The 271,089-nt window shown below is 38.2% G+C and overlaps 1 protein-coding gene across 1 annotated transcript; it reads left to right on the top strand.

Moving 5' to 3' along the window:
- The first annotated feature begins 63,951 nt into the window (after window positions 1-63,951).
- MICU2 (mitochondrial calcium uptake 2) lies at window positions 63,952-244,149 on the top strand. Its single transcript, XM_044249410.1, has 12 exons — window positions 63,952-64,167; window positions 114,649-114,790; window positions 154,560-154,591; window positions 154,698-154,773; window positions 186,841-186,888; window positions 187,865-187,947; window positions 208,546-208,611; window positions 225,480-225,577; window positions 236,101-236,272; window positions 240,999-241,107; window positions 241,819-241,976; window positions 243,521-244,149. The coding sequence occupies exons 1-12, from the start codon at window positions 63,952-63,954 to the stop codon at window positions 243,623-243,625; spliced, it is 1,305 nt and encodes a 434-aa protein (XP_044105345.1). The 3' UTR covers window positions 243,626-244,149.
- The last annotated feature ends 26,940 nt before the right edge of the window (window positions 244,150-271,089 follow it).

Genomic DNA, 271,089 nt, shown 5'->3' with positions numbered 1-271,089 from the left:
TGGGGGACAGCCGCGATACACTTGCTTTACAAAGAAAGATGCATGGAGATAGGCAGGAGGCAGAAGCCCTGAGTGTCCCGCGGAACTGAATCTGGTAACCTAAAATCTTGCTCGATACATTGATGGAGGTTCAGACTACAATTGGGAAACTACTTTTCACAAGGACTCTGTAATTTGAAGTGCATTATAAAATAAAACTTAGTTGAAAGAGTTGGAGGGAAGTGGGCTTGATTCAGTGAGCTTGAATGGATATGGCAGTTTCTCTTTCATTCTTCTGCCAGACACACACAGAAGCGCAAACTCTACTGCAGGTAAGCCGGATGGATGTGAACCAGCGTGTGTGTGTGTGTGTGTGTGTGTGTGTCTGCATCTCTCTCTCTCTTTCTCTACAACTCTCTCTCTCTCTCTCACACACACACACACACACACACACACACTCGCGCACGCACGCACGCAAACCCAGAGGCAGATGTGGCCACCGTTTTGTTCCGGGCTTCCTGATGGCATCCGTTGGGGCTATGCTTAGGTCCAGCCCCGCCGCCTGGGTCCCGGCCGCCGCGGTGCTTCGGCAGGGGGGGCGCCAGAGAACCGCCACTATCCCCGAGTTCGACTGGCGCGCTTATCTTTGGAGAGTCGGGGTGGAGAAGAGTGCGCCAGTGGGCTCTCTCTTTCCCCCAACCACGCTAATTAGGGAGAGCTGTGCCACTCCTCGCTGTTTCGGCCTGTTTCGCTGTTGGGAAAGCGAAAGAGGAGTTCCAGTGTCTCCCCCACCGTGGTCTGAAGCCCGCGGCAGAGCGGGAGAGTGGGCGCGGGGCGTGCGGGGGGGGCGCCCTGGGGCCCGCAGCCGCTCCTTCCTGCTCCGCCTCGCGGGGCCGCAAGTGGAAGCCTGCGCTCCAAAGACCAGGCTCGGCTTTCTCCTCGCGGCCGGCTGCCTTCGCGCCCAGCCACAGGCCGGGACAAAGAAATCCGCCACCCCGGGCCTCCAGGCGCCCCACCGGGCCAGGCCGGCGCGAGAGCCTGGGAGGCTGTGCGCTCTGTGTCCCGGACAGCCCGCAGGCGCTAGGATCCCCTGAGCGGCGCCCTTATCGCCCCGGGTCCCCAACACCCAGGCGCTCACACATTAGCCCCGCAGCCCGCCCGCGGGCCCCTCTCTTCCTGGCTCCTCTTTGTTCACATTGTCTTAGAAATGGCCCGACTCTCGGGTCAAAATGGTGAAAGTTGCCGAGACTTGAGCACATCTCCAGACTGCAGGACATGGCGAGTGGGAAGCAAAGTGGAAGCAGAGACAGGACCCTTGTGGTGGGAAAGGGAACCAGCCTTTTGGGGGAGTGGGAGAGGGAGAGCCCCAGTAGTCAGCTAAAGGATGGAGGTGAAGAATAGGGTTGGCCCCACAAGGGACGATAGGGTTTCGCCCGAAGACGAAAGGGAGTCATGAATTTGCAGATATCTCGGGCGCAGAACGTGCCAGCGACCTGGAGCGACGACCTTCCCCTGCCCCCCGGGGCGGAAGGCGTGCTTGGACCCCAGCAAAGAGGAAGGAGAGGGGCGAGGTGGTCCTCCCTTCTTGCCATTCCCACACCCCTTTGCCGCAGTCCCAGGTCATTGGGTGTCCGCGGGCTGACTCCGTGCGTCGTGCTTACGTGTTTATGAAGCACCAGAGCCCTGCCCTGTGGTATTTACAGCAGTCACATCGACGGTGGGCTTTAACGTTAACTGCTGAGTGGCAGATACAAGAAGCCCGGGAGGAAGTGTCACTTCTCATAAACCACCCGAGTAGCTGGCATTAATCACGGAGGCAGCCAGTAGCGCTAGGTTAAGCATGGGTGTCCCTGGACCACTCGGTACAGAGTGCCGGGTGGATTACTTTTTTATAAAACCTGATAACGAGAAACAGGCGGACCGGGAGGGATGGAGAGAGGGAGACGCTAGATAAGGGAAGACACGAGCAGCACGTGGACATTTCCACTGAAGACAGGACTGGGACAATTTCCACCAGCTGTCTCCAACCACATTCTTTCGGTCTGAATTTAGATTGTGAGCCAATGAGCAAAGACCATTTCCGCTTCCGAATCCCGCAGCCTCGTGACTGTCACTTTAAAAAGGATGCAGCAGTGGGAGAGCGGGTTAAGTAGCTGATACCGCACTTTCCCAGTTAGAAGCAGCCTGCCTACTCAAGCATCTCTTTTCTACTGCAGTGAATTTAATCCACATTTCATCCGCATCCCTAACTCTACCTGCAGGAAGCTTTTGCTGCTTCCTTGCTCCCTGAACTTGCCCCCGCAGGTTTCTCCCTTCTTCTGTTTGGTCCTGTTTTCCTATTACAGAAATGCAAACAATGTCCCTCCTTTCATTGATCATATCCCGTTTTCTCCAGAACTCTCTCCACTGGCTCTGTCTGGCTGATTTCCTCAAGATTCCCTTCCTGATCTGCCATGATCGTGAGCTTCTATGTCCACGCCTGTATGTATGTTTTACAAATCTCCTCCAATTAGTACATAGATGTTAAGCTCCAAGAGGAATGAGGCCTTGCTTTCTAGACACGTGGTGTAATTGGCTTAATAGCACCTGCCTTGGAAGATTATTGTTAGGAATAAAAGGAAAAATGCACATAAAACAGGCAGCACACAATAGCCACTTTAGACATAGTAGCTATTATTACTCTGATCCTAACATAGTTCTCCCTAGAATTCTGCCCATGAGATATTCAGCAAACACTAATACTCATTTCAATCCCGATGCTCTCTCAGTCTCTCTCCTTAAAATATTTTAATCCCTCTGGTTTTCTCCTCTTCCAGTTTGTCATCTGTCTTTTCTGCTGATAATTTAGTGCTTAGACCCAAATAGGCATCATTACGAGATGAATGAAGAGAGAGATGAAGAGGAATGAGCTCTAGAATAGGGATCAGCACATCCGGAACCAGCTTCTCCAACCCTCCCATCACCACAGTCTGCTCCCTGTGATTACTGATACCCCTTCACGGGCCCCGGGTGAGTGGCTATAAATATGGGTTCATGATACATGTATGTAAAAATGGCCGGTAAGCTATGAAGTACCTACAAATTTAAGGTGACCACTGGACAAAAGTGCTCTGTCCACTTCTACTGCTTTGTTCATTAATATGTGTCTCCTCCTTTGATTACTTTGGACCCCCCAAATGCACATCACCAAGGAATACTTTCACTCCTTTCCTACAACTATAAAGGTATAACTGGGCCTCCACCCTTCTATCTCCATTTCCCTCATTCTCCTCACCCCACTCTACAGCCCTTTGGTTTGGGAACTGTGGTGAGTGTGGAGTGAAGAAGAGTGTTTGGGAAGGTTGAAGTCTGTTCCTAGTCTGATCCCATGCACTACATCTAAGCTTCAATGGTTAAGAATTCTGGTAAGAGGACAGAACTGTTGTAGTCAACATTTATTGACTCCTTTGCTATGTTCCAGACAATCTACTAAGTGCTTTTGTGCCTTATCTTTTTAATTTTCAAAACTGCCTTATGAAATTGGTACTATTATTATCCCATTGTACACATGAGAAAACTGACTTATAAAGATTAGATAAGGGGCACCTGGGTGGCTCAGTTGAAGTGTCCAACTCTTAATTTCAGCTCCTGTCATGATCTCAGGGTCATGAGACTAAAGCCCGAGTCCGGTTCCATGCTGAGAGTGGAGGCTGCTTGAGATTCTCTCTTTCCCTCTCCCTCTGTCCTTTCTCACCACACTCACACTTACTCACTCTCTCTTTCTTCCTCCCTCTCTAAAAAAGCATATATATATATATATATATATATATATATATATATATAAAATAGCATGCTTTTTGCTACAGTGTCAATAAATGATGGAATCAGGTTCACATACTTCAGACCCCCATTATTTACACTGCCTTCTATTATAATAGACATATACATTTAAATTTTTATAAATGGCATGTTTCCATAAAAGAAACATATAGAAGTAAATAGCTTATATACATATATGAACAACCAGTTAAAAGCCATAATGAAAGACTAAAGACCTTAGTTACAATAGGGGTGAGGGAAACAAAAATAAATTCCTAAGAATATAATTAACAAAAATGTGCAAGGTCTAGATGAAGAAATACATTTAAAGTTCTTTAGGGACACAAAAGTAGACTTGAACAAACAAAGGCATACAGTGCTCTTAGATTAAAAAAAAAACCCTCAATTTCCTAAATATGTAATCATTCCTAAATTAATCTGAATACTTAACCCTGATGCTAAAGTTAATATAAAAAATTAAATCTAAGTTGACAGATAAATGTTTGAAATTGACAAGAAAAATTGGAAAGTAACTAGCCACATAATATTTTTAAATATTTTTAAGCTATAATACTCAAAGAAGTGTTTTCATGTGAATTATTTAAATTAGCATATGAATAAGGAGATAAAGCAATAACAAGACTAGAAATCACAGAAAGAGACCTACATTCGTAGTATAATTTAATACATGATAAACAATCATGGGCAGGAGGGGCGGGGGCAGGGAGTGAACTACTAAGTGAATGGTTTTGCAACAACTGAATAGACAACTGGGAAAAAATTAAGTGGTATCTATTCCTCATACTTTACATGAGGATAAAACCTAAATGGAGCAAATATTTCAATATTTTTAAAAAAATAACAAGTACTAAAAGAAACAAGGAAGAATTCCTTTATAATCTCGGTTGTGAAGTTCTTACTAATTGTATCACAGAACCCAAATGCCTAAAAGAGAATAATGACAAATTCTACCACATACAAAACAAAACACTTGTTTAACTGCATGGAGGGAAAACACAAATTCAGAAGATAAATGACAAAAGGGAAAAAGTGTGCATCTTGTATCAAGATAAATAACTCATTTCCACAATATATAAAGAGCTCATATAAATCAATAAGAAAAATATGACTTCTGTTTTCCAGTCTGACATGTAAAAACTTGGAAGTCACTCCACACAACAAGAAGAAAGTTAGACAAACTAAGGCTAACAACTATTCTTAGATCCCTCAAAGAATTCAGGTCACAGGACAAGCTGCTGCTGTGAAAACTGAAGAGATAGATAGAGATAGAGAATCACCCCTTACTGGAGCAGAAGCCCACATCTGGAACCAGTATCAGTAGGAACACTAAACTATAGTTCATGAATTAATTCCTGGGGACTCAGTTTGGACAAGTATGAGAGTTAAAAATTCAGAAAAGGCCTAGTGTTAGAAGGGCCCCTATGCTTTCCTGAATTGTACCTCCAGGAGTTCTACTACATTCTCACAGATCTGAAAAAAATTCCTTCCTGCTTCTTTCAGGGGAAGGGAAAAAATAGCCATTTTAAAATATGTCTGGAGTTCTCTGTTCTCCTTAACAAAACCTGCTCTCAAAGGAAGATATTTTGCCAGCACCTAACCAAACTTGATGAAGGGAAATATCCACCTCCAACCCCCTCCGGACTTCACTGTGGGGAAAAGTAAATACCCAGCTGGGGCTTTCTAAAAGACTGAGACCTAATCATTGGAGTATAGAACACTTCCCCCACCCCTACATCTTACCAGGACATCCAAAGGGCTCCTGTATAATAAGAGGGATTAGAGCTAAAAGAACTGCAAGACTCAGACCCTATTTTAGAAATCTCTAGGGAAACCCAAAGACAACAGGAAACAAAAACAGGGACATCAAAAGAAATTTTAGCCCCTGACCCAGAGCTACTGCAAACAATAACAACAGCCTAACTCCACACCAGATAAATATAAAATCTCCTCTAAAGGCTTGTCTGCCTAAGTAAATTTTACTGGGTACACCATATCCAGCTTTCAACAAAAAATTACATGGCATACCATAGGTTTAAAAAAAAAAAAAAGCAGAGTATGAAAAGACAAAGCAAGAATTAAAGGTTTTGGAATTATCACACCAGGAATTTGAAATAACTATGATTAATAAGTTAAGGGCTCTGGTGAACAAAGAGGATAACATGCAAGAACAAATAGGTAATGTAAGCAGAGAGAAGACTAAAGGAAAGAATCTAAAGGAAATATGATAAATCCAAAACACAGCAAAAGAAATGAAGAAGGCCTTTGATGGGTCATCAGTGGATGGAATATAGCCAAGGAAAGAACCAGTAAGCTTGGAACATACGTCAATAGAAATTTCTCAAATTAAAATGCAAAGATAAATAAAAGAAAGAAAAAAATGGGACAGAATATCCAAGAACTGTGAGAAAATTACAAAAGAAGTAGCATACACATTATGGGAATAAGAGAAGGAGAAGAAAAGAGAGAAAGAAAAAAAAACAGAAGAAATACTTGATAACATTGAAGAATTTTCCAAAATTAATGACAGACTCTAAGCCACAGATCTGGGAAGGTCAGAGAATACCCAGTAGGATAAATACAAAAAAATCTAAAGTGAATCTCATATTCAATACATATTCCATGTCTGCAGTGTAAACAAAGACAAAGAGAAAATCTTGAAAAAGGCTACAGAGGGGGAGGAAATCTTTCCTGTAGAGGAACAAGGGTAAGAACTACATTGGACTTCTCTTCAGAAACCATGCAAGCAAGAAGAAAGTGGAATAACATATTTAAAGTGCTGGAGGAAAAAAACAAAAATACTAACAAAGAATAAAATAGTTTACAGAAAATACGAATGGTTTTTAAATATTAATAAATATGCTCAACTCCATTTGTAATAAAAAATGCAAAAAAAACCTGCAGATATACCATTTTCTACCTGTGAATTTGACAAATTTTAAAAAATAATATAAAACGCTGCTAGAGTTTGGAGAATTCAGATGCTCTCATTACTGTGGAGATGAAACTGACACAGCCTTTAAGAAGGGCACTTTTGGCAATACCTACTTATAAATCACAAATACACAGATCCTTTGATTCAGCCATTTCCCTTCTGGAAATTTTTCTTCACTATCTATGTACCCATGTACAAAATCGTGTGTGCAGAAATTCCTTACTGTAGAGTAGAAACAGCCCATGTATCCATCAAGAACGACTGGTTACATAAATTTTTTTCCCCTCATGTTTTTTTTATTTTTATTTATCTTTATTTTATTAACATATAATGAATTATTTGTTTCAAGGGTACATGTCTGTGATTTATCAGTTTTACACAATTCACAGCTCTCACTATAGCACATACCTTCTCCCATGTCCATTACACAGCACCCCAATCCTCCCACCCTCCGCCACTCTAGCAACCCTCATGGTTTTTGTGAATTTTGTGAATTATTTTGTGAATTTAAATAAATTCACAAAATAGAATCTTAAGCAGCTTGGTAAAGGAAAAAAAGTTAGGAAGCTGTTTGTATACTCCTAAGGACTAGTCTTAAAGGATATTGTTAAGCAGAAAAAATACAATCCAGAACAGTTTGCATGTTATGGCATCACTCATGTCCTAAAGGGAAAACTTTCTTACTTATAAATGTAAGTAATATCTCGGGAAATACATACAAGAAACAAGGACAGTAGCTTTGAATGTCTTCAAGAAAAGGAATTGTATAGTTAGAGGACAATGGATAGGAGGGAGTATTTTCACTATACACGCTTTCTTACCATTTCGAACCCCATGAATATAGTGTTTATTTACAAAAACATAAGCACAGTTTAACTTTTTAAAGGCATTGCCTCTTCTCCTTTGTAAGGAATGGACATGCAGTGCCTAATGCAAAGGTCTTGAAGGGAACTGCAGAAAATGTGATCAGGGACCACTTTCCTCCACACAATCCAGGTGCATGAATTAACACCTCTCTGAAAATGTAATCGAATCAAATCCTTTCCTTCTCTTTCAGCATACTTCTTGTGTTTCCTTAGCAGTGTTCAGCATTTTTCCTGTTCCTTTTACCTTTCTGCCTCTCCATATTTCTCCAGCTTAAAACATGGCTGGTAAAGTCCTGGGACTTTCTTCACTTATAATTGTCCTAATGTTGGATCACATTGCTGATTCAAAAATGCACTATCTTCCACTCCAAGTTCATTCTCAGAGCCAGTGAAGCAGCCCAAGTTTCTAATATGACCTCTCCCCTCCTTGTTTGCCTCTCCAGTCCTGTTTCTTTCCACTTTCCTTTTTGTCACTCCAGCATAACCCATTTTAACTTTTTTTCTCTTCCATTTCCCTACTTTTAGAATATAGATGGGGTATAAATAACAAAACCGGTAATATTTATCACTCAGTACATGCAAAGAACTTCACATATACTATTCCACTGAACCAATTACACTACAGATTGACATTATTACCTCTACTTGTTCAGGTTGAGAAAACTAAGGCTTAGCGGGCTTAAGACACTTGACCAGAGTCACACAGCAAGGGAGCAAGGAATGGAGCAGGATTCTAACGCAGACCTTCCAACACAAAAGCTTGGGTTCTCTCCTCCTACTTCTTCCCAGTTTAAGCTTAATTTGCTATCAGACTCCCACTGAGTTAACTGTCTATATTCTCTGCTCCATTTTTTCTAAATCTGCCCTTTATTATCATTAACAAATTTAATTTAAATTTAATAGAACATCTATCTGCTTCATTTCTTATAGTTCAATGTTTTTCAGTGATTCAATGGATATTACCAAGTTACTATTTTTTAATAAGTACCTAAAAACGTAGACACGGGAAGAATAGGAAAAAACATAAAAGCATAAATTATAATAGGAAGAATAAAATAATACCAGAGGCGTGACTTACATTTTTAGAAGCCATATTTCAAATGTGCTGAAGAATGAATGAAGAGTAGGCATCTGATTCCTATTATCTATCAGCCAACATAAACTTCCTACTTTTATTAAAGAATTGCCTTTCCAATTCGATCAGAATCTCTTTATGATGGGACAAAACATTTAGAAAATGTTTATTTTTGTACAGCCTATATTCATTTATATCCATGCATGTCTAGATATTGTTGATTATCTGCCAGATATTGCATATAGGAAAGTGCAGGGTCCTGCTGATACTATTTTCCACTGGAGAGTGTATGCTTTTTCTTCTTAGATATGAGTGCTTGATCACATGAATCCAATGAGGAATTGAACTGGGTTGGGGCTGGATTGCAGTTTTAGGAAGATTCTATAGACCTTTGGTTCACCCTGCTCCTTGAGCATAGCAGCCCTCCTCTGCTTTTGATGAAGAGCCTGGTGGGTGTCAGTTTCCTCAGCTCTGGAAGATTTCAGACATTTTCAAACCAGTTCTTCAGGTTCATTACCCCGCTACCCCACAAAGTGTCAAAGTCAGGCAAAAGTCTTAAGGCCAAGAGGAAACAGCCATGTGCAGGCCCTATTCTCCAAAGATTTCTTGTTTTTTTAAGAACATAAGCTCATGGGAGGCTTCATTTGCCCTTTAGAAACTTTCAGCCCCATTCCCCAGCATCCTATGAATCCCAAGAACTCAGCAAATATTTTGTGGTGAAAACCAGCTCTGAGTGTGAAACCCCCAAGTTTCTAATTTGTCACAGTAGGCACCGTGTTATTTAGAGTTTTGCTGGTCTCTCTTCCCTTCACAAGGACCATCTGCCTGAGCCACATCTGATCCTCAGACTGTGCCCAAAATCAACAAAGGCCACTAGGGCCACCTGTTCAGCTCACCTGGGAACACTCCTCCCCTCTCTGTAATTTTAGTTCATCTAGTACTCATTTCTTTCATGACTCTCTGGTGCCTTACAAAATCTCATTTTTGTAATTTCTTCTGTTCTTCCTAGTGCCTCAACTAACTATATTCTATCCAAAAGTAGAAGGCTCACATTTTATTCTTGAAGATGAGCAGGTGTTTATTGTAAGGATTCTACTTAATATGTCATGGTGTTTGGTAGGGTTAGGTAGGTTAGGTCTTATGCACCCACTACCTCAATTGGTTCAAGACTCTTACCAAGTCTGTGGCCTAGGTAAACTAAGCTACCTGCCTTGGCAGGAAATCTCTGAAGCCATACCACATGGGCACAACCATCCAAGGGAAAAGGGATCTTCTCAGTTCTTCTGAGACCTAGTTTATCTATTGTCTTTCCAAATTAAGGATATAAAAATAAATGGGAGATTTTGACCAGACAAAAAAGCTTAGTCTTCAGCAACTGACTCATACTCATTAGTCTTCATTTATAAGAATGCTTGAATGCAGACAGATTCAGGGCAAATGTTCATAAATGCGGGTTTATAGCATTTATGAAACAATCACTTCGGACATCATTGTCCACTCGGTTACTGATTGGAGAAAATACAAAATAAAAAATAACATTCCAAAATCCTCTAAGGATATATATAGCAGTAAAACTGTACCCTATATGAACCTCCTGGCACATAAATTTCATGAATTATGCTGGTATGTAAACTTACCTCTAGATAACCATGCTTGCTTCTCAGTATTGTAGAGCTGGGAGGATATGTTTATCCTTAGTATCTCTCTAGATAGGTTTACCAAGCTGACCTTTCAAAGAAATGGAATGTGCAATGTCTTTAAGTACCTTCTAGATAGCTTTTGCAATTCAACACAGTCCCTTTCACTACAGCAAAGTAGTTGCTGCTCAGCTGAGCTGGTGTTTGGCATTATGGCCAGCAAATACTTAACTGGTATTGTCTGAAGAAAGTCTCTACAGTCAGAAATTCTCCCCCAGCAATACTGCAATTTTTTTTAGAAATCAGAGTGGGGAGGAGAGCAAGTCTTATTCATAAATTGGCCAGACCTGAAAGATACACTGTTAATATCAACTTGTGTATTTTATGCAAGAATAAATAACATGGGTTCAAAGAAAAGTAAAAAATATAACCACATTCATCATACAACATCACTATAGACAGTGCTGGGGAGGCATTCTTATTTGCAATACACAGGAGCTACTTGAGGGCAAAGGAAGTGAAGCCATGTTTTCATACCTGTAATTTGATCATGTGCACTTAATTTTAATTGGTCAGCCATATTTGTGATTGTTCACTTTAATGTGACATTATTGACTTCAGTGTGTTGAACACATGATAAAACAACAAAAGTTTCTTAGTATTTCTAACTATACCCGATATGGGAAGAATATTGTATTTTGAGTTACTCCTTCACATGAAAAGGAGATTCAGGTGACAGGGCTCACTCTTAATCTTTGAACATTTCTTTAATCATAGCTGAATTTTACTTATTTTTATTTATTTATTCATTTTACTTCACATCCTTCCAATTGAGTTGAATGACGATACAGCACTTTTCTCTGTCAATCTTCAGCATGTATCTGATTGTGTGGATTTCGAATGGGGTGGTTACCAGTATCTAACCCAAAGCCTAAAACTATGGTTTTCCGTAGTTAACTTTTCCTCGGTAAAACTTATTGGAACATGAACTAAATTTGAAAATGTAAATTGAAGTAAAACATGAATAGTCATGCCCTTAAAAGAAAAAAAAGACATGCTTCATTTTCTCAATTTTTAGAAAAACAGCGACACTATATGATACAAGATCGAACCAGGTATTGAGTCTTTGCACATATACTTTCCCACAGAACAAGGTGAAAGGGGTGCTCTCCCATCCATATTTCCCTTTCTCCAAATAGTGAAGATGGTGTGAAACAAGCAGACAAGACAGCATGGCAAGCTTTAGTGCAGAGTGTATTTTTAGGAAGCTCTGCCACCTGGCAGACAAGCTCTTCAGCGACTCCTAGAACAGTTTCCGCATCTGTACAATGGGGAAGCTAATACTTGCCGTATGCTTGTTTGGAGGGTATACAGCTGATGTAAAATGACACACAGCTAAAAGGGGCTTACTGAAGGTATATCTTATTAATGACTGTAAATCAATTTTGCTTGAATGGTAAAGCTATTTTCAACAGAAAACTAGATAAATAAAGGGGAAAATGTGATTTATGAAGATTAAGTAATAACAAAGGAGAAAACAGGGGAAATTTTAAATACAGCATGATTGCCTCGATCAAAAATGACATTTGCTCAGGGTGGAGGTTCAGTAGGAAAGCCTCAAGGAAATGTACCAAAAGACTAACACTAGTTATGTTATGATCATGAACTAAGGCATTTTGCCCTCTATTTTCCAGATTTTCAATGGTGTGCTTAGTGTTGCTTATATAATGAAAATACTTTTCTTTCTGAATTTTGAAAGGAAAATGGTGCCTTTTTCCATAGAAATCACTGACTTCCTAGCAGAGACGTTTAAAAATATTGTTTTAGATACTCCAGAACTGTTTGCTGTAATTGCTAATAACACACTTCATTCAATTCATCATTTATTGAGAGCCATGTTCCAGACTCTAGAAGGAAACATAATAAATGAGATAGGGGCCTGTCCTCATTCTGTCCCTTGATGATAACAATGCTGGTAGTTCTGTTGTAAACCAGCTTAAGCATTAAGGCTTGAGGCAAAACAGAAAAGGGGAGAGTGGGAGAGGGAGGGGAGGGAGAGATTTATTGCAAAGAATTGTGAGGGCTGGCCAGGCAAATTCAAAATCTTTGGGGCAGGCCTGCAAGCCAGAAACTCTGGGGCAGAACCTGAAGCTGCTGGGGCAAGCAAGAAATGTTTTTTTACCACAAGAAAACTTCAGTTAAGCTCCGAAGTTCTTTCAACTGATTGGATCAGGCCCACCCATATTATCCAGGGCAATCTCCTTTACTTAAAGTCAGCTGACTGTACATGGCACCCACATGTATGAAATACCTCAGAGTGACCCTTGGATGAGTGGTTAAATAACAGGGGACTCAGCCTTGCCAAGTGGACACATCAAACTGACCTTCATAGTCACCCAACATTTCTCCTATTTTCTCCTACTTCCTAATTTAGTTAAAGCCACTAGTTTCTCAGCTCATTTCAGACCTCACCAAAAACAGAACTCTCAGGGATTAATGCCCTTGCTACACCCCTGTTGTCCCTCCAATACCAGTTTAACACAATGCTTGCTGGATTGGGAACTTGATTATTTCACTGAACTATCACTAAATCAAACACAAAATGGTCAGGTTTAAAAGCTATCTCACTAGAGAATGCCTTAACAAATTATGACAGTATTCTTATTCCGGCTGTTGCTTTAAATTTGGTAAAAAACCAAGGCAAAGAGGCATTATAAAAGTCAGCAAAAGGTTCAATCCACTCCCTATTAACCAGAGTGTCAAATGTGAAGAGGCAAAAGGTAGAGAATAGGAGAAACAGTTATGATCTCACACTGTAGGCTCCAAAGGTGTTTTGACTGTTGTTCTTTATTAAACTTTATTTTTATTAGACAATCTCTTATTTAAATTTATTTTAGGCTGTGGTCCCTTACTTATTTATGCAACTAGCCTTACTCAGGCCATATGTATCTATACTCTTGGTCCTCAACTGGGGTGACTTTGAGGCAATGTCCAGACACATTTTAGGTTGCTACAGTTGGGGGTACACAGTAGAGGCCAGGGTGCTGCTGAACATTTTACGATATACAAGACAGGACTCCACAACAAAGAATTATCCAACCTAAAATGTCAGTAGGGCCAAGGTTGAGAAACCCTGGTCTAGACCATACTAGTATGAGTTCTGCCACAAATTCCAATTAAGTTCCTCAAAAACAAGATCTATGGAGAAAATAAGCTTGTTAAATCTTCTTAACCTTCAGTTTTCAGACTTCATTGAAATTGTTCTTTAAAGTTATGTTAGAGTTTTCAGTGATTTGGGAAGGTAAAGTGAAAATATGTTCATTTTTTAAATGGCTGAAAATACTAATGTTCTGCATCAGTGAAAGCTATTCATTGTAATTAGACTATTAAATTGTTCAGGGCACCTTACTGGCTCAGTCAATGGAGCATGTGACTCTTGATTCGAGCCCCACATTGGATGTAGAGATTACTTAAAAATAAAAATATCTAAACTATTAAAACTTTAAATATAATAGCACATATGACATGTCAACCACACTGCTGAAACATAACTCATGAGACATCATTTGCATTATTAAGTTTTTAAATAACATATCTCAAGTGATTTATTCAATTTTCATTTATTCTTTCATTGAAATTATATTGAACATTATTTGCTCTTTGCAAAATCGATTTCCTCTTAAAAGTAAAATAAGAGGAGGTTTTTAAAATCGTAACTGTAGCACCCTCATGCCCAATGAATGTGCAACACAAGTAGCCCAACATATATTCTTCTGCTAAGAATCCAATGTATTTGTCACTGGAAAAAACAAAAGGTTGAAAATACACTGAAATCATGTATTTTCATCATCCATTGTATTAGGGTTCTCCAGAGAAACAGTCAATATGATATATACATGTGTGTAAATATGCATATATACATATTTATTACAGATAAATTTATTAGACTTTATATATAAAAATTATATATGTATAAAGATTATTATATAGGGAGTGATTATATGAAGAGATTTATTATGAGGAACTGGTTTATGTGATTACAGAGGCTGGTAAGTCTGAGATCTACAGAGCTGATGTCCCAGTTCAAGTCTGAAGGCTGGAAGTTGCCAAGTGGAAGAGTCAATGTCTAGTTCAAAGACCATCAGGCAGAAAGATTGTTTCTCACTCAGAGAAAAGGGTCAGCCTTTTGTTCTATGCAGGACATAAACTGAGTGGGTGAGGCCCACCCCCAAATATATGGAGGGCATTCTTCAATTCAGTCTGCTGATATAAATGTTAACCACATCTAAAAATACCCTCACAGAAACACCCAAATAATGTTTCACCAAATATCTAGCGCCTAAATTGACACATAAAATTAATCATCACACCCACTCAGAAAGAAAAAGACATATGTAAAAGAGGAAAAATAGGAAATGACTTAAAATAGCCAAAATATCTCCATACACACTGGAATATTACTCTGCCATAAAAAAGGATGAGATCTTGCTATTTGCAACAATATGGATGGAACTAGAAGTTATTATACCAAGTGAAATAAGTCAGAGAAAGACAAATCCTGTACGATTTCACTCATGTATGGAATCAAAAAAACAAAACAAGTGAATAAATAAAAAGCAGAATCAGACCTATAAATACAGAGAACAAACTGATGGTGGCCGGATGGAAGAGAGTAGAGGGATGGGCAAAGTGTGTGAACGGGGAATGGGAGATACAGGCTTCCAGTTACGGAATGAATAAGTCACTAGAATTAAAGGTAGAGCATAGCAATATAGTCAATGATATTGTAATAGAGTTGTATGGTGACACATGGGAGCTCTACTTGTGGGTATAGCATAATGATTAAGCTGCTGAATCACTGTTGTACGCCTGAAACTAACATAACACTGTGTGTCAACTATACTCAAAAATTTTTTAAATTGGAAATAACTTAATGTTCAATAGTACTGAATCAGTTAAATAGATGAATTCAGTCCCACAATAAAACCATTATTTTTCTAGTGTGGTAGAAAGCTGTTTTGAGTCATGGAAAAGTTTCTTGAATACCATTGACCAGGCTCAGGCATTATAAACATGAATTCTTACAATGCCTTGAGAATACAACTCCCAGCTCTAAAAATGTAAACCTATTTAATACACTCATGTACTCACTTATAAGAGCCATTAAATGGAATCATATAACAAAGGAAACTTTGTGGTAACCTCCAAGTACCCCCAATAGTGACAAAGAAAACAAGATGGTGATTTAGATTTTTCTTAAATTACGGACAGAGCCTTGATTTTGAACACTTTAAAATAATAAGCATTTAAATATCAGTTATAGGATTTGATGTTGACCACACAAACAAATGGGAAAAGTACAAACCTGTGTTGGCAAGGTAATGTGTCACTATTCCTATTTTTCTTTTCATGTCAAGATTACATTGGACAGGTTGCTTTTTATGCTACAGAGAATGGTTACGATCAAAAGATACCACAGGAGTAGGTCTCAGTCCTGGCTCTGCTTCAGTATTATGTGTGGAGTGACATAGAAATACAGTTGCTTGGGACCCATCTCGGACTTGCTGTTAGGATTTCCCTCCTCTTCTGGTGGGAATGCTAATCTAGAGTTTTACTTAAACTTTTGACTTACGATATGTAGACATGCCCAGAGCAAAAAACAGAAAGGAGTAGCAGACATGCGAATTATTATTTTTCCTTAAAACCCACAATTTGAGAAACAATATTTTCATTACTACCCTCCCACCTCTAAAATAAAGTTCTGTATCAGAGAAAGTCTTACTACAGTCATTTCTGAAGTTAATCACACACACAAAAAGTAAAAATATGGAGTATTGAATTTAATGTAATAAGTATCTAGGGCCAGCTTTTCTGAATTCAGTTATAAATTTATGAGACATATATCTGTTAAAAATATTTAAACATCTGAATGCCACCCCATTAGAGTTTAATGCTCTGATATTAATGACAAAAATATTCCTCTTGTACCATTTGATGTCTGTAAACTGCAAGAAAGTCTAGAGAAACACTGGTTTTTATTTTCAAGTTGTGACTTTTCATTATGAATCTGTTGTTTTTGAACTGAAAAGTGAGAACAGTAACTTTACAAACTCTGCCAAAACCATTATTAGAAGAATGCCTATAAAAAATATTAAGATCCTTACATAAATAGTGCCACATAGACACAAACTCTGAAGCTATAGTATTATTGTAGCATAGCAACATAATCAACATAATCAGAAATTTTCTCTTTCATTGTGCAAAACAAGTTACTCAGATGCATTACCTCAGGAGAGTCAATAAATTGATTTTTCTTAAACATAACTGAATAATTTGTCAAAGGACCCTCCTTCCCATAGGAAGAAGCTTCCTATCACTGGCTGCCAAATGCAAATACTGCTACTGAAGCGAGTCTATGCACCAGGGGTTCCAGAACCTTTCCTGGAAATCCCTGGGGATCCTTAACTACTGCACATCCCTGTGATCAACCCATAGAAATTCCAATTCAGTATGTCTGGGATGGTACCAAAGCATTCACAAGTGAGTTTGGGTGGTGACCAGGGAACCTGCGCTTGGAGGAACTCTGTAATACTGAGTAGACTTTGGTTTATTTTGAAACACCCCACTTTGATTTTTGCTAATGATCCTCATTCCCTTATCTAATTTTATTCAGAGGTTCTCCAGCTCAGCTGGAGCACTGGAACCTGCTGAGAGTCAGGTCCTTGTCGGGGGTGGGTGAAGGTGGTGGGGGGTGGTTTGGTCAACCTGGGTACATTTTTGTAAAGCTCCCAGGTGATGGTCCAGTTTGAGGCTATGGTCGCTGATCTTCAAACCGACTGGCCCACCCATCCAATCTCATCACCAAGTTATGAGTACCTGAAGGAACTGCCTGTTCCAGGCCCCATGACCAGGACTCCAAATCCAGACAATAACTAGGTCATGGCAATTAAACATCCATGCCAAGTAGAAAGAAGTCCTAAACCAAAGCCTACCCATCCTGGACACAACCCTAGAGAGGGCCTTTGGGGACACTGCCCGTTACTTAAAGAAATGCAAGCTCAACCAAATGATAGGGTTTTCAGTCATGAAAGAAACAAGATGGGATAGGGAGGGAGACAAACCATAAGTGACTCTTAATCTCACGAAACAAACTGTGGGTTGCTGGGGGGAGGGGGGTTAGGAGAAGGGGGGTAGGGTCATGGACATTGGGGAGGGTATGTGCTTTTGGGTAAATTGGAAGGGGAGGTGAACCATGAGAGACTATGGACTCTGAAAAACAATCTGAGGGGTTTGAAGTGGCGGGGGGGTGGGAGGTTGGGGTACCAGGTGGTGGGTATTATAGAGGGCACGGCTTGCATGGAGCACTGGGTGTGGTGAAAAAATAATGAATACTGTTTTTCTGAAAATAAATAAATTGGAAAAAAAAAAGTTAAAAAAAAAATAAGATTCTCTTACAAGAATGGTCTCTCTCCCTCATGAGAATTTTTCTGCTTTCTCTAGCCAAGCCTAAATCAATAAATAAATGGTAAGTTAGTAAGTAACAAATATTTAACATAGCCTTATTTATGTATTTATTTGAGGCTACTAAAAACAATTCTCATGAAGGAGAACTGTGTGTGTGTGTGTGTGTATAAACATATATATATAAAAACACATATATATATAATATATATAAAACACATATATATAATATATTTATATGTTATTATAAATTATATTATTATATATTATGTTATAAGTAATATTAATATTACTTATATGCATAAGTAATACAAGCTTACTATAAAACATCCAGACAGCTCATGATGTAAAATTTCAAAATCTCAGGCACCTGGGTGGCTCAGAGGGTTAAGCCTCTGCCTTTGGCTCAGGTCATGATCTCAGGGTCCTGGGATCGAGTCCCACATCGGGCTCTCTGCTCCGCAGGGAGCCTGCTTCCCCCTCCCTCTCTCTCTGCCTGCCTCTCTACCTGCTTGTGATCTCTGTCTGTCAAATAAATAAAATGTTAAAAAAAATTTTCAAAATCTCTCCCATTCTCTCACAGGCACTCACTAGTACTTGATGTGTATCCTTCCAGACCTTTTTCTAAGTACCTACATAGGTATAGAGGTGTTTCTTTAAATGGGAACAAATTACACATATTGACATGCATCTTGTTTTTCAAAAACCAGTACCCTACCACTGATAGCCTCCTCAGTCAGAACATGCAGACTTACCTCATTCCTTTTTAAAAGCCATTTCACCTTCCATAGCATCAATACACCATAATTCAACGATTTTCTCCTGTCAATGGGTATTTCACTTGTGAACAGTTTCTCACCCACAACACCACAGTGAACATCCTTTAAACTAGACCCAGTTCATCCTGAAGCCCATGCCCCTCCTTGCCCAAATGCAGGAGTGGTGTTCAAGATGCTAAGCGCTTTGCCCTAGTATTGGGCAACAAGACCTACACAAAGCTCTTCTTTAACTTAGTTCTTGGTATTCCAGTCTCCCTGATGAGACTTTCCTTACCTGTTTATAATATTCAATTCTAGCCAGTAAACATGCACTGAGCCCCTACTAAGTGCACAGCCCTGTGCTAGATGTTAGGAATTCAATGCCACACAACACATGGTCCCCGCCCTCAAGGATCTCACGATACGCTGTGTCAGGTGTCAATCTAGTAACAGCAACGAAAGGCAAAGGAAGAATGGAAGTGGGTATAATGATCGCATTGGCTCTGCTCTTACCTGCTCTAAACATTTACTAATTATGTCTCCTAGACAAACCTACCTGCTTGCTCTCCTGGTACCTCTCTGACATTCAAGAGATGAACGTACTCCAAGCACATCTCAAATAGTTCTCCTCTGGGAGATATGTTGACTATATATCTTAGGGGAAAAAAACCCCACAATCCAAACAACAAAAAAAACCTATAAATATGTATCTCACACACACGTATTGTGTGGGGGTGTAGTGTCTAGAAGTAGTGAACCAGCCTCCTCCATGGATGTTACCTCAGATGGAAGAAAAATGTTTGTTCTGTGTAAACCCACTCCCCCACCTACAAGTTAGACACAAAATACATTGGTTCTCTAAACATATGGGTCTATGCATGGTGCATTAGTTTGTGTTTATCACGTTTAGGCAATCTATTGCTTATTCATGTTCAATAAATTTATAGCTATTTCAAATTTTAAATGTAGAATAGATAAAGCTTAAAGATAATTCATGCCCACTTCTGAGAAGACCACACAAAATTTACCTCATTATTTTTCCTTTCATTGTCACTGCACTCTGGTTCTCATTGCCATTCTTCCATATCTTCTACTAGTTTAGATTTCCTTCCTGGCAGTTGGCTTGGCTCCTTCTGTATCACCTTCCATGGAGATGGCCCCCATCCTCTCCAAGACACCAATTCTTCATATACTTGAATCACACTAAAAAGTCTAAATTCAACTGCATCTTCCCAAGCTGCCTAACATTTTGCTATGATTTTCCTCCCCTTCCAAACTTCTCCTTTAGGTGTGGATTTTCTCTGTACTTTTTATTCAGTAGCACATGAGCTCCAACATCACCTAGCTGTAAATTCTGTGAAGTCAGGGCTCTTTGCCCCATTCAGCAATATATCCCAGTCCCAGGAAGAGGGGTTGTTCCATCTTAGGTGTTCAATAAAGATCTGTTGACTGACTGAATGAATGTCCCCATCTCATCTTTCTGTGTTCCAAGTCAGATAATATCTGATAAAAAGGATACTACAGCATTAACTTTGCCTTCAACTGTATTTCATTTCTGGTTTCTAAAAAAGCAAGGTGATGGCTTTGTGCCAAGCCCCACCTTTGCCATTATTGGGAAGTAAGCATAGTATCTGTCATTATAAGATAATGAATGTTGAGACTTGGATCAGAAACCAAATTTTGAACAAAAATCTAATGCTAACATTTTTCTTTTCCTTTGTGAATGATTATCTTCTGCTCAACTTTGGTTACAGAGCACAGTGCTTTCTAGAAGGACATCTTTGGCTTGGAGAAACCAGGGTAGATTGACTTTCAGAAAAAGTAAAAGTTACTTCCTTCACTTTCCCTTTACTCCAGGCAGGTTTGCTGTTGTTCCCTAGATTATGCAGAAGGGAGGGGAAGCCCCCAAAGAGGAATCTGAACAGCTATGAAGGCTCCATTAGACCTTGGCAGAGGCCCAAAGAGACCACCAAGCTTGCTCATAAATGCACAGTGTCTAATAAAAATGTGATGATGATTATTATTATGCATTTATTGAACAGCAGAAATGCACTAAATTTAAAAATGTATGCATTCTGTTATTCATATCTCCCAGATGGGTGAGATGTCCGGCTGTTTGTTTTCCCCAGTAATTGGCATGTTGTTTTCACGGCCTGATGGTTGCCGACCATCACCATTCCACTCACATTTGAGGTCTCTGTGGCCCAAGGACGGGGCCTAATACCACTTCGTTATGGGCCAAGTTCCATTCTACAATGGAATGAATATGGGACAAACATGTTTACCAAGCCCACTGGATTTCTTTTTCCTGTTTCTCCAAAGAAAAACATCTGTTTGAGCCTTCGAAGTGAGGAATTTGCTTCTCAACCCAGAGATCATGCAAAAAAGTGACTTCCTACCTTACATCTACTTCTGATTCAGAAATCACTGTAGGAAATCACCGACATCTTGGGCAAATTCCCATTCTAGTTGGAGAATAAAAACAACAACAATTTCATTCCTGGAGTATTTTTCAGATGTTGGAAACAATCGTGACTTTACAAGCACTTTATCAACTCTTAGGCAAGGGCACCTGAGTGGCTCAGAGGGTTAAGTCTCTGCCTTCCGCTCAGATCATGATCTCAGGGTCTTACGATCAAGCCCCACACGGGGAGCTCTCTGCTCAGCAGGGAGCCTGCTTTGCCCCCCCCGCCCCACCTCTGCCTGCCTCCCTGCCTACTTGTGATCTCTGTCTGTCAAATAAATAAATAAAGTCTTTAAAAAATTAAAAAAAAAACTCTTAGGCAAAGTGTCTTAAAAATACAGCCAATGTATCATGAGTGGGAAACCATAACCTGCCTTGCAAACCAGAAATAGATGCTTTGTGAACTTATTGCTTTCTCTAAATTCTGCAGCGAGAAGAGTAAAATCAGTCAATAAGAAACTTATTTTAAATTAGGTGAAGTTTGAGATTTTTCCTTGTGCTCCTCCAAAAAAAAAAAAAAAAAGAAAAAGAAAAAAGAAAAAACTACAAGTCACTGGAATGACTCAAGCCAAAGCAGAGAACGAATATTACAGGACTCAACTTGACCAGGCATTATGATGCCAGCACACCTAAGGCTAGTTGCTCAAAAGATTCCCTCCCTGTTTGCACCCGCAATTATTTTCATTCACAAATAATGTTAAGTCAAATTGGTCACTTGTGAGCTGAACTCAGCACTGTCTCCTCATTCTAACTGGATAAAGTATCATCTTCTAGTGAAATTACATTTTACGAGCAATTTTTGTGTCTGCTATGCTATGGTTGAAACAAACGCTTTAACCCTGAAAAGGACAGCAAGAACTCTTTTTAGAGCTTAATACACTTAGTGATTTGTTACTTTCTCTCATCTCCACTTTTCTATGATGATAAATCAACAGCTGTCATATGTGAACAAATCCCAGAAGGCTAAGACAAATTTGAAGCCACTTGGGTTTTTCCCCAAACAAATTATCCAGATTTGAGTCAATTGGTGACACTTAAGAAAAAGTATCATGATGAAGAGGACCTAGCTTATCTTGAAATCTACCCAGTACACATACTGCTGTCTTAAATTTTTTCCCTTATATAGTTTTTGTATTCAAAACCATTTGCAACTCATTCAGTACCTATGTCTTTCCACACAGGAGATGGTGTATATGTGTTTGTATCACACCAAATTTATGAATGTACAAATTCAGTAAGAATAAATGAATTCACATCATTTCAAGAAAAGTGGAGTGGTTCTCCTCAGCTGGGAGATTGCAAGAGAGTGATGCAAGCAAGAGACCTGTGATGCAGAGTCTGAGAGGCCCTCACGCTGAGGAGTCTGCACCAGAGGAGACCTCGAAGTGAGTGCCTCTTTACTCACTCTCTGAGTCCGGGTCCTTCTGGGGTCAAGTCAATGCTGCCATGACAGCACAAGGCTGGTCCTTCCAACAGATGAAGGAAAGCCAAGCCACGTGACCTTAAAACATGGTGGCTCTCACAGCCAGGCCTGGGAGCCCCAGGTCTGTCACCAGAAGTGTTAAAACCTGTGGCAGTAAACCCATTAGGTCATTTTAAATGGCATTAACCAGCTCTCATTCACAGCTAAAGGTAATCCACTCGTATTCTTGGATTCTCATTGTGAGAACCCTCTTCTGCCTCTTGTCCCTCCATCTTGCCTCCAAGAGGTTACAGGTCAATCTGAAGGCCGAGGAGGGGAGAGCCAATGCTCTGTCTTCTGACTGTGGCTATGTACTTGTTAAATAGAGTGCCTTAGGTGGAAGGCATGCTTCCTTCCTCACTCGCTATTGCACTTTCGGGTTTGCAGAGGGGAATAGGTTAGTGTCACATTATGTCTGTTGTGGCTTTCTCAGGAGACACGAAAACCACTTCTAGCCAGCCACGCTGAAGTACTAGTCACTGAATGGACATTGTCACAGGCCTGTTGTTGCTCAATGAGATTAGTCTCCAACTGATGCACACGGATCTTATTGAAAAGGCTATTCTGTAATTGTTGCCATTAGCGAGGCTACCATTAGGCCGTTGCCTAAAACTTCCTGGAGGGACTCGGTGGCGGCTCTGGCAGCCACGGTTCACTCATGTAGAACAGCGGGAGCCGCGCTAATTTCCAGTCCCCCATCCATTAGGGGAGAGAAGCCGCTCATTAGAGGTCCTACCCTCTCAACTCCAATTACCCTGAGATAATGACAAAACACGGAGCACACTAGAAACTTTCAGAGCTTCCCAACCATCCCTCCCATTCATGCTCTCTGTTGATTACATCCACAGAAATCAACCCCAGACCCCAAATCTCCTCACAGGCAGTCATGTCCACATCATCAGCCTGTGTGAACGTTGGGTCACCGTAATTTAAAAGCTGAGAGCTTTTAGCTATCCTTAAGATTTCTTGAGAAAACGCTGAACATCACAGAGTATAGAAAGGGACTCCCCACCCCCACTCTGCCTCAGCTCTTCCTCATCTTACAAGGAAAGAAAATCTCGGAGCAACGTGAGCAAATTCATTAGTGCCAGAAGTTTTAACATCTCTTATCTTTGCAGAAAGCTGTGGGAACATAAAGCCCTAACCTGGACTTCCGTGCTCCCCAAGTCCTTTTCCTTTAGGAGTCAAAATGTGGGGACAGGCAAGCGAAGAGGGAGAGAGGGAATTACTACTTCTCGGGAAAGCAGAAAATAGCGCAAATCTGCTTTTCAAAATGGCATTGTCACCCACAGGCCAGTGTGTCAGAGCCCTAGGCAGAGCAGGACCCCTGGGCCACAGAAACTGCTCTTCACATACTAAGGTCTTATGTCATCAAAATTTAACTTCTAGTTCCTCTGCTGACTTCATTATCTATCTGCAATTTCACAATAAAGTCAAAGACCACAGATTTTTATTTTCAGGTATCTTCAATCACCTTTTTTGGTCACTGAAAGGAGCTTGCCTATTTCCATACTTGTGTTCTCCTCTCCGCACCCCCACCCCGCAGCACACCACCCCACACCCGCAGCCCCTTCCGAGACCACCAGCCCCTTTCTCATTCCCACGTGCAATCTGCAAAAGTGTCATGTTACTCATGTCTGAACTTATTAATGGCAATGTCTCCATAGTGCTGTAACTGTCTGAATAATAAGAAAATGTATCATTCAATTGTTTCACCATTTTTAAATGAATCAACCACTTGTTTTCTGTGTTATGTAAATATTCTTTCAAATATGCAGAAGCATATTTTGGAGACTAGTATTTTACTGACAGGTCTTGTTCATAGGCACTAATGAAGGAGATGTTTTTGCAGATAATCCAAATAGCATAGACCTCATACATTATACAGATATTGTTAGGAGATGCATAGCTCATGTTTTTCAGATGTCCTAATTTAACATCCCTAAGTTCCAGTGGAAAAAATTATAACCGTTTGGAATGTAATACAACTGTCAAAATGTACATGAAATCAGCTCAACAAACAGCAAAACATAAGTCACTGTTCTGTTTATTCGGTGCCAGTAGGAAAATACAAATTGTTGCGTCCAGATAGAAAATAAAAACAAAGAATATAGGCGCCCTCTTGTGGAGAGAGTTAACACTACCACTTCAACCTCGCATTATCCAAATCAGACGGGGTCCTAAACATTTTAAAAGACTTTCGCCTTCCGAGATGTTGCTCAAGCAAACACGTATCCTACTAGGCAAGGGGTCAGAGTTTCGTTTTCTGTACAAGCAAAGATGTTGCCTCCCAAATACTTCTCCGCAGGCCCACCTGTGCGTTACCTTAGCCCCATGAACTCCATGAGGGGCTACCCATGAGGTGTCCCCCCGCCGCTGGAATTTCAGACAAAACCTGGGACTGGCCTGGATGACAGAGACTCCTGCTGGTCTCACATCATATCCTGCCCGTTTGGGACACACTGAAGCCATCACAGCCTTGTAAATATGTGCAACTGGTCTCTCTCTTTATCAAACATTATACATTAAGTTTATCTTCATTATGTGAAAAAGAACCCTCATACGAATAAATCTTATGATCATTGTTCTCAGAGAAATAGTAGTGCTGTTTTTACGTACTAGGGCAAGAGCTCTTTTGTTAACATTTATTATGACAGATGTTCGTTGCTTAGCTGCTCGGAGGTCTTTCCCCAGACTGTTCGTGCGGTGAGGACAGCGACCGCCTCCTCTTTAGACCATGGCATTCTCAGGGCTTCACACAGCTCCTGGCATACGGTGTATGCTTAATAACTAGGTCTGCATAAATAAATTCCATTTCAGTGCCCAAAGGTGGCTTGCTAGAAGCAGAGGCCAAGAGAGCCAGATAAGCAGTACATGCACATGATAACAGAAAGTGCAAAGAATCAATCATGGTTAGGATTGCAAGATGCTCCCCCTTTCCCGCCACAGGAGAGCAGAGGTGAAGTGAGAGAAAAGTCCAGGGACACCTATACCTCTGGGGATGAAGGGTCATTCAGCACTGCGGCACCCAAACTTGAATGGGTGACAGATGCACCTGGAGGGTTTGTTACTTGCAGCTAGTGGGTCTCAGACTCACTGGGTCTGGGTGGAGCCCAAGAAGTTGCAGCTCTAACAAATTTCCAGGCTGATGTTGTTGGTTCAAGGACTGCACACTTCAAGAACCACTGCTGGAGGGCGCCTGGATGGCTCAGTGGGTTAAAGCCTCTGCCTTCGGCTCAGGTCATGATCCCAGGGTCCTGGGATCGAGCCCTGCATCGGGCTCTCTGCTCCGCAGGGAGCCTGCTTCCTCCCCTCTCTCTCTCTCTGCCTACCTCTCTGCCTACTTGTGATCTCTGTCTGTCAAATAAATAAATAAAATCTTTAAAAAAAAAAAGTAGGAAAAAAAGAAACTGCTGGAAAGCTATGTTTGATTCTCACCCCCAACTGTGCATTAGAACAACCTGGACATTTCTTAAAATTTGGGTTGCCCAGGACAACTGAAACCCGGAATCCATGTGGGAAGGACACAAGTGGCAGTAATTTTAAAGCCTTCCCCCATATCCTCAAACAAGCACAAAACATTTTCTAGACAGAAAGGCTTTGCCAAAGCCTGGGGCGCAATGCCTGTATACGCAATCCATTTCAGTGACGGAAACACGCAATAATAAAGCATCCTTCCTGCAGGGTCTTCCCCTATGTTGTCTTCATGTGAGCCTCTAACAATCCTAAGAGAAAGAGAAGGCAAAGTTTTAACTGAATTTTAGAGAAAAGAATGCAAATAATAAGTGACAGCTCTTGGTCTTAAATCAGATTTTTTTTTCTTAATGTTAACTTTAGAGCCAAATAAACTTGAAATAGAGGTGTTAACAGAGGCCATGGAAGAGCTGAGGGAAGCAATCTAGAGATAGGCAACAGCACCTTGAACTAAAAGAGGAAAATGTGTTATCAGAACCCAGAGCCCAACCAAGGTGGAAGCCACCTGACAAGGGAGCTCGGGAAATGCAACCTGCAAGGCTCAGCACAACAGTGAGGACCTAAACAGGCCCAACAGGCCACATGGACATCAGTAAGTCTTGGTTCTGCCCATATAAGCTGGGCAACTGTGGTCAAGTTCCCTGACCTCTCAGGAATGGAACTGACCTCTCTAGAAAATGAAGATTTTACATCTAGATTGAATAACTATAGGAGGTAATGCATGCAGTCCTTAGCACAAACCAGGCACCAAGTAGGCCCCTCATCATCATGACTTTCCCTCTCTTCACCTGGTCCTCTGCTATCAAAGCTATTGTTCTTCCTGAAATCCCACAGCTCCAAAACTACTGGAAATGATGGGTCCACACATTAGTAATGCCCAAGATCTGAGTAGGGCCTTTTCCCAAGGCACATAGCTCTTACAGCTTCCATTACCATAGACCTCTCTGTCCCAGGACAGCTGTCACTGTCACAAGTGAGTTAGACCAGTCCTGGAGTAGATAGCTATTATGGGCTTCAGTAGAACAGTGTCCAACAGACACTGAAGACAGAGTGATGGTCAGTTGGAGGACCTGCTAACAATACTGCCCAGAGAAGCAATGCCACTACCGACTAGATTGACATGGAGGTTTGAGATGTAGACTGGCCCCAAAAATGTTCTTACTCATGCCTGGTTGGTAGCCACAAGTTATGGAATCTATCTGCCTCTGCCTTCCAATAGGATATCCACAGGAGAAAACATTTTCTGAAGATATTTTTATGAACATGTAGAGCATTTATTTTTACATCACTATTTTTTATTGTCATTCAAAGGCAGCAGATTTATCTTGTGGTCACCTTTCATCTGTAGAAAGTGGATGCATGTTATATACGAATTAATCGATAAATGCAGTTCAGAAAAAAGAAAGAGCTGAAGGCAGGAAATGTAGCTTCATGATTATTTAATAAGAAGTAAACAAGACTTGCAAAATTAAACCCAACATGGCAGACTTTGGTTTTGCTAGTCTATATTTAGAAGGCTAAATTATTAAAGCCTAATAGCAAGATGGTGTTTGAAAAAAAAAGAAACAACCAAAATTTTTATCTAGTAGAAAGTACTTATCTAGGAGTCAGTAGACCTGGCTTCTACCGCTAGATCCAACACAAAAACTTCAAGTCTCTGGGATCATTTGCTTTCCTTTGTAAAATTAAAGAGCCAATAAATAATTTTAAATGTTTCTTCCAAATCCAAAATTATATAATTCCTTTATTCAAAAAAGAGATTTCAAATTTCACCTTTTACTTTTATTAACACTAGTTTTATTTACCAACATATTGTCTTGTTTTCATTGTGTGTGTACAAATCAACTACTATCCCACAGACAGTCAGAGGAAGGTTAAGTTTAAAAGGAGCTCTCTATTAGTAGGGTGGTTGGCGGACTTCCTCCCTGGGAGGGAGCACAGCACTAGAGTTAAGAAGGAAGACTGGAACAGGCCTCTCCTTGGGCAAATCTCTGAGCCTCTGTCCCCTGTGCAGTCAAGTGTAGTGACTTACCTCCTCGGCTGCCTGGAAATTAAATGAGATCATACACATTGAGCATGATGTCAGGTCCCAGGCATGTGGCATCATTATGTTGGCCATTATAACACCACACTTAATTTCTAAGAAAAAACTTGTTCTTTTTGTTAGTATACAAGAAATTTGCAGAATCTCATATCAAAACTTATCATTAAAAAAGAGTACTTTAGGGGCACCTGGGTGGCTCAGTTGGTTAAGCGACTGCCTTCGGCTCTGGTCATGATCCTGTAGTCCTGGGATCGAGTCCCATATCAGACTCCCTGCTCAGGTATTTTTCCCAAGTATTTTCTTTAAAATTCTTGACTAAAGGAAATAATCACAGTTAAAATGTGATGTGCTTTATAGGAAATAATAATTATGATGCAGTTTTACAATCTTAAACTTTATTAGGGAAAATTTATATACACTTTGTCATCTTCAATATTATTTTTAAAAGCATCACATTTTAAGGTAGATTTTACTATTAATTATTATTATTACCAATAATAACAATAATTATAACCATTAGCCCTTGGCAGCTGCTCAGAGAAGCTAGAGACTAAATAAGCTTCTTCGAGTTTAGCATTTTCATGCAACATATAATTTTAAAATACTGAAAATAGATTTAAACACTAGTAATTCTATATTTGTTTCCTTAGTAGTGTTGTGACGTAATAGATTTCTTTCCTATTTAAGTTGTTTCTTCCAGCTGCACACGCTGCAATTATTCAAACTCTGGAATTGGCATTAGACTTAGATACAGAGATGCCAGTAAATCTTACTTGAGTTTGGAGTAAAATGTATCAATTAACGTTGTTGATCCTGACATGCTTTATTTCACTTGTTAACCAAGTTTATTTCAGAGCCTAGAGACAAACATATATACATATAAATTTTCATATTATTATACCTTCTTAAAGAGAAAGCTATCAATAAAAGAAGTAACAAAATTAATAATTGTAGTAAGAATTTAAAAGATCTAAATCCCCTAATGTTATACATCCTGAATGTTCTAGAATTGATCATTTCACCTGAGTACCATTATCAGTACCTACCAGAGAGGAATCTGAAAGTGCTCAACTGCTTCAAAGGATCCTGGTGAAATGATAACAGATGTGCCCACCTTGTAAATTTTCCCAAAAATCATTCACCTTTCTCAATCCTGTTTGACCTACATGTTTTCAAATATTTTCCTTTATATAAAATACCTATACTCTGTGCTCCCTCTATCCAAACTCATATCCATACACCTCATCAAAATTAGTCAATTGAGTTTTTTAAAACTCACAGTAGGACTTGTGACATCTAGTGGCTCTCAAATGTTTGTGCACGTAAGAATGAGCTAGGAGCTTTCAATCAAGCAGAGCAGCAGTCTAGACAATCTGAAAGGCCCTCTCACAGTGCAACAAATAAATTCCACATAAAAAGCCATTTTTGCCATATTGCTGGGCTTTGGGGAATTAATTTGCATTCATCATTCCTAGGGGTTACCAATATCTTGTTCTCTTTTCCTTCTTGAGCCTCTGGAAGATTGTATTTCCCCAGTCCCCTGCAGCTGGAGGAGTCAGTAACCACCCCAATAAATATCAGCTAGATCACAAGTGTCCGTCTTGGGTTGGTAGAGTAAAGGTTTCATATATAATTCTTTCTGCTCTCTTTTCCTTTTACAACATGAAAGCAGAGGCCTTACATTGAGATGGTGGAACCATTATGAGCAAAGTCACCTGGGCTGCTTAGTCACAACATGAAGGACTGGTGCCCTGGAAGGTACTGTGACCTGCATCCAGCCTTACATGGGTGAGATAGGAAATTCTGCTGTTTTAAACCACTGAGACTTTTGGATTTGTTAACACAATGTAGCCTAGTCTATTCTAACTGATTTGTAATATAAACTTACAAGGGAGAAAAATAAGCAGTGAGCTATAAACATAGGTAACGTGTATCAACCCAGCCATCATGAAGGGAGGGGAGTTGAAATAAAGACTCAAGGATTTAGCCAGAGACTCAACAAGGGTCCAGTGAAAACTTGATCTTCCAGATGAAACAAATACCCTCAGCTGAAGTCCCCAGGTTGTCCACATATTAACCAACCAAATATGAGTTCTCAATAAAAAATCACAAAATCAAAAGAGAAAAGATAAATCACCATAAATGAGGGTCAGTAGAAACAACAAACAATAGAATTTGACTTTTAGATATTTAAATCACTACAGTGTTTAATGTTTAAATAAAATCACCAAAGTTAGCAAGCAGTAAGAGAATATTAAAAAGAAAATATTTGGGGTGCCTGGGTGGCTCAGTGGGTTAAGCCTCTGCATTCAGCTCGGGTCATGATCCAGGGTCCTGAGATTGAGCCCTGCATCCGGCTCTCTGTTCAGCAGTGGGCCCACTTTCCCCCACCCCCGCCTGCCTCTCTGCCTACTTGTGATCTCTGTCTGTCAAATAGATAAATAAAATCTTCAAAATATATTTAAAAATTAAAATTAACAATTACTAATTTAAGACATTAAAGTATTTAAGAGAAATATTAGTTTATACCTTAGAACACACAATGTATAAAGATGTTAATTTGTAACATTAACATTGAAAGTGGAGGTGCAGAGCTGTAAAATATCATTTTTGTATGTTATTGAAGGCAAACTGGTATAAATTCAAATTAGAATATTTTAACTTTAGGATATTGAATGTAATCTTCTGGGTAATCACAAAGAAAATAGATACAGATTATACACAAAAGGAAATGAGAATGGAATTTAAACATTTCATTATAAAAAAATTCAATTAAGCACAAAAGAAGACAGTAATGTAAAAAAATGAGGGACAAAAAAAAGCCATAAGGCATATAGAAAACAAACAGCACAATGACAATAGTAATTCCCTTCTTATCAGCAATTACTTTAAAGGTAAATGGATTAAACTCTCCAATCAAAAGACAGAGACTGGCAGAATGGATAGAAACACATAATCCAATAATATGCTGTCTATAAGCGACTCACCTGAGATCCAAAGACACAGACAGGTTAAAAGTGGAAGAATATAAAAAGATATTCCATGCAAATAGTAACCAAAAGAAAGCAGGCATGGTTATATATTATCAGACAAAATAGACTTTAAATCAAAACAATGAGAAGAGACAAAGAAGGACATTATATATTAATAAAAGTTTCGATGCAATAAGAAGATGCAATTAGGAACACTTACACATCTAATGACAGATCAACAAAATACAGAGGAAAAAATGACAGAATTGAAGGCAGAAATAATTCTACAATAATAGTTTGGAACTTCAATACCCTACTCTCAATAATGGATAGAACCATGTAGAAGATAAATAAGGATAAATGGCACAATAAACCGACAAGTTCTTAAATTCTTTACAGAACGCTCCATCCCAAGAAGAGCATGCACATTCTTCTTAAGTGAACATTACACATTTTCCAGGATAAACCATGTGTTAAAAGTAGTCTCAGTAAATTTTTTTAAAATGGATATCATTCAGGATATCTTCTCTGACCACAATGGTGTGAAGTTAGAAATCAATAACAAAAGGAAAACTGGAAAATTCACAAAATTGTGGAAATTAAGCAACACAGCATTAAACAATGAATGAGACAAAGAAGAAATCTCAAGGGAAATTATAAAATACTTATAAATGAATGAAAATGAAAACACAACAAACTAACATGGAATGCCATGAAAGCAGTGTCAAGGGGGAAATTTGTAGCTATAAATACTGACATTTAAAAAGCAAGAAAAATATCAAATCAACAACCTAACTTTACAACTTAAAATACTAGGATAAAAAAGAACTAAACACAAAATTAGCAGAAGGGAGGAAATAATAGAGATTAGAGCAAAGATAAACAAATAGGGAATAAAAAACAACAGAGAAAATCAATGAAACCAAAAGTTGGCTCTTCAAAAATATCAAAAAAATTAATGAAACTTTAGCTAGATTGAACTGAAAAAAAACCTCAAAGTACCAAAATCAGAAATGGAAGTGGGAACATTACTATCAATTCTACAGAAATAAAAATGATTTTAAGGGAGTGTTATGAACAATTGTACACCAACAAATTGGATAACCTAAATGACATAAACAAATTCCTAGATCACAAAACCTACCAAAATTAAATCACAACAAAACAGAAAATCTGAATAAACCTGTAACTGGTAAGGAGATTGAATCAGTAATTTTGAATCTCCCAACAAAGAAAAGTCCTACACCTGATGGCTCCATTGGTGAGTTCTACCAAACATTTAGAGAAGAACTAGTACCAATACTTCCCAAACATTTCCAAAATACTGAAAAGGAGAGAACATTTTCTAATTCATTCTATGAAGCCAGCACTACCAAAGCCAAAGACACAATAAGAAAAGAAAACTGCAGACCAATATTCCTTATGAATATTAATGTAAATATCCTCAACAAAATACTAGCAAGTAGAATTCAGCTGCATATTAAAAGGATTATGCACCATGACCAAGTGAGGTTTATTTATGGAATTTAAGAATGGTCCAATATATGAAAACTAATCAGTGTGATATGCCTCGTCAACAGAATGAAGGGGGGAAAACCACATGATCATCTCAATTGATGCAGAAAAAGCATTTGACAAAATTCAACACCCTTTCATGATAAAAGCACAGAACAATCTAGGAATAGAAGAAAGCTACCTCAACATAATTAAAGATATATAGGACAATTCCATAGCAAACATCATACTCAATAGTAAAAGATAGAAGGCTTTTCCTCTAAAATTAGGAACAAGGGAAAGATGTCCATTTTCACCATTTCTGTTCAACACAGTACTGGAAGTTCTAGCCAGAACAATTAGGGGAAGAAAAAAAAAAGAAAGAAAAAAGGAAAAGAAAACAGAAAGAAAGAAAAAATGTGTTCAAATTGGAAAAAAGTAAAATTATGTCTGTTTGCAGGTGCTGTCAAAAAAACAACAACAAGGGGCACCTGGGTGGCTCAGTGGGTTAAGCTGCTGCCTTCGGCTCAGGTCATGATCTCAGTGTCCTGGGATCGAGTCCCGCATCGGGCTCTCTGCTCAGCAGGGAGCCTGCTTCCCTCTCTCTCTCTGCCTGCCTCTCTATCTACTTGTGATCTCTTTCTGTCAAATAAATAAATAAAATCTTTTTAAAAAGTTTATAAAAAATTTTAAAACAACAACAACAAACCTAAAAATTTGGGGTGCTTCGGTGGTTCAGTTTGTTAAGCATCTGCCTTCAGCTTCGCTCATGACTTCAGGGTCCTGGGATGGAGCCCTCCATCAGGCAGGCTTTCTGCTCAGCACAGTGTCTGCCTCTCTCCTTCTCACTCTCTCTCTCTCCCTCACTCCCTCCCTCTTCTCTCTCAAGCAAATAAATAAAATCTTAAAAAAAAAAAAAAAACCCTTAAGATTTTACACATACACACACACACACACACACCCATTAGAACCAATAACAAAGTAACAGGATACGAAGTCAACATACAAAAATCAGTTGCATTTCTATACGTGAACAGTGAAAAATCTGAAAAGGAAGTTACAAAAAACAATCTCATTCTCAATATTAACAAAAAGAATAATATATTTGGGAATTAACCAAGGTAAAAGACTTGCACAATGAAAACTGTAAAACATTTCTGAAAGAAATTAAAGAAGATGTAAATAAATGAAAACACAATCATCCTGTAAGGATTAGAGCCCTTAATATTATTAAAGTGATGCAACATGGGGGCTTAAGTGGGTAGGAGAAGAATCCATGAAACAAGATGGGATAGGGAGGGAGACAAACCATAAGTGACTCTTAATCTCACGAAACAAACTGTGGGTTGCTGGGGGGAGGGGGGTTGAGAGAAAGGGGTAGGGTTATGGACATTGGGGAGGGTATGTGCTTTTGGGTAAATTGGAAGGGGAGGTGAACCATGAGAGACTATGGACTCTGAAAAACAATCTGAGGGGTTTGAAGTGGCGGGGGGGTGGGAGGTTGGGGTACCAGGTGGTGGGTATTATAGAGGGCACGGCTTGCATGGAGCACTGGGTGTGGTGAAAAAATAATGAATACTGTTTTTCTGAAAATAAATAAATTGAAAAAATTAAAAAAAATAATAAAGTGTTAATACTACTCAAAATGGTCTACAGATTCAAAGCAATCCCTATCAAAATCTCAAAAATGAAAAAAAAAATCTCAGTAACTTTTTTGCAGAAATAAAAAAGCTCATCCTAAAATTCATGTGGAATCTCAAGGAATCCCCCATTATTTCAAAACCAGCTGGAAAAGCAAAAACTGGAAGACCCGCACTTCCTGATTTCAAAATTTAATAAAGTTGTAGTAATTAAAACAGTGTGGTATTGACATAAAGATAAACATATACACCATTGGAATCGAATAGAGAGCCCGGAAATAAACTCTCATGTATATGGTCAAATGATTTTTGACAAGGGTGCCAAGACCATTTCATAGGGATAGGACGGTCTCTTCAATAAATGGTGTTGGAAAAACTGAAGATCCCCATGCAAAACAATGAAGTTGGATCCTACCTAATACCATATACAAAAATTAACTCAATATGGATTAAAGATCTATGTATAAAATATAAAATAATAAAGTTCTTAGAATAAAATATAGAATAAAACTTCATGACATTGGATTTGGCAATGATTAATTAGATAGGACGCAGAGGTACAGATAATAAAATTAAAAATAGAAAAATTAGATCTCATAAAAATTTAAAATTTTTGTGAATCAAAAGACACTAGGAACAGAGTAAAAAGTCAACATACAGAATAGGAGACAACATTTCAAATCATATATCTGATAAAGAATTAAATCTAGAATATATAGAAACTTGAAAAAATATTTCAAAGGTCAAAAGCTGAAAAACTTGAATAGACATTTCTCCAAGGAGGATTCAGCCAATAGCATATGAAAAAATGCTCAACTTTACTAATCACCAGGGAAATGCAAATCAAAACTACAAAGAGGTATTACCTCACACCTATGAGGATGGCTACTATTTAAAAACAAAAACAAAAACAAAAACAGACAATAAGCATTGGTAAAAATATGGAGAAATTGGAAGCTTTGCACTATTGGTGGCAATGCAAAATGGTAAAATCACTATGGAAAATATCTCCCCCAAAAATTAAAAACAGGGGCACCTGGGTGGCTCAGTTGGTTAAGCATCTGCCTTCGGTTCAGGTCACGATCCTGGAGTCCTGAGATCGAGCCCCACATTGGGCTCCCTGCTCAGTGGGGAACCCACTTCTTCCACTCCCTCTGCTGTTCCCCCTGCTTGTGCTCTTGCTCTCTCTCTCTAATAAGTAAAAAAAATAAATAAATAAAATCTTTTTTAAAAGCTAAAAACAGAATTACCATATGATCCAGCAATTCCAATACTGAATATACGCCCAAAAGAATTGAAAGCAGGGTCTCAAGGAAATATCTGTACATTCATGCTCACATATGCATTATTCAAAATAACTAAAATGTAGAAGCAACCCAAGTGTTCATTGATGGATGAATGGATTAAAAAAATATGGTTATATATACCATGGAATATTATTCAGCCTTAGAAGGACAAAAATCTGTAAAATGCTATAACATGGATAAACCTTGATGTCATTACGCTATGTAACAATAAACTGGTCACAAAAAGACAAACAGTGTGTAAATACACTTATATGAGGCACTTAGAGTAGTCAGAATCATAAAGACAGGGAGTAGAATGGTGGTTGCCAGGGGCTGGGGGAAGGGACAATGGGGAGTCGCTATTTAATGAGTATAGTTTTACAAGATGAAGAGTTAATGGGGATATATGGTGGTAATGGTAGCACAACAATGGGACTGTATTTAATACCACTCAGCTGTGCACTTAAAAATGGTTAGGATGGTAAATTTTATGTATAAATACATTAATAACAGTTGTTGAAAGTTTTTAAACCCAATAAAGAAAACATAGCTGAAGAGAAGTCAATGAACTGAAACACTGATCTGAAAAAAAAAATTCAGAATACATATAGAAAGATAGGAAAGTGGAAAATTTGAAAGAGGCATTAATAGATATGGAGGAATGGAAAGTAAAAGTCTAATAGAAGGCAAAAACTGTCAGAATGAAAAAAAGACAGGAATTGAAAGGTAATGACATGTCTTTCCAGAAAGACGTGAATTCATAGATACTGGAAGCAGAACATGTTTTGGACACGAAAAATGTTTAAACATCCCTAGCTAGGCCCATCTTAGTAAACTATTGTTTGCCACAGAAAAAGCGGGTATCTTAAGAGCAAAAGGACAGATCACCAAGAACCCACAGCAAGATTGTGAGTAGATGTCTCTGAAGCAATAACAGAAGTAGGAAGGCAACAGAATATCTTGAAAAAATCTAAGAATAAATAATTATCAGTCCAGATTTGTGTACCCAGAAAAGCTGTATTTCAAGACAAAGTTCAAAATAATGTACTGATAAATTAAAAAGCCAAGCATTTGCCAGTAATAGACTATACTAGAGGAACTTATAAAAGATATATCTGGGAAAAGGGAAAATGATCTCAAAGAAGGGACTGATACAGGAAGGAACAGCGGACAAATAACTTCCTTAAATGAAGGAAAATCTTTTGAATCAGTAATAATGTTTTATTTGGAAAGATAAGGTTAGAACAAAATGTGGAATAAAAATATCAAGTAAATTGGGATAGTAACAGAGCTAAAGTGTTCTAAGGACCTGAACTTTTCAAAAGAAGAGGGATAAAATATTAACTTTTAATGCTGATAAGCATCCATAAGATTTCAAATATGAAAATAGAATGTATCATTTCCAACCTGTAGACAAAAAATGAATTAAATAAACAATTTTTAAAAATATCGATACTTAAAAGGCAAGAAAGAAGTAAAAAAGCATGGGAAATTTGGTCAATTAGAAGGCACCAAGTAAGATATTTAAACAAATTTAGGGGCATGCAGGTGGCTCAGTTGGTTAAGTGGCTGCCTTTAGCTATAGTCATGATCCCAGGGTCCTGGGATCGAGGCCCACATCAGGATCCCTGCTCAGAGGACCATCTGCTTCTCCCTGTCCACTGCTTCCCTTGCTTACGCTCTCTCCCTGAAATACATAAATAAATAATCTAAAAAAATACAATTCATTTTTTTAAAAATTAACAAATTTAGGTCCATAGTCACAATAAACGTTAGTGAACTATGGAGCGCCTGGGTGGCTCAGTGGGTTAAGCCTTTGCCTTTGGCTTGGGTCATGAACCCAGCACCGGGGGATCAAGCCCTGCATTGGGCTCTCTGCTCACCGGGGAACCTGCTTCCCCCTCTCTCTTTGCCTGCCTCTCTGCCTACTTGTGACCTCACTCTGTCAAATAAATAAATAAATCTTATAAAAAAATTTTTAAAGTTAATGAACTTAACTTTTCGGATAAAAAGACAGGCAAAACACAGCCATATGCTGTTCATACAGATTTGGAAAATTTTAAAATAAATTTTAACTCACTTTTACATATGGAAAAAGAATTCCAGAAAACTAATAAGCAAAAGATAGCTACTAGAGTCACTATACTTATTTTAGACAAAAGAAATTCTCTGACCACAAGCACTAATAAGGATACATCACTACGTAGCGATTAAAAGATTCAGTACATCAACAAATTACTATGATTCCAAAACTTATATGCCTCAAAATGAAAAAACAAATACTGCTAGAACTACAGGAAAAAAGTAACAAATTTGCCATTATAAGATATGTGTGATTAAGGAGAGTTTAAAGAATAAAATATACAAACAAGCTTGACTTATTGGACATATCTAGAATGGATCCAATAATCAGAGAATGCACATTTTTCTCAAGCACAAAGGGAATATTTACAAAGATTAAAATAAGACAAGTCTCTACATTTAACAGAATATCACAATAGGTCACATTCTCTAAGCACAAGACAATGCATTAACAAAAAGATAAACAAAAATCCCTATATTTGGAAATTAAACTTCTAAAATGTATCAAAGATGATATCATATTGGGAAATTCTAAATATTTATAAAGGAATAATAGAAACACCATATTTCGAGGGGCACGTGGCTGGTTTCAGTCAGTAGAGCATTCAACTTGAGTCCCATGTTGGGGGTAGAGTTTACTTAAAAATAAATAAATAAATAAAATATGGTGAAGTAAAACAAACAAACAAAAAAGAATTACCATATTTGATATGGACCCTCAATTCTATGGTCAATTAATCTTCGACAAAACAGGAAAAAATACACAGTGGAAAAAAGACAGTCTCTTCAATAAATGGTGCTGGGAAAACTGGACAGCTATATGTAGAAGAATGAAACTTGACCATTCTCTTACACCGAACACAAAGATAAACTCAAAATGGATAAAAGACCTCAACGTGAGACAGGAATCCATCAGAATCCTAGAGGAGAACATAGGCAGTAATCTCTTCGATATCAGCCACACCAACTTCTTTCAAGATATGTCTCCAAAGGCAAAGGAAACAAAAGCGAAAATAAACTTTTGGGACTTCATCAAAATCAAAAGCTTCTGCACAGCAAAGGAAACAGTCAAAAAAACAAAGAGGCAACCCACGGAATGGGAGAAGATATTTGCAAATGACAGTACAGACAAAAGGTTGATATCCAGGATCTATAATGAACTCCTCAAACTCAACACACACAAAACAGACAATCATATCAAAAAATGGGCAGAAGATACGAACAGACACTTCTCCAATCAAGACATACAAATGGCTATCAGACACATGAAAAAATATTCATCATCACTAGCCATCAGGGAGATTCAAATTAAAACCACATTGAGATAGCTCCTTACACCAGTTAGAATGGCCAAAATTAACAAGACAAGAAACAACAGATGTTGGAGGGGATGTGGAGAAAGGGGAACCCTCTTACACTGTTGGTGGGAATGTAAGTTGGTGCAGCCTCTTTGGAGAACAGTGTGGAGACTCCTCAAGAAATTAAAAATAGAACTTCCCTATGACCCTGCAATTACACTCCTGGGTATTTACCCCAAAGATACAGATGTCGTGAAAAGAAGGGCCATCTGTACCCCAATGTTTATAGCAGCAATGGCCACAGTCGCCAAACTGTGGAAAGAACCAAGATGCCCTTCAACGGACGAATGGATAAGGAAGATGAGGTCCATATACATTATGGAGTATTATGCCTCCATCAGAAAGGACGAATACCCAACTTTTGTAGCAACATGGATGAGACTGGAAGAGATTATGATGAGTGAAATAAGTCAAGCAGAGAGAGTCAATTATCATATGGTTTCACTTATTTGTGGAGCATAACAAATAGCATGGAGGACATGGGGAGTTAGAGAGGAGAAGGGAGTTGGGGAAAATCGGAAGGGGAGGTGAATTGAGAGACTATGGACTCTGAAAAACAATCTGAGGGGTTTGAAGTGGCGGGGGGGTGGTGGGAGGTTGTGGTACCAGGTGGTGGGTATTATAGAGGGAACAGATTGCATGCAGCACTGGGTGTGGTGAAAAAATAATTAATACTGTTATGCTTAAAAAATAAATAAAAAATCAATAAAAAAAGAAAAAAAAGAATTACCATTTCAAAAACTTGTAGGGATATAGGAAGAGCAGTAATTCATGAAAACTTAAAGACTTAGAAAAGAATAAAGAAATAGAAAAATTCTATTCTCAGAAAAGAATAAAGACAAGGGTGCCTGGGTGATGCAGTTGGTTAAGTGTCTGATTCTTGGTTTTGACTCAGATCATGGTCTAAGGTCATAAGAATGAGCCCCATATCAGGTTCTGTGCTCAGCATGGAGTCTGCTTGGGATTTTCTCCCTCCTTCTCCCTCTGCCCCTGCCACTCTTGCCCCCCACAAATAAATAAATAAATCCTTTTAAAAAAGAATAGGGGCACCTGGGTGGCTCAGTGGGTTAAGCCACTGCCTTCGACTCAGGTCATGATCCCAGGGTCCTGGGATCGAGTCCCGCATCGGGCTCTCTGCTCAGTAGGGAGCCTGCTTCCCTCTCTCTATCTCTGCCTGCCTCTCTGTCTACTTGTGATCTCTGTCTGTCAAATAAACAAATAAAATCTTTTTAAAAAATAAAAAATAAAAAAAGAATAAAGATGAAATGTAAGTGTACACTTAAGAAAGAGGGAAAAAAGATAAACAAAAAGAAACTACAAAGAAGGAAGGAATTAAAAAAGAGCCAAAATTAATTCAACCTAAAAACAAAAAGAATAAGAAAGAAATGATGCCAGAAGGACGTGTCTGATTCCTTTAATCAGTGACCTGAAACTTGATCTTGTAACAGAATCACGTGAAGGGCTTGCTAAAAACGTGGGTTTTCAGAATCATCCCTAAAGTTTCTGATTCCGTAGTCCAGGACAGGCCCAAGATTTTGCATTTCTAACAAACTGTGAGGTGGTGCTGGTGCTGCTGGTCCAAGGATCAAACTTGAAGAACCACTGATCTAAGTTAAGGTCTTTAAACTCTAAGCAAAATAGCCATAAAAGTACTTTTAATTCTAGTCATCGAAGACAGATTGCATGCATGTATTCTGAGACTCAGCTAAAATGTAATAAAGAGACCAAGAGGAGTCCATCAGCAAGTAAGAAATCACAACGAAGTTCTGAAAGAAAGCTCTTGGAGAATAGTAGTAAAGTCCATGATAAAGAACTTTCTTGAAGCCAAAAGGCTACAACTTACTCCTGATAAACTCTGGACAGGATCAGAATCAATCTAGTATGTCTGATATCAGACTAATAGAAATTCAAGGAGAAAAGAAGAGAGAGAAAATATATCTATATATACATACACACATATATCAGTGAAATACACAAGAAAGAAATTTGGTTTCAATTACCTAGGGATCTACTTGGAGTTATATGTATATGTATACACAAATGAAGACAACAATCACCAAACACTGTCAAGCTGGGTAGCTAGGAATTTAAGTAAAGATTTTACAAAAGAAGTAGAATGAGTTCTAACTATATGAGTGGCAAGAATTTGGTTTCTTAATTTCCTTTTTAATGCTCCCTCTTCCAAAGTATTTTTTATCATTGATGAGTGTTAAAGATAAGTTGCAAAGCTGACTGAATTACTAAGAACTGTTAATCTTTTTTATAGATAGATAAATAAATATATTCAAAGCAATATATTTCAGGTAGCTCCTAGATTTCAGTGGTCTTTGGAGTAAAAATATATTGCTTTGAATATATTTGTTTTATTTAATATCTTCTGCTAATAAAATATTTCTTGTCTACTTTTCCTTGTTGACTACTGAGGTTATGAATATGTTTAAAATTCTAATTTGTATCAAATACTTAAGATTAACAGTTCTCTGGGTAACTGGGTGGCTCAGTTGGTTAAGCGACTGCTTGCCTGCAATATCTACCTGTAGATATTCATATTAGGAAAGATTCTAATTTAATTTATCAACTTATTACTACAAGGGAAAAATTTAAAGATTAACTTTATTAAAGAATTAATAATAAATACTTAGTTGTACTTTGGGTGTTTATATTTCTTTAAATCTTGCTCTAAATCATATGTCATTCTTATACACAATGTCATAGACCAGTAGAGGAATATTAAAAATAATCTAGTCCTGGGGCACCTGGGTGGCTCAGTGGGTTAAAGCCTCTGCCTTTGGCTCAGGTCATGATCCCAGGGTCCTGGGATCAAGCCCCGCATCGGGCTCTCTGCTCAGCAGGGAGCATGCTTCCTCCCCTTTCTCTCTGCCTGCCTCTCTGCCTACTTGTGATCTCTGTCTGTCAAATAAATAAGTAAAATCTTTTTTAAAAAAATCTAGTTCTTACATTTTACCAATTAGGAAAAGGAGACCCAGAGGTATTAAGTGATCACATTAATAGTTGTACTCTTATTCTAATAAAGTTGTCAATTTGAAGAAAAGTCTTAATAGCAATTGGATTTTTAAGTGGTAGTATAAAATTAAATTTAGCTATTTAAGCAAGAGGCATTTGTCTGACTATGGTTGGCAGCAATCTGGTAACAAACACCCAAACTGCAATGCTTCTTAAGCAGAATTTAATAAAAGTAAAGTTTCATGTGTGCAAGCCTATCAAATGGAAAACTATAATCTGATTACAGTTGACCCTTGAACAACACAGGTTTGAACTGCACAGGTCCACTTATACACAGATTTTTCCAAAAACTGCAGTACAGTGCTGTAATGTATTTTCTCTTAGGATTTTCTTAATAACATTTTCTTTTCTATAGCTTACTTAATTGCAGGAATTGACTGTTTATGTTATCAGTAAGGCTTCTGGTCAAAGGTAGGTTACTAGAAGTCAAGTCTTAGGGAATCCAGAAATGATACAGGGATGTTTGTGCAGGGGCTAGTGCCTCTAACCCCTACATAGTTCAAAGGTCAACTGTACAAATATGTTACAATAATTACAATCAATTCATCATCTTCATTGCTTTTTGTCTCCCCAGGGGACATTTTCTTAGACATCTATGCAGTCATCACATTTTTTTATACTTTTTAGGAAGAGATAAGCAGAAAATACCCAGTACCTTTTTCTGAAATTTTAAATACATATGGCATCCAATCATCCCATTTCTAAATTTCTCCCTTTTTTTCTTCCACACATTCTTCTATACTTCTACTCCTGCTAGTGTTGCAGTAGAATGTGCAAATACAATCTTTGGTTTCCTTCTTTCTCTGGAATTGAGAAATTGGGTAGATTTTCTGGCTAGATATTCTCCAAAAGAGCTAGTTTTTATCGCTGTTCTCCTGAACAAGAGAGCAGACTACCTCATATGTTTAGGCACCTATGTTCATGTTCTGAAATATCTTCCCACTCAAGAACTACTTGTATCTCACACAGATCTCCAATATACCTATGTTCCTCAGAACTGAATTCCCGAACAGTCAACAAAACAAAGAGACAGCCCACAGAATGGGAGAAGATATTTGCAAATGACACTACAAAGGGCTGATATCCAAAATCTACAAAGAATTTCTCAAACTGAATACCCGAAAAGAAACCAACCAACCAAAGAAACAAGTAATTAAATAAAAAATGCACAGAAGTTATGAACAGACAGTTCTTAAAGGAAGACACATAAAAGGCTAACAGACACATGAAAAAATGTTCAACATCTTTAGCCATCAGGGAAATTCAAATCGAAACCACATTGAGATACCACCTTACACCAGTAAGAATGGCAAAAATTGACAAGGCAAGAAACAACAAATGTTGGAGAGGCGGTGGAGAAAGGGGAACCCTCTTACACTCGTGGTGGGAATGCAAGTCAGTACAGCCATTCTGGAGAATAGTGCGGAGGTTCTTCAAAAGTTAAAAAGACACTACTGGGTATTTACCCCAAAGATACTGATGTAGTGAAAAGAAGGGCCATATGCAACCCAGTGTTCATAGCCGCAATGTCCACAATCGCCAAACTGTGGGAGGAGCTGAGATGCCCTTCAATAGAAAGATGAATAAAGAATATGTGGTCTATATATACGATGGAATATTACTCAGCCATCAAAAAGAATGAACACCCAACTTTTGCATCAACATGGAAGGAACTGGAGGAGACTGTGCTAAGTGAAATAAGTTAAACAGAGAAAGACACTTATCATATGGTTTCACTTATTTGTGGAACATAAGGAGAACATTAGGAGAAGGGAAAAATAAAGGAAGGGAAATCAGAGGGGGAGAGGAGCCATGAGAGACTATGGATTCCAGGAATCAAACTGAGGGTTTTAGAGGGGAGAGGATTAGGGGATGGGTAAGCCCAGTTATAGGTATTGAGGAGGGCATGTATTTTATACCAAGCACTAGGTGTTATATGCAAACAATGAATCATGGAACACTACATCCAAAACTAACGATGTACTGTATGGTGACTAACATAACATAATTAAAAATTTTATTACAAAAAGGAAAAAGAATTGAATTCCCAATCTTCAGGCATTTTAAATATTGTATATTTCCCTCCCACCTATTAACATTTTTTTTGGATTGAATACCCATGAGATGCTTGTATGCTAGTGCCACCTATTGTTGAAAAAATACATGTGAATATGACTCTGGCTAATAAGACTAGAAATTGGATTAAGATTGGCTTTAAGACTACCAAATGAGAGAACCACAATCTTATGTCAAAAACATAAACATAATGGGAGAGGATACTAAGCAGTTATATTTTATCTTTGTTTTTATTTAAGATTTACGAACACTATTTTCATTTTGCCCTAGTTGTTTTGTTTTGTTTAGATTTTATTTATTTATTTGACAGAGAGAGGGCAAGCACAAGCAGAGAGAGAGAGAGAGAGGCAGGCTCCCCAAAAAGCAGGGAGCCCAGCAATTCGGGGTTTGATCGCAGAACCATGGGATAATGACCTGAGCCAAAGGCAGATGCTTAACCAACTGAGCCACCCAAGCGCCCCTTTTTTGCCATAGTTAACTGGACTAATTTTATAATCATAGTAAGCATAAGCACATATTCCAAGTACAGAAAAGAAAGTAAGATTCAAATGAAAAAACAAGTAAGTTAAATAATGAAGTACATCTCTACTGTATAGACAAAATTGTCAGCATTATAATCAGTTCAAATTTTTAAGGTATTTTGTATTAATAGCAAAACTTTAACTATACCGGCATAAACATATCTTGATAATTTTTCCATTTAAACTCTAAGAATTGACTTGAAATAAAATGTTTAAGATACTTTATAAAGTAAATCTTATCTTTGGGGCTGCCTTCAAAATTCAAACAAAACAAAACATCCCATGAGACATATTTCCATTTTTATTCTCCACACACAAGACCTAAAAATGTTTCAAGATTAGAAAATAAGAATCTTGAGGAAAGATAAAAGACACTAAGACTATTTACAATCTCCTGTGATCCTTTTGACTTTGGGTTCCAACAAAATCAGCAACAGGGATGCCATTGGAACCAGAGGACAGTTATCCGAGCAGCGCCTAACACAATATTTAACTTCTAATCCTGAGCTAATACAGTTTTGGGTGACATTTAGGCCAATGTTTTCCCCTAAAGTAAAAATGCTTTTTGTAATATCTCAGCAGATGGCCAACCATACTTTTCTTGAACACTCCTTTGAGTTGGAAGTCTAAGACCTCCAGAGAAAGCCTGTTCCACTGTCTGGACACTTATTACTCTGGGGAAGTTCACCTTCAAGTTAAATAAAATGCCTCCTAACTGATTTGAAGGACATAAGCATCACAGACAATATTATTTTCCAGTTAATTGACTACCCACACAGCTCCCAATTCTGACTGTCCCATCCAAATATTAGATAGCACTTTTATGTAAATATATTCTACAACCCTTCAATGACCCATTATAAAATATAAAATCCATCAAAAACAAGACTTCCTTCAATCAACAAACAAATCTTTAAGTTAGACCTTTTCCCCCCTTGGATCCATAAGCCTTTTCTTATCTCACTTAGTATTTTTCTATCTTATACATGTTTTCCTCTTTCAACACAGTTATGTTTAGCAAATGCTAATGCTTTTGTTTCTAAGTGCTTCTCCAATATCATAAAATATACTATAAGTGTAGATACATAGTATTTCCATAGCAGAGAAGGGGCTAGTCATCCCCTTTTTCTCTAAAATTCATTCTTTTGTTAACAATATTCATCTCTGAGCTCAAGAATACTCTCTCTGGGCGCTTAGGTGGCTTAGTCATTAAGTGTCTGCCTTCAGCTCAGGTCATGATCTCAGGGTCCTGGGATCAAGCCCCACATCAGGCTACCTGCTCAGCGGGGAGTCTGCTTCTCCTTCTTACTCTCCTCTGTGCTTTCTCTCAAATAAATAAATAAAATCTTTAAAAAAAAAAAAAGAAGAAGAAAAGAATACTCTCTGACTGCTCTTCAAAATTCTAAAATGCATTTTCATTACCTGCTGGATTGCCTCCATCTGTTTCACAAATTCCACAAGACCAGAACATAATTTTAATTCCCTTCCTCACTACATCCCTTCTCCCCTGCAGAACCTTCTCCTCCTTCATGGCACTGCCAAGATTCTCAATGCTCCGTGTTCTTCCTCATCTTCAACATCTTATCAGCTGCAGACTCTTTTGATTCTACTGCTCCTTTATGCTGCAAATCTCCCTATTCTCCGCATCCTCTGCTCCTTTCTTTTGTCAGATTTTATGTTCTGACTCCTCGACTATTTCAATCACTTCCTAACTGATCTTTCAGTCCTCCAATGAGAAACTTTGATGAGTCTCTATTAAACATAGTATGAAGTCTAAATACTGCAATCAAGAATTCAAAGGAAAACCTTCACTTTGGGATCTTTAAACTTCTCTTCAACATTATTTTCTACTTCACTTCCCTTTAACTATACCCTATGGTTGTTGGTGTTCTCTCAGAATATACACTACTCTGTCCTACCTCAACATCATTGCTCAGTATTCTGATGGTAATGTTCTTTAAGGAATATCTCCTAGTTGACCTAAATCTCCATTCTTGAATTCCCACTGCAAACTCCATTACTTCTATCAAGTACACTCCCAGTTATGATTAATCCCTCTTTCCCCAAATACTCACCTAATACTTTGAACCTGTCTGCAGCATTTATCTATTTTACCTTACATCTGATTTATTTATATATGAGTCTTTCTCCCACCAAACTGGAAACCTCTTGAAAGCAAGCGCTGTGTCCTATTTATTTCTGCATCATTTACAATTCTAGGAAAATTCATTGTTCATAGTGGGTATTTTATAAATATTTGCAATGAGAATGAACAAAAGCCTCAGGAAGATCAGAGTAAATTAACCTACAACATGAGTCAGCTCTTTAGGAAACGTTAACAGATGTCCTTCCTGTTTTCTTACTTTGTTTTTATGTCTACATATTGATTAACAAGATGTTGTATACTTTTACTGTGTGCTATGGAAATTAATAAAACAGGACAAAGGATTTCAGAGAATTGATTCAACCAAAACTTGGTTGACATCAAGCAAAGAAATTGACAAAATTTGTCCTATCATTTGTCCTCAGGATGCGAGATTTAGGTTGTTTCATTTGGAAAAGATAAAATTTCATAAAGCACCTATAATTGAACGGGGAATATACAAGCGTTCTTTAGAAGTTCTTTGATCACATAATATATTTCTTCTTTGCTTTTGGGCTCAAAGGAAAAGGATGACTGAGAGACTGAATGGAAATGGAAGGGCAGGGGGAGAGGGAAAAGAGGCAAATAGAAGGAAGAGTGGTAGGAGGGAATAAAAGGCATAAGAAGTAACTTAAAAGGACTAGAAGTGATTTATAATCCGTTTGGTGTCCAGTGTGCTCATCACTCTGCCCTCTGGTCCTGGGTTGTCTTTGATCTTTCTCACGGCTCATCCCATCTGCTCCCTGAAGAAGCTGTAAGGACCAAGGGTCAGAGTAATGATATTTCTTCTCTTGTTGAACCTCAGGCTCTCCTTGTAGTCCTGCTTCCTTGCTACTTTTCTTGGGGGCTAAAATCAATGACCTCTATATATATATACATGTGCTTATATACTTGAAGTGGCTGTTGTGGGTTGAACTATGTCCTCCAAAAAGACGTTCAAGTCATAACACCTGGTACTAACGACCATGACTGTACATGGAAATGGTCTTTGCAGATGTAATCATTATGATGAGGTCACAGGGGGCTAAATTAGATCCTAATCCAGTGACTAATGTCTTTATATTAGGAAGGAGAAGGAGATTTGGACGAGGAGACACTGAAATACTGAAACACACAGACAAAAGATAGCCACGTGATGATGGAGGCAGCTGCCAGATGAGGAACAAGAAGGATTACCAGCAAGAACCAGAAGGTGGGAAGAGATAAAAATGGATGCTTCCCTAGAAGGAGAATGGCCCCACTGACACCTTGATTTCAGCCTTCCAGCCTCCACATCTATGAAAGAACATGTTTCTATTGAGTCACCCTGTTGGTGGTAATTTGTTATGGCAGCCCCAAAAAACAGATATAAGGTCTAAGGCTATTGAGCAATCAGAAGTTATCTTAAGACTGAAGAAGGAAAAGCTATAAAAGTTCTCTCTTCCTAAGATAGAAGTTCATCCATTTGACCCAAATTTCTAAACAATGTGGTTTGCTCTACTTAGAAAATATTTTGTAATATTAAGTTCAGCCTGGGTAATTTCATTTTATTATGTTTATGCTCTCAATCAGAAGAAAGAAGCTGCCACTGGAAAAGAGAAGAAAGAGGAAGAGTCAACAACACCTGGTATCTAGTAGGTGTTTAATAATTACTTGTTGAGCGAATGAATGAATGAAAACAGAATTATTAAACAATGTTATAAGACATAAAAGCAGAACCTCTGATCCTGATATCTGAGCACCAGAGTAAAGCACTTTCACAAACTGAGCTAACAAAAGAATACACATCTACCACTGGGGAGACATAAAATCAAGAGTAGTTTGCATAACATAAAATATGTATAAAGGATGGCAGGAAGCACTATGTGCTCTGGTATATAAAATGTTTTCCTAAAAGGATGGGTTATGGGATGAATCTGTGAAGTAATGTTGTGTGTACACACTGCTCACTTAAGAAAAAAAAAAGGAATGGATCAAAAGATTTGGTTATGATGTGATATGATGTGAGAACTAATTTTACTCTTCCACTCCCCTACACTCCAACTAAACCCACCCCCTCCCATTAGTCTCCTCCTCCAGTTTGAGTGCTGTTTTCAAGCAATCACTGTCGAGTTACGCATTTCTCAGTAACTTCCAGCCTTCACTCAAGTCGAGCTTGCAGTCCTTTTGTGCCCCTCGTGTCCACTAGCACTTCCTGCGACAACGAAAGTGATCTGCCTCTGCACTGCGATGCAATGCAGTAGGCCCTGGGCACACATTACCCAGCACTTCCAATGTGTCTTGTGCAGCTCCAGAACGGAGTTCGCATTCTTTCCCTTAATTTTAGTTAATTTAAAATTAATTTTAGTTAATTTAAACAAGTTAATTTTGGCTGAATCAATTCTCTGAAATCCTTTGTCCTGTTTTATTAATTCCCATAGCACACAGTAGAAGTATACAACAACTTGTTAAGCGGCAAGCACCTACTGTGTGGGACAGCACAAGCTCCAGACTATTTTTTGGGAAACCCCAGTCTTTTCATTGCTTCCATCTCCCTCTCTCTCACCCTCAAACTCTGGTTTGATGAGGAAACAGTTAATAGTCATTCATCTCTATCCACTCTGTCCATTAGCCTCAAAACCTACGGGATCTCCCCAGGAATTGAAGAGACCGCCTGACCCTACTCTGCATGTGAAGTGGAAAGAATTGGGGGAATTAATGAAGGTGCAAAGAAATCCACCATCAAGCCATTCGGATAATCCATTACTGAAAGGAATTTTATCACAAGACTGAATGTTCTGGTTCCACCTAGATATTTCCAGTGATGTATGATAATGACAGTCATTTGGCATTTCTTTAATAGCCACTGTGTACTGAGTGGTTTTCTATACAGTAGAAAAAGTAAAAATGGGACTAAACAGGAGGGGTTTTCCTCTAAGTGGAAAATCTAACATTCACAAAGAATAATATACATATTTAAAAACCATCTATTCAAGATATATTTATCTGTTGTCTTGCTTTTCTTTATTTTTTTCACCTGGGGTCTGAAGTCCAAGTTCTCTAAAGACAGAAACCTTGTCCTTCTTAGGGCACTGAGGGGTCTTTCATCCCTATTCTGAACCCCAGCTGCCACATCTGAGTCTCTTGGGAGCTTGTTGGAAATGCAAGCTCCACCTCATTACTATGGAGCTCAACTTGCATTGTAAGGAGATGCCCAGGTCATTTGATTGCACATTACAGTGTCAAAAACAACTGATCTAACTATTCAGAATAGTCCACACTGATCCCAATACATGTTCTGTTCTTGTTAGAAAGATGGTAACAGGCTGGGACTCAGCTGATATTATATTCTATAGGATATTTAAATTATTGGGGAACAGCTTGTCAATTAACTATCATAATTTAAATTTAAGTAGTATACTGTTATAGAAAGAGTGCTCAATTGACATTAGGAAATATGAATTTTCTACTCTTGACTTTGTCATCTTGTGATAAAACTTTCGGCAAGCTATTAATTTTGTTAGGTATCGGTTATTTTATTTTTATTTCTGTTTTATCCATTAAGTATTCATTTAAATATATAAAATGAAAGTTTTCTACTAGTTGTTCCCAAACTGGGATCTTTAGAATTTCACAAATGAGTAATGATCAGACCTAAAATATCTTTTTGTACGGAAAAAAAAAAAGCCTAACACTGGAATCATACATTCCACCATACGGTTACCCAAAATTTGCTCTTTAGCTACCACACCTTCATTACCTTTCAGATTAACATCAAGATTTAAGCTGTCTCAGACACATGAGGAATTCTCATTTTAAAAGACTTCCGGAATTACTATGGAACTGATATTTACCAGTCTTCACTGTAAACGAACCTAAATCCTTCCATCTCTAAGCTGTAGTTTGAGCCTGATTCCCTAAAGTCAGCGGAGATTAGAGACAGCTAGTCCCCATTTTCTGAAAGAAACCTTTCACATCTACTTTACTAGGGATTAGTTGGCAGTTCGCTCAGGCCAAGGCCCTCCAGGAATGATACACAGTCTACTTGCAGGGACGTGTAATGGAAGGAGGAAGTCGAATAAGACAAAAACAAAAGTGGTTTGCTTCACAGTCTTGCCTAAGGTCAAAGGCCCTTCAAGTCAAATATGAAAAGGAAGACAGACACAGTCCTTCCTTTGCTCATGCTTTTGTTCAGCTTATTTCTTTTGTGGACTTTACTATGAATTCGAAGCCCTTTTTTTCTGTTCAGCTCTAGTGACTTCATACAGTCTCTACTTTGTAAAATTGAAAGTAGATCTATCCCCAGTAGGGATACCTGAATATTTTCCAGTACCTCAATGTTCTAGGGACTTAGTCAAGGCTATATTTAGATACCATACCACATTTCAGACAAAATGTGATTTTCCTTGAAGGGTTTGTTCCCATATACCCTACTTAAACCAAACATACTTTTCAAGTTCATAAAAGCTCTACCTGCCGAGGCAGCAAATCTGGCTATAATTAAAAGGGAGGAAACATTTTACACAAGAAAATGTGCTATTTGGTCAAAGCATAAATATGAAAGCCTGTGAAACATGATAGCAAGATAAAATTTGTATTCCTGTTTTTTATTTACTGAATGAGATGTTGGAAGAAAATTATTTTAACTATAACTTACTATATTCTAATACCTTTAAATCTTTCACATAGTTACTGCAATGGAGCCTGTAAAAATAACTTTAAATTCCAATGTCAAGTGGAGCATGAAGATTTGGTTTCATTTTCAAAACTGCTCTGTTGAGAAATATGCCCTAAAAGGCAAATCTCAATTTACTCCATTATAGCTCCAACAGCTGCAGGACAAAATATAAAATCTATTTAACCCAATCTGAAATGTAGAATTTTGATCTCTGAGGAAAGTATTTTTGAAGAGTCTCACACATGCTAGAAAAAGGACTTAGAACTTTGATAAGGCTTCACAAAGAGAGAAGCACTGTAAAATTTTAACAAAGGACTACCTTCTTTTTTTCCTCTCAAGAATGCTTCAGATCTATGCTATATAATTTAATACTTTATATACTGTATTATATATGTATTAGTAATATTTTACTTTATTCCTAAATTTTACACCCTCTAGACCTAACATAGTATCATATTATGGAAGATACTTTATACAAATTCAAACATTTGTTTGTTCACAAATAAGCAAATTTTCACACAAACACATACACACACATACGCACACACACATATACATAGCCATACATATTTATTTTCTGACAATTCACCCTTAAAAACCAGGCTTTTAAACACAGTATATCTTTCTGAAGCTGCAGACAGTTCTTTGAGGAGTTACCGGATCATATGGACCCAGAACCATTGTGATTTTTCAAAACCTATCCCAGGGGCTATCTAGGGAAGTATGGAAATGTCTCCAGTGCCTTCTGTCTGCACTGGTGAGCCTTGACTTCAGCACAGCATAGCTGCCTTCCCACCTGACATTGGCTGATACTGCTCCTGTGAGCACCTTATCTTCACTCACAGTGACATGTAATTCATCATTGCTGTCATCTTTTAAAGAAAATCACTGTGCTGTACTCCAGTATCTGTTTACAGCAGCCATGATAATTTGGATATTTGCACTAGGGAAAATACACCTAAGCAATTCTTATATTAACAAAAAAATGTCCCATGTGCTACCTCAGGACTGTTCTCCTTTGATTTCATTAAAAGATTTCTAATGAAATTTGTAAACACTATATTCCTGCCTAAATCATAAGTTACTTGATATCTACATTTGAGCGAGAAATGAAATAGCTCCTACAGAAAGAGTGCAATACACAATGAGATCATTTGAACTGAATTGTAGGAAGGCATAAATGTAACAAAAGTCATGCTCACTGTATAGATACATCTATACTTTATGTCTGATTTCTGATTTCTTATAATGTCCCTTTTCCTAACATCTGTGCTGTTGTCACATCTAATTCATTTTAAATTTATAACAGTTTTAAATTAACACATGTACTAATATCTCTATTAATTAATCAACCAAGGGATATTTATTAAATGTTATTGGGAGAGTTACCAAAGATCTAGAAGACATGTTACAAACTTTCAGGGAATTTATATTCTAACTGAAAAATATGACCAGAGGACAGTAAAAGTCAACATATTTTTTAAATATATTCATTTAAAAATTCAAAAATATAAATATATTCATATTTGCCAAAAATATTTGAGGCATTAAAACAAACATTAAAAGAGGGATTTATTTTTATGTTATAGAAGAAAGTATAGTGACACAGGTAAATAAAGTTAGAAAATCAGGATAATGTATATTGCAAAAATGAATAATATATATTACATAGTTAGTAGACATAAGCCACAAAATTGGCACTGAAGAAAACATGATTAGTTACCATACACTGATCATGTCTGTAAGATTAAAGAAGATGAGGTACACCCGTGAGAGATCTTTTCTAATTGCTGGAACTAAGAGAAATTTTCCCTCAGGATTCTCATTAGGAGATACAATATGACTTAGTGGGCTACAGCTTCAACACTCTTTGAACAATACGAAAGTGAGTTTCATTTTGCTATATTTTTCAGAGTGATGTCAATGAAAGACAGTCAATAATTGAGAGCTATGCTGAGGAATTTAGATAGGGACTATTAACAGAGAACATGTGTATCAGGCAGGACAACTCATGCCAGCTACCCTAACATCCAACCACAGAGTCTAGGATTTTTAACACACAAAGAGTCAAAGCCAAATGTAGATTGTGCCTTCTCCTTGGCAGCTCTCCTCCAACAGGGGGTCTCTCTTTCTCTTAGCTCCACCATCCAGAATGCATGGCTTCCAAGATTACTGTGAAAGATAATCATTGGAGAGAGCATGAAGGAAGGTATGCTGATTCTCAACTTCCTTAGCTCAGAATGAACACAAGTCAACTCCCCTTACTTTCACACTGTTGGCCATGAGACATGGCCATCTGACATGATGACATGACTACACCTTGAAGTAAGGGAAACTGGGAAATGTAACTTCCTGTATGCCCTGAAAGAGGAAAATACAATGAGATTTGGCTGTTTTATAACACTGTCTTTGCCACAGCTGAGAATGTGAGGCTGGAAGATTGGATCTGCCCACAAAATGTACTAGACCTGTGATTCTCAAAGGTGAATGTACATATGACAAATGACACACAAACAAAATATTACAGCTACTATGCATTGTGCTATTCCAATCCAACAGAAAGATAAAATACACATATAAGCAATATATATATGTAACAATGCCCATATATAAATAATAGATATATACACCATGTAAGATAGCCTCATATCACAACATGTGAAGTATATTGACAAAAGAATAAGAGTTCTATGACCTGAAGGAATGTACCAGCTGTCACTAGTTTATCATTGTCAGGTGTCTGCACCTCCAGGATAAATTACATTATCTAGCATTAATAAAAATAAGCCTGATGATAATGGATAACTGGATTTAAAGACTTCTGCAAAGCCAAAAATAGAAGATAATACTAAAATACCAGTGAACAAGGTAAAAATAGCAGGGCTTATGCTTCTCCTTTTTTATTATGAGTTGAACACAACTATCTAATCAGACAAAGTCAGTAAAAATAAAACGAACTATCAAGAAGGGTATTTGAAAGTGGATTTATATCCATTATCATTAATAATGAACCTAATCTTAAATGTATACTCTTTTGAGATAATTAGCTATCAATGGTATGAGACCAAAATAAGAATTCAGAAGGAACTATCCGGAACATGAAGGTAAACCTCTGCAAACAAATATTTTTTCAGCAATATTCAATCCAGTAGTTAAACTAAACTTGACAAAATTTAAAGATAAATATTCATGAAGTCCTGCTGAGATTTGTTAACCACAAAGACAGGAGTCTCATGGGGCACCTGGGCAGCTGTCAGTTAAGCATCTGCCTTCAGCTCAGGTTGTGATCCCAAGGTACTGGGATAAATAAAAATTTTTTTAATGTTTTTAATTAAAAATAAAACAAAGACAGAAGCCCTAAAACCCATTGAGAAAATCCTTGTTTTTCCTGTTATAATAAAAATGACAACCATAATATTCATTCACTTAATAAGTAGTTATTGGATCCCTGCTATGTGGTTGGCATTGCTCTAGGCACTAGGAATCATAGAATGGTTACACCAAACGGGAAAAATTCCCTGCCCTCCTGGAGCTGACATTTTAGAGCATGGGTTCTCAACTGGGGAAAATTTTGCTCCCTGGAAGACAATTCAGGAATGTCTGGAGACAGTTTCGCTTTCACGGCTAAGGGGTATCTCGTGAATGGGGACCAGGGATGCTAGTAAACATGCTGCAGTACACAGCACCAACAAAGAATGCTCTGGCCCAAAGTGTCAACAGTGCGGAGACTGAGAAACCACAAAAGCTTAATTTCTTAAGATGTTTAACATACCATAGAATCTTTGCTATATTCTTAAAATGAGCTAGAAAGTGATCATGAAACTTTTGGATCACACGACAGTTGGCTAGTCAACTGACAGCAAAGTAATTTAAGCAACTGTCACATGGAAAGATGAGTTGTACATCTTTCTTTTATGAAATGATACATTCCAGATCTGTGGTCCAGTTCTGCAAGTGGCTGTTAGTAATACAGTTAATTTTTTTAAAGCCCATATTAATCTATCTTTTAAAGACAAAAGTGATGTCTTTAATATTGACCGACCAAGAAAGTGATTGCTGTTTGGAAGAAACTTGTCCATGGAAAGCACCTTTTGGAAACCAGTATTTGGAAACGACTGCATCACCTTGTGATATGTTGCCCCAAAATGATTCAAGTGTGACTCTTTCATCTACATACTTTCAAAGCCTGAACAAAAAATTTTCTAACACATATGAAAACCTTTTTTTTTAATTGAAGTATAGTTGACACACAAGGTTTTATCAGTTTCAGGTGTACAACATAATGATTCAGTAAGTCTGTATGTTATGCTGCGTTCATCACAAGTAGAGCTACCAATAGTCACCATACAACACTATTACAATACCATTGAATGTATTCCCTATGCTGTACCTTCCATTGCCATGACTTATTCATTCTATAACTGGAAACCTATACCACCCACTCCCCTTCACCCATCTTGACCATCCCTTTACCTCTTCGAAATTTTTGAAATTAAGATTTTTGGCAAGTTTCAAACCCAATTAGTTTGAAACAACAAGTGAATGACATCAAATTCCTGGTGGCTAGAGCTGATATAATACCAGGGTAGTATTTTGGACTTACACTCAGAAGTGCCAGTCATGCACCTGCCTGTTGTCCTCACTACACCTCGCCCCCAGGACACAGGGTCACAGCTTATCCACGTGGGACAGTTGCATGTGAGCAGCGGAGAACAGCCAATGGCCAGCAGCCCTGCCACAGACCTGGAAGAAGCTACAAAAGCAGTGACTGCCCCTGGCAGGAAGTTTCATTCTCACTAATACTCCCCAGTAGCAGGTACAGTGACCTCCAAACCTTCCAGGCCTAGGCTCAGGGCTCACACTCTGGTTTCCTGGCGTTTCAGTTCACTTGCCCTTTTGGTTCTAGACATGGCTTCCACTCAGGCTCTCCTACCAGAGGGGAGCAGCCCTCCAGCCCATTCAGGTTGCCCAGCTCTGCAAAACATCTCAAGTTCCTGGAAAGGCCAAGGGAACCTTCAAAGTGTACCTGTAAATTGGCCACTAGGGCTGAATGTCTGAGTTCTGGGCTTAGGTGGAACAAGCCAAATGGGCCACGTGGGTACTCATCGAAGACAGATCTCTAGAGGTCACCTCTTCATCCCAGGCAGTCCAGAAGCCACCCTATCACTCCACCTGGACTGTCTACAAACCCAGATCCCTTACTGAAGCCCAGCCCCAAATAGGATGTCACTCTGCACTTGACTTCACAGATTTGACTGTACTGGCTTCACTTCTGAACAAGTCTTCTGTTGTGTGGCAAGAACTGCTAGCTTTCAAAAGCCACCCAGCTTCTGCACAGCTAGTCTTTGTCATGGACAACTTCTGGGCTTGTAAGCTTTTCTCTTCATCTGAAGTCCAACCTTCAACCCCCAACCACCAAAGGTTGCAGCTAAAGGCCTCACAAATGGGAGAGGTCACTGAGGTCATGGCCAGGAAGTAAGCCAGACTGAATCCCTCATCCCTCAAGGCCACCTGCATCAGCAGATCACCAACATCCTGGCCATCATTCTACATGTATTCAAGGTACAGATCTATCCACCCTATGAATTATCAGAGGTTCTCCTATCACACCTCACCCTCACCCTTCTTGCCAGAGTGCCAACATTTCTTGACACTTCATGAACATCATCGTCTTGGGGAGAGCCACTGAATAGTGACCATTTCAAAGTATTTTTTCTGAGTTCCTGAAGCACAAAACAAACTCAGGGCAATCAAGTCAGTTGGAAAAAGAATTTTCTGAAAGGAACTCAGATTCTGCTGCCAGATGACCAGCCCCTAGCCCTGCCAGCCTCCGGGGCACAAATCACCTTGGGCTAGTGATGCTGCTACCACATGTTCACATATTTTGGTAGCCTAAAGACAGAACCAACAGAACTACTCTTAAGGGAAAGAAAAGCATAGTAAATTGAAATTTTTTATTTTATTTTTTTTTAAAGAAACAGTGAAAATGTGAAGCTTTTGTGCTAACTAAATGCCTTAATCTTTTGCACAGTTGAAGATAGGCTAACATATTCTGGATGTCCTGATGCACATGAATCCATATCATGGACTTGAAAATTTCTACTGAAACCTTGGGATCAAGGAACGTCTTATTAGATTTTTTTAGTTTCTGTCCCGTTCTCCCCCTTGCTCATCTGGATATGCCATATTTCCTAACTCCTTCACTTGTCATCTTTGATTTGCTGGAAATAAGTGGTTTACAGTTGAAAGGGAGCAAAGGAAGGAAAAGTGTTATTTTTCTTTCTTGGTGAGATATGCAGAACTTTGGAGATACTATAACTGACTTGAAAATAATCAAGTTTCCCAAGCATATACAATCTGTTCCATAAATATGTTTTCAGAGAACAGCTTATTTGCAACTTCAAAAGTTGTGCCATCACCCATCCATAAGTACGCTTCGTTACAGTATGGGCCACTCTCCACAACATGGATGTGTTACACACACTTGAATCATACTCTTCTTCCCATTGTCTTCATTTCCCCTTAATTTCCCAGCATTTTATGCAATCTTTATGACTTTTTTTCCTCAGTGACATTTTGTGCATCCATTGGATTACAAACACTATTAAGAAATACAAAACCAACATCATTCGGCATCAGGGAAATACAAATCAAAACCACAATGAGATACCACCTTACACCAGTCAGAATGGCTAAAATTAACAAGTCAGGAAATGAAAGATGTTGGCAAGGATGCAGAAAAAGGGGAACCCTCCTACACTGTTGGTGGGAATGCAAGCTGGTGCAGCCATTCTTGAAAACACGTGGAGATTCCTCAACAAGTTGAAAATAGAGCTACCCTATGACCCAGCAATTGCACTACTGTGTATTTACCCTAAAGATACAAATGTAGTGATCCGAAGGGGCACCCAAATGTTTATAGCAGCAATGTCCACAATAGCCAAAATTGTGGAAAGAATCTGGATGTCCATCAACAGATGAATGGATAAAGAAGGTATGATATATATATATATATATATATATATATATATCAATAATACTATGCAGCCATCAAAAGAAATGAAATCTTGTGATTTGCAACAACGGTATTATGTTGAGCAAAATAAGTCAATCAGAGAAAGACAATTATCATATGATCTCTCTAATATGAGGAATTTGAAAGGCAGGCCTGGGGGTTTTGGGGGAAGGGAAGGAAATAATGAAACAAGATGGGATCAGGGGGGAGATAAACCATAAGAGACCCTTAATCTCATGAAACAAACTGAGGGTTGCTGGAGGGAGCAGGGGAGGGAGAGGGTGGTTGGGCTATAGACATTGTGGAGGGTATGTGCTATGGTGAGAGCTGTGAAATGTGTAAGTCTGATGATTCACAGACCTATATCCCTAGAACAAATAATACATTATATGTTAATGAAAATAATTTAAAAAAATACAAAACAAGAAATAGGTATATGGATCTTCTTTTAAGTCATCTTTTTTTAAAAAAATATATACTAAAATATTTAAAATAAAACTGTATGAACTTGAGACATATTTCAACCTAAACTGGTTGGGGGAAAAGGGGGAGCTAGAGATGAAACAAGATGGATCATGAGCTGGTAACTGTTCAAGTCACGTTAGTTGTACAGGGAAGCTCATCATTTTATTCTCTCCGATTTTGGATGTCTTTTAAGTTTTTCAGAATAAAAAGCTTAAAAAGACACAAATGTCATGATTTCATTACTTCAGTTAATAACAGATCCAGTCCCTTCCTTTGAATTAATGTATTTTTATAAGATATCTTTTTGAGTTTTTACACTCATTAAAAACTATGTCTAAATTAAACACAATGTCAGACTTTTTATTTCTATCTCCCAAAACTTAAACCAAAATTATCCAACTTCATAAAGCCAATTTAATCACACTGATCTCACTAGATATGATTAACATTTTTAGAAAGTGGAAAATTTTATTTCACTTTTAATAACAAAATTAAAATTTTATTTTACAAATACTATTTAATTTTTATCATCATTTAATGTTTTACTATGTGTTTATAATTTCATTGTAAATGTGTAGGTTTAAGTAATAAATAAACGTACATAAATGGGGGCAACGTGTTTTTAAAAAGCTTTAAGCGTAGGGGCCACACTCCATTATGTGGAGACCCCTTGCCCATGAGAAAACACCACAGGGGGAGCTGTTAACTTCTTTGTCTTTGCATTTCTAAGTTATGGCAATAAGCTTGGCACTTTACACTCAATACAGTTTGCTGTATTTTTTTAAAAGAGGGGGGAGCACTTTGCAATGGCATAGAATGAGAATTTTAGAACTAGAAAAATAAACTGAAACCAAACTCCTCATTTTCCAACAAGAAGACAGGTTTAGGAAGGTTAAATCACACAGCTAATGGAAGTATGGTGAAAGAAATGTTTTAGGAAGATTGATCTGACATAGATCTATGGGATGCTTCAGAGGAGAAGAAGACTAGAAGCAACAGTATGTGTTAAGAGACGATTGCAATCATCAAAGCATGCAGTAATGAGAGTGTAAACTAGGATGATGGGAAGGGAATGAGAAGCAGAGGAGGATCTGAAAGACATTGAAAATGCAACCCTTGGCACTGCTTTTTCACTGTCAGTAAGATTTAATCTTGACCTATTTCTACACAAGCTGGTATCAATCATGATACCCAGATATTTTTACCCATGGCCCCAAACTGCACAAAAAAGACATAATTAGCAATTCTTTGACTCATCTAGGGCCTCTGAGAGTGATTCATACCCTTCGCTACACAATTATCCACCATAAATATAGTTTCACCTCTGTCTATTCCAAGCAATGGTTCTTTATAATGTCCATCTGTATGCCGCTTGCTCTATTGCTATAGGACTGAGTCCAGCCTCTTTACCTTTTGAGAACCTCCATATTTTTTTCTCCTCCACCTAAGATAATCAATCTTCACATTGTTCTGTAATGCAACAGTAAGGGGTCTTTCAGAATCAGGATAGCAAGTTTTATTTATCTTCCTTAAACATGCTAAGATCAAAGAAATGAATCAAAGATTCATTTGCATTAATTTCATCTTTTGAAATGGACATAAAATAAATGTCTTCAATAAGAAAAGCTAGTTTATCTCTTTTGTTCAAGACCAACAACCCCGAGAAAATCAAACTTTTGGTAGTAGGTAGGAGGGAAAATAATTTAGAGGAGCCCAGGGAATAATGGGTGAGAAAGGCCAGGATAAAATCTAGACAGGCAGAAGGCAATCACTGGGTAGAGAGTGTCTGACATACAAAGGAGATCAGGGTGGGATGGATGGGGATACCAGAAAAGAGGCATAAATACCCCAAAGACAAACACGTGTAGAGGGTCAAGAGAGCTGACAGTTGTTTCACATATTGGTGGAAATACTGCATGACCCCCTTGTGGCCCTGAAGCCACTCAAGGCCAGACCTAAACCAGTCCTTCTGCCCTGAGCCATCTAGTTTTCTTCCATGCTCTCAGCCCTACTGTCCTCCAATCTTTGAGGTCCCACCTATCCAAACCTTTCTCACTTCCCAAGTCCCAGATTAATCTCCTCTCTTCCCTCTTCCCTCCCTGCTCTAGCCAACCACACTCCTTCTCCTCTAACATTTAAATGCCATCTTGCATTGTTTGAATTCAGGCCTGGCCTCCAGTAAAAGTGAAATCGCTTGGGAACAGTTTTTCTGTCATATAACTTCTGTCCCTCCTACCAAAAAGGAGCACAGAGTAAGTGAATTCAGAATATTTTGGAACTATCAGTGTTTCTTTTCTGTTTTTCTCCAATTATCACTTAAAGCAGCATAGATCTTAGAGTTTTAGAAGCATTTTCTTATTTGGGGATTGGTTTATAAACTACATGGTTGAAAATACATCCCAGCCAAGGATGTATATTTTTCTCTACAGCTGATGATGAAGAAATGAACAAAGCGGAGCTTAAAAAGACCAATATAGTCAATGTACTTAGACAAATGTCAGCAGCTGCCAGGGAAGATTTCATACTTAGAATGGTTAGTCGGCTAAAGATTGGGTCTATTATAAGAATTTGTTTCCTCTGCAAAAGAAAAGTTGAAAATATTAAATCTTAATGAGAGCTCTACAGGCCTGGGCACATAATACAAAAACAAAAACAAAACAAAAACAAAAACAAAAAAAACCCCAAAACCAAAAAGACCTAATTACAAAGCAGTTTTCCAAGTACAAAGATTTTAAGCAAAATAATTTAAAATGCAGCTTGTCTTAAAAAATAAACTATGTATATTTCTGTATGTTTGATACTCAAAGAATGGAAATAGGCACATCAGTTTCATTTGTGCCATTTTTTTTAACTTATTCATACATTCACTTGTTGAATATCTAATATATGCTGGGCATTGTGCCAGACCAAAATAAAAATAGCCTTTCCCAAAAGGATGTCAAACTGTGTGATAAAAACAGTGTTTTGAAGTATGCCAAATGCTCTAATGCGAATATGCACCAATGACTAATAGACGTGGGGTTCATTAAATGGGTAGTGGAACTGTGTGAATTAGATAGTAGGTATATACCTAACACTACCGTTTTAACTACGGTTTCTGGAAATCAAGACTTTACTACAAAGTAAGCAGAAGCTAAGGTCCCAGTCAACCTCATTTGTGATCAGAGGGTGGGAGTAAGCCAAAACTGGAAGAAGGTAAAATGACCTGTAGTGAGTCTACAATGTGCTAGGCATTTGGTTAGTCACTTTCTACAGAATATCTCATTTAATCCCTTTCTACAGAAAATCTCATTTAATCCCCAAACCTCAAACCATGACAGAGTTGTTTACAGTGGAAAAAACTGAGACTTGGAGATATTAACTAATTTACCTCAAATCACGGTGATCATCCTAGTACAGATGGGATTCCAAGCCTGTGGTCTGGCTCACAAATGTGTACAGAGTCTCATCTACTTACTTCTTGCCTGGAAAGACATGTTAAAAGTGGTTTCAGCAGCTCGGGGGGAAGTGAGGAAGCTCTGAGTGCAGATTTAGACAAGTTGGCTAAGAAAAAGGGAACAAGAGCTAAGGGCAGATCATGACAAAATGACCCGAGAATTAAGTGGTCAAATTAGATTTAGTGTGGTACTTGTTTTTTTGTTTTGGCTTTCTGTTTGTTTTACAAACTTCAACATGGCAGTGATTATGTGATCAAGATCTTGGCACCTAATTTTTAAGTGTAAAGTTACTGCATCTCCAAGTAAAGCTTCTAATGGCTAGGGACATTTCAGAGGCTGAACACTTTATTAAGTAAATGGATTCTGAAAAGTAAAAGACCAAAGAATGGAGGATCAGAGGCTGCAAAACAAAGGTCTCTGCTAAAGGTATGTGCCTCAGCTAAATCATTTCTTATGACCAGTGGAACAACCAGAACTGAGGTATTATTCTAAGCCTACAAAACGGGAAAACACTGACAACAGTCATATGGGGTAGGTGTTCTGCTGCATCTGACTTGGCCCCAGATGGGATAATAGATAACACTTTACTAGAAGAGGGTTTATAGTCAGCAAATAGTGATTGCCTGATAGAGTGGATTTCATCCAGAGTTCATTAGAAAATACTTCATCAAAGTTAGAAGGCTGGTATAGGCTATGATTTAGCAAAAACGAAAGAGCAGTCAAGGATATAAGAATAGGAAGATGAATAAGACAGATGGGGAAGACACTATTTTTCTTTTTAAGTTTGCCAGTTTTGCAAGATGAAAAAGTTCTGGAGATGGACAGTAGAGATGATTACCCAACAACATCAATGTCCCTAACACCACTGAACTGTATTATTTAAAAATGGTCAAGTTGGCGGTGTTGCGTATATTTTACCACAATTAAAATATAAATTTAATTTTGCTTAGTTATTAAAGTAAGATAAGTAGAAAACACACACATTTTAAAACATTTTTAAAATTTTTGTTTACTAGAGGTGGGACGAGCTAATTTAAATGGCCTGCAGGACAGTATCTGCAGCTTCTGCAGACTTCAGAATAACATGATACATAAGTAGTTTTAAGAAAAACCAGAAGAAACTCTTAATCTCAGGAAACAAACTGAGGGTTCCTGGAGGGTGCGGGGGAGGGTTAGGGTGGTTGCGTTATGGACATTGGGGAGGATAGTTACATGGTAGTGAGTGTATTCAAAGTGTGTAATGCTGATGATTCACAGACCTGTGCCCCTGAAGCAAATACTACATTATATGTTAATAATAATAACAACAACAATAAAGAAATTCTTAACATGCGTGGGCTTGTGGAATTCAGAGCAAATGTAGTTTTCAGGAATATGCAGATTTTTCAGTTCCACGCCCCAACTTCTTCAGGGACGGGATTCCACCCTTATAATCATGTCCATCAGAAAGGCAAACTACCCAAGTTTCACAATTATCATCCGAAGCCTACCCCACCCATTCGCGCTTTCCCCTCGAGTCCGCAGCGCCCACTAGGAATCACTTTCCTTACGAAAAGGGTAGGACCTTCCTACACAACACGGTAACTATCTCGTCTTCAACTGGGGAAACCACTTTGGGTTCTGTTCCGACTGCTTCCCTGCCGCCCGGCCTCCCTGCAGAAGCTCCCCTCCCGACGTTCTGAGTTTCCAGTGGGTAACCACCACAGAACGCAGGTTCGAGCGGCCTGGCGGAGGCCGTCCGGATCTCGCGAGATACGCGGCTGCGCGGGAGTTCTCGAGTCCTGCGAAGAGGCGGTGGAGCCGGGCTCTGTGATGGGGCGCTTCCGCAAAGATGGCGGCCGCTGCGGCAAGAGGCGCCTGGCTGGCGGCCTGGGGCGGAAGACTGCGGCGCGGGATCGCTGCCGGCCGGCGAGCTTTGCCAGGCCGCGGCCCCGGCCCCTTGACCGCGGCAGTGGCCGGTGTGGCCCTGGCAGGCACAGGATTGGCATGGTACCATGGCCGCATGAATGTCGTGGCACCCGAGGGCAGCCTCACCGTCTTAGCACAGGTACAGGACTTGTCCTTTTCTCCCCCCTAACCAAGCTTCTCCGTCCTCAGACTGCGGGTGGTGGAGGGTGAGGGTCTGGAGCGGACTGCCCCAGCTCCTCTTCCTGAACCCAGGTAGGGGCATCGCTGCAGAAGACCCTAGACAGGTGGTTGGTTAAGTGTTCTTTCCTCAACTCGACTCCCAAGGCGCGCCCAGAGGGCATTGGAGGCCAGTGCAGGAGATTGAGCCTCCCTTGGGAGGATCCCGCGAACGCTGAATACGCGAAGCCCAAGATAACAAATTTGCTGTGATGAGTGTGGGCGTGTCTTATTTCAACACTCTTAATTTGCAGTTTTCTCGCTACACGGTGACACCCTCCGCCCCTCCCTATTTTGGTGAAGTGGTGCACAGGATCTGTAGTTGGTGTGTGTCCAGTTCCCTACCCGGAAGACGTACCTTTCTTAACCTTTATAACTAAAGCCTTTACGACTGGTTCTTTGTATAGTATGATGAAGTTGTCCTAATAGATGACATTTTTAATCAAAAAAATGTCAATCATAAAAATTAGCCAGGTGACAGTTTCCAGATTTTATAATCAACTCTAAGGAACCTTATTACATGATTGTAAGCCTTAATGCTTCAGTGGACTATGAGCACTAAGAAAAACGTTTCTTTTAAAATTTCCATGTATTAAAGGTATAAGTTCCCTACTTAGATATAAAATTGCCCCGTAAAGTATTTGGAAATTTGAAAAGTACTACTTTTTACATATTTTGTGGACTTTTAATTTGAACAAGTTTTAGTGTGTGTATTGTTTTGAAAATTAAAAGCACTCTTCTGTTTGTTAGGTTTACATTATACCTTTCTAATGAAAAACCCAAGCAACAGTCGGATACAATGAGAGAAGAGGCTCTGTAAATTAAAGTTAAGCACTGACAAACGATAATATTTACTCGTATTAAATTAAGATGCCACATAGATAATACATGCAATAACTTTCCCATCCTCTTACCATTTCTGATCATAGGTGGAAGGATCTGTCTTGTGGTATTTTATAGGATTTTTGTTCTTCTGGTGCCAAGGATTCAACTTACCATTGGTGCCTCTCTTTTCTCAGCCTCTTAATTCATCCTGTTTAGGACCCTTAGGTTAATCATCCCAAGTATATCACGTAATGTACCCTTCTTTAGAAACCATTGTGCCTCATTTGGCCTAGGATAAAATCCACATTTAAAAATTCTGTCATTCAAAGCCCTTAGTAGTAACACTCTGACCTATCATTACTCATATATACTTTCCAATCAAAGTGATTCACCTAGAACGTGAATTCAATTTTATCCCCTTAGCAATTTGTAGATTCTGATTTCAGTTAATCTGTCTCATTTTTTTTTTTTCTGGCCCATTTCTAGCCTACTTGTGTTTTAAATTCCTGACATGACACTAAAAAGTTTACACCAGTATATTTGAATTCTCTCCAGCTCTCTCCCCTTCCCCAACCTAATTTAGTACTTTAGGCTTAGAAACCAGCTTACTATCCATTGTTATTTTGGTGGTGGTGGTTTCTTTGTTTTTTGAGAGAGGAAGCATGTGTGAGCTGGGTGGAGGGAAGCGAGAGAATCTAAAGCAGCCTCCACACCCAGCAAGCAGCCGGAGACTGGACTCAGTCTCACTACCCTGAGATCAGGACCTGAGGAAAAATGAAGAGTCAGTAGTTTAACTAACTGAGCTACCCATGTGCCACCCATTTTATTACCATTTTTAACAAAGTGTTTTGACACAGCATTTGCTTGATCTGCTGTTGGACTAATTCAAAACAGTGGTTCTCATCATTCTACCACCATAGTAGACTTGAAGATGACCACACAAGGCTCTCTGCAACGGTGGCTCAATACAGCAAGCATTGAGGGACATATAGTTTGAAACTCTCCCTCCACCTCAGTGATTCTGGTAATACTTCCCTAAAAGGAGACCTGTTAATCCCTCTACCTTAACCACCACTTCAGAGTTATGTGTGCATAGTTGAGAATCAATGATAGGTACATAACCGTTTCTTGATACAGTTTTATGTATTAGTATATTTTACTTAATATTGCAAGGTGATAGAATCTTCCTGATAAAATTTTTTAATAATAGTAGTAATGACCTTTATTTTCAATCAGCACACAAGGCTAGTTCTCCAGTAAAAATAGGGAATTTATGATCATTGAATCCTACACTTCAATGGTTCCCATTGTGACCAACAGCTTGCATTTGTGAGGTCAGTCAGAAACAGGGTAGAAATCAAGGTCATGAATTAGCAAGTAAATTGGAGTTTCCCTTCTTTCTTTCCTTCCCTCTGCAATTACTGAAGTGCCTACTCTCTGCCAGGCAGTATGAAAGGAGTGGGGATTTGAAACAGAGTTCAAATGCTTATGGCTTAATGGGGGAGGGCAGTTTTAATACAGATTGGTGAATGCTGTGATAAGGGTAAGTTTGGGGTGCTATGGGAACACAATGGAAGAGCACCTAACAGTCTTGGTTTCATGAAGTAATAATAGGTAAATAGACACCTGTAGGATGATGGGGAGTTTGCTGGGCTAAGAGAATTGGAAGAATATTACAAGCAAAGGGTATATTGCAGAGTTCTGAAGATAAGAGTTTGACTCAGTAGATTATGAGCTGCAAAAGATGAGTTTCAAAACTGGGGATGAGTGGTGGCAAAGAATCATCAAGAAGTGCCCCTTAAGCCATATGAAAGAAATTTTGTCTTGAGAATAACAAGGGGACATTGTAGGGGTTCTTAACCCTCCTGTACCCCAAAAGATCCAGACATGGAATTCAGAGAGTCTATGAACTTAAATAGAAAAAGATCACTTTCTTTTTTATTAACCTATAATTTGCTGTTTTCTTCAGTTATGAATTTAGGCAACACTGTAGTAGTAATAATAGTATTTGTTATCAACAGAAATCTCAGATATTTTCCTATTATAATTGTTACAGATATTGCATAGTATCACTTCTTCGAAGTCAAAGTATTTATTCAGCCTGCCACTATGTAATGTTATTTAATGCATAAAAAATTACATATATTTCTTTATCACAAATTTGGCTTTGACCTTTGGAAAGAGTATCAAGACTTCAGTGAAGTCTTGAAAACTGGATGAGGGAATCTGTTGTAATAATTTCAGAGAGGGATGATGATAGCTAAATTAGTAGATGAATTTGAAAGACATTTAGAAGGTAAATTTGCCAAGAATCAGAATTGCAGATATTATATAAAATGTAATTATAGTGTTTTTAAAAATATGTAGTGATTTCAACTGGGCAACAAAACATTTTATTCTACATATCCTTAGAAAATTTACTTTGGAGCACATGAGTGTATTACTTTTTTGTAAACTTCTGAAACACTTAAGAATATTTGAAAACTGTTCTAAGATTTTACTGTTACTCCCTTTACAATATTATTTTAATTGCTTCTGGCATAATAGAATTTGATAAGAAAGAGGAAAGACAAAAGTATTATATTATTCCAATCCATTCTTCTATAAAAGGGTAGCTGCCTTGTTCATAAACACTGATTTAGGGGCACCTGGATGGTTCAGTCAGTTAAGCGTCTGCCTTTGGCTCCCTCCAGTGGAGCCCCATGTTGGGCTCCCTTCTCAGCTGGTAGTCAGCTTCTCCCTCTCCTTCTACCCCTCCCCTGCTAGTATACCCACTCTCACTCTCTCTCTCAAATAAATAAATAAAATCTTTAAAAAAGTGATATGTTTGAAAACATAGGTCTATTTGAATAGTGAAAGCAGTTAGGAGCTAGACAGTTTTAGATTTGGAATGGCAAAATTACTTTCTTCGTGCAGATATTTCAGTAACAAAAGTTTTATAGCTATTACTATGTTTTGTTTTCCAAGCTAGAAATAATATATTGATAAACTACAACTGATGAAAATTAACAGATTTCCATATCACTAAGTAGATCTTCAGTGCCATGTCAGATCAGACTATAATGCTTTTTTGAACCATGGGTATAATAAATCATTGTAATAATAAGGCCTGAAACTGGCGGGGGGGAAAAAAGGTAAAAAGCTGTAAAGCCAAAATAAAGTGCAGTATACTTCACAGTTGACAAAACAGTAATAGTATTTATTTGTTTTATTCATTTGTTAATTGTATTACTACTTCATTTATTCTCTAAATGTTTGTATTTTTTACCTTAATTTTCAAATTATTTATGTGATAGTGGATACTATATGTTTATCAGACTTCATAATAGGATTTTTTTTGGCTTGCTTTTAATGAAAAATTTGTTTAAGAATTATATTTAAAAAGCAGGGGCACCTGGGTGGCTCAGTTGGTTAAGCAGCTGCCTTCGCCTCAGGTCATGGTTCCAGGGTCCTGGGTTCGAGCCCCACATCGGGCTTCCTGCTCAGCAGAGAGCCTGCTTCTCTCTCACTGTCTGCCTGGCTCTGCTTGCTCGTGCTTTCTCTCATCTCTCTGTCAAATAAATAAAAAAAATCTTTAATAAAAAAAATAGAATTATATTTAAAAAGCAAAATTACTGGGGCTCCTGATGGCTGTGTTGGTTGAGCATCTGACTCTTGATTTCGGCTCAGGTCATGATCTCAGGGTTCTGAGATCGAACCCCTCATTGGGCTTCATGCTCAGTGGGGGTCTGCTTGAGATTCTCTCCCTGCCCCTCCACCACCACCACCCCACCCCATGTATGCTCATGTGCACATGTTCTCTCTCTCTCTCTCAAATGAATAAATACATCCTTCCTAAAAAGTAAAACTAATTTTGTATGACCTAGTCTATAAAATGGTATAAATGTTTATTCTAAATAAATTCAACTATCTTATACAGGTTCATAGGTATGAGATTTATTTTTATATGTTTATTTGTGTATATTTATAAATCTTTGAAACTTTTCCCCAATAACATTTAATCAGTTTTTTTCTTTCATAGAACTTACTACTCTCCGAAGTTATTTTATCTATTTGTCTTCTCCCATTAGAATGGTCTCTTGGTCTTTTTCATCTCTGTATATTTATGGCCATGTGAAGGCACATAATGAATGTTTATTCAAAGAGTAAATAAATGAACTGTACTGTATAACAAAATGACCTGGTCTAACTTTTTTTTTTTTTTTAAAGATTTATTTATTTAACAGGCAGATCACAAGTAGGCAGAGAGGCAGGCAGAGAGAGAGGAAGAAGCAGGCTCCCTGCTGAGCAGAGAGCCCGATGCGGGGCTCGATCCCAGGCCCCTGGGATCATGACCTGAACCGAAGGCAGAGGCTTTAACCGTTTGACTGGCATTTATAGAAATATTAGACAAGCAGTATCCAAAAATGGTTAGAATTTGCTAAATGTTCTGTGTATACTCAATTATATACAAGTCATAAAGATATGTCATCCCATATTCCCAGTAGAAAATATAAGTAAATAGGAAATCTTGCTCTTTTCTGCTATATCCCAAGGGCCTGGAAAAGAGTCTTTTGCATAGTAGGTGAGGTAATATTTATTGAAGGAGTGAATAAATTGATGGAATTTATAATGTAAGAATAATAGATATATCTTTCTCTCAAAAATGTAAAAGATGGGTCCACTTCACCTGTTAATGTGTATGAGATTTTATTTTTTTAATATATTTCCTAAAGATTTTTTTTATTATTTTATTTATTTGACAGAGAGAGATCACAAGTAGGCAGAGAGGCAGGCAGAGGGGACAGGGAAGCAGGCTCCCTGCTGAGCAGAGCGCTGGATGCAGGGCTCGATCTCAGGACCCTGGATCATGACCTGAGCTGAATGCAGAGACTTAATCCACTGAGCCACCCAGGTGCCCCTGAGATTTCATTTTTAATCCCCTTATTAGCATTTTTGTTTGTCTTCATATGGCAAGCTTTTGTCCTCTGCTATCATATTAAAATATCAAAATTAATTTTAGAATTTAAATAAAGTTAATTGCATTTTTATTCCAGTTACTGAGATGTTTCAACTTACAAACCTCAAGCCAATTAAACTGTTTTTAAATTTGGAAGTAATCCTGACATATGATGAAAACTAACCATAAAAATAAAAACTCTGTTTGGTTATACTGATGCTATATTCTGATATTATATTTTGATATTATTGTTACATGTATGTATATACTGTGTATGTCATATTTATTACATTGACTGAAGATGTAAATATAACAAGATCTATACCTTAACGATTGGTTAAAATTCTTCTTATGGAGAGAGTGGTTTTGGTTTATTTAACTGAATGTTTCTGATAGAGAGTAAGCCCTTTAAGAGCCTGGTGGCTCAGGCTTCAGGGATAAGGGAAGGCTGCTTTGCATAATGGAGGCAGAAGAATTTGGAGCATGTGGTTCCTCGCATTAAGCACCTCCCCTTTCCAGGCTCCATACTCAGCAGGGAGTCTGCTTAAAATTCGCTTTCATGTTGGCCCTGCTCCTGCCTTGCATGTGCACTCTCTCTCTCTCTAAAAGTAAATATTTTTTAAAAAAAATTTTAATATATTTAAAATTTATATTTTAAAAAATTTTTAAGTGTACAACTTGATTTTTTTTTTTTAGACATTGGGATGATGAACACTATATCAAGTTCATTATATCCAACACCTCACCTAGTTATCACTGAGTGCATGTTTGTGTATGGTGAGAACACTTAAAGATTTACCCCCTTAACAAATTTCTGGTATATAATAACAGCATCATAAACTGTACTCACCATGCTGTATGTTAGATCTCTAGGACTTACCTTGCATTACTGAAACTTTTGCCCTTTGACCAACATCTTCCCATTTCCCCCAACTCAGAGCAACCACTATTCTGCTCTGTTCTTGTGTTAGTTTGACTCTTTCAGATTTCACAGATAAGTGAGATCATGTAGCATTTGGCTTATTTCACTTAGTGGAATGTCCTCCATGTTCATCCATATTGTTGCAAATGGCAAGATTTCCCTTTTCAAGGCTGAATAATATTTGTGTGTGTCGTTGTGTGCAGATGCACACCACATCTTTTCCATTCAGCCATTGATGGACGGTTGGCTATTGCAAATAATGTTGCAATGATTGTGGGAGTGCAAATATCTCTTTGCAATACTGATTTCACTTCCTTCATATACCCAAAAGTAGTATTGCTGGATCATGGTAATTCTATTTTTAATTTTTTGAGGAACCTCTCTGTATTGTTTTTCATAGTGGCTGTACCTATTTTCATTCCCAGCCAACAGTATAGAAAGGTTTTCTTTTCTTCACGTCCCCTATACTATTTGTTATCTTTTGTCTTTTGATAATTACTATCCTGACAGGTATGAGATGATACCTCATTGTGGTTTTGATTTGTGTCTTCCTGATGATTAGTGATGTTGAGCACCGTTTCATATACCTTTTGGTCTCTTGTATGTCTTCTTTTCAAAAATGTCTATTCAGGTCCTTTCCCCATTTTTTTTTTTTGAAGATTTTATTTATTTATTTGACAGAGAGAGAGAGATCACAAGTAGGCAGAGAGAGAGAAGGGGAAGCAGGCTCCCCGCTGAGCAGAGAGCTTGATGTGGGGCTCGATCTCTGGACCCTGAGGCTTTAACCCACTGAGCCACCCAGGTGCCCCTTTCCCCATTTTTTAATCTGGTTATTTTCTTTATTTCTATGGCAATTTAGTTGTTTGAGTTCCTTATATATTTTGGATATTAATGCCTTATCAGATGTATGGTTTGCAGTATTTTCTCCCATTCTGTAGTTTGCTTTTCACTCTGATTTCCTTTGCTCTGCATAAGCTTTTTTAAAAGTCTGGTGCAATTCCACATGATAATTTTTGCTTTGGTTGCTTGTGCTTTTGGTCACATATTCAGAAAATCATCATCCAGGTCTCTGTCAAGAAGCTTTTCCCCAGTGTTTTCCTCCAGTAGTTCTACTGTTTCGGATCTAACATTTAAGTCTTTAATCCACTTTAGTTAATTTTCATATGTGGTGTGAGATAAGGATCCAATTTCATTTTTCTACATAAGGATATCCAATTTTCTTCATACCATTTGTTGAGGAGACTGTCCTTTCCCCTTTGTGTGGTCATATATCTGGGCTCTATTCTGTGACATGTGTCTGTTTTTATGCAAGTATCAAACTGTTTTGATTACTGTACTTTGTGTATTTTGAAATTAGGAAACATAATGCCTCCAGATTTATTCTTGCTCAAGATTGGATTAACTTTTCAGGGTCTTTGTAGTTCCATATGAATTTTAGGATTTTTTTTTCCCATTTCCATAAGGAATGCCATTGGGATTTTGAAGGGGAATGCCTGCCTTGAATCTTTAAATCACTTGGGCAGTATGGACATTTTCACAATATTAATTCCTGGAATGGTTTTGAACAGTTATGGATTATGAAATGAAAGGTAGGATTTATCCCTGTCAGGGTCTAGTCAGGAGACAGAAACTTAAAACAGTAATTCGAATGGGGAAGTTTAATAACAAAGAATTATCTGGTAAAGCTGGTTGACTTCTAAAAGAGTAAAGGACTTTAAGGGGTGCTGAAGTAGCAGGTGCCAAAAGGTAGCCAGTACCTGTAAGCAAAAGGAGAATAGATAGTGAAGATACTCACTCAGTACTTGGGAAAGCTCCTCCAACCCCAAAGCTGAGATTTAGCCTTTTTGAAGAGGGCATGGTTACCACAGAAGTATAAAGTCTGCTGTCCGTAGCTCTGGCCGGATAGTTCAGGCAAGAGCTAGTCTTTGGAAGAAACTTGTCATTGCTGGTAGATGTTTAGGGGCTGGAATTGGTCTATAGAATGGACCCACTGAATGGGAGAATGTGGCCTAAGGACATGGCCAGAGCTGCTGCAGGAGTGGCACCTGGCGCTGTACAGAGGAGGTGACCTGGTATGTCGGAATCTACTCTAGATCTGTTTTGGAAACTGGCTGGTCTCTGAGGGCCGCCTGGCTCCAGCTCTGAATAAAAAAAGGCAGAAGTGCCTTCCCGCCTGTTTTCTTGCAGTGTCACTCCAGTGCCCTCTATTGACAGAGGCTAAAATTGTTCTAGCTGACAAAGGAGAGAAGTCTGTAGGGCGTTCAGTTCCAGTATCACGAAGCAGGACAAAAGATAATTAGCTGCTGGGATAGTTGATGACTTGTACTGAGTTTAAGAGTGTTTCACCCAGGCTTCAACAGGAAAAACTCCGGTTGACCACTTGTTATAAAGGGTACTGTCCAGATTTCTTATTGGCATTATATGCAGTGCCAAGGATATGTGGGCACTTAATAGAGCCCCCTTGTCCTTTGTGTTTCTTCAGTTATTTGTTATTGAGGAATAAAAGACCTCAGCAAAATGAGCTTTTCTTTCATATTATCTCTCTAGTGCTAAAATTAGGGCCTGGCTGTTGGATGTTATTCATTAAATATTTGTTGAATGTACATTTTCATGGTTGCAAGGTACACCCTTCTCCATCAGAGATTTCTCATCGAATTAATTATTGCTTTTTATAAAATTCCTGATATTATGGTACAGTAATTGAGGTTTCAAATACTTTCATTGTTGGAAAAAATTTTTAAAGGTTTGTTGAAATTGTCATTTTTATATTATTGAGAGAGATAACATTAATGATGACAGGAAAATTAGTGAGGTCATTGTGATCGTTTATCTTACGTATTAACTTGGTGAGGCTGTGGTACCCAGTTGTTTGGTTAAACAATCTAGATATTACTGTGAAGGTTTTCTTCAGGTGCAGTTATGTGGAGCACAACTTGGGGCTTGAACTCATGACCCTGAGATCGAGACCTGAGTTGAGTTGAGATCAAGCTTCATGATTGAGCCACCCTGGCACTAAGAGATGTGATTAACATTTAAGTCAGTAGACTTCAGTAAAGCAGATTACTCTCCATACTGTGGATGGGTGTAATTCAATCAGTGGATCGCCTTAAGAGCAAAACTGAGCTTTTCTGAGGAAGAAAGAATTTGGTGTCTGGAGGCAACATACAAACCCTTGCCTGAATTTTGGTCTCTTACCAGAAATTCTAGCCTGTCCCACAGGTTTTGGGTTTGCTGTCCTCCTCAGTCCCATGAGCTAATTCCTTAAAATAAATCTTTTCCTTCTTCTGTCTCTCTTTCTCCCTTTATACATAGAGAATATAAGAATATCTTATTGGGGCGCCTGGGTGGCTCAGTGGGTTAAGCCACTGCCTTCGGCTCAGGTCATGATCTCAGGGTCCTGGGATCGAGTCCCACATCGGGCTCTCTGCTCGGCAGGGAGCCTGCTTCCTCCTCTCTCTCTCTCTCTGCCTGCCTCTCTGCCTACTTGTGATCTCTCTCTCTCTCTCTCTCTGTCAAATAAATAAATAAATAAATCTTTTTTAAAAAAAAAAGATTATCTTATTGGTCTCATTCCTCTAGAGAACCCTGACTAATAACAGATTTCGGTACTGGGAATTAGTATGCTGCTGTAATAAATACTAAAACTGTGGAAGTAGCTTTGGAATTGATTAATGGGTAGAGGCAGGAAGAGTTGAGGCCCATGATAGAAATGGTCTATATTGCCGTGAAGAGACTATTGCTGCAAATAATGAATGTTACAGGTGCTTCTGATGAAGAGGTCTCAGATGGAAATGAGGAACATGGTAATAGAAACTGAAGGAAAGGCAGTTCCTGTGGATAAAGTGGCAGGGCATTTGGCTAAATTGTGCTCTACTGTTTTATGGGAGGTATAGCTTGTGAGTGATAAAATTGGATATTTAGTTGAGCAGATTTCTAAGCAGACTGTTGAAGTCATAGTTCAGTTTCTCCTTGCTGTAGATGGTAAAATTTGAGAGGAAAGAAGGAAATTAAAGAAGGAATTATTACACACACAAAAAAATAGGACTTGAAGATTTGGAAAATTATTACCCTATCTGTATTTTTAAACATGAGAAGGATGCTCCGCAGAGAAAATTAAGAGTGTGGCTAGACAACCATTTACTAATGAGATTAGGAGTGTGACTCCTGAATCCAGTCAAAAAAAGCTACTAGGGTTAGACTGGAAAGGGCAGAGAAGGGATGAAATGAAGGAATGACTTCTTGGGTTCTAAAGGCAAGAAATGGGCTGGTAGAGCTATCTAGCCACAGAACGTGTTATCTTTCCAGAAATGAGAAGAATAACTTAAGGAGGAGTACCTGGGTGGCTCTGTTGATTAAGCTTCCAGCTCTTGATTTCAGCTTAGGTCATGATCTCAGGGTCCGGAGATGGAGCCAAAATGCTCAGCAGGGAGTCTACTTGAGAATTTCTCTCCCTCCCTCTCTGCCTGCTCCCCCCACCCTCTCATGCACACTCTTTCTCAAATAAATTCAATCCTTCAAAAAAAAAGAGAGATGGAGAGACTAACATTAAGAACACAAAGCACCCAGCCACAAAGGATTGTTCTCAAACCATAAAATCAGATTTGCCCTAAATTTCAGACATGTTTGCAGCTCTTGACCCCCTTTTTTTCTTCAAAAGACAAAAAACTAGTTTTTTTTTTTTTTAAATGGGAAGGTATATCCTGTACATGTTCCCATGATTATATTTTGAAACCAGATAACTTGTCTAGTTTCATAGGTTTACAGGAGTAAACTTTCACCCCAGGATTAGTCATACTCTGAATCTTACCTGGAAGTGATTATGAGAATTTACATGATGAGATTTGGGATTTAGTCGCTGGCATTTAATGAGATATTGGACTTCAAGTTGCTGCTGGGAGGATTAGGACTTTGGAGGATCTTGGGATGGGATGAGTACATTTTGCATGTGAAAGCAGATGAATCTGGGTGGGGCCAGAGGGTGGACTTTTAAGTTGAGTTCTATTCCCCCAAAATTTGTATTTTGAAGTCGTGACGTCCACTACCTCAAACTGTGACCTTTTTTGAAAAATAGGACCATTGCAGATGTAATTAGTTAAAACTTAGGAGGGATCATATTGGAGTAGATTGGACCTCTGATATAGGACGACTAGTGTCCTTATAAAAAGGGAAGTTTAGGGGGCGCCTGGGTGGCTCAGTGGGTTAAGCCGCTGCCTTCGGCTCAGGTCATGATCTCAGGGTCTTGGGATCGAGTCCCGCATGGGGCTGTCTGCTCAGCGGGGAGCCTGCTTCCCTCTCTCTCTGTCTTCCTCTCTGTCTACTTGTGATCTCTCTCTGTCAAATAAATAAATAAAATCTTTTTAAAAAAAGGGGGGGGGGATTTAGATGCACACAAAGGGAGAACACCATGTAAAGACTGGAGTTATACTGCCACAAGTTGGAGAGCTGCCAGAAACTAGGAAGGGGGACCTAGAGCAGATTCTTCTCTCAGGCCTTGAGAAGGAACATGCCCTGTGGGCACCTCAATCTCAGAACTTTGGGCTTCCAGACCTTTGAGACAATAAATTTGTTATTTAAACCACTCGGTTTCTGGTACTTTGTTACAAGAGCCCTAGGAAATGAATGCAGTTAATATGTAGCATGGGTCTAAGAGCAGTGATTTCCAGCTGTGTTCTATCAGAGAGACTTCTCAAGATCCAGAAGAAAATTGAATGGGCAGCCTTTGAGAGATTCCTTTTTTATCTGTTTTATATGTAGAAATTAGGACTCTGTTACTACAACTTGAAATCGATTTTAGATTTTTGAACTAGACATCTATTTTATGTTTAGCACATATCAGGTATTATAATGCCTTTGAATTTTCCAGTAAACTTTATATTTTCAATGAGAAAATTTAGTAAGTTACCAATATGAAAACTGGTCTTGTGGTGACCAAATATTGTTACACTTCAGAAAATATGCAATTTAAAACCAACTATAAGAAATTTATAATTTCAAGGTTTATGAAAAATGTGGCTTGATGTATGGGAGAATCACTTTGATTTTCCAAGGGGAGGATGTTATATAAATTGAGGTAATATGTTACTTTCTGGGTAAATAAAATTATTTTCTTATGTAATTGTGATTATGATTTAGTTGTCAGGTCTGATTTGAATGATTTCTCATGTATTCCTTATTGACATTTCATAAATATATTTTCCTTTCTCTTACTGGCTTAATTTGCTTACTTTTATGTAAGTTAAAAGAATTTAGAAGAAAAAAATCTTTAAGATATATTCATATAAATATCTTGCATATATGACAAAATGTCTCACACATGAACATATTTTAGAATTAATGTGTGTGTTGATGTGATTTTTGTCTTTAAATCCCATTTAATGATCTTCTTGACCTTTATTTCTAAACTGATATTTTGCCTTTTAATCCTCCCTCACCTTAAATTTATGACTGAGCATTTTTTAAAAATATTTTATTATTTATCTGTCAGAGAGAGTACACAAGGAGGAGGGAGCGGCAGGCAGAAGGAGAAGCAGGTTCCCAGCTGAGCAAGGAGCCCAGTATGGGACTCAATCCCAAGACCTTGGGATTCATGACCCCAGCTGAAGGCAGATGCTTAACTGACCATTGCCCTATGAGTAAGCATTTTTAATGGGTTTAAAAGGTAGACTGCATCAATATTAATCATTTAGCAACTTGCATTACAAAACAGCATTAGCTTGTAAAAACTTTTAGTAATCTCAGAACAGCCTGGTTTTTTCATACCTTTAATTTTTACATTTTGACATCCATGATAATTATCAGTTTCTCTTTTATCAGTTCCTGCTGATTGCTAGGAATTCCCTCCTTCTGACCATCTTAATTCTATCCATGGAGATGATCTTCTTGAAGCCTGCTTTGGTATCTCCTTTCTTATACTTTTCATCATAATTTTGTTTGTGCCATCAGTTAGCATTTGCATTTTCTTATGAGCAAATCTGTTGTCTGGTCTCTCTAACAATATTATTAGCCTTTAAGCTCAGGAACTATTTTTTATATTCTGACCCATATCATTTTAATTTGTTAAAATATCAAATAACTTTTAAAAATCTTTATTAAAGTGGAATTAATTAGATACGATATCACAACATTCCCATACTTACATTTCCCTCCTTCTAGGGCACCTTTCTTTCTTTCTTTCTTTCTTTCAACATTTTAACATACCTAAAATCAGGATATGTCTTAGAGTCAGTGGTGTTTTACAGAATCCCCTTTGGTCAGGTGGCAGTCATGACCTAGTTGTTACTATCTGTTACTATGAGAATTTGTCCACATTTTTATCACTTAAAGTGAGATACATGCATTGTTTGACAAAACCTTAGTCTTTAGAAGAAGAGAAATCATGGGCATAGAAATACTTCTCAAAGAAACAGGAAAAACAGTTTCCCTGAGATCAGAAAGTGATGCTTAGGGCAAGAAAAGGAAAGTCAGAACAGGTTAAGAATGGTCAGGAAAGGGTGCTTTTTTTGTCACTGTGGTCAAAACATGGTAGACTAACATAATTTGAGGATTAACAAATAGTATTAAAGGGTCTTCCTAAATAGGTATCTAGACTGCTTTAAAGTCTTCAGTCTTATATTTCACTTATTTTTACAACCTACCTAGAATTTGGACCTGAAGCTTTTTTTCCTTGAGGAAAAAAACATGGTGGAGTGTCATGTTTCATTCACTGTCTCACATTGTAAAGCTTTGTTAATGTGTTTACATTAATTTTTATATAGTTATTTCTATAGTTAATTCTGTTGTAGAAATATAAATGTCAAATTTGATATTTTTTAATACGTTTGATTTGGGATGCCTTCATATTGGGAGAATGCAAAATGTTTCCAATAGTGCAGTTCTAAGTCTGGCTTCTCTAAAACTATAAAAAAAAAAATTAAGATTCAGGACTCACTGAAATTCCATTCACCTTAAGCCCACATTTAGTTATTAATATCTTACTATAAGGGGCTGACATGGGTGAAGATGGTGAAAAGGGAGAAACCTTCAGTTACAAAAGAGTCCTGAGAATGTAACTACGTCATGGTGACTGTAGTTAATAATACTGTATTGTATGTCTGAAGGTTTCTAAGGGAGTAGATCTTAAAAATTTTCATCATATAAACTCTAAATGGATGAAAGACCTCAATGTGAGACAGAAATACATCAAAATCCCAGAGGAGAACATAGGCAGTGACCTCTTCGACATCAGCCACAGCAACTTCTTACAAGACACATCTCCAAAGGCAAGGGAAACAAAAGCAAAAATGAACTTTTGGGACTTCATCAAGATCAAAAGGAAACAGTCAACAAAACAAAGTGGCAACTGACAGAATGGGAGAAGATGTTTGCAAATGACACTACAGACAAAGGGCTGATATCCAAGATCTATAAGGAATTTCTCAAACTCAACACCAGAAAAAACCAGATAGTTAAGTCAAAAACTGGGCAGAAGACACAAACAGACACTTCTCCAAAGAAGACATACAAACAGCTGACAGACACATGAAAAAGTGTTCATCGTCGTTAGCCATCAGGGAAATTCAAATCAAAACCACATTGAGATACCATCTTACACCAGTTAATATGGTAAAAATTGACAAGGCAAGAAACAACAAATGTTGGAGAAGTTGTGGGGAAAGGGAACCCTCTTACACTGTTGGTAGGAATGCAAAGTGGTGCAGCCACTTTGGAAAACAGTTTGGAGGTTCCCCAAAAAATTAAAAATAAAGCTACCCTATGACCTACCAATTGCACTACTGGTTATTTATGCCAAAGATACAGGCATAGTGAGAAGGGCCATATGCACCCCCATGTTCATAGCAGCAATGTCTACAATAGCCAAACTCTGGAAAGAACCAAGATGCCCTTCAACAGACAAATGGATAAAGAAAATACAGTTTGTATACACAATGGAATATTACTGAGTCATCAGAAAGGATGAATACCCAACTTGCGTCAACATGGATGGGACTGGAGGAGATTATGCTAAGTGAAATAAGTCAGAGAAAATCAATTATCATATGGTTTCACTTATTTGTGGAACATAAAGAATAGCATGGAGGACATTAGGAGAAGGGGGAAATGAAGGGGGAGAAATCAGAGTGGGAGACGAACCATGAGAGACTATGGACACCAGGAAGCAAACTAAGGTTTTAGAAGACAGGGGAGTGAGGGGGTTGGGTGAGCCTGGTGATGGGTATTAAGGAGGGCACAGATATTATGGAGCACTGGGTGTTACATGTAAATGGGACACTGCATCAAAAACTAATGATGTAATGTATGGTGACTAACATAACACAATTAAAAATAAATAAATCTCATAAGGGATAAACATTGTAACTGTGTGAGGATGGATGATAGACTCATGGTGTTCATTTCACAATGTGTACATACCGAATCTTGTACACCTGAAACTAATATAATGTTGTATATCAGGTGTATCTCAATTTTTTAAAAACACCTTACTACACAACCACCATTATAACGTACTTACATATAACTTTTGGCTCTTATTATCATTTTACTAACAATACTTAGCAGTCCCTAGCTCATAGTAAATATTTAATTTTTGAATGAATAAGTGAGTAAGTGAATAAATAAATGAATGAAGGATAGAGTGCCCAACTAAAGCTGTGTTTAAGTGGCTAAAATCAGTTGAAAAATAGTGTGCCTTTTCTCCATGCTTCAATCCATCTATATTGTTCTAAGGCTTCTTTGCAGTTTTAAAGCCCTTTGACCTCTCACTAAGCAAAAGCTAGTTACCTTGGAGAATGTCCCTGAATTTAGATTTGGCTGATGTTTCTTCATGAGTTATGCATTTTTGTTAAGAATAACACTAAAGCGGGGTGCTTGGGTGACTCAATGGGTTAAAGCCTCTGCCCTCGGCTCAGGTCATGATCCCAGGGTCCTGGGATTGAGCCCCACATCGGGCTCTCTACTCAGCAGGGAGCCTGCTTCCCTTCCTCTCTCTCTCTCTCTCTCTGCCTGCGTCTCTGCCTACTTGTGATCTCTGTCTGTCAAATAAATAAATAAAATCTTAAAAAAAAAAAAAAAGAAGAATACTAAAGCTATGCTATATTCTTCTCAATTTGACTTATTAAGGAAGCATATGATATAGATTGCTACTGATGATATTAACTTGTATCACTTGGTAAGATGGTATCTGCCAGGTTTCTCCATTGTAAAGTTAAATAATTTTTTTTATATACTCAATAACTAGTATTTTGTGGGAGGTACTTTGAAGCTTCATGAGGCTTTCTCTTCTCCACAGTTTATTCATTCATTAATTCATTCCTATCTGTTCAGATTCATGGGTTCCTACTTTATTCAAGGGGTTTCAGTCCATGACCATAATTCATAGACGGTCCCCAACCTATGGTGGTTGATTTACAATTTTTAGACTTTTTACAGTGGTGCAAAAGTGATCCCCATTCAGTGGAAACAGTACTTTGAATTTTGGCCTTTTCCCAAGCTAGCAATGTGTTGTACCTACTCTGTCATGATGTTGGGCAGTGACAACAAGCTTCAGGTCCAGGGCCCAGTCAGGCACGTGATCAGAGGGTTAATACCTGATACACTTAGAATCATTCAGCACCCATACAACATTATCTTTGTCAGTTTCAGTACAGTTTTAAGTCAATTACATGAGCTGTTTATACTTTATTATAAAATTGGCTTTGTGCTCAATGATTTTGCCCAACTGTAGGCTAATGTCAGTGTTCTGAGCACGTTTAAGGTAAGCTAGGCTAAGTTGTGATGTTCAGTAGGTTAGGTCTATTGGATGCATTTTTGACTTGGGATATTTTCAGCCCACTATGGGTTTTTTGGGGACACAATGCCATCATAACTTGAGGAAGATCTGTATTTGAGTAATGGATCTCCCTGTATGTAACAGTCTCCTGAAAGCTATGCCTTGGATATGCCATGTCCCACTCTCCTTACCCCTAGCAAAGGAGAAGAAACAGAGGTCCAACAGCCAATTCTTGATTAATTGTAAAAGAAGAGTACTTTTAGCATAAGTAACACAAAACAACAACTTTCCTAGGATATAATAAGTGATAGTTTCTGAAATGTCGGAAGGAAAGAGGGAAGAGGATGCCTGGAAAAGTAGCTTCTAGGAAGCTGAAAGTAGATGTCTTCCCACACTGACTTTAATGATGTCATTGTTTGTTTGTTTGTTTTAACTGTATTTCAATGTTTATGCTGAGCTTGATGCTGAAAGGATTTTAAATGGCTTAGAAAAGTGCTATTGTGGGCAGTAATTTTTAAATGGAGAGAAAAATAGCATACAGATGAGGTTATAGAAAAGATTAAAATAATGCTATAAGATCTCTGGTGTTATATTTGAAGTTAACTATAAATTTGAGTTTAAATTTAGCAACAAGTTCAAAGAGGAGAACAAGCCAGTTATATGCTTCATAGTAGTTAGTTGCTTAGAAACAACTAAATCTGGGAATAAGACAGTTATTTTCTACTGTTTCATAAAGAGGATACTGTAGCATCATTATAGTAAGAAGAATAGCAAGAAGTTTCATATGGCAGTTTTTTATAATCTCAAAGTGGGACATTTGCATAACCAAAAAATATTAGATAAGTGGCAAAATGCTTACCACTATGGTATAGTCTTGAAAAAACCGTTCAAAGAAGGGGTACCTACTTAAGTCTTTTGCTGCTGAGATGTGAGAACAGAAAGTTGTGCTTTGGGTATGGCAGTAGGGAAGGTGTTGGTGAACTTGAGAAGAGGAATTTCATTGAAATACTGGGAACTAATTTAATTGGAATGTGTTGAGGAGAGATGGTGAAGTAAGGAAGCAAAGAATATGAATGGAGATAATTCATTCTACAAGTGTTACTGTAGAGGATATTCAGGAAGACACAAGATACGAGACCAAGGTAGGGTTTTGTTTTTAAGATGTGAGACAATAGAGGACATTTGAATGCTGATAAAATAGTGTAATAAGGAGGCAAAAATTGTTACAGATCTATGAGAGGGTAGTAATAGGTTGGAGTCCTTGATAAAGGAAGTTATATGGAGTTAAGTTATAAGGAGTAAAAGCATAGGTTTTGGTTAGTCCTAGAAGCTGGTTATAGATTTTTTTTCCCCACACTTTCCTTCTATTAAAAAACAAACAGGCAAAAAGGGCCATGTCAGGCAAAAATGGGCCATGTCAGAGGAATCTGTAATGACTGCCACTAGAGAGAAAAACCCATAGAGATGGTGGGAAGGAGATAACAGAGTTCATGAAGAATGAGAGCTTAAATACAAATTTCAATGAGTATAGGACTAATTACCATAAAATTCTAATGGCTTTGTTTTGGTGAGTTTTTCCAGTGTTGCTAAAAGTACCATCTAATAAGTTATTTTGAAGAAAAATTTGTACTATGAGTTTAATATAATTAAAATATTATATTAAAAATTAAAATATTTATTGGAAATTAAAATGGTATGAAAAATTTTATTAAAAATTAAAATATTTAAAGTCTAAAATAGTAAGAGAACACCAAGGATGATTTGTTTTCCTCTGATAATATTTGAATTCATATTTTATATTTTGTGGGTATTACCAGACTTAAACAAATGGTCATCAATTTTAAATAAATACAAGCAAGAAATATTAATTGGGAAGTGAATTTGTAAGTTTCATTAAATGTAATGCATTTCTGTTATTTAACAGTGAATAATTTTAAAACTTCCAACATGTAATTAATACAGTGGAGCTATTTTAATTTGCTTTGACAAACCTACACAATTCATAAAATTAAATTGGTGTTACTTTCTTTTATTCCAGGTTGCTTGACTATATTTGTGGTGATTATTTTTGTGAAAAGTGGGTAAAAGACAATAATACCATAAGCAATGGGTAAAACACAAACTTACTGGAATATACTTGGATTGGAGTGTATATGTGTGCAGTGCTTTGGGTTTAATGATAGTACATTTAAAATTGCTATGCCAAGGGCAGTAGACTTTACAGCAACATACAGAAGTTTAATAACCATGAAATGCTGAAAGGCCAGTAAAGACTAAAGCTTTCTTTAGTCAACAGTAAAGCGAGAATGCAAAGACGTTTTTATTCTTTATTGCCCCAGGTAAAAATGTCTCTAGAAACAGGTAAGTGATGACAAAGCTTTGATGTTAATAAACCCAGATGGAAGTAAAAAATCAAAGTGTGTAAATGGCTAGATTATGAAAAGAAAGATGACACAGTTATACTCTGTAATTAGATGTAATTTGTGCTTTTGGCATAGCTATTTGTCCTACATGAATGAGAGGTTGTCTTACTTTCCTTCCTTGTATGATAGGAGGACAGTACTTATATATCCTACTGTAAATCTTCTGTGGTACTTTTCTCTGGGGTAGGGGGACCGAGGAAAAAAAGAAAAACAAATTGTAATATCAAAGCAGAAGTGTATTTTAATCTTTCCTTTGGCAATTACATTTGTTTAGCTGAACCCAAGTAAAAAATTCCTATTTGCCTTTACTCTATAAAACATGGGTTCTAGTAGGTCATATATACAAATTAATGCTCTTGTTATTGTGAATTTTAGAGTTTTATGAATTATAACAGTGTATAAACCTATTGTAAGCCACCAGTAGTGGCAGTATATGAATTAAAATTTTAAAAGATTGAATGAAATAAAATTGTTAAGTGTTTCAAATTGTAAATAATTCACTCTAGAAATAATACTTAATGAATCATATGTTTAAGTACAGCCTGGTCCATGTGGAAAATTTTTATCTACATCTATGAAAGTTACATGAATGTGTGATACATACAATAAAAGTTGTGGTCACAATTAAGAAATACAGCCATATAAAGTCTTAAATTTATCCACATACATTGTATGATTCATGTATTATGTATTAGAAACTTTATACCTTGTTATCCTATTACATGTGAGTTCCAAGCATCTCCCTCCTCAATTCTTCGTGACTTAGCTGGTATCTTCCTTGGAAATTGAAACCATTTTTTAATATTGGACAAAATAAACCTTAAATAGTAGAAGTGCAGTGTTTTTTTCATAAATTGCTCTAGATATTTCAAAGCAGAACGTGACTGACTTAGTAAATCTGGGAGTATCGTGCCATTTTTCTCACTTGCTAGTATATACAATTAGAAGATTATACATAAGAAATTTTAAATGGGCTTGATTTCCGTATTTTTGTGTGTGTGCAGTGTAAATGCCAAGAAATTAAATAACACTACTAAAAGTGTTTTAAAGACATTTTTATTTTCAGTTTAATTTGGTCATAATTGCCTAGTTAAGAACCAGCTCAAATCAAGCCCTAATATGGCTTCTGCCTGTTTAAACCCAGTCCTGGGGAGTTGCTTGGAATTGCTCCAGGGTTGAAGTCTCTGTCAGGAGACTGCTCTTGTAGTATAGCACTACTTTTATGTGTTGCTTCAGTATGTGTCTTGTAGCTGTGGCTTGTGTACTGCAGAGGAAGAGCAGTAAACAGCTGAGCACCTCCTAAAGACTCATGTGATTATCAGTCCTACATACATCAAAGTATAATGTGAAAGCCTTATCTCTTCTAGTAGACATACCAAGTGTAAGATACTTTAATGGCAAGCCAGGAAAGAATGATTGTAAACAAACATTGGGCTTTAATCAGCAAACCATTGCAATAGAAAGTGGACAGTCAGTGGTATAATATTAGCCAAAGACACAAAGGTAATATTACTAATCGTGTTTTATTTGTAATTGACATTTTTTATGTAGTACTACAATTGTTTTTAAATTAGGACTTTTGAGTTTCAAGAGTACACTTGACCACTAGTAGGCAGTGATTAAATCCTTCTTAAATTACAGTCATGAAAAGATTGCTTCTTGAAACCCTGTCAAAATGCTATTTTATTGTGGTTATTGAAATTCCTTGAAATATATTAGGAACAGAGTTGGAGCAGTATCTTGATTCTTAAAGATTACTTATATTGGCTTTTTTCTTGAAATTTGTGTATATTATAGAAGATTGAAAAGGCAAAAAGGATTTTGTAAAAACCATCTTTTTACTATGACTTAAAAAAAACTTGTCATTGTTGAAGTTTTGGATTTTACATCTTGAGTAGGAAAGTTTTTCTTAACTTTTACAAGATGATATTATTAACAAAGTATAATTTTTTCATGTTATAGAAATAAAGTTAATGAAAGTGTGCTGTCTTTGCCCTTTTAGGGACTATCTCTTACCCCATATCCTTGTTGTCCAATCACTCCTTATCCATATTTCTTTTTAGTTTTTCTGCTGAAAGCTGTTAAGTATTTATTATGCTTAGTGTGATAACAGTTTCCAATTATAGGGTAGTGCCTAGTTTGGGGACAGCAACCTGCAATAGCTTTAGCACCATATCAGTGGAAAAGTATAGTGATACAAAAATCAGAATTGTGAGTTATAGTGTTGTATTTCATTTGTACCTCAATTTTTAAAGAGTTGTGCAGATAAACATATAAGATTTTATTAAGACCAAGCTTTCATTTGGTATGTGTATATAGCACAGATGTCCTTTAATACATTGCTTTGTTCTAGCTAGACTGCAGTTGTGTATTCTTAAATTAATCTACTTTAGCTGATGGAAAATATAGGACATTTTTAAAGGACCTAGACTTAATAGACTTCTCATTTTATAGTTCTGTTTTGGAAGCTTTTTTTTCCTTTTAATTTTTAAGAGATCCCTACAGGGGCCCCTAAGTGGGTCAGTCAGTTAAACATCTGCCTTCAACTCTGGTCATGATCTCAGGGCTCGAGGATCAAGCCCCACTTTGGGCTCCCTGCTCAATGGGGAATCTGCTTCTCCCTCTTACTCTCCTCTGTGTTCTTTCTCAAATAAATAAATAAAATCTTCCAGAGTGGTTGCACCAGCTTGCATTCCCACCAACAGTGTAGGAGGGTTCCCCTTTCTCCGCATCCTCGCCAGCATCTGTCATTTCCTGACTTGTTGATTTTAGCCATTCTGACTGGTGTGAGGTGATATCTCATTGTGGTTTTGATTTGTATTTCCCTGATGCCGAGTGATATGGAGCACTTTTTCATGTGTCTGTTGGCCATCTGGATGTCTTCTTTGCAGAAACGTCTGTTCATGTCCTCTGCCCATTTCTTGATTGGATTATTTGTTCTTTGGGTGTTGAGTTTGTTAAGTTCTTTATAGATTTTGGACACTAGTCCTTTATCTGATATGTCGTTTGCAAATATCTTCTCCCATTCTGTCAGTTGTCTTTTGGTTTTGTTAACTGTTTCCTTTGCTGTGCAAAAGCTTTTGATTTTGATGAAATCCCAAAAGTTCATTTTTGCCCTTGCTTCCCTTGCCTTTGGTGATGTTCCTAGGAAGATGTTGCTGCGGCTGAGGTCGAAGAGGTTGCTGCCTGTGTTCTCCTCAAGGATTTTGATGGATTCCTTTCTCACCTTGAGGTCCTTAATCCATTTTGAATCTATTTTTGTGTGTGGTGTAAGGAAATGGTCCAATTTCATTTTTCTGCATGTGGCTGTCCAATTTTCCCAACACCATTTATTGAAGAGGCTGTCTTTTTTCCATTGGACATTCTTTCCTGCTTTGTCGAAGATTAGTTGACCATAGAGTTGAGGGTCTATTTCTGGGCTCTCTATTCTGTTCCATTGGTCTATGTGTCTGTTTTTGTGCCAGTACCATGAGTTTGTTAAGTTCTTTATAGATTTTGGACACTAGTCCTTTATCTGATATGTCGTTTGCAAATATCTTCTCCCATTCTGTCAGTTGTCTTGATGATGACAGCTTTGTAATAAAGCTTGAAGTCCGGAATTGTGATGCCACCAACTTTGGCTTTGTTTTTCAATATCCCTTTGGCTATTTGAGGTCTTTTCTGGTTCCATATAAATTTTAAAATTATTTGTTCCATTTCTTTGAAAAAGATGGATGGTACTTTGATAGGAATTGCATTAAGTGTGTAGATTGCTTTAGGTAGCATAGACATTTTCACAATATTTATTCTTCCAATCCAGGAGCATGGAACATTTTTCCATTTCTTTGTGTCTTCCTCAATTTCTTTCATGAGTACTTTATAGTTTTCTGAGTATAGATTCTTAGCCTCTTTGGTTAGGTTTATTCCTAGGTATCTTATGGTTTGGGGTGCAATTGTAAATGGGATTGACTCCTTAATTTCTCTTTCTTCTGTCTTGTTGTTGGTGTAGAGAAATGCAACTGATTTCTGTGCATTTATCTTATATCCTGACACTTTACTGAATTCCTGTATAAGTTCTAGCAGTTTTGGAGTGGAGTCTTTTGGGCAGAGGACATGAACAGACGTTTCTGCAAAGAAGACATCCAGATGGCCAACAGACACATGAAAAACTGCTCCATATCACTCGGCATCAGGGAAATACAAATCAAAACCACAATGAGATATCACCTCACACCAGTCAGAATGGCTAAAATCAACAAGTCAGGAAATGACAGATGCTGGCGAGGATGCGGAGAAAGGGGAACCCTCCTACACTGTTGGTGGGAATGCAAGCTGGTGCAACCACTCTGGAAAACAGCATGGAGGTTCCTCAAAATGTTGAAAATAGAACTGCCCTATGACCCAGCAATTGCACTACTGGGAATTTACCCTAAAGATACAAACGTAGTGATCCAAAGGGGCACGTGCACCCAAATGTTTAGCAGCAATGTCCACAATAGCCAAACTATGGAAAGAACCTAGATGTCCATCAACAGATGAATGGATCAAGAAGATGTGGTATATATACACAATGGAATACTATGCAGCCATCAAAAGAAACGAAATCTTGCCGTTTGCGACAACATGGATGGAACTAGAGCGTATCATGCTTAGCGAAATAAGTCAAGCGGAGAAAGACAACTATCATATGATCTCCCTGATATGAGGGAGTGGTGATGCAACATGGGGGCTTAAGTGGGTAGGAGAAGAATCCATGAAACAAGATGGGATAGGGAGGGAGACAAGCCATAAGTGACTCTTAATCTCACGAAACAAACTGTGGGTTGCTGGGGGGAGGGGGTTGGGAGAAGGGGGGTAGGGTTATGGACATTGGGGAGGGTATGTGCTTTTGGGTAAATTGGAAGGGGAGATGAACCATGAGAGACTATGGACTCTGAAAAACAATCTGAGGGGTTTGAAGTGGCGGGGGGGGTGGGAGGTTGGGGTACCAGGTGGTGGGTATTATAGAGGGCACAGCTTGCATGGAGCACTGGGTGTGGTGAAAAAATAATGAATACTGTTTTTCTGAAAATAAATAAATTGAAAAAAAATTCAAAATAATAAATAAATAAAATCTTTTTAAAAATCTTTAAAATTTTTAAAAATCTTTGTCTTGACCCCTGAGAACTTTAAAATTTTACATAAGAAAACAAAATCAGTGACAACCGGTAGTTGATGATAACTTGTTACATATATAAAGGGTAGTCATGGACAGAACTACTACTTGGGTAATCTTGTTAAAATTTATTGTTGATCATTATTCCTGTACTCTTTATAACTAAGAGAATAACTCTAGTTGAATCTTGGGAAGCATGGGGGAAAGAAGGAACAGATATATTTATAGGCTGGAATAAACAGAGCCTAAAGTGCTGAAATGATTCAGGGAGCCCAAATCTTCAAATTTGAATTGTTAGGGAGGTCCCAAAGAGTAACTGAATATTTAAAGACTTGGATGGATTCTGTAAAATTAGTTTCTAAATATTTATGGCTTGTTTAGATACTTTTAACTTAAAAACTTTTAAAAAATTTATATATGGGGGCGCCTGAGTGGCTAAGTTGGTTGGACATCTTGGTTTCAGCTTGGGTCATGATCCTGGGGTCGTGGAATCGAGCCCTGCATGGTGCTCCTGACTTGGCACAGAGTCTGCTTGGGACTCTCTTTCTCTCTACCTATGCCCCTCCCCACTCCTCTTTCTCTTGCTCTCTAATATAAATGAAGTTTTAAAAAAATACTTTAGGGTGCCTGGGTGGCTCAGTGGGTTAAGCCGCTGGCTTCGGCTCAGGTCATGATCTCAGGGTCCTGGGATCGAGTCCCGCATCGGGCTCTCTGCTCAGCAGGGAGCCTGCTTCCCTCTCTCTCTCTCTCTCTCTGCCTGCCTCTCTGCCCGCTTGTGATTTCTGTCAAATAAATAAATAAAATCTTTAAAAAATAATAATAATAATAAAATAAATAAAAAAATACTTTATATATATAATGTATATTACCAATATTAGTAATATTCCAATGGACTTATAAGTAGACTCCTTAGGCTCTGAGAATTTGAACAACTGAACCCACTCACAGGCTAGAGGGTAAAGAGAATAAACTTGAAGGTGCTCCCTCAGACAACAGGCCTTTAATATTTAAAGGAGAAGGATATGGTAATTGACAAAGGTGGTGTACCATTTATAAAGCTATACACAGGATAAGCTAATACAATAAGGCTAACAGAACATAAACTGGGCTAGAAAAGGAATGTACAAAGTCAGAACAGAAGTGAAGAACTAGTGAGAGGGCAGAGAAATATCAAAAAATAAAGGTAAATACCTTAAATTACCTGATTTCAGGGTGAAATCATTGAAAAGCTAGAGTAATGCAGTGAGACACAATAAAAGAAGTGAACTAGAGGATAACTTTAGATATAACATTTCATAATATGAAGAAAAGCAAATATTAAGAAGCCAGAAGGGAAGAGAGATGTATTCTAAAATCAGAACAGAGGCTCTAAACTCTATACCACATGGTCATATTTCTCGGTATTCATAACTCCCTGGAATTTTATGTGAAAATTGTATATGTACTTCTAGAACAAAGCATGTACTTTTTATTACATTGTTAATGGATTCACAACCTACTCAAAGATTGACAAATCAGCAAAAGTGATAATATGGTGAAATACAATGATTAGTAAATAGAACGCCCCAATTTTAAGTGCTGCCCATATTAGAACAGGGTATATAGTTAACAAACTTTAAATAAGTGAGGTGAATGTCAGACTCAGTCTCTTTTGAACATGTAGTTGTAGGGATCACTCTCTCTTTTTTAAAGATTTTTATCTATTTATTTTAGAGTGAGCACAGAGGAGAGGGAGAAGCAGACTCCCCATTGAGCAAGGAGCCCAGTGCGGGACTTGATCCCAGGGGTCTGAAATCATCACCTGAGTGGAAGGCAGATGCCCAAATGACTGAACCATGCCAAGATAAAGATTGTTTTTTAACAGGCACCCAGACAACTTCATATTTAGTACACACCTCACTGTTGCCTAGGCAAATGCTAAGAATTCTGCTAACTTAGTAAATGAAAAATTTTTTCCATTTATTTATTTAGCAGTTATTTACTTTAGTTATGCTTGGTGCTACCTTAAAGCAAATAATAATAATAATAATAATAATAATAAACCAAAAAAACAAAACCAAAACATTCTGTTTGGTATTCCAGTCAGTATACAGCAAATTCTATTATGGAATATTTTAAAATCTTTCCTGTTGGACTATTTTCAGAAATTACTGAATGAGAGCATGGATATCTTCTCATGAAATTTGTCCAAAGAATAAGGTAAAGGCAGAAAGCAAAATTTTGGCAAATCTTTGCCAGGTCTTAAGTGATTTACTTGAATAATAAATTAATTTGCCAAAATAAATAGTCATATCTGTGTATTAGTTGTCTTTTTCTTGTGTAATCGATATATTACTTTATTTACTGGTAATGTAATTTATAAACATCAACAGAAATACAAATGACATTCATCTTAGTACCTTTCCTAGTAGACTCTACCTTTTTGCTAGTGCTTGGTAAAATGTCTGGCTCATCCCCTGCTCATTTCCTACAAGTACATTCTAATAGTAAAATCTTATCGCAAATATACTGTATTAAGTTATGTCAGTAAACTCCAAGCCAAAGCTGAAAAAAATTCTTTAAAACCTAAACCAAACATGCTCTGAGGCCTGAAATCCGTTAGATCATTGATTCATATTCACAGGAGAGTGTGAAGCAGCTGGTATAATCCAGTTTCAGAACATTCTGTTTCTAATATTCCATGATTTCTATGATAAGCAAAAAATAAGGCAGTGTTCTTTGGTATGGTTAACACTGCTGCCACCTGTCAATGGCTTTACCTCTTTCCTCTTGTTAATTGTTTAAAATCTGAAGTACTTAACAGGATGCAGTCATTTGTGGTTATAATAAAAGGAAACAAAGGACATTTATTTCCATTTGTGTGCAGACTTCTTTATTGCAATTGCACACAACAAAGTATATACTTAGCTATCTAAAGATATTTCAATAAATTAATAGGGTTTAACATATGTAAACACAGAAAACAAACTTTTGCATATTCAAAACCAAAAATATTTTATTTTTTTAATGTCACACTCCGAGTTGGGAATTGATTCCATTTATAAAGATTCATGCATTCCTGCCACACTGTTTTGTTTTTTTTTTTAAGATTTTGTTTATTTATTTGACAGAGAGAAATCACAAGTAGGCAGAGAAGCAAGCAGAGAGATGAGGAAGCAGGCTCCCTGCTGAGCAGAGAGCCGGATGCAGGGCTTGATCCCAGGACCCTGGGATCATGACCTGAGTTGAAGGCAGAGGCTTTAACCCACTGAGCCTCTCAGGGGCCCAACTACCAGAATTCTTTTTTTTTTTTTCCAATTTATTTATATTCAGAAAAACATTATTCATTATTTTTTCACCACACCCAGTGCTCCATGCAAGCCGTGCCCTCTATAATACCCACCACCTGGTACCCCAACCTCCCACCCCCCCGCCACTTCAAACCCCTCAGATTGTTTTTCAGAGTCCATAGTCTCTCATAGTTCACCTCCCCTTCCAATTTACCCAAATTCCCTACTCCTCTCTAACGCCCCTTGTCCTCCATGCTATTTGTTATGCTCCACAAATAAGTGAAACCATATGATAATTGACTCTCTCTGCTTGACTTATTTCACTCAGCATAATCTCTTCCAGTCCCGTCCATGTTGCTACAAAAGTTGGGTATTCAACTACCAGAATTCTTAACAAACAAGTTAGCCAAATGAAAAAAGGGACAAGAAATAACTGACTATATTACATGCTTAGCTCTGTGAAGTGTTTTAATTACAATTAGAAGTAGTAAGTGGTTATTTAATCTGTCTCCTGGAAAGGTATGCAGTAAAGGCTTATTGAAGCTTATTGAAGGGTAGCCAGGGTAGCCAGAAGGGTGAAGCGAAGGACACCAGCAAGCCAGTCAGTTTAGGAAAATTATGTTAGCAATGAACAAAACTGAGATTGAAATTTTAAGTTAGTACAATATATATTTTGCACGAAGACCCAGTACATTTAAAAAAAAATAGTAACAATAGAATTTTTAAATAGATATGTAATTTTGTTTTTAATAAAAGATTGCAAATCTGCCCCTTCATTCAGGTTTTCATTATCTTTCCATTTACCTGAAGCTTTTTTTTTTTTTTTTTTTTTTTTTAGAATTTGTTTTATTTTTTGTTTTGGGTATAATTTCTGTTTGTATGCAAGCAACATATTGCTGTTTTCAAAAAATAATTCCAGTCTTTGACCAAATTTTGGGTAGGGTAAGGGTATGGAGCTTAAGGGACTTGGTGATAGGCAAATTGCTATCAGTATTCAGCCACAGGCTTTACACAACCATCCTTACAGTGGGTTTCCTGTTGACTGAGGGGACAGACAGTGGATATGGAAGTCTGAGTAGATCATAGAGAATGTGGGATCCTGGGGGAAAGCAGTGCAAAATACCATAGGAATGAATGACTTTCCTTTTGCAGTCCCAAACTATAAAATATTTAGAGCTACAAACTGCAGCTTTTCCTATGAAGGGGTGGGAGGGAGGAGAGAGGGATCCTTTAATCCATCCCTTCTTTACTCCAAACTGTGTCATGTATTGGAGGATACGGTATCTTAAATGTTGTTATCTCTAGTGGTATCCTCTGTTTATGACTCAGTCCTCTGATAGCAGCACTTCCCCCAGGCTTACTTGAAACTCTTGGTTTTGAGGAGACCATTTTGCATGGATATATTAAGGTTCCAGAAATCAGCTCCATCTTTCATTACAAAAGGTTCCTTGTTACTGCTATGCTGCCCAAAGAAGATCACAATCTAGATAAATTTATTAATACTAGACCTGCTACTAGTTTTCTACTTAAGTTTAATTGTATCATCTTGGAAGATATTAGTCTGGTGTGTATCTCATTTTTAAAAGTTTAAGAAGTCAAAATGTCATGGTTGATAAATAACATTGAGAATATAGTTATCATAGTTTGAAATTTATCCTTGTGAGACATATACATCTGCTAAATGCTAGTTGTTCCTTTCATACGACTGTCTAGCACTTCCCACCTTCCATTCCATTGTGCTTCCCCCACTAGAAAGTGAATGTCTCTTAATTCACCTGTATTCAATGCTTGGTCTTAGGAGATATGTGATATTTATTAAATAAGTTTGTGTTGAATAGTTGTAGAAACAGTTCACAAAGTAGTATTTACCTTCTGCTGTTGTGGGGGTCGGAGCTTTGGGGGGTCAGGAGTAATAAGCTGAAGTAACTCTTAAGAAAAAGTTATTTAGTTAGGGTTTCAATGAGGGATATCGATGAAACTTTAGGAGGGTATTGAACTTTTAAGTTAAAACTGTATCTTTTTTTTTTTAAACATGTGAAGCCCAACTTAAACCTTTCATTAAGAGCATAAACAAAAATTTATGTAGTTATGTACCTCCTTACAAGGTAATTATGGAAGAAGGGAAAGTGAGTATTCTGCTCAGTGATCTCATCAGGAAAGAGAAACCAGTTAATAGAAGAGGCTTATTTTTTTATTTTTATCAGCATCTCCTGACAGTGGCCACTTCTATATACAGAATTCTGTGTGGGGGGTCTCTTAATATATGTAAGCAAGTGCCATTTCATTACTGTGTTTATCTAAGAAAAGTCACACTAGCTTTCTTTCAGTATGTGGGAAGAAGTCTAGACTAGGCCATCACAAGATCAGACAATGTTCAGAAGCCACCCAGTGTAGTTCCCAGAGCTTCCAGGTCTCCCAGGAGGGAAGTTTGTCTCCTTGACTAATACTCGGTCATTTTGTAGAGTTTATTGTAAAGTACTGCTTAAGCGGTGAATATTTCTAATTTAGTCTGACACTACTTTGTTTCATGTACAATAAAATCTTCCCAATTCAGAACAAAATGGAGAAGTTTTAATGACTGAAATTTTCCAGTTGTAAAGTTTTCTTAAGAAGATGGTCTTTCAGTTAGCCATAGAAAGTTCAAAGACAACAAAGCAATTACATTGTATCCAGATTGTTACAAATTCCAAAATAAAGGTCCCAAATGAATATGGTTTTACTACATTTTATCTAATGCATTGTAGGGTATATTGGATGTATTAAAAGCATTGCAAGGAAGGCTTTTTCTTTTCTCACTTTCTTCCTGAGAATGCAGAAACCAAAGAATGTCCAACAAAGAATAGAACTAACTTTTTCAGATTTGTCAGTTCATGGATAAAAAGTAGAGACAGAATGGTGAAGCACCTGTTGCTTTAAAGGCAGTAAACTAGGGAAATGTTTTAACAGAAGTCATCAGCTTTCAAAGATCTCTTTTATCCAGCTCACATCACTCATTGCTCTTAATTCCTTTGTCACATTTTTTCCTGCCTTACAAGTAATCCTTGAAATCCATGGAGCATTTTATATATAACCAGAACCATGTGGATGGTTCTCACGTGTTCACTGTAACCCCAAATCCCAGCATTTCTGCTGCCCCTCCTTTCTCATGTATTTAGCTTAGATGCAGGTCTGAGAAGCAAATAGTTGTGGTAATAGGAATTCATCTCACTGCCATCACTTTCCACCTACCAAGACTAAATTCAGTCTCTGGTGGGTTTCAGATAACAGAGAGCCACCAACAGGCCCTCTGCAGCTCTTTGATCTCCACCACTGCATTCTATACTCTTCTTTCTGGGGAGCTAGTTCCTCTGGCAGCTGTTTTCCTCATGCCAGGCCATTGGTTATTTATGTGTAACAGTATACATTGGCCAACGGAAATTTCTAGAAATTTCTTATGAAATCTCATTATTTAAAGGTTTCTAGAATTTTCTTATGAAATCTCTAGAATTTTTCTAGAAATTTCTTATGAAATCTCATTATTTAGATAAAGGTTAAAATTAATATTGTTTAGTCCATTCCTAATGGAACAGTTCTCTTGAATATCGGTAAGTAAGTTGAGATGAGGAGGGGCAAAAAGTTCTTTCCAACCCTTCAGGTTGAGTAGCTTCACTGTGCTATCCCCTGGGCACTGCTTTCATTTCCCCCACATAACATGTAAGAGTGATACATGTCTTTTAAGGATAACCTTAGAAATAAATGACATCTTTTATTGTGCCTTTTTGGTTTTCTGGTATTACCCTTTAGAATGCAGTTTTTAAGATATCCAGCAATAAAGGCATCATGGTTTTAACCTTATTTAGGTTTTCTAACATCTACCTTATTTAGGTTTTCTGAAAGAGACTAAAACTGATATCCCCTGAGGTCTTCTAGGATTATTCAGACCGAAGTACATATGCTTAGGGCAGGGACAGACAGAGTAACAAATTCAAGTCTTCATTTCAGTAGTTTTTTTTCCCCACTGTATTTTGGAAATTGATGTTTGATTTTGCTCTTTCTTATCCTATAGCATAGCAGTTACTCATATGTTGAGTCCTTCGTGGTTGTCGTAAGTGTGGATATTCTTTTCTGTGATTGCTTTTCTATGTGATTTTCTTTGCCTTCTGTGTGATTTGTTTTTTTTCCCTATCACATAGTCCATATATTTTCCACGAGGTTGATTCTGAAAGTATTTTAAGGTTTATAATGGTGTCTTCCCCTAGTTTAACTAGGCCATCTCCCTTTTCAGGTATTTATTTCTATTGTCTTGCATCTTACCTTTAATCTCTGATGTCATAAAGTTGCTGCTTTCATTTCCTATAACTTTTTCACATTTTCTTTCAGAATGTGATTTTCATTGTTCATTGTTTCTTATTGCTCGTCTTCATTTTTTCCCACAGAATTTGCATAGGCCCAACACTACATTTTAAACAGACGTTCTAGCCAAGTATGTTGTTTGCCTAAAACAAGGTGAATGTTTGACTCTTTTCCATCCTGATCTAAGCACTCTTTTTATCTTTGTGTTAGAATATTAGCCAATGAACAGGATGTTCACAGTTATATCAGCTGTTCAGTCATTTAGCTGCCTGAGGGATCTGTGGTCATGAATACAGTATTTCCCCTCTGCTCAACCAAGTCATAACTTTCTGATTCCAGCCCACCTTTGATAGAGCAGAGGAGGGTTAAAAGGGCAGCTGTTGGGTCTGTAGTGAATGCAGAGTGTGACAGGAGCTCCTTTTCTCTGGCCTACGCAGTCCCTTCAAACTGGGAAACACCAATGACAGCACTACCCCTGTCCCATGTGGTAACTTTGTACAGATTAGAAAAACATACCCTTCCTCAGTGCACTTTGCTTCCATTTGCTGACTAACTGCGTGGTGATTCCAGTGAATGGTGCCCCTTAGAGTTTTGTCGTGCACAGGGCTCTACGTAGATTGGCCCTAATCAGTGAGGAATTTGAGGATTTCAACCTCTCGTTCCCCTACATGGTACTCTTTTCTCTGGAAGAAGAAACTAATTTTCAGTCCCAGTGTTGTCTTACAGTTCAATGCAGATTATCAGAAGATCCTTCTAGGACCAGTTTAAAGTAGGAGGTTAGGAGCTAGCAACAGTATGGCTATACTTACTGCTTTTTGGGTTTTTTATCATGTTGTGGGAGGGAGGTTTTAAGAACTTTTACTTACCTCTTTCAGTTTGTTGGGTTTTGTTTTTTATTTTGTTCTGTTTTGTTTTTTAATGACCCTTTGATTTTATTAAGAGTTAACTCTCTCTAGAAGGCACCTTACATCCCCTTTTTAAAGGAAACTAGTATAATAGAATTGTCTCAGATTTTATTTTCAAGTGGATTATTATATTGATTGAGATAAAAACCAAAAATCCGAAGGAAAAGAGGGAAAACTTGTTTATGTAGTAGGTCCTTTAATACCTGAAGAGTCCAACTTCCTCTGATATTCTCTTCAAAGCCTTGAAACAGCCCTCAGTACTTATAAGGATTTTAGACATGAATATTGATATTTATGCTGACATTTATATCCTAAATAGTTTAAAATTATGGTTTGCTTTTTAATGCTTTTTATTTTTGAAAAGAATTGATTTAGCCTTAGGAAAAAGCAGTCATATTTCTCTTGACATCCAAACCTATATGTCAGCACACTGAAATGCCATTTGTAGTTGCTTTTCCTGTAAGTGATACCTCATTATGACTAAGAATACACTAGTGGTAAGTTCTTTTAAAGGTGTAAATTAATTATAGTGGAAAGATAAAAAGATTTGTATCCTGTGGTCTAATTTTATTTGACATGTAATAGTATTTATGACAAGCCCAACTATATCTACTTATATTTTTCTGAAAGACATTCTGTTTTCAGTCCTGATTCTAATCATTTTCAGTTTATATAAACATAGCACTGGTGTTTTTATATAACAGGCACTCTGCAAAGTACTTTGGATATATAGTAGAATCAGTAATGCTGAATTTATATAGCATCATTGGGAGTGTGCATGTAAGTGAATCTTCCAGATGACTAAAATTACCCTTGTATGTAATTAAATATCCCTTTTATGCAACATATGCATTTAAAACAGTTAAACTATGTTACATATTTTCATACATTTTTAACAGAACATTCTCTACATAATTAGTAGTTTCTCAGTGGCTGAAGATCATCACCATAAATAGACCCAGAGGCCACTGATTGGTTCTTTAATAGTGATTGGACCAGACTGTTGCCACTATGTCTGTTTTATATTATTTTTCTCTCCTGTCACTGTCATGCTATTTAGATCTCCCTTCTGCCGTCAGTATACGTGACTCTAATATGTATAACTCAATGTTTTTAATGTGTTGGGATTTTGAGACTTAAAAACCCAAGTTTTTTATTGGGTTTTTGATTTGTTAAACCCTATATTAGATTGATGTATAGGTTAAAAGTAAGTGCTGAATCATGGTATAAGATATCCTATAGAGTCAGTTGTGTAGGTTCCAGTGTCTTACATATATGGTGACTGTTGTATAAATTAATGAAAGAAAATGTTCGTAGCCGAGATGATCTTTCCAGTAGAGTATGTCTGCTATTTCCTCTTTGATCCATTTTTTTCATGTACCCCAGAGACCTACACCAAAGCTCAGAACTGACTTTAGTATAATTTCTATACTGTAGTTTCTTGTACTCCTCTTTTATGATCTGGTTCAACTATCTCCTGCTCTGTGATGCCTTTCTTAAGTCTTCCAAATAGTAAAGCAGTTAATTGGTCCTCTCTCTGCCTTCTTACAGATTTTTTTTTAATGTATTTCTGTTAGAGCATTTGTTAAAATTATGGTATCATAGTCATAATAGCTAACCTTCTGAAGCACTTATTATGTACCAGGTGTTATGCTAAGGGCTTTATGTGTATTATTGCATTGAATACTCATTCTTTAAAAGACCCTTTGAATAATTCACAGAGATGAAAAGGTAAAGCATGGGGAATATAGTCAATAATACTGTAATAACTTGTATGGTGACAGTGACTACATTATTATGGTAAACACTGATTAATGTATAGAATTGTTGAATCAGGGATGCCTGGGTGACTCAGTGGGTTAAAGCCTCTGCCTTCAGCTCAGGTCATGGCCCCGGGGTCCTGGGATTGAGCCCCACATCGGGCTCTCTGCTTGGCAGGGAGCCTGCTTTCCTCTCTCTCTCTCTCTCTCTCTCTGCCCGCCTCTCTGCCTACTTGTAATTTCTGTCAAGTAAATAAATAAAATCTAAAAAAAAAAATTGTTGAATTGATATGTTGTACACCTAAAACTAATATAACATTGTATGTTAATTATACTTTTTTAATGAATAAAAAATAAATGAAAGACCCTTTGAAGTAGATAATTACTACTTTCTCCCATTTTCCAAAATGGGTTTAAGTGAAGGAGAAGGAAAATATAACTTGGCCAAGTGATAGAGCTGGGATTTAAATCCAGGCAGTTTGATTCTAGTTTCCACATTTTTCATACCTATCAGATGAAGCACAGAGAGGTAACTGGTCCAAAGTTACATATCTAGTAAGTGACAGAACTAGAATTTGAATCCCAGGCAGTTTGACCTCAAAGACAGTGTTCTTAATTATTTATTTTCAATCCAACACTCCTCTTTGTAAATTCCTTAAAGGGAGACCTCATAATATCCGTCATGTATCTATAGAATGTGACACATAAGGGGTTCTTACAAAAGGAGGGCACTTGATATAATGAGCACTGGGTGTTACATGCAACTGATGAATCACTGAATTCTACTCATGAAACTAATAATACACTATATGTTACCTAACTTGAAATTAAATTTTTAAAAGATTCTTAAATGTTTGAGAATGAATTAATGGACTTTTCACTGCCTGATATGTAACAGTACTAATAAGCTAGGCTTTGCTTTTATATCTTTATTCTCAGGTAAAACTTTAATATTTTGACCTTTATTATTCCTTGTCATCTCCCTCCAAACTGGCATACTAACTATACTTACCAAAGTCTATAAGCCACTGTCTTTGCCTTAGTTCAGTTTGTCAAGTCCAACCTACCACACATAGGCCACACATATGCCAAAATGAGAAAGAGATTAAAGGAAATGAGTATCTGCAACAATGTCAGTAACAATAATAACAATAATAGTTCAGGGAATATGAAGACAGCAGCTAACAATTTTTTAAAAGGCCCTGAATACTCCTGATTTTGGGGTGTCTGGCTGGTTCAGTTGGTAGAGCATGTGACTCTTGATCTCAGGGTTTTACATTTGAGCCCCACATTGGCTGTAGAGATTGCTTAAGTTAAAATCTTTAAAAATAAATAAAGCCATCTAAAACATGCAAGGGAAGGAGAGAAAGGAAGGGGAAGTGGGAAAAGAGAGCATGCAAGGATGTGAGTAGGAAAAGCACAGAGATGAAAGAAAGGGTTGGGGAGGAATGGAGAATTGTTCATTCAAGACAATTAAATCCATCCCGTCAGTCTGATGTTTGATCAAAATGGTTATACAGGGGCGCCTAGGTGACTCAGTGGGTTAAAGCCTCTGCCTTTAGCTCAGGTCATGATCCCAGGGTCCTGGTATCAAGCCCCACGTCAGGTTCTCTGCTCTGCAGAGAGCCTGCTTCCTCCTCTCTCTCCCTGCCTGCCTCTCTATTTATGATCTCTGTCTGTCAAATAAGTGAATAAAAATCTTTTTTTAAAAAAACAGTTATGCAAATGAAGTTAGGCAGGAATAGCCTTACAGGTAAATAAAAATAACCAATTAAGTGTAACATTACATGTCATATGTTTATACTTCAGTAGAAATGGTAAATTAATCGTCTAAATTCCATGGAGTAAGCGCACATATATAATGCACATCAATTATACTAGTGATCTTTTAAAACGTACTTTAGGGACGCCTGGGTGGCTCAGTTGGTTAAGCAGCTGCCTTCAGCTCAGGTCATGATCCCAGCGTCCTGGGGTCGAGTCCCACATCGGGCTCCTTGCTCAGCAGGGAGCCTGCTTCTCCCTCTGCCTCTGCCTGCCATTCTGTCTGCCTGTGCTCGCTCTCTCCCCCCCCCTCTCTCTGATAAATAAATAAAATCTTTTTAAAAATTAAAAAAATAAATAAATAAAATGTACTTTAAAATTCACCTACTGGGACACCTGGTTCACTTGGTTAGAAACGTGTGTGACGGGGGGACAAGATGGCGGGGTACTAGGAAGAGGCATCTTTTCAGCTGGTACCCCAAAGTGAGCTGATTACCTACCAAAGAACTCCGATCACCCATGAAATCAGCCTGAGATCAGAATTATACACGTCTGGATCTCTACAGGGGCAGAAGACGCCAGTGAGCAGGTAAAGCGGAATGGGAACAGCGGACTGATATCGGAAGATAAACAAAAGGGGGAGGGAGCCACCAGAGGCGACCGGTGGGAAAGTAATACCCCAATACGAGCGAGAGTGCCCTGCGTCTGGGGACCAGCATTAACTTGGAGACTGGTTGAAAGCACTCCAAAAGAGCAAAGGATCGCGGGGGCAAATTGTGGGAATCGGGGCGGCTAGGGACAGGGGCTTAAGTCCCCGGTCCCAGACGGCCTCCCCGGCGTGGAGGCAGAGAGAGTGCTGCGTAGAAACCAGCTCCTGGTCCCTAAGCCGCCAGCGCGCCCCAGAGCGCGTGGGTTCTGGCTCCGGTGAGGGGATGGAAGCTGTGCCAGTCTGCAGAACGCGCGCTAGCCCTACCACAAAGCTTGAGATGCGCGCGCACGTCCCTCCAGCTCTCCTGGGTTTCTAAGGCCCGGGGGCGCTTCTTGAACTACGCCATTGTTTCAAAGTCTAAGCCACGTGCGGACGAAACTCTTCCCTGGACAGAGGCGCGCAAAAGCCCAGCCTGCGGCTTAGGGACCAGCGCCCCGTTCTCAGTGCCCCAGACGCACGCCCGACCCACAGCCGCCTCTGAAAAGAGGTGCGCGCAAGCCGGGCACTCCCAGCCCGGGCCAGCGGCAAAATCTCAGTGTGCGACTGCTGCTTGGAACCTCTCTGGCGGTCAGGAGCTCCCAGACAGCCGCCACTGCCTTGGCTTTGGGGACGAGCAAAAGATCCTGCGCCCCCAGGGTCTGCAAATTGGAACCTGCTCTGCCAGCGGCCAAGGGGGAATTTATTCAGCTTCTGCACCCAGACTGAGGCTTCTCTCTGAGACGGAGATCAGGAAGTGTTCCAGGGTGCACCTTGACTGCACCAGAGTTGATACATCCAGCTACATCTGTTCAGTCTTCTCCCACCAAAATGACTAGGAGGAGGAATGCCCAACAGAAGAAGAATACAGAGGATGGACCTTCTGCAACAGCTAACGGCTATCAACATAGACAATATGTCGGAAAGAGAATTCAGGCTAACAATTATCCAGGCAATAGCTAGGTTGGAGAAAGCCATGGATGACCAAACAGAATTGATTAGGGCCGAACTGAAAGCGACCAGACAGGATGTTCACAATGTTAGGGCGGAGCTTAAAGCTACCAGGGAGGAGGTCCACAATGCTCTCAATGAGTTCCAATCTAATCTAAACTCTCTCAAAGCTAGGGTAACTGAGACAGAAGATGGAATTAGTGATCTGGAAGACAAACAGAGAGAAAGGATCAGGAGGAAGCCTGGAACAAACAACTTAGATCCCACGAAAGCAGAATCAGGGAAATAAATGATGCCATGAAGCGTTCCAACGTCAGAATTATTGGAATTCCTGAAGGGGAGGAGAAAGAAGGAAATCTAGAAGATATCGTGGAGCAAGTCCTTCATGAAAATTTTCCGAATCTCGCGAATGAAACCAGCGTTCATGTACTAGAGGCTGAACGGTCTCCACCCAAGATTATACACTCCAAAAAAACATCACGACACCTGATAGTCAAATTGAGAAATTATAATTGTAAGTATATCTCTTGAAAGCCGCCAGGGCAAAGAGGCTCCTTACTTACAGAAGGAAGCCCATCAGAATAACGTCAGACCTGTCCACAGAGACCTGGCAAGCCAGAAGAGGCTGGCAAGATATATTCAGGGCACTAAATGAGAAGAACATGCAGCCAAGAATACTTTATCCAGCAAGACTGACATTCAAAATGGATAAAGAGTTTCCAAGACCGGCAAGGCTTAAAAGACTATGCAACCACCAAGCCGATACCGCAGGAAATATTAAGGGGGGTTCTATAAAAGAGGAAAAATCCCAAGAATAGCATTGAACAGAAATATAGAGACAGTCTACAGAAAGAAAGACTTCAAAGGTAACTCGATGTCAATAAAAACGTATCTATCAATAATCACTCTCAGTGTGAATGGCCTAAATGCACCCATAAAACGGCACAGGGTTGCAGATTGGATAAAACGATAGGACCCATCCATATGCTGTCTACAAGAGACCCATTTTGAACCTAAAGATACACGCAGACTGAAAGTGAAGGGGTGGAGAAGCATCTTTCATGCCAATGGGACTCAAAAGAAGGCTGGGGTAGCGATTCTCATATCAGATAAATTAGACTTCAAACTAAAGACTGTAGTCAGAGATACAGAAGGACACTACATAATCCTTAAAGGGACTATCCACCAAGATGATCTAACAATTGTAAATATCTATGCTCCCAATATGGGAGCAGCCAATTACTTAAGAAAACTGTTAATCAAGATAAAGAGTCATATTGATATGAATACACTAATCGTAGGAGATCTTAACATGCCTCTTTCAGAATTAGACAGATCATCGAAGCAGAAAATCAATAAAGAAACAAGAGCATTGAATGACACATTGGACCAGATGGACCCCATAGATATATACAGAACATTCCACCCTAAAACAGCAGAATACTCATTCTTCTCAAGTGCACACGGAACCTTCTCCAGAATAGACCACATACTGGGTCACAAATCAGGACTCAACCGATACCAAAAAACTGAGATTATTCCCTGCATATTCTCAGATCACAATGCTTTGAAACTGGAGCTCAATCACAAGGAAAAGTTCCGAAGGAACTCAAACACCTGGAAGCTAAAGACCACCTTGCTTAAGAATGCCTGGATCAACTAGGAGATCAAAGAAGAACTGAAACAATTCATGGAAACCAATGAGAATGAAGACACTTCGGTCCAAAACCTATGGGATACAGCAAAGGCGGTCCTAAGGGGAAAATATATAGCCATCCAAGCCTTGCTCAAAAAAATTGAAAAATCCAGAACACACCAGCTGTCTCTACACCTTAAAGAACTGGAGGATCAACAACAAATCAAACCAACTCCACACATAAGAAGGGAAATCATCAAGATTAGAGCTGAGATCAATGAGGGAGAAACCAGAGATACAGTAGAACGTATCAATGAAACTAGAAGCTGGTTTTTTGAAAGAATCAATAAGATCGATAAGCCACTGGCTACACTAATCCGAAAGAAAAGAGAGAAATCCCAAATTCATAAAGTTATGAATGAAAAGGGAGAGATCACAACTAACGCCAAGGAAGTAGAAACAATCATCAGAAGTTACTATGAACAGTTATATGCCAATAAGCTTAGCAACCTAGATGAAATGGATGCATTCCTGGAAAAATATAAACTACCAACATTGAACCAGGAAGAAATTGACAACCTGAATAGACCGATATCTAATAACTAGATTGAAGCAGTGATCAAAAACCTCCCAAAAAACAAGAGCCTAGGACCGGACGGATTCCCTGGGGAATTCTACCAAACCTTCAAAGAAGATATAACACCTATTCTCCTGAAGCTGTTTCAAAAAATTGAAGCAGAAGGAAAACTTCCAGACTCTTTCTATGAAGCCAGCATTACCCTGATCCCCAAACCAGGCAAGGACCCTACCAAAAAGGAGAATTTCAGACCAATATCACTGATGAATATGGATGCTAAGATTCTCAACAAGATCCTAGCCAACAGGATCCAACAGCATATTAAAAAGATTATCCACCATGATCAGGTGGGATTCATCCCTGGGCTACAAGGATGGTTCAACATTCGCAAATCAATCAATGTGATACAACAAATTAATATGAGAAGAGAGAAGAACCACATGGTCCTCTCAATTGATGCAGAAAAAGCATTTGACAAAATCCAGCACCCGTTCCTGTTTAAAACGCTTCAAAGTATAGGGATAGAGGGTACATTCCTGAACCTCATCAAATCTATCTATGAAAGACCCACAGCAAATATCATCCTCAATGGGAAAAAGCTTGCAGCCTTCCCATTGAGATCAGGAACAAGACAAGGATGCCCACTTTCACCACTCTTGTTCAACATAGTATTAGAAGTCCTAGCAACAGCAATCAGACAACAGAGAGAAATAAAAGGTATCCAAATTGGTAATGAAGAAGTCAAACTCTCTCTCTTCGCAGATGACATGATTCTTTATATGGAAAACCCAAAAGACTCCACCCCCAAACTACTAGAACTCATACAGCAATTCAGCAGCGTGGCAGGATACAAAGTCAATGTGCAGAAATCAGTGGCTTTCTTATACACTAACAATGAAAATACAGAAAGGGAAATTAGAGAATCGATTCCATTTACTATAGCACCAAGAACCATAAGATACCTTGGAATTAACCTAACTAAAGAGGTAAAGGATCTGTATTTGAGGAACTATAGAACACTCATGAAAGAAATTGAAGAAGACACAAAAAGATGGAAGACCATTCCATGCTCTTGGATCGGAAGAATAAACATCGTTAAAATGTCTATACTGCCTAGAGCAATCTATACTTTTAATGCCATTCCGATCAAAATTCCACCGGCATTCTTCAAAGAGCTGGAGCAAATAATCCTAAAATTTGTATGGAATCAGAAGAGACCCCGAATCGCTAAGGAAATGTTGAAAAACAAAAATAAAGCTGGCGGCATCACCTTACCTGATTTCAAGCTTTATTACAAAGCTGTGATCACCAAGACAGCATGGTACTGGCATAAAAACAGACACATAGACCAGTGGAACAGAGTAGAGAGCCCTGATATGGACCCTCAACTCTATGGTCAATTAATCTTCGACAAAACAGGAAAAAATATACAGTGGAAAAACGAGAGTCTCTTCAATAAATGGTGCTGGGAAAACTGGACAGCTATATGTAGAAGAATGAAACTCGACCATTCTCTTACACCGTACACAAAGATAAACTCAAAATGGATAAAAGACCTCAACGTGAGACAGGAATCCATCAGAATCCTAGAGAAGAACATAGGCAGTAATCTCTTTGATATCAGCCACAGCAACTTCTTTCAAGATACGTCTCCAAAGGCAAAGGAAACAAAAACGAAAATAAACTTCTGGGACTTCATCAAAATCAAAAGCTTCTGCACAGCAAAGGAAACAGTCAACAAAACAAAGAGGCAACCCACGGAATGGGAGAAGATATTTGCAAATGACAGTACAGACAAAAGGTTGATATCCAGGATTTATAATGAACTCCTCAAACTCAACCCACACGAAACAGACAAACACATCAAAAAATGGGCAGAAGATATGAACAGACACTTCTCCAATCAAGACATACAAATGGCTATCAGACACATGAAAAAATGCTCATCATCATTAGCCCTCAGGGAGATTCAAATTAAAACCACATTGAGATATCACCTTACACCAGTTAGAATGGCCAAAATTAACAAAACAGGAAACAACATGTGTTGGAGAGGATGTGGAGAAAGGGGAACCCCCTTACACTGTTGGTGGGAATGCAAGTTGGTGCAGCCTTTTTGGGGAACAGTGTGGAGATTCCTCAAGAAATTAAAAATAGAGCTTCCCTACGACCCTGCAATTGCACTCCTGGGTATTTACCCCAAAGATACAGATGTCGTGAAAAGAAGGGCCATCTGCACCCCAATGTTTATAGCAGCAATGGCCACAGTCGCCAAACTATGGAAAGAACCAAGATGCCCTTCAACCGATGAATGGATAAGGAAGATGTGGTCCATATACACTATGGAGTATTATGCCTCCATCAGAAAGGATGAATACCCAACTTTTGTAGCAACATGGACGGGACTGGAAGAGATTATGCTAAGTGAAATAAGTCAAGCAGAGAGAGTCAATTATCATATGGTTTCACTTATTTGTGGAGCATAACAAATAGCATGGAGGACAAGGGGCGTTAGAGAGGAGTAGGGAATTTGGGTAAATTGGAAGGGGAGGTGAACCATGAGAGACTATGGACTCTGAAAAACAGTCTGAGGGGTTTGAAGTGGCAGGGGTGTGGGAGGTTGTACCAGGTGGTGGGTATTATAGAGGGCACGGCTTGCATGGAGCACTGGGTGTGGTGAAAAAATAATGAATACTGTTTTTCTGAAAATAAATAAATTGGAAAAAAAAAAAAGAAACGTGTGTGACTCTTGATCTCAGGGTCATGAGTTCAAGTCCCATGTTGGGTGTAGAGATCATTAAAAAAGTAAATAAACTTAAAAATTCAACTACCGTATGATAAAGGTGACCTAAATAAAACTGATTTGTTGGTTCATCAGCTTGGAATTACAAAAGCTCTAACAATTAGCTCTAGCTCTAGCTTTAAAACAATATTTTTTCTGTCTACATAAATTCTTTCGTAGCAAGGAAGCATATTAGAAATCCTACTTTTAAGTTTGATTGAACAAGAGCAGTAATACACATCATTTAGGAAATGGACAACTGTTAGTCCAGGCCTAAAAGATATCTAATTCTTATAGTCATTTTTTTATTCTCTAGAGTCTAGCTTAAATCTCACTGTTTTCATGAGCTTCCTCAGCCATCGTTACCCACAATACTTTCTTTCTTTCCTAATTTATATAATTCTTAGACCAGCTAGTATAGGATAGTGGTTGAGATTGGGTTGTCATACCACCTATGCTGTCAGTTTACTTGCTGTGTTAATCTAGGCAAGCTGGTAAACCTTGACAAGCCTTGGTTTCTTCTTTTGTAATTTAAGGTTGATAAAGATGATGTCTCTCCTTTGGGTTATTATGAAGGTTGAGTGAGACCATGTATGTAAAGATGTTAGCACCTTGCCTTGCATATACTACATGTTTAGTTAACATTAGCTGTTACTGTTAGGATTAACAACTGCACTACTGCCACCGTAATTCATATGTGTTGTGTCTCTTCCTAGAGTGTCCTCAAGTTCATAGATGCTCAACTAAGTATTTACTTGAAGGGTGGATGAGGATGCAGGGAAAGACCAGTAGTTAGAGGTTGTAACTTGGGGGCTTCCACTTTATATTCCATAAGAGAAGTGGTAGGATTAGAATCTACAGTGGTGGGGACCTCCAGGTGATAGCTAGGCACTCAATAAGCAGAATGTGAGAGGGAATAAAAAGGATTAGAAAAAAGGGAAACATTAGTAGTGCTGACATTGGAGTTAAAAGATTTGGGGATTGGAGAATAAGTCTCTTTATACCATGAAATAGCAGGAATTGACGGCCACAATACCAGATTGATTAGATGGTTAGATGGTTGAATATCACATCATCTACTAACAGAGTCATAGTAGTAGTTCAAATTTTTTGAGGGTCATTTGTTTATCAATGACTTTCTAAGTTCATGGTCTGTAATTCAAATGACACCTTTAAGCTCAGAAATCAGCCCATGAAAGGGAGTTTTAATTTTACCTCCTCTACTTTTTTTTATGCACTGGAGAGGATATTTAACCAAAATTGGAAGGGATGACAATTCTTCTGGAGAGTCTTGAGAAATGTCATGCTTGTGCAAGTTATGGACATACAGGCATGTGGAAAATGGTAACAATGAGATAGGGTGTTTTTTTGGATCTAAATATCCTAGAAGGAAAAAAATTGGATTTCTTTGAAAATAGTTTTCATGTCTTGCTATCAAAGGGTGTGAGGTTTGTGCTTTTACTTCTTGGTCATTTTTAATATACCAGGAAAGAATAGGACTGCTGCAAGATGGAGGACTACATGAAAACCAAGAGAGGCAGCACTAACAGCAGTCCGTCCTGTTTTGAGACCATTTGAGGAGGAGAATAAATGAGTAATTGACTCCTTTTAGTTGGTTGGAATTCAAAGTTTGTTTATTTACACAAGAAAGAATGGAGTTGGGTAAAAAGGTACTCTCTTTTTTTTTTTCCAATTTATTTATTTTCAGAAAAACAGTATTCATTATTTTTTCACCACACCCAGTGCTCCATGCAAGCCGTGCCCTCTATAATACCCACCACCTGGTACCCCAACCTCCCACCCCTCCCACCACTTCAAACCCCTCAGACTGTTTTTCAGAGTCCATAGTCTCTCATGGTTCACCTCCCCTTCCAATTTACCCAAATTCCCTACTCCTCTCTAACGCCCCTTGTCCTCCATGCTATTTGTTATGCTCCACAAATAAGTGAAACCATATGATAATTGACTCTCTCTGCTTGACTTATTTCACTTAGCATAATCTCTTCCAGTCCCGTCCATGTTGCTACAAAAGTTGGGTATTCATCCTTTCTGATGGAGGCATAATACTCCATTCATCCGTTGAAGGGCATCTTGGTTCTTTCCATAGTTTGGCGACTGTGGCCATTGCTGCTATAAACATTGGGGTACAGATGGCCCTTCTTTTCACGACATCTGTATCTTTGGGGTAAATACCCAGGAGTGCAACTGCAGGGTCGTAGGGAAGCTCTATTTTTAATTTCTTGAGGAATCTCCACACTGTTCTCCAAAGAGGCTGCACCAACTTGCATTCCCACCAACAGTGTAAGAGGGTTCAAAAAGGTACTCTCTTAATTAGTCAGGAACAACTTAGATATTAGGAAGTATAAAGAAAGGCAGCATTTGTTTAAGGACTTGGAAATATACTTATTTCCATGTGGGTTAGTTATTTTTGTTACTCTCTTAATAGGCTACATATTCATTTTAGTATAAATAGAATTGTTCTATAAGCTAATAATGTATACGCCCTTACTCAACTTCTTTCAGTTTTTCTAATACACTATAGTCTCTCATATATAGGACTTTGACCCAGTCCTGTGACATTTACTGAGAATACTCACCCACTGTCCCTTTCCTGTCTCATTTGTGTACTTTCTGTAATTTTACTGCCACAGCACTTAGTGTGTTCTGGTAGAAATTAATGTTTTTCTTGTTTGCCACAGTTTTCCTGCATATACTCAGTATCAGTTCATTAAAATAAAATATATCTATTACTGTATCTGCCTCACATTTTAAAAAGTTCAGAGTATTAATAAAATTCAATTTTCTGATTATTATGATAAGAGTATGGACTCATGTAATTAAAACATGCCTCTTGAGTCATTTTTGTAGTAGTAACTTAAGGGAAAAGAAAAGGAAAGACATGAATGAACAAGTTCTGAAGAAGATTGGGGTTCACATATAATACTCTGAATAGATGCTGAAAAAGCATTCGACAAAGTACAGCATCCCTTCCTGATCAAAACTCTTCAAAGTGTAGGGATAGAGGGCGCATACCTCAATATTATCAAAGCCATCTATGAAAAACCCACTGCAAATATCATTCTCAATGGAGAAAAACTGAGACCTTTTCCGCTAAGGTCAGGAACACGACAGGGATGTCCATTATCACCACTGCTATTCAACATAGTACTAGAAGTCATAGCCTCAGCAATCAGACGACAAAAAGAAATTAAAGCCATCCAAATTGGCAAAGAAGTAGTCCAACTATCATTCTTTGCAGATGATATGATGCTATATGTGGAAAACCCAAAAGACTCCATTCCCAATCTGCTAGAACTTGTACAGGAGTTCAGTAGTGTCAGGATATAAAATCAACACACAGAAATCAGTTGCATTTCTTTACACCAAAAACAAGACAGAGAAATTAAGATTGCACCCAAAACCATAAGATACCTAGGAATAAACCTAACCAAAGAGGCTAAGAATCTATACTCAGAAAACTGTATAGTACTCATGAAAGAAATTGAGGAAGACACAAAGAAAGGGAAAAATGTCCCATGCTCCTGGATTGGAAGAACAAATATTGTGAAAATGTCTTTGCTACCTAAAGCAATCTACACACTTAATGCAATCCCTATCAAAATCCCATCCATTTTTTTCAAAGAAATGGAACAAATAATCCTAAAATTTATATGGAACCAGAAAAGACCTTGAATAGCCAAAGGAATATTGAAAAGGAAATTCAAAGTTTGTGGCATCACAATTCCGGACTTCAAGCTCTATTACAAAGCTGTCATCATCAAGACAGCATGGTACTGGCACAAAAACAGACACATAGACCAATGGAACAGAATAGAGAGCCCAGAAATAGACCCTCAACTCTATGGTCAACTAATCTTCGACAAAGCAGGAAAGAATGTCCAATGGAAAAAAGACAGCCTCTTCAATAAATGGTGTTGGGAAAATTGGACAGCCACATGCAGAAAAATGAAATTGGACCATTTCCTTACACCATACACGAAAATAGACTCAAAATGGATGAAGGACCTCAGTGTGAGAAAGGAATCCATCAAAATCCTTGAGGAGAACACAGGCAGCAGTGACTTTGACCTCAGCCACAGCAACTTCTTCCTAGGAATATTGCCAAAGGCAAGGGAAGCAAGGGCAAAATGAACTATTGGGACTTCATCAAGATCATAAGCTTTTGCACAGCAAAGGAAACAGTTAACAAAACCAAAAGACAACTGACAGAATGGGAGACGATATTTGCAAACGACATATCAGATAAAGGGCTAGTATCCAAAATCTATAAAGAGCTTAGCAAACTCAACACCCAAAGAATAAAGAATCCAATCAAGAAATGGGCAGAGGACATGAACAGACATTTCTGCATAGAAGACATCCAGATGGCCAACAGACACATGAAAAAGTGCTCCACATCACTCGGCACCAGGGAAATACAAATCAAAACCACAGTGAGATACCACCTCACACCAGTCAGAATGGCTAAAATTAACAAGTCAGGAAATGACAGATGCTGGCGAGGATGCAGAGAAAGGGGAACCCTCCTACACTGTTGGTGGTAATGCAAGCTGGTGCAACCACTCTGGAAAACAGCATGGAGGTTCCTCAAAAAGTTGAAAATAGAGGTATCCTACGACCCAGCAATTGCACTACTGTGTATTTACCCTAAAGATATGAATGTAGTGAATTGAAGGGGCATGTGCACCCTAATGTTTATAGCAGCCATGTTCACAAAGCCAAACTATGGAGAGAACCTAGATGTCCATCAACAGATGAATGGATAAAAAGGGTGTGGTGTATATATACAATGGAATACTATGCAGCCATCAAAAGAAATAAAACCTTGCCATTTGCGACAACATGGATGGAACTCGAGGGTATTATGCTTAGCGAATAAGTCAGTCAGAGAAAGACTACTCTCATATGATCTCCCTGATACGAGAAAGTGGAGATGCAACGTGGGGGGTTTGGACGGTAGGAAGGGAGGGAGACAAACCATGAGAGACTCTTAATCTCACAAAACAAACTGAGGGTTGCCAGCGGGGGGGTGGGATAGGGAGAGGGTGGTTGGGTTATGGACATTGGGGAGGTTATGTGCTATGGTGAGTGCTGTGAAGTGTGTAAACCTGGCGATTCACAGACCTGTACCCCTGGGACTAATAATACATTATATGTTTATAAAAATACAGTAAAAAAAAAAAAAGAAAAGAAAAGAAAAAGAAGATTGGGATTCAGATCATCTAGTATTTTTGAGTATTCTACATATGTCTCGCATTCAGTATGCACTGTGTAGAACACAAAGGAGCTATAGAACTAGCTGCTCAAGGAAACCAAGTGTCAAAATAAGGAAAGAAAATTAATATTAGTTGGAAAACTGAGATCAGCTGAAAAGGAGCTGTTAACTTTGAATTTTGTTGACTTTGAACTTACAGAGGTTTAAGCAACTGGAATTCTCATTTTTCCCCCATTTCAGTTGTAGTCAGTGAACGTTACTGTGTCAGGGTAAATAATAGGTGCGGTAGCAATAACTGTGAAAAGGAAGTAATATGTGTCCAGGAAGGATGTTGTGGTCCAGGTCAGACCAGTACTTTAAGGAAAGTAGTCCAAGGTCAGAGTATGCTTTTAGATGTCACAGATAATACTCACATTCTCTGTCAAGATTGCTATATTGACATTGGTGTTTATGTTAACTGCTGTGTTGTTTTCTTCCATTTGCTTAGGATACAGTGCTCAGCCATGGATAGGAGGTTAGTGTGGTAGTTAAAGGATTGAAACACTCTGAGTTGGACACCCCAGGTATTTCATCCTGGCTGTGCCATTTCCTTTAGTTGTTGTAGATACTCTAGTATCTGTTGTTCAGTTATTGTGAGGACTAACCAAATAATTGACGTAGAGTGCTTTATTAGTATAGTCCCTAGCACATAGTGAGTGTTCAATAAAGGTTAACAGTAAAGATTTCAGTATTGTCTCTGTCAGCATTGAGTCAAGGTCTAGGTGCCATTGCCTGAGATATCCAGAATCTTACACTGACAGTACTTTACCAGTTCTTACCCTTTTAGCACTCTCCATCCATGATGTAACTATATTTCTGAAAGCAGAGCTGTTTATCAGATATGATATATTTTATCTTTGTGAAAAAGCACTTTACTTGATCTTTTGCCTCTACCTTTCTTTCTGATCTTATTTTCTGCCACACTTAAATACACCAGGCTTACCTAGGAATGAACACACACACACACACACACACACACACACATATATCTCATGGTCTTTGATCTTACTTTACCTCTTGCTCAGGATGCTCTTCCTCCAGAGAGCCCCAGACCTCACTAACTCCACCTCATTTAGTCTCTTTAAATGTCACCTCTTTAGAAAGTCCTCCTCTGAGCATCCTATCTAAAATACTACTCCTTATGACTCTTTTATCCTGTTTAATATTTCCTTGTGGCATTTCTCATTAGCTCACCTTATTTTCTACATATATTCATTAACTGTCATTTCTTTCATTAACTGGAATAGAAGTTCCTTCAAGTTAGTATCATTCACTATTTTATCTTCATGCCTGAAAGAGTGGTATGTAGACAACCACGTAAATATTTATTAAATCAATGATTGAAAAATTTGGAGGCTGTTAGACCTAAATACTAAAGTACTCTGTAAAGATTATTTTGGAAGTCGCTAAGTTGGGGAATCATACTGAGAAAAGTCTTAAAATACAGTTTCTTTTTCTTTTAGGATAATGTCTCTGGAGAGATGGGAGAAAAATTGTCCCTTCGTAAACAGCGCTTCATGCAGTTTTCTTCACTGGAACATGAAGGAGAATATTATATGACACCACGAGACTTCCTCTTTTCAATAATGTTTGACCAAATGGAACGTAAGTTGTTTTTTGGATTTTTTAAAGTTTTTTCTTAAAAATCAAACATTAAGGCTGATAAACTTCTATTTTTCAGAATTGCTAACAGCTTTTCTTCATATTAATTATAATAATTCTTTGTGCCATGTATTTGCTTATTATTTAGACTTTACATTCTTCATGACTCAAGTGTAGTTAAACTTTTTATGTATTTATCTAAGAAATACTTGGGTTTTTTATGGGTTTTTCTAAAGAGCCAAAGGAAAAACAGGTAAGTTTTTAATGTCACTAAATATGTTAATAGAATAATTTATCTAAGATACTAGTTTTTGGTAGTATTGGTGTTTTAAAGTGGACAAAGAATAAAACTAGATTAGGGATGCCTGGGTGGCTCAGTTGGTTAGGCTGTTGCCTTCAGCTTGGGTCATGATCCCAGGGTTCTGGGATCGAGTCCCACATCGGGTTCCTTGCTCAGCAGGGAGCCTGCTTCTCTCACTGCCTCTGCCTGTCTCTCTGCCTGCTTGTATGTTCTCTCCCTCTCTCTCTCTCTCTCTCTCTGGCAAATAAATAAAATCTTTAAAAAGAAAAATACCAGATTAGAGCAGTTGGGCTGGGGGGACCAAAAATACAATGAGATGCAAAAATCCAGAAGCTATAATTACATAATTTTAATTCATAAACCCTCAACTTTTAATTATTCCAAATGATGTTAGAAATTCTTAGTTATATTACCTAAACTAGTTCCTTTTACTTTGCAGAAAGTAAATATGGCCCTATACTCTGTGCCCTCTATTATAAAAGTATTCTCTGAAAACTTCTTAACTTCCTGCCACCTGTCAGGATGCTGGAAGTACTGCCCTGTAGGTAGCTATATGTAGAACAGCTGATATAGGCTAGGCCAAAGTGAGCAGTAACAAGTGTAAGTTAAGTTGAAAAAGACTATGAAGACTTGGGAAGTTATTTTCAATATTGAGAGATGACTTGAATAAAAACACAATGAATATGACATGCTCTATATAGTAAGTTCATCAGTCACTAAAACCAAAGAATTGTGTTAGGGAGTGATGACAGATCAAATTGAAAAACAGATAAGGGTCATATTGTACAGGGCATTTCAGTTACCCTATGCAACCATCAGAGACTTGTATATTTGGTTGGAATGTGTGGACATCATCTTTGACCAGTGAGGGAGCAGTGAAGGTTTATGAGCAGAAAAATAAATATTGGTTATTTTGGTACCTCCTCTTTGGAGGGGAGTTTGGCAGTATATATCAAAATCCTTAAAACATGTATTCAGTTTGTGAGAAAACTTCTAGAAAACGAGTCTAAGTAAATAACTAGAGAGATCAAAAAGGTTTTTTTAAGGTGGTTTACTTTCCAGCATGTAAAGAACTTTGAATATCGTCACTCCTGTCCCTACAGCAAGAAAAAAAAGCTGAAAAACTGAAAGTCAGCAGTTCTTCTTAGATCCATCAGAGAATTGAGAGAATTGAGACCATAAGGCATAGGAACATGAAAACTGGAGACAGACAGATACAGAGATGCAGAGTTTACCTAGAGCAGAAACTACCCAGAAACCACCACTGCAGCCAGCACCTGGTGGGAATATTTAAAGAGTGATTTGGCTAATTGCTAGAATCTGAGCATGGGCTAGCATGAGAGATGAAAACTTGTGAAGAACAGCCCTGACAGTCTTATGTACTTTTGGGAGTTTTACCTAGTAGAGCCCCACTAAGAGTGAAGATCTGAGAAAAATCTTCCCTCAGCGGGAGGGGAAAAGTAATCATTTTGAAACAACTCCAGAGCATTCTCTTCTCCTTAGCAAAGGCCTGCACAGACAGGAAACTTTTACCAAAGTCTAACCAACCGAGGAGAATGGAAATGCCCAACTTTGGCCTTCCTGTCTCACTTTTGAAGGAAAACAGAAAACTAAAAGCACTTCTGAGGATCACAACCCTGGGACTGAGGATCACAACCCTGGCACAAAGGCCAGTAACAGACTGAGACCTAATCATAAGATTATAGGACACTTCTCCTCCCCCACACCTCACCACACACCAGGAAGGCTCTTGTCTAAAGGGGATACAGCAGAAAGAACTGTACCTCTCAGACCTTATATATGAAGGAGTCTCTAGGGAAATGAGAACAAGAGAGGAGACAAAAACAAGGACACCAGAGGAAATGTTTAAAAACCACTGACACCTACAACTAGAGCAGACCATAAACTCATCCTAATGTTATTCAGATAAACATAGAACTTCATACTTAAAATATCTCGTTAAGTAACATTTACCTGATAGATCTTACCTGGCTCTCAGAAAACTCAGCTGACATTCTAAAAGGCAAACGGCAGTCTGAAGAGACAAAGCAAGCACCAGAACCAGATTCAAATATAGCAAAGATTTTGGAATTAGCAGACCAGAATTTAAAATAACCATGATTAATATAATTAAATGCTTTAGGAGAAAAAGTACATATAATAACAGGTAACGTATGCAGAGATAGGGAAACTCTTAGAATCAAAAAGAAATGCTAGAAATAAAAAACAGTATAATAAAAATGAAGAATGCCTTTGATAGGCTCTTTAAAATAAATGCTCTGCACCAAGGAAATAATCAGTGAGCTTGAAGACATGTTGAGATTTCTTAAACTGCAAAGAAGGAAAACTGGAAGAAACAGTGTCCAAAAAGTGTGGTACAATTCAAAAATTGCTAGTGTAATACCAGAAGAAGAAAGAACAGGAGAAATATTCAAATTTCCAAAATTATTAATAAACACCAAACCACAAATTCAGGAAGCTCACAGAATTCTAGGCAGGATAAATATTAAAAAAAAAAAAAACAAACACCAAAAACCCTATACCTAAGCATATATGCTTCAAACTATTGAAAATCAAAGACAAAGGAAAAAATCTTAACAGAGGTCAGAGAGGAAAAAGACCTTACCTAAAGGGAAACAGGGTTAAGAATTATATCATACTTCTCTTCTGAAACTATGGGATGAGGGAAGAGTTAAGATGGCGGAGTAATAAGGGAATCCTGGGACATAGCTACATCAACATCAAATCATTTTTAAACAACTAGGAAATCCATCTGAGGAAAAAAAATAATCTGCACAATTAGAAGGAGAGAACGTGACATATGTGAGCTTCAGAGAGTGAATTGGGAGAGAGAAAAGCTGTAGTACTACAGAATGGTGGGAACCCCTTTCATAGAGCAGAGTCAGGGATGGAGGGAGAGTGGCATGAGGGTTGGAGCAAGGCTCGGTGATGTGGGGTGTGGGATATCCTGGGTCTCTGGGGAAGAGAATGTTCCTCTTCATGGAGTGGATTTGGAAGAGGATATTTTGCCTTTCCAAAGACAAAAACCCACCAGGCAATACTGAACCTCCATTCAACAGCAGGGGACGGAGGCACCCGCGGATGGCAGATAACCTGTTTGTGGCTTTTTCAACATAGGCTCTGAGCACATATGTCCGTGTGCAACTGCTTTTCTGGGACAGAAAGGTGCCAGATGCAGCCCTGTGAAGCTCTCTTTCAGTGGAAGGGAGTGGGTCCACATGCCACCAGGTACTTTTAAGACTTGTTTTGAATCCCAGCTGCCGGCCAGAGAGATAACACTGAGAATTAGCCTCAGGCAGGCCAACAGCCAGGCACAGATAGACTGAAGGCAGGATTCTGATGAAACCCTGGGTCACAGAAGAGGAGATTGTTCACTTTTCTGTGGGGGCTTCCTGAAGGACAGCAGCCTTGAGTGTCCCTCCCCTGTCAAGAGGACAGGTTGACACCATCTACCCCACCCCCAAGGCCCAACGGCACAGTCAGACTTCAGACAGAAACACAACCCCTGTAGTCACTTACACCAAACTCTGCACCGCCCCCTCTCCACTCCCCATGCACTGGCAAGGGAATCTTTATAAGGGCAGGTCTGACTGTGAGCCAGTGCAGCAGGTCTCTCCTTCAGAAGACAACACAGGCCCTCCCATGCATCAAGGCTACTGATTGTAGAGTATTCCAAAGCATCAGCTTCATTTCAGCTTCCTCCCCGCCACTATTTTTCCCCCCTCTGGCATCAGGCTTGCGGTTTTTTTCATCTGTTGGCTTCTTTCTTTTTTAGTTTTTTGGATCAGCTTCCCTACCCTCCCATTTTCTTTTTCTTTGAAATCAGGCATATACTTTTTCCTCCCAATTTCTTTTTCTTTGAAATCAGGCATATACTTTTTGATTTGTTTGCTTGCTTATTTGTTCCTTTTCCTTTTTTCTTGGGTTGGTTTTCTTTCTTTCTTTCTTTCTTTCTTTCTTTCTTTCTTTCTTTCTTTCTTTCTTTTTCTTTCTTCCTGTTAGGCCTATCTTAACAAACAAATCCAAGAACAACAACTTAACAATCTAAACATGTCCCACCGCAAGCAAGAAGGAACTCTGCAGAGGACTGGCCCGTGGGAGAGAGCAGCCAAATACAATAGCAGATGCACACAGCATGTACCAGAAACACTTCTTAAAGCACCAGGCCCTGGACAGTGTCATATAGTATTACTCTCAGAAGCAGGAAACATAACAAGCTTTCATAACGTGCAAAAGACAGAAACCTAGACATTATGACAAGGTGGACAAATTCTCCCCAAAAGAAAGATCAAGAAGAAACCACAGCCAGCGATTTGCTCAAAACAGATAGAATTAATGTATCTGAACAAGAATTAAGAACAACAGCCATAAGAATACTAGCTAGGTTTGAAAGAAGCATAGAAGACACTAGAGAAGCCCTCACTGCCAAGATAAAAGACCTAAAAACTAGTCAGGCCGAAATAAAAAATGTTATAACTGAGATACAAAATCAACTGGATATAATCATAACAAGGATGGAAGAGGCAGAGGAACGAACAGGTAATATAGAAGATAAAATCGTGGAAAATAAGGAAGCTGAAAGGAGGGAAAGAAAACTGTTAGATCATGTATATAGACTTAGGGAACTCAGCAGTTCCACAGTGCAATAATATCCATATCATAGGAGTCCTAGAAGAGAGAAAAGGGGGCAGAAGATCTATTTGAGCAAATTATAAATGAGAATTTCCCTAATCTGGGGAAGGAGACAGGCATTCAACATCCAAGAGGCACAGAGAACTCCCCCTCAAAATCAACAAAAACAGGTCAACACCAAGACATACCAATAGTGAAACTTGGAAAGTACAAAGGTAAAGAGATAATTCTAAAAGCAGCTGGAGACAAAAGGTTCTTGACCAACAAAGGTAGACACGTAAGGTTAGCACCAGACCTGTCCACAGAGACCTGGTAGGCCAGAAGGAAGTGGCATGATATATTCAATGTGCTGAATGGAAAAAATACACAGCCAGGAATACTATATCCAGCAAGGCTGTCATTCAGACTAGAAGGAGAGATAGAGTTTTCACACTCCCTCTCTCTCTTTGTCAGATAAATAAATAAAATCTTTAAAAAACATATATATTTAGGAAATGTTTGGTCAGTAGTATGAGTGTTCCAGAAAGGTACAGTAGAATGATAAATGGAAAGAGATTAATGGATTTGGTCACTAGCATGAGTCATTAGGACCTTAAAGAGAGAATTAGAAGGACGAGAACAACAGGTATAGATAGCTTTTTCTAAAAATTTTGGTTATAAAGGGGACAAAACAGAATGATAGTATAGGAGAAAACAAAGGATAATAGAAGAATTCTTTAGAACTATTTTATAGCCAAACAACTCTTGATTATCAGAAATGTCAGTGCTGTGTCCTGTACTATAATTTATGCTCATTTTTTCATATAAGTGTTTCTAGTAAAGATTATAAAAATTGATCATCATCCTCAAAATATTAGGGGATTATATACTTATATATACTTATAAATAATATGTATTAGTGTTTGTTTTCTCTTCACTTAATTCAGTGGTTCACTTCTTTGATTTTCATTAAACATTTGTATTTTCTTCTTCATCAGCTATTACTCTTGTGCTTAAAGTCATCAAAGAATCCCTTCCATTTCAGTTGAATCTAGTTTTTGCTTTACCTTACTTTAGCCACAGACCTATGCTAGTCTTCTAATCAAGTTCAAAGTTTATATGGCTTTTTTCTTTGTTTCATTGTTGTTTTTATGTAACCCTTGATTTAACCAATTTAGGTTCTTAGAACGTTTGCACTTTATTAATTGCATTGGAATGCAGTTAAACTCTATCAGAAGGCATTTAGCTAAATCAGGAATTCAGTAATTGTAGGCCAAATAATACATCCTTTATACCTATGATGTACTTCACCTTTATTTTTCATCATGGGCAAGAAGAAGAATAATCTTGGTGCATTCCTGCGGATCATACTGAACAGCAAAACAAGGAAAACCAGAGCCAACCCAGTGACCCATGATCTTCGCGTATAAACAGAAAGGAAAAAAAAGATCTGAGATTTATTAGATCCTAAACTCATTTTTGCCTAGTTTGTATCTCACAGAACTTCTTGCAAATAATATACTTTGCTAATAGTAATTGATGGAGATGTAAATCATCCAAGTGGATGTTGGATGCTTATTCTTCATTTTTTTCTGGATTTGGGGAAGATCAGTGTCATCCTTAATTTGCTGTTGCATACTCTAAATACTGTAAAAGCATACTCCTTTGAGAACTAGGTTATGTGGTTGAAACACCATTTTTCCTTATTTAAGTTATTTTACGTTGAATACCAACTTGCTGTTTTCTACTAAATTTGTTCAGCCTTACAGTTCTTCTGTTCTCAATTCCAGTGAAATGTATTCTTATTATTCATATCCCATGACCATTATCTGAAATTGCTTCATTTAAGAAATTGCAAATTACAGAAGTCCACTCTCTGGCAACAATGTTATCAATTATCCTTCCACCTTACCCACTTCCTAATATCCAATACACCTATTCTTGACCTCAGAAAAGCTTCTAATCTCAATTATTCCATTATTCCTAAACTCTCAGCTCTTCTGGATTTTTCTCCTTTTCTGTAGCTACATCGTTCTTTTGTCACTCACTAATAATTGCTTTCAAATATCTTTCTCCTCTGTCCTTTTTATTGAACCTAGCCAGCTAAGAACTATTGGGAGAAAATCACATGGTTCTGCAATCGGAGCCACTAAATTCATGTTTTTCATCTTCACCTAGATCGTCTAAAGCATTTATACATCCCTAATTAGCTTTTTCCTGGTGATGAGCTCCTCACACCCTAAGACTGGCTCCCCCACCATCTCCTCTAGTTTTGTCATTATTTTATCTCTACTGCCTCCTTCTCTGAAATTTACTAGTAGTCTAAATGTCTTTAATCTTGAAAAATCCCTAATATGATCATACTTGTCTCTGGTTGTTCTCTTATCAGCCAGATTTAAGCCATCTGTACTCCTTCCTTTACGGCCTACTACTCCTTGGTGCACCACAACCTGGCTGCTTCTCTCACTTTTCTACTGAGTATTATTTTTTAGATTACCAGTGACTATCAAACTGCCAAGACCAATGGCTGTTTTTTCTGCCTGCTTCTTAATTGATCTTTCAACAGCATTTACTCCCTCCTTGAAACTTTGGTCTCCCTGTGACACATATTTCTTAGATTTTTTTCTAACAAATGTATTCATTACTTCTCAGTTGTTTTCCTGGTTCCTCTTCTTCCTGTCAACTCTTAAATGCCCATGCTCCCTTCAGCTCTACTCACTTTATACGTAATCCCTGAATGATTTTATTGTCACTCATGACTGCAGCTACTTAGGTGACTGTTATCCGAGGTATCTCTGTCTTTAGCCTCAAACTCTGCTGGCCACTAGAATCACATATCTTAGCCACCCACTAGACACTTGGGTGTTATCTCCATAAGCATCAGGAACTCAACATGTCTAAAAATGAATTCATCATCTTTCCCATCAAATCTTTTCTTTTCCTGTATTTTCTTTGTGATGGCACAACCTTCATCACTTTCCTAAGTCACCCAGAGTGTTTTGTGAGTTTTTGTAGACATCTCCATGTCCCTCATTTTTATATCCAGTTCATCACTGAGATCCGCTTATTCTGCCTCCTTAATTTCTCTTTACTTACCTTTCTCTATTCTTATTTACTTTGCCTTATTTTAGACTTTTAGCACTTCTCCCTGGATTATTGCAACAGCCACCTTTCCTTCCATCTAGACATCTTTTTCCCATACCAGTAATTGATCCTTTTACTCTCCTATTTAAAATTATTTAGTGTTTCCCATAACTTTTAGCTTAACACTCAGAGCCCTTGTTGCTCTGACTTGTGCCTACTTCTCTATATTGTGCCCTTCATACAGCGCAACTTAAAAACTAACCCTTTTCTAATAAAGCTATGTATGTAACAAAGCAACAATATATCCTTGCCGTGAGAAATACATTTAAATTTTTTTAATTTATTTTTATTTATTTTCAGCGTAACAGTATTCATTGTTTTTGCACCACACCCAGTGTTCCATGCAATCCGTGCCCTCTCTAATACCCACCACCTGGTACCCCCAACCTCTCACCCCCTGCCCCTTCAGACCCCTCAGATTGTTTTTCAGAGTCCATAGTCTCTCATGATTCACCTCCCCTTCCAATTTCCCTCAACTCCCTTCTCCTCTCTAACTCCCCTTGTCCTCCATGCTATTTGTTATGCTCCACAAATAAGTGAAACCATATGATAATTGACTCTCTCTGCTTAACTTATTTCACTCAGCATGATCTCTTCCAGTCCCGTCCATGTTGCTACAAAAGTTGGGTATTCATCCTTTCTGATGGAGGCATAATACTCCATAGTGTATATGGACCACATCTTCCTTATCCATTCATCTGTTCAAGGGCATCTTGGTTCTTTCCAGTTTGGCGACCATGGCCATTGCTGATGAACACTGTGATACAGATGGCCCTTCTTTTCACTACATCTGTATCTTTGGGGTAAATACCCAGTAGTGCAATTGCAGAGTCATAGGGAAGTTCTATTTTTAATTTCTTGGGAATCTCCACACTGTTCCCCAAAGTGGCTGCACCAACTTGCATTCCCACCAACAGTGTAAGAGGGTTCCCCTTTCTCCACATCCTCTCCAACACATGTTGTTTCCTGTCTTGCTAATTTTGGCCATTCTAACTGGTGTAAGGTGATATCTCAATGTGGTTTTAATTTGAATCTCCCTGATGGCTAGTGATGATGAACGTTTTTTCATGTGTCTGATAGCCATTTGTATGTCTTCATTGGAGAAGTATCTCTTCATAACTTCTGCCCATTTTTTTATATGATTATCTGTTTTGTGTGTGTTGAGTTTGAGGAGTTCTTTATAAATCCTGGATATCAACCTTTTGTCTGTACTGTCATTGGCAAATATCTTCTCCCATTCCGTGGGTTGCCTCATTGTTTTCTTGACTGTTTCCTTTGCTGTGCAGAAGCTTTTGATTTTGATGAAGTCTCAAAAGTTCATTTTCACTTTTGTTTCCTTTGCCTTTAGAGACATATCTTGAAAGAAGTTGCTGTGGCTGATATCAAAGAGATTACTACCTATGTTCTCCTCTAGGATTCTGATGGATTCCTGTCTCACGTTGAGGTCTTTTATCCATTTCGAGTTTACCTTTGTGTACAGTATAAGAGAATGATTGAGTTTCATTCTTTTACATATAGCTGTCCAGATTTCCCAGCAATATTTATTGAAGAGACTGTCTTTTTTCCACTGTATATTTTTTCCTGCTTTGTCAAAGATTATTTGTCCATAGAGTTGAGGGTCCATATCTGGGCTCTCTACTCTGTTCCACTGGTCTATGTGTCTGTTTTTATGCCAGTACCGTGCTGTCTTGGTGATCACAGCTTTGTAGTAAAGCTTGAAATCAGGTAACGTGATGCCCCCAGTTTTATTTTTGTTTTTCAACATTTCCTTAGCGATTCAGGGTCTCTTCTGATTCCATCCATACAAACTTTTGGATTATTTGCTCCAGCTCTTTGAAAAATACTGGTGGAATTTTGATCGGAATGGCATCAAAAGTATAGATTGCTCTAGGCAGTGTAGATATTTTAACAATGTTTTTTCTTCCGATCCAAGAGCATGGAATGGTCTTCCATCTTTTTGTGTCTTCTTCAGTTTCTTTCATGAGTGTTCTGTAGTTCCTTGAGTACAGATCCTTTACCTCTTTGGTTAGGTTTATTCCCAGGTATCTTATGGTTCTTGGTGCTATAGTAAATGGAATCGATTCTCTAATTTCCCTTTCTGTATTTTCATTGTTAGTGTATAAGAAAGCCACTGATTTCTGCACATTGACTTTGTATCCTGCCACGTTACTGAATTGCTGTATGAGTTCTAGTAGTTTGGGGGTGGAGTCTTTTGGGTTTTCCATATAAAGAATCATGTCCTCTGCGAAGAGAGAGAGTTTGACTTCTTCATTGCCAATTTGGATACCTTTTATTTCTCTTTGTTGTGTGATTGCTGTTGCTAGGACTTCTAATACTATGTTGAACAAGAATGGTGAGAGTGGGCATCCTTGTCGTGTTCCTGATCTCAACGGGAAGGCTGCAAGCTTTTTCCCATTGAGGATATTTGCTGTGGGCCTTTCACAGATAGATTTTATGAAGTTCAGGAATGTTCCCTCTATCCCTATACTTTGAAGCGTTTTATTCAGGAATGGATGCTGGATTTTGTCAAATGCCTTTTCTGCATCAATTGAGAGGACCATGTGGTTCTTCTCTCTTCTCTTATTAATTTGTTGTATCACATTGATTGATTTGCGAATGTTGAACCATCCTTGTAGCCCAGGAATGAATCACACCTGGTCATGGTGGATAACCTTTTTAATGTGCTATTGGATCCTGTTTGCTAGGATCTTGTTGAGAATCTTAACATCCATATTCATCAGTGATATTGGTCTGAAATTCTCCTTTTTGGTAGGGTCTTTGCCTGGTTTGGGGATCAGGGTAATGCTGGTTTCATAGAAAGAGTCTGGATATTTTCCTTCTCCTTCAATTTTTTGAAACAGCTTCAGGAGAATAGGTGTTATTTCTTCTTTGAAAGTTTGGTAGAATTCCCCCGGGAATCCGTCAGGTCCTGGGCTCTTATTTTTGGGAGGTTTTTGATCACTGCTTCATTCTCGTTACTAGATATCAGTCTATTCAGGTTGGCAGTTTCTTCCTGGTTCAATTTTGGGAGTTTATAGTTTTCCAGGAATGCATCCATTTCATCTAGGTTGCTTAGCTTATTGGCATATAACTGTTGATAATAACTTCTGATGATTGTTTCTACTTCCTTGGTGTTCGTTGTGATCTCTCCCTTTTCATTCATAATTTTATGAATTTGGGATTTCTCTCTTTTCTTTTGGATTAGTGTGGCCAGTGGTTTATCGATCTTATTGATTCTTTCAAAAAACCAGCTTCTAGTTTCATTGATACGTTCTATTGTATCTCTGGTTTCTACCTCATTGATCTCAGCTCTAATCTTGATTATTTCCCTTCTTATGTGTGGAGTTAGTTTGATTTGTTGTTGATTTTCCAGTTCTTTAAGGTGTAGAGGCAGCTGGTGTATTCTGGATTTTTCCATTTTTTTGAGGGAGGCTTGGATGGCTATGTATTTCCCCCTTAGGACTGCCTTTGCTGTACCCCATAGGTTTTAGACTGAAGTGTCTTCATTCCCATTGGTTTCCATGAATTGTTTCAGTTCTTCTTTGATCTCCTGGTTGATCCAAGCATTCTTAAGCAAGGTGGTCTTTAGCTTCCAGGTGTTTGAGTTCCTTCTGAACTTTTCCTTGTGATTGAGCTCCAGTTTCAAAGCATTGTGATCTGAGAATATGCAGGGAATAATCTCAGTCTTTTGGTATCAGTTGAGTCCTGATTTGTGACCCAGCATATGGTCTATTCTTGAGAAGGTTCCATGTGCACTTGAGAAGAATGAGTATCCTGTTATTTTAGGGTGGAATGTTCTGTATATATCTATGAGGTCCATCTGGTCCAATGTGTTGTTCAATGCTCTTGTTTCTTTATTGATTTTCTGGTTCAGTGATCTGTCTATTTCTGAGAGAGGTGTGTTAAGATCTCCTACTATTAATGTATTCATATCAATATGACTCTTTATCTTGATTAACAGTTTTCTTATGTAATTGGCTGCTCCCATATTGGGGGCATAGATATTTACAATTGTTAGATCATCTTGGTGGATAGTCCCTTTAAGAATTATGTAGTGTTCTAAAATAATGAATACTGTTTTTCTGAAAATAAATAAATTGGGAAAAAAAAAAAGAATTATGTAGTGTTCTAAAAAAAAAAAAAAAGAATTATGTAGTGTTCTTCTATATCTCTGACTAGTCTTTAGTTTAAAATCTAATTTGTCTGATATGAGAATCGCTACCTCGGCCTTCTTTTGAGGCCCACTGGCATGAAAGATGCTTCTCCATCCCATTTCAGTGTGGGTGTATCTTTAGGTTCAAAATGGGTCTCTTGTAGACAATATACGGATGGGTCCTGTCGTTTTATCCAATCTGCAACCCTGTGCCATTTTATGGGCGCATTTAGGCCATTCACATTGAGAGCGATTATTGATAGATACGTTTTTATTGACATCGTGTTACCTTTGAAGTCTTTCTTTCTGTAGATTGTCTCTATATTTCTGTTCAATGCTATTCTTAGGATTTTTCCTCTTTTATAGAACCCCCCTTAGTATTTCCTACAGTGCTGGCTTGGTGTTTGCATAGTCTTTTAAGCCTTGCTGGTCTTGGAAACTCTTTATCTCTCCATCCATTTTGAATGTCAGTCTCTCTGGATAAAGTATTCTTGGCTGCATGTTCTTCTCATTTAGTGCCCTGAATATATCTTGCCAGCCCTTTCTGGCTTGCCAGGTCTCTGTTGACAGTTATGACATTATTCTGATGGGCTTTCCTCTGTAAGTAAGGAGACTCTTTGTCCTAGTGGCTTTCAAGAGATTATATCTACACTTATTATTCCTCCGTTTGACTATCAGGTGCCTTGATGTTTTTTTGGTATCTATAATCTTGGCTTGAGACCGTTCAGCCTCTAGTACATGAACGCTGGTTCCATTCACGAGATTGGGGAAATTTTTATGAAGAACTTGTTCCACTATATCTTCTAGACTTCCTTCTTTCTCCTCACCTTCAGGGATTCCAATAATTCTGACATTGGAATGTTTCATAGCATTATTTATCTCCCTGATTCTGTTTTCTTGGCTTCTAAGCTGTTTGTTCCAGGCTTCCTCCTGATCCTTTCTCTCTACCTTTTTGTCCTCCAGATCACTAATTCTATCTTCTGTCTCAGTTACCCTAGCTTTGAGAGAATTTAGATTAGATTGGAACTCATTGAGAGCATTGTGAACCTCAGCCCTAATAGCTTTCAGGTCTGCCCTAATGTTCTGAACAGCATCTCTGGTCCCTTTCAGTTCAGCCCTAATCAATTCCGTTTGGTCATCCATGGCTTTCTCCAACCTAGCTATTGCTTGGATAATTGTTAGCCTGAATTCTCTTTCCAACATATTGTCTATGTTGATAGCCGTTAGCTCTGCTGTAGAAGTCCATCCTCTGTATTTTTCTTCTTTTGGGCATTCCTCCTCCTAGTCATTTTGGTGAGAGATGACTGAACGGATATAGCTGGATGTATCGACTGTGGTGCAGTCAAGGTGCACCCTGGAACACTTCTGAGCAATCAGGATTCCCCACCCAAACGAGAGAAAAAAGAAAATAAAAAGAAAAAAAGAGAGAGAGAGAGACAGGAAAAAAAGGGAAGATAAAAGAGAAGGTTCCGCTCAGATGGGCCCCAAGGTAAGATTTATTAAGTATACAAAGAAAACAGACAAACAAAAAAAGTGTATGACAAGAGGGGAAAAAAAATATTTATTTATTTATTTATATAAGCAAATAAAGGAAGAACCTCATCAAAAAGAACCCCAAGTGTAAGATTTATATACTATCAGGAGAAACACAAAAACACAGAAACACTGGAGGAAGTAAACGATGGGAGAGTGGTTATAAATTCTCAGTGTGGACGAGGAAGGTTGTTTTGATACTTCCTGGATGTATCTTGATATCTTTGTTAAAGGACTCAACTTTCCTAAGATAAAGGGGGATTAAAAATTGGTTTACCTATAGGGGTAGTATTGATTGGGGAAAGGGGATTACTTTGAAATTTAACTCTATATGAATATTAGAAAATAAAAATAATAAAGGAATAAACTAAACTAAACTAAAATTAAAAAAAGGAAATTTAAAAATAGAAATGCAAAAGAAAAACACAGATGTATGTATCAAAAAGTTCAGGTTAGAAGGTTGTTATGGAATTTGATGTACTGGACATCTCACTGTGATGGTAAATAGGTTAAAAAATTATCTATATTTTAAAAAAATGAGCCAAAATAGTGGGAACGAATTAAAAATAAAAGTTGTCCTATGAAGTAGTGGTGGTTGTTCTCTTATAGCCTTTTTTTTTTTTTTTTCCTTTTCCTGGTTGGTTTTCTAGGGGAGGAGCCTGCCATGTGGGTTTTTATTTTTTTTTTTTCCCAATTTATTTATTTTCAGAAAAACAGTATTCATTATTTTTTCACCACACCCAGTGCTCCATGCAAGCTGTGCCCTCTATAATACCCACCACCTGGTACCCCAACCTCCCACCCCCCCGCCACTTCAAACCCCTCAGACTGTTTTTCAGAGTCCATAGTCTCTCATGGTTCACCTCCCCTTCCAATTTACCCAAATTCCCTACTACTCTCTAACGCCCCTTGTCCTCCATGCTATTGGTTATGCTCCACAAATGAGTGAAACCATATGATAATTGACTCTCTCTGCTTGACTGATTTCACTCAGCATAATCTCTTCCAGTCCCGTCCATGTTGCTACAAAAGTTGGATATTCGTCCTTTCTGATGGAGGCATAATACTCCATAGTGTATATGGACCACATCTTCCTTATCCATTCATCCGTTGAAGGGCATCTTGGTTCTTTCCATAGTTTGGCGACTGTGGCCATTGCTGCTATAAACATTGGGGTACAGATGGCCCTTCTTTTCACGACATCTGTATCTTTGGGGTAAATACCCAGGAGTGCAATTGCAGGGTCGTAGGGAAGCTCTATTTTTAATTTCTTGAGGAATCTCCACACTGTTCTCCAAAGAGGCTGCACCAACTTGCATTCCCACCAACAGTGTAAGAGGGTTCCCCTTTCTCCACATCCTCTCCAACACATGTTGTTTCCTGTTTTGTTAATTTTGGCCATTCTAACTGGTGTAAGGTGATATCTCAATGTGGTTTTAATTTGAATCTCCCTGAGGGCTAATGATGATGAGCATTTTTTCATGTGTCTGATAGCCATTTGTATTTCTTGATTGGAGAAGTGTCTGTTCATATCTTCTGCCCATTTTTTGATGTGTTTGTCTGTTTCGTGTGGGTTGAGTTTGAGGAGTTCATTATAGATCCTGGATATCAACCTTTTGTCTGTACTGTCATTTGCAAATATCTTCTCCCATTCCGTGGGTTGCCTCTTTGTTTTTTTGACTGTTTCCTTTGCTGTGCAGAAGCTTTTGATTTTGATGAAGTCCCAGAAGTTTATTTTCGCTTTTGTTTCCTTTGCCTTTGGAGACGTATCTTGAAAGAAGTTGCTGTGGCCGATATCGAAGAGATTACTGCCTATATTCTCCTCTAAGATTCTGATAGATTCCTGTCTCACGTTGAGGTCTTTTATCCATTTTGAGTTGATCTTTGTGTACGGTGTAAGAGAATGGTCGAGTTTCATTCTTCTACATATAGCTGTCCAGTTTTCCCAGCACCATTTATTGAAGAGACTGTCTTTTTTCCACTGTATATTTTTTCCTGTTTTGTCGAAGATTAATTGACCATAGAGTTGAGGGTCCATATCAGGGCTCTCTACTCTGTTCCACTGGTCTATGTGTCTGTTTTTATGCCAGTACCATGCTGTCTTGGTGATCACAGCTTTGTAATAAAGCTTGAAATCAGGTAAGTTGATGCCGCCAGCTTTATTTTTGTTTTTCAACGTTTCCTTAGCAATTCGGGGTCTCTTCTGATTCCATACAAATTTTAGGATCATTTGCTCCAGCTCTTTGAAGAATGCCGGTGGAATTTTGATCGGAATGGCATTAAAAGTATAGATTGCTCTAGGCAGTATAGACATTTTAACGATGTTTACTCTTCCGATCCAAGAGCATGGAATGGTCTTCCATCTTTTTGTGTCTTCTTCAATTTCTTTCATGAGTGTTCTATAGTTCCTCAAGTATAGATCCTTTACCTCTTTAGTTAGGTTTATTCCCAGGTATCTTATGGTTCTTGGTGCTATAGTAAATGGAATCGATTCTCTAATTTCCCTTTCTGTATTTTCATTGTTAGTGTATAAGAAAGCCACTGATTTCTGCACATTGACTTTGTATCCTGCCACGCTGCTGAATTGCTGTATGAGTTCTAGTAGTTTGGGGGTGGAGTCTTTTGGGTTTTCCATATAAAGAATCATGTCATCTGCGAAGAGAGAGAGTTTGACTTCTTCATTACCAATTTGGATACCTTTTATTTCTCTCTGTTGTCTGATTGCTGTTGCTAGGACTTCTAATACTATGTTGAACAAGAGTGGTGAAAGTGGGCATCCTTGTCTTGTTCCTGATCTCAACGGGAAGGCTGCAAGCTTTTTCCCATTGAGGATGATATTTGCTGTGGGTCTTTCATAGATAGATTTGATGAGGTTCAGGAGTGTTCCCTCTATCCCTATACTTTGAAGCGTTTTAATCAGGAACGGATGTTGGATTTTGTCAAATGCTTTTTCTGCATCAATTGAGAGGACCATGTGGTTCTTCTCTCTTCTCATATTAATTTGTTGTATCACATTGATTGATTTACGAATGTTGAACCATCCTTGTAGCCCAGGGATGAATCCCACCTGATCATGGTGGATAATCTTTTTAATGTGTTGTTGGATCCTGTTGGCTAGGATCTTGTTGAGAATCTTAACATCCATATTCATCAGTGATATTGGTCTGAAATTCTCCTTTTTGGTACGGTCCTTGCCTGGTTTGGGGATCAGGGTAATGCTGGCTTCATAGAAAGAGTCTGGAAGTTTTCCTTCTGCTTCAATTTTTTGAAACAGCTTCAGGAGAATAGGGGTTATTTCTTCTTGGAAGGTTTGGTAGAATTCCCCAGGGAATCCGTCAGGTCCTGGGCTCTTGTTTTTTGGGAGATTTTTGATCACTGCTTCAATCTCGTTATTAGATATTGGTCTATTCAGGTTGTCGATTTCTTCCTGGTTCAATTTTGGTAGTTTATATTTTTCCAGGAATGCATCCATTTCATCTAGGTTGCTAAGCTTATTGGCATATAACTGTTCGTAGTAACTTCTGATGATTGTTTCTACTTCCTTGGTGTTCGTTGTGATCTCTCCCTTTTCATTCATAATTTTATGAATTTGGGATTTCTCTCTTTTCTTTCGGATTAGTGTAACCAGTGGCTTATCGATCTTATTGATTCTTTCAAAAAACCAGCTTCTAGTTTCATTGATACGTTCTACTGTATCTCTGGTTTCTCCCTCATTGATCTCAGCTCTAATCTTGATGATTTCCCTTCTTATGTGTGGAGTTGGTTTGATTTGTTGTTGATCCTCCAGTTCTTTAAGGTGTAGAGACAGCTGGTGTGTTCTGGATTTTTCAATTTTTTTGAGCAAGGCTTGGATGGCTATATATTTTCCCCTTAGGACCGCCTTTGCTGTATCCCATAGGTTTTGGACCGAAGTGTCTTCATTCTCATTGGTTTCCATGAATTGTTTCAGTTCTTCTTTGATCTCCTGGTTGATCCAAGCATTCTTAAGCAAGGTGGTCTTTAGCTTCAGGTGTTTGAGTTCCTTCAGAACTTTTCCTTGTGATTGAGCTCCAGTTTCAAAGCATTGTGATCTGAGAATATGCAGGGAATAATCTCAGTCTTTTGGTATCGGCTGAGTCCTGATTTGTGACCCAGTATGTGGTCTATTCTGGAGAAGGTTCCGTGTGCACTTGAGAAGAATGAGTATTCTGCTGTTTTAGGGTGGAATGTTCTGTATATATCTATGAGGTCCATCTGGTCCAATGTGTCGTTCAATGCTCTTGTTTCTTTATTGATTTTCTGCTTCGATGATCTGTCTAATTCTGAATGAGGCGTGTTAAGATCACCTACGATTAGTGTATTCATATCAATATGACTCTTTATCTTGATTAACAGTTTTCTTAAGTAATTGGCTGCTCCCATATTGGGAGCATAGATATTTACAATTGTTAGATCATCTTGGTGGATAGTCCCTTTAAGGATTATGTAGTGTCCTTCTGTATCTCTGACTACAGTCTTTAGTTTGAAGTCTAATTTATCTGATATGAGAATCGCTACCCCAGCCTTCTTTTGAGTCCCATTGGCATGAAAGATGCTTCTCCACCCCTTCACTTTCAGTCTGCGTGTATCTTTAGGTTCAAAATGGGTCTCTTGTAGACAGCATATGGATGGGTCCTGTCGTTTTATCCAATCTGCAACCCTGTGCCGTTTTATGGGTGCATTTAGGCCATTCACATTGAGAGTGATTATTGATAGATACGTTTTTATTGACATCGAGTTACCTTTGAAGTCTTTCTTTCTGTAGACTGTCTCTATATTTCTGTTCAATGCTATTCTTGGGATTTTTCCTCTTTTATAGCACCCCCCTTAATATTTCCTGCAGTATCGGCTTGGTGGTTGCATAGTCTTTTAAGTCTTGCCGGTCTTGGAAACTCTTTATCTCTCCATCCATTTTGAATGTCAGTCTTGCTGGATAAAGTATTCTTGGCTGCATGTTCTTCTCATTTAGTGCCCTGAATATATCTTGCCAGCCTCTTCTGGCTTGCCAGGTCTCTGTGGACAGGTCTGACGTTATTCTGATGGGCTTCCCTCTGTAAGTAAGGAGCCTCTTTGCCCTGGCAGCTTTCAAGAGATTATACCTACAATTATAATTTCTCAATTTGACTATCAGGTGTCATGATGTTTTTTTGGAGTGTATAATCTTGGGTGGAGACCGTTCAGCCTCTAGTACATGGACGCTGGTTTCATTCGCGAGATTCGGAAAGTTTTCATGAAGGACTTGTTCCACGACATCTTCTAGACTTCTTTCTTTCTCCTCCCCTTCAGGAATTCCAATAATTCTGACGTTGGAACGCTTCATGGCATCACTTATTTCCCTAATTCTGCTTTCGTGGGATCTAAGCTGTTTGTTCCAGGCTTCCTCCTGATCCTTTCTCTCTATCTGTTTGTCTTCCAGATCACTAATTCTATCTTCTGTCTCAGTTACCCTAGCTTTGAGAGAGTTTAGATTGGATTGGAACTCATTGAGAGCATTGTGGACCTCCTCCCTGGTAGCTTTAAGCTCCTCCCTAACATTGTGAACATCCTGTCTGGTCGCTTTCAGTTCGGCTCTAATCAATTCTGTTTGGTCATCCATGGCTTTCTCCAACCTAGCTATTGCCTGGATAATTGTTAGCCTGAATTCTCTTTCCGACATATTGTCTATGTTGATAGCCGTTAGCTCTGTTGCGGAAGGTCCATCCTCTGTATTTTTCTTCTGTTGGGCATTCCTCCTCCTAGTCATTTTGGTGGGAGAAGACTGAACAGATGTAGCTGGATGTATCAACTCTGGTGCAGTCAAGGTGCACCCTGGAACACTTCCTGATCTCCGTCTCAGAAGCCTCAGTCTGGGTGCAGAAGCTGAATAAATTCCCCCTTGGACGCTGGCAGTGCAGGTTCCAAGTTAAAGACCCTGGGGGCGCAGGATCTTTTGCTCGTCCCCAAAGCCAAGGCAGTGGCGGCTGTCTGGGAGCTCCTGACCACCAGAGAGGTTCCAAGCAGCGATCGCACACTGAGATTTTGCCGCCGGCCGGGGCTGGGAGTGCCCGGCTTGCGCGCACCTCTTTTCAGAGGCGGCTGTGGGTCGGGGCGCGCGTCTGGGGCACTGAGAACGGGGCGCTGGTCCGTAAGCCGCAGGCTGGGCTTTTGCGCGCCTCTGTCAGGGGAAGAGTTTCGTGCGCGCGCGGCTTAGATTGAAACAATGGCCCGGGTCAAGAAGCGTTCCAGGGCCTTAGAAACCCAGGAGAGCTGGAGCGACGTGCACGCGCATCTCAAGCTTTGTGGTAGGGCTAGCGCGCGTTCTGCAGACCGGCTCCCATCCCCTCACAGGAGCCGGAACCCCCGCGCTCTGGGGCGCGCTGGCGGCTTAGGGACCAGGAGCCGGTTTCTCCGCCGCCCTCTCTCTGCCTCCGCGCCGGGGAGGCCGTCTGGGACTGGGGACTCAAGCCCCTGTCCCTAGCCGCCCCGATTCCCACAATTTGCCCCCGCGATCCTTTGCTCTTTTGGAGTGCTTTCAACCAGTCTCCGAGTTAATGCTGGTCCCCAGACGCAGGGCACTCTCGCTCGTATCGGGGTATTACTTTTGCACCGGTCGCCTCTGGTGGCTCCCTCCCCCTTTTGTTTATCTTCCGATATCAGTCCGCTGTTCCCATTCCGCTTTACCTGCTCACTGGCGTCTTCTGCCCCTGTAGAGATCCAGACGTGTATAATTCTGATCTCAGGCTGATTTCATGGGTGATCAGAGTTCTTTGGTAGGTAATCAGCTCACTTTGGGGTACCAGCTGAAAAGACGCCTCTTCCTAGTACCCCGCCATCTTGTCCTATCCCATGTGGGTTTTTAGTCAATGACGTTCCCTGAGTTAAGTCCTCCTCCCCCACCCCCCACCTCAAGGGGGTGGGCTCTGAGGAAACCGGTTTTTTCAGGCTTTTGTACCCTGGAGGTTTTTATGTTTGTTATCTCTCTCTCTCTCTCTCCCTCTCCCTCTCTCGCCTTGACTGCTTTTGATGGTTTTTGTAGGTTTAGAGGAAAGCAAACTGCACCCTGACCTCCCTCTCAGAGAGAAGCCTCAGTTTGCTCTCCTGTGAGTGCTGCAGAGCCTATATAAACTACCCCTTGACCGCTGGCAGAGCAGGTTCCGAGTCGAGGTCCCTGGGGATGCAGGATCTTCTGCTTGTACCCAAAACCACGGCATCAGCAGCTGTCTGGGCAGCTCCAGACCACCAGAGAGGTTCCAAGCAGCAATCGGACACTGAGATTTTCCCGCTGGCCCGGGCTGGGAGTGCCTGGTCTTTCTGGGTCTAAGAGCGCTGGGTTTGCGCGCACCTCTCTCAGGGGAGGCTGTGGGTCACGTGCATGTCTCGGGCTCTGAGAGCAGGGTGTGGGTCCGAGAGCACCAGGCGGGGCCTTCGCACACCTCTCTCAAGGGAGAGTTTGGGGCACACGTGCGCGTCTTGGGCTCTGAAACAATGGCGCGGGTCTAAGAGCGCCTGGTGGGCCTTTGCGCACCTCTCTCAGGGGAGGTGAGGGGTGCACGTGTCTCTGGCTCTGTAGCACGGCTCGGTGTTCTGCCATTTGGTGAGCCTCCCAGCCCTTCACAAGAGCCAGACCCCACTCAATCTCCGGCACACTCATGGCTCAGGGACCAAGACCCAGTTTTTCTGCTGCACTCTCTCTGGCTCAGCACCAGGGGAGGCTGTCTGGGTCTGGGGACTTAAGCCCCTGTCCCTAGCCACCCCAATTCCCACAAATTCCCCCCTGCGATCCTTTGCTCTTTCTGAGTGCTTTCAGCCAGTCTCCAAGTTAATGCTGGTCCCCAGACGCAGGGCACTCATATTGGGGTATTACTTTCCAATCAGTTGCCTCTGGTGGCTCCCTCCCCATTTTGTTTATCTTCCCATATCAGTCTGACGTTCCCACTCCGCTTTACCTGCCCACTGGTGACTTCTGCCCCTGTAGAGATCCAGACATGTATAATTCTGATCTCGGGCCGATTTCATGGGTGATCGGAGTTCTCTGGTGGGTAATCAGCTCACTTTAGGGTACGGGTTGAAAAGGTACCTCCTCCTACTTCCCCGCCATCTTGTCTCCTCAGTACACTTAAATTTTATTTGAAGAAATGTTATTGAAAATAGTCAAATTTTACAAACCTAAAGACATCCTACAGAATGGGAGGAGATATTTGCAAATGTCTTATCAGATAAAGGGCTAATATCCCAAATCTATAAAGAGCTTATCAAACTCAACATCCAAAAAAAAAATCCAGTCAAGAAATGGGCAGAAGACATGAATAGACATTTCTCCAAAGAAGACATACAAATGGCCAACATTCACATGGGAAAATGCCCAACATCACTCAGCATGAGGGAACTACAAATCATAACCATAATGAAATAATACCTCCTGCTGGTCAGAATAGCTTAGATTAACAACACAGGAAAATAGATGTTGGTGACACAGAAAAAGGGGAACCCTCTTACATTATTGGTGGGAATGCCAACTGGTACAGCCATTCTGGAAGACAGTATGGAGGTTCCTCAGAAAATTAAAAGTAGAGCTACCCTATGACCCAGCAATTGCACTACTAGGTATTTATCTAAAGGATACAAACAGTGGTTCGAAGGGGCACATGCACCCCAATTTTTACAGCATTAATGTCCACAATAGTCAAACTATGGAAAGAGCCCGGATGTCTATCAACAGATGAATGGATAAAGAGGTGGTGTCACACACACACACACACATACACACACACACACACACACACACACACACACAGGAATACTATTCAGCCATCAAAGAGAGTGAAATTTTACCATTGGCAACAGCATGGATGGAACTAGAGTATATTATGCTAAGTGAAATAAGTCAGAGAAAGACAAATACCATATGATTTCACATGTGGGATTGTAGAAACAAAACAGATCAACATAGGAAAGGGAAGGAAAAATAAGAACATAGGGAGGTAAACCATAAGAGACTCTTAACTATAGGGAATAAACTGAGGATTGCTTGGGGGAAGTGGAGGGATGGGATAACTGGGTGATGGGCACTAAGGAGGGTACTTGAAGTAATGAGCACCGGGTGTTGTATACAACACCAGCTGAATTCTACCGCTAAAACTAATACCACAGCATGTGTTAATTAAATTAAATTTAAATTTAAAATTTTTAAAACAGTCAAATTTCTTATAACTTTTTCTCATGGTAATTTTAACAGGCTACTTGTTTTAGTAGAATGTGATATTGTATTCCTCGTACATTGTAATATAAGTGAATTAATTTTGGCATAGTCAGAATTAAAAGGTTGCTGAGAATGTGTTTAGGAGTACCATAAAATGTCTTTATATTGTTAAAACATTATATTATGTTAGAAAATTATGATTTTGTGGTCAAGCATATTTTTCTTTTTGCCATTGTGCTAAATTAAAGGTACTGTTCTAATATGTGTACCTTATACATATTATATAATGCCTTAGAACAAATGCTGTTTTAATAGCATAGAAGGTTGTACAGTGTCTGTCTACCTTATAAATTTTGTTGAAATTTGTTACAAATTTTTTAATTCATTTCAATTAGTTTTGTCATACAAAGCTGCATTTTTATTTAGCTGGCCAAACCAAGGCGGGAGACACAGATTTGGATGAAGGATATGCTAAAATTGGCTCATTTGCAGCATTGCGATTGAGATTAGAAGCTTTTTTATTTCTCATAAATCCAAGTTAGATAGATACATGAGACTGAATTTTTAAAATTTAGCATTAAAATATTTTATAAAGTTATTTGTCTACCACCATAACTTCTCTAGCCAAAGCGCTTGTTACTCTTTTTTTAGCTCAGTCTATTCCAGCTACATGGCCACCTTGCTTTACCTCACACAACAAATATGCTCCCACCCTAGGGTCTTTGCACTGGATGGTCCCTTTGTCTGAAATACATTTTCCAGTTATCTCTTGGCTAATCCCTCCCTGTTTGCTTTAGTTGCCTTCTCAATGAAGAAATGTAATCTGATACCACACACACCCCCATCCATTCATTGTGCTGCCCTTTTAATCCCTCTTGTGTTGTTCAGGTTTCTCTGATAGCACTTTTCACAATCTAATGTATACTATATCTAATTTACTTATTTTCTAAGTTTACTGTTCATTGTCTCTATTCTATCCCTAGAATGCCTATTTCATAACAGCAGAGATTCTTGTCTCTTATACTCAGTGACATAGACTGAATGCCCAGAAAAGTCCTTGACACATAGTAGGTATTCATTAACAAGAGTTTCTACTAGACTTCCAAGAAGAGATAATGAGTAAGCAGTTAGATACACAAGCAAGAAAGTGAGTGGAACCAAAAGTGTAAGTTTAAGACTTTTCTGAAAATTCATGCTATTTAAAATTAAGAGATTTAATGAGACTGCAAAAATAAGCTGTAAAAAGAATGCGCCCTGAGCTTTTCTGGCACTTAGAGTTGGAGAGATGAAGGAGAAAGCAGTTAAAAGAACCAAATATGGGCAGTTTAAAAAGAAAGACCAGTAAAGTAGTGTTGCAAAGTGCAGGAAAGTGTTTCAAGGAGGAAGGAATGATCAACCATGAAAAATGTCAGTGCCAAGTCAAGTAAAACAGGAAGTAAGAATTGACTGTTGAGGAGGTGTGGGCCAGATAGCAAAGTAAGAAGATACTGAGTTCACCTCTTCCCATAAACAGATCAAAGCTGCAACTACATGTAGAACAACTCTGAGAACAACCTGAAGACTAGGAGAATAGCTGTTCCACAACTAAAGACATGAAGAAAAAGCCAAATCAAGACAAGTGGGAGGGGCAGAGACATGATTAGGTGGGGAATCAAATCCCCAGCATAGAAAACTGCAAGCCAAAGGGATATCAAAGGCACAGAGGTTCACCCTGGGGAGAGAGAGGCTCAAGCCCCACATTAGTCACCCTCTCCCTGGGGATTTGCACCATGAAGGCAAGCCCCCATAATATCTGGCATTGAAAATCAGTGGAGCTTAATGCCCCGGACTTCTTCAGTTTTTTGGAATAGTTTGAGTTTATCTTTTCAAAGAACCAGCTCTTAGTTGTACTGATCTTTTCTTAAGTTTCTATTTCATTTATTTGTCTGATCTTTATCATTTCTTTCCTACTATTAACTCTCACTTTTATTCAATGTAGTACTAAGAGTGCTAGCCATGGCCATTAGATCAAAAAAAAAAAAAAAAAGAGAGAGAGAGAGAAAGAAAGAAAGGCATCCAAATTGGAAAAGAAGTAGTAAAACTGTCCCTATTTGCAGATGGCATGGTATATGGAGACCATAAGGACTCCACCAAAAAACTGTTAGAACTAATAAGTGAATTCAGTAAAGTCACAATAATACAAAATACAAAAATAAAGTCACAGGATACAAAATTAATATACAGAGATCTGTTGCATTTCTCTTCCCTAACTACAAACTAGCAGAAAGAGAAACCAAGAAAATAGTCTCATTTACAGTTGCACCAAAAAAAGAGATGCCTAAGAATAAATTTAACCAAGGAGGTGAAAGACCTATACTCTGAAAACTGTAAGACATTAATGAGAGATACTGAAGATGACACATATAAATGGAAAGGTATACCATGTTCATGCATTAGAAAAATTAATATGGTTAAAATGTCCATATTTCCCAAGCAATCTACAGATTCAGTGCAATCCCTATAAAATTCCAATAACATTTTCTCACAGAACTAGAACAAATTATCTTAAAATTTGTATGGAATCACAAAAGATTCATAGTAGCCAAAACAACCTTGAGAGAACAGCAGAGCTGGTATCATAACTCCCAGATATGCAACTAAACTGCAAAGTCATAATAATTGAAACATTATGGTACTAGCACAAAAATAGGCTCATAGATCAATGGAACAGAATAGAGAGCCCAGAAATAAACCCACACTTATGTGGTCAATTAATCTACAACAAAGGAAACAAGATTACAAAATGGGGAAAAGACAGTTTCTTTAATAAATGGTGTTGGGAAATCTGGACAGCTATATGCAAAAGAATGAAACCAGACCATATGTTATGCCACATACAGAAATACAATGAAATGTATTGAAGACCTAAACGTGAGACCTAAAACCATAAAATTCCTTAAAAAAAAAAAAAATAAATAGGTGATAAACTTTTGGACATTGGTCTTAGCAATATTGTTTTGAATCTGTCTCCTCGGGCAAGGACCACAAAAGTAATAATGATCAGTTGAGACTACAGCAAACCAAAAAACTTTTGCACAGCAAGGAAACTATCAACAAAATGAAAAGATAGTCTACTGAATGGGAAAGATAGTTGTAAATAATGTATCTGATAAGGGGGTATTTCCAATCTGATTTAAAAAATGAATTGAGGTCCTGAATAGACATTTAAAAAAAAAATGCATGGCCAACAGGCACATGTCAAGATGCTGAACATCACTAAGCACCAGAGAAATGAAAATCAGAACCACAATGACATCACTCTACACCTGTCAGAATGGCTAATATCAAAATAGATAAGAAAAGTAAGTACTGGCAAGGATGTGGAAAAGGAACCCTTGTGCACTATTGGTAGTAATGTAAATTGGTGCAACTACTATGGAAAACAGTATGGTGGCTCCATAAAAAATTTAAAATAGGAATACTGAATGATCCAGTAATTTTACTTCTGGGTATTTACCCAAAGAAAGTGAAAACACTGATTTAAAAAGGTATCCACCCCTGTGTTCACTGCAGCATCATTTACAATTGTCAAGATATGGAAGCAACCCAAGTGTCCATCAGTGGATAAATGGGTAAAGGCAGTGTATCTTGGGACAAATGGTAGCTATACTTGTGAACGTTGCATAATGTATAAACTTGTCAAATCACTGTGTTGTACACCTGAAACTAATGTTACATTATGTGTCAGCTATTCCCATAGAAAAAAGAAGGGGTAGAAAAGATATGGTATATCTTTTATACCACAATGGATATTATTCAGCTATTTAAAAAATGAAATCTTATCATTTACAACAACATTGATGGACCTAGAGGGTATTAGGCTAAGTGGAAGATGTCAGAGAAAGACAAATACAGTATAATTTTACTTATATGTGGAATCAAAAAAACAAAACAAAACAGAAGCAGATTCATAAATACAAAAATCAAGCTGGTGGTTGCCAAAGAGGAAGACAGTTGTGGGATGGGTAAAGAGATGAGGGGGGATTAAGAGGTACACACTTCCAGTTATCAAATAAATGGGTCAGGGGAACATAAAATGCAGCAGAGGGAATATAATCAGTAATATTGTAATAACTTTATATGGTGACAGATGGTAGCTACACTTGTGAGCATTTCATAACGTATGTTAAATGTTGAATCACTGTGTTGTATACCTGACACTAATATAATATTGTTTGCCAACTATACTTCAGTTAAAAAACAAATAAGTGAATGGATTTCCCACTGGATATGGCAACATGAGGGTTTATTAGTGACTTTCATCGGAACAGTTTTGGTGGAGTGGTGTGAAAATAAAAGCCTAACTAGAGTCATTGGTAATGTAAATGGGAAAAGAGAAAATGGAAGAAAGACAGACACTGAGGGGTTTGCCATAAAGGAAAGGAGAAAGTCAAAGCAGTAGATGGAAGTGGAAGTGAGATCAAGAGAGGATTTTTTTTTAAGACAGGAGAAACAGTTGTGTATGTGTTGACAGATGAGAGGAAAACTTGACAGTGCAGGAAAAAAGAAAACAATTTCTAGGACAACGTCCTTGAGGAGCTAAGAGAAGAAAGAGACTAATAATACTGTGGAAACTTGGCATTAGAAAAGTCATACTACTTGGTGGGAGCTTATAGAAGTTATGTTTCTGGGGCACCTGGGTGGCTCAGTCGTTAAGCGTGTCTGTCTTCGGCTCAGTCCTAATTCCAGGGCCCTGGGATGGAGCCCTGAATCAGGATCCCTGCTCCATGGGAAGCCTGCTTCTCCCTCTTCCACTCACCCTGCTTGTGTTCCCTCTCTCTCCGTGTCTCTCTGTCAAATAAATAAATTTTTTTAAAATCTTGAGGAAAAAAAAAGTTATTTTTCCATTTCTCAGTCAATTAAGAATCCAGGTCATCAGCTGAGAGTGAAGAAGGGGTTGCAGTATTGGAGTTTTGCCAAGTAGTCTTCTAAAGCAGTATGGTTTGATAGTAAGGATTGAGAAATGTAATATGATCACCAATAGCCTTATTATAATCCCAGTTGAGGTCATTACTTATGAATATAAAATGAATCTAAATCAACTGATTGTGGTTACTTTTCTCTGTGTTCAGCTGCATAGTGTTGGGATGGAGAAGGCAGAGAGTTGGATCTAACAAGAGCTGGGGTCAGCCAAGAGTATATGACAAAGGGAAGTAGAAGCAAGGGAATGATTACAGCAGTTGGCCATCGAAGCTCAGCCAGGTGGAAAGTTACAACATAAGTAGGCAAAGAATAATGAAAAGATGTTGGTATCGAATAGATCAGAGAACCCAGTAGGATCAAGGCATGGTTAGATACGGCATGCAAAGATGAGGAAAAAAAGAACAGTGGTATTATTATATAGTATAGTTGATAGTATAGGTCCTGGAATAGCACAGAAACTGAGTTTGGACACTGACTCTGCCACTTAGTAGTAGTGCGATTGTGAGTAGTTATTTAAGCTCTTCAAGCCTAAATATCTTCATCAGTGAAATGGGAATGCTCTTAGCACCTATCTCAAAGTGAAAAGATTTGGTAATGTCAGGGCACTGAGTTCCTGGCATATAAGGAGCTCTGAAATTTTTATCTACTTCATAAAATTGTTATTCTTCTTAGGGAAAATGCAAAAATATTGGCAGTTATATCGGAATTCTCAAATTATGAGTGATTTTAATTCTTTCATTCTTTTATTCTTTAAAGATTTTGCAGTAAGCATTATTCCCAAAATTGCACCCCCACACACAATAAGTTTTTTTAGTTGTAACTCAACTAAAGTTTCAATGGTTAAAAACTGAAAACCAAACGTTAATGAGTTTATGTAGCTTTGGAAAACCAGAAGTGTCTGGGCTGAGATAATAGAGTGATTTTTACCTTAAGAACTCTTTCTTAAGACAGAGAAAGCAGATGTTTGTAGCTCTTGTTTATGTAGCTATACTTTATAATCATTATTGGTAATAATAATTGAGGGAAAACTCAGTGCTATCATTACCCCATTAAAAAAAAAATACCTATTCCACCACTTGTTGGACTTTGATTTTAGCTTAATTCTTGAAAAGTTTTTTCCCACAAACAGGAGCTCTTTTATAATATAAATCCCCTTAAGAATGAAGTCACAACTTAACCCTCTGTTACTAAAAGCCAAGAGCAAGCAAAAATGGGTCACAGAAGAGATGCCTGCGAGTGTTGGAAGAGAGCAATAAGGCCAGTAGAGAGATACCACAGGAATTTTGCCCCATGCTGGTCCTTACCTCTATATGTTGGGTGCCTATATTTATACTTACAACATAGATTTTATTGCAAATAAATAAGTCAAATTCAGGTTAACCTGTTGGCATTGACAATTTACTCTGAAAAGAGTTGTAATTAGGATGGCCATAAAATTTATTATGGTGCCTGTGCCAAAGTTGCTTATGTCTTTGTGGATTTATCTTGGACTTTTGGAATTCCACAAATGAATCTTAAATTTTAAAATGGCTGCAATTAAAATACATAGTTCTTACCTTTGCCACTATTATAGTTGTTGATTTGGGGCTACTCTCCAGTTCTCTCTGAGATTATTTCCAGCTCTGTAAAATTAGGTATAATTTGATTCTTTCTAATCAAATGTGAAAACAAAGAATTTTATAAACTTGCTTGAGAGTAAATTCTCCTGGAGCACTTACTAAAAATCTCAAGTTCTGGGGGCGCCTGAGTGGCTCAGTGGGTTAAGCCTCTGCCTTTGGCTTAGGTCATGATCTCAGGGTCTGGGATCGAGCCCCGCATCGGGCTCTCTGCTCAGCAGGGAGCTGCTTCCTCTCTTTCTCTCTACCTACCTCTCTTCCTGCCTCTCTGCCTACTTGTGATCTCTCTCTCTCTCTCTCTGTCAAATAAATAAATAAAATCTTTTTAAAAATTTAAAAAAAAAAAACTCAAGTTCCTGCCTCCCCTGATGATGTTGGTTCCAAAGGTTTGAGGTAGGACCCTGGGATCAGTCAATAAACACCATATCCCTCTCTCTGCCTATCTTTGTTATATTCCTAATCTGCTTCCTATCTCTGAATTTGTGTACTACATACCGCATGAGTGGAGTCATACAGTATCTGTCCTTTTGTATCTGACTTCTTTCAGTTAGCATAATGTTCTCAAGGTTCATTATGTTATAGCATATATTACTTCAGGTTTTTAATGGCTGAATATATTGTATTTTATGGATACGACATTCTTTTTTCATCCATTCAGTTGATGGTTATTTCTACTTTTTGGTTATGATAGATAACCAAACACTTCCCTGAACATTCTTGTATAGGTTTTGTGTGTGTGTGTGTGTGTGTGTGTACATAATGTTTTCACTTTTCTTGGGTGTATACCTAGGAGAGGAATACTAAGTCATATGGTAATTCTGTGTAACTTTTCGGGAATTGCCAGACTATTTTCCACAGAGGCTACACCATTTTTATGTGAGGGTATGAGGGTCCTACTTTCTCTACATCCTCCTCTAAGCTTGTTATTTTCCAATTTTTGTTTTTCATTATAGCCATCCTAAGTGAGTGTAAAGTGTTATCTTGTGGTTTTCATTTGCATTGTCCTAACAAATGATACTGAGCATCTGTTTGTGTACATGTTGGTCACTTGAATGTCTTTGGAAAAATGTCCTCATACTTTTTTACCCATTTTTACTGGGCTTATTTAGCTTTTTAATGTTGAGTTGTAAGAGTTCTTTATAAATTTTGAATACTAGACCATTGTCAGATAAATGACTTGCAGAAATGTTCTCCCATTTTGTATGTTTTCTTTTCCCTTTTTTGATAGTTTTCTTTAACACATAAAAATGTTTAATTTTGATAAAGTCCAGTTTGTCCATTTTTTCCTTTGGTTGCTTGTGCTGTGGTGTCATATCAAAGAAACTCTAACCTTACTGTAAGTTCATAAAGATTTTCACCTGTTTTAAAAGTTTTATAGTTTTAGTTCTTATATTTAGATCTATGGTCCATTTTGAGGTAATTTTTGTATATGATAAGAGGTAGGAGTACAGATTCATTCTTTTGCATTTGATATCCATCTAAGCTGTCCCAGTACCATTTGTTGAAAAGACTGTTTCCCTAAAGAAGTCTTACACAAACTTCTTTCTTTTTCAGTGAAAAAATTAGGGATGATTTTACTGAAATTTTTCATCTTTTTTTTTTTTTAATGCTGTTATGTGACTATGAAGAGTTCTATATAGTTGTTTCTATAGGTTTTCTTAAAGAGACAATAGGGTTTAGGCCCAATTACATCTTCCCAATAATAAAACCTACATTTTATTTTTTTAAGTTTTTCTTAATATATTTATTCATTTTTAAATAATCTCTACACCTATCTGGGGCTCAAATTCATGACCCTAAGATCAAGAGTTGCACACTCTTCTGACTGAACTAGCCTAGTGCCCCAAAACTTACTTTTTTTTTTTTACGTTTTATTTTTTTCTAATGATTTTATTTATTTATTTGGTGGGGACACAGAGGGAGAGGGAGAAGCAGACTCCTTGCTGAGAGGGAGCCCGACATGGGGCTTGATCCCAGAAGCCTGAGATCATGACCTGAGCCAGAGGCAGCTACTTAACTGATTGAGCCACCTAGGCACCCCTAAAACTTACATTTTAAAGAAACTTCTTAGTCTGTCTTACACTTTTTTTTTTTAAGATTTTTATTTATTTATTGGACAGAGAGATCACAAGTAGGCAGAGAGGCAGGCAGAGAGAAAGGAGGAAGCAGGCTCCCCTCTGAGCAGAGAGCCCGATGCAGGGCTCGATCCCAGTACCCTGGGATCATGACCTGAGCCGAAGGCAGAGGCCTAACCCACTGAGCCACCCAGGCGCCCCTGTCTTACACTTTTTAAATTGACTAGAGCTTATGCTTAGTTTCAGTTTACTAGTTGTGTTTGAAGTAGATTCTTCACTAGTACAATTGGTCCTTGAATAATACAGTTCGGAGTGCCAACCCCCCGTGTAGTCAAAAATCCATATATAACTTTTGACTCCCCAGAAAACTCCATTACTATTAGCCTCACTGATAACATAGTCAAATAACACATATTTTGTATGTTATACATATTTTACACTGTATTCTTACGATAAAGTAAGCTAGAGAAAAAATGTTATTAAGAAAAATCATAAGGAAGAGAAAATACATTTACAGTACTATGTATGTATTGAAAAAACCCATGTATAATTGGACCCATGCGGTTCAAACCCGTGTACATTCGTTGTTGGGGAACCTCTGAGACAGTACCCTGTCTCACATAGCCCATTGTGATTTCAAGATATTCTAGATTTCCTTTAGTTTTAAGTTTATGCTTCAGATTTCTTGTATTGAAATACAAGTCTTTGACAAGGATGTGGTGAAATTGGAATCTTCACATGTTACTTATAGAACATAAACTGGTGCAGTCACTTTGGGGAACAATTCAGCATTTCCTCAAACTATTAAACATAGAACTACCATATGACCCAGCATTTCCACTCCTAGGTATACCATCCAAGAGAAGTAAAAACATACTCCACATAAAAACTTGCACATGTAGCAATGTTATTCACAATAGCCAAAAAACAGAAACCACCTAAATGTCTACCAGCAGATGAATGGATCAACAAATGTGGTAGATTCACACAATGAAGTACTATCTGGCTGTTTTAAAAAATGAAGTACTGGGACAGCTGGGTGGCTCAGTCAGTTAAGCACCTGCCTTTGGCTCACGTCCTGGGATCGGGTCTTGCATCACGCTCCCTGCTCGGCTGGGATCGTGCTTCTCCCTCTCTCTCTGCGTGCTGCTCTGCCTACTTGTACTCTATCTCTCTGTCTCTGTTATAAATAAATAAATAAATAAAATCTTTTAAAACATAAAATAAAAAATGAAGTACAGTGAAGTACTGATACATGCTACAACATCCATGAACCTTTAGAACATTATGCTAAATGAAAGAAGCTAGTCACGAATGTAACTGTATGATTCCATTTATATGAAATGTCCAGAATAGGCAGATCTATAGAGACAGAAAGTAGATTAGCAGTTCCCTAGGATTAGGGGAGGAAGAGTGACTGCTAATGGGTTTTCATTCTTCTGGGGTGATGACGTGTTCTGAAGTTAGATGGTGGTGATGATTGTACAGTTCTGAATATATGAAAACTATTGAACTATACAGCTTAATGGATGGCTTTTGTGGTATATGAAATATATCAAAATATAATAAAGCTATACAAAATGCATGTATAAAAATATATCAGCTCGGGTGCCTGGGTGGCTCAGTGGGTTAAGCCGCTGACTTCGGCTCGGGTCATGATCTCAGGGTCCTGGGATCGAGTCCCGCGTCGGGTTCTCTGCTCAGCAGGGGGCCTGCTTCCCTTCCTCTCTCTCTGCCTGCCTCTCTGCCTACTTGTGATCTCTCTCTGTCAAATAAATAAATAAAATCTTTAATATATATATATATATATATATATATTTGTATGTTATACATATTTATATACATGTATATATATATATATATATATATATACACCAGCTTTTGTACCCAATTAAAAATAATGGTTTTAAAATTATTATACTTTAGAAAACATAAAGGAGACAATAAAATAATAAAAACATGACTGTATGCATTTCTAATATGAGAGAACTGACTTCTTGTAGGTATAAGCAGGTATGTAAACCAAAACATTCATTTACTGCAATTCTAATAGAGAAGTGAACTGATATACAGGCAGTAGCTTTTTTTTTAGTACAATTAAAAGTTTTAAAAGCACAGATTAATGATAAACACATTTTCCCAAAAAAGAGTTGCTATGTTAGGCCTTCAAAGACTCACTAAGAAGTCTTATTCCCATTCCTCCAGTTAAACATGAAGTCAGTACCTGAGTAGACCAGGGTTGTAGGTATAATCTGCTCTCACAGCATTTGAACACTATACAAAAGTACCAGATTTAACAGTCGGTCATTCTGCACCCTTAAACATTTCTACCCCGGGCTTTCTTAGAAACACACACATACCTAAGATGGAGCCCAATAAGGATTCCCGTAGTTATCAAAATGTATCATGGCAAATAACTCAAAACTTCCAAGTACCCTAGCTCATCACCAGCCCACCCCCATCTGAGGAGGATGCATTCTCCTGTGTGAGAACAGGTTTAAAACCCACAAGCACTGTGTTGGGCATTGGGATATAGTGGTGAATAAAACAGATATTGTTGTAGAATTTATAATCTAGTATAAGAGTGGGTAATAGATGGTCTTCAGTGTGGTGAAGTTTCAGTGGAGAGGTCAGTAAGGACTGGAGTAATCAGGACTTAACAGAAGGTATGAGAAGAAAGGATAGAGTTTCTTCTGGTAAAGAACCCAAGATTGTATTGGACATGAGGTGATAAGTCAGTTAAGGTGCTGTGGCAGATAGTATTTCCAAAAGTGGCTGCAATACTATTTCTGGCCCTATATGCTCTTCCACAATTTTGCCAGCAAGAGTGGAGCCTTTGTCCCCTCTCCTTGAACCTTTGTAACTGCTTCAATTCACAGGACACACATGGAAATGATAGTCTGGCAATTTTGAGGCTAGGTCCTAATAGGCCATACAGACATTAAGTCAGTTGCTAATATCATTTTTAATGGTGAAAGTTTGACCACTTTGCCCCCGCAATCAAGAACTAGGCAACGCTCTCCACTCTTGCCACTTAGATTCAACACTGTACTAGAAGTCCTACCCAGTGCCAAAAGGCAAGAAAAAAAAATGAAGCGTATAGATTTTAAAAGGATGAGCTAAAGCTATATTTGGTCAGAGACATCTTACCTATGTAGAAAATCCCAAAGCATCTACAAATAATAAAACTACTAAAATTAGTGAGTTATCAGGGTCAGGTTATTGCCTCTCTATATGAAAATCAGTTGTTTTTCTTTTATACTAGCGATCTCTGATGCATCATGCTAAGTTTTCTTACACTTTCTCATACATGTTCTAGCAAACTACCTGATCACCTACTCAAAGAGAAAATAGAAGTCAATTACCTCAGCTTCCTGCCACCAAAACTGCCACTCGCCCTCACTCTCCTCATCACAATAGAAGTGACTGACAAGCCCTACTCTCTGTTTCTAGAGTATTCCAACTCTCCCTGTCTCAGTACTGCACATGCTGTTCCCAGAATGCTTTTAACCCCACTTCTCTGAGTTAATTCATGCTAATCCTTCAGCTTCTCTTATTTGGAGAAACATTCCCTGTCTTCTCCTCTCCCCATTATTTAGTTGTTGTTATTTTTGTTGTTTCTTAAGATTTTATTTATGTATTTGACAGACAGAGACACAGTGAGAGAGGGAACACAAGCAGGGGGACTGAGAGAGGGAGAAGCAGGCTTCCAGCTCAGCAAGGAGCCTGACGTGGGGCTCAATACCAGGACCTTGGGATCATGACCTGAGCCAAAGGCAGACACTTAACGACTGAACCACCCAGGCGCCCCCCCCCATTATTTAGTTTCTTAGCTGCTGTATTTCCCCCTTTATATTAGCTCTTAAACTGTAATTAATTTGTTGTGTATAATGTTGTTATTATTTCAGTATTTGAGGTTGCAAAAAAAGTCACATTTTTCTCCTTCAAAAATAACTTAAATGTATTTGAAGAGCAGTTTAGCAAAGTTGACAAGTAGGCCACTTTCAGACATTTTAGAAGATCACTGTCTCCCTCTAGAAAAAATACCAACCAGAAGATAGTTCTTGTTCCCCCTATTTAAATATTACAGCAGAAATGAGCAAGCCATATGCTTTGTTGAAGGAAAATAGCATCACTTAATTTGCCCTCCTTTTTTTTCCTCCAGTTATCACTTTTACTATTGCTGAAGTTTGTTTTGCTAATGTGTCATTTTCTCCCTCGGTCTCCATAATAGCTATGACTGAATTTAAGCAAGTATTGGAGTAACTAGTTCTGTCTTATGCTAATTCTGACATTGATACCAGGTTGTTCATATATTCATGCAAAAGATATAAAATGATGGCAGTGTCTCTGTTGTCTAATTGTTATATATCAAAAGTCCACTTACCTCTAGCAAAATGAATTGAATTAGATACCAGTAATGATGTTTTTATAGTTACAGTCATCAAATAATTTTATTTTGGCTAGAGGTAAAGATTTATTTGACCTGTAACAGTACTTACTATGTATTAATGTAGTTTTACTTGTTTTAAGTATTAAAATGGCTCTTTGCCTATAACACAATGGGCTTGTTCCTGATTTTTACTTCAGAAATCCCCTGTAAACAGTGAAACCCACATGGTGGAATCTCTACAAGAGGTGGAGACCTTTAAAAACATTCTACTTCCTGAGCCAGAATTCCATTATAGTGCTTCATAGATCTTAAAGATCTGTGCCTTCCCCTGCTAAGAAAAGCCACAGTGTATTTCCCATTCTTCATCCTCATATAATACAACATTACAGCTTCAACTCTAGCTCTACCTTATTGCTGTTGAGTTTTTCCCCATTCTGTTATTTCCATATATGACTACATATATACATATGCATATAAAAAGACTGGGTTTTTTATGTATGTGAAAGTAGAAGTAACCAAAGAAAGAAAAGCAGTTTTCCCCTCCCTCCAAAAAAACAGACCAAACAAACACACATAAAAATTTTAGATTATGTACAGATAGGTTTCACTCTTAAATAGAAAAATGGGGCCAAAATTATTTGGGTATATTTGAAATGTCCTGGTGTTACAATTGCTATCAGAAGAACAAAGTTGTGGCTCATCATACCACAGATCAGACCATGGACCTCTTCCTTTGGAAATCTGTGGTCTCCTTGGTACTTGGTGAGATAACCCCCTAACCTAGTGTTCTGGGTTTGAAACACTACAACCCCTTCTCTTACTCAAGGAAAAGTTTATTAACTTAGGAGAAAGAGAAAACAAGAGAAATTAGATGTTCATTCTGGTAACTCATTAATTTTTTTTTCTAAAAATGAATTTTATATGAGAATGACCTCATTTTGTCAGCTACAATAATTTCTTTGCCTTTTTCTAATTATTGATTCCATTCTGAAAAAGTATTTTTTATAAGAAAAGCTCACTCGGGGCGCCTGGTTGGCTCAGTGGGTTAAAGCCTCTGCCTTCGGCTCAGCTCATGATCCCAGGATCCTAGGATCGAGGCCCACATCGGGTTCTCTGCTCAGTGGGGAGCCTGCTTCCCTTCCTCTCTCTGCTTGCCTCTCAGCCTACTTGTGATCTCTGTCTGTCAAATAAATAAATAAAATCTTAAAAAAAAAAAAAAAAGCTCACTAAGTACACAGTTTCTCCATTTTTGATAATCAAATACATACTCAGGTACCAAGCAGAACTTGTAATCAACATGAAATAACCAGTGTTACCTCTCTAATCATCCCATGCCTAATCATTCAGTTCTGTGAAGTTTCCTGAAGTGTTGAGAGTGGTTCCCAATTACTACTTTAATGGAACTGAAGACATCTTATACCTGTTTTTGGAAAATCTGGATGAGAAGAAAAATCTAGTGTCCATATTGTGACCTAATTCCTCTTGTGTATCAGTCAGTCTTACTTGTTTTATTTATAAAATGAAGATAATAAATGATTAACCACTTAAAGGCAGGGATCTGAATAAAAAGACATTCTGGAATGTTTTCTAGTTTTTACTTGATTATTCAGCAGATACTTAAATGCCAATCACTGGGCTACATAAAAGGAAGGACAAATATGGAATCTGCCTCAATAGGGTTTTACAGTTTCATTCTTACATGTGATTCTGGTGTTACATTATCAACTAATTCACAACCTTATTGTTGTATTGTATTTAAATAGTATTGAATTTTACTGGCTTAGGTATTTGGCCTCTAGACTTCTAGCTGCAGGGAAGCAAATGCTACCTTCTTTCCTCATACAGTTTCAAGTAGAAGGACTTTTTTAAACACAAAGATTTTTTAAAAAACCAAAAAGAAATCTAGGTATGAAGCAAATATAAGACCCCCTAGAAATAATCTTATTACTTAGAAACCATCCATATTGTCACCTTCAATATGTCAATTATTACTTCCTAGAATACTTGTTTCATTTAGATACAAGGATTAATCTCTGGGGAGTAACCTTAATTGTTTAAAAATAAAAATGCCTCTGGTAATGAATAATTTGAACATGACTTGAAGAAGAACAATATAAGGAATGTGAATCATCAGGTTTTTTAAAAATAGAATATACAAAGGTAGATAAAATATATCTATTACATAGTTTTCTGGGATTTGTTATTAGCATTATATTACCACATATTTCTATATACATATTCACATAAACCCTTAGGTTGTAATTTAAATGATAATTTTGTCTATTTGATGGTTGAAGTGTATATGAGCACCTAACATTAGAATCTGGGGTTATCATTGGGTGACACATACTATGAAGTTATCCCAAAATAGCGCCTGGATGGCTCAGTGGGTTAAAGCCTCTGCCTTCGGCTCAGGTCATGATCCCAGGGTCCTGGGATCAAGCCCTGCATCGGGTTCTCTTCTTGGTGGGGAGCCTGCTTCCTCCTCTCTCTCTCTCTCTCTCTGCCTGCCTCTCTGCCTACTTGTGATCTCTGTCAAATAAATAAATAAAATCTTTAAAAAATAAAAATAAATAAAATTATTCCAAAATAGTAACACCTAAGTTTATAAACATGGTCATAAATGTTTCTAAAATGATATAGTCATATTTGCAACTGTGGTTTTCATTAATAATGCAAAGCTAAAATCTTCACAGTTTATTAACAGCAAATGATAGAATTTGTCCCCAGTCGATTTATAGTCCAAATTAAGCATCCTGAAGTACAGAAAAGGTACATCTAAAAGTATTCATTTTTTTTAACCTGTCTCCTAAACTTTCAGAGACTTTGCATTTGTACTGAAGGAACTTAATAGATAAGATAATCTTGAGGCCAGAAAGGGAAGTTTGTGATGCTTGTGGCTTATGTAAGAAACAACTTAAAACATTTTTCAGTATTCTAGATGTGTAAATGACTTGAGGCTATAAATCTCAGCAAAAGAAGCAACTCAGTGCTTTAGAATTATAGTGGATAAGAAGAAAATGATGTAAGCAATAAAGAGAATGGCTGAACACCTGAAAGAATTATAAATCTCTGCTATCCAATAGAAGATTATTAAAAATAATTTTAGAATAGATAGTCATATTGGCTAGACTTTTAAATTTACTAGAGGGCTGTAAACTGAAGAAATTTTTAGGGTTCAAAAGGTAGCTTTTTAAGAGAGGAATGTGAATTTTTTTAATCAGTGAAAGCAAAAAGGTTTTTTAAATCATATTGGTAAGAATTTATTTATGATGCAGACAACTAAGAGAAGTCAAAAATGGTGATAAGATTTTATATGTCTGAAATAGGGTGAGTGAAATTGGAAAGTAGGTCTTAAAAAATCCGTAGAGTCTTTGTGTTTAGGCTTAGAATTCTCTGGCTCTTAACTTTGATTTAAAGATATTAGCTAACTTGCCAAAGTTTTATTTTCTTATAAATATTTAGTTGCTTTTTTCTTTAAGATTTTATTTATGTATTTGACAGAGACACAGCGAGAGAGGGAACACAAGGAAGGGAAGTAGGAGGGAGAAGCAGGCTTCCCACTGAGCAGGGAGCCCAGTGTGGGGATGTGGGGCTCAAATCCAGGACCCTGGGATCATGACCTGTGCCAAAGGCAGACACTTAACAACTGAGCCACCCAGGCACCCAAGTTGTTTGTTTTGTCTTTTAAATAATTTTCTTTCTTTGTGGAAGTTGAGTTTTACAAAGGAATATGGGTACTAAATAATGTTTCTTCTTTACTATAGGTAAAACTTCAGTGAAGAAGCTGACAAAAAAGGTAAGCAATGTGTGTGGGAGAGTTCTTTCTTCCTTTCTGTTTTTTGGTGGCATAGAAAATGAACTTTTATAAGTTAAAATTTAAAAATTTCAATGTGTATTCAAAGGATATCGAGGATATACTGGCAGGAATCCAACCAGCTCGTTGTGGATCAACTTTTTTTAGAGACCTTGGTGATAAAGGTAATTTTGATTTGTTAAACTTCTACTTGTTTCATCTAACCAGAGTATTATTAAGGGGTTGTTGTAAAGTCTGCAACTGTATGGTAGAGAGCCAATGTAGAAAAATGCCATGTTCTTTTTAATAGATTTTTAATGCCATGTTCTTTAATAGATGTTTTTAAATCATAATAAAACATTCATTGAGAAATAATTTTCTCAAGCTCTCTGAGAAATTACAGCTTAATTATTAAAACATCAATTTTAATTAAAGCTTGAGGAGGAGGAATGTAGCAAGTGAAGGCCTCAGAGAGATCCAGAGGAACACCAGCTTTTAAGAGAGTAGAAGAGGAAGCAGTGCTCATGAAAGAGACAAGGGCAGAGTGACCAGAGAAGTAGAGGAGAATCAGGAGAATGTTATCACAAGTCAAGAGGAGAACGTGTTAGGGAAAGAAAAAAGTAAGTTCAGGCCGCTTGAGAGACATGGGTGTGAGCAAGGTCAGTAGCTGAGTGCGGAGATAGAAGGCCAGGGGAATGTTGTTTAATGTTAGATGCGGGTACTTGAGCACATTTCTTATCGATGAGAGGGAAACATATATAATAAAATGTTAGATAAAGATACTTGAGCATATATCTTATCAATGAGAGAGAAACATACATAATATATATAATATAGCAATATAATTATATAATACTTAATAAGATATAAGAGAAAGGAAGTATGAATGGGAGAGAATCCTAGAAAATGTGAGAGAAAGGATTGTCTTCACAGCAAAAATGGAAGGATCAGCATTCCACAGGGTGCATAGCTTTTTTCATTGTTATCAGTAGGAAAGGATGAACAGGTGGGTAATTTAATGCAGGCATTTGCAAATTTAGTGGCAGGAAGTAAAAGCAGGTTGTTCTGGATAGCTTTTTTTTTTTTTTTTTTATAAAGTAGGACATATGGAGAAAGACGGTTTGAAGTAGCTTCTGTGGTTAGGAAAGAGACCAGACCAGAGAAACATAGAGTTCTGGGAAGCCTGAAGGAATCAGAAGATAGTGCAGGTCATGAAAAAAAAGTCACCAGTCAGTGCAGTTGTGTGATGATCTTCCACAGGCTACATGTAGGAATAGAAATGTTGGACAGTTGTACTGGATTTGGGGTTTTGCTGAGCAAATGGGTAGAAGAGTCACAGACAGGGGTAAGGCTGTTGAGGGCAAAAGGGGTTTTTAGTAATGAGCCATGGAATCTAAGCAAGATAACAGAGAATAAAGTAGAATAGTAAAAGAAAGTAAAAAGGAGATGAAAAGAAGAAAGTGGGGCAGTCAATAGGGAGCTGCCAGTGAGGTTGAAGAATAGGTATAGTAGGAGTCCAAGAGCAAAAAAGAACTTGCAGTCATAAAGTGTTTAGATTTATCGTTTCACAGATGAAGTGGTTCCAGCAGATTTCAGGGTTCTAGGTGTGGTCCTGGAATTAGGTGACTAAAGCAGAAGTAGATTGCAAAGTTAACATAGTGAAAGTTCTCAAGGATCTGAGAGATAGGGTATTGTCAGAGAGAAGGACAGTGAATCAAGTACTAAAGTCTTCAGGGACTAAAAGATGATGAGAGGGAACTTAGGTAGATGACCACTAAGAAGAAAAATAAAAGGTGGCCTGGCTGGATGGCATTAACCTCAAAGACACAAAGTTTTTATAAGAGGTTAGAAGGGAAAAGTTCTGGAATTAGCACTGAGGTAGAAAAAAATGAATAACCTCTTTTTTAGCAGTCTGCAGAGGTACCAGTACCCTTAGTAGAGAGATCCAGATTTTGGATAAGGCAAGACTGCACATGAAGTAAATAGATTAAAGATGTGTACTGTGGAAAGAGAATTTCAGAGAGCATGGTAGGAAAGCTTGGGTAGAAGTAGAGGAGTAGGAGATTGGTTGAATCAGGAAAGATGAAGCATACACCAGCATGCAGATGTATAAACAAAGAGGATAGATACTGTTTTGGAAAGGGTGATGAGGCTGTTGAGAATGGTAGGACATAAGCCAGAGAGGTACATAGATCCTAAATCATACATCCCTTTACAGAACGTATTAAAGAGTTTAGACCTTATCCTAAGAAGAGTAGATTGCCACTAAAAAGTAAGAAAGTGACAAATCAGATGAGAACAGTCTCTCTAGCAGCTGAGTGGTGAATGGATTGAGGAGGGAGCAAAAGAAACAAGAGGTTTTGCATTAACAGCAAGGGATTATATGCTAGAGAAGAGGTAGTAAAAATGGAGAGAAGAGTATAGATTTGATAGGTATTTTGGTGATAGAATTGGTAGGACTTAGTGACTGATTGGATATGAGAGGAGACAGAGAAAACAGAATCGTGTATGGTGCCCAAGTTTCTGGTTTGATCAGCAAGGTGAATGTGCCATTCACCAAGACACATGGGTCATAAGGAAAGGACTAATTGTGTGGAGGGAAGGACGAGGAATGAGTCCAGTTTAGGACATACTGAGTTCAGATTTAAGAATATTCAGACACACAGCAAAGGAAACAGTGAACAAAACAAAGAGGCAACCCACGGAATGGAAGAAGATATTCGCAAATGACAATAAGACAAAGGGCTGATATCCAGGATATATAAAGAACTCCTCAAACTCAACACACACAAAACAGATAATCATATCAAAAAATGGGCAGAAGACATGAACAGACACTTTGCCAAAGAAGACATAGAAATGGTTAACAGACACATGAAAAAATGTTCATTATCACTAACCATCAGGGAGAGTCAAATCAAAACCACATTGAGATACCATCTAACACCAGTTAGAATGGCCCAAATTAACAAGACAATAAATAGCGTCTGTTGGAGAGGATGTGTTACACTGTTGGTGGGAATGCAGGTTGGTACAGCCACTTTGGAAAACAGTGTGGAGATTCCTTAAGAAATTAAAAACAGAGCTTCCCTATGACCCTCCAATTAAATTACTGGATATTTACCCCAAAGATACAGATGTAGTGAAAAGAAGGGCCATCTGTACCCCAGTGTTCATAGCAGCAATGGCCACAGTCACCAAACTGTGGAAAGAACCAAGATGCCCTTCAACAGATGAATGGATAAGGAAGATGTGGTCCATATACACTGTGGAGTATTAAGCCTCCATCAGAAAGGATGAATAACCAACTTTTGTATCAAATGAGTGAAATAAGTCAAGCAGAGAGAGTCAATTATCATATGGCTTCACTTATTTGTGGAGCATAAGAAGTAACACGGAGGACATGGGGAGATGGAGAGAAGGAAGTTGGGGGAAATTGGAGAGGGAGACGAACCATGAGAGACTATGGACTCTGAAAAACAATCTGAGGGTTTTGGAGTGGCTGGGGGTGGGAGGTTTGATGAGCCTGGTGGTGGGTATTATGGAGGGCACGTATTGCATGGAGCACTGGGTGTGGTACATAAACAGTGAATTCTGGAACACTGAAAAGGAAATTTAAAAAATAAATAAAAATAGAAAAAAAAAGAATATTCGGACATCTAGGGATGCCTGGGTGGCTTGGTCAGTTGGTTGTCTGCCTTTGGCTCAGGTCATGATCCCATGGTCTTGGGATTGAGCCCCACATTGGGGTCCTTGCTCAGCAGACTAGTCTGCTTCTCCCTCTCTCTCTCCGCCCCTGCTTGTGCTTGCTCTCTCTCTCTCTCTCAAATAAATAAATAAAATGTTAAAAGAAAAAAAAAAAAAAGAATTGTCAGCCATAAATGACCCCTGAAGCCGCTGTTACAGATGCAACCATACTGGAAGCACTTCGGAGAGAAGAGGCCCTGAGATAAAAGCTCAGTTTAAGGGGCACCTGAGTGGCTCAGTGGGTTAAAGCCTCTGCCTTCAGCTCGGGTCATGATCCCAGGGTCCTGGGATTGAGCGCCACATCGGGCTCTCTGCTCCATGGAGAGCCTGCTTCCTTCTCTCTCTACCTGCCTCCCTTCCTACTTGTGATCTCTCTCTCTCTCTCTCTCTCTGTCAAATAAACAAAATCTTTTTTAAAAGAAATTTTTTAAATAATATTTTTTTTAAAAAAACAGCTCAGTTTAAAGAACACACAGAAAAAGAGAGGGGCCCTTTATAAGGCTTGAGAAGGAGTGGTCGGTCAGTCAAGGGAGTTACCCACGGGAGTGACCTCACCAGTGCGGTGCTAAAGTACTTCCTTCCAAAACAAATGTACATGATCAATAACAATTTTAATAGCTACAAATACTTACTAAAGGCTTCCTATGTATCAGATACTATACTGACCCTCTTGCATGTATTACTACATTTAATCCTCACAACATTCCTTTGAGGAAGCTACCTTCATTTCATACCCCCATTTTATAGCTGGGTTAACTGAGGCACAGAGGGGTTAAGTAACCTGCCCAAAGTCATATACAGGTAGTAAAATCAATTTACAAATAGCATTTAGTGGAGGAAGAGTTAAGATGGCAGAGTAATATGCTTGCCTTGTCCCATGAACACAGCCAGATAAATACAGATCACTCTGAACATCCAAGAAATTGATCTGAGGACTGAGAGAACAAACTGCACAAACTGGAGGAAGAAAAGAGGCCACAGCATGGAAGGTAGGCGGTACAGCGACATGATTTGGGGAAGAAAAGAATCACGGGTGCTGCAGCGGGGAGAGAGCCCTGATCTTGGGTAGGGTGGTAGTGCACACGAGAGCAAACAGGAACCATGCAGCGGATTGCACAAGAAAAGTGCTTCCCCAGCACCAATGAGTGGGAAAACGAGGGGCTGATTGTTAGAAGTTTTTACAAGCAGCAGAGCTCAAGGACTGAAGGGACGCCTGGGTGGCTCAGTTGGTTGGACGACTGCCTTCGGCTCAGGGCGTGATCCTGGAGTCCCGGGATCGAGTCCCACATCGGGCTCCCAGCTCCATGGGGAGTCTGCTTCGCTCTCTGACCTTCTCCTCGCTCATGCTTTCTCTCACTGTCTCTCTCTCTCAAATAAATAAATAAAATTAAAAAAAAAAGTCACTTGAGCCTGGCAGGCATATTGGTGCTCCTGTGAAGGAAGAGGGCAGAGGCCCAGGACCAGACAATGTGGTCTAAGGATCCCCTGGGTCACACTGGCAGAGATAGTTCCCCTTCTTCAGAGTTTAGAGAGACAGCACTACTTCTCAGGGACAAAAGAACTGGCAGGCGCCATTGAGCTGCCCCATTCATTAGCATAGAAGCAGAAGCACCTGCTCAGGGCAGCTAACCTGGATGCTTTACTGTTTGTTATGCTTTACCATAAACTCCAAGCGTCTGTGTGTTTGTGTGACTGCCCTTCTGGGACAACAAACCCACACCAGCCACAATGCAGTAAGACCCTTCCCCAGAGGATCAGTGTGGGTCCATGCCATACCTGGTCCCTAAAATTTGGAGTTTTGAAACCCAGACAGTCTTCTGAGATACAACACAGGAGCACTGTGCTGCCAGGTGGGCAGGCAGCTCAGACACAGACAGGATGAAGGCGGGGATCTGAAAGATGTCTGGGACACACAAGAAGAAACTGATAACTTTTCTGTGAAGGTTTCCTGAATAGTGGTGGGCACAAACTCCCCTCTCCCCTGCCCATCAGCACAGTCCGAGGTCAGTGAGCAACACAGTGCCCACAGTGAAGGCTAGAGCCGCTTACACCAAGCTCCAAGCGCTCTTCAGGTGCTTTTTTACTAAGGCAAGTGTGCCTGAGAGCCAGAGTAGCAGTGGGCCCCCTCCTCCGGAGGACCAGCACAGACCCACCACACACAAACCAAGTCTGCTGACCATAGAACGCTGCAAAGCTTCAGCTCTAGTGGAAACAGGATCTAGCCTCTTTTAACAAGCGGACCAAAACACACCTAGTTAAAATTTGCTACACAGTAGACAAAGTCCAAACACTCCTTGGAGCAGCAAAGAGAAATTGCATAGGACTGACCTGAGGGAAAGATAAGCCAAAACCCAAAAGCATAGTGCACACGGCGTACACCAGAGACACTTCCCAAAGTGTCAGGCCCTGGACAGTGTACAATGTCTTCTTAGTATAGCCGTTAGTCTCAGAAGCAGGGAACATAATAGGCTTTCCCAACACACAGAAGACCGAGACCTAGACAAAATGCGAAGAAGATGGAGGAATTCATTCCAAAAGAAAGAACAAGAAAAGGTCACAGCCAGGAATCTTACTGAAACGGATCTAAGTAAGATGCCTGAACCAGAATTTAAAACAACAATTGTAAGGATACTAGCTGGACTTGATAAAAGCATAAACAACACCAGGGAGTCCCGTACGACAGAGATAAAAAACCTAAAAACTAGTCAGGTCAAAATAAAAAATGCTATAACTGAGATGCAAAACCAACTGAATGTAATGACCACAAGGATGGAAGAAGCAGAAGAATGAATAAGTGATAAAAGAAGATAAAATTATGTAAAATAATGAAGCTGAAAAGAAGAGGGAAAGAAAAATATTGGATCACAAATGTAGACTTAGGAAACTCTGCAACTTCATAAAGCATAATAATATTTGTATCATAGGAGTCCCAGAAGAAGAAAAGAAGGAAAGGGGGGCAAAGGGTTTCTTTGAGGAACTTACAGCTGAAAAGTTCCGAAATCTGGGGAAGAAAGCAGGCATCCAGATCCAGGAGGCACAGAGAACCCCCATCAAAATCAACAAAAGCAAGCCAGTGCCAAGACATCTTAGTAAAATTTATAAAATCCACAGATAAGGTAAACATCCTGAGAGCAGCAAGGGAAAAGAAATCCCTAATTTACTAAGCATGACAGATAAATTTAGCAGCGAACTTAGCCATAGAAACGTGGCAGGCTTTGGGCACCTGGGTTGCTCAGTCAGTCAGTTATCTACCTTTGGCTCAGGTCATAATCCCAGGGTCCTCAGATCAAGCCCCATGTCCAGTTCCCTGTTCAGCAAGGAGTCTGCTTCTCCAGCTCCCTCTGCGCCCCCCCCAATCTGTGCATTCACGTGCACGCACTCTCTCTCTCTCTCTCTCCATCTCACTCTCGATCTCGTCCAAATAAATTAAATCTTTAGGGGGAAAAAAAAAAATAACTTGGCAGGCCAGCAAGGGACTGACATATATTCAACATGTTGAATGAGCAAAATATGCAGTCAGGAGTATTTTATCCAGCAAGACGTCATTCAAAATAAGAGAGTTTCCCAGATAAACAAAAACTAAAGGAGTTCATGACCACTAAACCAGCCCTACAAGAAATATTAAAGGGGACTCGTTGAGTGGGAAAGAAAGACAGAAAGCAACGAAAACTAGAAAGGACCAGAGAAAATCTCCAGAAACAACTTTACAGGTAATACAGTGGCACTAAATTTATATCGATCAGTAATCATTCTGAATGTAAATGGACTTAAATGCTCCAATCAAAAGACATAAGGTGACTGAATGAGTAAAAAACATAAGACCTATCTATGCGCTGCCTACAAGAGACTCACTCTAGACCTAAAGACACCCACAGACTGAAAGGGAAGGGATGAGAACCACTTATGCTAATGGATGTCAAAAGAAATGGGTGTCTTATATCAGACAAACTAGATTTTATTTTTTTTTAAGATTTTATTTATTTATTTAACAGAGAGATCACAAGTAGGCAGAGAGGCAGGCGGGGGGCGGGGGGAGCAGGCTCCCTGCTGAGCAGATAGCCCGATGTGGGGCTTGATCCCAGGACCCTGGGATCGTGACCTAAGCTGAAGGCAGAGACTTTAACCCACTGAGCCACTCAGGCGCCCTGCGACAAACGAGATTTTTTTTTTTTTTAGATTTTATTTATTTATTTGACAGAGAGAAATCACAAGTAGGCAGAGAGGCAGGCAGAGAGAGAGAGAGGAGGAGGAAGCAGGCTCCCTGCTGAGCAGAGAGCCCAATGTGGGACTCGATCCCAGGACCCTGAGATCATGACCTGGCCAAAGGCAGCGGCTTAACCCACTGAGCCACCCAGGCGCCCCGACAAACTAGATTTTAAACCAAAGATTGTAACAAGAGACAAAGGGCACTATAATAATATAGTAATATATTCTATATATATATATAATATAGTAATAAAGCAGTCTATCCAACAAGAACATCTAACAATTGTAAATATTTATGCCCCTAACTTGGGAGATATAAATCAATTAATAATAAATATTAAAAAACCTCATTGGTAATAGTACAGTAACACTAGGGAACTTTAATATCCCACTTTCTGCAGTGGACACATCATCTAAGCAGAAAATCAACAAGGAAACAGTGGCTTTGGATGACACAGTGGACCAGATGGACTTACCAGATACATTCAGAACATTTCATCCTAAAGCAGCAAAGTACACATTCTTGTCAAGTACACATGGAACATTTTTCCAAAATAGATCACAGGCTAGGTCACAAATCAGGCCTCAACAAATAAAAAAAAGATTGAGATCATACTAAGCATATTTTTTTACCACAACTCTTACGAAACTTAAAATCAACCACAAAAAATTTGGAAAGACCACAAATACAGGAGGTTAAAGAACACCCTACAAAGAATTAATGGGTTAACCAGGAAATTAAAGAAGAAATTTAAAAAAAAAAAAAAGTGGAAGGAAATGAAAATGAAAACCAACAGTCTAAAACCTTTGAGATGTAGCAAAAGCAGTCATAAGAGGGAAGTATATAGCAATTAAGCCTACCTCAAGAAGCAAAAAAATACCAACCAAAACTCAAATACACAACTTAATGTTATACCTAAAGGAGCTAGAAAAGGAACAGCAAATAAAGCCTAAAGCCAGCACAAGGGAAATAATAAAGATTAGAGCAGAAATAAATGATATAGAAACATAAAAAAAAAGCAACAAAAAATAGTAAAATGGATCAATTAAACTAGGAACTGGTTCTTTGAAAGAATTAATAAAATTGATAAACAAACCAAATTTAACAAAAGAAAAGAAAAAAGACCCAAATGAATAGAATCATGAATGAAAGAGAAGAGCTCACAACCAACATCACAGAAATACAGTTATAAAAGAATATTATGAAAAACTGTGCCAGCAAACTGGGCAATCTGAAAGAAATGGATAAATTCCTAGAAACATACATACTACCGAAACTGAAACAGGAAGAAATAGAAAATTTGAACAGAAAGAAATTGAGTCAGTAGTTGAAAATCTCCCAACAAACAAATATCCAGGGCAGAAGGCTTCCCAGGGAAATTCTACCAAACATTTAAAGAGTTTATACCTATTTTCCTAAAGCTATTCCAAAAAACAGAAATGGAAGGAAAACTTGCATACTCATTCTCTGAGGCCAACATTACCTTGATTTCAAAAACAAAGACCACACTAAATAGAATCACAGGCCAATATCCCTGATGAACATGGATACAAAAATTCTCAACAAGATACTAGATAATAGGATCCAACAATACATTAAAAGGATTACTCACCACAATCAAGTGGGATTTATTCCTGGGCTGCAAGCATGATTTAATAGTTGCAAGTCAATCAACCATATTAATAATATACCATATTAGTAATACCATATTAATAATAAAAAAAAAGGTAAGAACCATTTGATCCTTTGAATAAGTACAAAAAAGGCATTTGACAAAATACAGCATCCATTCTTGATAAAAACAACAAAGTAGTTATAGATGGAACATACCTTAACATCATAAAAGCCATGTGTGAAAGACCCACAGCTCATGTCATCTTCAATGGGGAAAACCTGCGAGCTTCTCCCCTAAAGTCAGGAACGTGACAGAGATGTCCACATTGTTATTTAATATAGTACTCGAAGTCCTAGCCTTAGCAATCAGAAATAAAAGGCATCCAAATCAGCAAGGGGGAAGTCAAACTTTCACTATTTGCAAACAAAATGATATTCTATGTAGAAAACCTAAAAGACTCAACCAAAAAATTGCTAGAATTGATACACAAATTCAGCAAAGTCACAAGATAAAAAATTAACGTATGTGGCATTTCTATATACCAATAATGAAGCAGTAGAAAAAGAAATCTAAGCAGAAAATGGGTGTCTCAGTGGGTTAAGCCTCGGCCTTCGGCTCAGGTCATGATCTCAGGGTCCTGGGATCGAGTCCCAAATCGGGCTCTCTGCTCAGCAGTAGTCCGCTTCCTCCTCTCTCTCTCTCTCTCTCTCTGCCTGCCTCTCTGCCTACTTGTGATCTCTCTCTGTCAAATAAATAAATAAAATTTAAAAAAAAAGAAATCAAGGAATTGACCCCATTTACACTTGCACCAAAAACCGTAAGAGATCTAGGAATAAATGTAACCAAAGAGGTAAAAGATCTGTGCTCTGAAGACTATAGAACACTTAAGAAAGAAATTAAAGAGGATACAAAGAAATGGAAAAACATTCCATGCCCATGTATTAGAGAACAAGTACTGTAAAAATGTCTGTAGGGTGCCTGGGTGGCTCAGTGGTTTAAGCCGCTGCTTTCGGCTCAGGTCATGATCTCGGGGTCCCGGGATCGAGTCCCACATCGGGCTCTCTGCTCAGCGGGGAGCCTGCTTCCTCCTCTCTCTCTCTGCCTACTTGTGATCTCTCTCTCTGTCAAATAAACAAACAAACAAAAAAAAAAATCTAAAAAAAAATGTCTGTAGTACCCAAAGCAGTCTACACATTTAATAAATCCCTATCAAAATACCACCAGCATTTTTCACAGAGCTAAAACCATCCTAAAATTTGTATGGAACTGCAGAAGACCATGGAATAGCCAAAGCAGTCTTGAAACAGAAAAGCAAAGCTGAAGGCATTAGAATGTGGGACTTCAAGCCTTATTACAAAGCTATATTGATCAAAACAGTATGGTACTGGCCAAAAAAAAAAAAAAAAACAGACACCCAACCTATGATCAGTGGAACAGAATTGAAAACCCAAAATGGTCCCACAACTGTATGGTCAACTCATCTTCAACAAAGCAGGAAAGAGTATCCAATGTAAAAAAGTTGGGGTGCCTGGGTAGCTCAGTGGGTTAAGCCTTGGCCTTCAGCTCAGGTCATGATCTCAGGGTCCTGGGATCAAGCTCCACATCAGGCTCTCTACTCAGCAGGAAGACTGCTTCTCCCTTTCTCTCTGCCTGCCTCTCTGCCTACTTGTGATCTCTTGCTGTCCAATAAATAAATAAAATCTTTAAAAAAAACACAGCTAAAAAAGTCTCTTCAACAAATAGTATTGGGAAAAATGGATAACCACATGCAAAAGAATAAAACTGAACCACTTTCTTATACCATACACAAAAATTCAAAGTGGATGAAAAACCTACCTGTGAGACAGGAAGCCATCAAAATCCTCGAGAACACAGGCAGCAACCTCTTTGACATCAGCTCTAGCTAGCTTCTTAATGACATATCTCTGGAGGCAAGGGAAACAAAAGCAAAAATGAACTCCTTGAACCTCATCAAGATAAAAAGCTAATGCTCAGTGAAGGAAGCTGTCAACATAACTTAAAGGAAACCTACTGAATGGGAGAAGATATTTGTAAATGACATATCTGATAAAGGATTAGTATCCAAAATCTATAAGGAACTTACCAAACTCAATACCCAAAAACCAAATAATCCATTTAAGAAATGGGCAAAAGACATGAATAGACACCTTTCCAAAGAAGACATCCACATGGCTAACAGACACATGAAAAGATGTTCAACATCACTCATCATCAGGGAAATACAAATCAAAACCATGATGTGATACCATTTTGCACCTGTCAGAATGGCTAAAATTAACAAAACAGGAAACAAGATGTTGGCAAGGATGAGTAGCAATCGAAATCCTCTTACACTGTTGGTGGGAATGCAGTTGGTACAGCCACTCTGAAGAACAGTATGGAGGTTCCTCAAAAAGTTAAAAATAGAACTATCCTATGAAAGGATGCAAACATACTGATTTGAAAGGGCACAGGCACCCTAATGTTTATAGCAACACTATCAACAATAGCCAAATTATGGAAAGAGCTCAAATGTCCATCAACTGATGAATGGGTAAAGAAACACACACACACACACACACACACACACACACACACACACACACAGGAATATTACTCAACCATCAAAAATGAAATGTTGCCATTTGCAATAACATGGATAGAGCTACAGTGTATTATGCCAAGTGAAATAATAAGTCAGATAAAGATAAATACCATATGGTTTCACTCATCTATGGAGTTTAAGAAACAAAACAGATGAATTAGGGGATGGAGACAAACCATGAGACTCTTAACTATAGAGAACAAACTGAGGGTTGCTGGAGGGGAGGGTGGCAGGGGATGGGTTTAATGGGCAGTGGGCCACTTGTGATAAGCACAGGGTGTTACATTGTTGAATCACTAAATTCTCCTCCTGAGACAGTATTACATTATGTGTTAACAAACTACAGTGTAAATAAAAATTGATAATAGCTAGGTAGATAGCATTTAGCTCTGCTGTCTTACTATTTAAGCTGAATTTCATTTCAGTGTCAATGGAATATATTTAAATATGCTCATACAGTCTACAGCCATACCACCCTGAACACGCCCGATCTCGTCTAAATATGCTCATACAAATAGCTGGGGGACCTCCACTGGTCCTTTTTATATAAGGACAAATCTGTGACAAGTAGAGCAATTTTCACCTGAAGTGATAATGTGATAATGTTCTCTCCTGTTGTCTGAAGGAGTTGGAGAAGTAAGCAGCAAATGTAATTTCCAAATCAGTGGTTCATGAATACAGAAGACTTGTGACCATTAGCTCAAGAGATTTACGATGTTCTCTTATCCACATTTGTTTTTACCTTGTTTTTGCATGTGAACATTAGTTTTAAAATGAGAACAAGTGTATCATATAACACTCTGTATAGAGAGAAAACAAAATACGACAAAAAAGGAGTAACATTGGCACCCAAGTCAATGAAATCAGTAGCAATCAAACTGTTGTCAAATTATTATTAGTATCAATTATTAGTAGTATCAAATTATTATTAGTATCAATTAGTATTATTAGTATCAATTCTCACTTCAGTGAGTCAGTATATAGTGGACTACATAAACTTGAATTATATTCTATAAGTATTAGTTCCTTATATTAAACTGCCTATCTTTATGCCACTCCATCCCACCCCTTACCTGATTCCTTCCAGTCAGCACCAGAACATCCTTATACACTTTAAGTGTATAAGTGTAAATTAAAAATCTCCTTACTTTTTTAAGTGGAAGTTTACTGGGAAGTAGTCTCTGAGTAGTGAATAAGAGGGTATGTTCTGGATCAGCAGACTTAAATTCAAATTTTTCCTGGTTTTATGACCTCAAGTTTCTTAGTCTCTTTCATCCCCACTTTTATGACCTTTAAAACAAGATAGTAGGGCACCTGGGTGGCTCAATTGGTTAATCGTCTGCCTTTAGCTCAGGTCATTGATCCCAGGATCCCCGGATCAAGTTCCTCAGCATCAGGCTGGGCAGGGAGTCTGCTTCTCCTTCTCCCTCAGCCCCTGCCCTCTGATGATGCTTTTTCTCAAAACAAATAAAATCTTTTAAAAATATATAAAAATAAAACAAGGTAGTAATGCCTGCCTTTATGGGATTGTTGAAAGGATATAATAAAATAAGGTGTCTTCAATGTTTGTAGTATCTGCTTAAACTGATTAGGAGCATGGGCTTTAAGCTGAGTTTGCATACCCAGCTATGTTAGTTATCTATGTGATCTTGGGCCAGTTAGTTTCTGTTACCTTACCACATTTCTGACATGCTGGAAATTTATAAATGAAAATAGTAACATTATTTCAATTAATGTATGTTTTTTAAGATTTTAGTATTAACTGAATCTTGGCCTCTTATTAGTGAGCTTATAAATTAAAATAAATAATGCCTTTTAAATCCTAGTTAATACAGATTTTAGGAAAGTGTCATTAATTTGGTGCTTCAGGGAAGATTTTAGGAATAATATTTAAATCCACAATACTGATATTTAACTCAAAGCTCCGGCTTTAAAAAAAAGAAAGAAAGAAAGAAGCTCCAGCTTTGAGGTATCCTTTCATGATAAATACTTTCTGAACACATTTTAGGATTTGAACAAAAATACTGTATTTACCAGTTGTGAAAACTTGAGTGATGTCTGTGGCTAAAACCTCAGTTATTTTATATTTGATTGTTTTTTTTCCCTTGTAGGATGGAAGGGTGGGGAGAATTCTAGGGGAGTTTTGACCTTGTGGCAGAATATTAGAATCAGGAGTAGGTTAATTCAGCATTTTTTATAAATCATTAATATAAATATATAACTTTAGGAATTATATTAAAAGTTATTTTTAAGGTGAATTCATAAAGTAAAAACTGAAGAGGAAGTTTAGATTATTTTAAGAGAAAAATATCTAAGATATAAGAGATTAATCTGTAATACTTTTAAAAGAGACTTATTTTCAAGGACCTTAGAAGCACCCTTCATTTCTGAAAAGAATTACCTCCACAAGCCTCATTCCCCTGCATTAACCTTCCACACTATCAGGAGTGCCTTAAATGCCAGGACCTGCCAACTTCCTGCTCATCAGCTGGCCTATTCTGTGAAATTAATCTCTGAAACCACCAGAGATCTTGTTCTTTCTCATTTTTTGCATTTTATTGCACTGTATTGTTTCTTATATTTTCTAGTTAAACCATAAATTCTCTAAGATGATAAATCTGTGTGGCCATTTGCATAGCACGTTACCTAAAATGTTCTCTAGCACATAACAGGTACTCATCTAAAATTGCATTACATGCAATTAATGTTATGAACACATAACATGTTAATGTTATTAACATTAATGTTAACATGAACACACTAATTATAATTATTCTGATCTATTTCAGCAAGTCTCTTGAGTTTTTTCATTATGTAATTTGAGTTAGCCCTTCTGTGAATTGAAAGTACAATGACTATGTGTTTTTTAAAAATATTTTCCAATTAAATCTTTTCAGTGATATGGGATGTCTGGGTGGCTCAGTTGGTTAAGCATCTGTCTTTAGCTCAGGTTATGATCCTAGGGTGCTGGGATTGAGTGCCACATTGGGCTCCTTGCTCAGCGGGACTTGCTCCCTCTCCCTCTGACTGCCATTCCACCTGCTTGTGCATGCTCACTAGCTCTCTCTCTCTGTCTTTGGCAAATAAATAAATAAAATCTTTTTCTTTAATCTTTTTTAAAAAATCAGTATTTTTAGTGATTTCTATTGATCTTCTTCCCAGTTAAGATTAATTGGTATTACGTTATCAATAAGATTAAATCCAGCTAAGCAGTAATGCTTTCATAAATTGTAGAAAGAGTACATCAACTATTTATCAACACCAGAATAAAAACATGGAATTATCCGCAAGTGATTTTATTTTCAAGTATCATTAAGATACTTCCTTTTGATGTAAAATATTTCTGAAATATAGTAGGTGAAACTTCTGCCTCCTAATGAGCAATGTTTTATCAGCTTAGTGCTTAATGACCTGCAACTATGGTATAGAATACTTTTGCTTTTCCTGAACTAGATACTATTTAAATTGAAGTTATTCATTGTATTACCATATTTTATGTAGCATATAGTTATTTCAAAGTATATGACCTATAAAATGCATTAAGTTAATTGAAGTAAATAAACCTGATCTTGGCAATCTTGAGCACAGGACAGTTTTTTAAATTATACTACCCCACCATAGATTACATGAGTGTTTCTCTAATATCATATATTCTCTGTTCACAATCATGAAAATAATTGTTAAAATTAGTAAAATTCATAATGAAGTATAACCTTTGTAGAGAAGAATTTAATGAATTTTAAAGGCATTTTTTTTCCTTTACATAAAGCAAAAAGAACATGCCTCCAAATCTGCTTCCTCCATATCCTGCAACTATGTCCATCTTCCCCACCTTCACTTTGTTACAGAAGTATTGTTTCCTGTGGCAGAAATAGTCCTGCCTCCCTGTATAGGCTCCAGGCTTCTTTTGTTGCCTTCCCAAGACTTCTCCACTCCAGTATTACTCCCTCACCTTGCCATATTCTCTTTCAGGGCACTGTATCATTCCTCTCTTTAAAATAACTTCAACATCTCCCATATTTAAGAAAAGACATTCCTCTTGTGACCCTACATCCAGCTCTCTCCATAATTTGTAATCCCTTTTCATAGTCAAGCTCTTTATTTTGTGTTGTGCTCACTTCCTCACCTCCCAGTCATCCTGCAGCCCCTTTCAGTCTGGCACCCATTCTCCCAACAACACCACTCTTGTGAAGACCATCACTAACCTTGTTGTCAGATCCAGTGAAGATATTCTGTATTCTTGGCACCCATGACCCCAGCAATACTAACACTATTACCTGCTCTCACCTCAAACCAGTCTCTTCTTTTGGTTTCTAGGACCCCATAGTTCCTTGGTATTATTTTCTTACCATCCTAGTGGTTTCTTCTCTGTCTCCTTTGGTGAAATTAACCGGAACCACCTCAGCTGGGGAAATCAAACAGGTCATTCTGATGGGGAGAGTTTGAATAAAGGGGCTGACTCATCAGTCCTAGCAAGCAGTGAGAAACTATTTATCTCACAGGAGATAATGGAATTGGAAGGAAGACTTAACAAACTAGAGGAAGTGGGAGGTCATCTGGCAAATGAAGGGTGATAATTTTGAGGCCTAAAGTATAATGTGGGAGTTGAGATTTCAAAGAGCAGTAAGCAAATGTTCATTTCTTTGGTATAGAGAAGATAGCAAATGGTGGTAGAGCTTTTAGGTTATAATGGAAGATTTTCTTTATTCCCTTCTTTTGGGTCAAGGAGGGATTTTAAAGGGTTTTGTTCTGGTGCACCTGGGTGGCTCGGTCGGTTAAGCCACTGCTTTCAGCCCAGGTTGTGATCCCAAGGTTCCTGGGATCAAGTCCCGCATCGCACTCTTTGCTCAACAGGGAGCCTGCCTCTCTCTCTGCCTCTGCCTGCCGATTTGCCTGCTTGTGCTCGCTCGCTCTCTCTCCCTCTCTCTCTCTCTCTCTGACAAATAAATAAATAAAATCTTTTAAAAAATGGGTTTTGTTCTCTTCTTAAAATTGAGGGCACTGTTCTCTTCATTCAGCCTCTGCTTGCAGCAGCAAGGTTCATGAAGCAGTTTTGCTGTCAGCAGATGAGGAATCAGAGAGGCATCTTTGTGAGAGGCATTCCATCAGGACTGTTAGAGTGTGGCCCCTTCTAGAAATCGTGGTCCTGGTTTCTAGGAGCAGCACTGTGACTCTTTATGTCTTGACCAGCATCACTGCTTCTCTGCCATAAGGGAGATAAAATAAATGTTTGTTTTCAGAGGATGCTGAGGAGGATTATCAGTAACTTCCTTATTTTAACTTTCAGTTACAGGCATATATATTCTATATGTCTGTTTCTGTCTCTCTTTCTATATATATACCTTTTTAACTGTCAAGGAGATAAATTCACCAGCCTACTCACACATTTTCCTATTGGATAGTACTCTTCCCCTGTTCCTTACATAGCTGGAGAGCTATTTATATTCTCAGAATGAATAGGGGCATTGTACATTTCCAAGATTTCTAAAAGTATTTAAAGTCAGTATTTCTAGATGGCTGGGGGGAGGGCCCTTAGTGATGCACTATTAGAAAAATAGAAAGCGGAAGCCACAGCAGAAAGTTTGGTATTTTTTCCTCTAGGCAAAGTGCATTAGGTTATTAGTGTGAAAAAGAAAGGAAAGGAGATGATTAGAGAGAAAGGGAGAAAGAGGCTTTAAGAGGAACCAGGAGGAATAAGTAACTGCAAGGATAATAATAGAGATACCATTCATTTCAAAGTCAGTCGGAAGGAATAAATGATTCGCACTGGGCACCTGCAGGAGGAGAATTTTAAACCTGTCTTCCTACCATACAGGAGCATATGGAAGAACAGCCTTCATTAATAAAAGGCTGGTAGGGAAATCAGGACTCAAAGTGTGACTTAACAATGACAGGAAAACTAAGCAGCTGTCAGGGAAATGAGGAACAGCAGGGCTGCATACGTAGGAAGAATTAGAAATGCCATGAAAGGGCAGAGTAAGAACTGCTAGCTCACCACTCTTCCAAATGCTGGTTTCCCTTAACGTGGGGCTCTCCTGTGATTGCTTGCCTTCTACTCTGGCTGGGGTCTCAGTCCTAACCCTTCACTCTCTCCATCCCTCGGACACATCTACTGTGCTGTGCTATAGCTGGGAAAGAGCACCCGTCCCTAAGGATGGGAAGTGTCACAGGTCGAACGTGTGGAGCTTCACAATTCCTGTATGCCCTGGAATTTGTAAGTTTCTTTAACACCTACTTTATCTATAAAATAAGGGTAACAGTCTCTCTTTTGACGGTTATGGTGGGAATAACATACATAATGCTTTTCCGCCGGGCCTTGAGATCAAGTGTCACTAAAAGATCTTTTTATTATTACTAGGCAAATTCATGTGCCACAAGTTCTCTTGGATTCTTTGAAACTACATCCCAGTTCTCTTGGAACGTCTCTTTCTGTCATTGGTTTCTCTTCCTCCTGCGCATTAAGCATTGATACTCTCTAGGATCTGTCGTTTGCTTACTGTTCTCCTCCTCTTGTTTAGTGCCCATGTATACCGCTGCTGACTTTCAGATCCCCTTCAGTTTCTCCAGCCCAGGATGCTCTTCTGAGTTTCAGCCTTCTGTATCCAAACCAGCTGCCAGATGCCGGCTTGTGGGTCTCTGTTTCCTTGAGTTCATCATATCCCAAACTGAACTCACTGTCTTCTCCCTAAACCAGCACCTTCTTTTCTTGGTTTCATTTGGTAGTACTGCTTTTCACCCATCTCAATAAAACCCAGGAAATGTCTTTGAACCTTTTCTTTCTTTACCACTTAGTCCTTCAGATGCAGTCAGATAACAAAGTCTTCCTATTTTTGCCTCTTAGGTATTTATCAAATTCATCCTCTCTTCTCCCTACCTCTAGAGAATTTACAGGAAACAGATCAAGAAAAAAATCTTGGAGAGTATCTTAACAACAGTTATTTCTGTTTTTCTATGAAACTCTGAAATACATAAGTTGAAATGTACATTTCCAGCTTAAAGAAAAGACACTAATATGAACATTATATAGGAGAGATTCAACAGATTCACTTTTTTTACATATACTTCTTTGTTGATATTAATGAAGTCACTTGAAAAAAATATAAAATTTAGCTACATTGGGAGCAGTGTAAAATATTCCATTTTACCATGTAAAACAACTATCAAAATTTATGCCATATGCTAACTAGCAAATAATAGTATATCCTTGAAATAAGAAAATAACTCATCTACCATACATTATTACAAAGAAAAATGTAAGTTATAACTATGGTACATTTTTTGAACTGAACAGAATTCTCAGTATAATATAGTCCTTAAGGATGTATTGAATATAAATTAAAAGATACATTGTAAGATATATAAGTATATTCTTATGATGGATTTGTTAATTTCTCTTTGGGAAACAGAGTTCTCAAAATTGCATTCAGTAGCAGGCCATATTTTAGAATGGTTCCAAATTTAAAATATTTGTAGAGAATCATACTAAAAGAATTTAGTCCTCTCTTCTAATGGCCTTTCCTTACAGGTTAACACATTTTTAAATGTAAGTATTTAAAATACTTCCATATACACTATGGAGTATTATGCCTCCATCAGAAAGGATGAATACCCAACTTTTGTAGCAACATGGACGGGACTGGAAGAGATTATGCTGAGTGAAATAAGTCAAGCAGAGAGAGTCAATTATCATATGGTTTCACTTATTTGTGGAGCATAACAAATAGCATGGAGGACAAGGGGCGTTAGAGAGGAGTAGGGAATTTGGGTAAATTGGAAGGGGAGGTGAACTATGAGAGACTATGGACTCTGAAAAACAATCTGAGGAGTTTGAAGTGGCGGGGGGGGTGGGAGGTTGGGGTACCAGGTGGTGGGTATTATAGAGGGCACGGCTTGCATGGAGCACTGGGTGTGGTGAAAAAATAATGAATAATGTTTTTCTGAAAATAAATAAATTGAAAAAAATAATAATAAAATAAAATACTTCACCTATTTAACATGCACTTTTAAAACCGCCATTTAACAGCATTTACTTTACAATTAAATATAAGAAATATATGCATTAAATTGTTTCTCCTATATTCTGAAGTGTCAGTTTTCTTTAAAAGCATTTTCAGAGAGCAGATGCCTAGAATGCTGTTGTAGAACTATATTGTTTATAATCTATCTGGAGAGTATAGGTGCTGTTTTTACATTGTCTCAACTCTGTTTATTCAAGCTTTTAAAGTCAGCATTTCAAAGAATGACACTGGAATTTTCTTTTTCACAAAGTCCCCTTGTAGAGGACATGTATCTGTGTGTAGAAAAGAGTGAGGCCTCCTCTTGGCACCAAGCCCATGTCAATCTAGCAGTTTGGCCATTTTTTCATGGTGCCGTATTCCTTTGAAAATTAGAAAGGGGGGGGAACCTATCCTTTGCTTTTTTGAGTCTGCCAAGGAATGAAATACTTTGATCCTTCAACTTACATTAGAGTACTTCTCTCAGGTAACAAGGTAATGACAAAACACATTTAATTTCTTCTCCATCCTTATAAACACTGAATATTTTTTAGGAAAAAAATACCTGAAGACATACTGTGGGCTTTTTTTATTAAAAAAACACAGTAAAAACAACCAAAAAGTTGGTAATGCACAAAATTGTAAGTCATTTAAAATATGTACCTGAAGTTACTTTTAACTAAAACGTTGAATTACCTAGATATAAAGTCCTTACCTGCCTTACTGTGAACTTGGGCCCTGAGTCTATATGTTACTTGATTGGGAGCCAGTAAGGCAAATCCTCTGCCATCACCCTCTGCAGGCTTTTTTCCTCATGTCTAGGCTACCATATTGGCCTTATTTCCCATTGCTTCTTCCACATAGATGTTATTTCATTTTTTAATTTTTGTATTTTTTATTTAGATTTCATATTCAGCTTCATCTGTTATCCCACACCTCTTAATTAAAATTTTCATCTATATTTTTGAAGACCATTTTTAGAATTACTTCCTCAAGGACATCTCTGATCATCTAAACTCTAGAAATTATTTCACATATTTCTAAAATCTGTAACTTTTACTATCATTGTCTTTCAGTAGTGTTTAGCATTTTTTATAGACATTTTTATTCTGGCCTCCTGATGAAAGTATACAGCACCATCTATTAGGAATTCCTGCCAAAAGGGCGCCCAGGTGCCTCAGTCGGTTAAGCATCTGCCTTCAGCTCAGGTCATAATCTGTAGTCCTGGGATCAAGCTCTGTGTGGGGCTCCTTGCTCACTGGGGAGTATGCTTCTCCCTCTCCCTTTGCCTGCTGCTCTCCCTGCTTGTGCTCTCTCTCCATTAAATAAATAAATAAAATATTTTTTAAAAAAAAAAGAATTCATGCCAAAAGTCAAACCTGAATCTCAACACACCTCTGGATCTAAGTAACAGTTTATAGAAAACATGAAAGTTAGAGCAGCATGTAAAATGACACCAAGAAGATGCAGTTAGCAAAATATTCTAGACTTTAAGAAATTCTATAGGTCAAATGACTAGGCCTCTTTAAAAATTAAGTTGGGGGGCGCCTGGGTGGCTCAGTGGATTAAGCCGCTGCCTTCGGCTCAGGTCATGATCTCAGTGTTCTGGGATCGAGCCCCGCATCGGGCTCTTTGCTTGGCGGGAGCCTGCTTCTCTCTCTCTCTCTGCCTGACTCACCGCCTGCTTGTGATCTCTCTCTCTGTCAAATAAAAATAAATAAAATCTTTAAAAAAAAAAAATAAAAATAAAAATTAAGTTGGAAGATGTGGGGGAGGGTATCTGGGTGGCTCAGTTGGTTAAGCATCTGACTTGATCTCAGCTCAGGTCTTGATCTCAGGGTTGTGAATTCAGGCCCCACACTGGGCTGTACACTGGACATAGAACCTTTAAAAAAAAAAAAGTTAAAAAAAAGATTTAAGACAGAACAAAAGAAAAATTTAAAACTTGTGAATCAAAGTACACTATGAAGAGAGTAAAAAGACAACCCACAGGAAAGGAGAAAATATTTGCAAATCATATATAGGGGGTTAAAATCCAGTATATATAAAGAACTTCTATAACTCAATAAGGAAAAACAAACCAATTTAAAAATGGGCAAAGACTCAAATAGACATTTCTCCAAAGAAGATAGTTGACTAATTTCCATGTGAAAAGATGCTTGACATCATTAACCATTAGGGAAATGCAGATCAAAACCATAGTGAGATACCTCTTAATACCATTATTATCGAGAAAAAAACAAGTGTTGGCAAGGATTTGAAGAAATTGTAACCTCTGTGCACTGTTGGTGGGAATGTAAAATGGTGCCACCACTTTTGAAAAAAGTATGGAGGTTCCTCAGATTAAGCATAGAATGACCATATGATTGAGCAATTCCACCTTGGGTAAATACCCAAAAGAATTAAAAGCAGAGACTCAAACAGGTACTTGTATACCAATGTCTGTAGCAGCATTAATCACAATAGCCAAGGGACTCCTGGGTGGCTCAGTGGGTTAAAGCCTCTGCCTTCGGCTCAGGTCATGATCTCAGGGTCCTGGGATCGAGCTCCGCATCAGGCTCTCTGCTCAGCAGGGAGCCTGCTTCCCTCTCTCTCTCTCTGCCTGCCTCTCTGTCTACTTGTGATCTCTGTCTGTCAAATAAATAAAATCTTTAAAAAAAAAAAAAAAACCACAATAGCCAATAGCTGGCTAGAAACAACCCAGATGTCCATCAGCAGATGGATGGATAAACAAATTGTAGTATATACATATAGTAGAATATTTTTCAACCTTACAGAGGAATGGAATTTTGACACATGCTACAATGTGGATGAACCTTGAAGACACTATGCTAAGTGAAATAAGCCAGACACAAAAGCACAAATACTGTATGATTCCATTTATATGAGGTCCCTAGAGTAGGCAGTCTCATAGTGACAGAAAACAGGTTACAGTGGTTGGAGGCAGTAAAGAATGGAGTTAGTGTTTCATGGTTGTGGGGTTTCAATTTGTGATGATTAAAAAGTTCTGATAATGGTTGCAAAACACTGAATACTTAGTGCCATTACTCTGCACATTTAAAAATGGCTAAAATGATGAAGTTTTTGTTATGTGTATTTTGCCACAATTTTAAAAAAGGTGACTTGAGATCCTCTGACCAAGTGCAATGCAAGGTACTTTTTTGAATCCTGATTTGAGCACACTTGAAAAAATTTTTTTCTAAAGAGACATTTGTAAAAGTGATGTGAGTTTGATGATATTGAGGAATTATTGATAATTTTTTAGGTGTGCCAAATATATTTTAGGGAGGGAAAAGTCTTTTTAGAGATACAGCTTGAATTTTCTACTATGAAATAATATATTGAGATTTGTTTCAAAATAATCCGATGGGGGTGGGGGAGTGGCGCCTGGATGACTCAGTCTGTCAAATCTCTAACTTCAGCTCAGGTCATGATCACGAGGTCCTGAAATAGAGCCCTGAGTTGGGCTCATGCTCAGCAGGGAGTCTGCTTCTCCTCCCTCTGCCCGTCTGCTCCATTGTGCATGTGCATGGTATATCTCTCTCTCTCTCAAATAAGTAAAATCTTTAAAAAAAAATAATCCAATGGGAAGTAGGGGGAAGGGAGTGAAAAGAGATATAGATAAAATAAGATCTGTCATGAGTTGATTACTGAAGTTGATCTATATAATATAGTTATTATATTCTTTCTACTTTTGTTTATCATTGAAGTTTTCCATGATGAAGATTTTTTAATTGTGTGTTTTGCTCTTCTATCAAACTTTTGATCCAGGGGGGAAATTATTTTTAGCTTATCAGGAAGCCATGATTTATAAGATACTGTTTCTATGTTTATATTATATATTTATATTCTGTTCTTTTCATTGCAAGTACATAAAACCAGGCACTATCAATTTGAGCAAGAAAGGGGCAGATATAGAGCTAGCCAGTGGCCAGACACAGAGCTAGCTTCAAGTTCAACTTAATTCAGGACTCAGACATCACCAGTATCCATCTTTCAGGCCTGCCAATTAAAGATTGGCTTGAATTTTCAGGCCCTAAACACTGGCTGGCTGACAGTTCCAGGCACTCTCTCCATTGCCTCAAATTCCTAAGTGAAACATTCTCAAATCATCAAAGCCCAGTGGGGGTGGGGGAGGACAAAAAAAGTAAATAAATAAAGTCAATGATTCAGCATTCTCATCAGAAATTCCACTCAGAGTGACCCAGCTTAGGTCAAGGCCTTCCCTGAACTAGTCACTGCAGCCAGACTAATGGAACCTGCTCATTAGCTTGGGTCAGCCTTTTGCCCATCTCTCCACCAGTTCAGTTAGAGTACAATGATTGGCTTAGGCCTGTCAGCACCTACCATCAAAGGTAAGGATGATTGTCCTACCAAAACTACATGTTTGAGAATGGGGAAGGAATGGTTTTCCGAAGGAAAATCAAGTTACTGCTGCAAAGATTTAATCTCATTTTAAATAATATAGTTTGACCTTTTGTATATTGAGATCTCTGTTACTCTACTGAATTTTTAAATTTGCTTTACTTTTTTTTTCCAATTTATTTATTTTCAGAAAAACAGTATTCTTTATTTTTTAACCACACCCAGTGCTCCATGCAAGCCATGCCCTTTATAATACCCACCACCTGGTACCCCAACCTCCCACCCCCCCCCGCCACTTCAAACCCCTCAGATTGTTTTTCAGAGTCCATAGTCTCTCATAGTTCACCTCCCCTTCCAATTTACCCATTTTCCCTTCTCCTCTCTAACGCCCCTTGTCCTCCATGCTATTTGTTATGCTCCACAAATAAGTGAAACCATATGATAATTGACTCTCTCTGCTTGACTTATTTCACTCAGCATAATCTCTTCCAGTCCCGTCCATGTTGCTACAGAAGTTGGGTATTCATCCTTTCTGATGGAGGCATAATACTCCACAGTGTATATGGACCACATCTTCCTTATCCATTCACCTGTTGAAGGGCATCTTGGTTCTTTCCATAGTTTGGCGACCGTGGCCATTGCTGCTATAAACATTGGGGTACAGATGGCCCTTCTTTTTACGACATCTGTGTCTTTGGGGTAAATACCCAGGAGTGCAATTGCAGGGTCATAGGGAAGCTTTACTTTTAATTTCTTGAGGAATCTCCACACTGTTCTCCAAAGAGGCTGCACCAACTTGCATTCCCACCAACAGTGTTAAGAGGGTTCCCCTTTCTCCACATCCTCTCCAACACATGTTGTTTCCTGTTCTGTTAATTTTGGCCATTCTAACTGGTGTAAGGTGATATCTCAATGTGGTTTTAATTTGAATCTCCCTGAGGGCTAATGATGATGAGCATTTTTTCATGTGTCTGATAGCCATTTGTATGTCTTGATTGGAGAAGTGTCTGTTCATATCTTCTGCCCATTTATTAATGTGTTTGCCTGTTTCGTGTGTGTTGAGTTTGAGGAGTTCATTATAGATCCTGGATATCAACCTTTTGTCTGTACTGTCATTTGCAAATATCTTCTCCCATTCTGTGGGTTGCCTCTTTGTTTTTTTGACTGTTTCCTTTGCTGTGCAGAAGCTTTTGATTTTGATGAAGTCCCAGAAGTTTATTTTCGTTTTTGTTTCCTTTGCTTTTGGAGACATATCTTGAAAGAAGTTGCTGTGGCTGATATCAAAGAGATTACTGCCTATGTTCTCCTCTAGGATTCTGATGGATTCCTGTCTAACGTTGAGGTCTTTTATCCATTTTGAGTTTATCTTTGTGTACGGTGTAAGAGAATAGTCGAGTTTCATTCTTCTACATATAGCTGTCCAGTTTTCCCAGCACCATTTATTGAAGAGACTGTCTTTTTTCCACTGTATATTTTTTCCTGTTTTGTCAAAGATTAATTGACCATAGAGTTGAGGGTCCATATCTGGGCTCTCTACTCTGTTGCACTGGTCTGTGTGTCTGTTTTTATGCCAGTACCATGCTGTCTTGGTGATCACAGCTTTGTAATAAAGCTTGAAATCAGGTAAGGTGATGCCGCCAGCTTTATTTTTGTTTTTCAACATTTCCTTAGCGATTCGGGGTCTCTTCTGATTCCATACAAATTTTAGGATCATTTGCTCCAGCTCTTTGAAGAATGCCGGTGGAATTTTGATCGGAATGGCATTAAAAGTATAGATTGCTCTAGGCGGTATAGACATTTTAACAATGTTTATTCTTCCGATCCAAGAGCATGGAATGGTCTTCCATCTTTTTGTGTCTTCTTCAGTTTCTTTCATGAGTGTTCTGTAGTTCCTCAAGTACAGATCCTTTACCTCTTTGGTTAGGTTTATTCCCAGGTATCTTATGGTTCTTGGTGCTATAGTAAATGAAATCGATTCTCTAATTTCCCTTTCTGTATTTTCATTGTTAGTGTATAAGAAAGCCACTGATTTCTGCACATTGACTTTGTATCCTGCCACGTTGCTGAATGCTGATGAGTTCTAGTAGTTTGGGGGTGGAGTCTTTTGGGTTTTCCATATAAAGAATCATGTCATCTGCGAAGAGAGAGAGTTTGACTTCTTCATTACCAATTTGGATACCTTTTATTTCTCTCTGTTGTCTGATTGCTGTTGCTAGGACTTCTAATACTATGTTGAACAAGAGTGGTGAAAGTGGGCATCCTTGTCTTGTTCCTGATCTCAATGGGAAGGCTGCAAGCTTTTTCCCATTGAGGATGATATTTGCTGTGGGTCTTTCATAGATAGATTTGATGAGGTTCAGGAATGTTCCCTCTATCCCTATACTTTGAAGCGTTTTAATCAGGAACGGGTGCTGGATTTTGTCAAATGCTTTTTCTGCATCAATTGAGAGGACCATGTGGTTCTTCTCTCTTCTCATATTAATTTGTTGTATCACATTGATTGATTTGCGAATGTTGAACCATCCTTGTAGCCCAGGGATGAATCCCACCTGATCATGGTGGATAATCTTTTTAATGTGCTGTTGGATCCTGTTGGCTAGGATCTTGTTGAGAATCTTAGCATCCATATTCATCAGTGATATTGGTCTGAAATTCTCCTTTTTGGTAGGGTCCTTGCCTGGTTTGGGGATCAGGGTAATGCTGGCTTCATAGAAAGAGTCTGGAAGTTTTCCTTCTGCTTCAATTTTTTGAAACAGCTTCAGGAGAATAGGTGTTATTTCTTCTTTGAAGGTTTGGTAGAATTCCCCAGGGAATCCGTCCGGTCCTGGGCTCTTGTTTTTTGGGAGGTTTTTGATCACTGCTTCAATCTAGTTATTAGATATCGGTCTATTCAGGTTGTCAATTTCTTCCTGGTTCAATGTTGGTAGTTTATATTTTTCCAGGAATGCATCCATTTCATCTAGGTTGCTAAGCTTATTGGCATATAACTGTTCATAGTAACTTCTGATGATTGTTTCTACTTCCTTGGCGTTAGTTGTGATCTCTCCCTTTTCATTCATAACTTTATGAATTTGGGATTTCTCTCTTTTCTTTCGGATTAGTGTAGCCAGTGGCTTATTGATCTTATTGATTCTTTCAAAAAACCAGCTTCTAGTTTCATTGATACGTTCTACTGTATCTCTGGTTTCTCCCTCATTGATCTCAGCTCTAATCTTGATGATTTCCCTTCTTATGTGTGGAGTTGGTTTGATTTGTTGTTGATCCTCCAGTTCTTTAAGGTGTAGAGACAGCTGGTGTGTTCTGGATTTTTCAATTTTTTTGAGCGAGGCTTGGATGGCTATATATTTTCCCCTTAGGACCGCCTTTGTCGTATCCCATAGGTTTTGGACCGAAGTGTCTTCATTCTCATTGGTTTCCATGAATTGTTTCAGTTCTTCTTTGATCTCCTGGTTGATCCAAGCATTCTTAAGCAAGGTGGTCTTTAGCTTCCAGGTGTTTGAGTTCCTTCGGAACTTTTCCTTGTAATTGAGCTCCAGTTTCAAAGCATTGTGATCTGAGAATATGCAGGGAATAATCTCAGTTTTTTGGTATCAGTTGAGTCCTGATTTGTGACCCAGTATGTGGTCTATTCTGGAGAAGGTTCCGTGTGCACTTGAGAAGAATGAGTATTCTGTTGTTTTAGGGTGGAATGTTCTGTATATATCTATGAGGTCCATCTGGTCCAATGTGTCATTCAATGCTCTTGTTTCTATATTGATTTTCTGCTTCGATGATCTGTCTAATTCTGAAAGAGGCGTGTTAAGATCTCCTACGATTAGTGTATTCATATCAATATGACTCTTTATCTTGATTAACAGTTTTCTTAAGTAATTGGCTGCTCCCATATTGGGAGCATAGATATTTACAATTGTTAGATCATCTTGGTGGATAGTCCCTTTAAGGATTATGTAGTGTCCTTCTGTATCTCTGACTACAGTCTTTAGTTTGAAGTCTAATTTATCTGATATGAGAATCGCTACCCCAGCCTTCTTTTGAGTCCCATTGGCATGAAAGATGCTTCTCCACCCCTTCACTTTCAGTCTGCGTGTATCTTTAGGTTCAAAATGGGTCTCTTGTAGACAATATACGGATGGGTCCTGTCGTTTTATCCAATCTGCAACCCTGTGCCGTTTTATGGGTGCATTTAGGCCATTCACACTGAGAGTGATTATTGATAGATACGTTTTTATTGACATTGAGTTATCTTTGAAGTCTTTCTTTCTGTAGACTGTCTCTATATTTCTGTTCAATGCTATTCTTGGGATTTTTCCTCTTTTATAGAACCCCCCCTTAATATTTCCTGCAGTGTCGGCTTGGTGGTTGCATAGTCTTTTAAGCCTTGCCGGTCTTGAAAACTCTTTATCTCTCCATCCATTTTGAATGTCAGTCTTGCTGGATAAAGTATTCTTGGCTGCATGTTCTTCTCATTTAGTGCCCTGAATATATCTTGCCAGCCTCTTCTGGCTTGCCAGGTCTTTGTGGACAGGTCTGACGTTACTCTGATGGGCTTCCCTCTGTAAGTAAGGAGCCTCTTTGCCCTGGCAGCTTTCAAGAGATTATACCTACAATTATAATTCCTCAATTTGACTATCAGGTGTCGTGATGTTTTTTTGGAATGTATAATCTTGGGTGGAGAGCATTCAGCCTCTAGTACATGAACGCTGGTTTCATTCGCGAGATTCGGAAAATTTTCATGTAGGACTTGTTCCACTATATCTTCTAGACTTCTTTCTTTCTCGTCCCCTTCAGGGATTTCAATAATTATGACGTTGGAACGCTTCATGGCATCATTTATTTCCCTGATTCTGTTTTCGTGGTTTCTAAGCTGTTTGTTCCAGGCTTCCTCCTGATCCTTTCTCTCTATCTGTTTGTCTTCCAGTTCACTAATTCTATCTTCTGTCTCAGTTACCCTAGCTTTGAGAGAGTTTAGATTGGATTGGAACTCATTGAGAGCATTGTGGACCTCCTCCCTGGTAGCTTTAAGCTCCGCCCTAACATTGTGAACATCCTGTCTGGTCGCTTTCAGTTCGGCCCTAATCAATTCTGTTTGATCATCCATGGCTTTCTCCAACCTAACTATTGCCTGGATAATTGTTAGCCTGAATTTTCTTTCCGACATATTGTCTATGTTGATAGCCGTTAGCTCTGTTGCAGAATGTCCATCCTCTGTATTTTTCTTCTGTTGGGCATTCCTCCTCCTAGTCATTTTGGTGGGAGATGACTGAACAGATGTAGCTGGATGTATCAACTCTGGTGCAGTCAAGGTGCACCCTGGAACACTTCTGAGCAATCAGGATTCCCCACCCAAACGAGAGACAAAAGAAAAGAAAAAGAAAAAGAAAAAAAAAGGAAAAGAAGTAAAAGAAAAAGAAAAGAGAGAGAGAGACAGGAAAGAAAGGGAAGATGAAAAAGAAGGTTCAGCACAGATGGGCCCCAAGGTAAGATTTATGAAGTAGACAAACAAAAAGAGATAAGAAGACTGATACAAGTATATGGCAAGTGAAAAAAAAAAAAAAATATATATATATATATATATATATATATATGCAAAAAAAGAAAGAACCTCGTCAAAAAGAACAAGTGTAAAATTCATATGCTATCAGGACAAACACAAAAAACACAGAAACACTGGTGGAAGAAGATGGGAGAGTTCTTATAAATTCTCAGTGTGTGCGAGGAAGATTGTTTTGATTCTTCCTGGATGTATCTTGATATCTTTGTTAAAGGACTCAACTTTCCTAAGATAAAGGGGATTAAAAATTGGTTTACCTATAGGGGTAGTATTGATTGGGGAAAGGGGATTACTTTGAAGTTAACTCTATATGAATATTAGAGGATAAAAATAAAAAGGAATATACTAGACTAAACTAAACTAAAATTTTTAAAAAAGGAATTAAAAAATAAAAATGCAAAAGAAAAACATAGGTGTATGTATCAAAAAGTTCAGGTTAGAAAGGTATTATGGAATTTGATGTACTGTACAGCTCGCTGTGATGGTAAATAGGTTAAAAAAATTACCTATGTGTAAAAAAAAATATATATGAACCAGAATAGTGGAAACGAGTGAACAATACAAGTTTTCCTATGAAGTAGTGGTTGTTCTCTTGTAGTCCTTTTTTTTTCTTTCTTGGTTTGTTTTCTGGGGAAGGGGCCTGCCACGTGGGTTGTCAGTCAATGATGTTTCCTGAGTTGAGTCCTCCCGCCCCCCTCAAGGGGGTGGGCTCTGGTTTTTTTTCAGGCTTTTGTTCTCTGGGCGGTTTTTATGCTTGTTCACTTTTTTTCCTCTCACCTTGACCGCCTTTGATGGTTTTTGTAGTATTAGAAGAAATCAAACCGCACCCTGATCTCCCTCTCAGAGAGAAGCCTCAGTCTGGGTGCAGAAGCTGAATAAATTCCCCCTTGGCCGCTGGCAGCGCAGGTTCCAAGGTGCAGACCCTGGGGGCGCTGGATCTTTTGCTCGTCCCCAAAGCCAAGGCAGTGGCAGCTGTCTGGGAGCTCCCGACCGCCAGAGAGGTTCCAAGCAGCAGTCGCACACTGAGATTTTGCCGCCAACCGGGGCTGGGAGTGCCCGGCTTGCGCGCACTTCTTTTCAGAGGCGGCTATGGGTCTGGCGCGCGTCTGGGGCACTGAGAACGGGGCGCTGGTCCATAAGCCCCAGGCTGGGCTTTTGCGCGCCTCTGTCAGGGGAAGAGTTTCGGGCGCGCCTCTGTCAGGGGAAGAGTTTCGGCTTAAGTTTTGAAACAATGGCGCGGGTCAAAGAGCGCCGGCCTGGCCTTTGTAACTCAGGGGAGCTTGAGGGACTTGCGCGCGTATCTCGAGCTTTGTGGTAGGGCTAGCGCGCGTTCTGCAGACCGGCGGGGCTCCCATCCAGGGGCCAGGACCCACCCGTTCTCAGGCACGCTGGCGGCTTAGGGACCAAGAGCGGTTTCTCCACCGCACTCTCTCTGCCTCAGCTCCGGGGAGGCTGTTCTGGGATCGGGGACTTAAGCCCCTGTCCCTAGCCGCCCCGAGTCCCACAATTTGCCCCCGCGATCCTTTGCTCTTTTGGAGTGCTTTCAACCAGTCTCCAAGTTAATGCTGGTCCCCAGATGCAGGGCACTCTCGCTCGTATTGGGGTATTACTTTCCCACCGGTTGCCACTGGTGTTTCCCTCCCCCTTTTGTTTATCTTCCGATATCAGTCTGCTGTTCCCATTCCGCTTTACCTGCCCACTGGCGTCTTCTGCCCCTGTAGAGATCCAGACGTGTATAATTCTGATCTCGGGCTGATTTCATGGGTGATCGGAGTTTTTTGGTAGGTAATCAGCTCACTTTGGGGTACCAGCTGAAAAGGCGCCTCTTCCTATTCCCCCGCCATCTTGTCCCTCCTCTCCCATGATCTCTAAATTTGCTTTACTTGAGGTGTTATTAATAGTGAAATTTGGGGAGAAATTGTGTGAAGTGCCATGCAAATAAAAATCTGTAGCGGATACCTGTTATTTGCTAGCCAACAGCCATTCCCCTTTTTTACTAGTAATGGTAACCTGATGAAAAAACATAGTATCTTTTTTAAGTGCTAGTACTATACTTAACTCTCTAGTATAGAAGTTTTCCACTGAACCAAAGAGAGATAAAGTAAAAAAAAAAAATTTTTTTTTAAAACAAAACTTACCTTCTGATGTTTTTATTTTATCTCTTTCAGGACTAATTTCGTATACTGAGTATCTTTTCTTGCTTACAATTCTCACTAGTAAGTACCCGACAGTTTTTCTCAGTGATCATGTGGATTCTCTCTTCTTACCAAACAAGGTTTTGGAAGTATGGTATTTATGTCTTTATCATTAAAGCGTAATTGCTACCTTAGTTTCTATATCAACAAAATGATACTGGTGAATTAGTTTAGCCCTTCAGCTTCCTTTGGACTGTGGCTCCCCATAACTCGGTCTCCTTAAAAGACTTTTGAACAGAAGAGAATCAGACTTAGCCTTCACATGTTTAAAAAAAAAAAAAAACCCTTATCAGACATTCTTCAAAATTCCTGATCAGTACTCTTCAGATTGGTCGTGAAAATCAAGGAAAGAATGAGAAACTTTCACACCTTGGAGCAGAGTAAGGAGACCTAACAACTAAATGCAGCGTGGTTTCTTGTATTTGATCATAAAGTAAAAAAATTAGCATTAGTGGAAAAACTTGTAATCCAAATAAAGTCTATAGTTCAGTTTAAAATACTATGATCAGTGTCCATTTCTTAGTTTTGACAATGATACTATAGTTATAGAAGATGTTAACATTAGAAGAAGCTGGCTGAAGGATATATGAGAACTCACTATACTATCTTAACAACACATCTAAACATATCTAAAATTATTTCAAAATAAAAATTTTTTTAAAAACCCTACTCTGAGAAAGGGAAATAAAGAGTAATAATCAGTATGAAAGTAGCCAAGTTACTAAAAGAATATAGGAAAGCCCCTGATAGAGTTAAAGAAGTAAGTTCTCAAATTAGTTTTGCTTTGAAAAGTAGAGCACTTAATAGTAGAATAGCACAGCCATGAAAATACATCAGCCTTTGAAAATTGTTATAATAAGAAATCATTTTTTTGTCTGTTTAGGCACTTGTATAATAATTTCTGGAAGTTTTTTTCAAATTTGAAGACCTATAAATCAGTAAGCAATTTACATTTCACCAACATTGAAATAACTGTTTACTTTTCACTTAATTGCAGAACCCCATACTGGGTTTCATGTTGCTTTTAAAATGCTGGATGCAGATGGTAATGAAATGGTTGAGAAAAAGGAATTTTTTAAGGTAAGTACATTCTACTCAGTTTTTCATAAAACAGTTGAATGCTTGTGTGATCTTACATTTCCATAAAAATTAAAATTATATCCATTGCTTACATATGAAATGTCAAGAAATCATTTATACATTCAAAAGTGTTTAATTTTCCATAATACAACTGAGGAAACTGTTAAGGAACAGAGCATAAGATTCCTATGGGAGAAATGGCTTATGCATCTACATTTTTTAGGGTTTTATTTTATGATATCAGCAGATAATAGGGTCTCATAGATATGTTCAGAATTATTCTTAAACACCCTACCCTCAAAAAAGGAATAAGAAAAATTAAAACTTAAGCCTTCATAAAGAATTGGGGGGGCCTGGGTGGCTCAGTCGTTAGGCGTCTGCCTTTAGCTGAGGTCATGATTCCGGGGTCCTAGGATCAAGCCCCACATCCTTGCTCAGCGGGAGGCCTGCTTCTCCCTTTCCCATTTCCCCTGCTTGTTTCCCCTCTCTTACTGTGTCTCTCTCTGTCAAATAAATAAATAAAATCTTTAAAAGAAAAAGAAAAGAATGGGGGAGAAAATGAAAAAGCTACGAATAGGTATAAATGGATGCAGATTTTCCAGGAATTTGCTAAGGCTATTACTTGAAAAGCTGAAAATATGTTTAAATGAAAATATGTTTCCAAGACAAGTATAAGGCATACAACTATTAAATTTCAGTCCATTCCAGGAATGTTGATGGTAATATTTTTTTAAAAGTACCTCTAGGGGGCTCCTGGGTGGCTTAGTCATTAAGTGTCTGTCTTCAGCTCAGGTCATTGGGATCAAGCCCCGCATTGGGCTCCTGCTTGGCAGGAATCCTGCTTCTCCCTTTCGCACTCCCCTTGTTTGTGTTCTCTGTCTGTCAAATAACTAAGTAAAATCTTTTTTTTAAATCCTCTGCATATAAACCATTAGGTATTTTCCAGAGTTAAGTGTTTTTAATGTATTGGAGAGTTTTGTGGAGAAAAAAAATAGAACATGTAGATAAATATATAACAAAGCATTTGGTACATACTAATTTCTTAGAACTACCATTGATAATTACTGAGTACCTATATAAATGACTACTTTATGACTTTCTTTTTTTTTTTTTTAAAGATTTTATTTATTTATTTGACAGAGAGAAATTACAAGTAGGCAGAGAGGCAGGCAGAGAGAGAGAGGAGGAAGCAGGCTCCCTGCTGAGCAGAGAGCCCGATGTGGGACTCGATCCCAGGACCCTGAGATCATGACCTGAGCCGAAGGCAGCGGCTTAACCCACTGAGCCACCCAGGTGCCCCTATGACTTTCTTTTTAATGACTTTTTTTTTTTAAGTGTTTGAGACATGAAGCAAATGGAACTCTCTTAGAGTGCTTATGAAATGGCATACACATTTTGGAAAACAAAATTGGCATCTTCTTGATGTATACTCAGCATATGACGTGGCAATTCCAGTCCTATGTATTTAGTCAAAGAAAAGAAAACACATGTTCACCCAAACACCTGTATATAACTATTCTTAACAATTCTATTCATAGTAGTCCCAAACTGGAAACAACCTAAGTGTTCATCAAGTGACTAAAGAAATTGTATCCATACAGTAGAGTACTACTCAGCAAAAAAAGGGAACAAATTATCAGTAGGTACAACAACATGGATAAATGAATTGAAAGAAGAACTGTACATACAGTGTGATTCCTTTGATATGAAATTCTAGAAAAGGAACATATCTATGCTAACAGAAAGCAGATCATTGGTTCCCTGGGGCTGAGAGGGGGTAAGGAATTGACTACAGATGGACTGCAGTTTCCATAAGGGAATCTCTTGAAGTGCTAGAAATATTACAGACCTTGATTAAGATGGTAGAGACATGGGTGTATATATTTGTTACAACTCTGTGTATTCAAACAAGTGCATTTTATTGTATACAAGTTATACCTCAGTAAACACCTTTGATAAGGAGTCATTCTACAGGCTTTGCAAATTCAGTTACTGAGATATGTGGTTTTATATACAAGAAACTGTCTCAAAAACTACAAAAAACACAGCAAAAGGTTCTAACCAGAGAATAAATTTATAAAACAGTGAGATCAATAAAAAGGAGGCTTATTTAACATTATAGAAATTATCTGGAAGAGGGTATAAAGAATGTATAAATCTAAGCATTTGGGGGAAACTAAGGTAAATGACATGAACATCTATGTGAATGGACAATAAAGTAGCAGATGCAGTTCTCAGTGTTTTCACTTAAAGTGTAGTAGAACCTGTCTTGCCCGGTGTGGCCACTATCAGTAGTTCAGTTAAAGAATCTGTTAAAGGGGGAATAATTTTTAAAAATAAAGATACCTAAATAACAGACATTTTAGTTAATTAACTTAAATGCACATCCATTTTAGAACCAAGGCCTCTTTTTTTGAAGATTTGATTGATTGATAGATTTGAGAGAAAGAGTGCATGCGTATGTGCACCGAGAGGGAGAGCAAGAAGGAGAAGCCACTCTCTGATAAGCAGAGAGCCCAATGCAGGGTTCAGTCCCAGGACCCCAAGATTATGACCTGAGCCAAAGGCAGATGCTTAACCATCTGAGCCACCCAGGAGCCCCAGAACCAAGGCCTTTTCTTTGAAGTGGAGCCACTGATTGAAATCACCTGTTTTTCTTGCCTGTGTATGCCTATAATTAATCATCTGCAGTTTCCAGTTTGTTTAAAGTGCAGGAAAAAATGTAAAGACAGGTATGAAGCAGTTTAAATGTAGGATCCTTCAAGATCTTTGTGATTTTTCCTACTCTTTACAGTCTTAGCCTAATTAGAAGCAACTTTTTTCTTTGGCAGTTCGCCTTAATAACGAAATCTCTAAAGTATTCCTCCTCCCTTTTTTCTCTCACACATGCGTGCACGCACCCACCCCCCTTCTGTGTTTAACCAAGGCTCATAAACTCAGAGAATCAAGCTGACTACCAAAATAGGAACAGGTGCAGGATATCCCATCATTTTTTTTTGACATTGCAGTCTAATGGATTCTGGCAGCTGCAGGTGATACTGGCTCACATACTTCAGAGTGTTGGGTTGGGAGATCTAAGAGACTAAATTTTATGCTTTTATATGTGGAGTTTATATTACCGTTTAGAAAAAAGATTTACACAGTCTCTGTGCTTAATGCTTCCATTTCAGGCTTTTCTGATTTTTCACCAAATTTACTTGTCTCTGAAGCTACATTCTTACCTAAGCCAAAAAGGAAGACCAATGTCCCAGTGTCCCCGTGTAGTTAACTTCTCCTCCAGCAGGGCGCCTGGGTGGGTCAGTCAGTTAAGTGTCTGCCTTTGCTCAGGTTTTGATACCAGGGCCCTGCTTCTCCATCTCCCTCTGCCACTCCCCCTACTTGTGTGCTCGCACAAATAAAAAAATAAGATCTTTTAAAGAACAAACACACTTCTCCAGCTTTCTGGTGTTTCCAGAAAATTCTGTTACTTCACAGTAATATTTAATAAAATTAAGTAATTACAGTAACAAGTGCAATGATCATAATTGGTTTGGAAACAGAAAAGACTTTAACTAAACAAACGTTGAGCTCAGCTGCTGAGAGCAGGAGTGTGCAAGCATACTTGAAATTTGCCAAGAGCTTTCTGTGAATATCTGCCATGGAATTCTACAGGGGGAGCAGAGAGCATTGATTAATCTGCTGAATTGGTTATGTGAAAGCCAGTTAAGATTTTTTTTTTTTTTACCTTTTGTTTAAGGAAAAAGAACCCAGTATACAATCATAGGGAATTGAATTCTAGAATATTAGAAGGGAATGAGTTCAGCATAACTAGTCAGCATAGACTAGCTTCAATTTTTCAAATCAGTGTGTAGGTATAAAATTCTAGAAAATATCCTAAAATACATTAAAAAAAATTCCCTCACACCGAAACAGATAAATTTGGATTTTTGTGTGATTAGGGGCACTTCATGAAACACACTGAACTGAAATAATAGGAGGTGAGGTTTTAAAATAGGACTCATGATGCGGTGCCTGGGTGGCAGTCAGTTAATTGTCCAACTCTTGGTTTCAGCTCAGGTCACAATCTCAGTGTCACGGGATTGAGCCCTGCATTGGGCTCTGTGCTCAGTGTGAGGTCTGCTTGAGATTTTCTCTTTCCTTCGCCCCTTGCCCCTCCCCCACGGTCATGTGTGCTCACTTGCTCGCTCCCTTGCTCTCTCAAATAAGTAAATGAATCTTAAAAAAAAAAAAATGGGATTCATGGAAAGGTAAATACTATATTGTGTGTCTTTGTGTGAACTCTAACAAAAAACCAAGCTCATAGAAAAAGAGATCAGAGGGGCACCTGGGTGGCTTAGTGGGTTAAAGCCTCTGCCTTTCGCTCAGTCATGTTCCCAGGGTCCTGGGATCGAGCCCCACATCAGGCTCTCTGCTCAGTGAAAAGTCTGCTTCCTCCTCTCTCTCTGCCTGCCTCTCTGCCTACTTGTGATCTCTATCTGTCAAATAAATAAATCAAATCTTTTAAAAAAAACCGAGATCGGATTTGTGGTTATCAGAGGCAGGGTTGGGGGGAATGGGAATGGGAGGAAGGTGGTCAAAAGGTACAAACTGCCAGTGAGAAGATAAATAAGTACTAGGCGTATAATGTGCAACATGACAACCATAGTTAACACTGTTGTGTGATGCATAGGAAAGTCATTAAAAGAGTAGCTCCTGGGATTCTCATAACAAGGAGGAAACATTTTCTTTTTTGCTTTTCCTTTTTATTGCATGTGTATGAGATGACAGATATTATCTAAACTTACGGCATAATCATTTCTTTTTTTTAAAAAAAGATTTTATTTATTTATTTGACAGAGAGAGATCACAAGTAGGCAGAGAGGCAGGCAGAGAGAGAGGAAGGGAAGCAGGCTCCCTGCTGAGCAGAGAGCCCGATGCGGGACTCGATCCCAGGACCCTGAGATCATGACCTGAGCCAAAGGCAGCGGCTTAACACACTGAGCCACCCAGGCACCCCTGCATAATCATTTCTTAATAAGTCAAACCATCATGCTTGTACATCTTATGTCAGGTATATCCCAATGCAGCTGGATAAAGCTAGGACTTATGGACTATTAACATACTAGAAATATTAATGATCAAAGTCTATAAAGTCATAAAATAACAAATTTTCCAACACAAACTAAAGAAGACATCTTGCTGAAACCTATCATGACAGAAGTTAGAATTTATAGAAGTAACATTAATATGTACTTAATTGGCAGTATCAGACAATGAAATGTTTCATATAAATGATTTTTTAAATTGAGGCTTACCTTTTTAACATGATTAATTTTTAAACATTTGTAACTTTTTTGATAAGCCATTCAAGAATACATATATCTCCATCTTTTCAAAGTAGTTAATAATGTGCATAATTTATCCTCTTTTTTTGACAGCTCAGGATTATCATTATGAAGGTCAGTTTCATAGTGATGGGCTAGTTAGATTTTCAGAGTCTATTAAGGGCATGAGTTACTTACCCTTACACTGAATGGCCTTAGACTTTCAAGCTTTTAATTTGTATTTCTGATTTTTGTCCTCATTGTTAGGATAATAATAGCTCATTATCACTGGTATCAGTAGGAATAAACAGTTGATCTTTCTGTCAGTTCCAGTCATCTAGTTTTTCTTCTAGTCTCCAGTGCACTGGGAAAACAGGCAACAAAGTTTGCTAGAATTATGTATAAAGTACAGAATCTATACTTGCGCTGTCCAGTAATGTAGCCAGTAACCACATGTGGTTACCGAGCCCCTGAAATATGGTTTGTGTCTAAGAAAGTTGAGTTTCTAAATTTTAATTAGTATAAAATTTAAATTTAAAACCTGACATTTACTTCAGATATTGGAAGATTTTCACATATGTTTGAAGCAAGCTAGGTATATGGATCTACTTTTTCAGTTGTAAATTTTATAAAATATTAACACAGATCAGGTATTTACAGTGAAGATGCTGTGAATGTAAAATGCACACTGGATTTTGAAGAAAAAAGTATGTAAAATATCTCAATTTTTATATTGAATACATGATGAAGTAATAATGTTGGGATATTAATTCATGTTCTTCTGTTTCTTTTTACTTTTTTAAATGCAGCTACTAGAAAACCTAAAATTACTTATGTAGCTCCATTATATTTCTGTGGGACAGCACTGCTTTAGAATATATAAGACTATAAATTCTGAGAAATCTTCATAAATATTTTGTTATATGCCCCTCATGACGACTGTTTCAAGTGCTGAAAAAGATCTTTCTTACGGGTTTGCAACTTAAGTAAGAAAGCTGGAGGGTTCCAGAGGATTGAAGTTGCCTGAAGTATACCTTTAGATACTTGAAGTTTCATTTACTGTTTAGAAAAACAGATAGTAATCTTACAGGATTCACTTTGTCAAAGTGGTAGAAGTTAAAAGTAACAGAAAGCTATAGAGAAAACTATACTATGTGACTGCTTAAAGAATATTTGGAAGGTTTCATAAATTCAAACATGTTATATGTAAGAGATATAGGTTTGAAATAATATAAATTATTCATTACCAGAACACCTGGGTGGCTCAGTGGTTAAGCCTCTCCCTTCAGCTGAGGTCATAATCTCAGGGTCCTGGAATCAAGCTCCCCATCGAGCTCTGTGCTCAGCAGGAAGCCTTCTCTCTCTCTCTCTGCCTGCCTCTCTGCCTACTTGTGATCTCTCTCTGTGTGTCAAATAAATAACAAAATCTTTTTTAAAAAGAATTGTTTCAAAAAAAAAAAAAAAGAATTGTTTCAGGGGCACCTGGGTGGCTCAGTGGGTTAAAGCCTCTGCCTTCAGCTCAGATCATGATCCCAGAGTCCTGGGATCGAGCCCCAAATCTGGCTCTCTGCTCCACAGGGAGCCTGCTGCTTTCTCTCTTTCTCTCTGCCTACCTGCGATCTCTCTCTGTCAAATAAATAAATAAAATCTTTAAAAAAAAAAAAAAAAGAAGAATTGTTTCATTACAACATCATTGTGAATAAATGTTAGCAAATCTACTTGTTAGAAAGGAACAGTATGGATAACGTTTACAGTTGTAGAAAACTAGGTAATGAAAGAAGCCTGGAATTCTGCTGAGAAGTTAAAGGTACTTGTGAATAGACCAGGGGGGAAAAAAAAGGATTTCTAGATATTATGGCTCTTACTCGGGAACTCAGGTTAAAAAATACTCAAAAAGCAAGCAGGAAAGGAAGCATAGGATACTCATCATAAATTTATCTTTAAATTCCATTTCATTCAGACTAAGGAAAGCAAAAATAAACATATTGCTCTATTTAGCATCAACAGTGATTAAATAGCCATTATTATTTATCTCTTGGGGAAACAAACTTTATAAAATATAGACCACTATAAAAACATTGTTGCTGTTCTTGTATGGTTGGAATGTGAACAAAGACCTAAGAGGCAGAATCCCCTAATGTGAACTGAACACCGCTGTCAGGAGAAACCAGCAGGCAGTTAAGGAGATTGTTGCGCTTCACTGCTCCAAAATTCATCTCTGACCACAGTATGAAAGCTGATTTAATAGAAAAGAGATTGGAGGCAGGAAGTTTGTTAAGCTTTAGAGTAGTCCAATTTACAACTGATTGAAAAGTTGGAAATATAATTGGGACATGCTCTGGAATAGGCTCTGTAGAACCTAGTTTCTGGCTGGATTGGAGAGATTAGGAAAAAGGAGAAATCAGAGATTACTCCTTTTTCCAGCTAGCCTAACTAGGAATAATGATAGTACTAACTGATCTAAGAGAAAATAAGATGACTTCTTATTGAGGATTGGTTATGTTCAAGGTATATGTTACATTATTACATCTTTACAGCAGCTTACAAGGTTAAGTAGTAATATCCCCATTTTAAAGATGAGAAAATTGACACTTAACCAAATCCATTCAGTTCTAAAGCCTTGCTCTTTCCTCAATGTTAGCTTGCCTCATTTGAAGGAGAATGCAGAGGACAACTGGGTTGAAAAATACCTTAATGCAAAGGACAACTGGGTTGAAAAATACCTTAACTCTGGGGCGCCTGGGTGGCTCAGTGGATTAAGCCGCTGCCTTCGGCTCAGGTCATGATCTCAGTGTCCTGGGATCGAGTCCTGCATCGGGCTCTCTGCTCAGCGGGGAGCCTGCTTCCCCCTCTGTCTCTGCCTGCCTCTCTGCCTACTTGTGATCTCTCTCTCTGTCAAATAAAATAAATAAAATCTTAAAAAAAAAAAAAATACCTTAACTCTGAGCTTGGAAATCTGACCTTTATAAGCTGTTGGGACACCCTGTAGAGATAGAGAAGTGTAGCAAGCAAACTGTCTGGACATAAGAATATAGCCAGGATTAAGAAGCATCCTGATAGAGGTGATAATTAAGTCATGAGAGTATGTGACCTAAAGGGTAGACTGTAGAGTGAAGAAGGATAAGATCTTGGAAAACAGTTGCATTTAAGAGGCCAAAATGAGACTGAGAAGCCAAAGAATGAAACTGAGAAGTAGCAGAGTACCGGAGAAGTATGAAGAAAGCCCAGAGAGTGCAGGATAATGGAATCTAGGGAAGAAAAGAACAACAATGAGGAAGTGTTTAATATCAAACTCTTTAGGATAGCAACAGAGTAGAGAACTCCTTAAATTTTGTAGGCCTTTGGGAACCATTACAGAAGCACTTTGAAAAGAGTGGTAGAGACCAGTTCCACAGAGCAAAAGGCTAAAGAGGAGTAGATAGAAATTGCAAAATCGATGGCAGCAGAAAAAAATTATTCTGAGATGCTTGATGTTTAAGGAAGGAAATTGATATTAGTTTAAGGTAGAAAACCTGTCTGTCTGCACAAGTAGAACCTGAAATACGAGTGTGATAAGTCACAAGGTACCATTACATCCTACCTAACTATCTACCTCAGGTATAAGAAAAGGTTATATTTAAGATTGTTATTCAAGTTGAGGCTAATAATTATGAAAAGGATATTCTACATGAAGGTAAAATTCTGTTACACAAATTAAACACGTTAGAGTATGCACAGACCATAATTCCCTCAGACCTGGATGAACTTTCTGCTTCTCTTTCTAGCAGTCACTAGGCATAGGGAACCAAATCTTAGAAGTACTTTATCCACTATATACCTCCCTAGATTTGTAAAGTTGGAGGTAATTTTATAAAGTGGACATAATAAACCTCTGGCAATATCACTATCATACTTACCAAACCAAAGTTCTGATTCACTATTCTAATATTTGGATAATCAAGTCTGAATGACAAAGTCTTTAAGAGACACTGAATGTGAAAAAAATCAATAGAAGGCATGTTGTTTTTCTTTTTGTCTTCTTCAGGTCTCTTCTAACACTGAAACATAGTTTCCTATTGCAAGAGACTAGGCTTATCTCTTTTACTGTATGTACAGTCTGTATTCCTGAAATTGTTGAGCATACCTGCTTTAAAAGTTTTCAGATACTTTTTCTCTAACTTAACATGCTGAATTTATGGAACACTTTCGGAATACTACAATTTTTTCCTTAAATGTTTGGAAAATTTTTAGATGATCAATTCATTAATTAAGAAAACGAGAAAAAGAGCATGTTAGGATATGCTGCTGATTTTTTTTTTAATGTAAGATTATAAAGGTCAACATCCTAAGCCAAAACAGGGTTCTTTATGCTGATCATAGAAATAAAACAGTAAACTTGATAATTCATAGAGCTATTAAATTGATACAATCAATTTAAATTAACAACATAGAGACAATGGGGGTGTAGAAAGACCCTAAACTCACACCAAATCTGTAGCTGCATATGGGTCAAAGCCCTCTGAAAAAGATCTGAAAACTAGTTGAACAGGTCCTCTATACCAAAGGATAAAAAGGTCACCTTGGAACTGTTCCTACAAAAAAAACCTTAACCCAGCATGGTAACCCACTTAACATCAGTGGAGAGCCCATCCAGACAGAAGGCCAATAAGTAAATGTCAGCCTTAAAAAAAATTAGACCAGGGTCGCTTGGGTGGCTCAGTTGGTTAAGTGGCTGCCTTCGGCTCAGGTCATGATCCCAGTGTCCTGGAATCAAGTCCCACATCGGGCTCCTTGCTCAGCAGGGAGCCTGCTTCTCCCTCTGCCTCTGCCTGCCACTCTGTCTGTTTGTGCTCACTTTCTCTGCCAAATAAATACATAAAATCTTAAAAAAAAAAATTAGACTAGATAGGCTTAATGGTTGTATATACAGGTATTCCATTCAAAAGAAGCCGAATACACATTCTTCTTAAGTATGCATGGAACATTCCCCAGGATATTCTCTAATTTAAGAAGATTAAAATCATATCAAACAGCTTTTCAGGCCACTATGGTATGAAACACCACATACCCATACCTACTACTCAGCAGTTCTTCTGAGTATCCCAAGAAAATAAAAGCACTAATTCAAAAAGATATGATATGTGTACCTCTGTGTACCTTGGCTACATATTTGTAGCCAAGATATGGAAGCAACTAAAATACTCATCAGGAGATGAATGAAGAAGTGGTATGTATATGTGATGCAGTGTTACTCAGCCATGATAAGGCAGTCTTGCCATTTGTGTCAACATGGATGGACCTTTAGGATATCCTTATGCTTAATGAAATAAGTCAGTCAGAGAAAGACAAATACCGTATGATTTTCCTTATACGTGAAATCTAAAAAACAAAACACAATCAAACAAAACAAAATCTCCTGGATGTAGAGAACAGATCGGTGGTTGCCAGAGGAGAGTGGTTGGGAAAGATGAGTAAAATGGGAGAAGGAGATTAAGAGGTACAAATTTTCAGACCTGAAATAAGTAAGTCATGGGGATATAATATATAGCATGGTGACTATAGTCAGTAACATTGTATTTGCATATTATGTAACCTTATGGTGATGGGAAAACTAGATATATTATGGTGCTATTTCATTATATATAAATACCAGATTATTATGTTATATACCAGAAATTAATATGCCATATGTCAATTATACCTCAATTCATTTTTTTTCATCATGATAAGTGTACTTTTTAACCCCATCACCTGTTCCCCAAAGCTCCCACCCATCTCCCCTCTGGTAACCATCAGTGTATTCTCTATGTGTTAAGAAACTGTTTCTTGGTTTGTCTCTTTTTTTTCCCTTAGCTCATTTGTTTTGTTTTCTTTATTAAATTCCACATATGAGTAAGATCATATGTGACCTCAATTTTAAAAACTACAGCATAGAGTAAAAGCACGTTTACATTAATTAATTGAATAACTGTTTCATTTCTGTGGTCATTATTTAGGACACCTAAGTATGTAACATCTTGTATTTGAAATTTTACTGAACAAATCTAGCAGTTCTTCTCAGATTAGAAGAACATATTTAAAGGGCATGGATTTTTTGTTTTGTTTTGTAGATTATCTGAATGTTTCTCTGGTAAATTTTATTTATTGCTAATGCATGAGAGTAGGTAATGAAAATTACTTTAATTCTCAAAACATAGATATAACAAATTGATTTGAACAGCAAATGCAAAAGTAATGATGAAATATGTTAATATAAAGTATTTTAGAAAGGAATATAAATTGCCTCTTTATTTTCGTGTTATGCAGTACATTCATGTTTTATTAATATCGAGATCTCAAAACTGTTGAAGTAATTGCTTACTTCTCTATCGCAAGAACAAGTAATATAGCAACTATCTGTATAAGCTGTTTTCTGTCAGATAATAATAAACAATACAGCAGTGATCAAAGCCAGCAAAAGTTAATACATTTAATCTTTACCTTGATAGATGGCACATCTGCTTCTTTGGGCTAAGTGCCAGGGTTTTAGTGCACTTTCTTTAAACAATACCTTAATGACATGTCTGTTTACTAGTGTGAATTTCTCCTTAGGTGGTCCTTTTATTTCACATCAATTTCATACTGGCAGGAAGGATTGTGCTCTTAATATAGTTGTGGTATAATTTTATCATGCCAAATATATGTGCTAGTGTTATTATTAAATAAGTAAGTAATAAAAGCCTTCAGTAGAATTTATTCTTTTTGATTTGGAGAGAGTGTTCTTGTTTCAGAATTTAAGCTAACATTATTCTGAAAGCAAAAATAAGTTAAGTCAATCATACATAAATTTCTTCGTTTTTAGCCTGTAATTGAAAATATGGATCAATATAAATTTAAATAATCAACTTGGCAGTACTTTGTCAATCATAGAATTTGTATTTGTTGAATGTGTCCTCCTCCTTCTTTTACCATTTATGTATTATGACCACTTTACCTTCTGTTTCTCTCAAAGCACCCCTTTTTCTTCCACAGACTTTGCTCTTCCCTCTGCCTGGAATGTCCTTTCCCCATTCCTTTGGTAGCTTTTATCATTCACATCTCAGCCTAAATGACATGTTCTCACTATGACCTACACAGAATAAACCTATGGAACATTAACCCATATCTAGCAATCTCAGAATCCCGTTACCCTACTTTTATTTTATCTTGGTCTAGTTATATACTTGACATTATTTGAAATTCTCTTATTTGTTCAGTGTTTGTTATCTCTGGCCCATTAAGATGTAAGTTCATGACAGTAAGGACATTATCTGTCCTTAACTGCTGTATTCCCAACACTTAGAACAGTACTTTCATTACATGATAGGCTCTTCCTATCTTGCTATCATGAATCAGTATCATGTACAGCCATTTTAGAAACTGTCTTAAAACCAGAGAGTCCTTTTGGCATAAGAGACTGCAGTTGACCCTTGAACAACATGGGTTTGATCTGCACAGGTCCACTTAGATGCAGACTTTTTTTATAGTGCAGTACTGTAAATGTATTTTCTCTTTGCTTATGATTTTCTTAATAAATTTTCCTTTCTCTAGCTTACTTTAAGAATACAGTATATAATACAGTCAACATACAAAATATGTTTATGTTATCAGTAATGCTTTCAGTCAGCAATAGACTATTAGTGATTAAGTTTTAGAGGACTCAGAAGTTATGCATGGTTTTTCAACTGCACAGTTTTGAACACCAACCCCTGTGTTTTTCAAGGGTCAGCTGTGCTAGTATAAAATGCATATGCTCTTTCAAATGAAGCTTTTACTATAGAACTAAATGTATAGCACTATAATCTTCAGAGTACATTAAGACCTGCTATAATCCTCTCCCTGAGTACAGACTAAAACGTTTTAGGTAAAACTCTAAGATGACAAGGGTTTTGGTGGGGTTTTTTTTCATTCTTATTTAAAAATAGAGCATAGTTGACACAATGTTACTTTAGTTTTAGGTGTACAGCATAGTGCTTCAACAGCTCCGTGTTATGCTATGCTCACTATAAGTACAATTACCATCTCTCACCATGCAGTGCTATTATGGTACCATTAACTGTATTCCCTGTGCTTTTATTTTTGTGACTTATTCATTCCATAACTGGAAGCCTGTGTCTCTCACTTGACTTCACCCATTTTGCCCACCTCCCTCCCGCTCCACTGACCTCCCCTCTGAAAACCATCAGTTTGTTCTGTGTATAGGTCTGATTCTGCTTTTTGTTTGTTTATTTGTTTTTTGGGTTCCGCATTTAAGAAAAATCGTATGGTATTTGTCTTCCTCTGACTTACTTCACTTAGCCATATCTCTGGGTCCATCCATGTTGTCACAAATGGCAAAATCTCACCCTTTTTTTGGCTATGGACACTTAGTTTGCTTCTGTGTCTTAGCTGTTGTAAATAATGCTGCAGTAAACATTGAGGTCCATATGTCTTTTCATATTTGTGTTTTTGTTTTCTTTGAGTGAATACCCAGTGGTGGAATTATTGGATTATGTGTTATTTCTATCTTTAATTTTTTGAGGTACCTCCGTACCATTTTATACAGTAGCTGTACCAATTTATATTTCTACCAACAGTTCACCAGGGTTTCTTTTTCTCTGCATTCTTGCCAACACTTGGTATTTCTTAATTGCTTTGGTTTATTTGTAAGTATTTAATGACTATGAAGATTGTAACAACTATATTAAATGTCATAATAAAAGACATGTTTTTTTAAATTTTGTACAAAAACTTATCATCACTATGCATAACATCTATTTGTATTTTTAAACCGTTATCTGTATGATAAATTATAAATAACTTTCAGTACTGAATCCAATCTGAGTACTTTAAAGAAGGTCCAAATTACCAGTGTTAGAAATAAAAAGGAAATATCACCACAGATTCTGCGAATATCAGAAGGATTAAAATGGAATATTGTGAACAACTTATTCATATGTAACTGTAAATTCAATAACTCAAATGAACTAGACAATGCCTTTAAAAAAAAAAAAAACTTACCAAAACTAACAAGAGAGAGAAATCTGAATAGCCCTGTATCAAAGAAATTGAATTTGTTATCAAAAACTTTCCCACAAGTTGGTGCAGCCTCTTTGGAGAACAGTGTGGAGATTCCTCAAGAAATTAAAAATAGAACTTCCCTATGACCCCATTGCACTACTGGGTATTTACCCCAAAGATACAGATGTCATGAAAAGAAGGGCCATCTGTACCCCAATGTTTATAGCAGCATTGGCCACAGTCACCAAACTGTGGAAAGAACCAAGATGCCCTTCAACGGACGAATGGATAAGGAAGATGTGGTCCATATACACTATGGAGTATTATGCCTCCATCAGAAAGGACGAATACCCAACTTTTGTAGCAACATGGACGGGACTGGGAGAGATTATGCTGAGTGAAATAAGTCAAGCAGAGAGAGTCAATTATCATATGGTTTCACTGATTTGTGGAGCATAACAAATAGCATGGAGGACATGGGGAGATAGAGAGGAGAAGGGAGTTGGGGGAAATTGGAAGGGGAGGTGAACCATGAGACACTTTTGGACTCTGAAAAACAATCTGAGGATTTTGAAGGGGCGGGGTGGGGGGAGGTGGGGGTGCCAGGTGGTGGATATTATAGAGGGCATGGATTGCATGGAGCACTGGGTGTGGTGCAAAAATAATGAATACTGTTATGCTGAAAATAAATTAAAAATAAATTTAAAAAAAAACCTTTCCCACAAAGAAATGTCCAGGCCCAGGGCACCTGGATGGTTCAGTGGTTAAGCCTCTGCCTTTGGTCATGAACTCAGGGTCCTAGGATTGAGCTCCACTATCGGGCTCTCTGCTCAGTAGGGAGCCTGCTCTCTATCTCTCTCTCTCTCTCTGCCTGCCTCTCTGCCTACTTGTGATCTCTCTCTCTCTCTCTCTGTGTCGAACAAATAAATAAAATCTTTAAAAACAAAAAAAAAGGAAGAAAAGAAAAGAAATGTCCAGGCCCAGATGGTTTTACTGGTGAAATCTGTCAAGCCTTTACGAAAGAAGAAATGCCAAATTTTCACAAACTTTTTCAGAAAATACAAGAAAAAGGAACAGTTCCCTCTCATAAGAACAGCATATCCCTGATAACTAAAACTTGGCAAAGGTATAACAAGAAAAATAAATTATAGACCAGCTTTCATTATGAACAAAGACACAGAATACCTAATCTGATAGAACAAAACACATCACATACTATATAAAATAATGCACCAAAATCAAGTGAGATTTATGCATAGAATACAAAATTTGTTTAAAGACTGAAAATCAATCAGTGCAGTCCAGTGTATTAACAAAATAAAGGAGAGATCCACATGATCCTATCACTACATGCTTACAAAATACTTAAGAAAATAAGCACTTTATAATAAAACTGAGCAAAGTAGATGTTGAAGACAACTTTTTCAATCTGATGAAGGGCATTTATAAAAAATTTAAAGGTGGCGCCATGCTACAGATCAAATATAGAATCTGTCCCTTAATGATCAGAAACAAGGCAAGCTGTATTTTCTCCTCTCTTCTGTTCAACATTTTACTGAAGATTCTAATAATAGCAATACAAGTGGGGGGTGGATAAAAAGATTGGAAAAGAAGAAGTAAATCCAACTTTATTCACAGATATCAATAAGAAAAGGAAAGCTGCTAGAACCAAAAGCAAATTTAGGAAGTTCTCAATACAGAATGTCATATGGAGAAATCAGTTGTATTTCTACATACTAGCAGCAAATAGTTGGAAAATGAAATTAAAATTGGTTCTCCTTTGGATGGTATCAGATAAAGTAGAAATAAATTTAACAAAAGCATTCACCAAAAGCTTCAGACATTGCCAGTAGAAATTTAAGGAAACCTAAATAAATGGAGGAATATACCATGTTAATGGTAAGAAGATTCAGTAGTGTTAAAATGTCAGTTCTTCCCAAATTGGTCTAAAGATTTAAATTCCCAAGCAAAATCCCAGCAGGCTTTTTTTGTAGAAATTAACAAGCTGATTTTAAAGTATATATGTTATAAAAGAAAAAGAAAAAAAAAAAGGACCTGGAACACTCAAATTAATCTTGAGAAACAGGAGCAAATCTGGATAACTCAAACTGCCTGACTTTAAGACTTACTACAAAGCTACAGTAATGGTGACACTGTGATATTGATCTAAGTAAGTAGATTAGTGGAAGATAATAAAGAATCCATACATGGTTGCTTAATTCTCCGTAAAGTCACCAGCTCAGTTCATGGGAAGAGAAAAGTCTTTTCAATAAATGACACTAGAACAATTGGATATGTATGAAAAAAAAATTAGTTATAACCCCAGCCTCAAACCATATGTAGACCTACCTTGGAGATACCACAAATTTAGTTCCAGACTACCACAATAAAGCAAGTAAAATGAATTTTTTGGTTTCCTAGTGCATTTAATCTGTTAAGTGCAATATCATTATATCTGAAAAAGATGAATGCACATACTTTAATTAAAAAATACTTTATTGCTAAAAAATGCTAACCATCAGCTGAGCTTTTAGTGAGTGGTAATCTTTTTTGCTACTGAAGGGTCTTGTATCCATATTTATGGCTGCTGATTGAACAGGGTTGTGGTTACTGGAAGTTGGGCAATTTCTTAAGACAGTGGAGTTTGCCTCATTGATTGACTCCGTCACAAATGATTTCTCTCTAGCGTATGATGCTGTTACTTCTTTCAAAATTGGAGTCAATCTTCTCAAACCCTGCTGACTACTTTATCAGCTAAGTTTATATAATATTCTAAATCTTTTGTTGTCATTTCAACAATCTTCTCTAAGAGTGGATTCCATTTCAAGAAACCACTTTCTGTGCTCATTCATAAGAAGTCATTCTTAATCCATTAAAGTTTTATCATGAGATTGCAGCAGTTCAAATACAAAAATAATGAAAAAGCTTGAAATATTACGAGAATTACCAAAATGTGACACAGAGACACAAAGTGAACAGGAGTTGTTGGGAAAATAGCTCCAAGAGCCTTGCTCAATACAGGGTTGACACAAATCTTCAATTTTAAAAAATGCAATATCTACAGGGGCGCCTGGGTGGCTCAGTGGGTAAAGCCTCTGCCTTCAGCTCAGGTCACAATCCCTTGGCCCTGGGATCGAGCCCCGCATTGGGCTCTCTGCTCAGCAGGAAGCCTGCTTCACCCTCTCTCTCTGCCTATTTCTGCCTATTTGTGATCTCTGCCTGTCAAATAAATAAATAAATCTTTTTTAAAACTTAAAAATGCAGTATCTACAAAGTGCAATAAAGCAAGGTGTGTCTGTATAAAAATGTATTTGAGATAAATTATAGATCTAAACATAAAACTAAACCCATTAAGCTTCTGGGAAAAAACATGAGAGAATATACTCAGGATCTAGGATATTCAGAGTTTCTTAGGACACTAAGCAATAACCACAAAAGAAAAAAATTAAGTTAGTCTTTATCCAAATCAAAAACTTTTATTCATTCAGAGACCCATTAAGAAAATGAATAGGCAAACTATAGGATGGAAGGAAATATTTTCAAGCAGATATCTGACAAAGAATGTGTATCCAGAATCGATAAAGAACTCAACAACTTAATAATTTAAAGTTAAGAAGAATTTAATTCTTCCCTTCCAAGAAATTCATCTGAGTGAAATATTAAAATATGTCCACTAAAAAAACAAAAGAATTGTGCAAGAAAGCTTATGGCAGAAATCTGCTGTACAACATAGTGCACATAGTTAAGTGTATGGTGTTGTACTTAAAAACTTAAGAAGGGGGGCGCCTGGGTGGCTCAGTGGGTTAAAGTGGGTTAAAGTCTCTGTCTTCAGCTCAGGTCATGATCTCAGGGTCCTGGGATCAAGCCCCGCTTTGGGCTCTCTGCTCAGCAGGGAGCCTACTTCTTCCTCTCTCTCTACTGCCTCTCTGCCTACTTGTGATCTCTGTCTGTCAAATAAATTAAAAAAAAAAAAAACTTAAGAAGGTACATCACATGCTGAGTGTTCTTACACCAAAGGAAAAAAGAAACACACAAATCTTTCGGTAGTGATAGGTATGTTTATAACTTGATGTATCTCATATGTATGCATGTGTCCAAATTCCAGATGTATGCATGTGTCCAAGATTTTGTATATTAAGAATACCTTAGTAAAGCTAGAAACAGAAAATTTATGGTAGCTTGATTCACACTAATCACTAATTCACACTAATAAAAACCAGAGACAGTGCAAACATCTGTCAACAAGTGAATGAATAAATGGTGATATATTTATACAGTGGGATACAGCTCAACAATAAATAAGAACACACACTACTTATGTACAAACATGAATGAACCTCAAAACCATTATGCAGAGTAGAAGGTGACCACAGCACAAAAGAATACATTCCATTTGATGCAATTTATTTGAATTTCTAAACTAAGTGAAACTCCTTAATATGGGAGAAAAAAACTCAAACTCTGATATTTTCTTTGTGGGAATGCAGAGAGGAAGGATTGAGTGGGAAGAAACACAAAGAACTTTCTGAGAAATCAGAAATATTCTATTCTGGGATAGGAGGATGGGTTACTCGGGTATATCCATTTGTCAGAATTGTGTGGCTATGATTTGTACATTTAGTGTACATAAATGTTTCCTCAAAAGCTATAAATGAGGGGTGCTTGTGTGGCTCAGTTGTTAAGCATCTGCCTTCCGCTCAGGTCATGGTCCCTGTGTCTGGGATTGGGGCCTGCATCAGGCTCCCTGCTCAGCCAGGAGCCTGCTTCTACCTCTCCCACTCCCCTGCATGTGTTCCCTCTTTGTCCCTCTCTCTCTGTCAAATAAATAAATAAAATGGGTTTTTTTTTTTGAAAAGTGCTGTAAATGATAACAGTTGACAAGGAACCTGGGAATAGGTAGAAGGATAAATAAACCCAGAATGGCAGAGTACTGATAAGTTGAAGCTAAAGAATGTTTGGTTTATTACAGAATTCTCTTTACTTCTCTATGTTTAAAATATTCCATTGTAAAAATTTTTAAAGTAGACACAGTAAGCAAAGGGAGAAGGGTATTGAATTCAGCATTATATATTTGACTATCAACTTAAAAAATAAGGATAAAACAAATGTAAAACTTTTCAACACTTTTTCCCTAAAATAATTGTAGGGGAGATGTGGAAAAGTTTGAGGGACTAAGAGAACTAGAGATAAATCTTGCCTAAAACAAACATAATAGAGGCAGCAAAACTTGAGATAATTAATTTGGAATTTAGTTGGAACAATTTTCAAACTGCTAATAAAGAAGTAGCCTAGAAAAAAATGAGTGAAGGTTTGTCTCCTAATTCATTTGAATCCATAGTTTCAGATTATGTCTACATTTAATTTTTTTAAAACTTTTTTTTTTATTTGCTTTCCATATGAGGATTGGTACAAATGACTCTGAAAGGTAGGTTTTTAAATGTATTTGGTCTCAGGGTACTATTGACAATTTTATATATGGCAGAACTGTAGGTTTTTAAATTATTTTGATGCTTGGGACACCTGAATGGCTCAGCTCAGAGTCTGCTTGGGATTCTCTGACTCTCCCTATGCCCCTCCCCCTACTTCTGCTTTCTCGAGCTCTCTCACTCTCTCAAATAAATATTTTTTAAAAATTATTTTGATTCTTTACAAATGCATAAGGGGAAGAAGAAGACCATTTTTATATAGTATAAGTAGCTTCTGAAGAGCTATATACTTGAGGGGCATGTGGGTGGTTCAGTTGGTTAAGTGACCAACTCTTGATTTCCTCTGAGGTCAGGATCTCACATGATCTCAAGATTATGAGATCGAGCCCCAAGTCAGGCTCCACTCTGGGTGTAGAGCCTGCTTAAAGAGTGTCTGTCTGTCTCTTTCTCTCTTAAAAAAAAAAAAAAAAAAAGATTCTCCCTCTTCCTCTACCATCGCCCTTTAAAAAAAAAAAAAAAAAAAAAAAGGCTATATACTTGAAAATGTGGCCGTAAACTAGCAGTGATACAAAAACTTAATTATGAATCAAAGTTCCCTTGAAGAATGATGGTGATCTTGAAGTTTTTATAGAGTAATGTCTTTGGAATATGTATTATATAAACCAGCTTTCTTAAGAGGAAGAAAATGATTCAAATTTTAAGAATGTAAGTACTCCTTTAGTTCTTATATGATTTTTAAAAAAGTACAATATTAGCTATAATGCAGAATTTAGGTTGCTACTTAACAATTAGTATATATTTTATAATGAAAACTTAGCATGTTTCTTAGTCCAGTAGTCACACAGCTAAATTCACGTTTGCTATCTTTTTAGCTACAGAAGATCATAAGTAAACAAGATGACTTGAAGACAACAGCAGCTAATGAAACAGAATGCCAGGTATGTGCAAATAAACTGAGTATTTCCAGACAGATGATATTTACAGTAGTTTCTCTCTTCTGTTTGTCAAATAAATATTCTCACATCATTGGGAAAATTATCAGTAACTTCATTTTTCTAAATATTTTGAATAGATTTGCTATATTCACATGGTCCAAACTTAAAAAGATTCAAAAAGAATATGTGCAGAGGGCAGCATTTTCATCCCAGTCACCCAGTTCTCCCTGGCAGTGAGTGCTTTAAGTGTACTGTATATTTGCCTGGAGATACCTCATGTGTATATAAGTGTATCTGTAAAGAAGTAACTAAATACATCCATGTGTACTTTTTTCTACTCTTCTGCAAGGAATAGCCCAGTGCATTGTTTCACACTCTCCCGTTTTTTCCTCAATACGTCTGAATATCTCCTTTTTAACAGTGCCATAGTGCTTTCTTGTATGATTTACTAGTTTATGTAACCATTCCCCTCTTTAAAAACAGTATATCCAGTCTTAACGTATATCCAGCCCCTTGATAATGCAAATAATGCTACAGTTAATAATCCTGTAATGTATCTTTTTATATATGTGTGAATATATCTGAGGGATAACTTCCGAGAAATGTGATTGCTAGGTTAAAAGGTATGATATTTCTAAGGTTGTTGATAAATTTTGACAAATCTGGCAAGTATCTCCTATAGAAAATGAAACAGTTTTCATTCCCACCACTAATGTATATCAGTAAATTTTCTGTTGATAATCTTGCAGTCAGTTCTAATTCCACAGCATGCTTTCCATGAGATTTTCTTAAATTTTCAAATTATTTCATCTTTTTAGAGCATGTCTGCTTCAAATTTTGCAAATTATTAAAATCACAATTCTTTCTTACATTTCATCCCTTTGAGCAATCCTGTGCTGGACTTCCTTTACCCACATCCAAATCCTTGAATGGTATTCCCTATTCCTAGATGTATATATCCTGTGTGTTCCCATCGTACCCTGTATGTCCACCATCATAACACCTCTCACACATTAATATAATTGTCTGTGCCTTCCTCTGAACTGTAAGCATCATTCCCCTCTTTACAGTTGTTTGAAGTTAGGGAGCAGTCCACAAGACCACTTACATTTTTTTTTTCTTTTCATTGTAACAGAATTCATTGTTTATGCACCATACCCAGTGCTCCATGCAATACGTGCCCTCCCTAATACCCACCACCAGGTTCACCCAACCTCCCACCTGCCGCCCCTTCAAAACCCTCAGATTGTTTTTCAGAGTCCATAGTCTCTCATGGTTCATCTCCCTCTCCAGTTTCCCTCAACTCCCCCTTCTCCTCTCCATCTCCCCATGTCCTCTATGTTATTTCTTATGCTCCACAAATAAGTGAAACCATATAATTGACTCTCTCTGCTTGACTTATTTCACTCAGCATAATCTCCTCCAGTCCCATCCATGTTGATACAAAAGTTGGGTATTCATCCTTTCTCATGGAGACATAATACTCAATAGTGTGTATGGACCACATCTTCCTTACCCATTCATCCGTTGAAGGGCATCTTGGTTCTTTCCACAGTTTGGTGACTGTGACCATTACTGCTATGAACATTGGGGTACAGATGAGACCACTTACTTTTGATAGCAGCTGCAAGTTCAGGGGACCCCGAGACCACCCTTGGGTTCCATTATTCACTGGAAGGACTCAAAAAGCTAACTGAAAATTGTTAGGTTCATGGGTAGTTTCTTACAGTGAGCAGATACAGATTAAAATCAGCCCGTGGAAGACACACATGAGGCAGAGGTCCAGAAAGTTCCACAAGCATAGAGGTTCCAGTTGTCCCCACCACGGGGATCATAGATAGCACTAACTGTCCCTACAAGATATATAACAGTACACATGGAGGGGGGGCCAATCAGGGCCCTAATGTCCAGAGACTTTCTTGGGGTCAGCTATATAAATTTGTTTGGATACCCATGTTGCTGACCCTCGTGTCTAGCCATTCTGGAGGTGGTGCTATACCCCATGACCCAAGCCACCACCTTAAATCTCATGGTTAGTCTGGTATGGCCCAGGGCCCTCAAGCAAACAAAACACTTAGCCATAGAGATGACTTCCCAGCAGCCCAGGACAAAAGCCAGACCTCTATCTGCGTATGGTAAATTCTTTACTACATGAGTTGTATCTATATAGTCTGGGAAAGCACCAAAGCATGCTCTAAATGTTCAATAAATATTTTTAAATGAATGAACAAGCATTTAATTATATGAATATGACATTTTTATTATTGATCATTAAGATTGTTTCCAAATCTTTGCTGTTAGAATCATGCCCCAGTAAATAGTTAAACGTGTGAATTTAGGACAGTGTTCTAAAGGTGAGATCGTTGAGTCAAAAGACGTGGATACTTTTAAGACTTTTGATTCATATCATACTGCCTTCAGTATGATTCAGGTCATACTGCCTTCTAGAAAGGTTGTAACAGTTTACAGTCCTACCACCACTGAGTAAACATGCCCCCCTATGAACAGTGTCTCCAGAATTGGTATCTGTTTTTGTTCTGTTTTTTTAAGTAGTGCCAGTTAGATAGGGGAAAAGGTATCTCAGTTACTCTTTTTCAAGATATTTCTTACAAATTTTCTGTTCTTTGGGAATTTCTTTAGATTTCTCTTCGTATTTACTTTTAAGAGTACTTTTAAAATTTTTTTCAAAATTATTGAAATATTTATCAGATTTGGTTTTGTTTATGACATTTTGGTTATAGATGTTATTTTTTACGTGGTCATATTTATTTGTCTTTTAATTTTATTTATCTAACCACTTTCATTTTTTTAAATCAAAATCAGTTATAAATACTAACCTATATTATCCTCTCCTTTAGTTATGCTTTCGGATTTTTACATTTAATTTTTTCATTTATCTGCAGTTTCTTAAGGGCATCCCTAGTGACATTACTTTTTTAGTATTATAAATGGACTCTTTTCCCTCAAGGGAAGAATTACTGCACAGGAAATCTATTTGATTTTTACTTTCAGCCTGGCTTCCTAGGAGTCACTACTGTGTCACACAGTTTTTAAGTGTCCAGCCAGAGACTGTACTAAGACCACAGAGATAATAAGGTGCGTCCTCCCTTCCCCCCGCCAATGTGTCTGTGTAAGGTTGGAAGTACATTCACATGTAAGCTCTTTTTAAGCCTGCCAATACACACACCTATGTCAGCTCTTTGAGCCAAGGATGTGTTGGCAGCTCGAGCTGGTGTGGTCTCTGCTAAATGTGGAGCACAACCTAGGGTACAAGGAGAGCACAGCAAGTCCTTATGGTTGTCTCAGCTCCTCAGACTTTCAAGTACCTCACCATCTGAGTCCATTGCTTGCTCCAAAGAGGACTACAGTCTCGCTTAAAGGAGCCACCAAGATCACCTGCAAACTCCCTCCATCAGCAACAGGGAAACTGGTTTTGGACAGCCTGACACTCTCTGGTAGAACTCCCATAGGGTAGAATAGAAAAGGCAAGAAGGCCATAGACGTTTGCTGCCCAAAGTTTAATAGTTAATTTGAAAAATGCTTCTCACTTTATTATGTGCCTTTGGTTGGATTCTGCAGTGCTGAATAGTTGTGTTATGACCATTTTGTCCAGCTATTTGCTTTTTGGGGAAAACCTTTTTTGTCATTTTATCCTGTGGGAAATCAGAAGGCAGTTATCACATTTTAATTGGCCAATAGGTTTACATTGACTTTTAATAAACATGGTGAGTAAGTTCCAAAAGCAAATATTTTAGGTAAACCAATACAGGTAATAAAGTATAAAAGTTTACCTTTTAAAATAAATGCCATACTATATACCAAAAGCATGAACTACAGTGCATTTCGATACAGCTTATATTAATAACACTGACCATTTAATAATTAACTAGTTTTTAAGATACATGAAAAATAGATTAATATTTTAAAGATCTAGGGAATAAAATGTGCAGCATAGGGAATATTGTCAGTGGTATTGTAATAGTGTTGTTTGATGACAGGTGGGAGCTACAGTTGTGAGCACAGCTCACATACAGAGATGTTGAATCACTGTTGTGCACCTAAAACTAAAGTAACGTTGTATGTCAACTATGCACAAATAGAAAAGTTTAGAAACAAACAAAAAATTAAAAGAATCTAAATAAAGAAAACTATAACAATAAATTTTAATTGAGGAAATAAGAGAAGATTGAAATAAAGGTAGGCTTTATTCTTGGGTAGGACTAGTGAGCCTTGTGAAGTGATCAATCCGCAGTAAATTAATCTATGAATTCAGTACAGTCTACATCAGAACTCAACACCTGAGTACCTGATTTCGGTTTTGTTTGGTTATATTTTGAGGTTTGCGGGGAGGAGTTGGATGGTTTCTTCTTTGGTGGTAGTGTTTAATAAGAGGTAAGAGGTGTACAGAGACTTGCCAAAATGCCTTTTTTTTTTTTTTAAGATTTTATTTATTTATTTGACAGAGAGAGATCACAAGCAGATGGAGAGGCAGGCAGAGAGGGAGATAGAGGGAAGCAGGCTCCCTGCTGAGCAGAGAACCCGATGCGGGACTCGATCCCAGGACCCCGAGATCATGACCTGAGCCGAAGGCAGCGGCTTAACCCACTGAGCCACCCAGGCGCCCTTGCCAAAATGCTTTTAAACTTCATCTGGAAGAATAAACCTGAGAGAATAGCCAAGAATAGTCTAGAAAATGCAAGTAATGAGAGGGGTAATGAAATGGTATAGTGAGCAATAGAATACTCAAATAAAATAAACCCAAATACATATGAGCAATAGCATATAATACAGATATCATTTTAAATCAGTAGGAAAAAATTACCAAATTACTTTTCAGTAATCCAGAAAAAAGGGAGTAATCTCCTTACCTCTCATATCCAATTAGTCACTAGGTACTGTCTGTTCTGCCTCTTGAATGTGTCTCAGATTTGCTGTTGTTGTTGTTCTTTTTCCATGACTATCATTTTATCAGACTGCCATCACTTCTCATTTCATTTACTGCAGTGGCCTCCTAACTGATCTCTCTGCATCCACTCCTGTCTTTTCTAATTCATTTTCATATTATAGCCAGGGTGACCTAAAAGCACAAATATGATATAACAATAGACAAAATGTGGAAGAGGCCAAAGTGTCCTTCAGCAGATGAATGGATAAAGAAGATGTGCACCATATATACAATGGAATATTACTCAACCATCAGAAAGGATGAATACCCATCATTTTCATCGACATGGATGGAACTGGAGGGGATTACGCTAAGTGAAATAAGTCAAGCAGAGAAAGACAATTACATGATTTTATTCCTATGTGGAACATAAAGAATAGCATGGGGGACCACAGGGGAAGGGAGAGAAAACTGAATGGAAAAAAATCAGAGAGGGAGACAAACCATGAGAGACCCTGGACTCTGGGAAACATTGAGGGTTACAGAAGGGAGGACGTGGAGGGAATGGGGTAACTGGGTGATGGGTATTAAGGAGAGCACATTTGGAGATGTGGCGTTACATGCAACTAATGAATCATCAAAAAAAAAAAAAAAACCTCAGACTCAGAAAGACCAACTGCCTACATTGATATGCTACTCCATCTCTTAATAGCTGTGTAGCTCCAGGTAAATTAGTATACTTCTCCTTGCATAAAATTAGTGTACTTCTCTTTGCATAAAAAGGTTCTTCATTATAAAATGAGATTAATAGGGGTGCCTGGCTGGCTCAGTTGGTAATGTGCAGCTCTTGATCTGTTGAGACCAACCCCTATATTAGGTGTAGAGATTACTTAAAATAAAATCTTGAAGAAAAGAAAAAAAGGAATAATAGTAATCTACCTCAGTAGGTTGTTTTGAGGATCGTATTAGTTAATTTATTCAAATCTCCTAAAACTCTGCTAACATATAAGCAATATATATTTATTTGCTTTATATTTATTATTATTGCTGTCTACACCCCAGCCACAGAGCACCATGCTCTCTAGCACCTTCAGGCATTCATACATGTTTCCTGTTTGGAATGTTTATTCCCACTTCTTATTTTCTTAACTTTGGTTCAAACTTTAGATCTCAGTTTAAATGGTATTTTTTTCAGGAAAGCCTTGTCTAAGCTGCTAAGTGAGTTGGAAACCCTTTATATGCTCCCAAAGCTCCTTGAACTTCTTCCCAATATTTTCATGCTTAGATTATTATTTTTAATAACTTGCTGAATGCCCATGTACCCAACAGGAATAGAGACCCATGAAGCCCCAAGACCTAACATGGTGTCTGACACATAATGGGCATTTACTACATTTTTGTGACTAATGGTGTGACTGACTGTGCTGGGTGTATATATCAGTTCCTATAGCAGAATAAATACCAGAGGAATCACAGATAATGTCAAAAGTCAAACAATGGAAATACTTGAGGAAATGTGGGGCTTTTCTGCAAGTTGGCAGCATAGGAAGATCTTGAACTCACCCTGTCCCACAGATACACCAAATCTACAGCTACGTATGGATTATTTCCCTCTGAAAAAGATCTAAAAACTAGATGAACTGTTTCTCCACAATAGAAGGGAAAAAGATACATAGGAGAGTCAGATGGTCTTACCAGAAACCCCACCCCAACACTGTGACACCCAGCACTGTGCCACAACAGTCCAGTAATTCTCCTGGAAGAGTGAGGTGATGGTGTCTCACTTACAGCACCCTCTGAACCAGAGAGATGAGCCCCAAAACATTTGGCTTAGAAAATGCAAAGGGGCTGATATCTAAGGGACCCAAAGTGCTATAGGAAACTGAGATGCCCCTTTTAAAGGGCTCACATGCAGTCTCATCATCCCCAAGACCCAGCAGAAAAATAGTAGTTTGAAAAATGCCAAGGGTCTGTTGTAAAATTCATTTGGCAATCTAAAACCATCTGCTGGAAGGGCAAGGGACAGGTGAAACTCTCCCTGAAAATAGAGGTGTGGACAGAAGCCAATTTTGCACTCTCCACTGACTCTCTAGCACAAGTGGGTGGGCTCACAGGCAGCACCCTCCTGCTGTATTCCTAAGACAGGTGGGGACAAGCAGTCACCACACCATCCCACTGCCTTGAGGAGGCTGGAGAGTGCAGAAGGTTGCAGCACTCCCCCAGTCTGTAGCTGGGGCAGGCAAGCACAACATTCATGGCATCCTCTCATTCCCTAAATAAAGTTGGTAAGTGTAGGCAGTTGCAGCGCTCCCCCAATCTCTCTGGCTGGGATTGTCATTCTCACCTCCCACCCTAAAGCCAGCGTGCATGCACGGACAAGGTACTCAGCCACTACATTCCTGAAGCCCACAGGTGTACAGTCAAGACATTTACCGCTGCTTTTCTGAAGCTAGCAGACTTGCCCTGCCTCATACACTCTGCCTAGATAAAGCCAGCAGATACATGCAGTCCACACGGGGTCACCATTCAGTCGCCTGGCCCTGGTGGCCAAAGTGGCTGGCATTCTTGAGCTCCACAAGAATGTTAACACCCAGACGGTTCTTGACAAGCCACCACCGTCAGGACACTGCACAGCAGCAGACTGAAACACAGCCCGAGTTTTATGGAAAAGAGGCCTGTTTGCTTAGCTCGGAACTTCAGCTTCAGGTTCCCAAGCATATAAAGATGAAAGAAGTGCCCCTGGGGAGCCTAGTTAGAGACACACCGCCCCTGCATCCCGCCCTCAGCCTTCTGCATCTTAACAAGACCTCTCAGGAGCTTACAGACTTACCTAGAGCCCTGGTTTTTGCAGCTGTTACCCAGGAGACACCTCTAAATCTGGTCTGGAGGCAGCAGAGACTATGATTGTAGCTCCTACAGGATTGTATATACTTTTATATTTTAAAAACTGCTGCCTAAGTTCTGCTTCCAGTCAACCCTGGGTGTTAAATGAGATTCCTCCCCTTGGAGTAGGCAGGTTGTGGCACATCAAACAGTATCATGTGAAGGTCATATCAAGAATAAGTCAGGTGGTTTAGATAATCACAAAGGTTCAAGAGACAACAAAGAGCTAAAAAAAATAAGGCTGAAAGAGAAGTTTCATCACCTACATAAGGCACTGCTTTAAGAGTAAGATAGCTGCTTCAAGTAGTACATAGAAACACACTAAGAGTCAAGCAAAATGAAGAAACAGAGGAATGTGTTCCAAATAGAAGAACATGACAGAACCTCAGAAATAGACCTTAATAATGTGGAGGAAAGTGTTCTATCTGAAAAAGAATTTAAGGTAATAGTCATCAAGATGCTCATGGAACTCAGGGAGAGTGGTGAATACAGTGAGAACTTCAACAAAGAGATAGAAAGTATAAGAAAGAATGAAGAAGGGGGTGCCTGGGTGGCCTAGTCTGTTAAGCATCTGACTCTTGATTTCGACTCAGGTCATGATCTCAGGGTTGTGAGATTGAGCCCTACATCCACACTGGGCATGGATCCTGCTCAAGATTCTGTCTCTCCCTCTCCCTTTGCCCCTCCCCCACTTCTTTCTCTCCCTCTTTTTTTTTTTTTAAAAAAAAAGGACCAAGAGGGGTTCAGTAGCAGACTAGATGAAGCAGAACAGGTCACTGATCTGGTAGACTGCAGTAGAACTCACCAAAGCAAAGCAATGAAAAGGAAAAACAAATTTAAGTAAGTAACTTAAGGGACCTCTAGGACAACATCAAATAGAATAACACTTGCATTATAAGGGACCCAGAAGGAGAAGAGAGAGGTAAGGTCAGGAAATGTATTTGAAAAATAATTTTCAAATTATTTGAATATAATATATTCAAATTATTTGAATATAATAATTTTCAAATTATTTTCAAATGTATTTGAAAAATAATTTTCAAATACAAAATAATGGCTGAATACTTCCCTAACTAGGGGAAGGAAATAGACATCCAGGAAGCTCAGAGGATTTTAATTAAGATGAATCCAAAGAGATCCATACCAAGGCACATAATAATTAAAATTTCAAAATTTAAGAGAGAATCTCAAAAGCAGAAAGAGGAAAAACAAATTATTTCATAGAAGGGAAGTCCCAGGGGCACCTGGGTGGCTCAGTGGGTTAAAGCCTCTGCCTTCGGCTCGGGTCATGGTCCCAGGGTCCTGGGATCGAGCCCCACGTCGGGCTCTCTGCTCAGTGGGGAGCCTGCTTCCTCCTCTCTCTCTCTCCGCCTGCCTCTCTGCTTACTTGTGATCTCTGCCTGTCAAATAAATAAATAAAATCTTAAAAAAAAAAAAAGGGAAGTCCCATAAGGCTATTAGGAGATTTCATGGCAGAAACTGCAGGCCAGAAGGGAGTGACATGACATATTCAAAATGATGAAAGGAAAACAACTTCCAACCAAGAATGCAGGCATACCTTAGATATTGTGGGAGACTGAACCGGTAATCAGAAACCTCCTAACAAGCTGTCCAGGACAGGACAGCTTCACTGGTGAATTCTACCAAACATTCAAAGAACTTTTAGTGCCTATACTTCTCAAAGTCCTCCAAGATTTTGAAGAGGAGGGAATGCTCCCACATTGATTTTGCAAGGCCAGCATTACCCTTATACCAAGCAAAGAACACCACCAAGAAGAAACAGAGAGGGAAAGGAGGAGGGAGGGAGGAAAAGAACGGAAAGGAAATTACAGGCCAATATCCCTGATGAAAATACATGCAAAAATCAACAAAATATTAATACCCCAAACTCACAATTACATTAAAATGATCTTACATCATGATCAAGTGGGATTTACTCTAGGGTTGCAAGTATGGTCAGCATATACAAATCAATCAAGGTGATATATGCCACATCAACAAAATGAAGGCCAAAAATCATATTCTAATAGATGCATAAAAAATATAGAGAAAATTCAACATACATTTATGATTAAAAAAAAAACCTCAACAAAATGAGTATAGAGGGAACATACCTCAACATATTAAAGGCTGTATATGACAGAGCCCCAGTTAAGGTCTTACTCAGTGGTGAAAAGCTAAAGCTTTTCCTGTAAGATCAAGAACAAGAGAAGGATGCCTACTCTTGCCACTTTTATTCAACATAGAATTGAAAGTCCTAGCCAGAGCAATCAGGCAAGAAAAAGAAATAACAGGCATCCATACTGGAAAGGAAGAAGTAATATTTTCATTGTTTACAGATGACATGATACTGGATGTAGAAAACCTATAGACTCTGCCAAAAAACTATCAGAACTAATAAGTGAATTCAGTAGAGTTGCAAGATACAAAATTAATATACAAAGCTCTCTTGCATTTCTGTACATTAACAAAATATATGAGAAATCAAGAAAATAATTCTATTTACAATTGCATTAAAAACAATGAAATGCCAGGGAATAAACTTAACCAAGGACGTGAAAGATCTATTGCCTGAAAACTATATGACATTGATGGAAGAAATTGAAGATAACACAAAAAATGGAAAGATATATTTTGTCATAGGTTAGAGGAATTGATATTGTTTAATGTTCATACACCCAAAGCAATCCACAGATGCATTGCAATCCCTATCAAAATTCCAATGACATTGTTTTATAGAATTAGAGTAATACCATAACTTCTGTGGAGGGAACCACAAAAGACCCTAAATAGCCAAAGGAATGTTAAGAAAGAAGAACAAAGCCAGAGGTTTTACTCTGCCTGATTTCAAACAGTATTATGAAGCTATAATAATCAAAACAGTGTGGTATTTTCATTAAAACAAACACGTAGATCAATGGAACTATAGATATAGATAACCCAGAAATAAATCCACACATATACGGTCAGTTAAGTTTCAACAAAGGAGGAAAGATTATACAATGGGGAAAGGGCAGTCTGTTGGGAAAACTGGACAGCTGCTACACACAAAAGAATGAAATTGGACCACTATTTACACCATATACAAAAAATTAACTGAAAATGGATTCAGGACTTGAATGTAAGACCTAAAACCATAAATGCCAAAGAAGAAAACCTAAACAATAAGTTCCTTGAAGTCAGTTTTAGTGACTTTTTTTTTTACCTGACTCCAAAGGCAAAGGGAACAAAAGCAAAAATAAACAAATGGGACTACATCAAACTAAAAAGCTTCTGTACAGCAAAGGAAACCCTCAAACAGAAGGGCAACTTTCCAAAATGGAAGAAGATATTTGTAAATTATATATCTGCTAAAGGGTTAATATCCAAAATAGATATGAAGAACTTATACAGTTCAATAGGAAAAACAATTCAATTAAAACATGGGCAGATGATCTGAATAGACGTTTTCATAAAGAAGACATACAGATGGCAAACAGGCACATGTGAAGATGCTCAACATCACTAATCAGGGCAATGCAAATCAAAACCCCAATGAGATAGCACCTACACCTGTTGGAAGGGCTGATGTCAAAATGACAAGAAATAACAAAATGCTGGCAAGGATGTGGAGAAAAGGGAACACTATATTGTTGATGGCATTGTAAATTGGTACAGCCACTGTGGAAAACCATATGGGGACTCCTCAAAATTAAAAATAGAACTACAGGGGGTCCCTGAAATCCTCAGCTGAAAGAAGGACAGCTTACTGACTTGGAGAAGATAAGTCATTAGGTTGTGAGGTACAGCATTAGGAATGTAGTCAGTATTATTGTATTAACTTTGTAAAGTAGAAGATGGTGACCACATTTACTGTGGTGATCATTTTGCAGTGTATACAAACGTCAATTCACTATGTTCTACACCTGAAACTAATGGAGTATTGCATGTCAGTTATACCTGATTTGAAAAGAACAAGTAGGTAAATGTTTTTATATTATTGAGCTAAGCAGTGTAGTCCTGTTCCAAAAGCTGTAAAAGAAAATTGTAGGAAACTTGACTACTGTGACTTCTTTAAAATGACTTAACATCTCAATAGAAAAGTAGGCAAATTTCATGAAGGGGCAGTTAGCAGAAGAAATACAAATGACCAATAAATATGAATAATCAAGGAAATGCAAGTTGAAATACTAGTGATTTGTTTTGTTTTATTTCTTACCAGATTGGCAAAGATAAGTTTGATAATCTTTAGTGTTCTCCAAGATGTGAGGGAATGGGCATTCTTCTGTACTATTGATTGGCAATGTAAATTGTAAAGACATCTAACAAAGTTTAGGTGCAAATGAATAATAATTTATAATGACTAGTGTACAAAGATAAGTGTATAACAGTATATCTCACAACAGTGTTCATAGTTTAAAAAAAATTTTGGAAACAATCTAAATATCAGCACATTCATTATATTATGCTGGCGACCTGGCTAGCTCACATGTCATATGCAGGAATTTCCCTACTGCTAATAGGCATGGGAAAATTCAGACCTTTTTGCTCTTTTCTGTGACAAACACAAGAGTGGGGCAGGGGAATGCATGTTAATAAAGAAGAAATAAGGTAACCGTGCTTGCTACCTTGAAAAAACGTTTGTGTGTATACATAACTGCACAATGGCACATACAGTGCAATAGCTAGTAAAAATTATGACAGACCTATATTGGTTATGGCAAGTGACCCCCCCCTTTAAAAAGAAAAAAAAGCTGTTTTCAAAACACGTATATAATGACTTCTTTTGCATAAGTCTCTTCAACATATGGTGCTGGGACAACTGGATAGCCACATGTAAAAGAGTGAGGTTGGACTTCTACCTCATATCATATACAAAAGTTAACTGAAATCAATCAGACTTAAATATAAAAGCTACAACTATAAAACTCTTAGAAGTATTTCTTGAAAGGGGAAATGCTTCATGGCATTGGATTTGGCAATGATTTCTTATGACACCAAAAACATAAGCAATAGATGAACAATTGATGTATTGGACTTCATTACAGTTAGAAACTTTTGTGTATCAAAGGACCCTATCAAAAATTAAAAAGCCAGGGGCGCCTGGGTGGCTCATTGGATTAAAGCCTCTGCCTTCAGCTCAGCTCATGATCTCAGGGTCCTGGGATCAAGCCCCACATCGGGCTCTCTGCTCAGCAAGGAGCCTGCTTCCCTTCCTGTCTATCTGCCTGCCTCTCTGCCTGCTTGTGATCTCTGTCTGTCAAATGAATAAATAAAATCTTTTTTAAAAAAAATTTTAAAGACAGCCTACAGAGTGGTAGAAGAGATTTGCAAATTATAGACCTTACAAGGGTCTATCTAGTATCAAGAAAGCTAAAGAACTCCTACAACTCAACAACAGAAAGAGAACCCAGTGTCAACAAATTGGACAACCTGGAAGAAATGGTTAAATTCATAGAAACATATAAATTACCAAACCTGAAACAGGAAGAAATAGAAAATGAACAGATCAATAACCAGCAAAGAAACTGAACCAGTAGTTAACAAACAGAAGTCTAGGACCTGCTGGCTTCATAGGCAAATTCTGCCAGACATTTCAAGGAGAGTTAATACCTATTCTTCTCAAACTATTCCAAAAAATAGAAGAGGAAGGAAAACTTTCAGATTCATACAATGAGTCCAGCATTATCCTGATACCAAAACCAGACAAGTCACCAGTAAAAAAGAGAACTATGGACCAATATCCCTCTTGAACATAAATGCAGAAATTCTCAATAAAATATTAGCATACCAAATCCAGCAATACGTTAAAAAAATCATTCACCCCCCCACCAAAAAAAAAATCTTTCACCACAATCAAGTGATATTTATTCCTAGGCTACAAGTCAGTTGTGATACATCACATTAATGAAAGAAAGATAATAACTATTTGATCATTTCAGTAGATACAGAAAAAGCATTTGACAAAGTACAACAACATTCATGATAAAAACCCTCAACAAAGTAGGTTTAGAGGGAATATACCTCAACATAATAAATGCCATATATGAAGAATAAACAGCTGATATTATCCTAAATGGGGGGAAACTGAGAGCTTTTCTTCTACAGATAGGAACAAGATAAGGGTGTCTACTCTCAACACTGTTATTTAACATAGTACTAAAACTTCTAGCCATAGCAATCAGACAAAAAAATAAAAAGCATCTGAATTGGCAAGGAAGGAATTAAACTTTCACTTACTGCAGATGACATGATAGCCTATATAGAAAACCCAAAAAACTGGGGATGCCAGTGGGTTAAGTGGGTTAAGCTGCTGCCTTCAGCTCAGGTCATGATCCCAGGGTTCTGGGATCAAACCCCACATCGGGCTTCTTGCTCAGCAGGGAGCCTGCTTCTCTCTCTGCCTCTGCCTGCTTGTGCTCTCTCTCTCTCTGACAAGTAAATAAAATCTTAAAAAAAAAAAAAAAGAAAGAAAGAAAACTCAAAAAACTCTGTCAAGAGATTGCTAAAACTGGTAAACGAATTCAGTAAAGTCAGAGGATACAAAATCAGTATACAGAAATCTGTTGCATTTCTATACACCAATAATGAAGCAGCAGAAAGAGAAATTAAGGAATCAATCCCATTTACACATGCACCAAAAACAATCAGATATCTAGGAATAAACCTAACTCGAAAGGTAAAGGACCTGTACTCTGAAAACTATAAAACCCTGATGAAAAATTGAAGATGACACAAAGAAATGGAAAGACATTCCATGTTCATGGATTAGAAGAACAACTACTGCTAAAATGTCTATACTACCCAAAGCAATCTATGCATTTAATTCAATCCCTATCAAAATACCAACAGCATTTTTCACAGAACCAGAACAAACCATCCTAAAATTTGTATGGAACCATAAAAGACAGAATAACCAAAACAACCTTGAAAAAGAAAAAAGCTGGAGGCATCAGAATCCCAGACTTAAGTTATGTTATAAAGCTGTAGTGATCAAAACAGTATGATACTGGCACACACAGTTAAGTGGAACAGGGTGGAAAACTCAGAAATGAACCCACAACTATAGGGTCAATTGAAGATTAATTGGTTAATTAATCAAGTGGGCAAATACTACTCAGCCATAAAGAATGAAATCCTGTCATTTAAAATGACATGGATGGAGCTAAAGAGGATTATGCTAAGCAGCATTAAGTCAGAGAAAGACAAATACCATATGATTTTGCTCACATGTGGAATTTGAGAAAAAAAATGTAACAGGTGAACATGGAGAAGAAAAAAGAAAAGAGAGGCAAACCATAAAACAGACTCTTAGCTATAGAGAACAAACTGATAGTTAGCAGAAGGGTGGTGGATGGGTGGATGGGCTATATAGGTGATGGGACTAAGGAGTACACTCGTTGTGATGACCACCAGGTAATGTATGGAAGTGTTGAATCACTATATTGTACCCTTGAAACTAATACTACATTACATGTTTAACTGGAACTTAAAGACTTAAAGAAAAAAAGACAACCCAGTTAAAAACTAGGTGAAGGACTTGAATAGACATTTTCCCAAAGGATATAAACAAGTAGCCAACAACCACATGAAAAGATGCTCAACACCATTAATCATAGGACAGTGCCAATTAACAAACCCATCAAATGACTAAAATAAAATAATTGACAATATCAAATGACTACTAGATGTGGAGAAACTGGATCACTCATCTACTACCAGTGGGAAAGTACAATGATACTGCCCCTGTGATAAAACAGTAATATAGTCCTCGGCATCAGTCCTAGAGAAATGAAAAACTGTGTTCATACTAAATCCTGTCCACAGATGTTTTTAGCAGCTTTATTTATAATAGCCAAAAACTGGAATCAACCCAGATATCTTTCAACAAGTGAGTGGTTAAACTGGTAATCCATACAATGGAATAGTACTCTGCAATAAAAAGGAACAAACCGTTGATACAGCAACAGCCTGAATGAGTATCCAGGGAATTGTGTTAAACAAAAAATGCCAATACATAATATTGTACTGTAATTGTATTGTAATTATGTAATATAAAGTTACATAATATTTGGTTCTATTTATATAACATTTTGAAATAACAAAATTATGGGAAAAGAAAGTCAATTAGCAGTTGCCAGAGGTCAAAGAGAGGGTGGGTGGGAGAGAAATCAGTGTGGTGTTAAGAGCAAATAAAGAATTGTTGCAGTGAAGGAAATGTTCTTCTATGTGTCAACTGTGTCAAGTTACGTTGTTGTATAAGATGTCACCAGTCACCATTGGAGGAAACTGAGTAAAGGGTACAAGAGATTTTTCTGTATTATTTTCTACAGTTGTGTGTAAATCTCTATCTCAAAATAGAAAAAATTTTAATATAAATAAAGCATTTATGGGGTCATACATTGTTCCTTGCATTACATATTCTAGACTGGGTGTTTTTTGTCTTTTGTGGGTTTGTTCTATTTCTTGCTATGGTGCCTTTGCTTAGTTGTCATGCTGTTTTCTTTTGCTCATGCTCACGGTCTATCCAGATCTTCTCATTGCTGTGGTAGAGCACAAATGAAATTCTCCTTGATACTTTCCTACCTCATCTGAACTAATTTATCTTTGTCCTTCAGAGCTGCAGGCATTGCATCAGTCAGTTAAGTGTCTGCCTTCAGCCCAGGTCACAATTCCAGGGTCCTGGGATCAAGCCCCACATCAGGTTCCCTCCCCAGCCTGGGGGGAGGTCTGCTTCTCCCTCTCCCTCTGCCTGCTACTCCCCCTGCTTGTGCCCTTTCTCTCCCTGTGTCAGATAAATAAATCGAGTCTTACTAAAAAACACCTCGAGATCACATTTGAAATAATATTTCACTGTTCTAAAGCTCTCTTTTTGGATTGATTTAAGATTTTGTTTACTGCTGAAGTCCATCTTGAGTATTTTAGCCCTCGTTGTTTTTCTCTTGCTTGAACAGAGACAGTTGTAGAATAGTATTATGCAAAGAAACAGATAGGATTCTTCTGCCTTTGTTGTCATTGTTAGAAGAATCTTGTATGGATATTATCCTAAAGAGGTCCAGGCTACAGGGTCTATTTTTTTGTTCGTGGTTATAATTACTTGAAATTATTATATCATTTTTTATAGGAATCAACAGTAAAAGAACCTGAAATTACCACAACCCTTCAGATATATTTCTTTGGAAAAAGAGGAGAAAGAAAACTTCATTACAGGGAATTTCGAAGGTAAATGCAAATTTCTGAAGGAAATGGCACCTAAGCTGAATCTTGACATGTAAGCAGAAATTTCTCAGGCAGAAATGTGTGGATGAAAAAGCATCTGAGGAAAAGAGAACAGCATGAGAAAAGACCTAGAGGCATGAAAGTGTATTGTTTGTAAAGAGAATTATAAGCAGTTAAGTCTAGAGTAATACACGTAAGGTGGTATGATAAAGTTAAGAACAGAGGCTGGAAAAGTGTGTACTTGCCTGCAGAAGATTTTGTACTCCAAAAGATCAAGCTTGAGTTAACCGTGGGAGGTCCTGAAGAATGATGCATGAAGGATACCTGGTCAGATGTGCCCAACATTTTGGCAGCAGAATAAAGGATAGATTTTATGAGAAAGAAGCCTATTCAGATATTCCAGATAAGAAATGATGAGAGCCTTGAACTGGTGTAGTGGCAATAAGGATTTTGAAATAGAGTTTTCAAGACGTATTTAGGAGATGACATTGTAGGGCTTAGTGATTAAGGAATGAGTTGGAATGTGTGAAGACCCAAGTTTCTGAATTATGTCCAGTCACATTGTGTACCCCATAGCTAAACTCCAGTAAGTCATTTTAACCTCTCTAGAACAGTTTTTCTCCACGAAATTTTTTTAAATGTCTCTTCTTATATACTTGAAAAATATTACTATCTTAACATTTCTTTAAGTTTTAAAATAAATATCATGATTTAGAACCAAGCAAAGCCATTATCATCAACTATACTTGTTCATACTAATACACTACTCCCCCTTCATTTTAGGATTCCCTAACCTAGTTAATTTTTACAGTTGTGCTAACTTTAATTTTCTTTAAAGGGATAATTTTATTTAACATTCTTACTTTAAAAAAATTTTTACTAGCATTTCTGTAAATAATGAACTCAGTGAAATTTGTCATGCCATCATGCAGTTAAAAAAGATCCAATTAACAAATGCTTTAAATGCAGTTTTTTAAGAACTTGTCTCTTGGACAGAGCAAAGTTCTCCTAAAGTTAAAATTATTATTATACTAGCTAGAATGGAGAATCATAAAATGTCTTTAAAATTTTGCATGTCAAATTGAAAGCTGACAAACAAAAGCCTTATCACCTGGAAGCCTGGGGAAATGAGTTCTTCTCACAATGTCCCTTTGAAGATAGTGGCTCACATACCATATTCAATAGAAAGTGACACTTAATTTGGCAGACCCCAGTTTTAGGAACCCGAGAGAATAATACTGCCCTGATAACAAGAGGCACACAACTGAGGTTGGGGCAGGGTGGAATTTACTTTGTCAAAATGTCATACGCAGCCTAAGTCAGAAGCCAGGGTGAAGCCGGGGCAAGGGGGATTTTGAGGAAAATGACAGGATTGATGTTTGTATTTCTCGCTATTTTAATTTTTCTAACACTTGTAGTTCTCCGAGTGATTTTTTTTAATTCGTTTATTATATAAGACATTCATTCCAGACTCTAAATAAACATAAGTGAACCTGAAAAAAAAATTTTTTGCATGTCATAAAGTAACAGAAAATAACCTCTGTGTATGTACAACGTTTCTAAAAAGTTTTCACCAACATACTGACCATATTAATGATTAAAATTCCACAAAAATTTTTGTGGTCTTTGTTATTTGGAGCTTTGAGTCTGGTCTTTATGGGAGTGTAATATGTCCTTTTCCTTATAAAAGAGATGTTTGTCCTTGGTCTCAGCCACCTTCTTACAACTTCTCTAATAAGGGAAATTATTTTAGGAGATACGGCTTATTGTATCAGGAAAAGCAAGGAAGGTAACACAAAACTACAGCTTTTGTGGTAGCTACTTACAGTATTTGCCTACAGCTAATAACTTCTCATTTAGAGAAACAGTATTTTGAAAAACACGTATTTGTGATTTAGACAGACCTGGATTATTCAAATGCAGAACTTCACAGTTTATTAAGTGGGATTTGATGAACAAGTGGTTTAACCTGAGTCTCCAGTGCAGTCCATTTCTTCATCTCTGAGATGACAGTGCCCAATACTACTTAATAAGTTTACATATGTATATATATATGTGTTAATTTATTATGTGATTATATATAATTAAGGTATTGATTAATGCATAATTTTAATATGTTGATTTGTACATAACTTCTTACTCTAAACAAGAGTCCAACTGTAAATTGACACTTGTAAGAGAATATAAATAAGTGGCTTATCAGAAGCAGGTGAGAAGGAAGAAGAAAAGAAAAGCTATGGCAGTATCATAAAATGGAGTCAGTAATTAGGCTAGTACACAAAGTACCAATCACGAGATTCTATGCGCTTGCTGAGAAGAAACCACAAATTTGACTCTGGACTTTCTGACAGACAATATGAAAAAGCATACATGATCAGTTACACACTTCACTACATCCCTAAGTTAGCACGGATTCCACGTAAGGGGGGAGAGCGGGCATTATTCCTCATAGGGCCAGAAAGAAAGTTTCTCATGGGTTCCTATAAAAAAGACACTGTATAATAAAAGGACTTACATTCTTTTTTTTTTTTCAATTTATTTATTTTCAGAAAAACAGTATTCATTATTTTTTCACCACACCCAGTGCTCCATGCAAGCTGTGCCCTCTATAATACCCACCACCTGATACCCCAACCTCCCACCCCCCCCGCCACTTCAAACCCCTCAGATTGTTTTTCAGAGTCCATAGTCTCTCATGGTTCATCTCCCCTTCCAATTTACCCAAAAGCACATACCCTCCCCAATGTCCATAACGCTACCCCCCTTCTCCCAACCCCCCTCCCCCCCAGCAACCCACAGTTTGTTTTGTGATATTAAGAGTCACTTATGGTTTGTCTCCCTCCCTATCCCATCTTGTTTCATGGATTCTTCTCCTACCCACTTAAGCCCCCATGTTGCATCACCACTTCCTCATATCAGGGAGATCATATGATAGTTGTCTTTCTCTGCTTGACTTATTTCGCTAAGCATGATACGCTCTCGTTCCATCCATGTTGTCGCAAATGGCAAGATTTCGTTTCTTTTGATGGCTGCATAGTATTCCATTGTGTATATATACCACATCTTCTTGATCCATTCATCTGTTGATGGACATCTAGGTTCTTTCCATAGTTTGGCTATTGTGGACATTGCTGCTATAAACATTCGGGTGCATGTGCCCCTTTGGATCACTACGTTTGTATCTTTAGGGTAAATTCCCAGTAGTGCAATTGCTGGGTCATAGGGCAGTTCTATTTTCAACATTTTAAGGAACCTCCATGCTGTTTTCCAGAGTGGTTGCACCAGCTTGCATTCCCACCAACAGTGTAGGAGGGTTCCCCTTTCTCCGCATCCTCGCCAGCATCTGTCATTTCCGGACTTGTTGATTTTAGCCATTCTGACTGGTGTGAGGTGATATCTCATTGTGGTTTTGATTTGTATTTCCCTGATGCCGAGTGATATGGAGCACTTTTTCATGTGTCTGTTGGCCATCTGGATGTCTTCTTTGCAGAAACGTCTGTTCATGTCCTCTGCCCATTTCTTGATTGGATTATTTGTTCTTTGGGTGTTGAGTTTGTTAAGTTCTTTATAGATTTTGGACACTAGAAGGACTTACATTCTTAATGTTATAGTAAGACCAGCAACAAACTTCAAATATCACAGGCTGCTTTTTTATAGCATCTGTCAGCAGAGAACAACTAAAATCACAGTTTTAAGCATGAAGGCATACTTCATTTCAGCTTCTAAAATTCTGCTTCTTTTTTTTTAAAACCACTTAATGCTTTAACAGGCAAGTACAAGTACTAACAATTAAATACCAAAAATCTAGAAGTTGGTACCAATATAAAAGGGAAAAAGCACTGGACTTGGGATAGAAATAGGTATAATTCCTAGTTATGCTGTTTAGCATTTATTTAGCTGTATGATCTTGGGCAAATCATGTACCTTTTTTTATTCTTCGTAAAAATTAATTTTTTCTAAGATTTTATTTATTTGACAAAGCACAAGCAAAGAGAACAAGAGAAAGAGAAGCAGGCTCTCCGCTGAGCAAGGAGCTCAGTGCAAGCTCCATCTCAGGACCCTGGGATCATGACCTCAGCCAAGGGCAACCACTTAACTAATTGAGCCACCCAGGTGCCCTGTAAAAATTTATGAAATTATACTTGTCCTGCCCATTTTAGGGAGTTGTAAGTAAATATAAAAGTAAATTTAAAAATTATAAATTATAACAATTTTGCAATCTAATAAAGGAAAAGAGTAGATCTCTAATTCAAGCATATTTCTCTCTTCTTAATCTTTATTCTGTTCTTTCTATTCTTATTTATGTTAATATTCTGTCCCCCCACATAAGTCTGAGGTTGATCTGAGAATTAAATAACATATTAAAGTACACACAATGTGTAACACACAGTAGCACTCAGAATATGTGCCCAACTCTTTTTACTTAAATTATTTTGAGTTTCTAGGAGCTTTGTTTCCCAGCTCCCAGATCTCTCTCCTTTGGGAATTCGTTTTCTCTGGCTTTTTTCTCTGTTTGCATTTCCCCAGCTCTCTTGGTCAAGACACTTATTCAGCTTAGAGTTTCCTCAGTCTCTTTTCCTGAAGGCTCTTTAATCCAACTTCTAAAGAAAGAAATGAGAACTAAAATAAAATTATAGCATGTTCCTCTTTTTCCCCAAGGACTGACTTCTTTAAAATTCAGAGAGAAGGATTCTTTTCATTTAGAAGAGAAAACTACACACCACTTGCATTTTTCATCACAAGTGGCAAGGTTGTTTCCACCTTCATTACCAATTTTGTATTTGAAAATTCAGTAGTAATTGAGAAGTTGTATCAGTTTCCTTAGCCTTAAAAAGTCTTCTGGAAATATACTAGTAATGTAATTAAACCAACAAATACAAAGTTACAAAGCAACTATTAATATATATACATAGATAGATAGATATAGCTATATCTATATCTATATAGATAGATAGATAGATAGATATATTTGATACGTCAAATTAAAAAAAGGAAAGACTGTAAGGGGAAAAAGCGTTTATTTGGTATCTTGGGAATCACAGTTCAGAAGACAGAAATTAAGGCAGCAACCCAGGTTGTGCTTTAAAGACATAGAGGAGCTTGAGATTTTAAAGGCAAAGGAGGAATTTTAGGCACATTACATAAGTTGTTTTTTTATGATTGGTACTGGCAGGGTTTTAGTGAGACTTTTCTGTACATGATCGGTTGCTAAGATTAGTGTTAGGCAGAAAGTCCATTTGAGTCCATTCTTGCATACAGCAGATGTTCATCCAGGATGTTTGCAGTTTGGCAACAATCCCAAGTTTAGCGTTTTTCTGAGATTGCATAGGCCCTACTTCTTCAGTGTCCTCCTGACTCCATTTTAAGTGACTCTTTTAGCAAGGCTTACTCCATTTTGTTGTTTTTTTTATCAATAGGAAAAGGTATTGATGTCAAATTTAACCAATCAATATTCCAGATTTTGTTTCATGAATTATTTAAATTCTTAAATTATAAATTTAAATTCTTCATACAGAAGAACTTAGAAGTTTCTGGGACAGAAACATTCCAAAGTAACTTTACACTAAGGAAAAAGCAGTTATTTAAAAATCTGTTTTGGAGCACCTGGGTGGCTCAGTGGGTTAAGGCCTCTGCCTTCGGTTCAGGTCATGATCCCAGGGTCTTGGGATCGAGCCCCGAGTCGGGCTCTCTGCTCTGCAGGGAGTCTGCTTCCTCCTCTCTCGCTCTGCCAGCCTCTCTGCCTACTTGTGATCTCTGTATGTCAAATAAATAAATAAACATCTTTTTTTTAAATAAAATAAAAATCTGTTTTACAGTCCAATAAAACAATAATTTTGTTTAAATCTCTGGATCAAATTTTACTTTACAAAATATTGATGTTTTTAATCTAAGTCTATGGTCCAAAATTCTGATTATGGACTGACAATATACAGAATACCTGGTACGAGATAGGTCCATTATGTCATACTGCCAATACACAGTGAATTTAAGTTAGAAAAAAATACTCAGAATTTTTTTTTAAAGATTTTATTTATTTATTTGACAGACAGAGATCACAAGTAGGCAGAGAGGCAGACAGAGAGAGAGAGGAGGAAGCAGGCTCCCTGCTGAGCAGAGAGCCCCATGTGGGACTCGATCCCAGGACCCTGAGATCATGACCTGAGCCGAAGACAGCGGCTTAACCCACTGAGCCACCCAGGCGCCCCTCAGAATTTTTTTAAGTTTATTGTCATTCCACAGAATAATTTAACTGACATTATGTAGAGAGACTACTGCTCTGTTCAGATACTTCATGTTTTTAATTTCTCAGGAAATGAACCCATATTTGCATAATATTGGAGAGAATTATCAAGCCAGTATTAATGTGAACCCAATGATTACTAATAGGTAATACGTCCGAACTCAAGAGAAGACATGGCAGATTCAGGAACTAAAAGTTCATTGTGACTTAACCAGCAATGTGAGAGATGAAGGTGGGAAGGTCAACACGAGCACAGTTGTGAAGGCTTTTGTGCCATGCCAAGAACAAGAGTGTTGTGAAGGCCTTGAAGCAGGGGAGTAGGGTGATCATCAGATCCAGCAGATTGGCTAAGGAACTCAAACAAAAGGCAAGGAGATCTGGTACAGACTGTTGCATTAATAGAGAAGAAAGAATAATAATTAGACCAACGTGGTGGCAGCGAGAAACAGAAGGAAAGTGGAGGAATCCGAGGGATTACTTCGGAAAAGGGACTTAATAGTATTGGTGACTGGATGAAGAGTAAATGAGGAGAAATCTAAGCTACTGCCTGGTTTCTGAGTGGAGCCAATGACACATGTGATACCTATTCACTGAACTAGAGGACACAAGAATAAGTTTAAGAAAAAAGAATTATGGATGTAGGGTGGATGTGGTCAGTGGGAGCAGAAGGCAGACTGCAGTGGGTTGAGAAGTGAGTGAGGGGTGAGTGGTGAAAGAAATACAGGTAATTCTTTGAAGGAGACTAATTAGAGCAAAGGAAGAGAGGGGGCAGTAGAGGGAAGGGAATGTAAGAAAGGTTTCCCCCCACATGTTGACGTGATTTGAAGAAGGAAAGACAATGCAGGAGTGAATGGAGTCGCCAGAGGAGCAAGGCCCCAGAGAAGGAAGAAATAGAGGAATATAGGTGGAATTAAGAGCACAGGTAGCCATCAAGAGGAAAAGGGACTCCTTCTTTCACTAGGACCGAAAAGAGATTGGGGGTGGGAAGAATGGGAATGCCTGCTGTTACATTCCTAGAGTGATAGCAAGAAAATGAGAGAATTTCCTAAGCAGTGACCTCTAATTTCTCTGAAAAGTTAGGGCAAGTCATCTGCGGAGGACAAATAGAAAGCCAGTGGGATAGATTGTAGAGAATGTAAACAAATTGAAATAGCCACCATGTGAAATAAAAAAGAGAGCTTCCTGGCCTCGCAGCAGGGTGTTGGCAGGGCTGAGGATCCAGTTACAGGTGTAGACCATTAATTTCTGCTGTTGTCACTGTAAGCAATTGTTGTATGATTTTCTTCAGGCCGCCCTTGAAGAAGTCCTTCAACAACCCCAGGGAGCTGAAGCAATAGTAGCTAATTCTCGATACTCAGTCTGGGCTTGAGTGAGGATGAAAAGGAAGGGTGGTCACCTGCATCCTCAATGCCATCTCTACATGCCTGATACTTGTCTGAATATTTCATATATATTATTTCATCTATCCTTAGTCTTCCCTTTTTACAGCTGGAATTTGATGAGATTAATAAGGGACTTGGTCCAGAGTTAAATATCTTAGAAATTCAAACCCAGGTTTCTCTTAAAAGGTTTAAATGGTCACAAAGTTTCTGAAAGAATTAGTCCCACAGTTCCCTGGTAGGTGGTTAGGTACAGTGGATGCGCTTTCAAGGAACTAGCACTAGACCAGGTGACCAGAGGGATAGAAGACACATTAGATAGATATTACCACATGTCAAGTGAAACTTAACCAGTTAATGAGAGAGTATCTGGATAGATTTGTGGTTTGGGTTATTGATTTTTGTGTCAGTTCGGTTGGTTTTTTACAATTCGTCAAAAGACTGAAATAGCTCTTAGACATTTAAATAAAAACTAAAGTATAATTTAAGCTCTGTCTGCTGGAATTTCAGTGTTTACTCATTGTTAGGAAATCAAGAGGTCATTTAATTGTGAAAAACCCATTCCTTTCCAGGATATATATATATATCTCGGGGGGGAAAAAATGCTCCTCAGGTAGCTATTGGTAGCCCTTACTGATTCTGCTTCACTACCTCTATGTTTTTCGAGTGTCTCTTTTCCTTTTTTCTTTCCTTTCTCTTTAGGGTCTTTTCTTCTACATTTCTTTTCCTACTGTGTATGTTTCCCCCATTGGCTTTCAGAGCCACACATCTTGGGAGCTTTTGTCTGCAGTGTGGGTGCCAGAGGTTGGGGTGCCTGATGTAGAATAGGACCGTTACTCCTCAGGGATACCCGGCTTATTTGTGAGATCCCTCCTTACTGGTTCTCCTGGGGTGGGGTTTTTACAGAGACTACAGTGTGGCCCTTTTATCCTTTGTTGTTGGGAGCTCATCCGCTAGTTTTCAAATCATTTTCGCTGGAAATTGATTGGTATGTAACTGGAGACAGTGTGTGTATGTACCATGTTCCTAAGGTACTTTAATTCTAAAATTCCAATTAGTTGAAGATGTTCTAAATTCATGAGGAGTTTTTATAAATTCAAAGATGTCTATAAGCTGTGGTGTGCTAATAAATATGTTTAACAATCTGCTCTCAGGAAGAACAGCCTGATTAGTTGCATTTGCCAATGAGTAATGTAAATACTCTACCAAGCCAATTTCAAGCTGCTGTACATGAAACAGAGGTGGGAAAACATGTGTGCAATGGATTCTCAGAGCTGGTAGAAGCCAGCTCCAGCACCCTGTGACCAAAAAAAAAAAAAATTTTTTTTTTAAAGATAAGGAAAAGCAGATTTTTTTCCCATTGTTCCCAGTTAATCCACTAATTTATAAACTATTTAATTTGTTCAGGATGTATCTGGTGACTCAATTTACAACAAATTCTTCAATTGATATATTTATGTCCAGTAATCATGTTCCAGGATTTTCAAGTCATAACAAGATCTATAATTTTAGAGTTAGGAAAGATGGTTTTCCAAAAATATACTTGTGTTCTTCAGAAGTAGTATAATTAGTAAGATGAAAGTAGCTTAAACCAGACCATGTATAGTTTAACAGCAGTTAAATTTATAATATTTCAACTTCAGGACCTGAAGAAAAAGAAAAAGGAAAGGAATGAGTTAGTAATATGTTTATATCGTATTTTCTACTTTCCTAAATTTACTGTACATTCATTTGCAAGGAAAGCATTTTTTTAACAATCCTATGAAGTTGAATTTTCTCAGTACACAGTATAATAAAACTCAGTAATACTAAGAAAGGACAAGGCATATCAGTAAAAGGTTTCATCGATCTATCAGCCCAAATTGGAAATGCTTCATATTTTAGATAAACCTCTGCCTTGACTCAGAAAGACACATGGCATTGATAAATCTGTGTACCTAGTACATTCAGAAGATGTTGTAGGGAACAGATTGTTACCTATCACACAGATAGAAGCCTAAAATCAAACTCCCCCTTCATGCTTTTAAGATTTATGAGATAAATGTAGAGCTGAAAGCAAGTAGTTTTGAACAGTGGCAGTTTTTCCTCCCACTGAACTGCAATAGACCGATTTTTCACCCCATGTATATAATTCCATTGAATTTTGACATGACAGATTTTTAACATGTAGAGAGGTGAACAAAGCTATCTGCAACATGTTAAAACACGGGGAGATAATAAGACTTTTCATATGATTTAGGTTATAAATAAATCATATGCAGCATATCTGAGTTCTTGTTCAAAGGTTTTTTTAATCTGATATCCTTTATCAGGGCGTTTTCTCGGCAAGCTGTTGGTGACAGTTTGATCAGAGTGACGTGTTTTTATTTTTAAAAGAATGCTGAGTCATTTATTCATATGTTACTATCCAAATGATTATAAATATTTTTAGGTAAATCTAAGCTTTTGATGCAAATTCGTTGACTACATTAATCAACTTTGGTATCTGAAAAATATTAGGAGCTATTAATTATGATTAACATTCTAAAAATAGTAGCACAACTGAATGTTAAGTTTCTCTGATTATGGGTAATTTTTCTGTGTTGGGAAAAAAATGTTATAGATGCATCAAAGCAACATTTTACATAATTTTATAAATCTTTATCAGAATGTAGGTTGCCAAGTATAATTTGCATAGACAAATTGAGTATAAGGAGTGACAGATTGAGGCAAGTACTGGACTTAATCAGCTTCTCTGCATCCTCCACTCCCCCACCCCTTGCACAGCACTAACACTTTGTTTGACTCAACATTTCAAGAGACCAGCCACTCCAGTAGGTAGTGCTGAAGGTGCTTTGCAGTTCTATTTAGAATATTAAGGTTGCATTCTACTAGCTCCTTCATCAATTTTGTATTTTAACATTTAGATTTATGGAGAATTTACAAACGGAGGTCCAAGAAATGGAATTCATTCAGTTTTCTAAAGGTTTGAGTTTCATGAGAAAAGAAGACTTTGCAGAGTGGCTGCTTTTTTTCACTAACACTGAAAATAAAGACATCTATTGGAAAAATGTAAGAGAGAAGTTGACAGCAGGAGAGGTTGGTATACCTTTTTATTATGCTTCTGGTAAAGAAGAAATGATGTTAGAAATATTTATGTAATTAAATAAAGTAACTTTCAAAGTAAAAACCATGTTACTCTCTATTATTTAAGTATAAAGTCAAGGTGAGAAATGTTTTATATACTATTTTCATATCAATGAATTATTGCTTAAGATAAAATCAGTACAGCAAGTATGAGAGTTTTGCACTTCCAGTGAAGTCAGGAATAAGACAAGAATGTTCACTGTCACCACTATTACTTTTACTGTTCTTGAAATCTTGGTCAGTGCAAATTAATAGAATAAAAGAGTATAAACATTTGAAAGGAGTCATAGTTGTCTTTGTTTGCGTAGATGTAATGATATAACTAGAAAACCCAAGAGATCAAATTGAAAAGCCATTAGAAACAATAAAAATTCAAGAAAGTACCTGTTACAATCCTAATATATTAGCAGTAACTGTCCTATGTACAAATTGCAAGTAATGAAGATCCCATTTATAATTATGATAGAAACATGTAACAATTAGAAATAAATTAACAACAAATAATATGAAAAAGACTTTAAAGTCTTGTTGGATATAAAAGAAAACTTACCTAATTAGAGTGATGTCTCCTATTATTGAATGGGAAGTTTTAGTATTATGAATATAGCAGTTCTCCCTTAGATTAATCTATAAATGTAATGGTTATAATAGTCAGAACAGACTAGATTTGTTGCAGTTACAAATTTACCCTGAAACCCCCATGGCTAACACAAGAAAGATTTCTTTCTCAATCATGCTACATTTCCATTGTGGGCTGATAGGAGGCTCTGCATATAGTTGCTCAGGGACCCAGACTCTCCAAGCTCTGCCATCTTGGAGCTTTACCATCAGGAAAAAACATCATCTGCAGAGGCTGTGTCAGGAAAATTAAGAAGTGAGTACATTCCAGCAATTAAATGTTTTGGCCTAGAAATGTCACACTTGGCTATTGGCCAGACTAATCACATGACCGCCACATAACTACACAGAGCAAAAAGGTCTAATCTTTCATATGTGCAGGAATCAAAAGAGAGCCAGATATTGGGGTTCCAATAAAAATGCCATTGGATTCTCACAAGTGACCTAGACAAACCATGAAAGTTTATACAAGAAGAATGCTGAGGGGACAAGAGCTATATGGGAAATCTCTGTACCTTCCTTCAGTTTTGCTGTGAACCTGAAACTGCTTTAAAAAAATTAAGTCTTTAGGGGTGCCTGAATGGCTCAGTCTTTAAGCATCTGCCTTGGGCTCGGGTCACAATCCCAAGGTCCTGGGGTCGAGCCCCGCATTGGGCTCCCTGCTCAGCGGGAAGCCTGCTTCTCCCTCTCCCACTCCCCCTGCTTGTGTTCCCTCTCTTGCTGTGTCTCCCTCTGTCAAATAAATAAATAAAAGCTTTAAAAAAAAATTAAGTCTTCAAAAAAAGAATCCTGAGATATTAATATGTATTATCAAACATTGCTAATTAAAACAGCCTGTTACTGACAATGAATTTGACTGACCTATCAACTGAATGGAATATAAAGTCCAAAAATAGACTCAAATATGCATGGAAACTTAGTATATGTAAATTCATATTGCAAATTAGTTGAGTAAACAAGAATAATAAGTTAATAGTTAATAATAGGTTAATTCACTGGTCATCTGAGGGAGAAAATGAAGATAAACCTCTTCCTTACTCATTACTCTAAAATTCCAGATGGATCTAAGAATTAAATGTTAGAGAGAAAAATGGGGTACCTGAGTGGCTCAGTTGGTTAGGCATCTGCCTTCTGCTCAGGTCATGATCTCAGGGCCCTGGGATTGAACCCCACATCAGGCTCCCTGCTCAGCAGGAGTCTGCTTGTCCCTCTTTCTCTGCCTCTCCCCACTTGCTCATGCTCTCTCTCTCTCTCTCTCAAAAATAAATAAAATCTTAGAAAAAAAGAGAGAGAAAAATGAAACTGAGTGTGTTTAGAAGAAAACTGGGAAACAATCATCTTAGAGTGGGATATACATGTCTTTCTAGGCAAAACTCAGAAACTTTCAAGGAAAATTGGTGAAATTGCTACCTAAAAGTTTAAAATTCTACTGCCTTCCCTCATTCCTCCCCCACAAAGTTATAATCCAAGTGAAAAGGAAAAAATAATAATAATAACAAAATGGTGAGAGGAGGAATATTTGCATTACATGTAATAGGCCCATTTCTTTATAATGAGATCTTAAAAATCAAGAACTTTGAGGGCACCTGGGTGGTTCAGTCATTTAAGTGTCTGACTCTTGATTTTGGCTCAGGTCATGATCTTTTGGTCATGAGATATTCCCACATTGGTCTCTGCACTGGGTATGGAACCTGCTTGGAGTTTTCTCTCTCCCTCTCCATTTGCCCCTTCCCCCTCAAAAATTTGTTTTAAAATCAAGAGCTTTGAAGGGTCTTACAAAAAAAGAACTTAAAATGGTCTCACATTTTGCCCTATTTAATATATAATAGGATCCTAAAAATCAACATGTTAATAACTGTAAAGTATCTGAGGTTTTATCTATTTGGAAATTAGCCTGTGCCATTTCATGGATGCTGACAGAAGACACATGCTTGGGTCAGAGAGAAAAAAACTTTATCATTCATAGCATAGCAATAGCTGAGCATCATGTTTATGTCTTCCTCCTCATCTCCCAAGTCCTACAGAGACCACTTTGAGGGGCCCTGTTGGATGCTGCCCATGCACATAGCCAAGAAAGCTCATCTTTAGGAATCTGAATCTTTTATAATGGGAAGTAAGCAAAACTGTCCTCTGCTTCCAAATGAGACATTGTCAATATTCAAGGCTGTTCTGGAAAGAATAGTCTAGAATAAAAAGGTGGTTGGAGCCTCCCTTTAAAAGATGTGCAGAAACATGAGAGACCCATGGAGACTTGTCTCCCAGCAATAAGTCACATAACAGCTCATTAAAAATCTGGGCAAAGGACATAAAAAAGACACAAGAAGAGAAATCCATGAGTGACTAGTTAGACCATAAAACTGAAAAGTGTTTCACATCATTCACAATTCAAGACATACAGATTCAAACATTGATGGCATACCATTTTTCACTTATTGGTGAAAGAAAAATCAGAAAGATTGCACCCAGTGATGGCTTTGAGATTATGATGCAGAGAAACAGCCCCTCTTATTTGTGTTAGTAAGGTCTATTGTTTAAAGTATAAAGCAAGTGGGCTGGGGATTGCTTGGGTGGCTCAGTTGGTTAAGCATCTGAGTCTAGATTTCAGTTCAGGTCATGATCTCAGGGTCCTGGGATCAAGCCCTGCTTCAGGCTCTGCACTCAGTGGGGAGTCTGCTGGAGGATTCTCTCCTTCTCTGTCTTTGCCCCCACTCTCTCTCTCAAATAAATAAATAAATCTTTTTTTTTTTTTTAAGTATAAAACAAGGTATAGAAATATGCAAAGAGGATGCTTCCATTGTGTAAAACAGGTGTGTGTGGGGGGGTGTTCTTTTATATAAGTAGAATATTTCTAGTAGGGCACACAAAGAATTAGTAACAATGCTTTGCCTGTGGGGAAGGGAACTGAAGGTCAAAGTAAGAAAGAAAACTTTATTTTTTATCTATAATATTGTTAGATTTTTTTTTACCATGCATATATGTTACCTCTTCAAAAACTTACTTAAAATTTTAAAAGTAAAATTCCTCAGTGAAACCTGAATACGACCACAGATAAACAGAGGACATGATCCTGAAGGTCCCTACAAAGAGAAATGTTTTCAGACAGGGAAGAACTTATTTTCAAATTAAGAATTTTCATACTTTACTTTTTCAACAGAAAAACTAGTTTTTCTAACTTATTTTTTGTTTTGTTTTTATGTGCGTAGGTTTTAAAGTCAGATGAATCAAAGTTCAAATCCCAGTGTTCCATTTAGTAGACCTTGAACAAATTACTTAATTCCTGGAAGGTTACTTACCTAAGGCTCAGAGAGGGTAAGACCATGCACATAGTAAATGGCAGAACTGAAGTTTCAACATTGGTTCCTCTAACTCCAAAACCCAGTGCTCTTACTCAGTGCTGTGTCCATTGATAAAGCAGAAAAGGAAGGAGGTGGACCACTTAACAGAATGTATCAGTTTCCTTAGGCTGCTATAACAAAATACTACAGCCTGGATGGCTTTTTAAACAACAAATTTATTTTCTCGTATTCTGGAGCCTGGAAGTCCAAGATCAAGGTGCTGGCAAGTTGGTTTTGGGTGAAGTCTCTCCTCCCAGTTTGCAGACCACTGACTTATCACTGTGTCCTCACATGGCCTATCCTCTGTGCTTATACCCAGAGTGAGAGAGCTCTGGTGTCTCTTCCTCATTTTAATGGGACACTAGTCCTTATCAGATTAAGGTCCTATCCTTATGACTTCATTTAACCTTCACTGCCTCCCTAACAACCCTGTCTCCAAATACAGTCATGTTGGGTGTTAGGGTTCAACCTATGAATTTTGAGAAGACAGAATCCAGTCTGTACCACAGGGTCACCCCAGGTCTTGCCCTGTTCCAGGAGACCTTTCACCCACTGTGCGGTCTACACAACCATTCACTGTGTGCCCATTCTCTTTAATAGACTTTCTTAGAAAGCTTTAAAAGTTCATAAGCATTATTACAGAAACAAGACTTAGGCTTATATGCTAAGATTATTTAATGTATTTACAAAATTGTAATTAAAATTCACTTTTGTTATTTTATTAGAGCATTAGTTTGGATGAGTTCAAATCATTTTGTCATTTTACAACCCACTTGGAAGACTTTGCTATTGCTATGCAAATGTTCAGTTTAGCTCATCGTCCTGTCAGATTGGGTAAGTTACATGACTTAATTTAATTTTTATCATCTATAAACAGTATCAGTCTCTTTTTCAACTAGAACATACCAATCAGGGAGCCATTTATCAATAAAAGAGTTGATTTGCCTTTTAATTCATTGTAGTTACTCTAGACTTACAACATTGACTCTCACATTTAACTATTACTTTATTTGCTTTTACTTTCCTTATTTTCCCCTAAGAAGGAAAAGGGAATATTTAAGTACCTTCTTTAAAACATCAATTAAGGGGCATCTGGGTGGCTCAGTCAGTTAAGTGTCTGCCTTCAACTCAGGTCATGATTCCAGGGTCCTGGGGATGGAGCCCTGAGTTGGGCTCCCTGCTCAGTGGAGAGCCTGCTTCTCCCTCTCTCACTCTCTGCCACTCTGCCTACTTGCTCTCTCTCTCTCTCTCTCTCTGTCAAATAAATACATAAAATCTTTAAAAATAAATAATAAATAAATAAAATTTTTAAAAATTAAAATAGCCTTCTTCTCATTCAGTTACTTTCATGACATTTCTCAGCCAAATTTGTTATTTCAGTATGTTCTTACTGGGTATTTTTGGTTTTGTTTTACTTCCCATTAATCAACTTTTAGGGTTTTGTTTTGTTTTGTTTTGTTTTTTGCTTCTCAAATAATAAAATTTAGATTAATTCCACTTAGACTGTTTCACATGTTTGATGAGTTCTTTTATGTTTTCTTTCAGCGGAGTTTAAGAGGGCCGTGAAAGTAGCAACAGGACAGGAGCTCTCCAACAATATTTTGGACACAGTCTTCAAAATCTTTGATGTGGATGGTGATGAATGTCTTAGTCATGGAGAGTTTCTCGGGGTTTTAAAAAACAGGATGCATCGAGGTTTATGGGTAAAAACTTTGAGTTTTTAAATAATTATATGTTTACATGTAATTAAATTAATGATATTTCACCTAGAATTTAGACGAACCTATAGTCTTAACTGGAGGTTTTATCATTTACAAAGAGATTGTAAGTTATGATCACAACACTGAGATATCCCCTACAGATGGGATCCAGTATTTTTCTTTGCCTTCTTTTTTTTTTTTTTTTTTTTTTTTTTTTTTTTTTTTAAATCTGAGTCTAAACAGAAACCACTATTCAGAAATCATGGGCTAGAATTTTGCTTTGGGCTCTGTAGTTAAACACACCTAAATTCGAATCCCAACTCTGTCACTTATGAACTGCCTAATCTTGCAAAGCCACTTAATTTTTCAAAGCCTCACATTCCTCATCTGTGTACAATGAGGAAAGTAACAGAATTTACCAGAAAAAAAATTTTGTGAGAATTAAGTGTAAAATACTTAGTATAGTGCCTGAGACACTTGAAGTAAATGTTAACCACTGAAATTCATATATTGGTCTGTGGGACAAATAAAGCTCAAAATTTTGTTTAAAACAGTCTGCAGGTTAAAAACAACAGTAGAAAGAGAACTAAGTAGGTAGTTAGGCCAGAAGAAAGGAAATTGAGGGAAAGAATATGGTAGGTTCATAAACAAATCTATTTATTTACAACTCAAAACACCTTTGTTTTCCTCTCACAAACATTTGTGGAAAAATGAGCAAATATAATTTCTGTTAGCAAACATGTTTTATAAGCTTTGTAGTCATACAGTACCTCATAGTTAATGATCATACCCCTGGAAATTAAACCAGCCTTTCCAGTTAACAGTTTAATATACTAAGGAACCCCTTTGCCATTTCTCAAGAGACATTAAATAGAAGACCTGTAAATCAATCAGAAAAAATACATTTTTTCTGATTTTTTATAATATATATATATAAATAAAATCTAAAGTAAACTTTTGCTTCCATTTGGCAGATTTCCTGCAAAACTATGCTCTTGTGGTGACCAGGATACAAATGTTTTCTAACCTTTACTTTCTTGTTTAACTGAGAGAAATAATACCCATACAGAACTTTTTAATTCACAGAGCACTTAGGAATTATATTATTTATTCTTAAGGGTTTGTATCAAATATATTGTTTCATTTTAACTTCAGCAAGGTTGAAAGTTTTAGGCTTTTAATTTTTATTCCACATAGCTAAATGAAGTTCACCATAAAAAGGGAAACATAAAATATTATTAAGTATTATGAAATGATTACATTTTAAACCAGTATGTGAAAGAAGATCACCCAAAGTCTTCATTATCTTCTTAAGGAGGAAGCTCCAATCAGGTATATTTAGTCAGCCTCCATTCCCTAGTTCCCCCAAGGATATTCCTACATCACATTCACTTTTTTGTCTTTTGTCCTGTTGTACTTTTGTCCTGTCCTGTCCTGTACTGTTGTTGCAGTTATTTTTTGGAGGCATGCGGGAAATAATAACAGCTCACGTGAAATCATGTTTAACCCTGAAGAGAATGATCTCTACTTTTACTTCTGGTTAACAGGTACCACAACAACAAAGTGTACAAGAATACTGGAAATGTGTGAAAAGAGAAAGCATTAAAGGAGTAAAAGAAGTCTGGAAACAAGCTGGACGAAATCTCTTTTAGAAAAAGATAATCTGGGAATCCTATTGTGCCAGATGTCAGAATTGGGAATTTGTCTAAAATACTAGGTTTTGTCTTCTTGATTTTCTTTGTAATATAAAGATGCCTTGTATTTCTGAATCAATAGTTTCTTAATAAAATTTCATTAAAGAACTTAGTAAAAGTAGATACTGGATTCTGTCAGAAGGCCTAGAATTGAGGCAATGTTTTGTACTTTGATAAGATGGAAAACCTAATTATTCACTGATTTCTTAGACACAGTAGTACAACGTGCTCTTTGGAAGGGTGTCAACTTAGTACTTACAGAAAAAAATACTTGGTACATAAAGTTAATATCAAGTCCAGGAGTCCTGATGTTCCCAGTAGGGCAAATTAAATTAAAAACTTCTCAGGTTTTCTTATCTGTGTTCTCATATCTCATAAGCTTCTTGTGTATTTTATTACAGTTAGCTGTATATTAGTTGTCTTTTGAATGTGTAAATGTCAATATCTTATGTAGAAATAAAATACTTACTCAGATACAAAAATTACACGTGTTTTTTAAAGCTTTTTTTAATAAATGTAAATTCTCTCATTAGTATTGACAACCTTGACCACCTCATTGGTGTATGTTCTTAAAAACCAGTGTAACTGGTGGGGTGCCTGACTGGCTCAATTGGTGGAGCATGCAACTCTTGATCTTGGGGTTGTGGGTTTGAGCCCCACACTAGATATAGAGATTACTTTAAAATAAAATTTTTTTAAAAAAGTAGTGGGGCACCTGGGTGGCTCACTTGGTCAAATGTCCAACTGGTGATCTCAGCTCAGGTCTTGATCTCAGGGCCATAAGTTCAAGGCCCATCTTGGGGTCCACACTGAGCTTGGAGACTACTTAAATAAATAAATAAATGCAAACAAATAAACTACTGTGATTGGGGAATCTTGATCGCAAGATCTGGGTCTCATGGGATATATTGGGTGGTGGGTAAATGTTTAAAATGGCACTAAAAATTAATTGGCATTAAATATAAAATGCTGTCAATAAAATGGCACTTTTAACACAGTAAGTGAAAATTATTTTTTTTTGAATATGCTTCTCGGGCACATGGGTGGCTCAGTGGGTTAATAAGCCTCTGCTTTGAGCTCAGGTCATGATCTCAGGGTCCTCAGATGAGTCCTGCATTGGGCTCTGTGCTCAGCAGGGAGCCTGCTTCCTCCTCTCTCTCTCTGCCTGCCTCTCTGCCTACTTGTGATCTCTGTCAAATAAATAAATAAAATCTTGGGGTGGAGTCAGGATGGCGGAGAAGTAGCAGGCTGAGACTACTTCAGGTAGCAGGAGATCGGCTAGATAGCTTATCTAAAGATTGCAAACACCTACAAATCCAACGGGACATCGAAGAGTAGAAGAACAGCAATTCTAGAAACAGAAAATCGACCACTTTCTGAAAGGTAGGACTGGCGGAGAAGTGAATCCAAAGCGACGGGAAGATAGACCCCGGGGGGAGGGGCCAGCTCCCGGCAAAGCAACTGAGCACAAAATCGGGACTTTTAGAAGTCTGTTCTGCTGAGGGACATCGCTCCAGAGGCTAAACCAGGGCGAAGCCCACGCGGAGTCAGCGTGGCCTCAGGTCCCACAGGGTCACAGAAGGATTGGGGGTGTCTGAATGTCACAGAGCTTGCAGGTGTTAGAACGGGGAAGCCGGCTACGGAGACAGAGCCGAGAAGTGAGCTCTCAGCTCGGGGTTACCTTGACCCAGTCACAGGCTCGGTGAGCTCAGAGCGCAGCCGGAGGTCAGGCAGACGGGAGTTATTGGGCGCTGTTCTCTAAGGGCGCACTGAGGAGTGGGGCCCTGGGCTCTCGGCTCCTCCGGGCCAGAGACTGGGAGGCCGCCACTTTCATTCCCATCCTCTGGAACCCTACAGAAAGCGCTCAGGGAACAAAAGCTCCCGAAAGCAAACCCAAGCAGATTACTCAGCCTGGCCCCTGGTAAGGGCGGTGCAATTCCGCCTGGGGCAAAGACGCTTGACAATCACTACAACAGGCCCCTCCCCCAGAAGATCAACAAGAAATCCAGCCAGGACCAAGTTCGCCTACCAAGGAGTGCAGTTTCAATACCAAGGAGAGCAGCAGAATTCCAGAGGAGGAGAAAGCAAAGCGCAGAACTCATGGCTCTCTTCCGTGATTCTTTAGTCTCGCAGTTAATTTAATTATTTTTCTTTTTCAATTTTTCTTTCTTCTTCTGCTAAATTTTCTTAACTTTTCTCCTTTTCTTTTTTTAACATTTTTTAACTAGTTTATCTAATATATATATTTTTTCTTTCTTTTTTATATTTTTTCTTTATTCGTTTCCTTTTTTTAATTGTTTCTTTTTTTTTTTTTTTTTAATGAACCTCTTTTTATCCCCTTTCTCCCCCCCATGATTTGGGATCTCTTCTGATTTGGTTAAAGCATATTTTCCTGGGGTCTTTGCCACCCTTTTAGTATTTTACTTGCTCCTTCATATACTCTTATCTGGACAAAATAACAAGGCAGAAAAATTCACCACAAAAAAAAAGAACAAGAGGCAGTACCGAAGGCTAGGGACCTAATCAATACAGACATTGGTAATATGTCAGATCTAGAGTTCAGAATGACGATTCTCAAGGTTCTAGCCGGGCTCGAAAAAGGCATGGAAGATATTAGAGAAAAACTCTCAGGAGATATAAAAGCCCTTTCTGGAGAAATAAAAGAACTAAAATCTAACCAAGTTGAAATTTAAAAAGCTATTAATGAGGTGCAATCAAAAATGGAGGCTCTCACTGCCAGGATAAATGAGGCAGAAGAAAGAATTAGCGATATAGAAGACCAAATGACAGAGAATAAAGAAGCTGAGCAAAAGAGGGACAAACCGCTACTGGACCACGAGGGGAGAATTCGAGAGATAAGTGACACCATAAGACGAATCAACATCAGAATAATTGGGATTCAAGAAGAAGAAGAAAGAGAGAGGGGAGCGGAAGGTATACTGGAGAGAATTATTGGAGAGAATTTCCCTAATATGGCAAAGCGAACAAGCATCAAAATCCAGGAGTTGCAGAGAACCCCCCTCAAAATCAATAAGAGTAGGTCCACACCCCGTCACCTCATAGTAAAATTTACAAGTCTTAGTGACAAAGAGAAAATCCTGAAAGCAGCCCGGGAAAAGAAGTCTGTAACATACAATGGTAAAAATATTAGATTGGCAGCAGACTTATCCACAGAGACCTGGCAGGCCAGAAAGAGCTGGCATGATATATTCAGAGCACTAAATGAGAAAAACATGCAGCCAAGAATACTATATCCAGCTAGGCTATCATTGAAAATAGAAGGAGAGATTAAAAGCTTCCAGGACAAACAAAAACTGAAAGAATCTGCAAACACCAAACCAGATCTCCCGGAAATATTGAAAGGGGTCCTCTAAGCAAAGAGAGAGCCTAAAAGTAGTAGATCAGAAAGGAACAGAGACAATATACAGGAACAGTCACCTTACAGGCAATACAATGGCACTAAATTTCTATCTCTCAATAGTTACCCAGAATGTTAATGGGCTAAATGCCCCAATCAAAAGACACAGGGTATCAGAATGGATAAAAAAACAAAACCCATCTATATGTTGCCTACAAGAAACTCATTTTAAACCCAAAGACACCTCCAGATTTAAAGTGAGGGGGTGGAAAGCAATTTACCATGCTAATGGACATCAGAAGAAAGCAGGAGTGGCAATCCTTATATCAGATCAATTAGATTTTAAGCCAAAGACTAAGAGATGAAGAAGGACACTATATCATACTCAAAGGATCTGTCCAACAAGAAGATCTAACAATTTTTAATATCTATGCCCCTAACGTGGGAGCAGCCAACTATATAAACCAATTAATAACAAAATCAAAGAAACACATCAACAATAATATAATAATAGTAGGGGACTTTAACACTCTCCTCACTGAAATGGACAAATCATCCAAGCAAAAGATCAACAAGGAAGTAAAGGCCTTAAATGATACACTGGACCAGATGGACGTCACAGATATATTTAGAACATCTCATCCCAAAGCAACAGAATACACATTCTTCTCTAGTGCACATGGAACATTCTCCAGAATAGATCACATCCTTGGTCCTAAATCAGGTCTCAACGGGTATCAAAAGATTGGGATCATTCCCTGCATATTTTCAGACCACAATGCTCTGAAGCTAGAACTCAATCACAAGAGGAAATTTGGAAAGAACCCAAATACATGGACACTAAACAGCATCCTACTAACGAATGAATGAGTCAACCAGGAAATTTAAGAAGAATTGAAAAAATTCATGGAAACAAAGGATAACAAAACACAATGGCTCAAAATCTGTGGGACACAACAAAGGCAGTCCTGTGAGGAAAATATATAGCAGTACAAGACTTTCTCAAGAAACAAGAAAGGTCTCAGCTACATAACCTAACCCTGCACCTAAAGGAGCTGGAGACAGAACAAGAGAGAAACCCTAAACCCAGCAGGAGAAGAGAAATCATAAAGATCAGAGCAGAAATCAATGAAATAGAAATGAAAAAAACAATAGAACAAATCAATGAAACTAGGAGCTGGTTCTTTGAAAGAATTAATAAGATTGATAAACCCCTGGTCAGACTTATCAAAAAGAAAAGAAAAAGGACCCAAATAAATAAAATCATGAATGAAAGAGGAGAGATCACAACTAACACCAAAGAAATACAGACAATTATAAGAACATACTATGAGCAACTCTATGCCAACAAATTTGACAATCTGGAAGAAATGGATGCATTCCTAGAGACATATAAATTACCACAACTGAACCAGGGAAAAATAGAAAACTTGAACAAACCCATAACCAGTAAGGAGATTGAAACAGTCATCAAAAATCTCCAAACAAACAAAAGCCCAGGGCCAGATGGCTTCCCAGGGGAATTCTACCAAACATTTAAAAGAAGAAGTAATTCCTGTTCTCCTGAAACTGTTCCAAAAGATAGAAAAGGAAGGAAAACTTCCAAACTCATTTTATGAGGACAGCATCACCTTCATCCCAAAACCAGACAAGGATCTCATCAAAAAAGAGAACTAAACCAATATCCTTGATGAGCACAGATGCGAAAATTCTCACCAAAATACTAGCAATAGGATTCAACAGTACATTAAAAAGATTATTCACCACGACCAAGTGGGATTTATTCCAGGGCTGCAAGGTTGATTCAACATCCGCAAATCAATCAATGTGGTACAACACATTAATAAAAGAAAGAACAAGAACCTTATGATACTCTCAATAGATGCTGAAAAAGCATTTGACAAAGTACAGCATCCCTTCCTGATCAAAACTCTTCAAAGTGTAGGGATAGAGGGCCCATACCTCAATATTATCAAAGCCATCTATGAAAAACCCACCACAAATATCATTCTCAATGGAGAAAAACTGAAAGTTTTTCTGCTAAGGTCAGGAACACGGCAGGGTTGTCTATTATCACCACTGCTATTCAACAAAGTACTAGAAGTCCTAGCCTCAGCAATCAGACAACAAAAGGAAATTAAAGGCATCCAAATCGGCAAAGAAGAAGTCAAATTATCACTCTTCGCAGATGACATGATACTATATGGGGAAAACCCAAAAGACTCCACTCCAAAACTGCTAGAACTTGTACAGGAATTCAGTAAAGTGTCAGGATATAAAATCAATGCACAGAAATCAGTTGCATTTCTCTACACAAACAACAAGATTGAAGAAAGAGAAATTAAGGAGTCAATCCCATTTACAATTGCACCCAAAACTGTAAGGTACCTAGGAATAAACCTAACTAAAGAGGCCAAGAATCTACACTCAGAAAACTATAAAGTACTCATGAAAGAAATTGAGGAAGACACAAAGAAATGGAAAAATGTTCCATGCTCCTGGATTGGAAGAATAAATATTGTGAAAATGTCTATGCTACCTAAAGCAATCTACACATTTAATGCAATTCTTATCAAAATACCATCCATTTTTTTTCAAATAAATGGAACAAATAATCCTAAAATTTATATGGAACCAGACAAGACCTCGAATAGCCAAAGGAATATTGAAAAAGAAAGCCAAAGTTGGTGGCATCACAATTCCGGACTTCAAGCTCTATTACAATGCTGTCATCATCAAGATAGCATGGTACTGGCACAAAAACAGACACATAGATCAATGGAACAGAATAGAGAGCCCAGAAATAGACCCTCAACTCTATGGTCAACTAATCTTCGACAAAGCAGGAAAGAATGTCCAATGGAATAAAGACAGCCTCTTCAATAAAAGGTGTTGGGAAAATTGGACAGCCACGTGCAGAAAAATGAAATTGGACCATTTCCTTACACCACACACAAAAATAGACTCAAAATGGATGAAGGACCTCAATGTGAGAAAGGAATCCATCAAAATCCTTGAGTAGAACACAGGCAGCAACCTCTTCAACCTCAGCCACAGCAACTTCTTCCTAGGAACATCGCCAAAGGCAAGGGAAGCAAGGGCAAAAATGAACTATTGGGATTTTATCAAGATCAGAAGCTTTTGCACGGCAAAGGAAACAGTTAACAAAACCAAAAGACAACTGACAGAATGGGAGAAGATATTTGCAAATGATGTATCAGATAAAGGGCTAGTGTCCAAAATCTATAAAGAACTTAGCAAACTCAACACCCAAAGAACAAATAATCCAATCAAGAAATGGGCAGAAGACATGAACAGAAGACATGAACAGACATTTCTGCAAAGAAGACATACAGATGGCCACTTGAAAAAGTGCTCCATATCACTTGGCATCAGAGGAATACAAATCAAAACCACAATGAGATATCACCTCACACCAGTCAGAATGGCTAAAATTAACAAGTCAGGAAATGACAGATGCTGGCGAGGATGCAGAGAAAAGGGAACCCTCACTACACTGTTGGTGGGAATGCAAGCTGGTGCAACCACTCTGGAAAACAGCATGGAGGTTCCTCAAAATGTTGAAAATAGAACTACCCTATGACCCAGCAATTGTACTACTGGGTATTTACCCTAAAGATACAAACGTAGTGATCCGAAGGGGCACGTGTACCCGAATGTTTACAGCAGCAATGTCTACAACAGCCAAACTATGGAAAGAACCTAGATGTCCATCAACAGATGAATGGATAAAGAATATGTGGTATATATACGCAGTGGAATACTATGCAACCATCAAAAGAAATGAAATCTTGCCATTTGCGACGACGTGGATGGAACTAGAGGGTATCATGCTTAGCGAAATAAGTCAATCGGAGAAAGACAACTATCATATGATCTCCCTGATATGAGGAAGTGGAGATGCAACATGGGGGGTTAAGGGGGTAGGAGAAGAATAAATGAAACAAGATGGGATTGGGAGGGAGACAAACCATAAGAGACTCTTAATCTCACAAAACAAACTGAGGGTTGCTGGGGGGAGGGGGGTTCGGAGCAGGGGGGTGGGGTTTTGGACATTGGGGAGGGTATGTGCTATGGTGAGTGCTGTGAAGTGTGTAAACCTGGCAATTCACAGACCTGTACCCCTGGGGATAATAATATATGTTTATAAAAAAATTTTTAAAAATCATAAAAATTTTAAAAATAAATAAATAAATCAAATCTTTTTAAAAATAAAAATATGCTACTCAAGAATATTGCAAATACTTAAAACACATTCCATTTCTTGGTTAAATGGCTGATTCTGAGACTGGAGCAGAAAAAGTACAAGATGAGCCTGAAAGTAAAGAAGTACTCAAAAAACAATGAGGACTTATTAAAAGGACAGGAGCCAACTTCAAGGGGCTCTCTCTGGCCACATCTGGTACAATTTGAGTATCAAAGTAATTAATTCCACTAATGGATCATAACCTATTGAATAAATTAACAATCAGGGAGCTTAACACTGATAATTAACTAATTGATTAATGGGACAAGAGAAACCGCTCCCTGACAGCTGCTACATGGAAGACTCTTACACAATTAATGCTTAAGAACAAGTGGTAAAAGCTTTTGTCCAATTATTATTTAAAAAAATTCATTTTGCTGCTGATTAGGAAACATAAATTTATTCTCATTATTCTAGAAATAACTAACTTTTCTATTTCTTTACTGTAAAACCAAACCACGAGAAAAGATAAGTAGTGCAATTAGAGGATTTGCATCCTCTGTCATTTCCTTTTAGCCATAAAAATTCTATCTGACTTTCTCCTACCTGACTGCCCAGCTGCCCTTACTGGTAAAGATTAGGGATATAAAAGTCAAAACCTAGAATAGTTTCTAGTATTTTCACGGTGTCAATTTTTCCAGCTTCTACCTGGCACTGGCTCCCTCTGTCCACTTTGCACAGCATCCCATGAATACTATGCTCCAGCCCTGTAAGACTTCTGGCCTTTCCCCACATACACCCATGCTTTTCATTTTCATGTTTCCCTACCTCCAAGCCTTTACACACACCAGCTTCTCCTGATGGCAATGGTTTTCACTCTCCTATCGTTGTGGCAAAGCTTTAGAAATCCACTTTCTGATTACATATCAAATATGTCTCTGCTAAACTGTTAAGTCAGGATTAGGAATGGTGCCTTAGTCATCTATATATTTTATATAAAATTGTATGTAATTAAATTTTATGTTTATATATGTTATATATGATTTATATTTTATATATACATTAAAATATAAAATTTATGTAGTTTATAAAATTTCAAAACTTATATAAAATACATGTTAAAGACAATATATACAAAATTTTAAAACTTTAAATCTACCTGGCTTATAGAAGTCATCCAACAAATATCTGAATAAAGGAAGGAAAAGGAGAAAGGGACAGAGAAGGAGAAAGGCAAGGAGTGGGAAAGAAATAGTGAGGGAAGGGTGGCTTTTAACGTCAGTCAATAAGTATGCAAACAAGAACCTGCTAGGTTGCCAAACAAAATGGTGAATTAAGATAAATGGTCACTGTTGTGGAACATATAGTCTAAAAGTAGAGACTGAAAGCTAACCAGGAAACTTTATTTTAAGATTTTATTCATTTGTTGGGGTGCCTGGGTGGCTCAGTGGGTTGGGCCTCTGCCTTTGGCTCAGGTCATGATCTCAGGATCCTGGGATGGAGCCCCACATCGGGCTCTCTGCTCAGTGGGGAGCCTGCTTCCCCCTCTTTCTCTGCCTGCATCCCCGCCTACTTGTGATCTCTCTCTCTCTGTCAAATAAATAAAATCTTTTTTTAAAAGGTTTTATTCATTTGTTCTTTTATTTGAGAGACCACGAGTAGTGGAAGGGAAAGAGGGAGAAGCACACTCCCCACTGAGCAAGGAGTCTGACGTGGGACTCCATCCTGGACTGGGATCACAACCTGAGCCCAAAGCAGAGTCATCCAGGTGCCCCTAACCAGAAAACTTTTTAAATATAACATTTTTAACAATAAAGCAGTGTTAGAGAACAGAGGAGTAGACTTTCTTAAAACGAGTTTTCGGGGGTGGGATTGAGAAGACAGTTCAATTTTTCCAAGACAAAAGGAAATATTCTACAACTGAGAAAAGTACAAAAGATGAATAATTCATTTTCATCATTATTGTATGATTGCTGCAAACAAGTTGATCCCATTTGAAAAGAACATGGATGAAATATTTGAATCAAATAAGCAAACTGGGTTTGCCAGGGTCTCCTCTCAGGACTGTGAAAAGAGCTACCGTGAAAGCAGCTGCACTTCCTAATCTGAACTCAATCTTCAGTCCTTCCCTTTCCTGTGATTTTATTGAATAAATGATCATTGAGTCCGCTAATATTTTGGTGGTTACCTTGTATTCCTCCGCTTATCTTGAAGGCAGGAGGGTGGCAGTTGTCCTCTCCTGAGCCCTGCCTCCACCTCTTTTCTTCTTGTCCACTCCCTTAGGGATCTCCTGCACACCTCTGGCTTCTGTTCCCTCCTCCGATATTCCTGGCCCCATCACCTTCTGGATGTCTCGATTTTGTTGGCTCAACCTGTCCAAAACTGACCTGATCATCTCCCCATTCTTTTCTGAAACCTTGCTTCCTCATATGTGCTCCTTTTTTTCAGTGACTGTCTCTCAATAGAGAGCCAAACCAGGAACAGAGCAGTTGTCCTAGAATCTTACTTACCCCTTTATTTCTCCATATTGAATGAAACCCTCTCAATTCTACTTCCTCAAAATCTCCCAGACTTGTTCTCCACCTTCCAGCCCCAACGCCACTGCCTTAGTTCAGGCCCTTAGATCACCACAACAGAATGCTGATGCCCTCCAGGGCTGGCCCCCACTAACAGTACAGTGATTAATCATCCACACTAGTGTTAGACTACTGGATTCAATCTCAGCTCCATCACTTAACAGCTTTATAATCTTTGGCGAAGTATTTAACTTTTATGTGCCTGTTTCCTCATCTAAAAAGTGGGAATGATTATAATTCCAATGTAATAGTGTGTTATGAGGATTAAAGGAGACATACATAAAATGCATGGGAGAAAATTATGTGTTAAATTACTGTTGTTGATGTCTTTAAAATCTGCCTTCACTCCAGATTTTTTTTAAAATATTTATTTATTTTAGAAAGAGGGAGTGAATGAGTAGAGGGAACAGAGCGAGAAAGAGAGGGAGAGAGGGAACCTCCAGCAGACTCCACAGAGTGCAGAACTCATAGTGGGGCTCAATCCCATGATCCTTAGATCCTGAGCTGAGCCAAAATCAAGAGTCAGACACTTAACCAACTAAGCCATCCATGTGCCTCACACCAGATTAATTATTTTAAAACAAATCCAATCATGCCATCACTACTGACAATCCCATGATACTACAGTCACTGCAAAATAAAATTCAACTTCTACATGCTCTTGCCCCCCACCTACCTCTCACCTCATCTCCTAACCCTCCCCCATACACCTTACACCAAAATTACTTTCTAGCTCCCTAACTGTCCATGTTCTCACTCTCCAAGTATTTGGACTTGCTAGTGCTCTGGGAGAGGTTCCTACATGACTAACTTCCTCAAGTACTTCTTCATTTGTGAAGTTTCCCATTTTTTTCCTGCTTTTCCCTCAAACTCATTTAGGCATTCCCTCTCTCAGCTCCCTCAGTGTCTTTTTTCCACCTCTTTCAAACCTCACCAAGAATACTGGAATTTTTCATCTGCCTCTCTCACTCAACTAATAGCTCATTAAGAACAAGGACCTATCATTCTTTTAACACCATCTCCCCATCATCCATCAACAAGCTGGTTGCTCAAAAAATATGTGGGAAATACAGAGTAAAAAAGAGAAAGGAGGGAGGCAGAAAAGGAGAAAGAAAAAATGAGACAAGTAATATCCCTATATGTGCATGAATTTTCCTGATACTTCAGCTTTTCTGTTACAGGACTGGGCAGGAAAAAGAAAAGAGCTCTCTCAGGAGCTGTCTTCTCAGAACTGTAAGACAGCTCTGCTTTGGCCTCTGCCTTGAACGTAGAGGACAAGTGAGAGAATCTGGTCAGGGGCTCTGCTATGGTTGGAAGACAGAACAGGTGCTAGAGACAGAAACAAAGTTGAAGTGCCATCCTGAAAGTTAGAAAGAAATAGGTTTACCCTCTGGGAGTTCAATCATATAAACAAAACATAATGTAGAGAGTGATGTCAAGGAAGATGGCAGAGTAGGAAACTAAGAATCTATCCCTCCACATAAACACCTATTGAACTGACAGAAACTGTCTAAAGTTACTATTTTAGAACTCTGGAGCTTAGTAGAAGAGGTTCAGCACATGGGAGAACTCAGTGAAGAGGTGGGTAAATTTTGGTGAATTTGAGCCTTTTGCAAGGCTACAGTTTCCAGCCCAGTAGCAAGCAACTGTGGAAATAGCCTACATTCCAGGTGTTACTTACTAGACTCAAGGTGGGCAAAAAGAACATTGTACTGATAGCTGATTGCTGCTTTTGCTCTCTGAAGGACCAGCACAGAGATCAGCCACTTCCTACCAGTAGCTTCCCAGCTACAGGGGATTTAAAGAGACAAGACCTTTTTCTCCTTATATAAGAAAATCTTTGTCAGGTCAGTGGCTGGCCACAGAGAAAATTGAAAACTTCAGGAACCACAAAACAAGAAATACATGCTTTTTAAAAATAGTTTGGAAAAGCCACAAGAGGATGGATCTACCACCAAAAAAGCAAAAATAAACAATCCCAGAGGAATGGAAGAATTAGGTTTCTAGAGCTCCTACAATATATACTTATAATGTTGAGTTCTCAACTAAAAACTATGGAATTTGCTTTGTATATTCCATACATATGGAATTACAAATTACATTTATAATTCCATATACAAAGCAACAGGCAAGTACGATTCATTCATAGAAAAAAAGTATTTCACAGATACCATCCCTGAAACAACTCAGATACTGGAATTAATAGTCAAAGACATTAAATTAACTGCCTTAAATATGTTCAATGAGCTAAAGACAACCATGGACAAGGACTAAAGGAAATCAGGAAAATGATGTCTGACCAAAATGAGAATGTCAATAAAGAAATTATGGAAAGTAATCAAAGAGATCCCTAGAGGGATTCAGCAGCAGATGGATCTGAGTGACTAAAAAAGAAATGTTTGCTCACTAGTAACCAGATAAATGCAAATTAAAACAAGATACCAATTTATACCTTATCAGATTGGCAAAAAATAGGAATCTGATAATACCCAGTGTTCGTGTGGACATGGAGCAATGGAATCCCTCCCTCAAGTGCTACCAGTTAGAAACAATCTGACAGTCTTTAGTGAAATTAAGTAGATGTTCACCTCGTAACTCAGAAGTCTCCTTCTTGGACAGATGCCCTCAGAGAAATGAGCACAAATCTACAAGAGGGCTTGTCCAAAGATGTTCATCCCAGCATTAACTGTAGTAGTGGGAAGTTGGAGGAACACAGTGTCCACCATGAAGAGATGCATAAGTAAAATGTGGTGAGTGCATGCTTAGGAATACTAGGTAGAACAGAGAGCTGTAAACCAGAACAACATGGATAAATCTGCAAAATATAATATTGAGCTTAAAACAGAAAAAAACAAATAAGATTGATAACAAATACAATTTACCCTAATTTAAAATACAAGAATGACAATATTGGCAGAGGGAGGATGTGGGAGAATGGCTGGGGAAAAGGAATAATGGGGAAAACAAATTAATAAAATTCTTAAAAAATAAATAAAATGAGAGGCATTGCTTAGACCAATAATGATGGTGTGCCTCAAAATAAGATGTATGACTAACTCAACACTATGCACCTGAGGTCCAATATAAAACAAAAATATAGAATCACCACCATGGATGCTTAGGTGGCTGAATCTGTGAAGCATCAGCCTTCTGCTCAGGTCATGATCCCATGGTCCTGCATTGGACTCCTTGCTCAGTGGGGAATCTGCTTCTCCTTCCACCTGCCACTCCCCTTCTTGTGCTCTCTCTCTCTCTGTCTCCAGTCTCTCTCTTTGACAAATAAGTAAATAAAATCTTTAAAAAAGAAGAAGAATCATCACCTAACGGATCTGAGGTAGGCAGCATCACCTAGTAAAATGGCTTCATATTATAATTTAATAGAATATATTAGTATATCCAAAGAAAATTATCTCTCAGGGTTATATGCTGGACTTTCTTTAGAAACCACAAAAGCAAGAAGAGAATGGACTGAAAGACTTGTAAGAGTTGGAAAGAAAAAAACCACCAATCTAGAATTCTGTATCTAGCAAAGTCATCCTTCAAAAGTGAAGCTGATGAACAAAGATTCTCAAACAAAAATTGAGGGAATTTGTTGCCAGTGTAGCAGCTTTGCATGAAATGTTAAGAGAAATCCTTCAGAAAGAAATAAAATTATGGAGGTCAGAAACTTGGCTCTACATAGAGGGACAGCACTAGAGAAGGTATAAATGAAGTTTTTTTTTTTTCTTATTCTTTATTGATCTAAGAGATCTAATTGTTTGTTCGAATAATAACAGCGAAAATGTCTTGGGTGATTCATGATCACCAGCTTGTGGATAAGTTAAATGAATGACAGCAATGCTGTAATTGCTGGACATGAGAAAGGAATTGGCAACACCCTGTTGTAACATCCTTGCAGGACCCAGCAGCAGTCTATGAAGTGTATAGTGTTCTTTGACATGGGGGGACATGTATCAGTTGTAAATGTATATTGAAAACTATGGTAACCACCAAAAAAATAAATAACCCATTTAGGTAACTTTCAAAGGCTTCCCCTAACAGTAAAATATGAACTGCTACCATGGTCCCAAGGCTCTTCCTCCCCTTCCCTCTGAAATCTCTCAACCCTATCTCCCATTGCTCTCCTTCTTGCTCCACCATTGTGGCCATTTTGTTTCTCCTGGAACTGCCCCTACCTTCCCAGGCTCACTCCTGCCTCAAGCTGTTTGCTCCTACTCTTCACTTGCCTATACTGTTCTGACTCTGGGTCTTCCATGGGACTCACTCTTCCATTTGCTGCTTTCTTTTCTTTTCTTTATTTCTTTCATTTATTTAGATAAATAAATAGATTTCATTTATTTATTTGAGAAAGAGAGATAGCAATAAAGAACACAAGCAGGCAGTGTGGGAGAGAAGGATAAATGGGCTCCCCGGCTGAGCAGGGAGTCCACCTAGGGGTTCTATCCCAGGACCACAGGATCATGACCTAAGCCAAAGGTAGATGCTTAACTGACTGAGCCACCCAGGCGCCCCTGCTCAAACTATTCTTATCAAAGTCTCACAGACCAATGCCCATCCTCTTGTGATGTCCAATCACTCTCCATCTTCTTACTCTATTTTTAATCTGTCTATCCTCTTAGAATTTCTGTTTCATTGGAGTAGGGAATTTTTTTACTCACCATTTTTCTTAATTCTCATTTAACACTTAAAACAACACCTGGCACATAGTTGATGCTCAACAAATATTTTTGAATCACTCAATAAATATTTCAGAAAGAGCTATGGACCAGTTATGGAAGCATAGAAAAGACATTACAGAAATAAGCAACATGGGATACCTGGGTAGCTCAGTCAGTTAAGAGTCTGCATTCAGCTCAGGTCCTGATCCCAGGAATCTGGGATGGAGCCTCATATTAGGCTCCCTGCTCAATGGAGAGCCTGCTTCTCCCTCTCCCTCTGCCTGCAGCTTCCCCTCTGTGTCAAACAAAATCTTTTTAAAAAAAAAAGGGGGAGGGGGATAAAGCAATGCAGTGCAGAACTTTCCAGAGAGAGGGAGGCTGATCACTGAAGCATCCTTCTTCTGAGACAGATCGATCCCTATTAAAAGATGAGCACATCAAGCTACCAGAGCCTATGGTTATCAAACCCTCTGATCCCATAGTTAATGCCCCCTGTTCTGATTTTATGCTCACCAAACAACCTTCTGATAATCTGGTTCCATCTTGTTTGCTTACAGGGATGAAAAACTCTGGTCAGCGGGTGCCTGGGTGGCCCAGTCGGTTAAGAATCTGCTTTCAGCTCAGGTCATGATCCCAAGGATGGGATGAGCCTGCATTGGGCTTGCTGCTCAGAAGAGTGCCTGCTTCTCCCTTTCCCTGCTGTGTTCTCGCCTGCTATCTCTCTCTCAAATAAATAAATAAAATCTTAAAAAAAAAAAAGAAGAAGAAGAAAAGAAAGAAAGGAAGGAAGGAAGGAGGGAAGGAAAAGAAAGAAAAGAGGGAGGGAGGGAGGAAGGAAGGAAGAAACGAACCAACTCTGATCAGACCAGTCTTTCCTGACCATCCTATGGCCTTGCTGTGGTCCTTCCCATGTATATTCATTAGGACTCTCGGACACAAACACTAGAAAGCTAGTCTGAAATAGGTTAAACAAAAGAAGAATTTAATGAAAGCACATAGAGGTGTCTCACATAGTCAAACCTTGGGAAGGTCAGAGGAGCTGCTGGAACTTAGAAAAACTCCACCGAAGTACTTGAAAACCACTAGTACTTTCACAATCCTTTGCTCAGCTCTGCCTGTGTATCCATTTCATTCTCTTCCACTGTGCATGTGCCAGAGAAGGACCAATGCTGCTCTCTGTGAAATTCAGAAACTCCTGGAAAAGGTGCTGATTGGCTGGCCATCTGGCTCGGTTCCATTCCAGACCAATCAACTGCAGCCAGGAAGGTGGGGTCTGTAGGAACATGGCAGCTTCTGGGAGCCTGCGTGGTTGGAAGGCGGCCTTTTCTAAAAGGGGTTACTGCTTTCAGAAGAATGTGAAAGTATGGGGCAGACGCACAGTAGATTCTTTCTCCTCAAATTGAAATTCTATAAGCTAAAACCAGTTTCGGACTCTAGAGGCAGGCAGGACATACTAGCACTCCATGCTGGAGGAGCAGGCTGAAACTTACAAATAAGTTTTAGGAAAACTTTCAAGAAATTGGCTGGCCAAAAAAAAGATACAGTTGAGCAAGTTACTCCAAAAGTTCTATATACTTAACCCTTTTTCACCAGTACATTTCACAATAGCATGCAATAAATGAAGAGCTGTGTATAAGGTTTTAATTTGATTCGTATGTTTGATTTTTTTCCTCCTCTTGGTAGGGCATGTTTTATACTTTTATGTGGGGCCAAGAGGTGAAATAGTAGGAAAATTTGGGTAAGCAGAGAGCAGTCAGCTAGGCCTTCAGCTCCCAGCCCTTTCAGTCCTTGGGTCTTCCTTTCTAAGCCCTCAGGTATCCCATATATCAATAGAAGTACTAGTGCCTGGAATCCTTCTTTTTATGATATGTGAAAACTTTCTCCAGACTGCAGCCTCTCTGCCAACATTGTTCCAAAGAAAAGCAGAACCACCATCAACAAATCACACGTTGAACAGCTGAGCTGAACGCCACCTTTAGAGAGTTAACTCCACATTCTCTCCCCCCTCCTCCTAAGTAGCAGATATTTACCTCAAAACTGTAATGGTTAAAAGATGTTACCTGGGAACTGGAAGACAAACTAGAAAATTGGAGTTTGATGCAAATAAGAAAACAGGCAAATAGATAAAGGCAGCACAGGACAGGAGAGGTTGGGTTTTGTTTAGTGGAAATTACCTGTGCTCAAAAGCTGGGGTGCAAATCAATACCAATACCACCCCAATATCAAAAGGATGAAATGTTAAAAAAAAAATAGAAGAAGAAGAAGAAGAGGAGGAGGAGGAGAGAAAAATTTAAAGAATCCTTGGAGAGAGCAAAATGGAGTCTCTCATGTCAAGTGGGAGCCTGTGTCAAACAATGACACAAGCACTTAAGGAGTTACCGACAGGACCAGCATCAGATGACACCCCAGAACTGATACGAATAGAACCAGAGGTCTGCAGAGACCCCAAACTGATGAAATCCCTTTAAAAAGGGGAGGATTGTGGCAGCAAACTGTCAGAGTCTTCAGGTCTGAGCTCTCTATGTCTGACCACTTAAAAAAGGCGACTGCCATGGATCTGGGAACAGAACCGGGAGTCTTCCCTGCTTGAACATCAGAAGCAGTAGGAGTTGACTGGGACCAGACCGAGGCCTTATCTCAGCTCTGCGCCCCCAGACTGACTTCACATTTAGTTCCTTAACTTCCTGCACCCTTCTGTTAGCTTATTCGTTGTGTGGCGTATCTTCTGTCCTTCTCTGTGTGCTGTGTAAGAAGCCAAGTTTAATCACATGGTGAAATGTCATGGAGTCTGGAATCCTGAACCTGCTTTATCATTGTGATTTAACTTAGTTTTACGATTAAATAAAGCTGACATTGTGGAAAGACACAATCTGTGTGCATGCCTTCACACCGTGCTCAGGACAATCCCGCAAATCATTTGTAGTAGCCCTAGAATTCATTTAAAAGCATTTAAAAAAACAACAAACAAACAAACAAAAAAAAACTAAATATGAATGTTCCACAAGATGGCAGTCTTGCTTTTCTGAAATGTTTTATCTGCCTTGAGCACCAAGCACGATCTTTAATAGAAAAACCAAGCAAATGTACGGAAAATTACAGAACATTTCAAAGAGGACTTCCTTATTGAAGAAGAAGCACTGTAGGAGACTTTGGACTGACTTTGGACCGACTTTGGACTGACACGCCTAAACTAAATATTTACCAGGTCTTAGAGAAATAAATACAGTGAGTTACCATATTTATCACTAACATGTGCTGTTTGTGATTGGTTACATTCAGGAGGAAGAAAATTAATCTCTGGAATCACTAGGTGATACTTTGTAATTGGGCAGGTTATTTCTTCAGCAGCCTTAGACTCAAACCTTTATTGAGACCTGCTCTGTTTGATGCACTTAGCTAGGTGCTAGTCCTCCTTCTATAAGAGTTTTCTTTCCAAAAAGATGGAAACGGGAGAAAATATCTTGCTTATAACATTGATACCACCTAGATTTACATAATATTTAGATCCTCAATATTGCAGGAAAAAAGTATTAATTAATAACTCCATTATTGTTTGCAGAATGTCATAAAGCTTTCCCCAACTACAAAATTTTAGAAACCAAAGAGATGCTATGCTCATTGCAGCATCATTTCAAATTTCAAATGAGAAATGAGCATTTCAAATGAGAAAAATTGGGCCCCAACTTGAATATACAGCACCATGAAAATGAATTAATATACCGTGCTACAGTTGTACCATGGAATTCTAGGTGGCTGTCAAAATGATGAATGAATCAAATGAAGTTACACAATTCTTCTGGTCACTAAGCTATTGTCTCTCAGTTCCAACCCCTCCCCTCCATATGCTCTGCTCTCTGATGCTGGGCAGACACTGCAAAGCCTGTTTCCCCTTTGTTGGGAGGCTCTGCAAGGCTGTCTTGGTTGTGTTCCTGCAGTCACAGCCTCTGTCCTAGCAGCGGTTGGTACCAGGCTCCAGCTTTTGTTGTGATTGTTTTGGACCTTCCAGAACCAAGCTCATTGTGTCCTGGAGGATGAGCATTGACTGGCAGGTGCCCCCTCCCTGAGCAGGACAGGGCCTTTTCCCTGAAGCTTCCAGACTCTGAGACTCCTAACCCCTTCCCTGGTCTTAAGAGCGGTAACTTTTGGGCACCTGGGTGGCTCAGTGGGTTAAGCCGCTGCCTTCGGCTCAGGTCATGATCTCAGGGTCCGGGGATCGAGGCCCGCATCGGGCTCTCTGCTCAGCAGGGAGCCTGCTTCCTCCTCTCTCTCTCTGCCTGCCTCTCTGCCAGCTTATGATCTCTCTCTGTCAAATAAATAAATAAAATCTTTAAAAAAAAAAAAAAAGAGCGGTAGCTTTTGGTACAGGTACTTTCTCTGTGTCCCCCTTGGCTTTTTTAGTTCTCTAACACCTGTTTGACCCATTCCTTAACATTACCTTTTCTCTGTTGAAATACTAAAAAACCCGAACTGACATAATGACTATATAGCAGGAATTAGAGATATATAATATAGATAGATGATACATAGAAAGATAGATGGGTTCATATATACATATTAGAATATATGTGCTTATATACATGTGTGTATATACATACAAGGATATATGTACTTTGTTTTACATATGCTATATATATACCCACAGGCATACATTGTGCCTAAAATTTCATCTATTCTTCACAACACATGCTATGAGATAGGTGCTATTACCCACCGTTATACAAAAGAAGAAAGTGAGTCTCAGGGAGCTGGCATAAATTCCACAATACTACATAGATCACAAGTGATGCAGCTAGGATTTGAGTGCAAATATCACGAACTGTATATATATATATATATACAAATGCTGAACCCCCTACACACACACACACACACACATGCACACACACTCTCGCACTCATACACACACAGTCACATTCACACACTCACCCACACAAGACCTTGGTGTCTACCCATCTCCTGTCTAGCATGGTGTGTCTTCTCTGCTTTTATTTTCCAAGAACTTGTCAGCTCTTAATCCAAATCATAGAGAGCTATCACAACAGCAGAGACTGTGGAGTTGTGTAACATTTGTTAAAAACCTGTCTTCTCTCATAAGAAGTCAATCAATGTTTCCAATGGCAGCAGCCAAGCCCAGACTTTTCTCTGTAACCTCTGTAACCTACGCGCGAGCAGTAACACATACCTGGTCTGATCGATGAGCAAGTGGCCAGGAAGCTTTCTGGGAGACAGACTTCCAGATGTGCAAACATAAATGTAACCAAACCAGAAACTCTTAGAGTAATCACGGGCAGGAATCTGTCATCCCACCGTGACAGCTAAATCTCTGGACTCCCTTTTTGGCTGCATTTCATTAGTCAAGAAACAGATCATTAGTCAACTATGCCGCAAAGAAAAAGGCCTTGCTGCAGCCTAGGTCCCCAGGGGGACGTTAAAACTAGTGGGAGAAACCTCACAGAGAAACAGGGTATTGGTATAGCCTCAAAGTACCTCCCCCAAAATACTTACTAATCACTGTAAAGGTTTGACTAGATGTCCACACAGTCTTTGACATTCCTCTCTCCAGGAGGTAGAATTTAATTCCCTGTCCTTTGAGTGTTGCCAGATTTAATGACTGTTTTCCAGTGAATAGTGTAGGGAAAGGGGAAACCCGTGGCTTTACAGTAGAGATAGCATCTTATCCTAGTGGATGTTTAGTATCATTATACACTAGTATACACTAGTGTACTAGTGTATCAGTACACTAGTACATCAGTATCACCCGTGAAATCATGCCCACCCTGACGTGACGTGACAAAAAAGGCACATCATCTCTGTGGTTTCCTTCCCCAAACCTCATAACCCCAGTCTAGTCATGGGAGAGCATCAGACAAAACCAAATTGAGGGGTATTCCCCAGAATACCTCATCAATCCTCAAAAGTGTTTTTCCATGCAAAGCAAGGGAAGTCGGAGAAAAGTCGGAGAAAGAATTGTTGACTGAAAGCCGACCTCCAAGTAGGGAAGGAAGACCTGGTTCCTTGTGTTACCGAGGACTCTAGCCTGGGAGACACTCCTTCAGATTGCTCAAAGAACTGATCCAAGGCTTGTTAGTTATAAAGGAGTTTATATTTAAAAAGGTAAAGGGGTGTACGTGCCAGTAAGCAGTTCTCCAAATACTTGTGCTTCTCAAGATACACTCTGGTTGCAAAAATTAAGGTTTTCTGATTTCCACGTAGACACGAGAAAGACCTTCAGGTCATCTTAATACATTATGCTTCTATCATATCTGATGGTTCAAAAGGATTGCCTGCATGCTTCTGCTTAACTGGTTTCCTGGTTCTTCCTGTTTTGGGTATTTTTTTGAGGTCACTTGAGATAGTCACAGAAGGCTGACGTCAGTCACCTACTGTAGTTTGAGTGCACAAAAGGAGAAGAAGAGGACACAATAGCTAAATGCAAATCCTGGGACAGGAAATTACCGGTAAAAGGAAAACCGGTAAAAACCAATCTGTAGTTTAGTTAGAAGTGTTGTGCCAATGTGAATTTCTTAGCTTTGATAAATATGGCACAGTTATGTAACATACTAACAGTAAGGAAAGCTGGGTGAAGGTTATATAGGAACTCTCTATACTATCTTAATAACTTTTCTGCAAATTTGAAATTATTTTGCAATAAAAAGATTAAAGAAGAAAAGGGAAAAGAGCCACCAGAAGCTGGAATCCATCTCTACTAATGCATATCGCATCTCTGCTGTTTAAGTAATAAGTAATGGAATGTTACTTTTACATTCAACAAAGATGTGGTCTGCAGAGAAGTTGGTCCCCTAAGAACTGAACCCAACCCATTAGCAACCAGGCCAGGACACAGGAGGATTCAGAGAAGGCTCCCCTGAGGCAGGGTCGAGCCAGGTCTGAAGGAAGGATGGGAAATACCAGGGTGAGGAGGACAGAGTGGACACTTTGTGGGGGGAGTATGCAGACAGAGCAGAATTGCCAAGACCTGAGGAAGCCTGGGGGTTCAAGGGGAAGGAAGGAAGCCATAAGGGAAAGAGGGAAGTGAGTAAGTGAGTAAGGGTGTTAGGCCCAGAGAAGCTGGGAAAAGGTGTTAGACCCTGGAGCTGAGAAAATGTGGGGGTATGTGGGAAGGCAACAGGGTAGTAGGGCCTTTGAAGCCCCCATCAGACATCATTCAAATCATTTAATGCGTTGAGAAGATTTGATTTTCTAAGGGCTCACTCTAACCATGGCATGGAGGTGAACAGAATACAAGAAAGAACAATAGAAGAAAAACTGCATGTGAGCCAAGATTTTGTCCCTGTTCCACTTAGAATAGTGCCTGGCACAAAGCAGGCAGTCAGAAAATGTTTACTAAATGAGTGAGTAAAGGAATGAATGAATATGTAAAAATGGATTGGAGGAGGGTCAGTGTGGGAAGAGCAGATGGGAGGTGGATGAGCTAATGCAGACACAAGACTTACTGGGAGACAAGTCAACTGAGTGAGGGAAGAAGGCCCCCAGCCTTAATTGATGACTCTGCTTCCTGAAGCAGCTGCCCACGCCCCTCTTTTTAGTGCCCTGCCCCCAACCTTGCCCCTGCTCCCTCTCTCTCCTCTGAATGCATCAGTAAAGAATGAGGATTTGTAAATTTCCCCAACTCATTTGCTCCTAAAGCAAGACACAGTCATTTTGAAGTCCTCAAAGAATATTGTTTTACTCTCAGTAGAAATAGGGAAACAAGGCTTTGTTTTTTCATGTGTTTCAGCCTATCCCCTACACTTTGATGGCCTGACATATTCAAAAGACTGTGGTAAGATTCATTCCAGCTACAATATGAAAGCCAAGACAAATGCCTGAGTGGGGGTCCAGGGCAGCCTGCCCCAAGGGCAGCCTGGACCACTTTGGCATGAAGATTATTTGGGGTTAAAAGCAATCCAAACCCAGCAGATTCGGGGAAGTTATTTACCTCCCCCTCAGCTGCCTGCCATCTGTACCACAAGAAAGCTATTGACATATTCCTCTTTACCTAAGAAACGTATCTGCCTAACAGAGCAAAGTTTTCCAAACATCTCCTGTCACCTCCTTAAAGGTCTTCCTTCCCTTTGTATCCTCAAACCCTTACCCTTCTCCTTAGCTCCTATAAACTTCATGTTTCCTCACTGCCTTTGGAATTTCCATTCTGTGTGGATTCCCCTTATGTATGCTATTAAATTTTATTTTCTCCTGTTAATCTGTCTTGTGTCAATTTGATTTGCAGTCTAACTAGAAGGACCCTCAGGGGAGAAGGAAATTATTCCTCCCCAACACCTGTCTTGACATTTTTAATGATTATTAATTACTACCCATTCCTGTATGCCAGGGATTTTCCTCTTTTTAAAAATGATCACATATAAAAGTATGTTTTTGTAGAACTGTGGAAAATACCAAAGCAATTGCTGCTGCTAACATTTTGCTTCCAATTTTTTCCCAAGCACTTTTATGCTAAAAAAAATTTAGTGTTTACTCTGTTTGTATTAATTGTAGTTACTTATCTAGTTGATTTTAGTTTTCCCATTTCATATTAAGTTTTTTGTTTCTAATCCTCTTTTGTCGATTTTTTCCCTCTCTTTTCCTATCTTCTTTTGGACTGAAAAACTTTTCTCTATTTTCTCAATTGCTATTCTAATAGTTTATAAGTTAGAAATTCTATTTCTATTCTTTCAGTGAATACCCTTGTTTGAGCATACATATTTAAATTTTTTTCTAACAAAATTATTCACTATTTATCTCCAGTTTGTGTCTAAAAGAAGCTTTTCCACACAAAATGAACAGACTTTTTTAAATCTCTAAAAGTCAGAGAGTTTTATTTTATCCCAAGTTAGGCAGCTGCCAGGAAAACATATTCTTCACAGGGAAGAACATGCTCTGAAGAATGAACACTTTTACAGGATTATATATTTTTTCAATCTTGTAAAAGCTCAAGAGATTATAGATTAGCCTAGAGGCAGAAATCACAAGTGTAACCTCAAGAAAGGCAGAGAGTAGGAGCATTGATCAATATCTTAAGGACAAGATGGTTTCCCTTTAAGCTACTCATTTACAAAGTAGGTGCACCATATATGTATGCTTGGTGGGCCATAAATTAGAGATTACAAAGTTTATGTATAGTCATGCTGACTTAAAAAGAAATCTAAAATGGCTTTCCTTATATCTCAGGCCTTTAGGGTTTTGGTTTGCGTTTTTGTGGGGGTTATTTTTGTATTTTTTTTTCCTCTCACCAAGCTTAACATCTAATTACCTCTATGTACCATCCGCTACCTCATCTGGTTACCCCTGGCCAGAGCTTTCCTTTTACTCCTTTTTAAACATAAAAGAAGGTTGTTTTAAGCTTTTGCATTAGTTACAATTAAATTCACATACTTTACCAATGGCTGTATTCACCACTGTTTCTTGTTTCGAATACCTTCCTTCTTTCTGATCACTATTCTACGTGCTCAAATACATCACCTAATAGCTCTTTCAGTGAGAGTCTGTAGGTGGTAAGCTTTCTTAGTTTTCATGTCTGAAAATGTCTTTACTTTGCCTCCACTCTTTTTATTGTGACAAAATATAATACACAACATAAAATTTACCTTTTTTAAGTGTGCAGTTCAGAGGTACTAAGTATGTTCACTAATGTCACCACTATCCATCTCCAGAACTTTTCATCTTCTGCAGCTGAAACTCCATACCCATTAAACATACCCATTAAACAATAGTTCCTATTTTCCTTCCCCCGAGACTCCGGTAACCACCATTTTTCTTTTTGTCTCTATGAATTTGACCCTTCTAGGTACCTTACATAAGTGGGATCACACATTATTTGTCATTTTGTGACTGGTTTATTTCACTTAAGCATAATGTCCTTAAGATTCATTTATGTTGTAGCATGTGTCAGAATTTCCTTTCTTCTTATGGCTAGATGATATTCCACTGTATGCATTTATTACGTTTTGTTTATCCATTCTTCTGACAATGGATACTTGGGTTGCTATTGTAGCCGAACTCAAGGGGCTCACTGCTTGGGGTCCATTAAATTGAACACAGCCCGAGGAAGTGTTGAAAGCAAAGGACTTTTATTACTTATTACAAGTTAGAAGACAGGGAAATAGCTTTCAAGGTACTGTTTCACCATAGGATTAGTACAGGAAGTTTCATTCACTGTAGTAAGTGGTGGGGGAAGGGAGCTTGTCCATACATTAAGGAACCTATACAAATTCTATTATTTAGGCACTTTAGTTCACTTGCACATGTCTAGCATGTCAACATACATTGGATATTCAAAAAGCAGTGGAAAACCCAGCCCATATGAGGAGATCTTAGTATTATAATGAGCTACAGGTAATTTGGGGACAACTCAGGGGGCTTCTGGGTAGGTCCGCAGCTCCAAATCTCCTCAAACTCACTCACATAAGGGGCTATCAGGCAAAACACCTAGCTAAGCAGCTCCTTAGTGGGAACTGCAAAACAAAACACATTCCTTCCCTGTTTTTGTCCTTTCCCCTTGCTCCCTTCTGCTGATAGATTTCGGCCTCTGATCTAAATAACTCCCTCCTGCATCCTAGCTGACAGGGGCAAGAGTCTCCTGGGAAGGTGGGTGCAGTTGATTGGAGGCCCATGAGGTCATGGGAGCAGGCATTCTGGTGCCACCTCATCAAGGTCCCTGGAAGTCTTTACCATCTCAAGAGACTTGGAATCTAAAAAATAACTTTATTCTTCATGTTAGAGATTTCATTAGGTATAATTGGTGATGATATCTCTACTTGTCCTACAGGTTCCTTTGAATGATAGGCAAGTTTTCTCATCTGTTGAGCCTGGGCTGTTGTGTTCCTTGGTTTGTCCAGCCATGCCTGCAGATGATTGGACCTCTAAAGTACAGAAGTGATTAGATGAATCTTTAGATAGTGTCTTCATTGTCACCTTTCGAGAAATGTGAATAATGCTGCTATGAAAATGGGTATACGGGGGGCCTGGGTGGCTCAGTGGGTTAAAGCCTCTGCCTTTGGCTCAGATCATGATCCCAGGGTCTTGGGATAGAGCCCTGCATAGGGCTTTCTGCTCAGCAGGGAGCCTGCTTCCTCCCCTCTCTCTCTGCCTGCCTCTCTGCCTACTTGTGATCTCTGTCTGTCAAATAAATAAATAAAAACTTTGAAAATGGGTGTACAAATATCTGTGTGAGTCACTATTTTCATTTCTGTGGGCATATACCAGAAGTAGATTGTATGATAATCCTGTGGTTAATTTTTGGGGGGATTGCCATATGTTTTCCACAGCAGCTTAACAATTTTATATTCCCAACAGCAGCACACAAGGGTTCCAAATTTCCTCATAACCTCAGAATTTGTTATTTTCTGCTTTTGTCGTTTTGTTTGTTTTATAATAGCCATCGTAATTGATGTAAAGTGGTATCTCATTTTTGTTTAGTTTTGCATTTTCCTAATGATTAGTTCGTTGAGTGTCTTATCAGTTGTTTGTATGTATCTGTCTGGAAAAATAGCTGTTCAAATCCTTTGCCCACTTTTTAATGGAATTGTTTTGTTTTGCTTTTGTTGAGTTGTAGGGGCTCTTTATATATTCTTTATATCAATCTCTTATCAGATATATGATTTGCAAATATTTGCTCCTATTCCATTAACTGCTTTTCAATTTGTCTTTTACTTTTTTTTTTTAAGATTTTATTTATTTAACAGACACAGAGCAAGCAAAAGCAGGGGGAATGGCAGGCAGAGGAAGAGGGAGAAGCAGGCTCCCCACAGAGTAGGGAGCCAGATGCAAGGTTTGATCCCAGGACCTTGGGATCTTGACCTGAGCCCAAGGCAGACACTTAACTGACTAAGTCACCCAGGTGCCCCAATTTGTCTTTACTCTTAAGTGATGGTATCTCTGGCCATACAATTTAAGGATATTAATTATTTTCCCTCGGCACTTTGAAAATATTACTTCATTGTCTTCTGGCATCTGTTATTGCTGATGAGAAGTCAGCTGTCTGTCTAATTAGTGTTCCTTTGGTACTTTGACTTTTATTCCTGGAATTCTGTAAGAGTTTTCTCTTTATCCTAACTGTTAACAGTTTCACCACTCTGTGTCTTGGGGAAGATTTATCACTATTTATTCTGGTTGATATTCAAGTGACCCTTTGCCATAAAGACTTAGGTCTTTAATTCTGAAATTAATTTTTTCAAAACTTGTTTCTTTAATATTCTTCTCAGTCTCTTCTGGAACTTTTAATAGAAATTTATGTTGAAGCCTGTGAATATATGTGTTTTTCCACGTGCTTTTCATATTAAAACTGTGTTGTGTTTTGCAGGAGGCACTGTCTTCCAACTTACTAAGCCCCCCCACTTCTCTGGTATCCAGATTACATTATTTTATCTATTGAGTTTTTGAGAAGAATGTTTTATTATTTTGAAGATTTCTAAATGGTTATTTTTCAAATCCACCTGCTCTTTTTCTATTTTTGTTTATTATTTTGTGTATTTCACAATTTCTTGTTTTATTTAGATAGAAGTTATTCCTTCTTTTACCTCTTTGGGGATGCCATATATTGTTTGAGAAGTCTTTTTAAGACTGCTTCATAAAATTAATTTTATTTTGAGTGAATTCAAGTTCTGATTGTTTTTGTTCTTGTTCTT

This window comes from Neovison vison, chromosome 5 (genome assembly GCF_020171115.1).
Source record: "Neovison vison isolate M4711 chromosome 5, ASM_NN_V1, whole genome shotgun sequence".
Lineage (NCBI taxonomy): Eukaryota > Metazoa > Chordata > Mammalia > Carnivora > Mustelidae > Neogale > Neogale vison.
Note: the sequence above shows the minus strand (reverse complement) of the source record. Positions and strands in the feature narration are given on the sequence as shown.

Coding starts and splice junctions, on each gene's coding strand:
- MICU2 (XM_044249410.1), top strand. CDS start 63,952: ATGGCGGCCGCTGCGGCAAGAGGCGCCTGGCTGGCGGCCTGGGGCGGA. Junction 154,592..154,697: donor TGAAGAAGCTGACAAAAAAG/GTAAGCAATGTG, acceptor GTGTATTCAAAG/GATATCGAGGATATACTGGC. Junction 186,889..187,864: donor CTTGCTTACAATTCTCACTA/GTAAGTACCCGA, acceptor ACTTAATTGCAG/AACCCCATACTGGGTTTCAT.